Here is a 216,517-nt window from a genome sequence, read left to right on the forward strand (position 1 = left end):
ACCAGAATAAAAGCTCTATGGTTTAATGTTTCAAAGCAAATAAATTAAGACAGCCATAAATGTTTAATTTTGTCAACCCTCCCCAAATAAAGCAAATTAATTGCATTTCTGTCATATCTGTAAGTAGCTCAATTATTTCATCAGGGTACTTTAACTCGTATACTGCTTATTCAGAAGAAAGTTTGCATACACTTCACTAACGTAAGGCAACTACTCATGTGCTTTTGACCCTTGACCATGTTCATTGTAGACTTCAACCAACACCAGCACAGACCGAGTCAAACAATTACTTTATTTATGTTCAGGTAAAAACATGAACCTGATGCAGTAAATTATTGCAGATCTTAGAAACCAGCACATGAACAATGAGGACAGGAGAGCGCACAGCAGCACCTCCTCCTGGCCACAGACTGCAGTGCACACCACGGTTTGTTCCAAGCCAGCAGTGCAAAAATAAACTACAGCAAGAGGGAAAAAAAAGAAACAATAGAAAATTAAAAAAACCAAACAAAGAAAAATAGGGCAGACAATCCCACCTCAAACCGGGTGTGAAACCTGCATATAAACTTTATTTTAATGAACTTTTTTTTTTTTTTTTTTTTGAAATGCTATCTGGCCATGAAACCATAAAATAAGACCAGCCGATTCTTTTAAATGAATTTCTTGTGCTCGGCTACATTACGGGATTAAACTTCAGCAGGCCCATCATTAAGACCTCAAGTCCCCAGAAGTCCAGCAGAGGCACACTACTAGAACCATGTAGGAGTCTATTCATCCAACACAATGGATACATCTTTTCAACATGGAGCTGACGCTTTATGTGAAATGTCGGCCAGAAAACTATTTCAACTTGGGTTAAAAAACAAACAAACCAAAATAATAATAATAATTATAATAATAATATTATAATAAAGATACTACACTTCCCGCATTCAACCACCTGGAACTCTCTTGCACGTTCAAAATTCTCTCAAATAAAAAGGAAGGGGGGAAAAAAAGTGACACACAAGAGGAGAGAGAGAGAGATTAAACAACAATAAGGAACTAAAATGTAACGAGTTGTTCGGGGGTATAATACAGAACAGAGGGGAAACTGGGCAGGAGAGCACAGCTATTCTATCAAATGTGTCGAATAAGCAAAATCTGCAAATGTTTGTCTGTACAAATGATCTTTGGAGCTATAAGGACCCTCGCCGGCTTGATGGATGCCCCCTCCCCAACAGGAACACACAGTGAAGATGTCATTCACCAGGAGAAGAACAAAAAAACATCCCTTTTTTTCTTGATACATCAGAAAGCAATGTTTTCAAATGTCACCCAGGTTTTCTCCTCTTTTTTTTTTTTCTCGGCTTGAACATTTCTCAACTACTGATATATTTTATAATCTGCTCTGAAGTTTCTTTTTTAAATGTTTCTTTAAAAAAAAAAAAAAAATCTGATGAGTCGCGTAACACCCTTTCCTCCTAGTCAGGAGTCAAAAGGAAGTCTCTTATGTTCTATCGTTTAGTTTCTGCAAGCTGCTTTTCTTTAAACATGTAGGCTGTACATATTTTGCCTCAATGTTGGTGTTTGTTTAAAAAAAAAAAAAAAGGAAAGGAAAGAAAAGAAAAAGAGCAGGGAAAAATGAAAGAGGACGTCTAAAGGAAGAAGTCACGATTTGTGTGGTTCTGCAGTGAGTTGATTGAAGGCCATTTTGAGTGAGAGGGTGCGGGAGGAGAGATCAGGACAGATGGAAAGACTGCTGGCCCTCGCGCGCAGCAATCAACAGTTTCTCGCGCATGATCTCGATGCTGGAGTAATCCGGCAGTTTCAGGTAGTTCACACACGTCATCACCGACGGGAGGAAGTCGTCCGGGTTCTCCGTCGACTCGAACGTCTTCCGAACGATGGTGAGGGGAGGGTTTAAACTCCGGAATCCTGAGAAGGAAACAAAGATGGAGGCCACGTTATCGGAGAACATCTCCCTGACGGCTGATATTCTGTGGATTGAAATGGGTGCTCACCTCCGACAGGAAGTCTGGGGCTGCCTGTGACAAACTGCAGGAAAAGTCTCTGCTGCTCTGCATCAAAACTGCTCAGCACCTCAAACAGGAACCGCACTGCACGGCTACAGACACAACAAAATCTGTCATTTATACAGCCAGGGAGGTTCCTCAGAGTTTGTGTGACGTGTGACTATAATGCATGTTGTGATTACACAGAAAGAGCTTCATTGAGGCTGGATTACACTACACAAGCTAAAAATCTAAACATTTAACATTGCCATGGCAAGTAATGCCTTAATGCCAGACATTAAGTCATTAAAAATGTAAACTTAAAGCAATGCTAGAGACAAAAGAAAATAATGTTTTGTACAATCAGCTGAAAATATGAAATGTGTCTGATGCCCTCTGACTGGATCGAACCAATGGCTTTGACTCTTGTCAAATAGTCTCAGCCTCAGACGTCACGCCCATGGACCGTTGGCTAAACGTCTGATGCATATGGGACACAAAAATGAAAACGCTTCTAAATTCTAAAGGATTTCTGGGAGACGTGTGTGTCGCGTTCTTTAAAGTTCCGCTTGGAAACAGATGCCATGACGCCAAACCCCTTCACAAAAAGAAGATAGCCGCCGTGTTTACAACTATGACGACAAGCGCTTATCAGGATCAGCAAAACGCTGGAGATTCAAAAGTATGTGTAAAATGAGACATGGAATCTTTAAAACATGTCCGAGAGTTTTACACAGTTATTGTCGCGACATTTTGACAACCTTGAAACGTGACTATGAACGAAACAAACTGTGATTGGTTGTTTGACGTGCCGGTCAAACAGCCTCATGGGCGGGCCTTCTGCCATCAGTCTGAAGATCTGGCTACGCGGGACTAATGGACAACTAGCATCGAGTCCTTCAGAGTTCAAATCAGGGCAAAAGTCCCATAGTGCATTTGGCCTAAGCAGGCATGACTGTATACCTGTCATGTGTGTAGCCGTGGTCCGGTCTGCAGCACTCCATTAGTGTCTTCACATCCCAGGACTCTGACTTGCTGCCACATAACAACTGATCCAGCTGGAGAGCACAGGAAAAGAAAGATTAAACTAGATCCAAATCTCATTGGAAAACCACCAGTTAAAAAGGTCATGGATGGCAATCCTGTGGCATACTTTAGAAACAAGTCAATTTTCCACTATAATTTTAGTTCTAGGATTTAAACAATCTACAAATTTTAGTATTATTTATATATTATAACATTTATTTTTATTTTCGTTTTTTTATTTTAAGCAATTTCTGTGCTTTTTAAATATTTCTATTTAGCTTTATTTTTTATTTCAGTTTCAGTTCATCAATTTAGCACTTCAACTTATTTTCTATCAGATAGTTGCCAACTCAATATTTATTTTTCAGCTTACATTTTTCATCTAATATTTATATATTTATTTTTAGTTCCATTTCAATTAAAGCATCTGTATGCAAGTAAGTTTTTTTTTTTTTACCTTGAAATATCAGTTTCAAAATCATTCTGATGGTACACTGACTTCTACAAAGGTGTTTCTTTGTCACAGTCCCCAAACAGTTGTTGTGACTATGTAAATCTGGTAATTGGGTATGAAATTCAGAAAAAAAAAAGCATTTGTGCAGCTACTCAGTATAATTATGACAATGAGAGCTCATATTGCTTATAAAACATGACAGCTCCAGTGATTATAGGGTAAGAGCAATCTTTGATTGCTTTCTGTATCAAATTAAATCCAAATTTGATTGCATATTTTATTGATACTAAGAAGTTCACAGTTTAGTCACTGGCTTGAGTTACTAATATAAACGGCAATTAATGGTTTTGTGACAGTGTCTAACTGTACACAGTTCTAACATATCAAAACAATGTCTACCTATGTTTAAAAAAATAGGTAAAGTTTGAATTCTCCATTCGTGATACCTTTGGCACACCATTTAAAACTTGTCCTACAACTAAGCAAAATCTTTAATGTGCAATGAGAAGAATAAGGCCAAGAAATGCAGCAGGAATCTGTGGCACCTTTAGTGCTTGGTCTTTAAAAAAAGCGCTCACCTCTTCAGGATAGAAGTACTGCAGGTGTTGCAGAGGAAAGACAGACTCGAATCCTTCCCTAAAGGACTCAAACTGCCGAGAGACGCCCTCATTGAGTGTCCAGTAAACCACCAACTGCAGACAGATGGAACAAGAGGCGGTGAAGTTAGATCGGTTTATTCAGGCTACATAAATTATAACATGTGTCAGGTTATTCAGTCCCCTACTCTGAGGTATTCCTCCAGGTTGTGAATGGTGACTGGCACGTCTTTGCCCCCTTTCTTCAACTCAATGTTTGGGAATCCAGGCAGAGTGAAGTCCAGGCCCAGATCTTCCACTGAGCAGCCGTTCATGTTGAGACTCTCCAAGGCCTGCTGTAGGGTCTCCCGTGTCTGACAAATACACACAGTTACAATACAAAAAACAGCCCGGGTGTTGGTTGGTTTTGAATGTTTCATGTCTCTAAGCATCATGTTAGCGGCCAGTGCTCACATGTGATCTGTCCTGCTCTATTCTCTTCTTCTGGCGGATGATGTCTTCCAGGTGCTGGATGGATTTGGCGACACCAGGATCAATGTTGACCAGGTCATGAGAGCTGACGGAGGACTCGTGCCTCAGCATCCACTTATAGAATGGCAAACCTAGAGGCAAGTCCAACTAGAAACAAAAAAAACAAACACCTGTAAAAGGCTGAAATACTTGAAAGAAAAATAGAAAGGTATAAAACGAATGAAAAGTTTGAAAGTTATACAGTTTCTGAAGTAGAAAATCAGTAAAAAAAAATAAATAAAGTATTGTCCTTCAAGTCACTTTTTCATGAGTAAACGTACCAATCTGAAGTCCATGATCGCTTTAGCCATCAGTTTTCCAAGAAAACGGAACTTCATTTTGATCTTGGCGATGTGAGCTGGTTTGGTAGTTCGTCCAAATGGAACAGCAAACAACCCTCTGGAACTGAACATATACTTGGTACCCTCCTGCCTCCCTGCTCAGAGACAGACGGAGTGTGTGTGTGTGTGTGTGTGTGTGTGTGTGTGAGGGAGGGAGGGAGGGAGGGAGGGAGAGGGAGAGAGAGAGAGAGAGAGAGAGAGAGAGAGAGGGACAGAAGAAACAAGCTTAGTGAACAGCAGTAGAATGCTATTTTCATTACATTGGAAACCATGCTCAAAATTGACAAATGTATGACAGTTACCTTTAGGGTTGGAGAGAGTGACTTCCTCTCCTCTCCAAAGACCCAAATCGGCCCTCTGCAACTCCTGAGACACCAGAGCATAGAACTCTTGCGTAGGTCCGAGGCCTGTTCCCACCTGAGACACAGAGAGAAGTCAGGCATAAATCAGACAAGACTGACAGAAAAGTGGACTAGGAGCAGAAACCGAGAGACTTGTTTAAAATCGCACTGGCTGAAATACACAGACTCCATGGGCTAGTGAAAAAACAGTGGTGGCAAACAGTCAGTATGTTTAAAAACGAGCTACCAGAACACCACCACTTCTGCAGGGCCTCCTGTTTGTTACTGTAACAGAGTAACGTAAGAACACAAACGACACGGTTGAAATGCACTGGCCAAGAATTTGGGTAGATTGTGTTTCGGGCCTTATCGTCAGTCATGCATACCTCGTTCTCATATTGAATTTCCAGCATGGCTCTGGAACTCCCGAGGTCTTGCATTACTGACTCTGCTTGCTTCAGGAGCTCATCACGGTTTATCGTTCTCTATACATAAATGCAAAGAATAACAGAACGTTAGGAGGTTGTTTATGAATACATACCTCTGCTATGGTGTACATGAAGCAATTACAGAAATGTTTAAACAGGAATTTCAGGGCAACCTTCTTCCTGTCAAGGCGTGGAGCGACACGGCTGTCTTGTGAGTCAGACTGGTTAATCTCTGGGTTGGTGTCGAGCAGGCGCTGCATGGCGCGATCGCGGTCAAACGCCGTCACATAGAAGAGCATCTGTCGCGTGTCAAACGGGAAGAAGAATGGACTAGAAGAGAGAAGATTACAGGTTTTAAAAAAAAAGTCCAGACCAGACAGCTTAAGACCGCATGAATGAAAAGAATAAGATGAAGAGTTTGCAGTACCAGGTCTTGCCGAGCTCGGTGAGCCAGGTGGGGATGTTCCCTGTCATGATGACCAGTGGATCCTGCAACTGTCTGTTGGCCTTTGCTGTCAGTTTACTGTTAATAAACTCACCAGTGGGAATGATCTCTTTATATGCAGCATTCTGGGGAAAAGAGAGATCAATGTAAAATCTAATATGTTGGATTGTGAATCTCGCTGAAATATGTCCAGAGGCCTGTTGCATAAACTGTTTAGACTAGTCTTAAGTTAGTCAACTAATTGTTTTTTTTTCCAAGACTGGTCATAATTTTTTTAACTCTAGTTACAAAAAGGTAGATTGGTCTTATTTGTATTGAAAAAAAGTAAGACCGATTACTTGGCAACTGCTAGTTGGTCAAACTAGTTCTTAAGTTTATGCAACTGGCCCTTGGTTCAAAATAAGTCCGACTAACTGAAATAAGCCTGGCTTATTTGGTAAATTTGTTTTATGGAAAAGGCCCCAGGTCACATTTCACACCAAAATCAAAGAGGAATAAAAAAGAAAAAGAACCTTCTACGTTTTTAATTATGATTATAATTAAGCATACATTCTGATAGAGCTTCTGTCATTGTACCTGTGCTTCTGTATGAATGGAAGTGTTCTTGAACGGTACTCACATCGTACAGGTAGAACCAGTATCTGCTGATGGAGTGCAGGACCCTCAGCAGCAGAACCACCTCCATTGAAGGATCGTCAAAAGTGATGCCCTCTGGAGGATCACTAATGAGGTATGACTCTAATGGGTTTGTCACACTGGGACACACACCCTCTGAAAACACACAGATACAAAAAAATAGTCTGAATAGAGATGGATTCCAAGGCAGTCCTTTATTAAACTCCTATACAGCTTTTATAGGTTATCAGTACACAAATGCACGATATTTCCCTACCATGCCACAGTTCGTCCTGTTTCTTTGCATTTCGAGGGGAGGTTTTAGTGGGAGCTGTCTGTGCGCGACCCCTCTTCCCTCCGACAGTGTCTTTACAGCCCTCTTCATCTTCTCTGACTGGTTTATACCTGTAACGCACACAAACAAATGTGTTAACGCACACTACAAATACAAAATAGTTCAAATAATATGGTTGCAAACAACTGCAAACAAGATTCAAGGTTCAAGATTTGTATTCGTATATAGAGCATATATAACCAACAGTGAAATGTGAGTCAAGTAATAGTGATTATGTGGTTCGTGACTGTGCGGTTTCTGAAAGAGTTAGAAAAAGGCATGCAACTTGTGTACCATATAGTGTGTGTTTTGGTCCAGATGCCAGCCCGTCCCAGAGGATTTGCTTCATCATCTGTGCTCTCTCGCTCCTCCTCAGCCTGCAAGCTGAACTGCCTGACAGCCTGATAAACAGTCATGTTGTACGGCAGCAGGTGCTCTCCTATGTAGAACTGCAGCCTGTGACGTACACTCCCAGAATTCAAGAACTGGGCAGCCTTGGAGAAACGGTAATACACAGTATTAAAAATAAAATTTTACACACAGCATGCCATTCTGATCACAGTTACTAAGTAAATATCATGAAAGCAATCATCCATACCAAAGATTCATCAATCTCATCATCAGAACCATCATCATCACTGTCTTCATCCTCCTCCCTGATCCTTCCATACCCTGTGGAGAATGCAAAAGTCAACCATCTCATCTGAGAACTCCGAAACCAGAGAACTGAGAACATCATGTTCAGATTCTTGCATGTTTACCTCTAACCACAAGGTATCTCTCAATAGCTTGTACCAGGGCCAAGGGGTCAATTTTGACTGGCCCACCCTTCCACTGTTTTACATTGGTGCAGTCTGGGTGTCTTTGCAGCTGGCACTTCAGCTGATGTGTGTTGAAGAACTTAAGGGCTTGTGAACCCCTGCAAAAAAAAAAAAAAGAATAACGATCAGCATGAGATATTTTGTTTTTAACTCGTGAAAATCAATATCTTTTTGTTTGCATCAAAAAAAAAAGAAAAAAAAAAAGCTTGTATTATAATTTTAAACTAGATTTAAATTGCTTTAAAGCCGCAATTTTTCCATCAAAGTCAGACTCAATTTGATATATATGACCTTGGACCACAAAACCAGTCATACAGTGGGTACGGAAAGTATTCAGACCACCTTAAATTTTTCACTCTGTTATATTGCAGCCATTTGCTAAAATCATTTAAGTAAAAAAAAATTCAATGTACACGCAGCACCCCATATTGACAGAAAAACACAGAATTGTTGAGATTTTTGTAAATCACACAGTCCTAAGTATTCAGACCCTTTGCTGTGACATATTTAACTCAGGTGCTGTCCATTTCTTCTGATCATACACCTTCATTTGAGTCCAGCTGTGTTTGATTATACTGATTGGACTTGATTAGGAAAGCCACACACCTGTCTATATAAGAGCTTACAGCTCACAGTGCCTGTCAGAGCAAATGAGAATCATGAGGTCAAAGGAACTGTCTGAAGAGCTCAGAGACAGAATTGTGGCAAGGCACAGATCTGGCCAAGGTTACAAAAAGAATTCTGCTGCACTTAAGGTTCCTAAGAGCACAATGGGCTCCATAATCCTTAACTGGAAGACATTTGGGATGACAAGAACCCTTCCTAGAGCTGGCTGTCCGGCCAAACTGAGCTATAGGGGGAGAAGAGCTAGAGAGAGAGATAAAGAAGAACCAAAGATCACTGTGGCTGAGCTCCAGAGATGCAGTCGGGAGATGGGAGAAAGTTGTAGAAAGTCAACCATCACTGCAGCTCTCCACCAGTCGGGGCTTTATGGCAGAGTGGCCCGACAAGAGAAGCCTCTCCTCAGTGCAAGACACATGAAAGCCAGCGTTGAGTTTGCTAAAAAACACCTGAAGGATTATCTGGTCTGATGAGACCAAGATAGAACTTTTTGGCCTTAATTCTAAGCTGTATGTGTGGAGTAAACCAGGCACTGCTCATCACCTGTCCAATACAGTCCCAACAGTGAAGCATGGTGGTGGCAGCATCATGCTGTGTGGTGTTTTTCAGCTGGAGGGACAGGACGACTGGTTGCAATCGAGGGAAAGAGGAATGCGTTCAAGTACAAGGATATCTTGGACGAAAACCTTCTCCAGAGTGCTCAGGACCTCAGACTGGGCCGAAGGTTCACCTTCCAACAATAAAATGACCCCAAACACACAGCTAAAATAACAACAACTCTGTGACTGTTCTTGAATGGCCCAGCCAGAGCCCTGACTTAAACCCAATTGAGCATCTCTGGAGAGATCAAAGAGCCCTCCGATTCAATCAAAAATATCTTAATTTGTGTTCCAAAGACGAACTGGGGTCTTATGGGTTTGGAACAACATGAGAGTCATTAATAACATAATTTTTGGGTGAACAGAGCCTTTAAGGTAATACTGGAAATAAGAATCTGAAAAGAAAGCTTTAAATAAATATTTTAATGTGTGTGAATAAATCCAACTGCCCCTACAGGTTTAAGTTTCACTTTCCATAATCCGTGACCAAGAGAGGAGCATCTTGGCGGCAAGAATTTAATTCTTTAACAAGACACAAACTGACAGAGTGAAAGACTGGATTTTTTTCAATCAGGTAGGGTACAAGAGCTCTCAAAACATTTTAGCTGGTGTATATCGTGAATATATTTATCTCCTGTAAGAATCATTTGGTTCCACCACAGTAAATCACTTTATTGTAGTACTACAGTGATTATCTCTTCTGTGTAGATTAATAACTATGACTGAGACTGTCATATACATAACATTATAATGAAAACAATATTATAATAAGAAGCAGTGAATTTTTTGAGTTTAGTTGCCATGTTTCTGCACATAGTTGCATGAAGAACACATCCACAAAAGGATTTTGTGCAGATAGCCAGATAGCCTCTACAAATTTTCCCGATGTGTTAACATCAGTAATTATGACTGTCAAATATTTCACTTGACCCTTGGTTATGTATTTTGCCGTCGCCCCAAAAATGATTTGACTATCAGTAGACTATCGGCAAGATTTGAAAATTCCCATCCTTAGTCAGGGACACCCCTAGTAGTTTACATTATTAAGAACTACACTTGGTTTAACTTTAAAAGGCAATTTTTTCAATATTTAAAATTTTTTGCACCCTCAGATTCCAGATTTTCAAGCACACAAGTCAACATTTGAAGGGGATCAAAACCTTTCATCATCAAAGTAGTCCTAAAACCAAAATGCATTCTTGTAAACGTACATCTTTGATTAACTTTTTTTGAAAGTGTAGTTGTATCTCTGTCAAATATTTTCATATCAAACCATACATTAATGGAAAGCTTATTTATTCAGCTTTCAGATGATGTATAAATCTCGATTTAAATTTTTTTTTACCCTTCAACTGGTTTTGTGTTCCAGGGTTAAATATAATCTTAGCTTTTGGTTTGAATCCATAATAAATAGAAACAAAAACTTATTATATAAGCAATTGTTAAATGGATGTACTTACAACAATAGCATTAAAGAACAGAGCACAGAGAGAATTACCTGCTTCCGTTGCCGTTCCCACTGGGAAAATCATGCACTTTAACAGGAAACTGTTCCATCTGACTTAGGCAGTTGTTCATCTTGTGCACCAATGCCAGTAGTGGGCCATTCTCTGTTGGGTCCAAACGTCCCAGAGGTTCCTGCCCTGGTATCTGAATCACGTATAACAAACAATTAGTCAAACTGTTCACACTAGTAACTACTACAAACAAACAGCCCAATTAACGTGTCTCTGTATGATACATATACATATTCCCACACATTTCAGTGTCAGAGATGCTTTGGGGTAGCTAGAGCCAATATCTCAGCTAATAGTAATTAGTAGCAAAAAGCAGGAAAATTAGCTTTGGGAGAGACAGGAAGCTGTACGTGTTTTTTCAAGGGTCACTAACCGGGCAGCAGAAGAACACATGCAGGAACCTCTTGATCCTCTCATCTCTACTGATCGTGTCCCGTTCACTGTTTGATGTCAGATACAACAACAGCTGCTTCACAAGCCCACTGTGCTGGATCTCAAAAGAGGACACGTCCGATTCAGATACAATACTGCTAATCTCCTCTAGACACTCTACACCGCTGTCAACCTGAAACATGCAGAAAAACACAGTTTGAGAGAAAGAATACATTCCACTGGACAACAAAAACTCAAAAATGGTTTTCGCTCTAAACTGTATAAATTAAGAGCATCAAAGTGTTTCATAAAAAGCATATTGCTTCTTTGGTAAAACATTTAAGTTAGGCAGCATGACAGAATCAGCATAATAACTGCTTTATAATGTAGGGTAATATGTTTTCCGCGATGCAGAAAACACGGACCGAACCCAGTCATAAAATGTAATTCACAGAATTTGTCAAATTGTGAATGAATTAATCAAAAATAGGTCATTACACCAAAATTAAGTCGTGATATTGACTAGTTTCTGTAATTATTAAGCAGTAAAAGTTTATTTAAATATGAATCCTGCATGTTCTGCGTGTCTCTGTTAATGAATGGTGCAGAGGTGCGGTTTCATTTACTACACACATTAGTGAAGCGCGTGTGATTTGAAGACATTGTGCTTATTACTATTTTTCAGTAAAAAGCAGTGAATAGCAGTAGTTGCCGTGTTTCTGCACATAGTTCCATGAAGAACACGTCCACAAAATTAATTCATTCAGAGCCATGCAGAAATGTTCACTTCTGTATTCAGGGGATTTTGTGCAGATAGCCAGATAGCCTCTACACATTTTGCCGATGTGTTAACATCAGTAATTATGACTGTCAAATGTTTGACTTGACCCTTGGTTATGTATTTTGCCGTCGCCCCGCCCCAAAACATTTGATTCGACTATCAGTAGACTATCGGCAAGATTTGAAAATTCCAATGTGACTATGAAAATCCTTAGTCGAGGACACCCCTAGTAATTTACATTGCTAAGAACCTCATTTGGTTTAACTTTAAAGTCAATTTTCTGATTTTTTTTTTTTTTGCACCCTCAGATTCCAGATTTTCAAGCACACAAGTCAACACTTTTCATCACCAAAGAACCGATTTCAGAACTGTTATGGTATTCCCTGCAACCCGTCAAAATAAAAGTTTGTTTAATTTGAAGACATTGTGCCTATTACCGTACTATTTTTCAGTAATGTACATACTACTACTTCTACTAAAATGAAACAAGCAATATTTTTTAAGGAATAATCACATTTCTTCCATGATTAAATTTTAATAGTAAATCCCCTTTGTTTGCCAAAAAATTTATTTAAATTTTAAATAATTAAAAGATAAATGAAATGAATATTTTATGCTTTCATATGATAACCAGAAAATATTAAATACACAACACAGAATTTCTGAGGGGGAAAAAAATCATAAGTCTACTTTAAGAAATTTTTTTTTTAAAAGAAATTAAGTTGTTCTATACATTCAAATAATCAGACATGCTAAAATACAGAATTTGGTAACAATAAAAATATGCCGTCGCCCCACCCCCAAAAATATGATTCGCATACAAGTCTTAATATTAATGTAATGTATAAATAACGAAGCATATTATATATGATAAATGAAGGTTAAATCGCTATTGTACGTGGACCATCCATGTGGTCTCAAAAATTGCCTGCTCGCAGCCTCCTAATGACGAAAATGACATACTGCAGACATGCAAATAAACAGACATGCTAAAATACAGAATTTGGTAACAATAAAAAATATGGTGAAAAAAAAAATTCATAGGGCCCTAAACATGTAATCTTTTATAAACTTTTAATAAATTGATGTTAAACTTTAGACGTTTTTAGATTTTAATTAAATAGAAATGCTTTTTAATTAATTTAATTTAATTAAAAGGAGTCGAGAAAAAAAAACTGAATTTAGAAAAAAATAAAACTGATTTCATAGGGCCCTAATAATGGCTACAAATGCTAACTTTGTGTCTTAGGTTACCTGCAAGTTCAGCTGTTCTGTGGCAGTACAGAGTCTTTGCAGGACATTCAGTGCAGGGTTGCTTCCATCCACGCTCTCAGAATTAAAGTAACGCTCCACAAACTTGCTGGCTTGTTCTTTTATCCAAGCCTTTATCTTATCCCTGAAACGTCCAAAAAATTCACCATGGATATCAAAAGAACTTGTATTTTGTAACCCCAAAACTTTAACCAAGAGTCTGAAGAATGACAGTGACAAACACGTAGCTTTACCTGTTGTTTGAAACCGAGTCCTTGGGTGGCACTCGTGCCAGACCACTGACCCCTGCAGTGCGTGAGGGCTCTGAGTTGGAGCTGTTAGTCTGAGTCCCCAGCTTACCCCAGGTTTTGGGATTTAAACTGGCCAGGAAAGAGGACTTGGGGGACTGTGTGGTTGTAGGACTCTTAGCTGTGGAGGAGATGCGCAGATAAATAAAACATGACACCAAAAAAGCAGCTGAACACACAAAGCATTGACATTGTATGAATGTTTTTGTATTAAATGAGACATCAAGTATTTTTGGCAACAATGCAATTCTCAACACAAGGACTACGTACCCTGATTATCCACTTTGTCATCATCTCTGGGTGGGGAGTACTTAGGACGCCTTGGTCCTCTTTTAGGAAGGCGTTTTCTTTTCAGAACATCACTCAACCTACTAGAGAACAGAGGGTTGTGCTTTTAAACTTTAAATGGCAAGACATTAGTTACCAAGCCTGCAAACTCTAGATAAGTAACGGTGCACGTGAGAGTGGCTCTATACCCCTGCGGACTGAGATCCAGCGAGTCATCCATGCTGTGCTGGAAACTGGGCGAGCCTAAGTCTGGTGTGATGTTAGAAGCAGCTGTAGTGGTTGCTGTTGTGATGGTGGTGGTGCAAAGACTAGCTGTGCCACTGGTGCACGCTTTTGGAGGGCTGGTGAGGAACACCTCGGATTCAGACAGGTTCTTTACCTGGTGCATAACACCTAAACAGAACAAGAGTGAGAATACGGCAGTGTTGGGTGTAATGCATTACTGTAATCTAATATATATTTATGCAGGGGATGATGTAATGTTGAAGACAACTTTTAGTTTTCCACGTAATCTTGCCAAAGCTAGTGAGAATTAATTCTTTGGCCTAAATTCTGAAAAGGTTTTGTTTGAAGCTTATATTAAAAACAGATCCAGTACCTTCCCGCCTGAAATAAACACTGAACACATCTGGAAGCTTCTGCATGAGGATCTCCGCCATCTGCAGAGAGCCCACTACAATCTTCAGGTCCTGACTGGACAGCATGGAAGCTATGTGGCTACAGACAAAAGATCACCATTAATCAAAACAAACAAACACTCTTACATGGTTTGCATAAGCCATGTATCTTCACTTTAATGTACAACTGAAACGGAAGGCAATTAAATCATGAAATGGAAATAGGTGCACAAACGAACACCAGGACAGTGGTGTGACGATAATTAACGTCTTCCTGATTTCACACAGAGCTCTGCATTCACAGACTGACCTAGACACAGCATGGTTGCGCAGTACGTCTTTTAGCAGCTCTGCATCTGCGAAGAAGATGATCCGGAGGATGGCTCTAAGGCACTTGTGTCTGACGGCAGGCCCAGCTGAGGAGCTGTACACCTCATACAGAACCCCAAACAGAGTCTTTATGAAGCACTTGGCCAGCTCAGGGTCCTCTTTCATCAGCTGAGCGCGTGCGTCCTCTCGCCGCACCTCCAAGTGCCCTCCTGTGAAGACAGAAACAATTTTAAACATTCTTGCTAAATATCCCATTTATTGATTCCATTGAAAGTGTGTTTGTTTTTCCACTGGTCATAAGTATTTGACAGCAGAGTCTGCCTAATATTTCATATTTGCTGATTAAATGGCACAGAGAGTTGCTTTGTGGATTTTTTTGTTCTTCTATTATCCCAGAATTAAATGATTTTGATGAATGGTTTAACTCATCTACACTTCCAAGTCTTACACAAACATTGGCCTTGAGTACTGCATGGTTACTGACAATATAAGAGGATAACATCAGTTCCGATGTTAAGATTTACTAGTTACAAAATCAAGGATAGGTACATAATTTTTGCCTGTGACATTTTATATAAAAAGATATGACTTTTGAATAGTGCAGATCATATTCAGAGTTAAGGGCGGTCCAATTTGCTCTAACAAACATGCACTCCAAAGAAGATATGCTGTGATGTAGATCTTGTTAATTAAAATGTTGTTATGTTAATGTCAAGTTCATGTGACAAGTGTTAATAGCTTTTCTTGCTTCTGATAATCCAATCTCTTGCATCAAAAGACAATTTCTTGTCTTTCTGCATTACTTTTAGACATTTTCACGGAATATTAAATATATTATAAGTGTGGCATATGCACCTGTGCCGGGGTTGGCCAGAGGGTTGGGTTTTCTCTGAATGGCTCGGGCAGTGCCAGTATCTTCGTTTATCTGCTGCATAGAGTTGAAGTCAATGGTGTAGACACGGCCGAGTGTCGACAGACTTATCTCGTCTTCCCCGTTCTGGTGTGCAGTCTAAGAAAAAAAAGCGATAAATTAAGATCAATGGTGATTCTGAATTATTAACTGGTCTTCTGAGTGCCACACTAACTACATCAACATACTTCAATGATGCGGCTGTCGATGCGGTTATACGGGTGCCACAGGCCTCGGTCATCTCTCCACTGCCAGATGGCGCCCTCTGTGGTCTGAGCACTGCCTTTCTTCAGCATGGCGTCAACCGCAAAGATGCCCTCTCTAGGCAGACATGGCATCAGCTCACTACAGCAGAGAGATAAAACACAGTGATCAAACATTCATTTACAAGCAAAGATGACAAATTTCATTTTGGAGTGAAATAATCCTTTAAGCTTCGTTATAATTTCTCCGTTTACTCAAAGGATTTAATCAGACATCACAGACAGAACCACACAGAGAGAGGTGATTTCATATACCAGATGAGTGAGGTGAGTTCATAAAGCTCCTGGGGGCTTCTGGGAACGAGGTCAATCTGCTCTTGACAGCTTCCACTGGATGCACCACAGAGTAGGAAACGCAGGGTCTCTGCTATATCTACAAACACAAAATATGCACAGTCACTCAATATACATTTACTTGAAGTTCATAAAACAGGCCACATATCGATCTTCATCTTGAATACGTGCAAAACAAAATGTTCTTAAGAACTACATTTAGTGTTGGCATTATTTTCTAATAAAAACAGGACTCTTTAGTCATGCCTGCGAGTGACTTACTCTGTTTCATGAGCTGCACAGCCAGGCATGGGCAGTTGGAGCACATGAGCGAGAACATGCGCACTACCATGATGAACATGCCGGAGCTGAGCACGGGTGGAGTGAGTACCAGCAGCTGCTGGATGTTGGTCAGCAGGTCCCGTGACGCCACCTGCTGCAACAGGTTCTGTGACACACAGAGCAGAAGTTAATGAGGTTACACTAAATGCACAAAAATGTTAAGAGAGTAGTGCCGGCCAATGCACAAATAAGTTGTTTTGACAATTCAGTTTGAAGTGATTCACAAGACATTTGCAATTTTTAAATAAAATTGCTGAATTAATTTAATGATTTTTTCTAGTGCGCGTGTCCTATTCTCACCAAATTTAAAACACAGCTTTGTATGAACTACCATATTTTAAGTCGCACCGGAGTATAAGTCGCATCAGTCCAAAAACACGTCATGATGAGGAAAAAAAACATAAGTCGCACTGGACTATAAGTCGCATTCATTTAGAACCAAGAACCAAGAGAAACCATTACTGTCTACAGCCGCAAGAGGGCGCTCTATATTTTCAGTGGGAGACTACAGGAGCACCGAGCAGCATAGAGCGCCCTCTCGCAGCTGTAGACGGTATTTTTTTCTCGATTCATTTCTCTCGGCTCATGTCAAACTAATTTTGATAAATAAGTCGACTTTTGCCAAAATTTCAACACCCACAATACATTTTTGGAATATAAAAAAACAAACATTGGATGTTTACAATCTGTAGTTTTATCAAAAGCCCTGGAGCTGTGCGTTTCCACCAGATTATGAAAAAGAAAGCATTTTGCTGACAATCAAAAACAGATGTTTACACGCTGTTGATTTAATACCTACATGTCAGACAGTGTATAATTACAAAGGTTTCAAGTTAAAAAAAATAAATAAAAAAAAATAAATCCAGCAAACTTATCCATTAAAATTGTTATTATGCACACCTGAAAACAGTTAGTGATTTATTTATTTTCTTCTTGAAATTAACCATTTAAATAAAGGAAATTTGCTCAAACTGATCAGATAAAGTTTTAAGGATAATGAGATCGCCGTGTTTGTGTGCATTTCTCACCTCCTCGTGCTGAAAGTTGTCCACCAGCCTGGCAAAACAGAGACAAGTGCTTTCAACAGATTTTTTATCCTGTAAAACAAAAGTCATAATAAATATGCTGATATATCTGAGGTAGACAGATTTGACTGTCTGGCATCTGAAAGTCAAACAGGTGTGATTCACACTACGGAAGACATATTCGCATACGTCCTTGTGGCGTGTTTATGTTTGTGTTACATATCTAGACACGACAGCCGTGCATCTGCTCTTGTGAATGTGAATGAGATGTGTGCTGTGTTTCAGCTCATCACCTGATGTGTGAGTCTCTGGGTGAGCAGGGGCAGAGAGTCAGCGACGAAGTGAAACTCATCCGGTGTGATGCTCTGGCAGCAGTTAGCAGCGATGGCTAATGCGTTCCTCTGAGCATTGATGCTGAAGAACTCCAAGTACAGCAAACAGTCAGCCAGACCTCCCTATAGACATTTTCAATAAAACAGCACAGCCTTAGTGGAATGTCATTTTATTTAAGAAATAAAGTGGGGCCAACAGAACCGATTCACATTCAAAGCACACCTGTGTCCACACATCTACTCTCTATGTTAATGCTTCAAACTTTTTTTTAATTATTCATTCAGTTTGACTGGTGTCTTATCATATTGGCTGATCTAGTAATCAAGGAGCACGACACTCAGAAAGCATCAGAACTCACAGCCTGTAAGATGGCTTTGCTGTGCCTCCGTGACAACATCTCCAGGGCAGTCAAAGCTTGCTCTGCCACATCGATAAACTGGATTACCTGTAGCTGTGGACACAAGGGAAACATGGATCTGAGACAACATACACAAAGACACTTAACTTCCTCATATATGAAACGCCAGACTCCCATCAAGACTGCAGACACTAAATGTGTGAAATGTAAGTGGTTATAGGTGACACTGGTTGTGATGTTGTAACTTGTTTTTGATGATAACTTGCTTTTGCAACTTAGTTGGCAAAAAGGGAGCTGGGCAAAACACAATGTCTATATTTATACTATTATTTCAAAAGAAAAGCCTGCTTTCCTTGATACAGCACCTTTAATTATGTCATCCACATAATTGGCAGCCAGGTTTCAAAGGAACGGTGAGGTGCAATTTACCTTTTCCAGGAAGACAGGGATGGCGTCTACCACCACAGCCGAGGAGCGCGGCAGAGCCTCCATCATGTAGGTGAGGGCGCGAGACGCATGATTCATCTGAGAAAGGACACATGAGGGAAACAGTTATTTCTCTCATTGTGTCAAAATTGAATGACTGTTAATAGATGGTTGAAATGATTGCCAGATAATAAGATTCACTGCAGTTCGCACAATGTTCTGAGTCTGCATGGACACATGCACCCACTCACAGAAGTACTTAATACTCACAATATCAAAATTATGCTCCATCTGTAATAGTGTGATCTGCAAAGGAAGAGGGTAAGAAGAAGAGGGTAAGATGTGAGGGCAAGAAGGGAAAGGCAAGAGAGGATGCTTGACTCAACACAGAAAGGATGTTGTTTTTCTCTTGAATTATGAATTTTAAAAAGAACAACCCAGTTATTTTTTAATTTAAGGGGTTTTAAGCTTTAAGACCTGCACAAATTCAATTATTACTATTTAAGTAGGGTAGACCGCTGTCTACTATAACATCCTAAAGAGCAAAATTACTGAAAAGAGAAAACTTTACAGCTCAAACAACATGTTTTCACCAAACTTTATCTATAATCGCTCTATAATCAATAATATCATATTTCAGCCTTTAAACCTTTTTTCCCAAAAGGATGACTCAATTATAAATGATTATATTCATTTTAAATATAGTTGACAACATTGTGTACAAACAAAAAGGGCAGACAGCTAACTGAAAATGCTGCTGTGGCACATCTAACCTGTATAGAAAGCATTATTATTTTTTTCTTATATAGCAGTTCTTTGCCAGAATGAACTACTGTGTAAACCAGACAAGGTCCAGGTGAACCTCCTTATGCAGGGAGAGTACTCACCAGGGCAGGTACAACGCTCTTGACAGGGAATCCTCCCAGCGTCTCTTCATTACCCATCACTAGCAGCTGGCACATCTCTATAGCGGCCTGGAGCTGCTGGGATTCGTCTCCTGTAGCCTGAAGCCCCTGCAGCAGCTGTTGTGCCTTTGAGTCTGCAAGTGAAGAGAGACAGACTGTTAAGTTGCTGAAAAAATACTCAATCATCCCACAAAAATGACAAACATAAGTCAAGGTCACTCACTAGCTCCACTCCCGATAGTCCTATGAAACAGCTGAGACATACGGGGCCCAAATGGGCCAAACAGGTGAGGAGGAAGGCCCCTGGCCTCCAGAAGAGCTGTAGAGAGAGAGAAAACTACATGTTTCTGTTTCATTTTCATTCACTTTGAAAAAATTTTTTTTTGCATTTTGACATTAGTAATTGTAATTACTTTATTAAATATGCCATGTTCAACACATAGTATGTACATGAGTAGCAGGTAGGGCTGGGTATCGATTCAGATTCGATTTCGATTTGATTTCGATTCACAAGCTCTGGATTCAATTAGATTTTTGCTTCAATTCTCAATTTATTTTTTTATTACATTCAGTGAACATAGTTTTAGTACAAATGCTATATTTCTAAAAATGAACTGTAAATATCAGTTTACAAATGGTAAATTTATAAAATAAAAAATTAAGAGCCACAGGCCTGTATTTTAACCTGTTAGCCAGCTCCCCCCATTATGGGACTCACAGCTGAAAGTGCTCTACCAAACTTGTAATTGTAACCGTTTCCTACTTCAGTGTGTTACAAAGATAATTTTAGTGTCTTTGGAAAGAAGACACTTTGGGCTTTTTATCAACCAGATTTGATAATGCTAAAAAATATTAAAAGTTATAGACACTGAAGTGCCTTGAAAAATTTTTTTCTCCCACACTTAAATATGTTTTTATTTGATATAAAAATACATGAAATGCGTCCTGGAGCAATCTAGAAAAGTAACGGGTTGAAAGTCACATGTCTCATGAGTTTCTATTTCAAATCTGAATAAAATAACATGAAAAATGAGACACCTGCAAATATTTTGTCTAAACACCCCACAAGCCCCAAGTATAAGAAAATATATTTCCCAACAGTATTGAAGGCTTCTACAAACTATTTAGTCAGTAAACATACCACTGCATAGTTTTTTACAGTTATAAAACACTAGACAGAAACTTAGACATCATAAGTAATTTACTTGAGCACTAGAAAAATACAATAAGAATAATTGGAGTAAGAAAAATAAGAATAATAAGAAAAATATTTTTTTTTTACTTTGTTTGCCAATTACAGAAAATCCTGAGGTTGCTAGAAATGCAGCATTTACAATGAATTATGATGCAAATAAGTGCTGATGGCCACTAATACAAATGGTAATAGCACAAATGTGCCATAAAGTAAATAATCCACTCTCTCTATTCATATAGACGCATTCACTTTGATAGCTGTGATCATACAGTAATAGCAAGCTGATTTTGGGCTGATTTGCACTCAAACAGATGGTAATCGTGCAAATACATTTACATTTAACATAAAACACACTCTCACATATATAAAAACTTGAAAAATAAAACAAAGAAAAAGGCGATCGCTATAAGTTCCGCCTCCATCAGCTGACAGGTGCGTCAGAGCGCGTCACGAGAGAGCGCCAAAATTCAAATAAACTATCCTTCGCCTATCTTTCATTCATTCTTTTTTTTCCAGTGGATCACCTCATTCTGTTTGTGACACTGTACACTGCAAAACCATGCCATTTTTTTTTACTTCCAAGACACAGTTTTTCCGACCGTGAATTATTCCATAACGGACACAAACAGTTCTGTAGCTTAAGAACTGAAATGTAACCAAAGGAATTATGATCCATATTACAACGTTATTGCTTCGTTGGACTAAACATGCTCCATGAGATGTCGTTCAGTGGACCCTTAGCTTCCTAACTAAACCGGGATTTACAGATGTGGATGTGTTTATGACTCGTTATTACGACGGATCTGGTATGTACAGCGTTTCCATTGCTCATGTTTTTATGTGTACTGCTTACACAAATGTAGCAAATAAAGTCTTTATAAGCTTTCCATTGAAAAACAGCGATCTGTCGTCGATGCTTGAGGCTTAGATCTTTATAATTATACATAGTTTGTCAAGATTACATTTGTCCCGTTTCATTTAATCTATTCATAAATAGGGGTGTGCACGGATAGTCGAACATTCGTTCTGCTCTAATTATTTGATAAATAAAAATTATATTTGAATTTCGCAAGAAAAAAAAAATTCACAATAAAACCTAATTTGGTCACATTCTATGATTCTCCACAGCATATTTGAAGATGTGTGCAAGCAAAAAATAATTAATCAATGAATAAGGGGTCATTCACATAATCGCACTGCTTTCTCCTTCTCCAAAGCACTCGGGCAGGAGCGCTCCTGAGGTGTCTGCCGTTGCTAAGCAACAATGATGCGCTCTCTCCATGAAGACACGGAAATTTCAGCAAAGGATAAATGGATTTGCAGCACAAACAATTGCCTTCAGTAGCTCTGCTTAAAAATTTATTTCAAAAAGGCAATCCATATACAACTATGATCAGCTGTTCCTTCATCTTGGCTGAGCTCTCAACGTTGTTACGGGAAAGGATGAAACTGAATGTTTAGTTCTTGTCACATGACCCGGGGTGCGCTTGCGGCATTCTGAAAAGTTGAGATGTTTTTAACTCGATGCAGTGTGGACGCGCCTAAAAAAAAAGCGTGTCCGTGTGCGCATCACGAGCGTGATGGTGTGTGGTCACAGTGTGTGTGTGTGTGTGTGTTCACTGCTCTGTGTGTGTGCATTTCGGATGGGTTAAATGCAGAGCACAAATTCTGAGTATGGGTCACCATACTTGGCTGAATGTCACTTCACTTCACTTTGTTCAAAATGACGGAAACAATAAATGTTGTTGAAAATTAACATGTCTCATTAAACTTAATTAAATAAACGAATATTCGAATATTCGTTTTTTGTGAGCTCAAATATTCGAATGTGATATTTGCGGGAAAACGCCCATCCCTATTCATAAACACTGACACGTGCAAGTTGAGAGGTTTTTTGCAGACTAAGAGGTTAAACCTTATTTTTTTTGTATAGGGTCCTTTTTGAAAAAATAATATGGCCGTATAAAATGTTCTTGATTTTTCTGGTAATCAGATGAAGGCATAAAACGATTTAATTTATCCTAATCAAATGAAAATACCTTTTATTTTTGCTAACTAAATATTTTTACAAAACAAATGTGGTTAATTCCTATAAAAATTAAGATTTATTCATATTTATTAGTAGCTTTGTTGTACATTTTTGTCTTAAGAACAGTAATATTTGACAGTTTCTTACCGTTAAACTAAACTTATTTTGACTGGTTGCCATAAGGAACTTGCAGCTGCCGTGTACATGATATGACAGTAGTTTTGTCAAATTACAACAATAAAATGCTAATGAAGTGACTCTCAGAGCATTTGTGTATTCATTTCATCATAATGAGACAACAGAGGCTGAAAACACCATGAGTGTCGTCCGCGCTCATGTAAACAAAACCGTTTTCATTCATTCATTGTGGAAATTATGGCGCCTTTACGTGTGATGTCAAATGCATCCGCAGATTTGCAGTATTACAATAGAATTTTACCTGAGCATTGCACTGAATGAGTGACAGGCTTTCTGTTCTAAGATTGCGCAAAGTTAATATGAGGGTGACCTCTAGAGGAGAAGACTAATGAAAAGATTCACATTAATCAGATTTTCTTTTAAATGTTTGCTGAAATAAATACCGGAAACGATCGATTCGCGGCTTTTGAGAATTTATATAGAACCGACATCATTTAAAAAATAAATTTTTTTAATCAAAAAAAAAAAATTTTTTGCCCTGCACACATACCTTGCAATCTTCCCATTTCAGAGTCATCTGATTCACTCTCTCCAGAGGTGGTCATACCAACCGCTCCAGCCACTGAGCTAGACGCTTCACAGCAGAAAGAGAAAATGAGCAAAGAAGGCCACTACATACAACACAACATTTCGTGCTGACATTAAGACATAGTCATTGTGCTCTTCACTCATACGGTCGTAGCATAACATAAAATGTATAGTCAAATCTCATGACACTGCTGCTCTTTTACCTGACGCCCCTTGTGGTGTCTCCTCTGTGCGCGCGGCGGATGAATTGGCCCCATCCTGGTTGTTGTCGGAGTCAGCCATTTTATCCTGTCGGCGAGATTCGGCTGCTCCGCGCTTGCCCAAGCCTGAGCCTCGCCGACTAGAAAGAAAAGAAACAAAAGGGATAGAGAAAGACCAATATTCTCATTAAAATCCACACATACTAGACTAAAATGATGCCAAACTTTCAAAATACACTATTTACTTTAAGAAAATGTCCATAGCCAAAAAGCACAGAATTAAGCCAACTTTAAAGAACGTGAGCATTTAAAGCAAAAGACAATATAACCGTAGCACACAAAAAAACAGAACTTTATCATCAGTGCAGATACCAATATTATTAACATTTATCGTTCTTGGTAACAGAGAAGCTGCTAAATGTGTAAATGTCACTTAGCCAGTTATAAGCTTTCCAAGCATTCAGAAAAAAAGATAGCAAAAAAGTTCTACCAAAACACTGCACCCGATTTCTTATGAGGATGAACTGGAAGTTCCAGTAAAGTAAGTAACGAAAACAGATTCCAGGTTACCAACTTGAACCCATTGCCAAATTTGTGTGGTTAAATCTTTCACCCTCAGGTGCCTGGATTTTGTCTGTGAAAATTCACCGAAAACAGTAAATGCGACCACAACAAATACATGAGCAAGAATAGTATGGATTACATCATCAATAGATAAAACATATCTTTCAACAAACACTTTTAGTTGACAGAAACTCCATAAGAGTTTAGACAGCTGTGAAAAATCATATTTATAATGCTCTTAAAGTGCATACCATTGTAAAGACATTTTTATCCTACCATTTTTTTAATATGGCTTTGACCCGAAGTACAGCCTATTAAAGTGAAAGAGGATGTCTACAGACAAAGTTAGCCCGGAAATTGTAGTATTCATTACATTTAAGATTTAAGTTTTTAGCTTAAATGTGTAGCAGGGCTTAAAAAAAAAAAAAAAAAATAATAATAATAATAATAATAATTATCTAGCAAGGCTCCTATAAAAAAAAATTTAATCTTAGTTGCCAGATTTTTTTTTTTAGGTGCAACAATTTTTACTTTTTTTACTTTTTAAACTTTTAATTATACTGTCAAGCGTTTCTTTTTTTATTTTCTTCTTGAATTTATAAGCATTTCAATCCATCTTGTAGATTACCTGGGAACTAATGCAGAGTTTCCACCGAAATTACCCGGAATATTTATACCAGGAACTGTTTCCCTTCAGACCTGTTGCTTGCTGCGTTTCCACTGCGGTGTAAAGTACCGGGAAGATTAGGCAAATAGACTGGTGACGTAGGTCTGTGCGCGTTTTTCAATACAAAGTACGCTGATTTTGGACTTGCATCCTCGGTAGTTCTGACTTTGCGCATTCGACCCGGGAATGTGATGTCCACGACGACGCAAATCCGATAATTCTGCAAACAGCAGCTTACTTTATAACTTCAGTCAGCTCGTCTTGGCTACTGCCATTGTCCTCATTGTATATTTACAATAAAACAAATTATGATATCAAATACCACTGCCTCCTTTCGTTTTCATTTAAACATAATAACAGCTGCAGACATGTACTTAGTTCAGGGATATGTGTGTATATATACAGCCATTAAAATGAAAATTCTTATATAAATTTGCCTTTTTTCTTTTCATTTTAACATATAGATAAATTTAATACAGACCAAGGATTACCTGTTAGATTTACCCAAGACGAATGATATTTTATGTTTAACCACTAAAGAGACATCAGAGCCAGCGGCACACATCAGAAGGTCTAGCCGAGGTGAGGCTGCTCTCGGCGGCTACATAAGCACTGATCTCCTGCTGATCGCGTGGAGCTCACGTCTCCGAACTCGGCGAAATACATTTTTTAAATAGGCGCTGTGTTTATAAATAAACCACAGATTTGAGTTTTAAACAACTAACATTCTCACCTGAAACACTTTCAAAAATACATTTCATGACACAATAACAGTCATATTTTGAAAATTATCCGAATAAATGGTGGTCGAAATCACAATGCTGCGTGAACTCAACCAGTCAGCATGTTCAGCACCCAAGTCCCACCCACGAAAGTTCCGGAACTTTGATAAAGTACTACCTCACAAGCAGGGATTTTATGAGGGGCATTTTTTTACCTGGAACTTTATTTAGTTCCTGGTTCCTGCGGTGGAAACACAACAAGTACCAGGCCCAAAGTGCCTAGTTCCTGTGTAAAGTTCCTACAGTGGAACTACATGTCTCTTCCAACTTGAAATGTACAGAATTGTTAGCCATATTACCAATATTCATACAAACTACAGCTTTACCTGTTGTAGTTCAAGTTGCTGCTTTTGTGCACTTTTACTTGAACGTCTCCATTTCAATTTCTATCGTGCTGCACAACTGGAGCTGCGTTTGGCAGGTGTGTTCAGCGCTGTTGTGCAGCAGAGACGAGGACTATTTGAAACCATTTTTAAACTGAGCGCATCGTCTCAGTTTAATATGTGAACAAAAGATGTGATCGAAAACAATGAGAAAAAAAGGCATTACATGCACATTTTTAAACCACAACCAAAGGCACGTTTCCACCGCAGGAACTTTACCCAGGAACTAGGGACTTTGTGTCGGTACTCGGTGTGTTTCCACCGCAGGAATAGGAACTAAAAGTTCCAGGTAAAAAAAAAAGCCCCTCAGAAAGTCCCTGTTGGCGAGGTGGTACTTTTTCAAAGTTCCAGAACTTTCGGGGGCGGGACTTGGGCACTAAACACCCTGATTGGTTGAGTTCAGGCAGCATTGGTTGAGTTCAATCACCATTTATTCGGATCAACAATTTAAAAATATTACTGTTATTGTGTCATGGAATGTAATTTATAAAGTTTATTTATAAAGACAGCACCTATTTAAAAACATTTTTCACCTGTCTCAAAAATGTTGCCAGATTGCCTTTCAAAGCATACCTCACTTGACAGCATGTGTAAAAACAGGGGCTCAATACATGGACACTATAAAGACTCATTCTTATCCAAAATGTGCAATTTTTCTCTAAAGGAAATGAGCAATAAAAATGTCATGCACGCAGCCAGTATGGCACATAAATGTATTGTTTAGCTTGTGCATGTTGTAGATCAGTAGGCTGCTCTGTGGTTTGAAGAGGCTGGCGGTTCATTACCTGGTGCTGGCACAAGAGCCCGTGGTCTTCTGACGTGTGCTCCTCCGACAGCTGGGGAGCTCTGCTGGGGGAGACTCACTACGCTTCTTAGTGGACTTCCTCAAACCTAGAAAGAGAAACAAAGCATTAAACGAAGGGAAAAGAGTGAGACTGTTAAAGGTTAGCAAGCCTAATTTAGAAGCCAGTCACAGAGAGATCATAGGACACAAGTGTGTTTTAATCAATTGCACAGAGAACAGTATGCTATTCCTCAGCAGACATCAATGACACAGCAGAAACAACAGAAGTTTTTGTACTTCAGACTAGACTATTTATTATCAAAAAATTTGTCAGTGATGCAGTTAAAATGGGGAAAATGTGATCATTGTATTGCAATCGCATTGCAATTTCCTACTTGTGCTCCTAAACATTTTCAATCAGAGGCTACAGTGCTCCTAGTAAAAATAGTTAGTCTTGTGCACTGCTACTGGCTGTTTATTGCTGTATGCATGCAATGCAGAGAAATGTATATGCAATGCCCTCTTCTGGAGATGGGGTGGGAATATGCAGCTCATTTGCATTTACATTGATACACACCAAAACAGCTCTTTTTTTTTTAGACACGCCCCTTATATGGCATTTTCCAGATGTTATAATAAATCATCTGTGGGGTATTTTGAGCTGAAACTTTACAGACACAAACCAATATTACATCTTGTTAAAAATGGCATAATAGGTGCCCCTTTAATGAACAATCTAATCAATCTAATCTAATCACAGCACTGCGTTGTGGTTATGTCAACTTATGGGTATCACATCCCAGACAGGTCACATTCAAACCAAGGGCCGGTCCGAAAAAGTTTATTTAAAGGCCAAGGGTGAAGTCATTATGTACATTAACAATGATTTGAGACGAATATAATGTAATTTAATGTAATATAATGACGGCTGCATTTAACTGTGCTTTTGAAGTTTTCCACTCTGTACACAGTGTTGTGTCAAAAAAAAAACTATATGTGCTGTAAGTCAGTTCCACCTCTAGAGGTCGCTCTCATAGTTTATAATAGCAGCTATAGACGCAACCCGGAAAACTGTTAGCATGGACTTTTTCCCGATAACCGATGGTTCCGCCAATCAATGCACTGAAACCACTTTTTTCAGAACGAGTCTAATACCAATACTTTTATTTTTGGTACTCGCCGATACCAATACCTGTATAAATATAATAATAATAATAGTAAGAAGAATCATGTTAGTTGGCTTTTAGCAAACAGGTATTTCCTTCAGTTATTTCCACACTTAATTATACCTGTTAAAATGTATTGTATAACCTTTTGTTACCTTCACTGTTCATTTTAATGGTGCATCAGAGCTGCTCCATTGCAGAAGCTCAACAATACTGTAATCACAAAACATTTTCCTAAAATAATGCAGGAAACCACTCGTTACACATTATATGAGTATGGTGCACTATTTTGGTCATGTAATTTGCGTCATGCTCATTGTACGCAGGCCCTCACGTATGAATAAAAAACATAATTTTAAAGCAAGGTAAACAAGTTTTCAATTGGTGCAGAATGAGAGCGACACTTAGCCTAACGCATTTCACACAGTCTGTTAGTTTCACTTTTGCTTTAATTGTGTATGATTGACGCTTAAAATAAATGATTGTTTATAGTGAATGCCCATATAATTTTTGTTTGTATTATATTTACGATTTAGTTTAAATCCAAATGCATGCGCTAATGGAGCGAACAATAATCACGATCATGCAACAGAAGTGCATGCTCTCTGAGTTTCTCTCACTCTCGCTCTCTTCACCGTCAAATAACTTTAGTGACTTGTGCACTGCTTTGCTTGCTTGCTTTTTAAATATTCAACCGAACTACAATCTTTCCGGTGATGTCAGAGATATTCACTCAATAAGATCACGCATCTGAGCAGCCACGCTCTGCTTATCTTACCTAACCCTAATGCTACTGAAATAGAAAATAAAAAAAACCTTTACATCAGATTACAAATGGTGATTTTATTAAAATAATTAAGAGCCACAGGCCTGTATTTTAAACTTTTTATTAATTAATTTTTTGTATAGGGTCCCTTTTTTTTTTTTTTTTTTTTACAACAATAGGGCCATATAAAATGTTCTTAATTTTTCTGGTAATCAGATGAAAGGATAAAACAATTTAATTTATCCTAATCAAATGAAAATACCTTTTATTTTCAGGCAAACAAAGTGCTGCACTACAGAGGTTTATGGTTAAAATTAAAAAGAAAAAAATGTGATAATTCCTCTACAAATAAAGAATTAATATTTATTATTAGTACTAGGATTGTTGTTATACTGAGTCTTAAGACAGCTAAATAGTCATTTTGACAGTTTCTTCACGTTAAAAAAAAATACTAACTTTAATTTTGATGGGTTGCATTGAGTAACTTGCAGCTGCTGTGTATGTGATTTGACAGTAGTTTTGTCAAATTAAACAATAAAATGCTGATGAATTGCCTCTCAGAGCAGCTGGAGATACAGTATTGTTCAAAATAATAGCAGTACAATGTGACTAACCAGAATAATCAAGGTTTTTAGTATATTTTTTTATTGCTACGTGGCAAACAAGTTACCAGTGGGTTCAGTAGACTGTCAGAAAACAAACAAGACCCAGCATTCATGATATGCACGCTCTTAAGGCTGTGCAATTGGGCAATTAGTTGAAAGGGGTGTGTTCAAAAAAATAGCAGTGTCTACCTTTGACTGTACAAACTCAAAACTATTTTGTACAAACATTTTTTTTTTCTGGGATTTAGCAATCCTGTGAATCACTAAACTAATATTTAGTTGTATGACCACAGTTTTTTAAAACTGCTTGACATCTGTGTGGCATGGAGTCAACCAACTTGTGGCACCTCTCAGCTGTTATTCCACTCCATGATTCTTTAACAACATTCCACAATTCATTCACATTTCTTGGTTTTGCTTCAGAAACAGCATTTTTGATATCACCCCACAAGTTCTCAATTGGATTAAGGTCTGGAGATTGGGCTGGCCACCCCATAACATTAATTTTGTTGGTTTGGAACCAAGACTTTGCCCGTTTACTAGTGTGTTTTGGGTCATTGTCTTGTTGAAACAACCATTTCAAGGGCATGTCCTCTTCAGCATAGGGCAATATGACCTCTTCAAGTATTTTAACATATGCAAACTGATCCATGATCCCTGGTATACGATAAATAGGCCCAACACCATAGTAGGAGAAACATGCCCATATCATGATGCTTGCACCTCCATGCTTCACTGTCTTCACTGTGTACTGTGGCTTGAATTCAGAGTTTGGGGGTCGTCTCACAAACTGCCTGTGGCCCTTGGACCCAAAAAGAACAATTTTACTCTCATCAGTCCACAAAATGTTCCTCCATTTCTCTTTAGGCCAGTTGATGTGTTCTTTGGCAAATTGTAACCTCTTCTGCACATGCCTTTTTTTTAACAGAGGGACTCTGCGGGGGATTCTTGAAAATAGATTAGCTTCACACAGACGTCTTCTAACTGTCACAGTACTTACAGGTAACTCCAGACTGTCTTTGATCATCCTGGAGGTGATCATTGGCTGAGCCTTTGCCATTCTGGTTATTCTTCTATCCATTTTGATGGTTGTCTTCCGTTTTCTTCCACGTCTCTCTGGTTTTGCTCTACATTTTAAGGCATTGGAGATCATTTTAGCTGAACAGCCTATCATTTTTTGCACCTCTTTATAGGTTTTCCCCTCTCTAATCAACTTTTTAATCAAAGTACGCTGTTCTTCTGAACAATGTCTTGAACGACCCATTTTCCTCAGCTTTCAAATGCATGTTCAACAAGTGTTGGCTTCATCCTTAAATAGGGGCCACCTGATTCACACCTGTTTCTTCACAAAATTGATGACCTCAGTGATTGAATGCCACACTGCTATTTTTTTGAACACATCCCTTTCAACTAATTCAACTAATTGCCCAATTGCACAGCCTTAAGAGCGTGCATATCATGAATGCTGGGTCTCATTTGTTTTCTGAGAATCTACTGAACCTACTGGTAACTTGTTTGCCACGTAGCAATAAAAAAATATACGAAAAACCTTGATTATTCTGGTTAGTCACATTGTACTGCTATTATTTTGAACAATACTGTATATCATCATAGAGAGATGGCAGAGGTTGAAATCACCGCAAGCGTCATCCATGCTTGTATAAACAAAACAGTGTTGCACCATCCGCCATTCATTCATTCATTCATTCTGGTGCCTTTACGCAGGGCCGGCTCTAGGTTATTTGGTGCCCATGGCGAGAGGCTCACCTGGTGCCACACTCTAACTCAAAACACCTGCAAAGGCCTTTAAATGGTCTCTCAGTCTAGTTCTGTAGGCTACACAATCATGGGGAAGACTGCTGACTTGACAGTTGTCGAAAGGATGACCATTGACACCTTGCACAAGGAGAGCAAGACACAAAAGGTCATTGCAAAAGAGGCTGGCTGTGCACAGAGCTCTGTGTCCAAGCACATTAATAGAGAGGCGAAGGGAAGGAAAAGATGTGGTAGAAAAAAAAAAAGTGTACAGGCAATAGGGATAACCGCACCCTGAGGAGGATTGTGAAACAAAACCCATTCGAAAATGTGGGGGAGATTCCAGACTGCAGCTGGAGTCAGTGCTTCAAGAACCACTACGCACAGACGTATGCAAGACATGGTTTTAGCTGTTGCATTCCTTGTGTCAAGCCACTCTTGAACAACAGACAGCGTCAGAAGCATCTAAATACAAAAAGGACTCTACTGCTGCTGAGAGGTCCAAGGTTATGTTCTCTGATGAAAATAAATTTCAGAAAATAAAAATTTAGGGTCCCAGAGTCTGGAGGAAGAGAGGAGAGGCACACAATTGCTTGAGGTCTAGTGTAAAGTTTCTGCAGTCAGTGATGGTTTGGGGTGCCATGTCAACTGCTGGTGTTGGTCCACTGTGTTATCTGAGGTCCAAGGTCAACGCAGCCACATACCAGGAAGTTTTAGAGCACTTCATGTTTCCTACAGCTGACAACTTTATGGAGATGCAGATTCATTTTCCAACAGGACCTGGCACCTGCACACAATGCCAAAGCTACCAGTACCTGGTTTAAGGACCAAGGTATCCCTGTACTTAAATGGCCAGCAAACTTGCCTGACCTTAACCCCATAGAAAATCTATGGGGTATTGTGAAGAGGAAGATGCGATATGCCAGAACCAACAAAGCATAAGAGCTGGAGGCCACTATCAGAGCCACCTGGGCTCTCATAACACCTGAGCAGTGCCACAGACTGATCGACTCCATGCCATGCCACATTACTGCCGTAATTCAGGCAAAAGGAGCCCCAACTAAGTATTGAGTGCTGTATATGCTCATACTTGTCATGTTCATACTTTTCAGTTGGCCAAGATTTCTAAAAATCCTTTCTTTGTATTGGTCTTACGTAATATTCTAATTTTCTGAGATACTGAATTTGGAATTTTTCTTAGTTGTCAGTTATAATCATCAAAATTAAAAGGAATAAACATTTGAAATATATCAGTCTGTGTGTAATAAATTAATATAATATACAAGTTTCACTTTTTTAATGGAATTAGTGAAAAACTTTTTGATAATATTCTAATTAAATGACCAGCACCTGTATACGCGGAGATAAACTCTTGAGACAAGACTTGACAGATAAAATGTCACTAAATAAATACACAAATGTGATAAAAGTCTGATTTCTTCAACCGGTCACATTTACCATGTTTACTATGGTGACGTTAAAGGGGGGGTGAAATGCTATTTCATGCATACTCAGTTTTTTACACTGTTAAAGAGTTGGATTCCCATGCTAAACATGGACAAAGTTTCAAAAATTAAGTTGTACATTTGAAGGAGTATTTTTGTTCCCAAAATACTCCTTCCAGTTTGTCACAAGTTTCGGAAAGTTTTTTTAGAGTATGGCTCTGTGTGACGTTAGATGGAGCGGAATTTCCTTATATGGGTCCTTAGGGCACTTCTGCCGGAAGAGCGCGCGCTCCCGTATAGCGAGGCTGAGCACAGACATTTCACTGATCAGAGCGAGAGCGTCGCGAAAAGTCACAAAAGAAGTGTGTTTGTGGTTGCCAGGGCAAGACAACCCTGCACAGATTACCAAAAAAACAGCATTAAGGGACCAGTGGATGGAGTTTATTTTTACAGAGCATCAGTGGAGTTTTGCAAGTGTTTTTGTTTGTTCCCTGCATTTCGAAGATGCTTGTTTTACAAACAAGGCCCAGTTTGATGACGGATTTGCGTATCGTTTATCTCTTAAGGATGATGCAATCCCAACGAAAAAGGGTCACGATCGTGTGTTGGAACCGCAGGCGGTGAGTAAAACTGCTTAAAATATCTCTGCCTCCTTGTTAGTGCGTCCCCTCCCATGCCGGAGACCCGGGTTCGAGCCCCGCTCGGAGCGAGTCTTTGCTGCTGCTGCTCTCGTTCAGTTTCAGCCTCGGGATCTGATTCTGGATCATAAATAAACGGCTGAATCTGACTGTAAACCATGGTTTGTTTTGGATGATGGTTTTTCCCTCACGGTAATGTCACAGCTTCCACATGCTCTCAACGCAAAAGCCTACTGGCCCTCGTGATTCTTTAGCTCCGCCCACACGTCACGGCTCCAGCCGGTCGTGTTTTTCCAGGAAAAATCGGTACAGACAATCTTTCTCTTATGAATATAATAAAACTAAAGACTTTTTGGAGTTATGAAGGATGCAGTACTACTTTATAGGTACTCAAGATTAACAGGATATTGAGTGAAAACGAGCATTTCACCCCCCCTTTAATGCCTAGCGCGTTTAAACTTTTGCATCGCTTATAAATATTTCTGCCTTGAATGGTGATTATAATCCACATCAGATCAAGTTATTTCTAACACTTGCTGCTGACTGAAAGTGAGTTTTGAGCTCAACTTATTTTAAAAAGTCTTTAAAGGTGGTGTTACAACTGTTAGCTTTCTGAAATGATCCATGGCGCTAGTGCTCTCCAGACACGGAGACACTCCGGTTTTGTTCATAACCCCTCCTCTACCCCCAGCTGGCCCGCTTTGGCCCAAGGTTTTCGTCAGGCCAAAAAACCCGGGCCATTGGCCCAGAGTAAGCACAGACGAGGCACGATTAAGCACCGGAAGTGACCGTGGAAATGCGACTGGCCTTGGCACACACTAGCATGCACGCTTTTGGTCCAACATTGGAAACGGCTAATGAGTGACTGGCTTTCTGTTGTAACATTGTGTAAAGTAAATAAGAGGGTGACATCTAGTGAAGAAGACTAATGAAAAGATTCACATTAATTAGATATTTTAAATGTTTGCTGAAATAAATATCGTAAAAGATAGATTCACAGCTTTTAAAAATCGATATCGAATCAACATCATTTAAAAAAAAAAAAAGATTTGCTCCGCCCTAATTGAGACGCCTATTATATTTTCTCCTAAATCAGCAAATGCTCTCTTTTAGACTAAGCCTGAAACATATGCCCAGTTCCAAAGCCTAATGTGCATCCTATGTAGGTAGCATCTTAAGTAATCATTTAAACATTCTTCCTTTTGAACAAACCAGCAAGACAAAAGTTTGCAGCAAAAATTATGAGTGATGAATATTTAAATTTACATAAACAGATGTTAATGTCCCTTCATGTTGGTCTGAACAATCTCATGCAGTTAATGCAAACAAATTTATGGAGAGGCGGTGTAATCTCTTCATCGCACTGCAAAAAAACTGGTCAACCAATAAGATTAGCGAGTTCACATGCCCAGAGCTCCTGCTCAATATTTTGCCAAGCAATAGTGTATAGCAGAAGAAATCAGAATTGGCTCTCTTGCAGTCTTGCAATTGATGTTGACTGATAAACACCATATTAAGTACAAAAACCTAACTGAATGCTTGAATATATATATAAACTAGGGCTGGGAAGACACTTATCTGCCAATTCAATACTACTACAATACTTGTGTGCCAATTCAATATATATTGCGATAGAGTATTGCAATTTTATAACTATTAAGATTCTAAATTTTTACATTTATTGATATTTGTTTGTTTACTGAAAATTACACAATGGAAAATACTTGATCATACCCTTAAAGAGATGACTGAATATGACTCCTATAAAGAAAAACAATTCATCGTTCTGAACCTTTATTTCGGGAGCATGCACACAGTATATATTTTAAAGTACTTTGAACAATGAAACTTTGAAGTACCAAATCCCTGAACTTGCAAATGAATATAGGCCTAATAGGCCAGTAAAAAGTCCAACAAAATGGAGTAGAAAAATACTCAACAATAAAGTGCTTTGTTACAATGTCATCTAATAGAGTGGCGCTGCGCACGCAGACTGATCGTTGTATGTCAAAGCACTGAGAGAACATATTTTTTTTATAAAAACCAAATGAGCCACAGCTGTTAGAAAATACCCAAACCCTACATAAATCTCTTGAATTCTGTATTGATATGGACTAGGGCTGGACGATTAATCGAAAAATCATCAAAACCAAAATGCATAACCTCTAACCGACATAATTTTCCCATGTCTGTTATTTCGTTTTTTTAATATTGTTAACACTTCCCCCTTAAAAGCATACTAGCGAGTGTGTAGCCACATGACTCTGCTCTCCAGTCAGTGGCATAAAAGCAAAACACGGAGGTGAATGCCAGTTCAACACATAGTGATGGCGCGTGAGTGGTGAGCCTTGCGTCTTCACTAAACTTTGTCAGTTATATTTGTTTTATGGTTTGGACATTCAAGCGATTAGATGATCGGATGTGTATTATATCGAGCTACCATGTTCACGCAGCTGCACTGTGACACGAACACTCATATAAACAGTAGCTATGAAGATCGCGCACACAGAGGAACACAAACTAGTTGTCAGCGCTGTCCTGTGATTTATCACTAAAGTAGCTTAGAATCTCAAAACTTATTATAGCATGTTTCTGTGCAGCGCACATGAAGCACAAGCGCGCCAGTCGGCGGTCGCACTGCGGGTTCCCGGTTTGTGTCCGTTCTTGGACTGTTCTGTGTATTTGAACTGTAGAAAAGGTTGTTCCGAGTCAAAACTACGATACAGAAAACTACATCAGTATATCATAAACACAGCCGTTTTTGTCTTACGTGAACGTAAACCGATGAGAAAGAAAACACACATGTACAGTATTTTTGCTTAGAGACAACAGCCTAATAAACGCACTGCCTGTCATGAATGTTAATCAAAGAACAAAAGAAAATCATTCACTGATCTTGACTGAATATATTTAATAACTTTACTTGATTAATCTTTATTTTATTTATAAAAAGAAAACTATGCCTTGTTTTTAAACTTTTAATTACAGTTTCTGTACCTGAAATTTAGTTTAGTTGTATTTATGATATTGCTAATTGATTTGTTTGTTCCTTTCTTATTACTGACCTTTCTTATTACTTATCTTTTAACACTTTAATATTTGAAATTTATATTAATCTACGTAGTTGTTTTTGCTATGGTATTTTATTTTTTTTAATCACAGGCAAAATTCCTCTTGTAGTGTTTTGTAGGCTGCTGATTTTTCATCTCATGCTATTCAGCTGCAACAGAATACTTTGTAAAAATGTTTTACATCGAAATGTTTGACTTATTTTATTTTTTTTATTGGATTTTTTATCTTATTGGAATCGAAACTAGGAATCGATAAAATTCAAACGATACCCAACCCTAGTAAGAAATGTTACGAACATAGATAAAATAACTGCTGATAGTCAATCATATTTACAGTACAAACCTTGTCAGTGAACTATGAGGGCAAAAAAAACAAAACCGAAACAAAATAATCGTTCATTAATCATAATCGAGGTAATTAATTCAATTAATCGAGGTTTTGATTTTAGGCCATAATCGTCCAGCCCTAAATTTTAAACAATGCTTAGCTACCATAAACAATCCAGAGTTACACCAGACACAAGCAGTAAAGTACACCAAAACTCAATGCCCAGCCCTACTGAATATAGAAAGAAAGAGAAGGGAAAATGAAAGAACCTTTAAAAGACCTCTGACAGTGCTGTGCCATTAAAGCCAGATGAATCACTTATGCCTTCAACAGCTCCTGTATGGTGGTCAAAGCCTAACATTGAGGGTCTATTCTGGGCAATACAATGCCCCCTGCCCTTTGGCAGAATGCCCTCCCATGACTGTTCATATCATAGATCGTCCTTCCATAATCACCCCAGCCTGAACTATGTCTATGCAGGATGACTTCTCATACTCTAGATAAACACCTCCAACAAGACTTCACAGAACCCTTTACAGCAACCCTTAATAGAAAAATCAGAATCAAAACATCCCAACGATACCACTGATATGACCTTATACATCCAACCAGCAGCACTCGTAAGCCTAAATATCGAAACTAGCATTCTGGCTCACCTCTGGGCATTCTGATACGCCAAAGCACTGCTAGCGGCTAATCTGTTCAGCAAAGTAACTACACCAAAAGCACTTCCTACCTCAGCATACATCCAGTCGCAACTCTTGTCCATACAATACTGTAAGGCAGCAGAAGGCTGGTATTTTTAGGCCAGTACACTGGCACTGAACCCGACTGAAACCTGAGCCAGCTCCCCCTGCCATGACCACAGCCAAAACCCCATCCGCTGTTACAGGGGCTAGAACCGATCGCAATCACAATGATCACGCATTTGCTGAAGACACTGATTTGTGGAGGCAGGGCTGCTCAAGGTATCAGCCCTCAGGTCAACCAGCTTAAATGACTACACAGCAAAAATACCTGCAATTTAGATGCCTGAGATGCTCAATTTCATGAAACTGTCAAGAGTGCTCCCAAGTTGTTTTTTACTCCAAAATAAAAAAAATTAAATAAAAAAAGTATACATATTTATGTTTGTAAAGAATTTATACATGTGCACCATTTTTGTGCATTTTACACTAATTTACACATTTCTCATTAAAGTAGGGCTGCAACTAACGATTATTTTGATAATCGATTAATCTGTCGATTATTTTTACGATTAATCGGTTTATGTACTTTTATTTTTTTCAATTTTTTCCCCAAGTAAATTATTAATAAAGGGTCTTTATCATTCAGCATAGATTTTTAAGTGATTTTAACCATTTTGCATTGTCATATCCTCATCAAAAATATACCTGGAGTTGTTTTATTATGTTAGTAATCCTTTGTCGAACTCTTCTGCAATCAAAACACTGACCCATACTTAGCAAATTTCACAAGGAGATTTCAAATTTGTGTTTTCACCATGGCTGTCCTTAGAGCTCCAAAATTAGTTTAACATCCCGAACAGAGCTTATGAAGGAATCTTTCAGAACATATTTTCACGAAGAATGAGGATAAAACAGAATAAAATTGCAGTGCATTGTATTTTATTATTTGCTGGAAAAAAGCTTTATAGCTTACGCTGTGAAATTGTAAACAATCCTTCGAAAAAGTGCCAATGGCATGACACCTGAATGAAACTCACAATTTAAAGTAAAATCCATCAGAAGGTTGTCCAGAAAAAAAAAATTGGACACAAAAAACCTGCTGTGTGAAAAAGAGCAGTGAATACTTAGAAAAAAGTGCATTTCAAATATATTTAAACATTTACCTCTCTCATTCAGTCATAACTAGGCTGCAAGACTGAATTATGAACTGTTAAACGACAAACTGATCACAGAACATGTTTGTAAAGCTTTAAATGTTAACTGTTAAAAAGCAATTTTATTAGCTTTTACGACTAAACATTTGGAAACAACCTTGTACTGGAGAATCTGCACAAATAAAAGGGGCGTTCACATATCGCACCTAAAAACGCGTGGAAAACGCTAGGCGCGCCGCTTTTTCCTTCTTTCCAAAGCGCTCGGGCAGAAGCCCTCCTGAGGCGTCTGCCTTTGCTAAGCAACCATGACGCGCTCTCTCCATGAAGACAAAGAAATTTCAGCAAAGGATAAATGGATTTGCAGCACTAAAAATCGCTTGCAGTAGCTCTGCTACTAAATTTATTTCAAAATGGCAATCCATATACAGCTATGATCAGCTGTTCCTTCATCTTGGCTGAGCCTTCAACGTTGTTACGAGAAAGGATGAAGCTGATTGTTTATTTCTTGTCACATGACCCGCGGAGTGCTTGCGGCTTTCTGAAAAGTTGAGAGGTTTTAACTCAATGCGGTGCGGACGCGCCTGGAAAAACGGGCGCATCGCACCGCATGCGTGTCGCGACCGCGTCGCTTCCATTATGAGAGTGCATACTGCGCGCCTACATTGGAAATAACGAACTTGAGCACATAAAAGACGCGATATGTGAACGCCCTTTAAACAATTCAATAGTGCAGAGTTTACAGGTTGATCTTTTTTGAAGGCTCAAAGTAAAGTTCCTCCCACATCCCGCTGAATGCTGCAGAGACTCTGTTCGGGAAGCACGTGACATAAAACGAGGCCAGCTATTGGCTACTTCTCCTGCTGTACTGGCTGAGTAAAACCTCCGGTGGCTCATTACTGCCACACTTTGGTCACCGCAGATTTGAAATATGCACCAAATGAGCCGCTTATGGCAAATAAAAGTTATTTAGCAACGAATCGATGACTAAATTAGTTGACAACTATTTTAATAATTGATTTTAATCGATTAAATCGATTCGTTGTTTCAGCTATACATTAAAGTAACAGCCCTTAATCTGAAAAGCTGGGTTCATTTATAAATAATTTATCTGTCATTCCGTTTGAATCTGGGCTGAAATATGACCCAGATTGAGAAAGAAATAAGATGAGAGTACATAACAGGGTTGTGATGGTGAGTACTTTTCCCACCAGTTAATCGTCATGCAACAACACCAGTATCACCATGGAGGGGGGTAGTTTTTCCCTCTTTTCTTCACTTTCCTTTCATTTTAATAGCTTGTAAAAGTGTTGTGCACATTTTACTTTCACTTTCAAATTAGTGTCAATTCGGTGACAAGCAGGTCTTTGTTTTAGTTTGACATTTCCCTCTTTTCCTCACTTTTGAATGGCCCTCAATCTGAAATTTAATTTGTGTTTAAACATGCTGTAGTTCAGATGAATTTGCCGGTTTGTTCTAAAAAAAAATATTAATAAAGGTATTCTGATTTTGTTTTGTTATTTTACAGAGAATGCATGCATGTTTATACAGAGATATACATTTAACCATGTTTATAGTTCAGACATCAATAATTACATATTTTCATGATGACGATTCTTAATTGTTAGAAAAAAAACAACATCAAAAACAAATCAGATACTAAAAATGTCTCACTTGAGCAGTTTTGGAACTTGTACAAGTTGCATGTAATAGGTATACTGATGTGTGTGAAAAGGGTCACTTTCAGCTAAAACAAGACTTGAGCTTAATTAGCATGGTTTCATGACCTCTTAAAAATAAATATCTTTGAATAACATTGGCTAAACTTATTGTTCAAAAAAATAGGTGATCACATCTGACACAAATTTCCTAATTGGTGCACCACTATTTGTGGTGTTTTCACATCCCAGAGTGAGAAAAAGATCTCTCTGTGCATAAATAAACAACGTGAATGATCTTGTAGTGTGAACGCTTAAAATTATCAAAAGCAGTGTAAGCGGCAAATGTGCAATATCCTCCATATGTTCAGGGTTGAATCAATCTTATATTTTGCCACACATCTGACAGATCGCAAATGATGACCCAGAGAGATCAGTTGTGTAACGTAAAGCTTGCATGTCAGTTCTATCACTGGTGGCAGGTGCCTGAAAACTGAAGTCCACTTCTAGCACCCTTGCAGCTGGTGTTCTACATGTGCACTATGTTGAAATCGAAGCCTGGATGTAGAATAGTTGAAGAGTTTGCACACAGTGACATCCAATCTAACCAAAAGAGCCCAGCACTGATATCACAAATACATAAACACTCAATATCAAAAATACCACTGGTGCGGAGTCAATAACGAAGTTTTAAAAATGCAATTTGTAATCAATTACGGTGTACATTTTTTACTTGCGGATAGGCAGTTGCTTTCAAATGCTCCTGTATATTCGTTTGCCGTACTGTGAAGAGCATCAAGTTTCTATTTACAACACATTTTTAATGTTGAGCATTGTAGTCAATCAGATGATGCAATATTCACAAGCTGTTCTAATGGTGCATGCACACCAAAAGCGAAGCAAATATTTGCATCAGCTTAGCGCTATAGATTACTCACTTGGACGAAAACATGCAATGCTGCGCTCTATTTTCAGATTCATCCGGACGTCTCAAACCGGACACATAAGCTCTTCACTGATTTGCTATATCATGCTTCATTTCAGGCTTTCGCAGCAACCATTGCTTCCAATTCGCATCACCTGGTGTTAATTTTTTTAATTAACTGTTCATTCTGCTTAGCACTCTAACACAGAAATAGAATGGGTCTCTTTGTTCTTTTTATTACCATATGCTCACTGAAATGTTTCAATGTAATTTTTGTTAAGTTCAGTGAAAAGATTTGCAGGCTATATTCTTCAAATGTATCACTTATTTTCATTTATAAGTTTTTATAAGGTACCAAAATGGTTACTTTGTAGACAGACTACTGACATTTTGGGATCGTGACAACACTACGCTCAATAAGATTGCCCACACCAACCTTCAGATGTTTAATCTCCTATTTTGTCTAACTTGGGAAACCCATAACATGAATTAGTTTGTTAACTTGTTTTGAATTTGGACCATTGCTTTAAAAATATTAGGGGTTGCACGACTACTGATTTCTGCTAGTCGATTTCTTATTTAAAAAAATACTCAAGTTACTCAACCACTCGTGGTTCATGCTACTGTAAATTAAAAGACATGAATAGTTCCTATCAATAAATGCTTATATCATAACCTAATGCAACATAATACATTATGTACATTGTCAAAACTAAATATTGATGACATTACATATTTAAATTTTCATTTAACAGCTAGTATTTGTATCTGTATTTGTATCTGCATTCGGATAAAACCAGGTGTAACGTTGTACAATTACTTGATAAGACCGTTATGACTTTTTGCAGTTATCACTGAACAAGTATGCAGTGTTAAACTAAAATAATGATTAATTTCTAAAATAATATTTATCATGCAAACAGAGAGATGGCATGACAAACGTTTCATGATCGTTTGAACACAACTAAATTAAATGCAATGCACACATTTTCATTACGCAGAACTCTTTAAGCGAGTCTTTTTTTGAACTAAACAAATGTGCATGTGCCATGCAAACCAGCAAAAGTTTGCTTATTCCTTTCATTCACATGATATTGTAGTGTAAGGTTTAAGGTTGCCTTTTAAATATATACATATAATAAAAAGTGTATTGTTATAGGTCATATTACTCATGTTACTTGTCCGACTCTGATTTCTGAAAGGTGCACAGAGGCAACAACAATGCGGTGTTGGATTTGTGCTCTTTTCTTTCATAAAGTTTACATTCATTCACTTCACACTCTATTGCATGACTTTAGAGGTCTGTGTATAATATTACACTGATCGCCTGCCTCAACTGTTATCTAGCAAACACCAGACTGTGCCAGCTTCAGCCGAATATTCAGGCAGAATTATTCCTTGTCCGTTATTTATTTTTGGAGCCATTATCCGTGCCATTCCATATAAGGTATTCTGGCTTCGGGCACACCCCTAATTATTACATTACATATTTTCATTTTACATGCAACATAGATAAATTCAAAGAAAGTAACATCTACAGGGAATATTGTAATCCTAAAATTCACGTCTACTTGCTAACTCTGTGCATGCATTATTGCATGCTCGAGTAGTCGTCCGTTTGCGACAGTGCCAACTAGTGGTTGAAGTAGTCGATCACTCGACTAGTCTATGCAAGCACTAAAAAATACAAAAGCAGTTTGAGCACTCACTTGCTAGTTTGGCCTGCAGTCCAGAGGGCCCAGGTTTGGAGGAGGTCTCAGCCTTGGCCGATCCCGGCAGGGACAGTTTGGGCTTTGGCAGGTTGACTTTGGAGTTGAAGCGGGATGTCCAGTCAAACTTGGAGGAGCCAGCAGCCTTGCTCTGCTCTTTATCTCGGCTGCTCCTTCGGGGAGAAGGGGAGGATGCAGAGCGTGACCGTCGTGCTTTGCTCTGGTCCTTGCCCTGTTTTAGCCGGGCACCCTGAGGGGCACAGCTGTTGATGCCTGTGGCGGCCGAGGAGGAAGAGGAAGAGGAGGATGAGGAAGAGGCAGAGGAAGAGGAGGAGTCAGTTACGGTGCTACACCCAGCTTTGGCTGAGGCGGCTGATTTAGACGCCAGCTTGGTGGGTTTGGCTGCCCGGCTGGCCTCGCTGCGGGGTGGCAGGGGGCCTGCCGCGCTGCTCGAGCTGGGGAGGGAGGAAGAAGAGGAGGATGACAACAAAGAGGCGTCTGCCTTCTTGCGCTTTTGAGAGGGGGTGCTTGAGGCCCCACTGGGGCCAGGGTAGGATGTACTCTTCTTGTTCAGGGCCCTGGAGGGAGCCGGCTCGGCTGCTAACCGTCTCTTTTTGGACTTGGTGCTGACAGAAGCTGGAGCCTTTCTCGGCTCTGTAACTTCAGGTGAGGTTGTGGGGGCCGATGGCCCACTGGATAAACTCTCCAAAAGGTGGCTGGACACCGATTTAGGCCGTTTGGCCGGGCTGGGCGAAAAGGTGATGTTGGGCTCTGAAGCTGAGCTGCGTTTGAGAGCACGGGTGCTGCTGCCCTCCCGTCTCCCCTGCTGGCCAGAAGACCCTGCTGCTTCCAACTCTGGATCTGGAATCGAGTGTGAACCCACAGATAGAGAGAGGCTGTTCCTGTAAAACCAAACAGAAAGGGGAAAGACTTGAGTACACAAGACAGAGCAGTCATCACATGGTGAACTTGCATCACAAAAGACCCACACGCATTACAGGATGAAAAAGGGATACCTTCGAGAGGCGTGGCCACGTGCGGAGCTGACAGCAGAGCTGGTCGGGGCTTTGGAAGCCTTAGAATTAGATCTTCTATTTTCAGGTGGGGAATTTGCTTTTTGGTTAACTTGCTCTGGCTGCAACCTGTAGAGGTTGGGAATTAAGTAGCAGAGAGCAGTGTGGGATTGGCAGTAAATGAGGAACACCTCAAATTAAATTTCAGGAGCTGACTACTCCTTTAGTCTGACAGCAGTTCCTACACACCCGTCAACCCAACAGCAAAGACTAACAACAATCGATACGAGTTTCTATCTGGACATTTCTCACAAGTTGAGAGCATCACCCTGAGTTGCCCAGCTAAACTATTGGCCATTTGGCTGTGTCGCTGGAGGACATAAAGAACTTGTTTGAAAGAGTAGAGACAAAAGTATCTCCATAAGTGTCAAACGTCTTTGCATCAGGCCTCAAAGAGAGACACACTGTCAGTCTTCCCTTCACTGCTATTCAGCAAAGATGCCATGCTACTACTGAATCTATAGCACAAGTTATCTAATTACACTAACGTTCAATATTTTGGGGTAAGCATTTAGTTTTTTGGAAATAGTTTAATACTTTAATAAAACAAGGACGTACTGAATCGATCAAAAGTGACCATATTTATAATATAATGAAGATTTCGATATAAAATAAATTCTGTTTGAGAATCCCGAATGTTTTTTTTTTAAATCAAAAAATTGAGATATATATATATATATATATATATATATATAGGCACAACTTTGTCAACATGATTGATAATAAAGGTTTCATTAATCAAAACAGTTAAGGAACCATTACAGATGTTTTGTTTATGTTGCAGTGGTCAACATGGCTGTTGCTTGGATTGATAAAGAAACCTAGCGTTGCCTCACGATTTAAGGCAGAAAAAAAAAAAACAATCAGTCAGATATTATTTTTTACAGAAAGTAAAAGTATCCAGCCTTACTGAGATTAAAAAGTGATCCTGGAAAGGTCACGTGACCTCAAAATTGTAACTGTTCCACAAATAGAATTCTGCAGGTACACCTGCTCTAGATGCAGATAGGTAGATAAATGTACACGTACAAAGCCTAAACCAAGGACGTATTCAGCACTTTGGTGCAAAGTTTGGTAATTGCATACTCACCTTCCTGCAAGTGTATGGTCTATTGGCTGGGCCGCGGCTGTGTTCCTCTGTGAACGGCGCAGTGACCCCCCTGGATTGGAATTAGGCCGGTTGGACATTGGCACCTCTCTCCTGAAGGGACATACCCTTTCTAGACACTACCATTCACTGATAAAAAAGTATAAAGAGAAAGAAAAGGAAGGTTAGTTGAGATGTTGTGTAAATGTTCTCAATGGTCTTGCGAACAAATCTTGGACAAAAGCCGTTATACTTGTATCCAGCAGTCAGATATATCCTATAAAGGACTATATATACACTGAACTACATGCTGACTGGTGAACAAAGCGATCTTAGTCTCACTGTATAACCACACAACCAAATGATCAATCCATCTCCATTCTGTCTGGTTCAAACAACCATGACCAAATGCACCTCCGGTTCCATTTATGCAAAGCCAATAGGAGCTTAATATCAGCTTTCGAAACACAGACATGTACCGCAGCACATCCATGGCTCCACCACTCGTAACAGATCAATAACCTTACTCACATCTCATATTAACATACACTACAGCACTACTGCAAAGATGCTCAATGAAGACACCAGGAAAATGATGAAGATAGAGAGAAGAGAGAATCGATAGGACATCTGAAGAGACACTGAAGGAGAAAAGGACAAATGCTCAGAAAAACCAAACACTACTATAAATTGTATCTACACTGACCAAACAAAATGTTTGTTTGATGCCCTGCTCCTTAGTAATGCTGGCATCAAGCTTAAGGCGATTTTGAAGATGAAAGCATGCTGGCCTGCATCACAACATGCAATGAGAAAAGACTCATCCTAAACACAGACAGAGAATAGCTGGAGGGGGCCTTTGTGTCCTCCTCAGTTCAGTGGTAATGAACAGCACTAACCATCAATCACTACGACGCCGCAGAGACACACAATCCCACCACACCTTTATCCTGCGAGTATACGAGATGGTGTCCTACGGCACCATTATTTAAATGGGGGTACATGATTATGAGAGATAATCTAAATAAAAAACCATGACAAACAGCAGCAGTGAAATAAAGATAAAGGGATGATAAAGGATAAAGACTCAAGGCTTGATCTGCTCATGAAATAGCACTTGACTTATAAAGACAAACGACAGACAAATTCATCCATGAAAATTTTTGGAAACATTTTGATACTCATGCGTGTTAAAATAACTTGTGTGACTAGACAGTATGTGATGCATTCCAATCAAAACTATGCACTTGAAGTGACACTTATCAATGTTTTTTGTCCAACTTTGTCATAAACACCAGCTATTGCAGAATGTGCAGTCATGAAGAAAGTCAGAAATTTTTAATCCTGTATCTTCTTATTACAACTCGTACCACATTTCTTCTAAAAGTACTGGTGGCCACTTTTCTTTCCCTTACCACATTCATTATGTGGAGGGTAAACACTCTCGGACTCAAGCAGTTCATGATCCAAAGTTTTTAGTTGCTCGCCTGATGTAAAATGCTGCTCCACATAATCTCTGCATGTCACTTATGTACATTTGGGAAAGAAATGCATGCCAAGATGTGTGTACATCTGCAGAATTTCCAACTTTGAGGACCGATTTGAAACAAGAAGAGTTTATAAACATGTGGTCAGCTTAACTCAAAAATCCCCTTGCATGTTTCTGCTAAAATAAAGACTTGAGAGCTTAAAACTTGACAGTGAAGAATTTATGAAATAATTATAAGTAATTTAACCTGCAGTTTAAAATATACATAGAATAATAATATATTTCTGATTAAAATAGTAATTTTATTACTGCTGTTATATTGAAATTGAGTTCCTAAAAACAACAGTGTGACTGATGTGGACTAAAGACACGATCACAAATAAAATGAGATTTGAGCCCACTTTAAAGTCCAATTATTAACTTTTTAAAGCAATTATTTCTATGGGAAGCAGTGTATGGCCTCTTTGTCTGGACGTCCAAGCAGCAGCAACATATGTTGAAATACAATGTTTTCAGGTAAAAAAAAATTAAAGGCATTTCGAATCACAATAGGAATGAAAGTATTTAATACTTGTTTGGCCAAGCCATGCGGTCCTATACAGCAAAAAAATAAAATAAAAAATGCATGCATGCAGATGTGTTTTTTCTAAGGGGTTCAGTTTTGTTCTAAACGTTTTATTTACTACTACAAGCACTCAATAAGATACTCGTGCACAATTACAGCATCAGTGGAGTCAATTATTAGGCATTACAGCCATCGAAACCATCTAAATAACCTATAGCAACATCCTGAAAGCATGCAAGAACACAACCAATCATATTCATCCCAATGACTAAATAATGCTGCAAATGAAAACCATGAACCAAAAATTGACAAAATCAGCCTCCACCTCAGTGTAAGGTGGTTATTTTAACTTAAAGTTGTTAAAAAATCTGCAGCCCCCAAATATTTAATATGATGAAATGTGTTCAACTGAGTATATTTACAATCTACCAAATGCTTGAATACCATGAAAAACTAACTCATAAAACCCTGAAAAAGCAACCAACTTTTTGTTCGGTTTTCAAGACAAAACAAACTAACAATTGAACAAACTGACAGAATGCTGCTAAAGGTGTTCACATGCAGAGTGAAATGTGTTTTTAACCTTTTCCCGATAAAAGAACTAAATTTACATATTGTCACTTTATTAGGGCATTATCAGTATAAAACACTACTCTCAGAAAAACTGCTACGAAACAGTTAGTCAAAACTCAATTAGAATAATTTAAACAATAAACACTTATGGACAGGAGTGTAGAATTATTTTTATTTTTTTGAATGTTGTGTGTTCTATCCACCGGAAACAACTGAGCTTTGAGCAAAATCTGTGGGTGTTGTTTCTGACAAGTGCTGCTTTGCCATCTATACATAAGCGGATATTTTTGTGACTAGCATTCAAATGGAATTAAATGATCATTTTGAACAAATACTCACCTAGAATGGGAACTGTTGGGAGGAAAGTGAGAAGACACAGAGGATTCCCACAGTACAATATAAAATTAATAGTAAAGAGCTGCTGCTAAGCCTCATACCACAAACATAAGCTGAAATGGAAAGCACATTCAGGAGCAGGTAGGATAGGAAAGTTTCTTGTGACCAGCATTTCCTGAAAATTTTGCACCAGTTGCTAAACACCTTTGCTGTTCCTCTAATGACGCAATAAGTGGGTGTGCCCTGGGGCTCCACCTTCTATGACAAAGAAATATTTTCAGGTTAATTTGTCCACTCAGTCCATCAAGGTCAGATGGAAAAAAAACACACATACGCACGCACACAGGAAGACACTGAGGAGCTTTTGCAAACATTCCCATCTCCATGATCCATACAGCTATGTCTCACCCAAAGCTCTTGATCAATTACTAACAAATAAATTTTCACTTCCTCTGAACATTCTATCTGGTTAAATTTCCTGTTTCGTTTAAGGTCAAATGGGTTTCATGTTTACTTTAACAAAATTACAGTCTGACTTAAGAGAGGTTCATAATGAGACTGCAGAACTTCATATTAACTGATGTGGTACAAAATATAAGTCTACCATGGATCGTGTGTCTAGTGTCAAGAGAGGACAGGGATTTATGGACTCTTAACCTAGATACAGGTTTTGTTAGGCCAAACATGTCACTTTAAATATGGATGCTCCTGCTGCTAAACACAGATCCTCTCAGGACAGCACGCTCAAACTCTATGGTCAACTTGATTCATGGCTTGACAACAAATGATATTGGTCAAATGATCCTCTGGCAACTGGAAATGACTAGTACAGTAAAACTAAATAAAAACTAATTTCAACACCCACAGTGGATTCACATTATAAGCACATTATAAGTCTACAGGAGAGTTGTAAAATGATGGATTCATGAAAATGTAAGCTAACAGGATTAAATAGGTGGGTTTTTTTTTTCATAAGTGTTGAGTAGAACATACATTTTATACACTCATACAAATATGCTCACACAAGAAAGGAACCATACAGGAAATGTTATGGTCATTGAAATTTTTTAAATGTAACATTTTCAAGGTGCAAGTTAGGCATGGATAAGAGAACAAATCCAGAATGATTAACAGCTAAAATATTATAAATCTTAATCCTATGCATGCAAATTCCCAGAAATCACGCATGCTTGTCCTTTCTTGAAATACCTGCAAACTTAATCTATACTCATTTATCTATAATCTATAGTCATTTATAAAGATCTACAATGAAAAGATCCTGTTGCCTTATTTTAGGAATGAAGAGAAAAATGACCCTGATCCCACCCTTAAACTGTCAAATGACTTGCTCAAGGTATCACGTAACCACTGCAATGCATCCGAGCTTTGACAACCAATAGGCTCAGACACTCAATGTAACTTTGCCAGAAACCAAACTGTTATTACACAATCATGTTAAAGAACAGAACAGCCCACAGGTTAAAAAAAAAGATCACTAACAAATAAAGTAATTGTTAACACAGTTCATGGGATTCACGATTCCCTTTTTTGGCTTCCTGTACAATTTTATAAATCTATTTTTGCTTGATTTTCAAATGCGGTACATCTAATGTTAGTTCCACTATTAAAAAAGAGGGGAAAACCGTCTGAGCAGGCTACAGATATTCAATTACACTATGTTAATCTAAATATTCAGTCATCTTGAAATTGTTCCTACAATTTTGCCCGATTGGCACTACCACCGACTCCATGCTGGGAGGAGAAACAAATGGCTTTAATCACTTTACCCCGTCATAACTGACACAGGATCAGCTCAACAGCCCAAATCAAATCATCAAGTAAACTAAAACTGGTCCTGAGGCCTGCTGAGAGACAGAACACAAAAGCAAGAGCAATCCTTTCATACAGGAGAAACTGTGCTGTCATTCAAAGAGTCCAAAACCAAGAAATACTTTGACTCTTCAAACAGACCTTTTCTATTTATCCATCAGGAACTGATGAATTGGTCTCTTTGACAGGCGATTAGAGGGTTTGAAAAGGAACTCTGTTCCAGAGGTGGAGCAACTCATCATATTCTGATGTGCCCTGATGAATCCGTTTTCTTACACAAAAGCAGGAAATGTATTAAGGTAACTGAGTCAATTTTGATTTCATGTTGACTTCACTAGAAATTCCTCCTTTGCCAATTATCAAAAATGCAACAATCTTTAATAAAACTGGCTGCCTAGATTATGTTCCTTTTTTAAGTCAGCTGGAAGACCATTAACTACCACTTCATCTTCACACTGAACTGCTTACGTTTTTCCACATACACCAAATTTAAGGACTAGACTCCTAAAACACTAAAAACACAGAATCTGAATAATGTGCAAAACAGCTTCACCAGCACAAGTCATATATTCATAGAGTGTCAAGAAACTTGACTGCTAAAACGAGATTGTCAATTTCCTGTTTAACCCCCATCTCCACCACACCTGTCCCTCACCCGACCCATCTTGTCAGCATGAAGGTAACGGCAAGTGCTAAGCAAACTTACCAGCCGTGTGCAAATGCCCCAACCAGCAGCCTACGGCGACAAGAAGAGGGACAATAATGGGGGAAGGAAGGAGGGGGGAAAGGGTGAAAAAAAAAAAAAAGATTTTAGTCAAATGTTTTATTCCATTAAATGATGACAGTGTAAAATCAGAGATGAATTAAATTACAACTGCAGACTAAGCTGGCAGCCATTTTGTCCAGTAACAGTCAAAATCGATGCCATATGTCATTCACTGACAATATACAAGACATTTTACAAAGACAAAGAACTCATCTTAAAGATAATCAGAAATACTGAATAGACTTGATGCTTTATAATCTCTAGATGACTTTAAAGATTATCAAAAGGGTCTCAAACCACATTCAGTCACACTGACAAGAATGGAAAACATTTTTACCAAACAAACTTAGCTTAAAGCATTACTAATTTCACCTTTTTTATATGAATACATGCACTATTCAGTTTTAGTAAATCCCACATATTACATTTGCTAATATTCTATCAGGAGATAAGAGATTTTTTCTTCTTTTTTGCCATTTTCATTCAAGACTATGACAATGCCATTATAAAGCGAGTATTTATATCCATATCACTAACGTTTTACGAGTGAACATATGCAATACATACACACTGATGAACTGAACGTCCGAAACAAGAGAGTCAAGTATAAAAATTAGGGATGGGCAAATCCATCCTGAAGTAGCGATATATCGATACTGGTGCAAGTATCAAAAGTGTCGCTACTCAAATAAAAAAATATCGATACTAAGATGTTTTTATTTACTATTGATTTTGTTTATTAAACAAAAAATAATGCCTACAATATGCCTTAAATGGGACAAATAACCTATGTTAGCAAATAATTGTGTGGAAGGTATTCTCCTGCTCATCTGAACACACGCAAATGTTGCAAGGCAGAATCAATCAATTACAGAGAGCGTTCACTCACTTCTGACAGTGCATTTAAATAGAGCTACGCTTCCCAAGAGTAGCCTATAATAAGAGAGCATTTATGTTTTTGGAAAAGGCAGCCCAGAACAATGCAGAAAAACACAGGCTATACGTTGGAGTTATTTCACAGTAAACCTATTGAAACTGTACCCTAGTTTGTGCAGTAATTTATTTACATTTTAAAGTTAAAAGTTCATATTGCTCATGTTCTATTCTGTATTGTTACCATAAATAATACTCAGTCCGAATAAAAAGGCTGCATTTTATGCATGCAACAGCCTGTTACTGGCAGTCCCTTATGACAATGAACCATGGTAAAGTGAACATAGTTTAACTATAGTATTTGTAGATTTCCTTGGTTACCACTACAGTAAACATTTTAACCATGTGTAAACAAAAATATAACCTAATAAATTGTAATTAAGGTGTATTGAATGTTAAAATGCATTTCAAATATAAAGTTAAGTAGCTTTTATTACCTGTTGTACCCATAATTAAATTTCATAATCTAAAAGTTCAGTTTAGAAGTATTGTATTAATATTAACGATACTGGCCATTAAAAGTATCTGTATCTTATCAAAAACAAAATCTGTGGCATCACCCAGCCCTAATAAAAATAATGTCTAGGTCGTCAGCTCGCAAGATTCTGAAAGACAGCAGTCAACAAACCAAATACAGTTTAAAAGTGAGGATAGGAGGAATACTGGTGTTACACGAGACGACAGGCCTTCCTCCTCACAACAACGACACCACCATTAAACACTACTTCAGCAAGACAAACGACGTCCATGACATTCAAACTACTAGACGTCAAATATGTGATTCAAAACCCAAACATTTATAACACTTGAACAAGAAAAGCGTTCATTTCGACCATAACGTCAAACAATCGACGAACTGACCCCAAACATGTCAGAAATACACTGAGCACACTGCTGAGACTACTTCCCTGAAGACAGGGTGAACTTGCATCGATGATTTCGGATTGAATTCCATCAAATGACTATAAAGACAAAACAAACCCATCATTTGACGCGATCAAGCGCGTTTTTAGGCTGGTGTGTGTGTGTTTGGACTGTTGACATGAAAATACGACATGATTCTGAAGGCCGTTCTCAGAACAGGCCTGAGTCGATCCTTTTGTTTATTTTGGCCAGTCCGTGAAACAAACTCCTATCAACCGAAACACACTTACTGTCCGTAAACGACCAAACAACAAGAAAATCACTTAACAAAAACATGTACGCGTTTAGTTCGTTACAAATACACTAAATACGACAAGATAAGTGGATTTTGGCACTCCGAGGCCTTACACACCGGTCTCGCGTTTAGTGGCCCCCGCACATTCAAATCATCTTTGGACCTCATGTAAAAACGCGTAAACATTCAAAATTACGCTGATGTGAGGCACCACAGAAAACAACACACGATGGAGAGTGAATTAAAGTGAAGTTCACCGAGGCCAAGGAATAATCATGATCAGCTAATGCTAGCCATCACGCTAACCATGCTAAGTTAAATAAAATACTCAAAACCTCACTGTATCGAGTTACTCGTACATTAACAACGGTTTCAAGACTGACATTTAAGCCTGGCGTTAGTTTCAAGTGCTGAATGAGAAAAATCGTCCAGTTTTGTTTTGAGCTGTCTGTGGTGCTAACACTGTTAGCACGGCTAACCGATGCTAATCTGCTGAAGGGACGGAGCGTGACAAGCGATTATCAACAAATAACCGGTCTTAATTACAACAACAAAGACAAAACACAGTATAACGTGAACAATCATCACAATAGTACTAAAAAGATAAATATTGTACCGTTGTTGTCAGTATTTGGCCTACATATGGTGAAGCTAAAGAGCGAAGCCGGTCTCGTGTCGACGTGTATGAGGCGAGATCAGCTCAAAGTGACTGAAGACGTAAACAAACCACACTAATCAACATTTCAACCGAACACGACTGGAGACCACAGGAAAACATCACTTGTGATGGATGCAGTCTTCCTCCATTTCAACCAGACGTTTCGTGACATAACCGATACATAAAGAATGTGAAATAAACAGACACTTGTATTCAGTTTTCAGTTCTCATTTAGTTACCTTCTACTTAGTTAGCCGTTATAATAATAATATTATTATTATTATTATTATTATTATTAATGTCTTAAAATTCTCTAAAATGGCCCATCTCTTTAAAAAAAATCAGAAAACCAGTCATCATTTACATTACACTATTGAGATGCGGTGCCTCATTTTTATGGTTATGTCCTGTAACGTATTTTTTTTTTCAAAGGGGATGTAAACGAGTCTCGATTCCCTCTCGATACCTCACAAAGGATGTTAAAAAGGATTCGAGTGGTTTAGTTACTGCATCTACCATTACATCAATGCCCAAAAGTGTCCTCTTTAAATATATCAAATTAAACAATAAACAGGGGGACAGGAACAGAGCTCGAGGGATGACAACTGGAAACCATTTTTTCTTTCGTCTGGCTTTTCTCACTCATGTTACACGGCTGATTCACACGAAGGCTGCGATGCGCAAATGTACGACGGTTCCCGGACAGTGAAGTTATAACGTTTTATATGTATATATGTGTGTGTGTGTGTGTTTTTGTAATTACCTGTTTGTCCCAGTGTTGTAGTAGCTGTTAGACTCAGTGCAGCAGCAGCTTTACCTTCATCAGCTGAGCGACCTGCGAACTGCCGCATCACTTCCGCTCCCACAGCTCTCCGTGCTTCCGCCACGCACTACTTCCCTCACTGTAGAACAACGATTTACGACAACAACCGGCGCGGTAATTCCTCACTAATCGCTGTCCCGACGGTAATAACGGCCCTTTGAAGTAACTGCGATCGGGTCGTTTCATCATTAACCCCCGCGCTTTATTAATGCATCACTTTAGTGCATCAGCTACGTATGTCAGGATTTCATAATATCAATCCGCCAGGTCGTGACCCCCCCACTACCACCATCTTTAAAAAAATCTTTCACCACATAATTTTAGGTAAACGTTTTAATTATTATTTTAGACTGTTAGTCGTACGTGTTCCGGACAAAACTTGTGCATAAAATCAATCCGCGTAGGAAAATCTATCCTTTTAATGTGTCTGTTGTCATGGTAACCACTAAGCGTCAAAATATGGCGTCTCTGCTGAGTGAGACGCTGTTTGAAACCGCTGGACAAGGCCCTCCTCCCTCTAAAGACTTCTACCAGTTTATTATCACACAAAACGAGGTATTTAGAAGTACCTGAAATTACAATTACAATAAGGGACAAAGATTTAAATGTGATGGTCAATTTTTATATTACCTGCATTGCAAAAAACAGTTGCCTCTCATATCTGATCAGCAAAATGGATGTGATGTCAAATATTTTGTCATCAGTCATAATTACATAACATAAATTAAAAAAAAAAAAATTCCCCCAAAAGTGGTTATAGCTGGACTTTTTGTGAGTCATATTAGGCAAAATGTTTCCTAACAGGTGATATGGAGGTGGTGGAAGATTTCCGTTCGGTCTGAGTTCAGAGGAGCCCCACCTGGAGAGATCAAACACCTCCACTGTGACTTTCTGAATGATGCACAGCTGCAGGGTAAAGATTCTTCAGCTAACTGATATAATCCGAGTCGTACTCTTCAATGTCCTCGTTATATATATGTGAATGTGATTCATGATTTTAGAGCAGCTAGCTGCAGTGTTTGGCACCAGGATCCTGGACTACAGTTTGGCTCTGTGTCGAGGGCATGTTGACTATCTGGAACGTTTACCTGACAAGCTGCTCCTTAAAATCCTTTCCTACATGCCCTTGCAGGACACTGGCCGCCTCAGCCAAACCTCAAGCAGGTTTAGGAAGGTGAGACCAAGTCCCTGTCCCTTTCTCCTCTGCTTTTTGAGCTAAACGAAGGTGTCAGTCAGATCATGTTCTGTTAATGTAGTGATTTACTAGAAGAGGCCACTGCAAAGGAAAACATCACTAATGCTCATAAATTAACCTTTAATAAGTATTAGATTAGAGTAGGTTTTAACTTGTCCAGTATTATCAATGCTACAGAAATGATAAAGTATGCAATGTATTTCTATTAATCTGTTAATGTGCATGTGTGCCCAGCTGTGTAACTCGGAGGAGATCTGGAGGCAGGCTGTGAGGGATCACTGTGATATGATAACTGAAGACATGGAGATGCTTGCCAATGTCATGGGATGGAAGAACATCTTCTTTAAGTTTTACTATAATAAAGAACATGACGGCACGGCCTGAAGAAGATAAAGCCAATACTGAATCGCCATGAGCTAATAAAACAACTCTTAGTCAACAAAAAAGACAATCATATGATCTTAAAGTGTTAATTAATTAATCTAACTTTTTTTTGCAGGTATTGATAAAAAAAAAGGCTTTAAATTGTTTTGTTTTTTAAGCTCAGCTTTACTATGCCCGCCAAAGTATTAAATACTCAATTATTAATTTTATATTTTTAATATATGTAATCCATAATTATTCATGTATTAGGTGTAGTCACTATTTCTGTCACCCGACACCGCTATGTTTTAATCGCACGTCTGTCATCTAGTGGTGACTGCTTGCGTCTTTTCATTAACTGCTACGTGGAAAGTGACCAGCAGATGGCGCGAGTTAATAAAGTGAGTGAATGTGAAAAACCATTGAAACGGGATTCACTCTACAGATGGTTAAAATAAAGTGCACAGTAAATAAATCACTCAGTAATATGAGCCTTGCTTTTTAAGTGTAAGTGGTTTTAGAATGAGTCAGAATCTTTTTTAGACGACCTATTTAAGGAAAAATGCCCTGTTTAGTTTAAAAACATACAAGATACAAAGGAAGTCCATTGGACTCACATTAGGGATGTCAAACTCAGTTCCTGGAGGGCCACAAACCTGCAGAGTTTACCTCCAACCCTTATTAAATAAACACACCTGATCCAGCTCATCACGTCTTTCAGGCTTGTTTGAAAAATACATGGTTTGTGTGTTGGAACAGGGCTGCAGGCCTCTAGGAACTGAGTTTGACACCCTTGCATTAACCCATTGTTGTCACTCCATAAGGCATAAACCATCGCAATCTGGGTCTGTATTGACAAAACATTTTATCTTACCAGTAAGAGTTCTCCTAAATAACAGTAAAAGTTTATAGCCAAGAGTTTTTTTCTTAAAACCTATTCACAAAGTTGCCGAGACAAACTTTTACTAAGGAATATACAGAGATCTTAAGCTAAGAGTAAGGGCGGAGTTGACCTCGTTGTAATGGACGATGTCAGCACGCTTACTAACTATGCACACAGTGATTGGCTGATCAGAGATTTATTCATAGAAATATTCCAGAGCACAATATTATGTCACCATATTCAAATAAAGGTTTTAAAATAAATATACAAATAGAGATTTTAAAATGCAGGCTAAATGTCACTAATTAAACAAGTACGCTATATATTGAGCTCATTGTCAGCCTCTTATATGTATGATTCTCGAAAACAATTAGTGTGCATTAGGGCTGTCTGGTCGACTAGAAGTTGTAATTTTAAGCATTAGTCAACTATTAGTCGCACTTTTATTAATAAACCATATAAATCATAATAATGAGCCTTTAATAGTGCTCAAGTGCATGCAAAAAAGGTTTGCCAAAACTTGTTAGGGAAAAAGAGCAAGTACACTGCATTAACATTTGAATTTATTGTAACGTTTTAATTTATTGTTACATTAGTGCTTTCTGTTCTCGGTTTAAGAGATGAAACCTGCGACACTGACTCATCTTCACATCATCTGTATGCATGTTTCATACGGATTACATAATCTGAGAATATTTGTTTTCTGTTTGAATTGGTTCACTTAAAAGTTTCACTCTCTATGGATTTATTTTTCATGTCTGTAATAAGGCAAGCATACACGGAGTTTCAAAGTGACACACTCAAGTTCACAGAGTAAAAGATGACAGAAAGCTCATCATGTTTGCTTCCATTATTGTACAAAAGCTATTTCTGAGTGAACACGAATAGGCCTAAACGTAGAGTCTTTACAGATCCAAAAGATGCATTACTCGTAGGCCTATGTGCATGACCAAAAACGCATATTAATAATAAATAACAAGTAATATGCATATAAACCGCCTTTTAATTAGTAGAATAATCTTGGCAGATAGTGAGACATGCCAACATAGAAGAAAACCAAACTTGACACGAGAACCGCTTTATATTAAGGATATAATCAAACATTTGGAGTTGGGATAACCTCCAAAACAAACCAATGAAGATTGCTGGCAACAGCCATTTTAGGATATTTCAGATTTGATCTTAGTGACTATATTTATATCTGATATAATAGGACATTTACAAAATTCGTTTAATTGGAAAAAAAAGGTTTTTATTTAATGAAAAATTATTAAAATACTACTATTTATAAGCTTTTTTTGTTTGTTTGTTTTCCTCTGGGGCCTGAAAACTGGCTGGCAACTTGGTTGGTTTACAACGGTCATTGATAAATAAGTATGACATTAAAACCATCAGTAGGTGTCAACAAGTCACTGTTTTAATCATTGATTTATTGAATCATTCGAATCAAACGCATCCTTCAAAACGGCTGATTCAATTGGAAGCAAAACAAGGCTCCATTAGAGTTCACTTCTAGACATGCACTGGCAAACTTCCCTAAACACTTCCCCTCCACCATTTTGAAGTGTGTTCCAGTTGGGTTTGAAAAGCGAAGCTATGTTCACCCCCCTGGTGGCTGGCTGCGGTACAGGTCATAAACACCGCCCTCTTGAGTCAAAATAAAAATCAATAAATTACACTTTCAATACTAGATGAGGTGAAGGTGTCACTTTTTAAAGCATATTGTACAACACTTTATACTGCTCATCTGTGGTTCAACTATAGAACATCTAGTGTACAGAAGCTGCAGGTAGCTTATAATGAAGCAATGAGAATTTTACTAAAGAGACCTAGATGGCATAGTGCAAGTGAAATGTTTGAGAGTGGTAGAGTAATCACTTTTAGAGCACTGTTACGAAATCTCATGTATAGATTTATCTGCCGGCTAAATGATTCGAAAAATGAGATTATTGTGGGTCTATCAAATATACGGGTTAGTACTACACGGTATCAGTCAAAGCTGTGGAGACATTGGTATTGTTGCATTTTGTAACTTTTTATTGTGTGTGGTATTTTTATTTGGACCTTGAGTTTGTAATAAAAGATTGATTGAATACAATTTTCCAATTTTATGGCAGCAGCCATACTGAGATGCTTTGACTTCCCTTTTCTATAGTGGAAAGAAGCGTCGTCCATCTTTTTTACAGTTCTATGGTTCCACTTCGTCAAGTGGATGAGGGAAGTTTACATGGACATACCCTGGACCCCTTGATTTTGACCAAGGGAGCGAGTCACACTTCAGACCGCTTTACAGACCTCAATGCAACATGACTATGACATCATCGCATATCGCGTTTAATTTATCCTTACCCCAAAAAACGCCTAAATTCTATTTTATATATTTTTTGTATATGCTGCACCAAAACTAATTCGTAAGGGGGAAAATGTAAACAAACTAACTCCATAGCAGATTCTAAGTAATCAAGGGCTTAGGAAGTTCCAATTCAGCCCATTCCAAGGGTTCCACCAGTAGTGGGCACTGACGTACATCTGAGTAGACAAGACAAAGGGAAGCTGGCAAGTGAAGGGCATAAAAAAAGTGAACTGGAACGCAGCCGAAGTAACCTGAACCCATTAAACCACTGGCTCTCGATTAATTCAAAAACAGATTAATTCAAGGAACAAAAAACTGTGTGTTGCTATGCACCGTTGAAAGTGAAAGTCGTGACATTTTCCAAGTATGGTATCCCATACTCGGAATTGGTGCTCTGCATTTAACCCATCCAAGTGCACACACACAGCAGTGAGAAGTGAACACACTGTGAACACACACCCGGAGCAGTGGGCAGATATGTATCCAGTGCCTGTGGAGCAACTGGGGGTTCAGTGCCTTGCTCAAGGGCACTTCAGCCATGTATATTAAGGGTGGAAGAGAGCGCTGTTCACTCGCTCCCTCCCACCTACAACTCCTGCCAGCACTGTAACTCAAACCTGCGACCTTTTGGTAACTAGTCCAAGTCTCTAACCATTAGGCCACAGCTGCCACATTTGTATAAAATGAATAGCACATTGTTCTTGTGCACATGTGGTGATATTCAGAAAAGGACATTGCGTGATCAGAGAATACAGAAACAAAATTTTATGGGTGTTTAAAGGCATTCTAACTGCATGGCTTCATCGCGCAGTGACTGCTTTTTGACACCCAAGTTTTTGCAAACCATGTTTTTGTTTGCAAAGTTGATAATGTGGGTTCTTTTATCATCTCTTAGGGTGTACTCACACTAGGCACGGTTGCCATGAACCGGGCCCGAGTACGATTCCCTACTCCCCCTCTGGCCTGCACTCACATATAGGGTTTCAGCATTCGTGCCGGAGCACGCTTACGTCATTATGGTGCCACGGTTTCGGGATAAACAGGAAGAGCGGCGCTCTCTGAACACAATGGAGTCCATCGCTCTGTTTTCTTTGTGGATAATTTTGTGTCGTTTTGTCCACGGTGGTCCACAGCCCTCTCACAGCCCGTTGTTAAACAGATGTGTCGCCTTAGTGGCGCGGAAATTTTCACGTAATCGTCGTGCTGCTCGTATGAGGATGTTTGCAAGGTACCAGCTGAAGTGCAGCAAGCTTTGCAGTTTTGAGTTTTAATGCGTTTTGTCCAGCTGTTCTTGTATGCTCTCATCTGCCCAAATTTCCAACAAGCATTGCACGTCTGCCGTAGACCAAAGCAACCCTTTCCCTGCCATGTTGGTTTTGGAGCGTCACAAAACCGTGACGCAACGCGTCCTTTTCCGTGCTCTAGCACGGTTAGCGCTCACACTGCATGCGAACCGCGCCCGAGTCCAACTGAACCGTGCTCTGGCCCACCTCTTCCAAGCGGGCCAGGGCCGGCTAATCGAGCCGCGCCCGGGCACAGTTCGGAGCACACACACTAGTCAAAAGAACCACGCTTTGGTGGTCAAACACACTCAGGCACGGTTCAAACTGGCTAGTGTGAGTACACCCTTAGTCCCTCACAGTCACACATAGCCTACACTGCACTACAACATTATGTCAGGGGAATGTCTTTAAAACGTATAACTTCTGTTGTCTTCTATTTAAAGAACTTCAAATGTGTAAAACGATGAAAACTTGCTTCAGCTTGTGCGCAGTTTGTTAGGATGGATATTAGCAGATCAGTTATAGATAAAAATGAAAGATAAAAAAGAGGAAAATATTGTTTTATACAGTATACATTTCTGGTCCACACTCCTGCACAGTAGGGGGCGGATATGCACCTTAAATGTTGGTTGCCACGCCCATTATGAAAAGACAAAGAGAAAGAGGAAAATATCAGAGGAACAAAACATTAAAAAGAAGAATTACGATCAGGGAAGATGTGGGACCCACGTAAATATTGGAGAAGTTTTCCAGTGGTGGAGAGAACCCAATGGATGTTTTACAGAAGGGATGCTTTTTTTTCAACTTGGGGGTAAAGAAAACTGCATTTCATTCTCTTATATTGTTCATTAAATACTGTAATGCTATTTATGAAATTATCTCCCCAAAAGGGTAAACATTGAGCCTACCAGGCGCCATAAAAATATTAAGGGCGGCAGGCAGGATGTAAATTTCTTTCCAGCTCAACCAATAGGAACAGTTTTGGGGTGTAGCTATTAGGGCTGTTTATCACCAACAATAAGTATGTTTGCATGGAAAACAATACTCAGATTTTAATACGATTAAGACAATATTTGATCAAGAATGTACCTTGTAAACAGAGATACCTTAATTCAGCTAAAGTCATAATCAAAGTAAACGGAAATGGAATTAAGGCATGTGGAGTATTCCTATTTTAGTTGCATTACTGCAGTGCAGAATAGACATGTAAACACCTTAATAACATTATTGCCATCGTCCAGGATTTTTTGCCGCATTTTGTGACAGGATACACACACACAGCAGTGGTCAACCATTTAATGGCAAATAAAAGAGCTTCAACACCCGCCGTTGTCTGTATGCACGTACAATTAATTAACTGCACTTGAAGCTTTCAAAAAATTAAAAATGAAACACCAAAAACTGTATATGGCATCATAATGAAGACAAATTAAAAAAAATTCTGTAAAATTCTGGAGGGGACATCGGATGGCATGGGCTAGTTGCATATCTCCGCCATCTTGGATTTCCGCCATTTTGGATAGTGTCTTGCGAGTGTGTGCGTAGATATTTCCGGTTGTGCTTAAAGTAAGTGCAGAGAACCGGAGAAGTCCAAATATTACCTTCTATATGTTTACAGGATTTATAATATCACTTCATATGCAAATAATATATATACTGCTATTATCACTATACGATAAATGTTAACTGAGCCAGTGGATTTGAAACTTGTGTATGTTTGGGTCCAGTGAATGAATAAAATACACTAATGTTCACTACTGTTCACGAGATGAAAGTTGAACTCATGGTGTGTATACACAGCTATATTATGTATTTTTATCTTACCAGATATGTAAATGTACAAATTACTTATTTCTCGAAAATGTTTGCATTATTATTATTATTATTTATATTAAATATTTACCTCGTGAGACGTGGGCTACGATTTATCTTCAGAATATCAATTTCTCAATTGTACACATACATCAGTCTGTTTCGTCGTTATTTTCACAACATTATTTTATTATTTTACACAGTAAAAAATACATGACTAATTTTAATATCTGTTTAAATTTGATAATTAATGCAAAAGAATAACAATATACATGGCTGCTCATAGACAGATAATGATTTATGCAGCAGATCTTTCACAAAACAAATAAACAGATAAAAACACACATGAATGCAAACAGCGATCTTTTATTTAATGCAAACCTACCATAATTATATTACGTTTAATTGTACAGTTAGTTATAAATTATGTTATCAAATAAAGTTAATAAAACATGCTTTATCAAAAATCTCTGTGCGTCTTCTTTGACAGTCAGAAACATTTATCTTACATAACAGAACAAAACCAGCTGTTCGAAAATGAAAAGTTTTGCATATTTGAGAGGTTTGTGTTTGAAAGAAGAAATCCCTGTGGACCTGACCTGACGCTGATCCACATAATCAACAGAAGAATAAAGCAATCTCTGCGTTGTATCTTGATGAATTTCCACACAGAGGTAGGCAAAATGTAGGGAATGTTTCCCCATGTTTTTGATATACCACTATAGGCTGTTAAATTGGAAAATCATTAATTATATACATCTAACCAAGTTTCGTATGTGAGTTTCCCTTACAGTCAATGCGAGCATCGCAAGACCGGAAGTAAGTATGCACACACTCGCGTCGCTGAAGCTCACCGGCGCCATCTTGTGCACCTAGCCCATTGCATGGTGACATAATGAAGTGTACCATGTTTTGTTTTGGGAGAGGAAAATGCATCTCCTCAAGAGCACAAAAGTCCACTTTCCAAAACATTTTTACATTTAGATGGATAAACACACACACACACACATATCTATCTATCTATCTATCTTTCTATCTATCTATATATATATATATATATGTATATAGCATTATAATATAATAAGCTGATATAATGAACATACCTTTTTTTCTGACTGTCTAACTTATTCTTGAAAGTAATTTGATTGAAAGTCTTTGATTGAAACAGTTGGGGTTTTCTCATAGGACATTGCACGTGCATTGCCAATTTAAGTGGCTTCAGTGCATTTATTAAATCTTCAGCAAAGGTTATGTCTGCTTCATTGTCCACAGATCTTTGTCCATTTTCCGCACCTCAACTGAGAGTAATGCATCGCAAATTGCGGGCTTTTGTGCTAGGAATCGTGCCAACATTTCATGTGTGCTGTTCCACCTCGTGTAGACTCTGGTCATCAGCTTATGCTCAGGGTAGGCCAGGTAACTTTTAATTTTCGTACAGGACATGGCAGGCAATTTTACTTTTCCTAAACATTGTGGTGATGTTCCGAACACTTCAGAGAAGACGGGAAACTGTCAGTAACTTCAGAGCCGTTGAGCAATGCACAAAGCATCTCACCTGAACTATTTCTGCAACTACTGACATATTATGCATTATCAGTCACTAGAACTGGATCTTTGTCCTTATTCCCCATTTGTGCATCACATTGAGCAAATCTGTCATGTTCGCTCCTGTGTGATTGTCAAACATTGCTCTAGTCTGCAGAACATTCGAGACAAGTTCCCATTGTGGAATTATATTGTGGCAGGCTATCATATACGTACAACTGGGTTGCTCGCAGGAAATGGAAAGAGATTGACAGGAGAACGTCTCATTTAACTTCATCATTCAAATGAGGAATTGCCTTTTCTGTAAAAAACTGACGTGTCAGTATTGTGTAACGTGGATCACACTTGTGAATCGCTGTACGACCGTAAATCCTGACATATGAAACGCATTAAAGCTTTTGGTATCTTCTGAGAGCGCTGATACGTGGATGGGAGTTAAAGGAACACCCCAACTTTTTGGGAATTTAGCTTATTCACAGTATCCCCCAGAGTTAAATAAGTCCATACATACCTTTTTCATTTCTGTGCATTCTGTAAGTGTTATTTGACGCACCCACCGCTAGCCTAGCTTAGCACAAAGACTGGATGTAAATGGATAATTGTAGCATAGTAATCCCAATAAGTGACAAAATAATGCAAACATTTTCCTATTTACATGTTGTGATCTGTATAGACACAGCGTGTACAAATAACAAGGCTATATGAGATAGAGAATTTATAATCGTATAAATACTGGGAACTATATTCTCACTAGGCGTAGGAGCACAGCTAACCTTACTTGGGCGGAGTGGCTACTTGGGAGTGATTAGCGCAGCACCCGAGACGCACCGTGGTGAGGAGCAGAGAGAGTTCGCTCAGAGTTGGAGTAATAGAGTCAGCAATTACTAGATAGTAAATTTATAGTTTACAATCATGGGTGTTCGTTGTATTGTAAAGAGCTGCAACAATAAACAGGGGAGACCAGGTAATAGTATGATGTTTCATAGAATTCCAACCAAAAATGCTGACCTGATGAATCGATGGCTACTTGCTCTGGAAATAGATCCAAACACACCTGTAAACACCATCACGAAGTATTTCGTTACTCTGAACATTTTACTGTAGACGACTATTTTGAAAAAAAACGGACCATGAATCGTGTGCTAAAGGATACAGCCATCCATCCCATCGATAATAAAGACAGGACAAATTGGATCACCCGTTGCTGCGGTAAGTGTTCCGTTATTTTTTGAGATGACTAACATTAGCCATACTGTGACAGTGCCATGCTAATGTAATATAACCTTAGTAGTGACACTATTACGTGAATAGGGGCTCTGTGTATCCTCCTTATTGTTATTATTGTGTTGTCATGAACACACTGTAACGCTCAATAATATTTTGTGTATTGACACACTGTATGCAATGGCTATACTACAATTTCATTGAACTATGAATGATCATTATAACAAAATCACTTACTTGGTGGACAGCTGACCATTAGGTTCACTCGGCATGGGGCGTTTCTTCCAGTTGATCTTGTCAAAGAAAAAAAAAAAAAACGACAACTGCCGGGTGTATTAGGGCAGAGAAATCTTCCGTGGTAGTGACGCCAATATTTTCATTGTCATCAAGCCTTGACGGCAATACCCGGTCCCATTCATTACAACAAAGGCACTCGGTTTCTGTTGGCATAGGTTGGCATGTTCTACATTTCGTTCTGATTCTCCCTTCGACATCAATCTGTTTGGCATCTTGTCTTACAGCTTCCAAAGTTTGTAACTCCTAGTCTGTGCTCAAAACTATATGGTTCTGGATCTTGGTTTGATACACAGTAAAATTCCTCTGAGTCTGACAATTCCTCAAAGTCAGTCATGATCATGAGTCACGTCTAGCTAGTTAGTCACGTTTGTTTGTTTACGGAACCATCAACAGGGCATTTTGTGTGCTGCGCTAATCACTCCGCCCAAGTAGCCACTCCGCCCAAGTAAGATTAGCTGTGCTCCTACGCCTAGTGAGAATATTGTTCCCAGTATTTATATGATTAAAAATGGTCTCTGTCTCATATAGCCTTGTTATTTGTACACGCTGTGACTATACAGATCAAAACATGTAAATAGGAAAATTTTTGCATTATTTTGTTACTTATTGGGATTACTATGCTACCATTATCCATTTACATCCAGTCTTTGTGCTAAGCTAGGCTAGCGGTGGGTGCGTCAAATAACACTTACAGAAATGAAAAAGGTATGTATGGACTTATCTAACTCTGGCGGTAAAAACATCAGGCAAGGTTGGCTGCTTCCGAGACAACAGGTGTGTGCTGCTACCTCCTCTGACAGATGGTGGCTGATCTGGATGATGTCTCATCACTAGCTTTGCAGTTCTTGCACATCGAATGACTCATGTATAAAGTTGCACATCGAATGACTCATGTCTAAAGCTGCTCACGTTGCTAAAATGGTCACTCGAGATCATGTGACGTAGCAGTATTGATACGGCAGAAGCTGTATCAATACCCAAATCTTCAGGAGTCGATGACACCGCACTAGTACCCGCAGCATGTGTTTTTCACAGGATGTCTTGTGTGACGATGCGGCTTATGAGTTTTCTTATTAGCTGCGTTGATTGTTTCAATAGCCCTACCTGTCCTCCCTCGTTACCCTCCCCATTTGCTCCCTATTTATTCTCCTGGTGTTTGCAGTCCTTTGCCAGTTCGTCATCAAATGTTGAGTGTGTGCCTTGTGTCCTACCCTGCCTTGCCAAGCCTTAACTTGTTGCCAGCTGTTTTTGCCCCACAGGATAGTTTTTGTTGTTGTTTTAGTTTATTAATAAAAGCCCAGGCTCCCTGGTCCATGCCTCTGGTCCCACTCTGGCCCTCTGCTTGGGTTCCTGTTCGGCCAGAGCCCCCATGGTCCATCCCTTCAGCCCCGCCTGGTTTTCTGCCAGGACCCCAAAACTGTCTGAGCCTCTCTGGCTCAACCCTCCAGCCCCTGCCTGGTCCCTCTAATGGCTGTCTGGGCTTCCTTGCTGACATTGGTTTGGCTCCCGTCACTTCCTCCCCTCTTTGTCTCTTTGTTTAGATTTTGCTGTCTTGTGTTGTCATATTTGTCCTGGTCTTGTGCTGTCATGTCCTTGTCTTGTTTTTGGTGTTCCTCGCTAGCCATGCCAGGTGGCGTCTCTTTTAAGGGGGGGTGGTGTCAGGGTTCTGTCACTTTGCAGTAGTTTATTCATGGTTTTGTGACAGAGCCCTGACACTCCCGTCACGTCATTGTTTTCATGTGAGCACAACTTTGAGTGTGCTCGAGCAGTGCACTCTCGTCTGTGTGTTCTGTTTCATTGCTTCATGTTGGAGCGTGGTGTTCGAATCCCGTAACTCATGTCTTGTTGAGTTTCGGTTTCATGTCAGGGCTCGGACACTCATGCTCCTTTTCTGTCTTGTTTTGGAAGCATGCAGTTTCAAGTTCACTGCTCTTCTGTCTGCACGTGTTGTGTCTTGTATTGTTGCTCGCAATTCACGTTCCTATCGGCTGCATACTGTTATGTTCTGTCTTGTGCTTTGTAGCACGCAGCTTGTGTTTTTCATGGCCTGCATGCTTTCATGTTGTCAAGTCTTGTGTGAACACGTGGCTTATTAGTATTCTCATTAGCTGCGTGTTTGTGTCTTGTTTTGTTCAAGCACATGGCTTGTGATTGTTTTGATGGCCATGTGCATGTGTTTTTGTTTTGTGTGAGCACATCATTTTTGTCATTGTTTTCTGTGTGCAATATGCTCTTATGTCTATTGTCTTGGCCCCGCCCATATTGTTTACTGATTATTGTTTCAGTTGTCTTACCTGTCCTCTCGTTACCCTCCTTGTTTGCTCCCTATTTATTCTCCTTGTGTATGCAGACCCCTGCCAGTTCATCGTCGAATGTTAAGTTTGTGCTTTGTGCCCTGCCCTGCCAAGCCTTGTTGCCAGCTGTTTTTCCCCCATGTGGTAATTTATGTTTTAGTTTATTAATGAAAGCCCATATCCTGCACCTCCCCTCATCCCTAGATCCCCATCCCTAAAATAGCCTACCAAAAATACACTGGGACAAGCAACAGGATTAAACAAAGGTAAACACTCGCAGTGCTTTTACAAGAAAGAATTTGATGAAATGTCTGGGTTGCAATTGAGATGCCATACCTGTGGAGTTTTTCACACTGTCAAGTCAAGTCATTTTACTGTCAAGTCACAGATACAATAGTAAGATACTGAAAGGAGAAGAGTAATCATAAGGGTGTGTGACGAGCGCAAGGAGTTGTTTGAAAATACACCATTTTTGTAAATCCGCAATTGTTTTATTTAACAGCGCAAAAAGCTACATATAGTGCTTCACCTTATGAAAGGTGGGGTTAATCTAGGTTAAGCATTTTAGATAATGTATTCTGAATACTTCTTAGGGTGTACTCACACTAGCCAGTTTGAACCGTGCCCGAGTGTGTTTGACCACCAAAGCGCGGTTCGTTTGACTAGTGTGAGTGCTCCGAACCGTGCCCGGGCACGGCTCGATTAGCCTGCCCTGGCCCGCTTGGAAGAGGAGGGCCAGGGCACAGTTCAGTTGGACTCGGGCGCGGTTCGCATGCAGTGTGAGCGCTAACCGTGCGGGAGCATGGAAAAGGACGCGTTGCGTCACGGTTTTGCGACGCTCCAAAACCAACATGGCAGGGAAAGGGTCGCTTTGGTCTGCGGCAGAGGTGCAAAACGCATAAAAACTTGCCTTGCTGCACTTCAGCTGGTACATTGCAAACATCCTCATACGAGCAGTGCCTAGTGTGAGTACACCCTTAGATTACTTTTTTTAGATTACTCCGAGCACCCCAAACATGCTCTCAATGGATGACATGTCCGGTGAGTATGCTGGCCATGTCAGAACTGGGATGTTTTGAGCTTTCAGGATTTGGGTACAGATCCTTGCAACATGGGGCCGTGCATTATCATACTGGAACAAGAGGTGATGGTCGTGGATGAATGGCACAACATTGGGCATCAGGATCTCGTCATGGTATATCTGTGCATTCACAATGCCATCAGTAAAATACACCTGTGTTTGTTGTTCAATTCAATTCAATTCAAGTTTATTTGTATAGTGCTTTTTACAATACAAATCGTTACAAAGCAATTTTTACAGAAAATTAAGTTTCTACAATATTTAGTAGTAGCTTATAAGTGGTGACTGTCAATTTGTGCACATATGATAGGATTTTTCAGAAAAATTAATACAAGACGTGGTCAGCCAGATGATGAACATTATTAACAGCAATTATTATATGATACAGTCACACTTGTAGCAATATCTGTTAGTTCTGTTTGTTGATTCAGGGTAAGCATCATCTGGGGTCCTCTGAGGGTCAGCATCATATCTTCTCAGGTGTTCTAGAACCAGACTGGAGCTTGTGTAAATCCTAGTTACCATTGGATGTAAATCCCATGGCAAAACATAGAAACAAATAGAGACATCATTTATACATCGTTGTCCATAACATACACCTCCCCATACCATATCCCAACTGCCACCATGGACCACTCAATCCACAACGTTGACATCAGCAAACCTCTCACCCACACAATGCCATACACGCTGTCTGCCATCTGCCCTGTACAGTGAAAACCGGGATTTATCCATGAAGAGAACATCTCTCCAAAGTGCCAGATGCCATCAAATGTGAGCATTTGCCCACTCAAGTCGGTTACAACGACAAACTGTAGTCAGATCAAGACCCTGAAGAGGATGACGAGCATGCAGATGAGCTTCCCTGAAACGGTTTCTGACAGTTTGTGCAGAAATTCTTTACTCTTTTGACATGCGCACACTGCATGAATATACAGAGTTTCCCACTGCTTTTAAAAAGCACACCATCCATCCATCCATCCATCATCTTCCGCTTATCCGGGGCCGTGTCGCGGGGGCAACAGTCTAAGCAGAGACGCCCAGACTTCCCTCTCCCTAGCCACTTCCTCCAGCTCTTCCGGGGGAACCCTGAGGCGTTCCCAGGCCAGCCGGGAGACATAGTCCCTCCAGCTTGTCCTAGGTCTTCCTCTGGGCCTCCTCCCGGTGGGACATGCCTGGAACACCTCCCTGGGAAGGCGTCCAGGAGGCATCTGAAATAGATGCCCGAGCCACCTCAGCTGGCTCCTCTCGATGTGGAGGAGCAACGGCTCTACTCTGATCTCCTCCCGAGTGATCAAGCTTCTCAACCTATCTCTAAGAGAGCGCCCAGCCACCCTACGGAGAAAGCTCATTTCGGCTGCCTGTATCCGGGATCTTTTCCTTTCGGTCATGACCCACAGCTCATGACCATAGGTGAGAGTAGGAACGTAGATTGACCGGTAAATCGAGAGCAGCTCAGCTCCTTCTTCACCACGACAGACCGGTACAGAAGCTGCAGAGATCCGTCTGTCAATCTCCCGTTCCATCCTTCCCTCACTCGTGAACAAGACCCCAAGATACCTGAACTCCTCCACTTGAGGGAGGAAATCTCCACCAACCTGAAGTGGGCAATCCACCCTTTTCCGACTGAGAAACATGGCCTCGGACTTGGAGGTGCTGATTCTCATCCCAGCCTCTTCACACTCGGTTGCAAACCATCCCAGTGCACGCTGAAGGTCCTGGTCTGAGGAGGCCAACACGACAACATAATCCGCAAAAAGCAGCGACGAAATCGTATGGTCCCCAAACCGGACACTCTCCGGCCCTTGGCGGAGTCCAACATGCACCAGGAACAGGTCTGACTTACTGCCGGCAATGCGAACCAAGCTCTTGCTCCGGTCGTACAGGGACCGAACAGCCCTAAGTGTAGTTACATGTGGTCTGCAATTGTGAGGCTGGCTGGATGAACTGCCAAATTCTCTGAAACGCCTTTGGAGACAGCATATGGTAGAAAAATGAACATTCAATTCATGGGAAACAGCTCTGGTGGACACCTGTGAGGTGGATGGATTATTTCAGCAAAGGAAAAGTGCTCACGAACACAGATTTAGACAGATTTGTGAGCTATTCGAGAGAAATAGGCCTTTTGTGTACATAGAAAAGTCGTAGATCTATGAGTTCAGCTCATGAAAAATGGGGGCAAAAGCGTGTTCTGTTTATAATTTTGTTCAATGTATATACACACTCACTGGCCACTTTATTAGGTGCACCTTGCTCATACCAGGTTTGACCCACATTTGCCCTCAGAACTGCCTTAATTCCTTGTGGGATAGATTTAACAACATGTTTGAAACATTCCTGTGATTTTGGTCCATATTTACATGTTAGCATTAAACAGTTGCTACAGATTTGTTGGTTGCACATCCATGATGCAAATATCCCATTCCACCACATCCCAAAGCTGCTATTGGATTTAGTTCTGGTGACTATGGTGGCCATTTGAGTAAAGAGAAACCAGTCTTAGACGATCTGAGCTTTTTGACATGGTGCATTATCCTGCTGGAAGTAGCACTTGGTAATGGGTACACTTTAGTCATAAAGTGATGGACATGGTCAGCAACAATACTCAGGTAGGCTGTGGTGTCTAAATGATGCTCAATTGGTACTAAGGGGCCCAAAGGGTGCCAAGAAAATATATCCCTCACACCATTACACCACCCTGAACCGTTGAGTCAAGGCAGGATGAATTCATGCTTTCATGTTCTTTATGCCAAATTCTGACCCTTCTGAATGTCGCAGGAGAAATCAAAAGACTCATCAGACCTGGCAACATTTTTCCAATCTTCTATTGTCCAATTTTCTTAAACTCATAACTTGGTTGTGACGAGTGGTTATTTGAATTACTGTTGCCTTTCTATCATCTCTAACCAGTCTGCTTATTTTCCTCTGACCTCTGACATCAATAAGGCATTTTCATCCACACATATGCCACTCACTGGATATTTTCTCTTTTTCAGACCATTCTCTGTAAAGCCTAGAGTTGGTTGTGCCTGAAAATCCCAGTAGATCAGCAGTTTTTTTAAATCCCTTTTCTTTCCCATTCTGATACTCGGTTTGAACTTCAAGTCGTCTTCACCACATCTAGATGCCTAAATGCATTGAGTTGCTGCTAAGTGATTGGCTGATTAGCTATTTGTGTTACCAAGCAATTAAACAGGTGTACCTAATAAAGTGGCCGGTAAGTGTATATATTTTATTTGTTTACCTACATATAAATGTCACTATTAAATTACATCAAATAATTGTAAAAACGAAAATGTGTTGTTAAATTATGGAAATAGTAACTCACATAGAGATAATTCTAATAAACATTTTATTTTGGAGGGTATCACTGACTAAAAAATCTGGGAATCCCTGCATTATATAAACATGAAAACAACAATGACATTACATGTCCAAAGTCTTCCAGGTGTGAAATATTTTTCAGACTTCCAGAATCAACAGTTCTTGAATTTCACTGGATATGACGACGGCAAAGTGTTTCACCAGTGTTTAGTAACTAACTTGCATAATTCTTTTTATTTTATGATCTAATTGCTAGAGAGGTGCTTTCTCCCTAAATCCAGAAGCATGATTTGCAAATTTATTTACATTTCTAAGTCAAAACTAAATGATATTACACAGTAGGATTTGAAAAAATGAAAATTTAAGAGAGTTAAAAGAATAATTAGGGAGAATCAATAAATTATGAATATTTAACTGCCATTGTGTAAATAATATGTAATTATGTAATCCATAAAAAGTCATCTGATTATGAACATTTTAAAATGTATTATACTCTAATTACAAATACTTAATTTATGGAATCTGGTTACATTATCCAGATTACATGAAATCAGTTACTACCAGCACTGTCAATAATATGCATTTAGAAATTAGGTACCGTTTACTTTGTGTGTCTTTGCGTGTTTTTTTCTGAATTTCCTCTTAATGCCAACTCATTTCTATATAGTAATAGTGATACTTGCCTTAGCAAACACCCACAATAGAATTAAATTATTCATCTGTGACCCAGAGCTTGCAACCGTTTCAAAACCGTTTGAGAAAGCCCAGCTTTCCCACTTTTCCTTTCCATTGCTTCTCCCTCCCTTTTCAAACCCCTCCCTCCCATCTCTCTCTTTCGCTAGAGCAACTAGATGACGCAGCAGCGACAGAGGCCTGTGGAACGATTGCTGGGCTGAGAGAATAACAGAGAGGTGCTGCTTTGGCCGGCCTTGACACTCAAACACACACACACAAACACACACATACAAAAGGAAGTACTGCTGAGAGAGAGCAGCTGATCTGGCCCTGGAGGAGAAACTGTGCTGCAGAGTCTCTATCCTTCGCTGTCCTCTCTACAATGGCAGATCTAACTGATCTCACCCTGGGCCAGACTGTTTACATCTACAGCTGCTCAAATATGGAAGAGGAGGAGGAATAGATCAGGTATAGATCAGCCCCGCTAACTCGAAACTCTTTTCGCTCTCTTACTCACTCTACTAACACACAGAGAGATTGTGAGCTGTTGTCCATTAATGCTGACTAAAAAGTGTTCCGCTGTGGGACTAGCGAGAAGATCGAGTGGCCGTGAGCGAAACGAGTGCGTTTGTGTTTGTAAGCTTGTTTTAAGTATCCATCCACAGACAGTCATTTGAGTGCGTTTCTCTTGATTACGTTCCAATAAAGGCGGGCCTTCCTGTAATAATGACATAATAACATTGTAAAAAGCATAAAACTAAATGTTACCTGCACTATAACCTAGGCATTTATATAATTGTGGAACTTTTAAATGGTCACACAGCATGAAATATTTTAAAATAGTCAAAAAATCATGCATACTACAAATTGCAGGACTGGATCACGTACTGAGTTCTTCTGCATGATGGCCACCAGGGGGCACATCAATGTAGTTCCTCGCACAGATGAACATTTAATCGCCCCGACAGGGACCAGAGGAAAGACGATCTCGATTATGAGGAGCGGTATGAACAAAAATCAGGTTGGTAAAGGGATTTTAATCTTACTGCATTTTTTTAAAGAGCTCTTAGAGTAAACCTGTAGCATGCATTTATGTTTTTGCTCCTGCAAGATCATTGTGATATATGTAGGTGATATTCATGTTTGATTTTAATTTGTTTTGTCTTTCGTGTATTTACATTTGAGGCTGATAGCTCACTGCTAGAATTTGGTTTCATGATCGGCAAAGTTTCTATCTATAATTCACTAGGAAACACAGCGGCCCACATATTGACCTAGGCCTCATCTTGATCGTCAGAGCAATTTATCATAGCGTTCAGTTTGTTTTCTTTCACTTTTTTAAGTTCCACTTAAGGCCATGTTGGCCTTGAGTGGAAGATTCATGCTATGAGCTCATCTGTACCGTGGTTTACTGTAGGCCTCACTTTGACAGGCCTCTGATGTGTTAGCTTCTTTGATGCTTTCAGGGCCACAGCCCACACATATTATTGAGTGACAAAGAACAAAAGTACTTCAGCCATGCAGCACTTGTCCGCTAACAGTTCAGTGCATACTTGATATGACTGTGCTGTGGCTGGTATAGCGGAAGTCCTTGCACCCCGAGGTTATTTAGAAGCATTATGTCGCAGTACAGAAAATTCACTGCAACCATTTTTTCTGTGGGAAATCGCTTGCTACAACATAATAGTCTTCAACTTTCGTCTATATTAGGAGTTCAGGCAATACTAGCAGGAAGTGCCCTGAACTGAAATAGAAATGTTATCTATAATCTGCTCAGCCTCTCGTGTAAATATTCTTAGAATATAATAGTAAAGATGTGCTGTCTCCATGGAAGAAATGCTGCCAGCTTTGCTAAAGAAAACACTTATAACATCCTTTAATTGGTGAGTTTATATAATACACATATACCTTTTTAAAATGTATACACACAACAATAAATAAGATCACAAAAACACAGCTATAACACAAAAATAAAAGCTGAATATAGCAACAGCAGTATAATATTCCTATATTTATTAGCATGCTATTAATAGTTAATTATATATGGCTTATTCATAAAAAAGTAAAGACGATAAAAAATAAGTCTGTTTTTTCACAGGTGTTTAACCAGTATTTTTTTTTTTAATTATTTTGTGGTTAATAGTTAAAAGGTATTTCTGTAACCTTAAAGGGATAGTTCAACCAAAATTGACAATTCTGTCATTAATTACTCACCCTCGTGTCGTTCCAAACCTGTAAGACCTCTGTTCGTCTCAAGGCCTTTCCACACTAAGCAAGATGCAAAAACCAACGAATGGTGCTTTCATACCAAACGTGAAACAATTGTTACCGCCGACCAACAATGCATTTTTCCTCCGATATGAACAGTATCTGGTAAATGGATTTAAAATCATCCGCTGCTCAATATACAGCTTTAAATTAAGCTAAACAAGGTTTACCATACCATGACTGCATACAAAACAGATACAGTACATATATCATCATAATCATGTCTATTTGCTTTCATATTTCATTTCACTCAAAGAGTGAATACGCTCTGACTCATAACAGTCACGCACATGGAAGAAAACGGTGCTCTGCAGATCATATAATTTAGTGGACAATTAATATAAATGCTATTTTTGTATAAAGAAACTGTGAGAATAAATCTGTTGTCAAATACCAACGATAACAAGAACTCAGCATCCACTCTCTTCTCTTATCCGGGATACTCTTCTTCTGTGTTTGTTGACACTGGTTTTTAAAACAGCGCCACCACTCTTGCCTTTTTGTGCAAGAGCAGCTGCTCCGGTCACGTGATCCTAGCTCAAATCTTATTGGACGGCCGTGTTTTCGTTTTGCGAAACTGAAAAGATTCGTTGGACTGGTAAAAAAAAATATAAGTTCATTTTCAGTGTGCCAATGTTTGCAAGTGCGCCCATGTGGAAGCATCCTAGAAATCTTATTTTATTCCAGTACGTCATCGCATCCAATGTTCGTTTCGCTTTTTTGTGCTCGGTGTGGAAAGGCCTTTCGGAAAACAAATTAAGAAATACAAATTAAGCTTTCTGACTGTGCATAGACAGCAACTGACCTGACATGTTCAATGCTAAGAAAGCCAGGACATCGTTAAAATAGTCCATTGGACATCAGGGGTTCAATTGTAAGGCGACGTGGTACTCTTGTGAACATGTTTCGACTGACAAGGAAGAGAAGAAATCGTTGAATGAAGTTGTTATTTTTGTTTTCTTTGTGCACAAAAAGTATTAAATGAAATAAAAATAAGTGTTTTTACAGGGGGTTCCATTCTGTTTGATCAGTACATTTCCTTAACCTTTGCCTGAAGTTTTTTCTTTCTATCAGTTTTTTTCATTTTAAAGTACTTGCAGTTAGTATATTTATATAACTAGATAATATAGATTACTTTTTATATTACTTGTATATAAATACATTTACATTTATATTTACTAGTACATAAGTATCCAGTATAACAAAAAAGATCTTTGGAATGTGGTTTGATGGATGATTTGGCTTTTTATTCCTTTGAGAACCAGGCATTGTCACATTGGAACCAGCTATTAGCATTTTCTGTCCAATGAGCTACACAGGTCATTACCGTCACTGCTATTTTAACGCAAACTATATGACTTGTCCAGGCCTGAAAAATCACACATTTTCTTTCATTCCCAGTGCTTTCCCAGTTTCTAACAATTGTGGGCACATTTATATCATGAAATTTAAGACTTAATCAAGCAATTTGATATTTATAGATCTGAATATGGAAACTGTGAGGCTGTGGGCTGAATAGCTCAGTGATCGATCTAGTCTTTGGTTCTTATATCATTATCAGTGGTTCACTTATAAAACAACCTGGGAGCTGAACTCAGGCCAGACCACTACTGAATGCAGCCTTTGTTACAGCAGCTTGTCTTCATGGCACCCAGGTAATCAGCACTAGGCCCTGTTTCCAGAAATAACCGCTGGTATCTGGGCATTAGTTTGCATGCTGCACCGTGAGCTGAAGGAGACGGCCTTCTGCAAGCTTTAAAGAGACACTTTGCTGACTTTAAAAGCAGGCCTGGTACATCAGATCAAGTGCTTATTGGACGGAAAACAAAATAAATATAGTCTAAATATACTGAAATACACCCTTCTTTTTGAATATATGAAAACAGATTTAAGATATTGAGAAAAATTCAAACAAAGACAACTCTTTCACTTCTTTGCAAATCAAGTAATTTTGTTACTTTTGTTAATTTTGTTGATCTTGTGATTGTGATTCTTTGTACAGAAGATCCAATTGTATTGCTTCCATTGAAGCACAAAAGGCATTTGGGCTGTTTTCAAATCGTGCTGGAGAACAAGCTCACACTTGTTATGCTGATAATGTTATTTATAATGAAAATGTTGCATTAAATAACAAAAAGAAAATCTTTCACCAGTGGTACTTTTAGTAATAATATTACTATGCTAACAAAATATGCTAGAAAACAGACAAAAGCTTAATAGAAAAAAAAGTGATAAAAAATATCATAGGTATTCACATGATTTATGGACAGTTTTTATTTGCAGTCATCACCCTGAATAAAGACATACCCAGTTTGGGCCATGAAATATAATAACCCATGCAGATGGAATGTGAAGCAGTGCCTCCTCGTCCATTTTCTCCCGTTCCCTCCCACCCATCTCCTCCCTCTCTCATGCTCTCTGCAGAACAGACGCATCCATTTGCATCAATCAGCAGCCATGTTGAAGGTGAACCTACTGTCCTCCATCACCTCTCCACTTCCTCCTGATCTCTCGTTCTCTCTTCGATGCACTTGCGCGCTCACTCTCTGTCAGCGCTAGTATCTCAGATCAGTGTTAACCTTTCACTGAAACCTCTTTCTAGCTGTCCGCCATGTTGTCTTCCCCACTTCTTCCTGTCCCTGTCTCAAATCAACCATTTCTGCTTGCTCATGCACTCTCTCATCCTCTCTTTCTCCTCGGCTGCTCGCCCTCCTTATGTCTAATATCAGAAATGTGCGATGAAGAAGCAGACTGTGCAGTCTCTCTCTCTCTCTCTCTCTCTCGTTCTTTTTTTATCTCACACCCACCCACCCACCACTACAAAGATGCATGCATAAGGATGTCTCTGCAGCAGTAACGGTGCATCTTAGCCATACCCGCAAACGTGCATAAACACGTACTGGACCAAAGAAAAGCATGTTTTATTAGGTGGACGAGGGGCAGACGAAGAACACGGGCATGTGTGTGCTTGTGCATTTAAATTCATAAGCTTGTTTTGGAGGAGTGAGGGGGGCTCATCTGTAATAGCACCACCTGGACCGCCATTATTCTACATGATGGAAAATGTCAAAAGCTGCCTCGCGTCAGGTGCCATTTTTGTTTTGACACCAGTGGTTGTGTCTCTGCACCCATCTCGCACTGTATGCAAGCGCTTCTTCTCACGTGTTAGCACGCTGATCCATTTTCCCCACGCGCTCTCATTCCGGTTACCCTTTTGCTGTGGATAATGAAGTTGCAGTGCTTGCTAGCACACCGCATCTCTTTTCCGCTGCTAATAACACACAGACAGCAGCAGCCCGACTATTTATAAACTCCACAGTGGGCGAAAAGACCCTTGTGGCCACCTAGCGAGTGTACAGAAGGACAGAGACTTTTAGCTGGGTGCAGTGGAGCAGACTGATGCCCCCTGCCACCTCTGGACTGGGTGTCTCACGCAGGGCAATGGGACTAGGGTGAACCAAAAAGAGAGAGAGTGTGTGTGTGTGTGTGAGAGAGAGAGAGCAAGCTAGATAGACTTCTAGGAGAGACTGCAATCGCAGCAGAGAGCAGCAAGTGACGAATCTTTAAAAAAAGCTGTAACACTTTCGCCTGCAAACGAAACATCTCTTTCCAGCCATCAGTGGATCGCAGGAAAAAGGAAGGCGTGAGCGATGTTTTCCGCTCTCCATCCACTGAACCGCTTTCTCTGATTAACTGAAATAAAGGTACGTTCAGCATGCTTTTCCCCTTCAGTTTCAAACAGACACAGTCGAGCCCGGTTTTTTTTGCCGGGCAGCGCATCAAGACTCATGTGGTTTTATCTGTAAAAATGAAAGCTAATGTTTTGTTCTTTGTCTGACTGGACATTTCATACTCGTAGGCAAATGTTTCTCTTGCTTTGCACTTAATAAGGCAGGGGATTTTTATTTTTTCCACCATTTCGCTCATACGGTATGGTAAGTCATGTTGAGGGTGTGGCAGGTAGATAAAACCACAGACAACAAATACCATTTTACGCTGATATAAAATGCCATAAAACATTAAACGAAAGCTTTGACTTCAACTGAAAATAACAAATAGCACATTTAAATTTCGTGTTTTTCTTTTTTTCACGTAAAAGGGCCTTTCAGCTTCAATAAGCATTGCCATCCAGCGCTATGGGATGTGATTTTGACTGCATACTAGTCTACTAAACACACACACTTGCACACCCACACAGATAGAAGTGATCCCCAGCAATTGTCCACAGCTTCTGCTAAAGGCTACCGGGGCTTTCCAACATGGCGCGGTCTGTGAGAACGGTCCGTTTTTTCTCTGGACGGAAAACACACAACTGCCTGCTCAGTCGCCATTCATACAAATCCCAATAAGTGCTGCGCCACAGCATGTTGCCGTGACAACGGAGGCCTGTCAGACAGGGAGCAGGCGGATGTTTTCCCAGCGATTAAGAGAGGTCTGTCTCTCCCGTTTAGCGCAATCATACACAAACAGCACAGATTGAGATAGATCTTCAGCAGCATCATAGAAAAAGATCTGGCAGGCTGTTTAATGCTCAGTAAAGGTACAGGCTGAACTATAACGCTGTGTCATAAGCTTTTTGATCAGCAGAGGCAGGAATATGATAGATATGTACTTTGCGGTTTGGTTGTTTCCTTTCTCGTTATGAGCAACACATAATGCATCAGGGTGACCACAGAACAGCCTGAGGAAATGTTCTTTTAAACCAGTTTATCTGTTCAGAAACTGAGCGCTGAGCAGACAAGGCTTTGCTTGTCAGTCATTTTAATATTAATAATTAATAATGTTCTCAAAATTAAGACTCTAAAATCTATAAACGAAAGTCTGAACAAGATCAACCTCTACTGTCTAATAGAACACTACAGGCGGCCATTTTACTTTGTTCCAAGATGCTTTTGTCGTGGTTTCAAAATGGCTGCTGTGTTGAAAGAAAACGACCTCTCAGAGACACGCAACCTTCACCTTATCGCCTGATTATCATACAAAACTGAAAAAAACTAATCTGCACATTAAGCTAAATACGTACATGAACACGGTCAATTTACTGCAAATGCTCCACGATAACAAAGCGCAACTTTCTACAAATGATTGGTATATTCCCCTTGGACCATCCACTGGATTGATGCAAGGTTAAAGTGACCAACATCTGAGCATGCATCTAAAAAGCAATTGTGCATATTTGACAATTAAAAACGTTTTTCGACACCCTATTTTTTTTATTTTAGGAGCCAAACAAGGGGCCCTGAACTTGCCTAAAGATTACATTACAGTGACTCATTTGAATAATAATGTGGACATTCCATTACCATCGCAAAGAAAAAGAGCAGAACAGAAAAGAAATCAGTGCAAATGAGAGACAAAGGGGAAAACTGCATTCGCTTTGAGAATTTTTCTGCCCTCCATTTAGTATTTGTTATTCTTTGATGGTGCATTAGCCATGAGCACTGCTGCAGCTGACATACATCCATTTTGCACCTCATGAGGTGCACTCGAACTGGAAATAGATCCTGAGAAGCAGAAATGGGTCATCTTGCTAGGATAAATATTCAAAAGCTTTTGTGTTCCTGTACCACCAGGAAGATGTAGAATCTGACCTTTGTTCATTTCCTCATGCTAGATTAGTCCGCTAAAAAGTCAAACAAGTTTCATGCACTTCATCCCTGACAGAAGACAAATCTGAAAGCACTGTAAAAAAAAAAACAATAAACTCTGGACAAAATAAAAGAAGAACACAATGGAACATAAAAGAAGATTTTTTTTGAGAAATTACTCGTATGGTTTTTTGACCATAAAGTCAATGGGCTCCAATTTTTTTTTTTGCTCCATTATTCTTTAATTTTCAGTAGACAAAAAAAGTCATGCACTTTGGGTGAGCAAATGAGTGGAGCATCATTTTTGAGTGGAGTATCAGGAAAAGTAATTTGTTCAGGAACATAGAGATGCTCGAAGTTGAAATAACAATAAAAAGGAATAGCAATAGAAGTCTTTAGGATCTAGACTGCCAGGAGTCTTCTCATTGCAGCAGTCAGGGCCAAGTTAAGCCTAACACAACCTTACCAGTTTTATTAATATTAATTTGGTTACATGGACGAGCACTCTATGAAGGTTGAGCAATGTCAGCATGAACTTTAATATTCATGAGTTAGACCAGTCAACTTTGCTCAGGCAAGAAAACCATACTAAAGAAACATTGCTAACAGAAGCACAGCAGACTCACCAATGCAAACATGCTGAAGCTTGTGTATGATGCTTTGGATTAAAGAGTCCATCAAATGCAAAAAAATAATCATGCACACAAAAATAGCCTACATCAGTTTCATTTAGTGCCACTGCTTCCACCTGTTCCCTTGGCCTACTAGTGTTGGGTTACAGCCCATGATTGGCCATTTGTATAATGCGGCCCTGGCATTAATTATGCCTTGGTTTTGAGCAATATATTTTACTCAGTGGAAGTGCTGGTACAGGACAGCACTTTCCCAGCCATGGATTCTTGCTCACTTCATCTATTAGATAATGGGGATCATAGCATGTCTTTCAACACATCCCTTCATGCAAAGAGCAATGATGAGCAACAAGTCATCATTCCAAACATAAGTCATTACTCAGTGAACCACACTGCAATAAAAATAAATACCAAATGGAGATAAAAGTGCACAGGTCTGTGGCAAAAACTATTTGAGGCACTCTGCAGGTCCTAAATAGTCTGCTGGTAGACCAGAAGAATTGTTATTGTTATTTTGCTTACGTTGTTTGAAACGCATCACCAATTGAGATCTTGCGATCATCTTGGCATATTTATAGAATATTGACCAAGCAGCATTTAATGCAAGTTGAAGAATATTTTAATATGCCATAGAAAAAAAATATAGAAGGGTGGGGAAGATTCAATAAAACAGGAAGTCTGCTAGTTGCTATGAAATTGTCAGTACAATTCTTTAGCTAAACCACGGTTAACATTTTTTTAGGGTACTCAGAAAATAGCCATTTTACCTGACAGATCTGAATGAATTAATGTTCAGAAATTGAACAATAGTCTCTGTGACTCTGCTTTGAGCTTGTACAAAAAAAAAAAAAACAACAACAACACAGACTGTCAGATTACGGTCATATTCTTTAATTAGTCAAAAAATACTTCAATGCACTTTCTGCCTGTCAATTCTTTCATGCGTTTCTATCTCTGATTACAGTGGTCTTAATGTTATAGTGGTTTATTTGCAGGGGTAAGTCTGGTGGACATTCCAGGACTAACATCAAGCATGTTGAAAAATGTATTTTCTAAATCACTCAAAAGGAAGACGCATATTCAACGAATATAAATTCATGACTGGTTATTTCTGGCAACAGACCCTAATCAGACGATACCCACCTCATATTTTTATCCAAATATAATTTGGATGATAAAATATTTTTAATTCATATTAATTTTGATGTATTCCTGTTTTGCATGTAATGGATTAAACTATTCTAATTGTGCCAGGTGAGCAATCTCCCACAGCCCAGGTGTTAGGTCCTCAAGCAGACAAAAGGAGCATTCATGTATGGAACATCACACCCTTGCTCAGTCTAGACTCTCTTTGATGACTTTGCTAGGTCATACCAGATATAGCAATGGATGAAATTGGTTGATGAAAGGGTTATCTGACTAATACGTATATTTTTAGCATGAATTTATATAAAACATTTTGGTGCAGTAAACACTTTTGAAGGACTGCATATATAGCCCTATTCGGACGGGAATAGCTTTCTAAACTACGTTTTAGTTTCGATTCTTACCACCTGACGTCTGCGATTTTCATTTACCAATTCTGACAGGACTAAAATTTCCATGTTTATTACAGAGGTGGGAGGGTCTGATCTGTGCATCTGGGTGTCGCAGAGATCACGTGCCCTGTATGGGTGCATAGCATTCATTCAGAATGATTGCCTTAGTATTATTACACAATAAATACTAAATGGCTAGTATAGCAAAACCATGTTAATGTGTGGTTCATTTAGTTTAACTTGTTCTCTTGTTTGTTTGTTTTTTGTGTAGTAAGCTAAACTTACCGTATGTTTGATTTTCATAAAGGTACATATGTAATTAAAACATTATGTTACTGAGTGCATAAATGAACGCAAGTAATTTTACCTGATGCTGATATTACAATAGCCAGTATTAACAGTTTACGTGATCTTGCTCTTGATTTTATTGTATTTTTTTATTATTATTTCTTTACCTGTAAGCAAATATATCAAACATGCGCAGGGTAAGAGCATCTACGGTAATTCACGTTGGCCAAAACACACAAGGAAACGCGTTGTGAAATAAAATATCACCGGCAATCACAGACATTCGCATTTGGACAGGATTCGTTTTCTCAAAATCACCAAGTACGTCTGTGAAACACAGATTTCTCTAACGACCCCCTGTAAAACTAGTCATGTCCGAATAGGGCTTATGCATATTGTTGCTTTTTTTTTTTTAAAGGGGTCAGTAAGTAGATATGATTCTTTAGGGTCTTAATGAAAATTCTATATCATAACTTGGTTAAAATTTCTCAATGGCAGTGTAAAACAACACCAGTTTACTCTGTCTAAAAGAGCTCTTTTCAGAGCAAGCTGTTTTCTTGCATGCTGCTTTAAATGCAAATGAGCTCTGCTCACCCCGCCCCTCTCTTTCCAGCTGCTCTCTGAGAGATGGTAAACTTTAGCTGCATTCATTGTGGAACTTCATGAGTAGCAAATTATTATACATTAAGAAGTATAAGTATACGTTATAGGTTACACAGACAGGCATCTGAGATTGGCTCGGTTTGAGAAAGGGTAAATTATTTAATGAGATTAAAAAATAAAAACAACACTGGGTGGATCTTTATCATTGTATGGTGGTTGTGTACACACACTGCCAACACACCTTTAAGTTCAAACAGCTTGTAAAAGTGCATGTTGCATCCGATGACCCCTTTAAGTGCTTTTCTTTGTTTTTCTATGCAGTTGTTTCTGTTATATGCTCTACTTTGTGCATGTATCTGTGTGTGCTTACCTTGTACAAAGTATGCTTCTGTAATCTTGAAATAAATAAGTGAGAGCTTTTAAGGGAGCTCAGGTCAAGGTATTACGATGAGGAGAAGACATGAGGGTAGTATAAAGACTGTCATGTTGGTACGCAAACATCCTTAGTAATAAATCTCTAGTGGCTTCTTCTTTACCTCATTTCCTTGCATCACAACAACATCAAATGTAAGATGAAATACGCAATATGCACCTTAACATTATCAGTATTTGTGTATAATAATTGTATATATTACACTTTGGTTGTTGTCGATGTTATGAGCTAACCACATCTGCTAAACACTGGATATTATACTAACTACACTGGCTTCATTTAATTACTGCTTTATATGCCTTGATGGTGAAACAAGTGGCTTAAGAGTTGAGTCATGCTGCCATCTAGTGGTTTAATATGATTAGATTAGTCCAATAATTGAACTTTTCTTTTCATTCTGTGGTTTAAAATGTCTGCTTACTAAACGTCTTTTTATTAATATTTAAATGTCATGTTGTGGTTTTTTTGTGATTTGTTTAACATGGTTAAATTTTTTTCCCCAAATTATTTACCTACCCTAAAGTTGTTCTAAACCTTTATGATAATCCTTTATTTTAAGGTGTCTTTGTTGCACAGGTTACATTTACTACCTATTATAATAACAATTAATTATGGATAATTACATGCATATAACCATAAACCAAACCATAATCCTAAACCTAACCTAATAGTTAATTAATATTACTCAGTACTGAAAGGTGTAATTGCACTGTAACTATAACACCTTAAAATAAAGTGTAACCCCCATCATTCTTCTGTGGAACAGAATGAAGATTCTTTTTTTGAGCTCTGCACAAATATAAAATGTCATTTTTCCTGTGTCTATCCTCTGCAGATGACTGTGGTCAACCCCAGCACTCTTGGTCTGGTGGACAGTTCTCACCCCCAAGCTGTCCTCAGTCATCTTAGTGAACAACGTTCACAAGGCCTGTTCTGTGACGTGATAATCGTCGTAGAGGATGTAAAATTCCGGGCTCACCGCAACATACTGGCTGCCACAAGTGGATATTTTCATAATGCATTCAAAACGCCCGAGGTCTACACATCCAGCCAGGTGCTGGAGCTAACAGACCTGAAATCTGAGGTCTTTGCTAGCATCCTGAACTTCATCTACAATGCCAGAGTGGAGTCAAGTAGTACAGAGGACAGCAGGTCTTTGGTGGCAGCTGGAAAGCGTTTAGGAATTCCCTTTCTAGAGAAATTGCTAGACTCTGAAAGGCAGAGTTCTGGTCTCTTGCAAGGCCAAGCCTCTGCAGGCTGCGGAAGATCAAACAGTCAGTCAAAGTTGGCAGACACATGCACACTGAAAAAAGAAACCCTCAAGCCTGAGGAGTTAGACTGCTCTAAAGGACCAAGGATCACCAATGCTTTCTCTATTACTGAGGTTGAGGCAGTAAACAACCCATTTACTACATTGGATCACCGTAACAAAGTTACTGAGGGACTTAAGGAAGGGCATCTTCCTTCTAGCTCCCAAGATACAAGCATATCACCCACAGAGAGTGAGCCTGCCAATGCCCTAACTGAGCACTCATATGCAGTGAGCCAGGGGCAAGAATCTAAAGAGGTTAACCAGGAGAATGATAACAGAACCACCATGCCTGTGGTGCCTCCAGCTGAGACTTTGGTTACCCATAGACTTGGACCTATAAAGAAGCGTCGTATACATGGTAACGGAATTCTGCCTCTCTCAAGTGAGCCAGTTGCAACTGTGCCCACTCTTACAGGCACATCTGCAGTGGAAAAGTCTACTGTTGCTCCATTATCTTCCTCCCAGCTGTCCTCAGATGCAGCACCAGAGATACATTCCAGCCTCGATCTGTTGCCACCACTTGACATTCCACCCTCTCAGGATGCAGAGCCACCCTGCCTCAGTCCTCAGAATATACCCGATGTCTCCACCTTCAGTTGCCAGCAATGCCCTGAGACCTTTAGCGACTCAGCACTTCTCACTATTCACATGCAAATACACAAGAGATTTGTCAGTCATTTGTTTTGCAAGTACTGCCATAAAAAGTTCATGCATCTGAAAAGATTGCGCAATCATGAGCAGGTCTGTGTAAAATCTCTAAAAGGCCCATCTGAGTTAGAGACAAATAATAAAGATTGTTTGAGAGTCCCAGTCTCTAAGGTTGCATCTAATGCAAATACCACACAACACTCTTTACCTCCAGCAGATCTCCATATCCCTTTAAATTTAGAACCCACATTGAGTCGTCCCCTTAAGATGTCTCAGGATCAAGTTAATGGGACCTTAAAAACAAATAGCACTTCAAGGACTTATAAATGTTCTGTATGCAAACGGGCTTATGTGACACTTTCCAGCCTAAAAAGACATGAGAATGTACACTCGTGGCATAGAGCCTATCCTTGCCATTACTGCAACAAAGTTTTTGCTTTGGCAGAATACCGCACCAAGCATGAGATCTGGCATACCGGGGAACGCCGATACCAGTGTATTTTCTGCTTGGAAACCTTCTTGACGTATTACATCCTCAAGAATCATCAGAAGACCTTTCATGGCATTGATCCACAGCTGGCTGTCAATAAAAAATCAGCAAATGGTGGATTCAAGAGTAGTGTCTACCCCGTAAAGCTTTACAGGCTTCTCCCAATGACGTTTAGAAAGAAACGTTACAAGTCATACAGTCAGACATTCTCTGAAGGGATCGAGAGCAATGATGAGTCCTACAGTGCACCTCTGGGCAGCTGTTCCCCCGACACTCTTTTTGACAGCACAGTACCGACAACTAATTCTGATGTTGTTAGTGGTCAGTCCTTATTTTCAATGCCTGTGACATTCATGGCAACTCCGAAAATGATGGCATCAGAAACGCCTCGCATCAGCTTTGACAAACCGTGTGACCAAAACATAGGATTTCCTGTGCCATCTGAGACAGACCAAACCCTGAAACACCTCTCTACCAATTTCAGGAAAAAGTCTGGATTTGATGGAAAAGGGTCACCACTCTTCAGCTACAGATTTTCAGATTCTTTAAAAGCAATACAGAAAAACACAGGGTCCTCTCTGATTACGCATGGAAGTGACAGAGATTCTCCAACAGAGAAAGACACAGAAAACAGCACAGACATACTTCCGTTCCTCAACATACCATCCGTATGCTCCTTTGAAGGGTTGAGCAAGCTGAGTGAACTGTCAGCAGCAGCACAAACCATCGAGGACATGGCTAATCAGCTGCTGCAAGCGAGACCTGGAAGCATAACAGCAGATCAAGCGCCTAGTGGAAAGACAGAAACGTACATTGCTAAGCCTGCATGTCCAGGCCCATCAATTGACAACCAAGTCCTTCCCCTCTGCCAAATAACAGTGAAAATTGGCAACGAGGCAATTGTTCGACGAAAAATAAAAGGCTCAAAGCTATTTCCAAAGAAGAGGAAAAGGAAAAGTTGGAGACAAGAGGGCATGGGTCAAAGAAGCCCTGCAGAGGAGACACTTGAAAGTCCAAGTTTGAGGGTGAGGGCCGAACTCACAACCTCAGTTACAAAAAATGAAACATATGATGACCCAAATGATCCTGAAACTGACAAACTATGGCGTCCCTATTATACGTATAAACCTAAAAAGAAGAGTAAGAAACTGAAAAGAAAACGAACAAGGATGAAGCATTTAAGATGCTACACTAGGCCCTTGTCGCCTGAAGTCAATAAAAACTTCAGAGAAACACCGTTCTGTCCAGATGAGAGGATCTCAGCAGACAGCTATGGGGTCAGGAGGGAGCCAAGGCATAGCAGCCAAAAAGAAGCTTTCCCCTGCCACAGCTGTGAGAGTTCTTTCTCTAGCCAGACCTCCCTCAGCATGCACATCATCAGCTGCCATCAGCCGCACTGCAGAATATGTGGTAAACAGTGTCCCCCTGAAGACACATCCAGCACAGCTGGGCCCACTGGAGAGGATAGTGGTGACTTTATCTGCAAGAGCTGCACTGAGGATGGCTCCTGCTTCAGCTCAGACGTGACGTCTCCTAGCCTGAGCATGGAAAAGCGTTACAGATGTTCTTACTGTCCACAGCGATTCCTTTACCTTGCCACCAAGAAAAGTCATGAGAAAAAACATCTAGAGAAGAAAGGTGAAGGACACAATTGCAGGTATTGCTCAAAGGTGTGTAAATCAGCAGTGCTGTTGAGTGTACACGAGAGCAAGCACTTCAAGGCAGAAGATGGAGAAGATTCAAACATCACACGTGAAATAACCAGTTCACTTTCTACAGGTAAAGAGCGCAAAGGACAGATCAAACCTGAGCCTTGGGAAAGCATGTATACCAACTCAGAGATAAAGCCAAAGATTGGCAAACCTATGGAATTAGAAAGTGAGGGGAATTATCCTACAATCGATAGTGTCTTCAAGAAAACATCTTTGTCATTTCCTTATGCAGCAGACAGGTATTTTAGTCCCCTTTCCCAAGAAATAAAGAGGAAGACATCCAAGAAAAAAAGCATTTTGGAACGTTCTAAAGGATCTGGATTTGAGGGGCACAGACAGGACTCTGTGATATGGGAACAACAGGATTAACCTCCCAACACAGGTACAACTAAGTAAAGTGCTGACTCTGTCCAATCTGTCAGCCAAGAATGCCTATAACCAAAGGAACTTCCCATCAGCCTACAGTTGCTCAAGTCAGAACAGCATTCTGCAAAGAGGAACCTTGTTTTCACGCCCACGACAGGAAGGAAATGCATCTCCTGCTGATGTCACATAGAATAATGACATAAGTGACAGGGCAGGCCGTACAACGTTCGAAAAATGGAGAAAAAACGCACATGAAAGTATGAGGAGGTTGGCGTAGTGACTTTGCATTTTAAGAGAACTTGTGACATGTAAATATAGAGTATTTTTGGTCGTTGAGATGAAATACTATTGGTAGTTTTCCATGTTTTTCTATGAGAAAAGAAGTGGTTTTATTTTTATATGCTTTTATTAGTCTAAGTCAAGTGGATCTTCCCTATTCCATTGCTCATTGTGTTGTACTCTATGCATCAAGTAAACTGGAGGACTAGCAGCACCTTACAGTAAAGATAACCGCGAGTGATTGTACTTTTATTGTAACATAACACCATTACCACTATCTGTTTGTTGCACAAAAATGCATTAATAACTCTGCTGATTATACTGATAAATGCTATAAATGATTTTCCAGAATATACCAAATGTTTTAGCTTTCATTTATAAAATTACATAATTTTGTGAAATACAACAAATCGTGAAATAAAAAAAATACAATAACAAAAATAACTCATAACACAAGTCATGTTATTAGGTCTATTACAATATTTTGTTAAAATTGTTGTAATATGTGACCCTGGACCACAAAACCAGTCTTAAGTCTCTAGGGTATACTTGTAGCAATAGCCAAAAATACATTGTATGGGTCAAAATTATAGATTTTTCTTTTATGCCAAACATCATTAGGACATTAAGAAAATGCCATGTTCCATGAAGATATTTTGTCAATTCCCTACTTTAAATATATTGAAATGTAGTTTTTGATTGGTAATATGCATTGCTATGAACTTCAAGTGTACAACTTTAAAAGTAATTTCCTCAATACTTAGATTTTTTTTGCAACCTCAGATTCCAGATATTTAAATAATTTTATCCCGGCCAAATATTGTCCTATACTAGCAAATCATACATTAATGGAAAGCTAATTTATTCATGTTTCAGATGTATAAATCTCAATTTCAAAATATTGACACTTACTGTAAGACTGGTTTACTGGTCCATTACATATAGTCAAATGTAATAATGTGAGCCACCATTATGGACTTATTAAAAATGTAAATATTCAATTTAACACAAATGAAATCAAGTCCATGCAATAGGACGTATTCAAAGACTATATTTAAAATGGCACGTTTAGATATTACAAGGTGTTTTTTTTAGGGTTGACGCAGTTGCCTTGTTTTCATTTGTGGCACATTTAAAACTGCTTCTACAATTGACTTTATTGCAATGTTGGCTGGATTTCCTTAATATCAAATGCAAGATTTCTAAAATTGCAACACAGTATAAAGTATATTTCATCACATTAATTTTTTTTATATTATATTGTTAGAATCCATAAATAATAAATACAATTAAAAAAATAAGAAACATTAGAGAGAGAGCCAGAAAGAGAATGAGTGAAACAGAGCCCAGAGCTCCTCTTCCTTCTGAAATTGCAGACTCGTAAGAGGGAGCTCTGTTTATTCATTCAGATTGTCTCTCTCACTATGTCTTTGGGCCTCCATGCGGACCCATCTGAGAAGCTCATTCCAGTTTCTCTATCGGTCCTCCACACAATGCCGCAGTGTTCAGTCAATTCAGTGTCCTGTGTGGGCTCAGGTGACACCAGCGCCAGATGTTCTCAACTCTCCACCACCGTCAACTCCATGCTGGTAGCAGGTTTGTGCCCAAAACAGAAAGCCTATCAGTATATCTGTGAAGGTTTTCATTCATTCCAAGCCATCAGGGAATGTCTGGTACTTCATTCATCTGTACCTGAACTTTGTTTGACATTTTTCAAAAACTTCACCACACAGCCTATCAGCTACTTATCTGTTTTGCATGCCTAATGCACCAGAAAATATCTGCCAGTCTACTCAAAAATTAGGCTAGTGAACATTCAAATTAAGATTGTAATACAAAGACTTATATATATATATATATGATAGAGCATTGCGTTAGGTTAGCAGCACAAAAGGATGTGGGTTCAATTCCCAGGGAACACGTTAGGTAAAAAATGTACAGCCTGAATGCACTGTAAGTTGCCTTGGATAAAAGTGTCTGCTAAATGCATTAATGAACATTATACATACATATATATATACATACATATATACATATATATATATATATATATATATATATATATATATATATATATATATATATATATATAAATCTTAAAATGCCTTTAAGGACAGAAAAGGTTTACATAATTTAAATACAAACCACTAGCTAACGGCTTTGTGCTAATTTCCAAACTATCCACAAAGACTGTTTCACAAGCTGGCGAACTTGACAAGGCTAAAATGCTCTTTAGGCAGTCAGCTCACTAGGTTTTAAAACACAAGTCACTGGGTTTCTTCCTAGGGGCCCCGCTCATCTGCCCTTTCGCTCGTCCTCCACCAGGGTTTTTCCGTTTGTTTTGACTATATGTTGCCTTTGCGAGTTGATTCACACAAATCCCGGTCTGCCGTCGCGACCAATCGCGCTGAGCCGGTGACGCTTCGGAGGGCCGTCCGTCCGTGCGCCTGCATTCATAAACGGATGTGATAAGTGTTGAATGTACTGTACAGAGACGAAACTTGGACCATGGCGGAAGAAGACGACACGAAAATCCGGATTTTGCAGAGCCTCCGAGGAAAAATATGTAAGTGCGACACGCTGCTTGGATGGCGAGTTAGATGTGTGTGTGTGGAAGAGTGTGTTCAGATGGCTTTGGGAGAGAAAGAAAAGGATCAGCACGGGGGAAAGAGGGGCGCGGTAGGAGCAACACACACACACAATCTGCGCTACTGGATGGGGCTGTGACAAACCACCGCTGTTTGCCACGTTTTGCGAACGGTTTGATTAAGTAGTTCACTTCGGTTTGGATATTTTACCTTTAAATCATCTTTATATCACCAGTGACAGATACAGCGCAGGATTTCGCCCAGTATCTGTGAGTTAGCAGTGGCGCTAACGTGCTCCATACCCTGGTTCCTCCTCACAGCCGTCGTATTTATTCACTTTTAAGTTAGTACAAGAGTGAAATATTGTTCTTTATTTACCCGTTTTAACCAGACCCGTCTTCATGCCACTGGAGCTGTTGGATGGTTGATTCATTCTCACCCGGACCGAGGGTGTGAGATAGACGGTGGGATCCTCGCCGAAATTTGACAAATTCTGAGCTGGACGGAAGTTGTTGCTAAACGAGCATTGCCACAGATAATTACCATATTTTGTAATTTTCTTTAAAACGATTTTTAAAAGCGTAATATGGTATATTCTGTATTCTATAAACGATAACGCAATAACTGTAACGTTGAAGTATAGATTTTAAATTACAAATGACTTGGTACGTAAGTTAATGTAGATTCAAAATCATATAATTACCGTTTTTACAATAATAACACTTTGGTCACTTGGTATTAGCAGCTTATATATATATATATATATATATATATATATATATATATATATATATATATATATATATATATATATATATATATTAATGACAGAGAGCTTCTTAAATCTTTTTAACACTCTTTGCAGAGCATCCCTCATTAAATTTGTTATGACTTACAGTCGTAGTAACTAACGAGCTAGCTGTGGTATATTTTCTGTTAGGGTATTTAATATATATTTACACTGTAAAAATCTAATATGCAGTTATTCCTACTCAGTCTGACCTGGAGTAATTTTTATAACCCAGTATAGACAGGTCGCATGAATTGAGAGTTTTTGCCTATTCGTACCATGGAATCACAACAAAGTACCATAGAACTACAATGATCATTAGACATGATACCGTGGTATTATCATTATTATTTCGGGTATGCTACCGCAGTAATAACATGTTATTCTTTAAGGATAATTTAAATTCCAAAGTACGTGTGTGTCATCGCCATTCTTCACATTTCACAGTACATTGTAAAACTGTTTTGTCAAGTAACCTAAACATGTTCTTCATGTAAAAACATCTGAATTACATTTTTAACTTAAGATGATTGCATGTTCTGTGATATTACTGTTGGATACAATTAGTATAAATTGTACATTTGATACATATATACACATTATTTTAAAGATATGACATGACAGCTGAAATTGACATTATTGGGGCAAATGAAAGATTGCTGCGAGTCTGAAATATAGTTTTGGCATGTCAGGTGTTTTGAATAGACTGAGATGATTTGAACTCAATTTATTTGGAGGTGCTTTCTTAACATTTTCTTAACACTGTCAAGAATGATTATTGCTTATGTTTTTTACCGTCTCCCACCCCTCACCCACCAAAATACAAAAAAACAACAAAAAAATTGAACCGAAACCTTCTGTGTTGCAAGTGACTTCGTGGTAAATCATCACTCTCTGGAAAGCTCACTGAAAGCCTCATAGCCACATGATATTACATAATTCATGTGAAGTGGAGAAGCTCTTCATTTTACGAGAGTATGGAAAGATAAAATAATGTAATGAAAAAACGATGTCCTGTGATACAAGTAGAAAATCTGTTGTACTTTCAGCAAACCTAAAAAAAAAAAAAAATATATATATATATATATATATATATATATATATATATATATACATTATCTTTCATACCTGAAATGTCATAAAATCTCTATAGAGATCTTTCTTAGTTTTAAATGTTATGTACGGCCCTTTATGCCTATTTTTTACAACTGTATGTGTATGATTGTGTTAAAGTCATGGCTTTTATCTTTCCATCCCAAAGAGGGTGTGCTTTCTGATTACGGTAACAGCTCAGTAACCTGCGTTTGCTACTGTACAAAAACAGCTGTCTGCACTGGGGATGTAGGGGGGATTCAGAGACAGGGAGTTTTTGGAAATCTGTGTCTAATTGGGACTTTTAGGGCATTTGGATGACTTGAAAGTCCCAACCTCAAGTCAATTCCAATAACGTGCATAGTATAACAGAGTGTGGGTGAATAACACACTGTTATGAATTTGACAATTACACTCTCAGATAGGTAAAAAATACTTTTCAAAAAGTATACTAACTTTAAGTTCCCAGTATGGGCTCTTTAGGTACAAACCTGCTTATGAACTTTTATTTCAAAGAGTGTTGAATAAATTAGTTATACTTACAGAATATAAAATAGTTATGTCATGTTTAGTGAATAAAAAGTTACACATGCCTTCAGGAAGAACTGGGAAAGTCCTTAGGAAATTACGGAGTAATAATAATCCCTCTCTTCTTTGTAATCGCTTGGGGAAGAAACCAGGTACTGTTAAAGTTTTTATTAACACAGTGTCTAAAACGTCTTCGATCAAACTAGTTCCTACTCAGTCCTTGGCTTGCCCTTGCCCAAACGATTAGGTTCAGGGCAAATCATGGTGACACAAACTGAATGACACACTGTAAACAGAGAACAGTCCCATGACATCAATAATGTGTTATCAAATCAAATTGCCCAAAACTCTCAAAGGGTGACACTGAACAATTGATCCGCTAAATGTTATAGCGGTGCAGTCAGTCTGTGGGTTCTGTATTAACACACTTGTCCAAATACATGGTGTGGTTGGCTCTCATCGTCAGCCATTTTTATGAAACGATAAAGGCATTCATTTGTTTACTAGTGTTTTGTAGTTGGTTGACAACAACTGTTATGTGTAATAATAGTTACTGCCCATTGGTCCGTGAGGTGAATGAATACAGCTCAAAGGCTTTTTCATTCACAAAAGCACACCAAGGTTTCAGAATGACTGTTATGAGTACGTAGGCCACTGTGTGCAGTGCGTCACACTGAAGTGATGTCTTTGTCCATGTGAGTGTCCTAACCGGGACGTATGTCAACACCACGCACAACCACAAATTGGGTTACGGCCTCGAAAAACACCATTAAACCATTCTGTGCATGCAGCACTTGCAGGATGCTACTGATTTAATTCCTGCAATAGTATTCCCCTGCTAAAGTAATTAAATCCCTTGTATCTTAAAAAAATTAAAAAATTAAAAAATGTAAATAAAAAAAGATTTGGGCCCACTATATGCCAGCAGAAAATGATCAGAAGGTTAACACTTTAGATTAGGGAACACTATTCACTGTTAACTAGTTGCTTATTAACATGCATAATACTAGCATGTTAACTGTTTATTATTAATTATAATCACATATTGATTCCTTATTCTGCTTGACCATATTCAACAAAGTCCTAAACATAACTACTACTACTACAACTATCTCACTTGTTATCAATTAGGCAGCAAATGAGGAGTTTATTGACTGAAAACTCTTAGTTAATAGTGAATATATGTTTCCTGATCGAAAGTGTTTACTGATTAATCAAAAATATGCTTCTGAAAAATGTACCATGACCATGTGGTTTAGATCATAGTTTGGCAGAAAACAATTATGGCATAATGATTTAAATCGCTTCCCTGAAGCATTCATACTTTAAAGTTAGAAAAGGCCATGGTACTTTGTAATATTAGCTTGTGAATTAACAAGGGAATCATTCGGATTAGGGCTCAGCGATTTGGCAAAAAAATAAAAACCATAATCATGATAAAAATTTTCATATTTGTCAATATCAATAGTTATCACAATAAATTTTCCAATCTTTATTTATATCAAGTTTAAAGGCAGATTTGTTCTCCTGGGTTGAAGTTTTAGAAACCAGATTGTTAGTTGTGGTTTTAAACTACTCTTTATTGTCAGAGTTATTTCCATTCTTAACACTTTTCCAGTCATTTTTCCTGAACAAAATTTATATTTTAATTACACATTTTATATTTTCTTAGTTTCTGCATGTCCCTATGAGTTATATTGTTTTAAATCACGAAACAGGTTTGTGGTTCCAGACTTTAATGATGTGTATCTTCAGCACAATTTGCAGAGCAGACTGCAATATTAATAATATTACATATTTGTCCCTTAGAAATATACAAATATTGGTAGTAACTTTAATTAAGAGTAGCATGAGTTAGAAAATAAAAAATTGTATGTGGTGAAATTTAATTAGATTTAATTTACACACATTTAGATCATGATGACCACAGTTAAAGCACCTCAATACCATGTTAAAAATGTGCTCTCTAGGTATTTGTCTGAAAAAACATTAGTTGTATCAACACTTTATCAACATGCTAAAATTGCCACAATAAACATGCTGAAAACTATTCTGAACACGTGAACAGCATGCTGAAAACTATTCTGAACAGCAATGTGTTTAGAATTCTCTTTTTTTTTTGTGAGACGTTGAGCCATGAAAATTTCCATTGGAAAGTATAGTCTACTAATTGGTACCCTCATGGACTAAAAGACTTCTTTGCTCACTCTGATGTTATCTTTTTCTTTTCTTTTCCCCTCTTTTTGCACACAAATGGCCACATTTACATGTGGTCACCAGCACCGGCTATCAGCAGGTGTGCGTGCACATATACAAGCAGCAGGAGGAAATGTTTGCGTGTTGTGATGTGTTGGAGAACTGTGAAGCATTCAGTAGTATACTAATAACAGTCGACAAAGAGGAACTAAGGGCTGGCTCTATGAGGACCATCTTACAACACACTCTTACGACTTTATAATGGCCACATTGTTCCGGTGTCAACCAATTCTGATGCCCTTACTAGAACATTTTAGTCCTAGACAAACGTGATGGTCTATTATATTTGACCCTCTATACAACCGTTTGTTTCCCTGTAGTGGGTATGAAATCAGTTTCGGCATTTTGTGGGTTTTAGTTCATGTTTGTTAGCAGTGTTGGGGATTACACATTACACGTAACGCAAGTTACGCAATCAGATTACTTTTTCAGGTTACTAGTAAAGTATCGTATTACTTTTTAATTTACAAGAAAATATCTGAGTTACTTTTTTAGAGAAGTAAGTCCAGTTTCTTTTTTCCCATTTATTGATTAAAAGCTCTCCTGTCCTCATGTTGCGATTAAATCATGAAGTAAGATTTAACTTTAGTTTTAGAATAAATGTAAATATGTATTAATTTATCTCACTCACAAAAAAATTAAGAATACAGATTTGATTTGCTCAAAATGAATGAAAACCTTACAAAAAGTACAACTCTAAATTACTCAACACTGTAAAAAACAAACAAAAAACAAACAGCTATGACTGCCAAATAAAAAATGTAAAATTAAAGTAAAATATCTTCATTGAAATAAAGTGCAAAACAATAACCTTAAGTACATTTTTATTAAAGGCTTTACAGAAAAAGTTATTTTACTGTTTTTTTTTTTCTTGTTTCAATTATGATATTTTACTTTAATTTTGCGGGGGGGGGGGGTGATGGGTTGATGTCAGTCATTTACCATTTTTTACTGGACATTTTTTACAGTGAAGCTAAACTAATGAATGTTCTTTTCTTTTCTTTTTTGCTGAAAAATTTTAAACTTTTATTCTTCTGCTTTACAGACATTAATTTACTTTTCCTACAGCCTGAGGCTTTTGCTGTGAAAGGGCATGTGCATTTGCCAAAAATATTACTTTTTATATTAAAAACAAACAAGCAAGCCCTGCTCAGATTTAAAAAGTAAAGCAAAAGTGACCTAATAAATCACTTTCCCTACACTGTTTGTTAGTTTGGAGGTCATATAAATGCTTGCATGAAGCTAAAAGTTAGCTTTCTCTAGAAAAAAAATATTGATGACTCATCATGCACTCATGGGCGTGTTTAAAATGTTGGGGCCATTTACACTTGCGTACTACGTGTTAGGTTTGCTAATGCGTCTTCAGCAAAGTGTGGATTTACTTCACCAATATTACAACCAACAGCGGAGACGCATCATATAGGCTAATCGTCACTTCCCTACAGGTACTGTTTACTAACAAGGTGACAGAGCCAAATACTGGCCTGGCATACGTCATACAGCATTTTTGGCCATTTTCGCAGATCTGGGTAAACGTGAATCGTTTTGAAAAAGTTATTGTGTATGCGTGAAACTTTTTAAAACCGCAAGGGAAAAACTTTTCTATTTTTGACTACATCGTTGTCATGTAAACGAAAAAAAGCTCTTTAATATGTTTCGCCCAAAAAAATTCTTCAAGTGATTTCATGGGGCCTTTAAAAGTAGCAAACCAGATGAGGTTGGTGTCTAAAACTTGCGGCTCACACTCATTGACTCATAACCTTCTGACCGCTTACTTCATTCACTCTCAAACCTCATCCTTCAGTTGCATCTTCATACTTTCGCAATAACTACTTTGTTACAAATAGTTTTAAGCAACACATTTAAAAAAAAAAAAACGATCCATAAAATCATACAGGTATGATTCTGAACATGTGGTAAATCTACAGTTTTGTATGCAAACATGCACAGACAGTGTATATTTAATATATTTGTATATATTAACTTTATATCTATTCATTTGAAACCATTTTGTAATCATTGTATTCTGAGAACAAAAAGACCACAGAGTGACGTAACACATGAAACTGACACAGCTATCAGTTTTGTGTCTGTTGGGAATTGGTCGCTTGGGACAAAGATCAATTAGAATATCAGTCAGTGTATGAAAATATTAGACCACGGAATGTCGCCAGTCAGAAACACGTATTCAAGAGAGCTGTGTATTACAAACTATTTATTTCTGAGGTGAAAGCATGCTAATATTTATGGTTGAATAACACGTACTGTTAAAAAGATCAGTATGCTTGCAAACAATAGGCTAGTTACAAACACAGTGTAGCCTATATTAGTTCTGAAGTTAGCTTTTCTGCCTAATCATTATTTTTCTGAGGAACTACAGTCTTTTTTTTCACAAGTTTAATTATTATGAGACCAGCTAAATTAGGGTCAAAGATGGGGTCAAAAACTAACCAACTCAGTGTTTCCCCTTCCGGTCTGTTCGATGGGTCTATGTTAAGACCTTCTAAAAGCAGTTCGGGATGGCGTCACACTGGTCTCTGGGGCTGCTTCTGAGCGATTTGGGGCATGAGGGCTTAGCACCGAGCTCAAGAGTCGCTTTAGTTTTCACAGTCAGTGGCACTGGGATTAGACATTAATAGCTCTTTAAGGAGCTGAAGCAGATTGACGCTGTCACCTCACACAGCTCTTCATTGTGCTTACACAGCTAACACTGAACAGTCTCTGCTTTTCAAGCGCAGTGATGTGATGCAACTTTTCATGGGTGAATGTGATAATAACTTACTGTTGTGTAGGTCATATTGTGTCCTTAAAATATGAATGGATATCGATTCAAGCTATTTCAGACAGTTGCCATCAGAGTATTTCTGCATAAAATTAACACTCTTTGGGTTCAAGATGCTCTTTCTCTTCTTTAGACCCAAAAGCAATCTGTAGATAACCCGTCCCCCCGCCAACCCTTTTTATAGAGCATCACAGTCCCGCCCACAGCCCGAGAGAGCTCTGGTGCCGGAAGTAAATTTCCCATTCATTTCTCCCATTGACTTTCGGAAAAATCCGTATCTCAAGAGTTTTAAAGCATTTGTGAGGATAACCAGCTACGGCTGAACTCATAAGCATATAACATATCATTTCGTGTGAAAAAATTAAGAGAAAATCCAATAAAAGTCAAAGGTACAAGACTGTGTACATATTTTCATTTCGAGTGCAGGAACTACTCATCCCATAAAACACCGCGCCCCATTGAATTCGACTGAAGCCACAACCGCGAACGAGGCAACGAGCTTTTTGAGCGACTTCCAAATCTGATAACGGCCGCTCGCGCGAACTTTTTCCTCCAGTGCATTTTATTTTATATAGTGAATGTAGTGAATTTACAATCGTGTAAATAAATAGTGTTTTATATAGGTATTGTGTATTGATTTTTATATTTATCATCGTGTATTTTATATATTGTGTGCCTGTGTGAAAGTGGTTAACAATAACGTCAGCAACATGGTGCAGTACTTTGTACCTGACTGGAATCACCGCTCAGTCTCAACATGTCGTTGCCATTACACAAATGTTCAGTAAATGCACAAAAAGATATGCCTAGGCTAAATATTGTTTTGACAGTGGCATTATAAAGTGCTAGATATGACTCATACCATGAAGGCTACAGTAGCCTAGCTAAGTTACCAACCTCCCTGCAAAACTCTCATGGCAGCCAAGGAGATCATGATTGCACTGAGAAGTCTACCGTGCAAAAACGCAACACAGGTTTTTATTTTATTTTATTTTTTTATTAATGATCTTCAGTCTTCACGGAGCTTCGCGGGGTTTAACCAGACGGTTACACAAGCTCCACCTACTGTCTATGGCTCCACCAATCAGATGCAACACTGTGGTATTGTTCAGGATTGTGGGTAATGAAGTACTTAGCCAAGACATCGCAAATAAAAGGCATTTATATCAAAACAAGGTTAGTGCCCCATGATCCTTTTATGTTTATATGAGCATATATTATGGCTTAGTACAGCCGTAGCTGGTTTTAAGTCTACCGTTTTTATGACTTTTACCCCAAATGTCAATGCAGAAATTGCATTGAATTTTTACTTCCGGCACCAGCTGTGGGCGGGACTGTGATGCTCTATTTCTGCAATGATTTTAGGGGTGATCTTTGTAATTCAGATCAATTGAAATACTATAAAATACAATAAAAGAGAGACTTATATTTTTAGCTGAAAAAAAATCAAGATTAGACGACAATTTTCGTAAAGCCTAAGAATGTGTTGAATTTGAATGCTGGAACTGGACAGTAAATGATCAAATTCTGCAGAAACTATCAGAGATTTCTGTGGAGTTCTACATTATACAGCTGGTTTGATTTTAATCATATCTTTTCATCGGCCCAGATGATTTCACAGAAATGCATCCGGTATGGTTGCATTTTTTAAACCGTTTTCATGCATGTTTGTTTATGTCTATGAATGTGTCTAAGTAGGAGTACATGCATATGTGTGTGTGTGTATGTGTGTGTGTGTGTTTGCATGTAGGGAACTCCAGAGTTTTGTATCTGCATGTGTGTGTGAAGCCTTGTGTAGCTTGTTTGTTCAGGCCTCACAGTTGTGGTTTGTGTTCACTTCCGTTGCTAAGCATACAGTGCTACACATGTTCGCTTCTCTTCATCACACCTGTGTATATGTGTGTGAGAAGAGAGGGTTAACTGTAGGGCATTGGCTGCTATCACGGCTCCCTGCGGCAATGTGCTCTTGGGAGTTTAGTTTCCTCTGAGTCTTTATCTGTGTCGACTGTGAGCATCATTATGAGCTGCTCAGGGTTGCATTTCGGTGTTGTTTTCTGAATGGTTCAGGGGACGAGGTGTGTGTGCCGGAAACAGAGACTGTGTAATTGCTAAAGGTGTAAGTTGCAAGACTTTGTGCATTCAGTCTCTGATCCATCATGAAAATATAAGCATCTTCCGTGGGGTGAATTTTATACAAGCATCAATGCATTATGGAATCATACATCAGAGAAAAATAAATTATATTTTGCATGCAGAAAATGGTGGGGTTTTTTTGCATTATGGATTGCATAGTGACATTATTTTAAGAAAACTTTTTTTTTTTTCTGTTTTAACATGAAAAATAACTCTGTTTTAATACGATTTTAATTAATATATGCCAAAATTATATTCATTGCAACATTAAATACATATGTAAAATAAGTAAATATATTAAACTTTTAAACAACAAAACTGTTCAGAAGTTTAGTAGTGTCCACAAAATATTAAGCAGCAAAAACTTTTTTGTTTTAATAAAATAAATATTTTTAAGCACCAAATATAAGAATCATTTCTGAAGTATATGAAACTGAAGATTTGATCAATGGCTGCTGAAAATTCAGCTTTGCCATCAAAGGAATAAATTACACTGTAAATTAGTCAAAAAAAGAAATATTGTAAATAGGCTATATTCCTTTTTTTACTGTATTTGGATTGAATTATTGTGATAAGAATTTTGTAATTTGTAATGATAAAATAATTTTAAATAAACTAATTGTGATTGTCATAAAATAGGCTTTAATATCTTTATGCAAAATATAATTGTAATTTGTTGCTTTATTTTGTAGTGACATATGGCTATAGTTTGGTGTTTGATACAGACCTTACATAACTAAATTTTATGAATGCCCCTCCCCCACAAAAAAAAGAAAAAGAAAGAAAGAAAACATTTTAGAAGCGGCATACAACTGAAAGCTGTGAACCACAATAAAGAATCCACAGTATCTGATATTATAAATTTGTCATAAGAAGTTATAAGGTGCATGTTTGTTTTTATTAATTGTTCCTGCGTTCAGAAAATCGAATTAGCTGTGTCGTTCGGGTTTGATGTGGTCTGTATTAGCTATGGCTACATTTGCCCTCTGACACATTAATATGTGTGGTTGTGTATGTGTGCTTTTGAATTTGATCTTTTGAATCAGCGCTCTCCTGGAAGCCCCAGTGCATGCTGGGAGGAAGTTAATGCTTCTCGTCTGTAACCACATCTTAGATGAGCTCCACGTAGAGCGGCCACATCCGCCTCAAGCCTCTGCACCACCACAGCGCTCCTGCAAGTGTGTGCGCACAATAGTGTGTGTAGTGGCCGTACATTGCCGACCCCACAACTGACAAACCTCTAATTCAAATGCAGTGTTCAGATACCAAAAAAAAAAATAATAATGTAGTGTGAAAGGTTCTAATGGAGAATGTCCTGAGACAGCTTTTCCACACATTGAGATTTCAGAGAAGTAAAGTTAACCCTTGTTATGGTTCTCTCGGCAGGCGAAGCAAAGAATTTGGGTCCGAGCTCCGGGCCGAACCGCCTCCGTGACCTCTGCACCTTCTGTACAATCAGTTTGGACCAGGAGGAAGTATATCGCACAAAAGTCTATGAGAAGAGTGTAAGGTGAGACCGTAAACACACACTTTGATACACATTAGCACACCAACATCACATGCAAATGACTTGCTGATGTTGATGATATTTATCTTCCAGCCCTTCTCATATATGCGGTTTTCATGCTGCTTCACAAAAATGCAGGCCTATATTTTTTTTCTGTCTGCTGTGTACACGTAATCCAAACAAGACAGGAAGCACTGCCCTTTTATGTCATTTTATTTCATCCTTTACGGTAATTGCTCAAATAGGTACATTACAATATACAAATAGATTTAAACATATCCTGAAGAAAATGTCAGTAGTGCCCATGGTGACCCACAATTGTTATCCTAATTTGTGCCTGATCTAACCCCTAAATTTAGTTTTGCTGGTGTTTGGTGATGTTAATAAATTGACTTCAATTAATTTAGTTGTTAACATAAGATTATTATTTATTTATTTTTTTTGTTTTTTTGAAATTGGAAAATCTCCGCTTCATATTTGCTTTATTAAATTGTATAGATTTTTTTTTTTTTTTTTAGAAGTAAAAAAATATTTTGAAAAGTGTTTGAGTTTACCCCCCACCCCCCCAACCCCTCCCCCACAATCATTAAAACAGGGTTTGCATTTATTTTGGAACCCATTGGCTTTCATTGTAAGGACAAAAAATTTTTATACGTTCTTCAGAATATCTTCTTTTGTGTTCCATGAAATAAAGAAAGTCAACAACAGTTCTCTTAAGATATTTTTCAATGCAATTCTATGCAAGATTTGTGGTTGTATAAATGATGTGGAGAGCTTCAATACGCAGTTTTAATTCTTATCATTTTCTTCCATTATACTCAAAGTTGACTTTCCACTGTGCTCCAGATTTACTTTGTCTGATAGTTCATCTTGATATTGGACGTACAACATTGTGTTTGATGATATTATGTTGTGTACACTTTCAGTTGCAAAAGCGTCTAGTCATTGAAAGAAGCGCATTTTCTTTATCTCGCTCTGTTTCTGAAGGCTTTTCCTCTCGTGGTATTTCACAACTGTTTTCCCCTCTGTTCAAAGGGCTCTGTTGGCTGTGTGTAAGGAAGGGTGTCCACCTACGCGTTCCCTCACTTTTCTCTCTCACACTTGCTATCTATCGCTCCTTGTCTTACGCTCACACACTCGTTTGCAATCATCCTCTCTCAGAGCGTGAAGTTTTATCCTCAAGTCTTTCTTCACCTCTCCTAATCTTTCTTTCTTTCATCTGACTTATTAAACACTTTTGAATCTGAGGCTATTCATCGCCATGTTTTTTGTATTTGGAGTCGAGTGGTTTTACCTGTAGCAGCAGGAGGTCAGAATCTGTTTGTGTGTGAATGTATGTGGGAGCGCATGCACTCTTCAGTGCGGGGGCTATGAGTGTATTATTTGTGTGTGTGTGTGTGTGTGTGTGTGTGTAAGAGAGCTGGAGTGTGTGTGGGTGGATGAGCATTGAGTGGATCGGGTGGATCCGCTCAAGTCTCAGCTGAGGTATTTGACTGTTGTTGTCACAGAGCTAGAAGTTATTTTTATTTTTGGTTTAAATTGAACTTTCAGTTGTTGTTGTTTTTTTTGGCACTTGTTATTATATATATATTTTTTAATTCCTTGCTTACTTTGACTCCAAAAAGTGTTTGTACATTGAGGCTAAGCAGCGTAACCACGTGTAGTCCATCACGTTTGGTTATGAACATGATCCACTAACATTTCAGAACCACAGTGTCACATAAATTGTGAATGTAATTGTGTCTATTGAAATGTTGTATGAAATTTGAATCGTACAAACTGTTTCATATCATGGCCATTAAATAGTGTAGTACAAAAATAGTATAGTACATCAAATTCTCATTACCTAGACTTACTTTATCCTAACCACTCGTTACTCGTTAAAAATATTTTTACATGTTTTCTGCAATCTTTTAATCATTTATCATTTCTATATTGTATGGTTTAACTAGTAACTATTTTTTATTTACATTTATTTTGTACATAATAAATTTATATAATAATTCATTTTTTTTATTTTAATAGTAAAGCAAAGGTTAACTTGTGTAAGGGAAGTTATAACATTAAGTTTACATAACCTTTCATAGTTGAAGTAACTGTGTATTTTGTTAGCTTATTTATAATCTCATCAACAACAACAACAAAAACAAGCTAAGGAATCGTATGATCAGGATGTAAAAATAAACTAAGGCCTCACCTTTCAGAGAAAACATTGAGCATGTCCCCACCATGTTGCTCACTTAAACATTTCCGATGTGATCTGTGCGTATTAGAAGTGTGTTTCTGTATTTGTTTGTGTTGAGTATTTGCAGCGCATTTCTGTATTTGTTTGTGTTGTGTTTTTGTAGTGCATTTCTCTATTTGTTTTCTGAGTGTTTGCGTCGCGTTTCTGTATTTGTGTTATGAGTGCTTGCGGCGTGTTTCTGTATTTATTTGTTGTGAGTGTTTGCGGCGTGTTTCTGTATTTGTGTGTTGTGAGTGTTTGCAGCGTGTTTCAGTATTTGTGTGTTGTGAGTGTTTGCAGCGCGTTTCTGTATTTGTGTGTTGTGAGTGTTTGCAGCGTGTTTCTGTATTTGTGTGTTGTGAGTGTTTGCAGCGCGTTTCTGTATTTGTGTGTTGTGAGTGTTTGCGGCGCGTTTCTGTATTTGTTTGTTGTGAGTGTTTGCGGCGCGTTTCTGTATTTGTGTGTTGTGAGTGTTTGCGGCGCGTTTCTGTATTTGTGTGTTGTGAGTGTTTGCGGCGCGTTTCTGTATTTGTGTGTTGTGAGTGTTTGCGGCGCGTTTCTGTATTTGTGTGTTGTGAGTGTTTGCGGCGCGTTTCTGTATTTGTGTTATGAGTGCTTGCGGCGTGTTTCTGTATTTGTTTGTTGTGAGTGTTTGCGGCGTGTTTCTGTATTTGTGTGTTGTGAGTGTTTGCGGCGTGTTTCAGTATTTGTGTGTTGTGAGTGTTTGCAGCGTGTATTTGTGTGTTGTGAGTGTTTGCAGCGTGTTTCTGTATTTGTGTTATGAGTGCTTGCGGCGTGTTTCTGTATTTGTTTGTTGTGAGTGTTTGCGGCGTGTTTCTGTATTTGTTTGTTGTGAGTGTTTGCGGCGTGTTTCAGTATTTGTGTGTTGTGAGTGTTTGCAGCGTGTTTCAGTATTTGTGTGTTGTGAGTGTTTGCAGCGTGTATTTGTGTGTTGTGAGTGTTTGCAGCGTGTTTCTGTATTTGTGTGTTGTGAGTGTTTGCAGCGCGTTTCTGTATTTGTGTGTTGTGAGTGCTTTGCAGCGCATTTCTGTATTTGTGTGTTGTGAGTGTTTGCGGCGCGTTTCTGTATTTGTTTGTTGTGAGTGTTTGCGGCGCGTTTCTGTATTTGTGTGTTGTGAGTGTTTGCGGCGCGTTTCTGTATTTGTGTGTTGTGAGTGTTTGCGGCGCGTTTCTGTATTTGTGTGTTGTGAGTGTTTGCGGCGCGTTTCTGTATTTGTGTGTTGTGAGTGTTTGCGGCGCGTTTCTGTATTTGTGTGTTGTGAGTGCTTGCGGTGTGTTTCTGTATTTGTGTGTTGTGAGTGCTTGCGGCGCGTTTCTGTGTGTTGTGAGTGTTTGCAGCGCGTTTCTGTATTTGTGTGTTGTGAGTGCTTGCGGCGTGTTTCTGTATTTGTGTTGTGAGTGTTTGCAGCGTGTTTCTGTATTTGTGTGTTGTGAGTGCTTGCGGCGTGTTTCTGTATTTGTTTGTTGTGAGTGCTTGCAGCGCGTTTCTGTGTGTTGTGAGTGTTTGCGGCGCGTTTCTGTATTTGTGTGTTGTGAGTGCTTGCGGCGTGTTTCTGTATTTGTGTGTTGTGAGTGCTTGCGGCGCGTTTCTGTATTTGTGAGTGTTTGCAGCGCGTTTCTGTATTTGTGTGTTGTGAGTGGTTGCAGCGCGTTTCTGTATTTGTTTTTGCAGCGCGTTTCTGTATTTGTTTGTGTTTGCAGCGTGTTTCTGTATTTGTTTGTTGTGAGTGTTTGCGGCGCGTTTCTGTGTTTGTGTGTTGTGAGTGCTTGCGGCGTGTTTCTGTATTTGTGTGTTGTGAGTGCTTGCAGCGCGTTTCTGTGTGTTGTGAGTGTTTGCGGCGCGTTTCTGTATTTGTGTGTTGTGAGTGCTTGCGGCGTGTTTCTGTATTTGTGTGTTGTGAGTGCTTGCGGCGCGTTTCTGTATTTGTGTATTGTGAGTGTTTGCAGCGCGTTTCTGTATTTGTGTGTTGTGAGTGCTTGCAGCGCGTTTCTGTGTGTTGTGAGTGCTTGCGGCGCGTTTCTGTATTTGTGTGTTGTGAGTGCTTGCGGCGTGTTTCTGTATTTGTGTGTTGTGAGTGCTTGCGGCGCGTTTCTGTATTTGTGTATTGTGAGTGTTTGCAGCGCGTTTCTGTATTTGTGTGTTGTGAGTGCTTGCAGCGTGTTTCTGTATTTGTTTGTTGTGAGTGTCTGCAGCATATTCCTGTATTTGTTTGTTGTGAGTGGTTGCAGCGCGTTTCTGTATTTGTGTTGTGAGTGTTTGCAGCGCGTTTCTGTATTTGTGTGTTGTGTTTTTGTAGTGCATTTCTGTATTTGTTTGTTGTGAGTGTTTGCAGCGCGTTTCTGTATTTGTGTGTTGTGAGTGCTTGCAGCGTGTTTCTGTATTTGTGTGTTGTGTTTTTGTAGTGCATTTCTGTATTTGTTTGTTGTGAGTGTTTGCAGATAATTTCTGTATTTGTGTATTTTGAGTGTTTGCCGCGCGTTTCTGTATTTGTGTGTTGTGAGTGCTTGCTGCGCGTTTCTGTATTTGTTTGTGTTTGAAGCGTGTTTCTGTATTTGCGTGTGGTGAGTGTTTGCAGCATGTTTCTGTATTTGTTTGTTGTGAGTGCTTGCAGCGTGTTTCTGTATTTGCGTGTGGTGTGAGTTTGCAGCGCGTTTCTGTATTTTTTGTTGTGAGTGCTTGCAGCGCATTTCTGTATTTGTTTGTTGTGAGTGTTTGCAGCGCGTTTCTGTATTTGTGTGTTGTGAGTTTTTGCAGCGCCTTTCTGTATTTGTTTGTGTTTGCAGCGTGTTTCTGTATTTGCATGTGGTGAGTGTTTGCAGCGTGTTTCTGTGTTTGTTTGTTGTGAGTGCTTGCAGCGTGTTTCTGGATTTGTGTGTTGTGAGTGTTTGCAGCGCTTTTCTGTATTTGTGAGTTGTGAGTGCTTGCAGCGTGTTTCTGTATTTGTTTGTTGTGAGTGCTTGCAGCGTGTTTCTGGATTTGTGTGTTGTGAGTGTTTGCAGCGCTTTTCTGTATTTGTGTGTTGTGAGTGCTTGCAGCGTGTTTCTGTATTTGTGTGTTGTGAGTGTTTGCAGTGTGTTTCTGTATTTGTGTGTTGTGAGTGTTTGCAGTGTGTTTCTGTATTTGCGTGTGGTGAGTGTTTGCAGTGTCTTTCTGTATTTGTTTGTGAGTGCTTGCAGTGTGTTTCTATATTTGTGTTGTGAGTGTTTGCAGTGTTTTTCTGTACTTGTGTTGTTAGTATTTGCAGCGTGTTTATGTATTTGTTTGTTGTGGGTGTTTGCAGCGCGTTTCTCTATTTGCGTGTTGTGAGTGTTTGCAGCGCGTTTCTCTATTTGCCTGTTGTGAGTGTTTGTAGCGCGTTTCTCTATTTGCTTGTTGTGAGTGTTTGCAGCATGTTTCTGTATTTGTGTTGTGAGGATTTGCAGCACTTCAATATTTATTTCTGTAATATACTGAAAAGAAAAGGTAAAATGTACTTTAAATTGTCTGCTAGGACAATGCTACTAAATACAGCAAAAGCCTAGGTGAAAAATAAAAATAAAAAAACCTGTAAAAGAATTTTTTTTTACAGAGTGTTGTGGCATATCACAAGTTCTATGAAGAAAACTATAGAAATAAATGCTAGAATACTTTTATGATTTATTGCATCATGCCAATATTTCAAATTAGTTGTGCAGACATTTTTTCATTTTTGCATTGCACCTGGTTATGATATAATGCAAAAAAAAAACTTCTTCTAATTATCTGATGCTTTTATTCTAAGCGACCTGAATTGAAGATAGACTTTTTTAACAGTCCTTGCTTTTCCTGGGAATCAAACCCATTTTGAACTGTAACGGGTGATTTTGATTATATGTATTTTTTGCAGGCATTGTATTAATGGAGTAACTGTGCTTGTGATTAACTTTCCCTTTGTCATGTGCTTTAGTCCGTTCTATAGCGAGGACTTCTACTTCGAAATTCCACGCCCGTTCCAGTGCCTGTCATTCTACGTGTACGCTAAGAGCATGTTCCAAATAAGGGATCTACCTGTAGGTCAGTATCTTTTGCCCTTGTTTGTCTCATTTACAAGACTAATGCACAGTGTACATGTCAACTAAGGCTTGAATGTGTGTTTGTAGGGAAAGTAGCCATCAGGAAGGAAGATCTATATAAGTACTGCGGGAAAGAGAACTGGTTTCAGTTACAGCCTGTGGATCCACACTCAGAAGTTCAGGTGAGTGCACGGTTAGATGGCATAGAAGTTATCATTTAATACACAAACCACACCCAACAGAGCAATACATGAACACACAACATTACTTCCCTTCTGTGGTAAGTCTCCAGCCGTGGTTTGGGCCAATCGGGTGAGTTTATGATTCCTCATTGCCTCGCCATACCCAATGAGATCGATGTATGATTAGTCAGCACTTATATGTGGTCCAATGACTTGAAAGCAGATGCAGGCCCAACTCCACATCCTGTTTTTGTGTATGGTGTATGCACGGATCTGTTTTGTACACAAGTATGATTCACTGTTCAGCAGAACGAGTGGCAGGGGGTGTGGACTGTATCAGAAACAAAAAGTGTTTATGTCAAGGAATTTGCTTTTGTTAAAAGCAAGTTTTGAAAAAAAACAGAAAACATACACAACGGAAAAAATGAAAGACAATGTCAAAGACAGTTTTAGAACTTTTAGAAAATAATGAAGAAAGTAAACCAAGCAAGCAAGTTTGTGCATAAGATGTATGTTTTTATAACGTTATTTTTAATTCGAATACTTTTTAAATACTTGTGATGTATTTAACAAATATATGTTTGCAAAGTATTTTTTACATGTGTAATTACAAATAGCATTTTTCCACTTTTCCAACCAAAGAAAGTAAAACTAGCAAGCAGAGTTTCTATGTAAGTGTTGATAACATCAGTTTTAATTGGTATTTAGAGATATTTATAATACTTGCAAATGTACTTGTAAAACGCACACAGACGGTGGAAAGAATAGCGATTTGCCACTTTTTCAAACATTGAAACTAAACCAAGCTTCTGCAAGCGTCTCTGTGATAACATCAGTTTTAATTGAAATTTGGCACTGTTTTGAATATTTTTGATGATTTTATTAGCATTTTTATTTATTGATTGATTTATTATTTTGTTAAGTGTCTAAATATTTTTAGAGCCACTGTATATAATGACAAGTCTTATTTAAACAAAGGCGGCATCTGAAATGAAAAAAAGTAACCTGAAACAGCATGTTTAAAGACTAGTGAAACAACAATTTAATACTCCAGGGCACTCACATGGGGAAAAATTTAAAAGCCTTTAATAAACTAGACTATTTCTTCATTTAGAAAAAAACAAAATATTATTTTAAACTTTGGTTACACTTTAGTGAAGGGACCAATTCTCTTTATTAACTTGTTGCTCATTAGCATGCCTATTATTAACATTAACTTTTTATTAGTAGTTATAAAGCACATATTCTGCATGACCTTATTCAACATCTCTAATCCTACCCAATACATAATTTTTACAACTATTAATAAGCAGCAAATTAGGAGTTTATTGAAGCAAAATGGTTTGTTAATGATGAGAATTGGAACTTAAAAAAAGTGACCTAGACTTTTTTTTTTTACTGTTTTACTGCATGTTTCAGTTCTTACATTTTATCATTTTGAATCTGCTTGTCAACAATGACCTTTATTTTTATTTTTTATTTTTATTTTTTTTGACTAAAAAGGACACACTCATGCTTACTTCAAACTAAAAACATAAATATCATGATAGATATATAAGAAAATTGTCAAAATGCTGAAAAATATTGATGGATTTCATATATCCCTAGAGTCTACATGTTGCAGCGTTACTTTACGTCAGTGGCTAAACACTGTGGTGTGTGTCTTTGAGCCTGAGGACGAGAAAAGGGTGGGTGGCAGTTCCGTCAGATAATGTTCAGAGCCACCCAGAACTGGCTGAAATCACAAGACGTTCCTCTATCGTTTTTAAGCCTTTACGTACTCTAAAAACTTTAACTAATTTACACACAACAAGTTTTTTGTTTCCACATACTTATGAAATGAATTGCTCTGTAATGAATCCATTGTAGATGTGATCTTGCAAATAGATGTACTTTTGTGTTCTGCAGGGTTAAATGATTCTATTCTATTAAAAGATTTGCATTTTTGCATTTTTTTTTTTACTTGTTACTTTATTTTTAAAACGTGATTCTTTAGTATCTGCTTTGGACATCTGTAACGCATTGAATTATTGGTGCGTTTTCGGTGTCATTTCTCAAAGGAACTTGCACAAAATATTGCGTAGGAGTATGTGGGTGTTTTTATTTTGTTTTTCTACTCTATCTTTCTCCCTCCCTGTCCTTTCCTCCTCACCTCTCCTCCGTTTATAATCTTTCTCATTCCAACATTATCAGCCTCAACAAATTTGACTGGCTGGATAGGCTATTTCAACATAAATCATATTATATCATAAACATGTCAGTAGTTGATCTTCAGTGCCACGGCCCTCAAAACACATTCTGTGTTTCAGGTTACTTTTTTGTTTTAAGCAGACGTCTGAATGATGGTTTGTGGGACAGATCCTTTCATCTGAATGTTATATACAGTGCCCCTAAATTTTATTTGTATTTATAAACTTCACAAACATTTAAAGAGTATCAAAGCATGTATTTATACAAATTATATATTTTTGCTTTCAAATGATTAATCACGATTAATTGCATTCAAAAAAAAAAAAATAGTTTACGTAATGGGTGTGTACTGTGTATATTTATTATATATATATATAAATACATGCACATTTAAGAGAAATGTTATGCTTGTATATTAAATATATTTATATATAATATAAATTACACTAATTTAAATACATGCAAATATTTTCAATATAATGTATATGTGTGCATTTTTATATATATATATATATATATATATATATATATATATATATATATATATATATATATATATATATATATATATATATATATGATTAATAGCACTAATATAGTTTTTTTTTTTTTCTTTTGTATGTTGTGAATGCTGGCTCACTGGGCTCTGCAAGCTGTTGGCTTGTGTTATCCAATAATAAGTGTCTTTTTTACTTTTTTACAGGGGAAGGTTCATTTAGAGATGAAGCTGAATGAACTGATCACAGAGAATGGTTCCATCTGCCAACAGCTTGTGGTTCAGTAAGTGATGCTTGTCTGTCGGTGCATGTATTTAGTGTATTTGAGCTCAGCATGAATTGGCACTCACAACCCACTGTACATTTGCACTGTTACATTCTTTAAAGTGAAACAGGATATCGAATTAAGACGCCAAGGTTTGGCTGCTCAGAAGGGCTTGATGTTAGATGTCTTAACTACAGCATGTGGTTCTAAAAATCATCTTTCTCCATTTTTGGCAATTCATAAGTAACTGTGTGTTCTGATACTATACGGTTTAAAATCCTTTTTATCTCAAAAGCATGTGGGCTATGTCACTTATATTTCACTGTATTAAAGTAGTTGTTTCATTAGTATCTGGTGTCGGTAGTATCCAGTGCTTTAAGGGTTTAGAATGGGCTTCTTGTGCCCTTCTGTCACAGCTCAATATAGTCCCTAGTGAAGGATTGTGACTGGGAGGTTCATGATGTGCCATCAGCCAATCAGCATTGTCTTGATTACTTTGACTTAGGACAAGTGGGGGTTCCATCTCTGCATGCTGTACTTTTATCTTCACACTGGCATTATTTTTGAACTTATCTGTGAACTGACGTTTTTAGCATTTTATCTGATTTGTAACAAAAAGTGTTTATGATCCTGTTTATAGACTTTAAGGCCACCCTGCAGTTTTCTGTTTAAATAAATTCCTTCAAACATTCAACTCTCAACCTCTTAAGACACATATTTGTATTGTAATGTTTAGTGAAAAATCAAATATGCAAAAAAAATATAGAATTATAACAGTATTATGTAGAACTTTACTTAATTTAGGATATATTTTTTAGTTGAAGTGCAATTCTATTGTTACAATAGTACTATATATTTATCTGTCTGTCATTTATATAAAATGTATAATATACTATTTTATTATACATTAAAATGAGCAAATATATATTTTTTAAATCACAACTATAATCTTTATAATCTATAAGATTTTTGTCTTAATTTTTATAGAATTAGTTATAAATATGTATTTTATTATTATTATTATTATTATTATTATTGTCGACATCACAAATGAATAAGGTCTTGAAGACTGAACTCCATTTTCATCACAGTGTCGTCTCTTTGTTCTTTTTTTGCAGCATGAGATATGTTCTTATAAGGCGATATGTATCATTATACTACCACAATTCATGGCAAATTAATTACAATTTGTTTTTTAACCCAGCCATGTGCTGTAAATAAATAATTGTATTTTTTTTATATATATAAAAAAGTGTGGGACTCTCTGATCTAGATGCTGGGCTGTATGGTTCATTAATCATGCTCGTTTTTCTGACTATTAACATACAGCCATGTTTGGAAATGGTTAGTATTTGGTTTTCTAGTGTGGTTTCATGGTGTTTCACATGAGATACTACATACTGTATGCTTTCTGCAGCATGTGGATGCTGTGTTGATAACTTCAGAGGTGTGTGTCGTCTGGGTGGAGGAGAACACCTGTGAAATTCTTCTTCACACCTCTACAGGGTGTATGTATTTTCTTTAACGGTGTGAAAAACGCTTTGAGTCAACACAGAGTTGCTGACGTGTATGTGTGTGTGTGTGTGTGTTTAATGTTGGCCATCGCTCTTCATTCACTCTCCCACAGAGCAGGTTGACGAAAGAGGAAGTGATGCCGTGACGGCAGGAAGTTCGTACTGCGCTGCCCCTGTGGTTTTGTTTTGCCGTCACACTGCTTTTTTTCTCTTTCATGCTCTCTCGCTCGCTGTCGTTCTTTCTCACCTTCCTTCGCCGCTTCATGGCTGTCACCATGACGACTACAAGTGTGAATTACTTCCTGTCTTGGATAGCAGTGCTTCTCTATCTGACACCTTAATTTATGCTTGTTCGCCTTTCATCGTCTTTTGTTTCATTCATTCACATTTTAACGTGACGCAGTGTAACGTCTGAAAAAGTCAACATCAGTGCTCGACAATAAAAAAGAGGGGCAGTGTGAGAGGACTTCAGTGCCAGTTCACTGACGGTCACTTGCTCTATTGGGCCTCAGCTTATTTCATTTGTGTATATATATTAGTCAAAACTGATAGTTTTGATTGATTGATTTTCATGAATGAAAGTCTGCAGTACTTGCCTGAATGGCTAACATAAATTTAAAACCACCCCTTTTGCTTTATTAATACATTCTTATGGTCTTTTGTGAATTATTCAGTGATATTGGGGTTTTTAAGGGAAAGGTCAACTAAATAGTAAGGCATTATTTAGACTAAATATCCTGTTTCACTTTGAATTTTGTCATAGTAAAATGGATAAAGAATGTGGCTTCATATTGACTTGAATGTATGTGGTTTAATCACAGTATGGACAGAACAATCTTCCGTTTGATCTTTACAGTCACACTTTATTTTAAGGTCCAATTCTCGCTAAACCTTTAGCTATGACTTTTGCCTCTATAAACTCCTCTAACTTGCTGATTATTAATCATTAGTAAGGTATTTGGTAGGATTAAGAGTGTAGAAATTGGGCATGCACAATGTGTGCTTTATAAGTACTAATAAATACCCAATATGTAAATAATAGCATGCTAATAAGCAACTAGTTAATAGCGAGAACTGGTCCCTATACTAAAGTGTTAGCATCTTTACTGTTTTAATAACTAGCTCATTGTCTTTTGCAGGATAATTGCCTGTCAGGGTTTGCCGTTGATAAGTGGGCAGAACTGCGATCCATACGCTACAGTAACGCTCGTAGGACCCGCCAGGTGGGTTTATAAACATGAAGTCAAACCGAAGGTGCCCTAAAATCACAAGGTTTACAGTAAAGGAACCGATGTTTGCATAAAACATGATGGTTTCTAATGAAGTCAATACTTCCACAGTCAAAATGCTCTATTGTGATTGTTTCTAAATCAGTCAGTCATAAGACCTCTGTTTCTGATCTAGGCAGAAATGAGTACATAACATCCGCTCTGATTCAATAATAACATCCTGCTCTCTGTCTTTCTGTTTCTCTCTCTCTCTCTCTCTCTCTCTCTCTCTCTCTCTCTCTCTCTCTCTCTCTCTCTCTCAGGTCTGACCAGAAAAAAACTAAAGTGAAGAAGAAAACCAGTGACCCTCAGTTTGATGAGATATTTCATTTTGAGGTACAACTTCATCCATTTATTGAATATTAGTTAATGAATGTTTCATGTCTCATTAACAATAACTAGAAATGGGGCAAAATGTCCCTCCCAGTGACATGACATCCTCACACTGTTCTGCTGTACTCCATTACGCAGTGCTTTATTAGTAAGGATGACAAAAATGTCTAAAAGATAAATTTTTAGGCTGTTCTGCCTAAACAATGCTCGTCAGTGCCAAAATGGTTTAGATGGGCAATCGAGTCAAAGTAGACAGGTTTGCTCTTCACAGAAGCAGAGCACAAATTCCAGCATGAAGTGTCAGTTTTAACGTTTAAAGAGAGGGTGGTGAGATTAAAGTGGTGAAACATTTAATATTTGACTTTTGTAAAAATACAAATGTGAGACAACTGGCAGTAATATTTAAACTATTCAACTTTTTCCTCCAATATGATAGTTTTCATAAAAAATATAGTACATGTGTTCCTGCGTCACAGTGGTAGATGGTTGCGTTAGCAGCGCAAAAAGGTTGTGGGTTCCATTCCCTGTGAACACATACTGATAAAAAAAAAAAAAAAAAGTATAGCCTGGATGCACTGTAAGTCACTTTGGATAAAAGCATCTGATTAATGTAAATGTAAATATTACAAATACAGATAAATGCATGTGCCTATTTTAAAATATAACAGAGTTCAAAATGATGACTTGCCAACTAAACCTAGAACTGTCATTTATTTCCTTGCTTTATTAAACATGGTGTGAGACATGGTTGCAGTCTTGCCCTTAACAACTGATTAAAGTATCTTGTCACATGCATCTTAAGCGTTAGCCATAAGTTCACAATTCACAATGTTTTGGCAGGTCACAAGGTCAAGCAGTTACAAAGGGAGATCACATTTTCACGTGGAGGAGGAGGACATAGAGAAACTAGAGATCAAGTGAGTCCTCTTCTCTTCTCTTCTCTTCTCTTCTCTTCTCTTCTCTTCTCTTCTCTTCTCTTCTCCTTTATTATTATGCTTTCATTGTTTTATCTTTGTTTTGTTTTGGACTTTTGTTTTGTTTTATAAAGAGCATATAACTGTACAAACCAGCTGTTTGTGGATGAATCTGGTAATCAGGGATGAATGCTTATTTGATTTGGCGACTGTATGTTCTGTTACAAATGTTTTGATGAATGTGGCTTTGATCTTGATTTGACACATAATGTGCCACTCTGAATTGTCCCATATAGCCCTCTGCAGAAGCTGACAGGTAAGAAAGAGTAAGTGAAACCACCAGACGGCACATTAGATCATGACACTAATGTGTGTGTGCGTGTGTGTGTGTGTGTGTGTGTTTATGCATGGTTTTGGTGTGTTGTTGGTTTTTATTTTCCACTCAAATGCAATTTATTTGTGTGCATGTTTGATGCTTCATTCGATAGTGGAGAAAAAAAATGACTAACCCACTTTGATGCAACTGCATATGTGCTCTGCGTGCTGAATTTCCGATTCAGTTTGACTGAAAATGGGAGAAGTTCAAACAAGTGATTATACATTGATTACAGACCTCTGTTCGTGTTTGTTTGTTAATATAGAAATGAACATTTAGCTAATGCGTACTCTCTTGTACTCTGCCATGCAGGGTGGAGCTGTGGAATAATGGTAACTTGGCACAGGACGTGTTCCTCGGAGAGACACGAGTATCTGTGAAAATCCTGAGAAACGACAGTGTTCACAAAGCATGGTAAGAGCTCACATTCTCTGGAGTAGGACTGGCCAATGAATTGAATATTCAGTTTAGTTTTCTGGCGCTATAAAATTATGCAACTGCGTGAACTTTTTTTTCTTTTAAATGAGCGTTAATAAACCTTGCCAAAAAAAATGGCCCTCACATTTATTTTATTCATTTATTTAAAAAAAATAGTATGAGCTTACTACATAAAAAATGCACTCTGGTAAAAAGGGAACGTGTACTAGGAATTTTCTGACAGGACACCATCCATTAATTTTACAGACATTTCTAACTTTTAAAAAACAAAATTCAGCTAAAACACCTGTTAATAAAAATCAATACAGAAAATACCTTCATTTTAATACAGTACAGCAGCATAGATTTAAATATTACAATTTGAAATAGAAAGACTGAAATGGTGTTTTCTTGTAAAGCATCCTTTTTTTGTCTCATTAATATGTGTTTTATAAGCACTTATAAATGCTAGTCATATGCATGCTACTAAATAATGAGAATTGACACTTTAAAACTTTTACAAATAATTGTATCGCGGTATACACTCTTGATACAGAATTTAATCAACTTTGATAATGTAGTTCATGTTAGTGCAAGTCCATTAAATAATATTATTGCTTGTATTAATGTTAAGTAAAACTATTATTTTTTTTATTATTAGTTATCTTATGTTAACAAATGGAACCCTTTTGTAAAGTGTTAACCAATTTTTCACTCAAATTGTAATACAATAGACAATAGACTGTATGAAATAAAGGTGTATAAAGGTGCCTGCTCACACTTCAATGTGGTACTGCAATATGCTGAGTGAGGTGTACTGATGAACAGATGAGGAAGGGAGATAACAGCCAATCCCAGCTCTGCACTGTCCTTATCTGCCCAATCAGGCATTAGAGCAACACCTCTCTGACGTCAGAGCTTAAAAGAATATAATACTTCAGCAGTACTTTACTGACTCTTGCTTAAAGCTACGCATTGTGAGATAATCATCATTGGCTGCTGACTGCAACAATCATAATAGAAATTTCAGCTGCAAATTTGTCTTACCTCTGATCATTTTTGGCAAGAAGCATTCGACAGATTGTGGGTGTGTTTAGGTGTGTGTGTGTGTGTGTGTGTGTGTGTGTTTTGGGCGGATTGCTTCCGTTGCCCGCGTCTCTTGTGTCCTCAGACTGTGGATCACAGCGTCCTGCCGGTAGTGTTGTGTAAACATCGTATCTGCGTGCATTTGTGTGTGTGTGTGTGAGTGTGTGTGTGTGTAGACAGAGAGGGAACTTGTTGATACTGATCTGCATGTTTTGAATGAGGGCAGTGAGTCTACTGCGTGGGTGAGCTTTTGCATGAACCTAGCATAAAACCAGCGCACGTACTCGCACACAGACGCTGACACTCTTAAATACAAACTTGCCACACTAATTCCTGTACTTTGTAGTTTGAGCAATGCAAATGACACAAAGGATAAAATTATATAGATGTCAGACATGCATATCGAAAGGATTAAGCTGCCAGGAAACTTTTGTGGTTCTAAATTAGCACTGGGCAACCGATCTAACAAAAATTGTATCTTAAAAATGTTCGTCATTTTGACACTATTCACTATTTAATATATCTCTTTTCAAATGTTTTTGAAAGAAGTCTTTTATGCTCACCAAGGCTGCATTTATTTGATCAAAAAATTGTTTTCTTTATGAATATATTTGAAAATGTAATGGTTACACTTTATTTTAAGGTGTCCTTGATACAGTGTAATTATACATATAGCCTAAATACTGAGTAAATGTTTTAACTACATGTATTTACTATATGATTAGGGTGACGATTAGGGTTTGGTTTAGGGTTACTTGCATGTAATTATGCATAATTAATTGTTATTATTAAAGGAAGTACATGCAATGTGTCTAACAAGGATGCCTTAAAGTAAAGTGTTACCAGTGTAATTTATTCTTGTGATGGGAAAGCTGAATTTTCAGCATCATCACTCCAGTCTTCTAATATACTGATTTGCTCTTTAAGAAACGTTTCAACAATTGCTTAATATTTTGGCAGAACCACTGATACACTTTCATTCAAAGGTTTGGAGCAGTAAGACTTTTTTCCAAAATTAATGTTGACAAAGAAATTGATGCAATAAATTGAACAAAGTTGGCAATGAAGATGTTTACAGTATAATGTTACAGAAGATTTTAATTTCAAATAAATGCTGTTCTGTTTTATTCATAAAAGTATCCCCAAAGAAAGTCTTGGTGAACATAATAGAATCCTTTAAAAAAAATATTCAAAAATCATGATGATGCCAAACCTTGAGTATCGGTTGTGTGTGTGTGTGTGTGTATATGTATATGTATATATCTATATATAAGATAGAGAGAGTATGGTATATTAAGTATATTATTAATATACAGCAAGATTTACCTACATTTATTCAACTAAAACATTTTACTATGTTAAAAATCATTTTCTGGCTGATGACACAATGTTTAACCAGAATTTTCTGATGCTACATTTCCATTTCAATAGTTTGAACTGATTCATGGAAACTTAACAAATCGCATGTTTTTTGTTTTTTTTTAAATGTCACTTTCTTAACACCCGTCAATTCAATGACACATTGAATGACAGAATCCTAATGACTAAATAAAAATTACTTCATAATCATTGTAATAGTCAAAGCGTTCCTTTTTTTTTTTTTTTGTATCACCAGTGAAATAATTGTGAATGTATTGTTAATATTTTATATTGCACAGTGTGTAATCTAACAATACAACATATTAAATGATGAAGCTGTGCAACACAGTAAAATGGCTTATTAAAAAAGGGAAATTGCTTTTGATCTGTGTTTTGTAGGTACTTGCTACAGCCGAAAGGAAACGGTACAAAGTCTAAGCCAGATGATCTGGGTTCTTTACGTCTGAAGGTAACATACACGGAGGACAACGTCCTGCCCTCTGCCTGCTACACGGACCTCCGCAACCTAATACTCAAATCCCCGGATGTCAAGGTACTATAGTGCCTTCCTTTTATCTGGAAGACTTTGTGCACTTTGAAACAAACCACAACCCAAAAGTGAAAATTCTGTCATCATTTACTCATCCTCGTGTTATTCCAATCCAAGTTGTTGGGGACACATTCTTCAAAATATCATCTTTTGTGTTCAACATCCATTCACATGTGGAACAACTTGACAATGAGCAAATGATAAATGAGAGTTTTCAGTTTGGGGTGAACTGTCCCTTTAAAACCATCAGCCACACTTCATTGGAAAATGTCACTTCTTTTCATTTCCTATTTTGTGTGTGTCTCTAGCCGATCTCCGCATCAGCGGCTCATGTTCTGGGAGATATCTGCAGAGAGAGTGTGGGCTATGAAGCTCTGCTTCCTGTGGTCAGACTGCTGCTCCATCACAACAGACTGCTGCCCTTTCTCACCTCTGTTGCTGCTCTGGAGCTGGAGAATACACAGTTCAGTATCCCATTCACACACAAACACTTAGACGGTTTTGGTTTGGCTTTGTTAATATCCATTTAATTTTATTTTTTATTTTTTATGTGTATAGCTTTTGTTTTACTTTTTGTTTGTTTAGTTGTTTTTGTTAATATGCATGTCATTTGTTTGTTTGGTTTTTCTTTCTCCATATTTGTTTTTTTTTTTAGTGTTCTTAAGATGTAGTTTTTTTTATTTTTTTAGTGTTTGTCTGTTTTGTTAATTTGTTTTGGTTTCGGTTTTGTTTTGTTTTTGTTTTGTCTTGTTTTGTTAGCAACCGTCCCCCTCCCCAGAGTCTGAAAACACAGTTTCTTTGTCTGTCCTCTGAAATGTTCTGCGTCTCCCTCTGCAGAGAAGCCAACACCATATTCAGAGGCAATTCTCTGGCCACCCGCTGCATAGATGACATGATGAAGATTGTGGGCAAAAGTTACTTGAACGTCACTCTCAAACCTGTTCTCAATGAGGTAAAACACACAAGATTTCGTAAGTTTTTTTTATTTATTTATTTTCTTTCTTTTAATGTTAATTGAGCATCTATATAAATGCATTGAAAGCTGTGGCTCAGATTTGCTACAGCTGTTAACTCAGACCAACACTGTAGAAAATTGTGTCTTCATTCTGCTCTTACAGATCTTTGAATCAAGTAAAGCCTGTGAGATTGATCCCGTCAAACTGAAAGAGGGCGATAATGTGGAAGTCAACAAGGTGAGATGATGTTTGTTTTTTGGTCGAATTTTGATACATAATTTGGTCATATACGTCCGTTTTTGAAAACTAAAAGGGTGACTCTGGACAAAAAAAAAGCCACCAAAACTGAAAATGTAGTTGCAATTAAAAATGTCCTGTCCCTGTAATGACTTCCTGAGTGATAGCATCTGATATAGTTCTTAAATGCAGTTTTATGTCTACCTATATATAAAATGATGTTGCTTTAATTTGACAAGTTGGATGTAATAAATTAAGACGATAGAAAAATAGTTGTCCTCCAAAGAGCAAAGTATTTTTTTTACATATCATGTGCATGTGTTTGTGTGCTTAGGAGAATCTTCAGGGATATGTACATAAGGTTTTTACGTCTATAACACAGTCCAGCTCCAGCTGTCCTCCCCTCATGTGTGACGTCTTCAGATCACTCAGACAGCTGGCCTCTAAACGCTTTCCAGGTGAGACAGCACATGCACACAGACACACTTTCCCTCTCATTTACTTGTGCATGTATTTTGTCCAGCTACATTTTTAATGCATTCCTGAAGGACTGTGTTGATTCACCACTAGGAGGAGTCAGATACTCAGTCATGACTAATAATCTCTGTCTGTGTGTGTCTCACCACAGCGGATCCTCATGTGCAGTACTCAGCGGTCAGTAGTTTCATATTCCTGAGGTTCTTTGCGGTGGCTGTTCTCTCTCCACACACCTTCCAGCTGAGAACCCATCATCCTGTGAGTGTGCAACAAGAACGGCCACGTCACACCACAGCTGTAACAAACTACCTAGATGAAACAAACATGATCTAGTTCCTTTTTTTAAGCATGTGACTCATTTACTTATGCCAGGAAAGACTCATTGAGACTCTCCAGTCTTTTCTTAGAATGCTTTCATTCAGCAATGCATGTTATTTGTAAGAGCGTAAAGTAATTGCCAGTAAATGAAAGCAAGTGCTTTGAATTAAATATGAGTTGGTAAAATCACCTAAGGTTACTTTCTCTCTCTCTCTCTCTCTCTCTCTCTCTCTCTCTCTCAGGACCCCGAAATTTCCCGCACTCTTACTCTTATCTCTAAAACCATCCAGTCTCTGGGCAGCTGGGGCAGCCTTTCCAAGAACAAACTGGTACGTCAGCTATTAGTCAGACGGTGTGTTGAAGGAACCAACCTTTGGAAAGTTTTACCATAGATATAGTAAAAAAAAGAATATTTGTACACTCTTTTTGTTTTTAATTCCTGTTCCTGTTTCTGTTGTGATGATTTGTATTTTTATTTTTCAGGCTAGTTTTAAAGAAACCTATATGTACGATTTCTTCAAATTATTTCAAGAAGATGACTGTATAGAAAAAGTTAAAAAGGTAAGGATTTTTAACTAACCAATTGAGCTTTGTTGCTACAATCATATTTCTTTATATTTTGATTTTTTCTGTAACGAATAGATTGAACCAATACTTGTTCATTATGTCAAATCATGTCATTGTGGGTCAATGACACGATTCTCTTTTTTTTTTTGGTCCCGATCTAGTAATTTATCCAGAAATATATTTAAATGCAGTTCTGTAATTAGCATGTTTTTCATTTCTAAATTAAATTACATATTTTTATTTTGTATTTTATTATTATTATTTTTTTATTGTCAGCATGATACAACTGTCTGGTATCATAATTATTATTTAAAAATTTACATTTTTATAAAGACCACTGAAGAAATTCAAAATAAAATATATATATATACACACACACAATTATGTAAATCCAATTTAAGTTTTATATATATATATATATATATATATATATATATATATATATATATATATATTATATTATATTAAATTCCAGTAACACTTTACTTTATGTATAATTCATTATAAATGGCTAATAAAGGATATATAATTATTCATAATGTCTATTGTAATGTATTAGATCTTGTCATAAAAGATTATAACTGTATTTAAAAGTGTTATAATGTATTTATTGTGGTTACAATTATTCACGAGACTGTATAATGCTTTATAAGGTGCATTACAGGGCATAATTAATGCATTAAAACTACTTTTATTATGAATTTATTCAAAAATATGCTTTAAGTGAAGTGCTACCCAAATGCTATTTTTCAAACCAAATAAAACCAACATGAAATCAAAGGTAGTACAGTACTTGTCTATATTGTGTATGATGTCATGAATATGCTCGCATTGCCAAACTCTCAATGTGCATGATTTTTTATTTTAAATTGGGCTTCATTTTGAAATAATTTTCCATCTGTCATGTTTTTTCCATTAGTTCTTAGATGAGATCTCCTCTAATGTAAGCAAGGAGTCCAGTGGAGTGGAGGACTCATTTGTCCTGAAGGAGGGGTGAGTGAAAGACGCCACAGTTCTCAGATTAGTCAAAATAATCGATTAGATTTAGAGATGCATCAGATAACTACAGTTCAGTTTGATTGAGTTTTACCACACATTGTTTACAGGAAATCTAACAGTTAGATGTGTACATATGATTTTTAACAGAGAGGTGCATAAGCGGGCCCAGGGCAGAAAGCGAATAGGAAAGAAGAACTTTAAGAAACGCTGGTTACGATTGACCAATCAAGAGCTGTCCTATCACAAGCAGAAAGGTGAGTGATCTTGAACCGCAGTTTGCTCCACGAACCAAAGAGCTTTGTTTGTGAGCAGTCATCCAGTTCACATCTGAAATGTGGGTGTCCAGACAGTTGTTTTTGCTGGCGGTTTTTTCTGTGCTAATGGAGTTGAAATAACATGAAAAGCATCCCTGGATTCTTTTAGCTTGTCCTTGGATTCCCATTCTTGTTTGTGTAGCTCCTGTACATGAAGTGTGCTCGGCCAGTTCTGGATGTGAAAAGTTCTGTTTCCCCTTTTGATTTATGCAGTTGGCTTTAGGTCATGGGTGTGTACTTGTGTTCACTGATTTCGGTGGATTTTGTTTATTTAGCAATGTGTTTGAGTTCTGAATATGTGTGTATCTGTCCACTGAGTTTTCTGACAATAGGATGGACCGTGGCAAATATACTTCTGATATAATGGATGTGATATAGTTTAGAACCAGTGAGAGGTCAAATGAAAGGCTGAAATGTATTATTTTAAACAACTGGAAAAAGCTGTTAAGGCTGTCAGTAGATTCTGGACATAAAAGGGAATTTATTCTTAAAATTATATAATAACAGGAAGGATATTCAATTTATATATTGATCATTTTGAATAATAAAGACATTGTTTTTAATTGAGGAACACTGGTAAGAATAATATTTGTATTTATTCAAATATTTACACTGCAATGAACTGCATTATTTACCTACTGCCACTGAAAAGTTTGGAGTAAGATAAAAATAATAATAATAATAATAATATTTTTGTTTAGTAAGGACATATTAAATTGATCAAAAGTGACAGTAAAGAAACAAAAAATATTTGTTTCACATCAATTTTCTTTTGAGCTTTTAACTGATCAAAAAATGGTAAAACTATGGTTCTTGCCACAAAAATATTAAGCAGCAAAAATGCTTTAACCTGTTAACTGTCACTCACGTTTTTGAAGATAGACTTGAACATGATACAAACCCAAATTTTTTAAATTCATGACTGAAAACATTTTGTAACATGATTTTGATGTGCCATTTACATGGTAATACAATGTCTGATTTTAAAATGGGTTTTGAAGGATGAATTTTGAGATTTTATGTTTTCAAGTGATATATATAACTTCTGATGATTTCTAAAAAGTGATAGAGAAAAAGGCAATGAGGAAGTCTTATTTTTAAACAAAGGTCAAAGCTCCTTTTGTAATATAGATTTCTGAGGGTGCACTCTTGTCATAAATTAATCTATTACTTTTCCTACATAACTTTTTACAAAAAATATTGGTAAAATATATATTTGGGAGTCTTAGACCTTTCCAACGATATATAGTTTGTCAAGATTAGATTAGATTTGATTGTAATATAGTATAGTCAACGTAGGCGTCCCGTATACGGGACGGGGTGACAGTTAGCAGGTTAAGTGTTGATAATAATAAGAAATATGCATATTTGTGCATATTAGTATGCTGTAGCACTGTCTGAGAAAATTTAGCTTTGCCTTTATTTATAACTAATAATATTGCGCAATATTTTTATGATCAAATATATATATGCATCATTGGTTAGCATTAGAGACGTCTTTAAAAAATATTCGTACCGTAACTTCTCTACAATTTACATGCTTTAGCATTTTTCAGTTTGATACATTTCCACATTCTTGAGTGGAGTGAGACTGAATCACTGTGAGTGAATCATTGTGTTTTACCTGGTTCACTGAAATGGGAAGTTTGGAAGAAATGATTTCCAGACATGAATCACACTTCCCATCTGCATCCGTATTTTTGTTATTGAGGTTTGAATGAGGAGACCATTACAAATATCTCTGTCAGCGCTCTCACACTTCCGAGTCATGACATGGAACAGGAAATATTCACGGTGTTGGTTAATTTTTGCTCCAATATGCAGCTCTCAGCTTCATTGCATCCGAACTACGTAATTCCCACATTCCCTTAACGTGAGCTGTCCTGTGAAGCAAAAGCCATGTCAATTCCCAAGGTGTAATGTGAATTCCAAGGTCAGCGATTGCAAATCTGGATGTCCCCGCATGATCCACGTTGTGATAATAAACATCCTTCAGCGTGATAATCGCAAAAGAAGACCGCATGGTGGCTTCCTGCTGGACTGTCCACAAAGCTGGATTACTGTTGTTGTCTTTTCCTCAGGAGAGCTGAACAAACATACACGACTGAAAAGAAAGTGAGATACTGATAATAAGTTTGGAATAATTAAGGTTAAGCCCCACCAATGGAGGATTTATTTGGGGGAAATACATTAAAAACTGTTATATTGTGAAATATCTCTACTGCTTAAAAGAACTGGTTTGTATTTGAATATATTTTCAAATGTCACTTATTCCTGTCATGGATGAGTTAATGACTGCAGAGTCAGTGTCACATGATCCTGCGGAGTCATATGAGGAAGTTGACTAATCAATAGATGTTAAGAATTAGTTTGATTTAATATCTCCTTTGCAGGTTTTTTCCTTGAGGATTTAGATTTGTTATGTAACAGTGTAATCTATACATTTTTTTTGTTTTGTTTTTTGTTTGTCTTCACACGAATGGGAACATTTTTCATTTTGTTTCTTGCTAAAATTATGACTTTTAGGTAAAAACTAGCTATTCTCCTAATTATACCAATAAAACTTCATACTGACTTTATTCAGTAAAAATCGTTGTGTTATATAATATTCTGAACTTCATTCTTGAAGCATGAGCTTGAAATGCACCTTAGGATCAGAGAGTGTAGGTTGTATTTTTAGTAGACAGTGTCTTTTGACCAAATGCGCTCACGTCACAGTTAAAAGAGGGAGAGAAGCTAATAACTCATGGTTTCATTTCCTCTTATTTAATCAATGGAGGACGAAATGATGGACTGTCCTCTGTAGATGTGCATCTATTACTTGTACGTTTCCTCTAGATATCAGATCTGGGACAGTTGAGGATGTTATAAAGTTACACTGGCTGGCTAAACTCAACCTGACCTGTTTAATGCTTCGAAATCTCACTGGAAAGAAAATCTTGATACTAAAAGTGTTTCACCATTTACAAACATAAATTATATACATTTTAAATAAATGTGTGCATTTAGCAGATGCTTTTATCCAAAGCAACTTACAGTGCATTCAGGCTATATTTTATCACTTTTGAGGACAGTTTTGTCCCCAAACTACAGAGTTTCAGGAGTTTTCTGCTGCTTTACTTTAAGGAGCTTAATATGACAAAGCAGAAGATTTTAGAGTTAAATGTCAAAACCACCGATCTTTAATCTTTGCCCTTTCATGTTAGGAAGCTAAAAAGCATCTGTTTGTGGTGTTGCAGTGTATCGCCACATTGGAAAACTGCTGTTAGAAACGAAGAAATAAGATGATAGTAAAAATAATTGCCAGTGGAACAGGACAAAATATATTCCAAATGTTTAATACCATGGCATTTTAATTCTCAGACAAATAGTGCAAGTAAAAAAGGTTTTTTTAGGAATGCCTCACAGCAGCCTCGGGTGTGTAACTGCTGTTGTGTAACATCGGGTGTGTAACATTTACTACATACTACAATCTGAATGACTCACTTTCATTAAAATAATATTTTATTCAAGGAAAGATTTACCCAAAAACTATAATCCCATCGTCATTCAGTATGTTGTTAGATTTATTCTCTATGTTCTGTGGAGGACAATATATCGGTTTAACTTAACCGATATATTGTTAACACTTAACCGATATATTGTTAATACCGATATATTATAAACACTTATTTATTTATTTACCTGCAGTAAAGAGGAACAGGGAAAAAGCCAGCCAGCTAGTGGCAGTACACACCTGGTCAACGTTCGGGAAGACTATTGATTGAAAAGAGAACAAGATGGGCTGACGTGTCTTGTGTGGCTCTGGTTCTCAAGCTTCTGTGTACTTTGGCTGTTCTGTGGCTAAAATGCTGCACGTCAGCGGAGGAGATGAAAATAGGAATGTTTCAAATGTGTAGAATGTGCCTGAGAAACGGCTGTGTGTTTGTGTTGGCGCAGCAAGTTGGTGTGCTATCAGCTCCACGGGCTCGGCCCGACTAGACCGAGTCACAGGTCAATACAGAATATCATGTGAGATTTAGTGTCCGTCTGAACCACAGTCCCCAGATGTTTGTTGATGTGTGTATGCAAAGACAGACTCAAACAGTCCCAGCAGTCTAGGCTCTGCATTTACATTTAGTGCAAATGTAATGATGCATGTTATTTATCAATATCCTTACACAAAGTGCAAAATTGTGTATTTTTAATGAATTAAAAATGTTTCTATTTAAACTGCATGTATGAATGTATCTTTGTATTTGTGTACAGGGAAAGAAGCACTGTGCGTCATTCCTGTGAAAAACATCCTTGGTGTCGAGAAACTGGATGAAAGTGCCTTTACCCGCAAAAACGTGAGTAGCTAAGTTGTATTTATGCTTTTTGTGTCTGTGTGTGTGTGTGTGTGTGTGTGGGTGGGTGGGTTGGTTGTTTATCTATGTTTCTAGATCTCAACTGGTATAGTATAGCGCTAGCACCGCAAAGGTCATGGGTTTCATTCCCAAGGGACAAACATACAAATAGAAATTTAAAATTGTATGTTGCTTTTGATAAAAGTGTCTGCAAACTGTAGAACATGCAACATATAAAGTACTTTTCAAAAGTGGTTCCACCAGTACCTGTCTGAATATAAAAACTTATTATAGTGATTCAGGATAAGCCAAAAACACAACTTTGAAAATGTATTCACAGTGTACTCTCTTATTATACTCATTTTGTACATTTTTGAACATAAAGTTAAGGACTGCAGCTTTAAGTTCTGGAAATGTGCATAATGTTTTTCAGTATTTATGCTCACCCAGGCTGCATTTGTCTGACAAAAATAAATGAGCAGTAATATTATGACAATTAGAATGATTTCTGAAGGACACTGAAGCCTGGAGTAATGATAATGAAAATGTATCTTTGCATCACAACAGTAAATTAAATTTTTAAATGTATAAAAATGAAAACCGTTTCTTTTTATATTGCAATAATATTTCACCGGTTAGCTTTTTTTTTTTTTTTTTTTTTTACTGTATTTCTGATCGAATAAATTCATCCTTTTGTAAAAAAAAATTTGAAAACAATAAAAAAAGACTTTGAGTGTATGTGTAATATCCCCTTTACCACTCTTGTTTTGCAGATGTTTCAGGTAATCCACGAGAAGCCTCTGTACGTGCAGGCGGGGAACTGTGTGGAGACCAACAGCTGGATCGAGGTACTGAGTCAGGTCAGCCGCTGTAACCCGGATCGGCTCAGCACGTTTCACCCGTCCGCTTACGTGGGGGGATTCTGGTTATGCTGTGAGGTACCCAATGAGAGCGCCCCTGGCTGCAAGCCCTGCACTGCGTAAGGCATCTTGTTAATACACACACATTGTACCGCTTTATCAAATGTGTTCACATTCTTGTTTTTGACGACTGATTCTGTCTTATAGGGCATTCTTGGCTAATATTCAACTGGACATCGACTGTGATCGAGAAACAGAACGAATCTTCTCCTTCTTCTCCTCCAGCCGCTCCAGACTACAGAAGATGGAGGGTGTGTATAGCCTAAGAACAGAATGAAACTGGCCCCGTTTACTGTCTTTATACTCATTCTGTCTGTTTGTGCATGATTCATCAGTATATGTTTTCATTATATTTGACCAAAACATACTTTCTCCACTAGTGAAAAAGATAGTTTCTTGTCTATTGATGTAACAATGACTTATGAAATAATAGCTAATGTCAAATCAGTTCAGTTGATCCAGGATATTTCCTGCTCAATTTCCAGTTTCACTAAGAAATCCTGAAATGTTTGAACTCTCTTTTGTATTATTGCACACAGTTATTTTTATTACTACCCATTTACAGAGCAATAAGGTTGGTTTATTTGTCTGTCTACAGATGTCTGTGCCGGTATGTCAGTGTATCTTGGGCAACAGGAGGAGTGTTCAGCATTCACTATACAGGACCCTAAAGAGACCTTCCGTACTATTAAAGATCTCGGAGAAGTTCTGGACGATCTGCAGGCTCATCACGACTCAAAGGGAGCATCAGCTGATGAACCAGGAACTATGTAAGACACCCAACATTTGGTTAAATTGGCATGAATTAAGACATCACATTTGCAAAGTGTATTATATTTTATTAAAAGAATATTTCGCCCAAAACAAAATTTTGCTGAAAATGTACTCGCCCTCAGGCCATTCAAGATGTACAGTAGATGAGTAGATGTTTCTAAATTGGCACAGATTTGGAGAAAATTAGCATTATATCACTTGCTCACCATTGGGTCCTTTGCAGTGAATGGGTGCCGTCAGAATGACAGTCCAAACACCTGATAAAAACAACACAATAATCCACCAGTTGCATACACATGACACGATTGTGAAGGGGAAAACTGCATGTTTGTTATAAATAAATCCATCACCATTGCTTCTGGCTAAGAGTCCTCTATCCATAGTACTGCTTTCTCCAGTAAAAAAAAAAAAAAGAAAAGGGCTTCTTGTCTAAATCAAGAGAGAAATATGCTCCGATAAAGCACCATTTACAAGTGAAAACTGTCCAAAATGTTTTGGTCCCCAATTAGTTGGCCTTAATATGTACTTTAATTTAAGTTAGTCATTTGATACAGTGCCCGTATCGTATACAAGTATACATGATTTTACATTGTACCTGTATTTAGAAATACCTTCATGTAATAAATATTCATAATTATAATTATACTGTAAACCTACCCATACCACCAAACCTGTCGCTAACCTTACCCTGTATCCCACCTAAATATTGCAATATGAAAACAATAATGTACTTATTTTTTTAATTTTTTTTGCTGTAGTAGTTGTGGCCACCTAATGTAAAGTGAGGTGTGAGGACTTTTCAATAGACAAAGTGATATTATGGATCATGGACTCATATTTTGGCAAGATGCGATGGTTTAAAATTAAAATACTTAAGTGCTGAAATGTCATTGACATTTAGCTTTTTCCTAAATTTACATATTATTGCTCTTGATTGCTTCTGTTGTCGTTTACTTAAATTTAGCTTTGCTTCAGGGACATTCACCAGTCGAGTAATATCAATGACGGCAATGCTGTTCAATACTCCAGTGCTGGCAAAAACAGCTCTGCATATCAAGAAGAAAAGGTTGAAAAATAAAAGTAAATTATTAAGGTTATTCTCTTTTATGTGGGTTGGCCACCGGGCCTCAGTGGCTTTCTTCTAGGACAGATAAAAGGGAGCTGGGATGAATTTAAAATGCTCACAAAAGGAACAATGATATAACTTTGCCAACATTTTTTTTTATTATTATTCTCATAAATCAGTCAGTTAACCAAGTTGGAGTCTATTTCAACATTTTATTACTGTTTTGACATAAGGTTTGAAGTGCAGATGTTTTTTGTGGAATAGGTGGAAATTTTATTCTCAAAATATTATGACTTTCATCTTTAAATATTAGATTTATTTAATATTTTTTTATGTGCCACTAAAATGCTGCTGTAAGAAACCAACTCTCTCTACATCTCGGCTGGCAAATCAATTTCAAAGTACATTTTCAGCAAACATTTTTCGTTAAAAAGTACCAAATTGTGTGTGGGTATATGTGCAGTAAAGTTGTTTGACCTTTCTTTTTTCTCTTATTCATAGCGAGAATCCTATAGTTGGAAAGACAGCGTAACATTGCGACTGCAGGACCAGGTGGTGCTGATAGAGGGCGCTGTGTTTGTCGACATAGAGGAGCACGACCGTGCTCTGATTATGCTCCGAGAAGTGCTGCGGTTCCACATGGGACTGAGTCTTACCTCTCCAGCGATGGCCTGTCTGGAGTTACAGTGTACTTAGAAGAATTTGGCCAGTCAGGAGTCGAGTGGTGTATCCGTGAGTTGCTAACATTGGAAAAAATCTAGCTCTTTTCTCCGCGTGCCTGTTTGGCCTCTGTCTTATATCAGTTTTTAAGATGGTTTAGAAACCTCAATCGCCAGTCCGCACAGTAAGAGAATATTCCAGTCACCTCTTATTCATTCCTAAACAGGCTGTGAAAGTCCAGACACCAGAGTTTGTCTGAGAAATTATAGCTGCTAAAATAGTCTTTGAAAGAACTCAACCTTTCTTTATAAAGCGTCAGTTGTTCTGGTCGTCTGATGTTTTGACAGGAAAAATAACCATGTCAAAGGGAATCTTCATTGTTCTTTATAGATATAGTATCATCCGTCTCACCCATGCTTTTGAGTGTGTGCATGGTTTTCTATCTGTAGTGGATAGAATTAATCTGCCTTATACTTACAACCCCACACTTGTGTATGAATTAGGGACTAATGCAGAAGCACTTTAGATATTTGGAATATTCCAGATAAGATTGTTTTAGATACGTCGTATCAACCTTTTTCTCCTGATATCGATCAGTTACATGATCAACTCTTGTGTAATGTTCTGTAGATAACATTCATATCCTGTAGAGTTTTACTAGCTATTTTTCTTACGCCAAAGATGTCGTTTTGTAGGTTTTCTTGACTTGAAAATGGTATACATGTAGTTTTTTTCAAATACAGAACTTTTAAAAAAGGAATATGTCTCTCTGTATTTCATGGACCCACACTTTGGGAGCGTCCAACATTTTGATAAACATGAAGAAGATTTCCTTCAATCGATCTTTGTCATTTTTCCCAATACAAATAATGACAAATGTTAGGATATTTTATAGTATGCTGTAAACTCTGTTCCAAAAACCCAGTGAGCTGCCTTACAAAGACTGCATTTTAAAACTCACAAAAAAAGGCTGTTCAGCAAAATCTAATAATGGAAGGTCTGCCTCCTTTCCAGAGATTGCATTCTCATAATGCACTGCAACAAACTCAGTGGAAAAAAAACAATCCTATAGGCATTTGATAAAATGCCCTAGTTTTATATACTATACTAAAAAGAAGCGATAAATAGAAATATTTCACAATATTGGTGTTTGCCATTTTGCTTGAATATTTAGCTGTTAGCTTAGCAACATGCTAATAGCTAAGTCTAATTGGAATCATTTGGATTTAATGATATTTGTGTGTCTTGCAACACACTGTTTGGATGCTGAGGCAGCTCACTAGTGTTTTGAATGGAGCTATAAACATAGATTGTTTAGTAAGAATTCAATTTGACGAGTAACAATCACCTGCATCATGTTTGTTGCGTCGTGTGCAGTTATGTGGTAGATTTGTCATGTCATTTCCTGGTAACTACCTGCTGTTTATTACAGGTCTACCGTTCACGGTTTTGTTTCAAATAACAACCGTTCTAAACTGTACAGAAGGGTTTTCTGTGTCTTTGCTGTAACATTGGAGACTGTTATGTTCTGCTTGGCATACTTGTGTTTTGCGTATATTGTTAGTACTCTACTCAGTGGTTCTCAACTGGAAGGTCAAAAATATTCTACAAGGGCCATGGGCCTAAATGAATATACAATATGAAATGCAAACCATAAAATAGTGAGTAGTTGAGACTTAACCTTTAAACTTAAAAATAACACCCTATGTAATGATGCAAGAAATATATATATAGGAATGAACATTTCAACAGTTTAGTTCTATTGATCTTTAATTATGAAGAACATTCTTCTTTCAAACTATAGCATCACTTTTTCATTCTTTTATCATTTTTTGATGTAGATGAGTTTGACATGATGATGTTTAATGTCCCCAACAACTTCTACTGTATAGTCCCATTTAGCCACTTGTTACCAACTGCCTTTTTCAAGACGAGATTTAAAGTCCCTTGAGATCTTACTTCAGGCATTCAACCAAAAACCAATTGAAAACAACTCCTTGACTTCAGGATGGTGGAACGGGAAGTAATACAATTCTAACTCATTTCTGAGTTTTGGCCTACAAAAATACATCATCACTGCGGTCTATAAAAGTGATGAATTCTGAGTTCTGATTCTGATCTGGCAGATACCAACATGGACGGCTTGAGAAAAAAACTCCCAGAGGAATTAAATACGGGTTGCAGTGAGGACATGGTTCGTCAAAATCTCAATGATTTGAGAATAATTTGCTGCTTAGAGCATGAAACCACTGAACATTTTTACGATACACAATATTGGTACCACTTTAGGCGTCCAATATAAACTCTGGGTCATGAAGCAAAACCACTTGAGAACCACTGATCTAAATAAACTAAAAACCTGTTGATATGTCACATAAAATTAGAGTGTACTTAGCATGATCATTTTAAATCCTTTCAAAAAGACACCTTAGCGATATGAGAAAAGAACATGTGACAAATAATAAGCTAGTCTTGCTTTCTTAAACCTGGGCATATCAGAAAAAGCTAATTGAATTCTGTCACACCTCAAACTCCATTGTAACATTGCATTCGGAACAAAAACACAAGTAAAACTACAGAACATGAGTCTACAAGTGATGTGCCTCTAAACCAGATACATATATTTTTGTAATCGTGACTTTTTGAAAGCTGAAAGATTGTATTGAGCATTGATAAAGAGGCTTGGAACACAATTTGCCGTTTCAGCACGAACAATTATGCAACATTCACCTTCCAGTTATGGTCTCAGATTATATATATATATATTTGTATTAGGTCCATCAGATTTGTGTGTATTTATCTTTTCTCACATGTGATGTGTAGATGTTTGTAGCACACTGTGAACTGAGTGTCGTCATGATATGTTGATGCATTGGTTGAATGGTACGTGGATGTTTATCTGGTACTTGTGGCTCCAGTGAGCTTCAGTTGAAATGTGGTACTGATCATCCTCACCAAAGAGCAGTGTGGGCTCGCTTAGCATTGCGGTGATACCGCAGACCTCCTCCATTCATTAGACCTGTCGGATCGAATTTAGTGGTTTCTGTGTAAAGCCAACCCAACCCCCACCCTTCTCTGAAATGGGCATATTTTCATCTCGTGTAAACACACAGGAACCATTACGACCAGCATCTAGTGGCCTTTAAGACCCCCAAATCCCCCGGACTAAAGGTTGTTCTTTTAGCACTTATCTTTGAGTCGATGGAACAATGCAGACGATGTCATTTTCCTTTTTCTTGAATGTATATCGGTACGAATCTACAATCAACATATCAGAAGAACGTTTCGGATGTACTCCTGTTGTGATGTGTGTGTGTGTGTGTGCTCGAAATTCCACCCCGTTGCTGTAATTGGGTCTGCAAGTCGCCTTTTGAAAACCTTGTAGTTTAAATAATGCATTTCTTAAATTATTATATTTTTAGATCAGTAATGTAGGTCTGTAAAACTGCTATAAATATTTGCACAAATTTGACCACTTTTTTTTTTTTTTTTTTGTCTACCCATTCCCATTCCTCTTCCAATGTATTACTAATTGTACTGGACATGTTTGCTTCATTTTGTTATTTAAATGTTTTTATACCATTATTTTCACAATACATGCTCACGTAATTCCTGTGTTATTAGTTCTGTGGAATTAATTTGCAATAAATATATTGTTCGTGTGATTCTGTTTTGTGTGTGATTATCAGTGGCTCTGTACCAAAATTTAGAATTGAATGATTTTCACAGTTCAGATCAATAGCACACTGAGCTGTTGTGGCACACTAGTTCATTTATGCTCTAATAACTTTTGAATTACTGTTATTTATTTAGAAATATGCAACACATCTATCCCCATGCAAAAACACTGACACCTCCAGTCATGATTAAAAAACATACATCCATATACATAAATCAGGAAAGAAACCGAAAAGACGGAAGAAAACAATTTAACCATCACATTGTATATAATATTAAACTGGCCAATTAATCATAAGAACATATGATGTGTAGAATCAGTTGATTCGTGTTTAAAAGAAAGCACATGTATGAACTTTTTAACAAATTGTGACCATCAAGATTGTTCGGTTTCTCAACAGAAATGCTGAGAAACCTGTAAAATGTGAACTCAACTGGCAATTGTCTTTACAATGCACATGGTGGTTGCATGTGGATTTCACTGGATTGAATTGGAGACGTGTACAAACTCTTCCAGATTTCTGTAGATTTCTTGCCTGACCTTCTCCTGCGGCCTTCATTCTATGGAAATTCAGTGCTGAGTTTCCCTACTTCTCCTTACATGAACTGTGATTAATCGTGTATTATCAGAGGCCGGGAACCGCTCCAGTGCAAATGAAAACATACGAGAGAGCATTGTTTGTATGTTTTCATCTCAAACGTTTGCTGTCAAGAATAATACGAGTGATATCAGTCGAATTTAAACATTGCAGAGGATAAATAGAAAGTCTCATTGATTGTAAAACCATATGGTTCCACTTTGTTAGTATCATGCAGTCAAATGGCTTTTATCTATCACAAAATCAGCAGCATGAAAATTAGCTCATTTTAAGCACATCAAATCTCTGTATATCACTTAAAATGTTAACTTTGCAGAGATCTGACCGTCTTGACCGTATTCCACAAATAAATTTAAATAATGTCAGCATTTTGGCATCTGTTAGTAATAAAATAAAATAAATCCACAGCATTACAGGAAGTAATTAGATCATTTTTACATTGCAAAATGTATGGAAAATATAAGTTTAAGAACTGAAAACCAACATTTTGTCTTAAACTATCGATATTTAGTTTAAAAATGTGTGTTGACAGGTTTCTGAACTCTGTTCAGTGAAAGTTCAAAGCTGTAACATGGTTTGATTTAAAAAAATCAAAAAGATATATATATATATATATATATATATATATATATATATATATATATATATATATATTTATATATATATATATATATATATATTAGTCATATAATTTATTTCAACCTCGGGTTGGGCCAACATTTTCTGGCCCTGTTTTGTACCTGATTTTGTAAAATACAATACCTCTAGGGAGCCATAAAAAGCTGGCGTCTAAATATTAAAATTCATAATTGTTTGCCAAAGTTCAACCAAAACAACCTTTAAAGTTTTTTTTCCAAAGCAGTGCAGTTTAATAGTTCAGTAAAATCAGAAATGATGACTTTTAGCATGTTTAGCCACCAACCAGTCGCACAACTCGTTAAGATCAGTCCAATGACCTTTCACTGCATATCTCACACATTTTAATGGATAAACCGGTGAAGGCCAGCAACAATACCTGCTCTCTGTCAAAGTAAAAAAAAATGCTATTTATAACTAAATGTGGTTGAGGAAACTGCAATGCACACAACATGTTCAACAAATTCCTGCAGACCATAAACAAGACAGGAAGATATAAACAATAGCAGAACAGTGAATATTTATACAACTAGTTATTGTACAGTGAGGTGATGTAAAGTTTGTGTATATATAATGACTGATGACAAACAGATTTCTTAATGCAAAAAGTACATTTTCCTTCTGGACCTGGATTTAGGATTTTCAAATGAATGAGGGAGAACTGGCTGTTGCTCAGCTTTTGGCCTGAACAGTGAGGTAACTAAAAATAAAGGTGGTCTTTCATTTCTATCATTAAACGGTTTCCATTGTATCATTCAGAGTATGTGTTTTCCATTGTAACTGTGTACTCTTCACAATCTTTCTTTCACAGGGCTTTCCTGTCAGATGTAAAGCCAATGCAGATGCAGACTTTTCATCGGAACATCAGAAAAAAAAAATTAGGTTAAAGTTATCTTAAAACTTTGTATTTGGATAATAGTCAAGTCAAACTTAGTCCACACATAGGCAACTGTACAGAAATAGCTGGGAAATTATATATTAAATACAGTGTTGTGCAAGTTACTTCCAAACTGTAATACATTATATATTACTTGTTACTGTCATTTAAAAGTAATTCCCTACATTACAATATTACTGTCTCAGAATTGTAATACGTTACATTACCCCTGTATTACTTTTGAGTTACTTTCAGCAGAACACACCTTGTAAAGTTTTTTTTGAGTACCATCAGCGTGGCGGGAGGGGTCTTGGAGGGGGGGGGGGGGGTGTTTGGAGTAAACAGTTTACGGTTTGCAGTTTACCGTACCTGTTTATTTATTTATTTATTTATGCTATTTATTTGTTTTTATGCTATTTAAAAAAAGGGGGAAATTATACTTGAAATAAAACTCCACACTTCTGTATAGGGCTGGGCGATCTGAGGAAAAATTCATATCTCTCTATTTTTTGTCTGATTTGCGGTATAAGGTAGTCTATATCTTGGTATTTTGGATTTGGATTAAACAAATAAAGTGAATGTAAGCATATAGGCATATATTAGGGTTAAAATCTCATTACATTGTAACATAACATTGCAATCTAATGTATATATATATATATATATATATATATATATATATATATATATATATATATTAAAGCAGAAGTTAAAGTTAAAAATGAAAATTATTAAAAAGCACAGCCTGAGTAAAAAGGCTATTTTGATTACCCCATTACACTTTACAGTTAGTGCTATCATACAAATACACTTACTTATAGGTTTAAAATTCTACATGTCACATTTAATTTCCAACTATAAATATTTCAGCAAAATGTATACATTAGAATTATTGCGCTCCTGTTTCATTGAGCTCATCTGTTTGGCGCGCATGCGCGGCTGCGCTCGACTAGCGGAGAACTTCTGACAGCAAAATGGAAATATTTCCATTGGTTTTTTAACATTTACAGATGGAGAATATACCTGTGCAATGTAAGTTATGCATTAAGGAAAACAGCACATCTCAAACACGTCTCTCAGTCTGCCTCACACGCAGCTTTGTCTGTCAGAGCTTCTAACGGGGCGAGCGCGAGCCGCTTTGAACTGAAACTATTACTAGTAAAGAAATAAAACGCAGAAATTATTTAAATGCAAAACAAACACCACAAGCAGCTATTGACTGACCACGAACAGGAAATATGACTTTGCTTCATATTTCGATTCGTTAGTCTTGCGGTCTTTAGTTTTTTTTTTCTTTGAAAAATTTAATTTTGGGCTAAAAGTGCATTGTAACGCAAACATTACTGAACGTACCGAGTAAAATATTACTGAAAATTGATTAGTAATGCCTTACACTACTGCATTACAGCAAAAAGTAATATGTTACTGTAATGCATTACTTTTGTAACGCGTTTACTTGATTATGATAAACATAATCAAGCAGTTGAGAAATGCAATATAGATTCATCCTTAAATATATAATTCATATAATTTCAACCAGCTGGCTAATCATTGAATCTGAATTCATGATTTTGCTTTTTTTTATATATATATATAGAAAAGATGATTTTTATACATTTATGAAGTGTTCAGATAGATCTCTGACTAGAATTTTGATGTTTAATTTATTTTTCCGTTATATTTATAAAAAAAACAAATCACACATTTACATCAACTAATAAATTCATATTTTACCTAAATGACACCTTTTAAATAATTAGAAATGCCAAGTGTATTAACATATTCTACAAAAATCTGTTTACATCTGGCATAAGTTTACCCCTTTAATTTAAAAATGTATCTTAAGAATAATAATCATCATCATAATCCTGTGCATGCTAAAATCATCGCTTAAATTTTACAATTTAGCAGTTAACGCTCACTTTTCATAAAATGATTCCCTTACATTTCTACTTATTGATAAATGTGTCCATTTTTATGATTGTGTAATAAATACATTATGTATGTGCGTTCAGGTTTATTTGAAAATGCAGGCCAGTGAGGAAAAAGATTTTATGTATAGTATTATTGAATTTATGTATTTATTATATTGTGTTTGTGTGTGTGTGTTATATTTATTAGATTAAATTAGTTTTTTTACTGCAATATTTTGGATTTTAAAACCCATATATCCTCTAGATTTGTTTATTCGAATCTTTTCACCCATCAGCCAGAGCGATGAAAACGTGTTCTCATTCCCAGGCCAAGTGTCCCAATGTCCAGCTGTGAGGTTCATGTTTGCCCTGGCATGGACCTCACTTTGAACTCAGTTTCTCTATCATTCCTTCCCTCGGTTTTCACTCAGTTCTCCTCCGTGATCTTTGCTCTTGACATATTTTGTGTCTGTCTTCAGATCTCTCAAGGCCTGTTCCCTCCGTTCTCTCCGCTGCTCAGGAGCCCATTCCAAACCTAACAGCCAGTAAAAACTGTGAAAGACAGCTGACACTAAAGATGATGGTTTGCAGCTCAGAGACGCAGTGTTTGGAGAGACGCTTACCCAATCCGAGATAAAAACTTCCCATATATCCACACATAAACATCATCCAAACAACAGAGAACACACACGCACTTCCTATTAATCTAAAGGCAGCGCTGAAACACATGCTGCAGACAAAGTGAGCCCGCTGATTTGAGATAGAGTATATTTATTGGAGTTGGCTGGTATGTCATCACACATTTTGAACTGCCAAGATGCATTACTGTAGTTCATTAAACTCATGTTTCACATTTCCATGCAGGAGTTTCTCTGTTACTTGTTTCCTGACTGATGATCAATGAATCTGCTGTACACAGAGGCACCCAGCAGCAGGAGTCCCTGTGTTTCTGTGAACAACATATTGTGGTTTGTGTTCGCAGCTTTTGCTAGGTATTTAATGTTACATTATTTTTAATATTTATTATGCAATGTACTATTACAAATGAACCTTCTGTTTCACACTTACTCATTCCAAACCCAGATGATTTTCTTGCTAATCGTTTAGTTAAATGTACGATACTTGCATTGCCTTAGCCTTTGAATGAGCTTCCGAAATGCAGACTTGGATGAAAGTTTCGGTGGTGTAGGAGTCACGATCACCTTATTCGGGGTTTGAAGAGGGATGAATTCCAAAGATGTCCTGACTCGATGGTGAATGGGAGTTTCTTCCCAGTGGAAAGAGAAAAGAGCTAAGACAGACATCAACTGAGATCTTAGGATCTTTGGTGAATGTAAAGTGAAGGCCGAAGGCTGAAGACGTCCTCCTCATCCTCTTAGGATCTAAAAGAACCACAGACTGAACTGAGGCAGGGTGAAAATACGAACTCATAGATACCAAATATTGTATAGATGAGGTTATATTAACCAGTGATCTATCATAAGCATGCATAAAAACATACACAGTACACAAAAGATAATATACAATAACAGTAACAACATACACAATGCCCTAAAGTATATGTATGCTCATTCAAAGAAAGGTTTTCCTATGAATGAATCAGAGAAGAGTCCATTTTGCTGAGCATTATGTGTCTTTCCTATGGAAAATTGAGACTGAGATTGAGAACTCTTTTAGGTTTATCTGATCTGGCTGAGATCTCTTGGCTGCCATGGTAGCAGGGGCCCTGTGTCGTTCACAGACATCCTGGCACCCAGTATGTTTATGTTCATTTGTTAATCTAATGGATAATTGATTTGTTAAATCAAACGACGAATGGTGTGTCTGATTGGTCGAGACACTTCACACAGCTGCACTTTGTTGTTTTATACAAAGAGAATTTGCCAGAGAGCAGAATTGAGTCAGCGAATGCACACATTGAACAAAGCACCGGCATTTCAGCGATGACTCATCTGCACGCCTCTGATTGGCCATTGCATTCATAAGCTCAACAGAATCTTGTGTGATTAGTTATAATGCGCAGAACTCTAAAACGCGTCTATCTCTGGCTCAGCACCAGCCACAGCACAAGCGTAGATTTGAATTTGGCAGCTGATGATGTGTCGCACTGAACATTCTATTCAGACCAGTGCTATCATATCAAATCATCCACTTGGAATTATAAGGTTCTATCTTACATTTTTGTCAAAATTGAGTTATTCACATATTATTATTCTGTGACAACTTATTTACATTATGTGATTTACATTTTATTTTAAGTTGTGTACATTTTTTTTTTTTTTTGAAAAAACAAAAAGGTTCTATCTACAGAAGACAAAACACAAAAACTTTGAAGTTCAATATCTCAAAACTGCTCAGAACGCAGAGAGAACCTTATAATTCCAAGGGGACGAAATATAAAAAATATTATTAGGCTTTTATTAAAGCTGCATTCAAAAACCACTTGGCTCAAAAATCAAAGGGGCACGTGGTCTGAAGGACCACAAAATGAAAACAATCCGCTAAGACAAATAGCCGCAACCAAGCTAGAGAACATGGTACAGTTGAGCTAACTAGGTAAATTACAAACAGCTGAAAGCAATGAAACATGATAAGGTTAATGCAAAGGCTGATGGGAATTGAAGTCAACAACAAACAGACAATGATCTGGGTAGAGTGCCCTCTGATGGCTGTCATGGGCACAGCAGCTGAGAGCTTTAACATTTTCCATAGGGCATTATTTGTGAACTAATATTTTTACATTTGCATTAGTTAACCAGCTCCATATGTATGTCTTTTCTGATGTAGGACATCTTGCTTGGTGGCTCACCTGATAGAGCACTGCACTTGTGATGCAGTATGAATTGGTTCTAGTCACGATTCAAGAATTCAAAGATGAATAAGTAACTGTTTCTCATATTTGGAATATAGATGATTTGGACTATACTGTTTGTGTCGCAGGGTGTTTTGTTTTCTTTCTGAGTTGAATTAAGCAGTGATGGGGGTAACACATTATAAGTAATGCAAGTTACTTAATCAGATTACTTTTTCAAGTACCTAGTGAAGAAATGCATTACTTTTTAATAAAAAAGAAAATATCTGAGATACTATTTCTATTAAGTAAAGTCAGTTACTTTCTTCTCCTGCATCTTAGTCTTCATGCAATCCATAATGGCATAGCTGGAAGATCTGTTTGAGATGCCCCCTCTACACTCCCTTATGTTTTTACATTTGGCAAAAATAGATCTTTTATTATATTAAGAACAACAAAGAACGCAGAGTAAAAAGAAATGCAAAAGTAACGTAATGCATTACTTTCCATAAAAAGTAACTTGCAGAACTTTTTAGGGGTGACACAATATTGCAATGTATTACTTTTAAAAGTAACTTTCCCAGACAGTGGAAACAAACACATCACAATACCTGGAGGGACACGGTATGATCCATCAATAATCAGTCAACAGCACATCTGGATCCAGTTCCTCCCTTGGGATGAGGACACCCAAAAACTCCTTCCATTATCAAATCACAGGATTGATGGCAGCAGGGAAACTTCAACACCCATAGCCCATAATGCTGGATCCCTGTGGGCACTGGGCAGTGATATAAAAAAAATACAAATAAAAAGTTGTAAAAATTGTAGTTTTAACAAAAGCCCTGAAGCTGAGATTTGGGTAAAGTTCTGGAGAAAAATACACATCATTCATATACAATATACTACCAACACTGTAACAGTACAAAGCTATTTTGGCCCAGCTATTTATTTAATATTCCCTCTGCAGTCATCTTTGATCCATCTATTTTATTATGAATTTATATACTTAAAACTTAAACATATGTAGAAAATAACAGAATAATGACGGCCTATTTACAACATTTCTGTCTTCAGAGCTGGGTAGTAATTGATCACATGTAATTTGTATTACATGATCCGATCCCAAAAATTAAGTACTTGTTAAAGTAGAATAAATTATATTTTAAAATACTCTAAATCAGACTACAGTTATTTCTTTGTAGGTTACATGATTACATTTTATTCACTCAATAGCAATAAATTCATGACTTATTGATTCTTCCTAATTCTTCTTTTTCATCTTTTAAAATTTCCTTGCTAAAATAGTCCAGTGCTTATATCAGAAAGTCTTCCTAGTTTTGCAGATATTAAGAAAAATACCAGTCAGTAGTTAGGTGGATATAACCTAACACAGCATTTGAACATTGGAGTTACAAAAATCATTTCATTTTTAACAGGGTCATCAGATGCCCATTTCCACAAGAATCCTTAGGGTCTTAATGAAAAGTCTATAACATACTTTGGTTACAATTTCTCAATGGTACTGTAAATCGACACCCTTTTTTACCTAGTCAAAATGAGCTCTGTTGTCAGCAACCCATTTTAGTGCATGTTCCTTTAAATGCTAATGAGCTCTGCTCACCCCGCCCCTCTCTTCTGTGAGGTGATAATCCGCTCTCCTGATTACTTTTGCCGCATTTAGCTGCAGAACTTGATAACTATAGCATGTTACTAGAAAAGGCGATTTGCAAAGATTTATAAAAGATCTAGGCCTAGGGCTGGTAATTTAAAAAGTTAATTAAATGAATTAAAGCTGCAGTCTGTAACTTTTGACGCTCTAGCGGTTAATTAGATGTACCCAAATGATTCAGGACAGGCTAAAAACATGGTTTGGAAAATGGATTCATGGTGTACTCGCTTATTATATACATTTTGTAAATCTTGAACACAAAAAAAAGTTACGGACCGCAGCTCTGATTGGTTGTTTCTTACCGGGAGTGGATGAATTTCTGCAAATAGGACCACTGGGAGGAGCCAGAGGAGCTTCATTTTTTTCACGGATTATCTATCTCATAGTCTACTGTCAGGACATAATGACAGGTTTCACAAATAAATTTTTACAAAAGTTACCTACTTCAGCTTTAATTATGGAGAAAAATAATGTGTTAAAATTATTAACGAATTGCCCCGCCCCGGACCTATGTGGATCATCTGCCATTTCATACAGTCGATTGATAATAAATATGAGGCAGGGAAACAATTTACTGCATGATGAAGCCTAGAGAATATCCCTAAAAATCAAGATATGGGGCAAAATGCCCATTTGAAATTTTGTCTCATATTTACATCACATAGTTAGGAAATATCACACGAGAAGTAGGCTAAGTGCAATATCACATGAGTGCAAATGTGATACTCATCTTATACAACAGTTCATTGAGAAGTTAATATTGTGTTATTTTAGACACTACGTTGTCTTTTTTTCTAGATTTTGCCAACCAAATTATAAAGACAAAGCAGAACTGTTCATCCCCGAGCAACCCACAGAGGCATTTCATTTCTTAATCCACATTCTGAACGAATTTGGTAAACCATTTGGCGTGTTGAACCATTGGCTATAGTCACGTTGGCTTTGAAGTGGCGCTGCACAGACCGATCGGTGTATGACATCAAAGTACCGCGAGAGCGATTCAAAATCACAAGGAGCTGTCTGATCTCTCTAGCTCTTGCGGTACTTTGATGTCACACACCGGTCTGATGGTGATGACCCGCTTCAAGTCAAACAAGTCTAATGATTCAATGAACCATTCATAAAGAACCATTTACTTCACTCCTGAATGAATCAGCCATTTGAACGAATTAAACGACTTAATCATCAAGACATTTACCACCACCTACTGGCAGTTTTAGTTTATTTAGAGTATCATTTCATTAAAGAAATAATTAAGTATTTTCAAAGTAATAATACATAAATTAAGAAAACAAATTAAAGTTATAGTTCACCCAGCCAAAATGACAATTCTGTCATAATTTACTCAAATATGGTCTAAAAGAGTATATGTAATAAATTTTATCCCAATATTTCTTGCTGAACCTACTTTTTGTAATCCCTGTTTGATGCTTTGCACAACAATGACTTTAAATGATCTTTTAAGAGTAATTTCTACAGATTTGATGTGTGATTATTTATATTAATTTATCACCACATCATGTAATTAATTAGATTCAAATGTTTAATCACTTACCAGTCATAAAAATAACCTTTTACTCACTTCTGTAGTTGAGACTTGATCACGAAAGATTTGTACGAACATAAATGCATTGAGGTAGATCGGGGGCATATTCCCTTCAAAAACAAAGCTGATCCACTGCATATACTTGAAATAATATAATGTTCATGCACTTCATGTTGTCAGTAACAACAACTGGAATATATTTATATCGATATGGTAACAGGAAAATCATATTTAATCAATGTGATAAACGATTTAGGTCAAAAGTAATCAGAAAGTAGTTTGGTTTTAATACCGAAAATGTGTAATGTAATGGATTACATTACTGACTACAATTCTTGTCATGTGATTTCGAATCAGTAACACATTACAATTTGTAAATAATCTGCCCAGCTCTGTCTGTCTTTCATCAGCAATAAACCATAAACCTCAAACGCTGCAACATAAATCAAAACAACATGAATCAAAACCTTCAAAAGTAGGTTGTCACCGAAAAAAAAAAAAAAGAAGAGGACAAAGACAGAGCGAACAATCCCTTTCTGTTGTCTTTGCACATAGGGTTAGTGGACACATGGAATATGTATAAAACCTGACATTAATTGAAACGACATTGTAATTGAAGCAGGTAATGATTCAAAATGCATGATGTCAGCTAATGAGGTCCATTTGTGGAGTACAATGAGCAGAAAACTGACTTGCTGTCAGACTCGGAAACCTCGAACTGAACACTCTGAACTGTTCTGTGCTCAATACTGTACTCTCTCAGAATAGAAGATATTTAGAGTCTTTTGCTGCTTTTAACTTAGATTAGATGTCTATATAAGTCACTGAGGTCAAAAAATGCTATTGTCTGTGGAGTTTTAATGTCAATACAGTACAAGAGTATCATTTGAATCATTAGATTCATGTCATATGCGATTGTGTCAGTGAGAAGCAAAAACGTGTGTGGATAAAACAGCCTGAAATTTATTTTCTGCCTTAAAATATAGCTTTAAGAGAGTAAGAGCTGTTCTTATTATACTGCCAAGTACATAGCCTTTGGTATAAAATATAAACTGATTCTTTTAACAGAGCTTGCACAAAAATAAGACTTGTATAAAACTAAAATACATCAAAGTATAAAACCTTACATAGTGACAACAATTCATGTCAAAAGAAACATATACACACATCATATACAAAACATCTAGATTACATTTTAAAAGTTTGTTCCTATCCCTTGCTTTCAAAAAGTGCTTCAAGAAAACCTCAAGTTGTGATTTTGAAGTATGGCAGAATTAAACAGATTGATGAAAATGAACATTATCCTGTGGAGAAGTTAGTTCAAAATGAGTCACAGTCTACAACTGATTGTAATGAGTCTCTAGAGTTATAGCTTTTTTAATTTGTTTTATAATGTGATATTTACTGTATAGCAATTGCAAGAACTAGACTTGGCAGCCTTATATGACTTTTAAAGACAACATGAAATGGCATTAGCATTGCATTTCTTCAATAAATGTCTATAATATAGCATATTTGTAAATGAAATGAAATATCCACCAGAAAACAAGGTAGAGCGGGGTTTGACTGGGTCATGAAAAGTAGAAAAATGCAATTAGTTAACATTATTTTTTCCCATCCACACAGGCTTGCAGTAGAAAAGACATTGTTTCACCATTGTTTTCATTAAAGTGAAGAAAGCGAAAAGCCATTTTGATGAAAGATTAAGAAAACAAGCCATTTTCTTGAGAACATGCTCAGATGGATCTTGCACAATAAGACCATGGACAAGCAAACAGCTCATTTTGATTTCATGTTGTGTTTAAGGAGAGTTCAGTCTCAAGGTCTTGGGTTTGGATTCAGATGTTCTAAGCTGAGAAGCTGGAGGTCTTGTAGGGTAGCAGGTTGTAAAGGGGGGCAAAGGGAGGAGGGTTGGGCTGTGCATGGGATGCATCTGCTGATCCTCCTGGAGATACACTGGATCCTGCAGCAGCTGGAGATACACTAGATCCTGCTGGAGACACATACAGCGACGCCCTCTGGAGAAAAGAAATTGTTTTAATTATTTAATTATTTGTAGCTTTTAAACTGCACATTTCACTTTTTCAAGATTTATGGACTGAACACTGAGGAGATGTTTTCCATCAGCTCTTTTTCCAGCAAACTATTGTCTTCAGGTCTGTTGTGTAACCTAGTGAGCTACTTCATTGTCTGCTGTAAATAGAGCACACAATAGAAAAACATTGGGTTAAATGGTGCATTTGATTTAAATGTAGATTTAGCAGTACCTTTTTGGTACATCCACAATCTTGGATGAAAGTTTTCATTTAGATTGCCATATTGGATTCTGTAATTTGGAATTCAAGCCAAAATGAGAAGTTGAACGGGTGGGCCACTGATTGATTCTTAGAAATAAAGATTTTAAAATGGGTTTTCACAGCGATGCTACAGAATAATTGCTTGGTTCCTCAAAGAACCTTTCACTGAAAAGTTCCTAAAAGTTAAAATTACATTCCTAGTGTGAAGAATAATTTGGTAATCTAAAGAACCTTCAAAGATCCTTCAATGTTCAATGTTTTTCATGGAATCATTGATGCAGAACTTTCATTTTTAAAGGGAAAATTCACCCCAAAATTCACCACCTCATTAATTGATCACCTTCATGTTGTTCCAAACCTGTACGTCCTTTGTTCATCTTTGGAAAACAAATGAAGTATTGTTGATGAAATCTGAGAGCTCTCAAACCCTCCATAGACAGCAATGATATTACCATGATCAATGCACATAAACCTAGCAAGGACATCAGTAAAATAGTCCATGTTACATCTAGACATGTATTCGGTAATGCAATATATAATGGTAATAAATATGCACGATATTGTTATCATGGGTACTTCTAAATACCATGAATAGTTATATATTACTCAGAATTTATTATATATTATTATATAGTTATATATTACTCAGAATTATTCAGAATTTGGAATGTATTTTAAGAATAGTTTTCCCATCAGCTGGTCAAAATGCACAACACTGCTGTATGCTGCTCGAAAGAGGTGGCTCTGATGTAAACAAGCATGTATGAGAAGCACATGGGGGAACACAAGAGAGATGCACTGAGTTAAAGCACATTCACTCTCTGACAGCAGATGGCGCTAAACTACAGAAAATGCAGTCCTTACCCTGGAAACCCCATAAATAAAGCAGCTTCCTTACTTTCTAATACATATTTAAATAGCCATTCAGATTTGTGTATTCTATGGTGCTCATCACAGCGCCAAATTCAATATTTAGAAAAAATATGCTATTTACTTTCAACCTTTTTTTTTCATTTTAATCTGGACTACAACACGCCCTAGATATTGTTTGTAAGTGTTTTGATTCTTTATTGTTCATTCACACTTTTTATTTTTTTTTAACAAAGATATTGCTTTATTGTATTTAAATTTTCTGTTATTTTTGTTGTAAGAAAAAACTATTAAACCAGTTATACTGTATTATGTCCACTTTTTAAAAACAAAATGTCATATACAATGTACCATGATAAAAACATTAGCAATTAATCACAACACGAAAATGTTATATAAAATTTCATATCCCTAGAGACAACAAGGACTGATGGAGCTACGAGAATACTTTTTGTGCACAAAGAAAACAATAATAACATAATAGTTATAGTTTTCTTTGCGCACAAAAAGTATTCTCGTAGCTCCATCAAGCCAAAGTACTGTATTCTTGAAGCTCTTACATGTTTGGAACGACATTAGGGTGAGTAATTAATGACCGAGTTTGCATTTTTGGGTGAACTATCCTTTTAATAGTGTTGAGCTGATCATATAATAATGTGATAATTTTTCATATATAAATATGTTTAACTTATTAGGCTGTATAATCCTATTCTCTTAGTTTATTTGTTGCGTTCATGATGAGAACGGCTGATCAGATGCTTAGTGATGTGTGTTTGAGTTGGCCAGAGGAACTTTTGTGGTGACGCTTCCAAAAGAAACTTCAGATCACTCAGCAGGGGTGAGAGTGCTGGAAGATCCATGATCTGGGATTGGTTGGACTTCTGGCTGGCGTTCTCGGCAGGGCAGGGGTGTGATCGGGACAAGCCCAAGGATCAGTATACTTAGGCACAGTTTTATAAGAGAATGCTGTGGGATTTTGGATGGGGATCTCTCTGTGAGCACACACCGCATCATCAGGGGATTTGATAGGGACACTAATTTTATGGTACACAAAAAATCTGCAAGTCTCCGCAACTGAATCATACCATAAAAGACCATGAGTTGAATCTGTGTGTGTGTATGTGTGTAAGTTAGTGTGATCTACTGACCGGGTAGAGCTGGTGTCCTGCGTGTGAGTTTGGATCCATTAGCAAGGGTGCAGTGGGAGAAGAACAGCTGGCCCCATCAAAAGAGAACAGAGATGAACCTCCCAACTGGGACACATCAAGACCGACCACCCCACTCTTCTGCAAAGAAGAAGAAAAACATATAAGATCCTCTCTGGCTGCCATATGCCAAAAAAAATATTTACCAAAACAGTTTATCTATACATTTGCCCCAGAAAGTATAGTTTACTTCTGCGTTCCAATCCTGGAAATGTGAAAAGGGTCTATTGTTTATTGGTATATCGCTGTTGCACCGAGCAATTTTGTGTGTTTGCATAAAAGCCAATGGAATCAAGTTTTAATTTGATTTATATGTATGCAAGCAATCTATTTTGTAGCTGATGATCCTTTAAGTGACATGAAAGTCTTGGATTTTAAAAGCTAGCTTAAAAAATTTAGAATGGAGGACAACAGATGTAAACACAAAAGTGTGTACATTAAAGTTTATGCACTCTTTTAAGCTATCGTAAACCCATTTTGTGACTTATGCCGTAAGCCATATATAACTCGACTGCTCGTCTAGGGAAAAATTCATTCAGCAGTGGCTGAACTGGCACAGTTTCCCCCCATTGCTGAGACACATTTCCTGAAAGCAATACCACATTAATCAAAACTATAAACACAAAGCCAAAACCACCAACTCAGTGTTGCAAACCTCAAGCTATTAAGACAAAATTAAACACTGTGTTAAAAAAAAATGTTCAATTCAAACACAAACCATCAAATACACTGAACGCAATTACACACGGTGAGATCTGTTTAAACGAAACAGTTACAATGGTTAAGGACACTGAAATTAATATAGGGTCGGTCAAAGAAATATGTATATATCTTGAATCTGCAATATTATGTTCATTGTATAAAGTAACATTTCTACAACTACATCTAAATATCAAGAATTTTCCGTTTACAGTTGTGGTTTTGTGTTTATAGAGCCATAGTTTGTTGTGTACTGGCTATTGAGAAAACAGAATAAACATGTCAACTAGTAACTTTAAACCGGACACACAAATGGATTAGCTGGTCACGAAGAGTAAAGATCTGACTGATGAAGACAACACTGAAAGTGTCAGAGATATTTAGCTGAATCAGCAGAAAAATGTCCAAACATTTACAATGTCTTCACACGGATTTCCCAGTTGATAAATTATGCCACAAATAAGCCCAGAAGTTTCTCTTCATTGTACTTCGCTGACAGATTTTTAAAGGCCTTTCGAGTGGTCCAAAAGAATTGTGGTGATTTATGTGATGCGCCATCCAATTTTGTCCCACTTATAATCTTCAAAGCAACGCTATTTTGACCTTTGTGAAAAATTGGACCAATAAAGGTACCTGTTTTCCTTTCTTTTTCAGAAGCGATTCCAGAAGAACATCTGCGCCTTCAGCACTAATCCAATGAGAGTAGCCTTTAAAACATAGTTGGACTTCATCTGTCATCTGTCATTTCATGTACGGATTCTGAAAGATTGGAATCTCTGTAGTTATTACCAGGGTGGACGTGTCTGGATGTGGGTGTTACAGAAGGTCATGTGCTCAGGATGTGTGCACTTACTGAAATAAGACTTATAATATTAATCAATTAGAATAATATAAGTTATTTTACTCAAGTTAGGTCAGCAAAATATCTTTAGCTTTAGTTAGTCTTCGATGAAGGGCAAGGTTGTGTGAGGCAAAAAAAAGTCATTTGAATAGGATTAAAATTTCCCATGAAGTCTGGTGCACTTTAGAGCTTATTATGGCCATGCATGAACTGGCAAGTTAAAATTAAATTAAGTGATTGAGAGCTTTACTGACTTTAAAGTGAGCACTCTTTTTGTTTTTCCTACTTCTAACAGAATAAGCGGCCATGTATTATATAAAGTGTAGAGAGTGATAATCACATTCAAATGCAGCAATGAATTATCATTCCTTGTGTCACTCTCAAAATTGGAATGATTGAGAGTGATAATCATAGCAACAGATTGGACAGAAAATCTAATATGTCAAAATAGATCCATGCATTAATTCTCACAGTGTTCATGCAAATGCAAAAATGTAATGCAAGATTTGCCACAGCAATACTGAAACCCGAAAACAGAATCAGAATAAGGTTAGAATAAGTTGGCATGTTCTTGCAAAGTTACTTAAAGTCTTTAGAAAGTCGGTTTAGGGTCCATCACAAGAAAGATTTTGCAGATATCAAGCAGACAGTTTACTAATACTCTAATGAGAGTTAGTAGACATGTTGGTGCAACGTTATTCATCGTAAACAGAGTGTTCAAATCAAAATAACGTGTTAGCATTACTAGTAGGGAAGCACGATAAATATCGATACAATATTTAATGTGCATCTCATCAGTAAAGTTCTGTAATCAGCGGTAAATCTCTACACATGCTTTTTTTGCACAGCTTGTCAGTAAACAATGGCTCTTTTTCACTAATAATAACATTTTATTCATTTATTTTAAAGAATTCTATAATAATATAATATAATAATAATTGATAGTTAAAGGGTATTTTCCAACAGATTTTGATCGTATAGAAATTGGTGCAAGTGTTTTGGAAAATCGTACTGTTACACTAGTACAATAATAACCTCATTTTTAATTAGTACATTAAATATGTGTAGTGTAGAATCTGTGTAATATACAGATATTATTTAAAAATGAAAGAAAAATAAGTAGGCATAACCTAACTACCTTAAAACGAATAAATCCTTCCTCTCAGGTAACACATCAGTCAAACGTGGGGATGACCGTTTCTGTTTGTAGGAGGAACTAGAAAGCTCATGGACAAAACTAATACACCAACATCCTTGAGCAGAATCTGGTTTAGGCAGCCAAACATCTGCATATAAAATAAATAAACTACATTTCCCGTCCTTCAACACAGGAGGATTTAAAAAAAAAAAATCTTTGCAGCTGTTTTTTTCTTCAATCAATCAACAAAAGCAGAAACAAGAATCTCACCATAAATTCACAAGAGATCACACACACTTTCTCTCTCTTTCATAGCTGAGAATGTCACTTTCAGTTAAACGCATGCCAGATATCTCCCGGTGGGCCTTTAAACCAGTTTGACTATAAGCTCTGCAGATGATCCAGCAAGTCTGGGCTTTAATCAGCCAGAGAGGACCCACATCACACCCTCCTGATCTCACTCCACTGACTCAATGCAAGGGTTTGCTGCTGACTTCCAGGACAGCCACTGGAACAGCACCTCCACACCTCCGCTCCTGCAAGTTGATTTTCTCTTCTCCAGCTTAGGTCACTGAATGAGCAATGCCTTGTTGTTCCTTCAGAATAGGGCTAAAAGTTACTTTACAAAAGCTCTGTTTCTCTCCGGTGGAATGAGCTGAGGCCATCACTTCTTTTAAAAAGCAGCTGAAGACAGACCTCTTCCGCATGTTAACTGCCCCACACACATTTAAACAAATGCACTTACCAAAAAAATAAAAAAATAAACAAATAAATCTCTACAGTTCTGCTTTTCTCTTGTTTGCATCCTTAGTCTAATTTTCTGATAACCCTGGAACTTGTCTTGTTGTCATAATCTTTGTCATAGATGAAAATTAAACTCAATATTGGCCAAACTTAGATTTTTATAGGATGAAAACACTGTTTTAAACCTTTGTAGATTTTTCTGGATTTTGGAAAGTATAAATATGTCCTGTATAAAACCTGTACACTTGCAAATACAATCTCTAAGTATTAGAGTTGTGCAAAGTGCCCTATAGTGAACAATAATTATACTTACATTTATTTGAAATTAATTTATTGTATGTTTAGTATACTAAAAATACACACAAAAACATATTCATGTACTTAATATAAATACACTGCAGTTTTACTTTTGCCATTCTAAACTGATTTACGTAAAGTCCAGCTAAAGACACAAGTGCAATTGATTGCGCTAAAGTATACTTCAGGTACACTTTAAATGTCTTGCATTTAAAGGCTGATATTATTCAAAGATCATATAATCTCATAATTAGTCACATTAAAACATAGGCTTAATATTAATAAATGTGCATTGCTTCAAAAGTAGTACTCCAAAAAAAAGTTCAATTCTATTTTTTTCATCAGTGAGTCTCAAGCGATGTGTCAGTAAATATGTTAATAGATTTGAACTATAGAATGAAATATTTAATTACTTAATTACAAAATTCAGATTTTAAGAAATGGACTTTTGATGCCTGCTAGTTATTTGCATCCTGTTTGTTAACTCTGTGTGAGTTTTTGCGTGCCTCACCATGTCTTTGATACTGCCCAGTACAGCAGTGGTCAGGATTCCACACACGAAGGCCAGCAGGTTAAGTGTGGTCAGGACCCAGAGGAGAACATACAGAGAGAAGACCTCCTGACAGCTCTGCACACCAACAAACTCATAGTAATTGTTCAGATATCCTCCACTGAAAAAGAAAGCAAGAAAACATTGGCACGGTATTATACGTTTATGTGCTATTAATAACTTATTGACACTAGAGATTCTCAAGAAAGTGTAGGTGGTTCATTGTCGTGCAAAACTCACTCACTGTAGAGCAAATGATTTGAAATGAAGTCTATCATGACAACGCTGCTGCTGCAAAGCAGTTACACTAACAAGAAATGCTATTGCCAATTCATACGGCAATATGGTGCTGTGAGTATTTGAGACATACTGCTGCTGCACGAATAGCATATATAATGACTAGGGCTGGTTAATAGGGCCACATGATGTGGTGATTAATTAATTGAATTAATAAATTAATCACACATCAAATTTGGCTGAGAAATTACTCCCAATAGATAATTAAAAGTCATTGTTGTGTAAAGAATCAAGCAGACATTATAAAACGTAGCTTCGGTGAGAAATATTTTGTTTGATATAACTTATACATATACTATTTTGGACCATGAGGGTGAGTAAATGATGACACAATTTTCATTTTTGGTTGGGTGAACTATACCTTTAATAATTTATTTTATTAATTTTATTATTATTACTATGGAAATCTTAAATTATTTCTTTAATGAAATGATACTCTAAATAATAAACTAAAACTGCCAGTAGGTGGTGGTAAATGTCTTGATGATTAATTAATTGAGCCATTTATTCATTTGATTTGTTCAAATGGCTGATTCATTCAGGAGTGAAGTAAATGGTTCTTTATGAATGGTTCATTGAATCATTAGGCTTGTTCGACTTGAAGTGGGTCATCACCATTGGACTGATCGGTGCGTGACATCAAAGTACCCCGAGAGCTATAGAGATCAGACAGCTCCTTATGATTTTGAATCGCTCTCGCGGTACTTTGATATACAGTACACCAGTTCAAGTGCAGTGCCAGTTCAAATCAAATTAGTTGTCATTAATCATCTCTATAAAATTACCCATGTTGGTCTGGGGCGGGGCAAGTGCGCTAAATGTGTTAATAATTTTAACACGTTATTTTTCACCGTAATTAATTAATCAAATTAACGGGTTAAATTACCAGCCCTTATAATCAGGCGGATTTAGTTAATTGGGGGTCCCAGGCAAAATATAAGAATGGGGCCCTATAGATTTTCACACATTTTCTTAGATCAACCTTGAGGTTTTCTTTTTTGTTTTAATGCTTGCTGCTGCACAATGGTGCCCAAAAGTTGTGTCCAATGTTTCTAAATTTTTTTATATTAATGTTAAATGTCTTTAGATACATATATCAAGAGCACGGTCACAAATGAGAACAAAACAGCGTTGGATGAAGTGGATTAGAGCCCCTAAAACAGGAGCAATTCACAGTGATGAACCTAAACTCAGTGAATTTAATCACTGACCTGATAAAAACAAAAACAATAAATAAAACATTAAACAAACAAAAATTATAGAAAGCTTTAAATTACTGCTTTAAAATGAAATATTTCAAATCAAAAATAGAAACTCTTTTATTATGAAATCCGTGGATTTCTCTTTAAAGGGGGGTGAAATGCTCGTTTTCACTCAATATCCTGTTAATCTTGAGTACCTATAGAGTAGTACTGCATCCTTCATAACTCCAAAAAGTCTTTAGTTTTATTATATTCATAAGAGAAAGATAGTCTGTACCGATTTTTCCCGGAAAAACACGAGCGCCTAGAGGCGTGACGTGTGGGCGGAGCTAAAGAATCACGAGCGCCAGTAGGCTTTTGTGTTGAGCGCGTCTGGAAGCTGTGAACAAGAGCAGCATCAGCAAAGGCTTCTCTATGTGGTATGTACTGAAACTGTATATTTTTGCTTAGCGGTTTTGGAAAATGACTAAGTTCCACTTTGTCGTCTTTTTTTTTTTTTTTTTTTTTAAGCTGTACATGTGGAAAGTGCAGTTTGATAACAACATCGCATGTTGTTTACTTGATGCGCTTACGCGCCGATAGCTAAGTAAACAACACAGAGATATTTGAAGCAGTTTTACTCACCGCCTGCGGTTCCAACACACGATCGTGACCCTTTTCCGTTGGGATTGCATTATCCTTAAGAAATAAACGATGTGCAAATCCAGCGTCAACCTGGGCCTTGTTTGTAAAACAAGCATCTTTGAAATGCAGGGAACAAACAAAAACACTTGCACAACTCTGTTGATGCTCTGTAAAAAATAAACTCCATCCACTGTTCCCTTAATGCTGTTTCTCTTTTGGTAATCTGTGCAGGGTTGTCTTGCCCTGGCAACCAAAAACACACTCCTTTTGTGACATTTCGCGACGCTCTCGCTCTTATCAGTGAACGTCTGTTGTGCTCTCAGTGCTCTGCTATACGGGAGCGCGCGCTCTTCCGGCAGACGCGCCCTTAGCACCCATATAAGGAAATTCCGCTCCATCTAACGTCACACAGAGCCATGCTCGAAAAAAACTTTCCGAAACTTGTGACAAACCGGAAGGAGTATTTTTGGAACAGAAATACTCCTTCAAACGTACAACTTAATTTTTTAAACTTTGTCCATGTTTAGCATGGGAATCCAACTCTTTAACAGTGTAAAAAACGCAGTATGCATGAAATAGCATTTCACCCCCCCTTTAAAGGCACATCCAATAAGGCGAGTCATTTTTTTCATCACCATAACTGATGGATATCTAAAATATAAAAATAAGGAAAAGCCTAAAACAGGCCTGATTATAATTTGCATTTTATTTTATAATTCCGTACAATTAAAAAAAAAATACACAAATGATAATGGCATATATAGGCTATTTAAAACTTTGTCCTATAATTGTATAGCTTGCTTTAGGATTTTCTGCAACACAATTTTGTATGATAGGTAAATTATTAGCCTTTTAATTTTTTTTACCCATGTCATGAATTAATTGTATTCCCATTTGAAAAATAGCCAACAAATTAATTGATTGATTTCATGAAAGTGCTTATAGCACGATTTTATGCTTCTATTTGGCATAATATTTCTATGCAGAAATTTACTTCAGCATTCAAAATACTGATAAAATTCATAATTAATGGCATGGCTGATTCAGTTGACAGAAATACGGGACACATACAGGACTATGATAACTGCTGAAATGTTTGCGGGGCAAATCGGAGGTCTGAGCACTCATGGTACTCTGTACAGCTGTAACACCAGGCACCATGGACTCGGACAGTGGTTGTGGGAATAGCGCTTAATGCACAACTCCTATATGAAAAGTATTTTAGGGGGTCCTCTGGCTTTAGGCACCCAGGGTGGTCACCCACCTTTGCCTAATGGTTAATTCTGCCCCTGCTAATAATAACCTATAGCAGATCTATACAGGTGGAGCTGGGGAAGTGGAGCGATTCAGAGGAACTCTCAAAGCACACTGCTCTTGTGAATGCTAACCAGCCATTTAAATGTAAAGCAGCAAGCTCATTGGTTGCACTTGCAAAATAAAACAATCAGCCTTTACTAAGCAGTTTAACACTGTGAATATCATCAGTTTGCGTTAAGGACCCATCAGCCTGCGCCATCAAGAGTTTTATGACAGAACTTGGTATTTATATGCTATTTTTAATACTCATAGTAAGAGATTTGAACCCTTATAACTACAAGTATGAATAATATTAATAGAGATACTTGCAAAAACTAGAAAAAAAAAACTAGTAAAAGAATTAAATAAATTTTTGGTTACTTTGATGTTCAGCAGTCGACAAATAACAACTCGTATTAAATTATTGTTGAGTTTTTCCATAAAGTGTCTGTGTTTCTTCACCAATATGTGAATTACTTACTTGGCGCAATCATACAAATCACAACAGTAACACGTTCCACTCCGAACTTTCATATTACATGACTCAGTTAGTCCTTGACATGGAACCTACAAAACAATTGAGCATCTTTTAGAAATCAAACGCTATATACAAACCTCACTTTTTTTATACAAACAAAATGTTTTGTGCACACATTTTCATTCAGCTGTCTCTAGTTATAACTAACTACTTTTATAACATCAAATTATGATGCTAATTTAACGGCATGTAATAGCTCAGAGCATCAATTCATCCTCCAAGGAACTAAATCGACTTAAAACAGGACTTTAGTCCTCATCAATAACCTGGTTGAAAGACAGCTGTTTAGGTGGGCACTTTTGATAAATACTGTATACAAATATATTTTACAGAGCTGAACATAGAAATCAGGAGGACTTGACTCACTGTAGCGTAGTAGTTCTCATAGATGTAACTATTTCCACTGGTGTAGAACTGACATCTTCCTGCCTTCATTGGACGCATATCCTGTTGAGAGTGCAGGTAATGTCTTCAGTTTTACATTGCCTTCTGCAACTGCATTTAAACATTTTATTTTTCTTTAATACAATGCCTCTTCCTTTCTACCCCTACTATGTACAACCACTACATAAAAAACAGGGGAAAAAATCAATTTATTTCTTTTCTCTACATTTCCACTCTAACTTGTACATTGTTCATGAATATAAATAAGAAGCTCAAAGTGGGCATTTCTTATCATCACACTGAGTTTTCCCTCAAACTCATCAGTCCATCATTCCGCTCTTCATGAGTCACATTCATGCTGGTAAGATGGATGATCTGACTGCTTAATTTTTACCCAAATACTCATCTCTCCGAATGCAGCCCTTGGATTTTGACACTGAAAACTGAACATGTTTTGTAGTCAGCTGAATAAACATAGTAATTTGGTTAAAAAGACTTTGACTTAAGAACTTGTATGACCAACTAACAGTTAGCCAAGAGGTTATCAGTCTTACTTTTTGGTATCAAATTAGACCAAACTATGTTTTTATGTGTGTAAATAGTTTAAAGAATCATTTTGATCACTAAGGACAAGATTTACTAACAACTTACGCCAGCGCAAACCCTCTTTTAACATTAATAAACAGTTATTAGGATTAATAAAAGATTCGTTTTGAAAAGATGTGGACACAATCATTTGTGCGGCTGACCTTATGCATATGCATTTGCAGGAGTTTCCTTTTCAGATGCAAAGTTTATGAGAGGAGGGTGTTTAAATGAATCACGCAACTCCATTTACAATGGTTTGTGCCAATCAGTTTACTGGTATTTGTGCCACTATTTACTTTCCCAAAAGCATGTCTTAATCCAGCTAATTTGCGCTACTCTTGGTAGATTGTGTTAGTCATTACGTAAATTATCCGTCTGCGTCTGTGTTCTTTTATTCATGAAATGTCAGTAAATCACCCGCAGAACATTCCACTCCCATCTGTACTTTTATGGGATTGAGCTCTCACACTAATTTGCCCGGTTTAGTAAATCTGGCCCTAAATTGGCTATATCTCCAATATAGTAATGGTTGCTTGGGTTTTCTGTTCGCTTGATGCTGCTTTGATAAGATGTTCTGAACAGTGGTGGGGCGGTTGCTAAGGTTGTTTCTATGTAAAAATGTTTCATAGTCGCTGTACTTACAATGTTGAGTAGGATGAAAATGCCATCAACCAGAAGACACAGGAAACTGGAAATTATCCCAAAACTCAGGAACACAATGGCCGCAATCAGCTGGACAGAGAAAGAAAAATGGATCACAGATACAAATGTAGATTTGTGTTGACAGCCAAAAAAAGATGCAATCTTTATTTATTTATAGTACATTTTCCCCAATATTAATTACCTGCAATATGCATTTTTATTTCTTTTGATTTTTTAAAATAAATAATGGAATAATAAATAATAAAATATAAATAATACACAATAGGACAATATAATAAATTATATATTCATATAAACATTTATAATACATTATTGCTTTGATTAAATACCAAATGTGTTAACATAGAGCTATTACATGAAGCACTAATGCACAACAAGTGAATTACTGTATTATTGCATGCTGATGATCACAATCATCTTAAATAATACCTATATTGTCAGGATCCTGCCCTGACAGCCCTGTCCATCTTGTCTCTGTTCCATGTTTCTCTGTTTGTTTTGTGTCTAAGCACATGGTTCTGTCTTTGTTTGTGTCTGCCACGTGCTCCCCTTGTCCCACCTCCTTGTTACCCCTGGTCACGCCCCCTTGTTTAGCCCTTGTCTGCTTGATTGTTTTCACCTGATCCTCATGTGTACTTTCCTATATATTGGGGTTTCTTTCCTTGTGTCTCTGCTGGTTCGTTTTGGTGTTTACCCATCTCTTAGCCTAGAATTTATCCCTTTGAGCTTGATAATTATTTTGATATCTTATCTAGTTGTTTATATCCTTTTTGGTCCTTAGCTTTGTCTAGTTTAAAAGAAAAGGAAGTCTTTTTGTGTATTCTAATCTAGTTTTGTTTCTCATTCGATTTAAACTTTCATTTATTCTTGCTTAAGTGATTCCAGTTTTGGATTGAGTTTTGTTCTTACTCTTGGATTATAGCTTTGGTTTTCTTTTGCTTTGTTCTAATTTTGTCTTCAATTGTCTGTGTCGTTTTGAGTCTTGTTTTTGTGTATTGTCCTGTCTTGGCCCCACTCGGATTTCCTGACCACTGTACCCCACTGCCTGGAAGCAGCTCACCTCTCTCACGTGTCAAGTCTCTGGTCGTGTGAGTCTCTACCTGGCGACTAGTCTGGTGACGTTGCAGTTTCACTTGAAGCTACGAGTTTCCTGTGTCTTCCTGACCCTTCCTCTGGAGCTGCCTACTCTGTGCTTGGGCCTGTGGTCATCTTGGTCTGTCTCAGTGGTCATCCCTCCTGCCCGTATTGTTGTCTGCCCAGCCCATCTGTTTGAACTGTTTCACTGCAAATTCCCCAGCTGTTCCAGTCTTTGTCTTGTTAATAAAATACCCTTGTCTGCTCATTCTGCATTTGGGTCCCATTTCTTGCAGATCCCTGACATATATAAAACTTCACAGCTTTATTTGACATGAACTGTAATGTAGTATATACTCATACATGTGCACATACACACAGTCTTTGTCCTTGTCCAAAGCCGACAGATTTTTATATGATTCCTGGGGGCGAAATAACAACTCATCCGGCTTTGAAACTAACCATAAATTAAGTATAACTGACAATAACTCAACCAAATTTCATAGTTTATTCATTTTAACATATGATATCCACAGGGACACATCTCTTCTCAGCTGATCGGAGACAGACTGCCAAAAGAAGCTCAACCCACCAACAGAGAAACGTGAACTGAGACAGTAAATGAATGCACTGTATATAAAGGTCAACAGAGGGACAGAGAGCAGAGTAACAGGAAGGAAGGAAGATGAAAGCACAATGTCAACACTTAGGATCTGTGCTTCTTGTTCAGTTAAGTGAAATCTATACCAGATGTGAATTACAGTTCAAAGATGGGAATGAGGACGATATTCAAATTAAGTAAAACATTAACAAGCATATATTTTTGACCAAACTATGACTATATGTGTTTTTATTTTCAGTTGACTCTTCGTTAAGATCTGCCTGGGGGCATAATCTTGTCTCACCAATGGCAGATGTCCAGAATATTCAGAAACCTGTTTAAAAACAGTTCTATCATGACAACTTTCACAGGGTTTGGAAAGGTAGTGTACATGAGAATGATAATGTGTTGCTGCTAACATGCTGCTGTGAGCATACGAGTAATATACCATATATGAAATAAACCCCATATACAGCATACATGATTCACCGTGTAACAGATCTATACAGGTGGAGCTGGGGAAGGTGTAGGGTTTCTGAAGCACTGCTACAGCAAGCACTAGCCAAGTATTTGAATGTTGAGCAGCAAGCTCATTGACTGCTGATACAAAAAGAACCAGCTGCACCATGGAATAAAAAAATAAGTGATATTTAACTTTTTGTTGTCTTCACATATCAGCTGCACCATATTTCTCTCCAAAACATTATAATGGGTTACATTATTGTTGTTGGGGAAAGTGGAAATGGTGGAATGGTCAAATATTTTGAAATGAACATACAATAAATATTTAAAATAAGTTTATTAGATAGTATCATATTCATAGAACAAAAAGTGAATTTGAATTTGATTAAATCTGATTGTTGAATTTAAATGGTAAAGAAATGTCAAAATGTTGCTTTGAGAATGAGGGATTTCATTGTCATTTTCCAATTTTTCCTATCTCAACGTTTTCTTTATTTTTTAAATCTAAATTATGTTGGCTTAAAGTACGTCAGCCACAAGCAAACCAGCCTGCCTCAAAACAACTGCTTCAAATGGCCATTTAAAACTCTTTTTTTTCTGTCAATGGTTTTGTTCTAAAACTGCCAGAAATAATGAAGAATACATGCAATGTTTCCCAAAGAGTTTTAATTATCACAAAATTAGGCTTGTTTTGATTTTTGTCAGGGTTAAGATTTCTTCAGGGCAGAAGGATGTTTGTCATTTAGAACTACCAATGCGTAGTTTTTTTATTTATTTTTATTATTATTATTATTATTATTATTATTATTGATTATGCGATTACAGGGGCCTGTACCATGAAGCTGGATTAGGTGGCTAGCCAGCTGTATTTCAGCTTAGTTTCCACCAACCCTGGGTTTAGGTACTATGAAAGTAGCTCAGCTTTAATTGGTGTTCGTTGCCATGGTATCTTACGCTGCACGGCTAACCTGCTCCGGGGCAGGTTATGTTCTGGATTCAAGATCTCAAACTGAAGGTGAACCAATCAGATGTGAGAGAAGTGACACATGTCTGACACAAAGTAACTCCAGTTTATCTTGCTCCAAATTAAAGGTCACATATACTTAAAAAAAAAAAAATAGAATTCTGGCTTTAATGATAATAACTGAGTCATTTTATGATTTATATAATTATTGTGATTCATATTATTATTTATCTCTTACACACAAGCAATTGTAGTTTAACAGTTATTATAAATTATTTTAAATAAATATTAATTTATACAGATCATGCAATATAAATGAGCTGTAGTATCAAAATATTGCACTATTTTAAAAATTACAAATCTGAACTTACATGTTCAAGTCTCTATCACTATATATTTTCAAATGTATAAACTAAGTTAACAAGTTCCACTTGTGACTACACTGATGGAGCAAGATGATTTATTTTATTAGTCCTCCTTCATTTTTCATATGACATTTAAATTTGTCATATTCTTCAATCTCTTTACCTTTAGCAAAACCTTTAACCTTTAGTTTTGAATCTCGCTGGGTCTCTCGCGAGAAGTAAATCAAACGTGCTTTGTGTTGCAAGGCTCGTGATTGGCTGTTCGCCAGTGATGTCACACATTCATGTGCATGCGCTCCACAAACTCAGGATCAAAGCCTGAATTGACAAAGAAAGTTGATGAACAGCATCATGGTACCAACAAAGCCGGACTGAGAGGTTTGGTTTTGTCAACTCAAAACTAATCCTGTAACTCTGAATTTGTTCAGCTACCATCATGGTACAGGCCCCTGGTCTCCAAAACAAAGTTGGGCATATGACAAACAAAGTTTTATTGGTGATTATCTAATGTATCACATTTTATCGGCAACTATGAAAGAATTTATTAAGTGAGTTTTATGCATTTAAGATGAAATAATTGTTTGTTGGTGCCAGCAAACTTTCAGTGCCAAGCTCTGAAGTTATTTCAACAAAGTAGCACATGAAAACAAAACTCAAGAACACAATAAAAGTTGTAGCAAGATGTGGTACATTAGCTTTTTTTAGACCTCACACCATATGTTTTTATCAAATCACTTAGCTACTATTATTTCTCTTCTTTTTTTTTTTTTTGGTTGGAGCCTAATGATCAATAGATTATTAGAACTTAGACAAATATTAACTTAGAAATCACTTTTTTCTTCTTCTGTGAAACATGAAAGAAGATGCCTTTTCTCCAAACAATGGCAGTCAAGTCACCACAGCTTCAGTTACCAACACTTTTCAAAACTAGCACTTTTGTGTTCCTCAGAAAGGGAAAGTGTATGAAACAACATGAGGGTGCGTAAATGATGAAAGAATGAATGTATCCTGTTACTGTTCTTTGAAAACTCTCTCAACAGCTTGTCCAAAAAGCCCAGATTCTGCCTGTCCAGAGAAACCCTCTTGAGTCTTAATACACTCCCCCTAGTATAACAAATGTTTTCTGGTCTATGAAATCTTTTTCATCAATACACTGGAATTACGGGCTATGAAATTCCCATCTGATGTGGAACATTTTTCTCATCTGTCTGGCCACTTCATGCTGTGCAAAATGTTCTTTCTCCACCTCACCCTGCATTTATGTTTTCCTCTTTCACGGACATGTAACAGTCCGTATCTGGTTTAAGACTTTTATGTTTGTAGCATCTTTTCCAGATATGTTCAGCATGCTCCTGAAGCTGGACCATGATGATCAGAGACAGACCTTTGGCTATCCTGTCAATTTGCCAGTCAATTCTCATGTCTCCTCAACACAGAACAATCTACCAACCAACTAGTCATACAGCACAGCACTGCTCTAGAATGGGGTGGCATTCCACATTAAATATCTAGTTTCTCTGTAGTACACATCAAGTCTTTCCTGTGACCCCAGTAAATCTTTCAGTGATGTAAAATGTAGTTTATGCATGAACTGAGCACACAGACTGACACCAGGCCATAAACACTGGGCAGGAAATCAGCTCATGCTGTGTCTTGCACTCCGTTTATTACAGTGACCCTTCAAATACAAGAAGAAATGGTTCAGCAATTTCCGAAAGTACAAGATTTGGAGGCCCAGATAGAAATATAATGTGGCAAATTTGCCTGAAACACCAATATGGAGCCTGGATATGTATCTGTTCCACTACACCCTTTTAAACCTTTTTTTTTAAGTAGGAAATTTAAATGTTCTGAAAAAAGTGGTAATGGCGGAATACATAACCTAACAGCTACAAAGATAAAATGTTCTGGGTGGTAGCAAATGTACCATGCATTTAAATATGGGTGGTCTGCTTAATTTGGAGTATTTTCCTGAACATCATTATTGTATAAAAGAAAATTGTTTTCTGTTAATGCATGCAAAAATATTTTGGTCAAGAATAAAATGGATTGTGTTACATTGCAAAACAGTATGCATCTGTTAATCATTAAAGGAACCCACTATGTTCTGGTTATTCTATCAATGGCACCTCTGAAATGCTTCTGATTATCCCGGACAATAATTGTGTCCATCATTTTGAAGAAAAAAAATGATGTGTTTGAGTGTCAGGTTTCAGAAACTGTGTGAAAACTAAAACAGCAGCATCTTGGGCTGTTTCTTAGCAGTAATTGGAGTAACCCTAAATTCACCTGCATTTCTGAAAGAAATCAACAGTCCCCATATGGATGCAGGCTTAATAATGTCTTAATTAAAATGCAAAAGAAAAAAAAATGCAGAAAAGTTTATGTGAGGGTTAGGTTTTGGAGTTGGGTTAGGTGATGGAAAACATCTAAGCTAAGTGTATAGACAATAAAAGTCAATGGAAAGTCCCCACCAAAAACCAGATGTGTGTGCGTGTGTGTGTGTGTGTGTGTGTGTGCGCAGGTTTGATTACTTGTGAGGGCCAATTTTTTGAATATGCTCTCACAAATATAGAGAAACATGTCAGAAACCCAACTGTGAAGACATTTAAAGTGTCCACAGTATTTTAAAGGCTCATAAATTGGACAAAATATGTTTTTCATTAAATCTGCTACAAGTTTGTGTGAGGGTTAAGATTAGAGGCAGATCTGATCTTATCAAACCTTTGAAACCAGTGTGAAATTCTGAACAATTACGTGTGCTCTTAGCTATATAAACATGACATACTGTACACAGTAGTCTCCTTTATGATTATTTTGGTATAGAGTTTATGGTTTTTTGAAATTCCATATAATTAAAACATTTAAACATGTCACTAAAAATTATTAAAACCTTAAAACAATTTATGAAACATCACTGAACATCATTTGGCAGATCCGTGGTATAAAAACAGATATATTATATATACTGTATATTATTATATTAGATATTAAATCCTTGTGCTTCACATATTTGCACACTGGAAGCGTGAGATTAGAATGTTTTCTTAACCAGAGCAAACTAAAAGGAAAATAAAAAAGGATACATATTTAGTGAACTATAACTAGAAAGGACCATGGCAGGATCGTGTATCATGCTGATCAGCATCATAAAACAGGAAGACAAAACCCTACTGAAAATGTTACATTGTGATATCTACCAGCTGCTTGCGGTTTTCCTCCAGGCATAATCCAAGAACTCCCAAGAATGATCCAAACGCCAACTGCAATCAGTAGACAGAAGTGAATGTAAAAAGAGAAACAAATGATGCAAAATACTCTAGAGAACATACGCATGACCCTATGAGCACTGGGAATCATTATCATGTTTTTTTTTCCATCTTAAATGACAAGAAAATATGAAGGGGAAGTCTGAAACAAAAACATTTCAAGGATCATGAGATCCTTATGTGTTGTGGAACACATAACCTACCCTCTCCTCAGCATCACGCTGATAACTAATTGTAAGATCCAATCACTTTGGAAGCAAAACTTCTTCATGGCCATCAGCTTATACACTGTAGCTATACTCATAGTCTAAGTCTCCAGCAGGGTATCTGTAGGAGTTGTGGAAAGTTTCACGGACCATCCAAGTTCACATATGGAAAAGAGATGTTTTGGTAAAGTTTGCGGTTTACTTCTCACTGTCAGACTGATTTTATTGTGTTCTTTTTCCTGCTGTGAACCCATTGATAACATTTGACATTGTATCAACAAGAAGCCCGTTGTTTATAATGCCTTGAGCTCACAGATGAGGTCACTAATGCAATTCATTAATTGGGAAAATGTTTGAGTATTACTAAGATGCAACCACTGACACTTGTTGAATTGGTTCATAAAAATGGGTGGAAAATTCTGTCGTTTCTACTCATGTTATTCCAAACCTGTAAGATGCTAATTAAGAAAATTGGAAAACTTAGTTGCTATGTAATTGGAACTAGAGTTTTTAAGTTTCAAAAAGTATGCGTTGTATAATAAAAGTGTATTCAAAATTTATATAAATTCATGGATAATCTCTTTTGTGATCAATCCAAAAGATGTCATCAGTGAATTGAAGGGCCAACAATACTTAAAATAAAGGTACACATTAATTCCCAAATGATTCATTTAGGGACATAGCATTTAATACTTACATATAAGATGATTCTGTAATATACAAATACAGAAAGTATTATTCTGTGATGGCTTGCAACCTTAGTTATAGTCCTAGGTGTCTTAATAGGGCTACAAATATAAGACGTTGCTTGGCCTTTGACTGCCTTGTACTCTAGAAGTGTTTTGAACCTGATTCTAGCAGTGATAGGGAGCCATTGACATGAAACAGTCATGCATTGTGATGTGGAAGTACATGGGAAGCTTGAACAGCTAGTCTGAATTATTCTGGGTAAGCAGCACATTGACAACAACATGGTTTTAAATGAATTCATTTTTAAATGATTTGTACTATAATACTATAACATTTTTAGAGCTGATGTTGCTAAATATAGAGAGAATAAAAGAGGTCCAAGTACTGAACTCCAGTGGATAGTTTCATGTGGAGATGAAGGGGATCCTTTCTATCTGACAGATTCAACTCAAAACAACAATAGACCATACTGACGTTCATTGTATGAACAATTGTCAGAAAATCTTATTAGTTCATGTTGTGTTCCATAGAATAATAATAATACAGGGTTATATGCATACAGGTGAAAGAAATGACAAATGAGTAAAGGTGTAGTCACATTTATCAATGACTGATGAATTTTTATTTGCACAATCCAGTCATTTAGGATGATTGTCGTACATAGATTTTGCAACAGGTTCAAGTTAACCATACAGATTTGCCATGCTGACCAATAGAAAGCAGCTTGGTTTGAAATTAACTTCTGTATGTGTTGTGATTTATACATCACTACACTATAGACAAAATACAATTAACATTTTTTGCCCACAAATTTGCATGTGCCTGCTTTTTCATATTCATTAAATGAGAAATTAACTTGATACTGTGTTAAACTTGGTTCTGTAAATGAAGGGAATTAAGGTGTGGGTCTATGATCACATCTAAAAGACCATGAAAATTACAAAAACCCACATCACACACTTTTTTCACACACACTATTTTCCAAAAGACAGTTTTAAATAATATTTAATTTATAGCATTTACTGTAAAACATAATTTCCTTGGCCATGAACATAATTTTGTCATCTCTGAACACAGGGTAAATCATAAAGTTCTGTGCAAAGGAAAACCGGCTTTCGGCAACAGGATCTTCACATTAACTGCCTCAAAATGCTGTCGGTATGTTGGGTCTGCCTTTCCTGCCAGACCTGAGCGGACACCACATTCTGGTCCGCTCAAATAGCATGACTGTGGTGTCCAACATAAATAGCCAGGGAGGGCTTTCCTCGAGGCACGTTTGTGCTGGTAGAGCACCTCCTGTAACAAGCTCAACCTGCACTCGCTGAGAGCAGCACATGTTTCGGCAAACTGTACTAAGGAGCTAACATGTTGTTATGAAGCAAAGTCCCCTCAGAAGAGTGGATGCTTCATCCGCAGATGATAAAAAAAAATTGGGAGATCTTTGGCAAGGAGAAAGTCGACCTCTTCGCTTCCAAAGACAACTCTCATTGCCCAATTTATTATTCCAAGGACAAGGACATTTTTGCCCATGACTGGCCCAACCTCCTTCTCTATGCTTTTCCCCAGATCGCCCTGATCCTGCAGGTAATCTGATGAATCAGGGAACAAGAATGCAAAGTTCTCATGGTGGCCCTGCTCTGGAGAAACCAGCATTGGTTATCAGAGCTGTCGCAGCTGCTCATAGCAGTCCTTTGGGCCATTCCCCTGAGGCGGGATCTCCTCTCTCAGGCCAACAGGACGATATTGCACCCCAGCCTGAGCTGTGGGCTCTGCATCTTTGGCCACTTGACGGGAACCTGCAGGCCTCCTAGAGTGTGTTCTTAACACCATTTCTCAGCCTAGAGCTTCATCTACAAGACGCCTCTATGCCCTTAAGTGACCAGTGTTCTCCACCTGGTTCCTAACCTGTGGCGAGCTGGACAGCTGGTTGGCAGAAACAACTTTGTTGTCCGTTTTCTGAGGGGGGCTAGGAGGCTAAATCTGCCCCGTACCCTCACTGTCGCTAAGGGAGACCTGCCCACTGTCCTGAGGGTCCTGAAGGGTCCTCCCTTTGAGCCACTGCAGTCTGTTGACCTTCAGTCCCTGTCATTGAAAAGCGCCCTCATCCTTATCATCATTATTATTATTATTATTATTAATATTGAAAAGAGCTGAGAATATTTTTTCAGGTTTTTTGGGGGGTTAATTGAAAGAACATCATTGTTTGTTACATTTGTTACATTTAAATTTATTTGTTATATTTTATATTATTTACATCAAGTTTTTGAATGGTATAGTATCAGAATCAGAATCAGAATGAGCTTTATTGCCAGTTATGTTTACACATACAAGGAATTTGTTTTCATGACAGAAGCTCTGCAGTGCAACAGAATGACAGCGACAGATCAAAAAACACATAATAAAATAATAAAAAATACAAATAAGTAGGTAAGGAATGACAATAAACATTCCTTACCTACAGTAGTGGTGTATATTGTTTTGAAACTTCATAATGTTTCACTTGATTATACATTTAGTCAGGAATTTTTATGTTTGGATAAAGTCTAACTAGTGTCACGGGAGGAGCACAAGACAGACACAGTGGGCGTGGCGTCAGGCCTAGGAGAGGCTTTTATTGACAGAAATCATAAAATAACACAGGGAATAAAAGTGGCCAAAGGGGGAAAGTGTCCAAAATAACAGGGAATCTGGTGTCCTCGTCGTGCTGCGGGGTTTGTGTAGGTCGGGCAGTGTTCATCGAGGAAGGGTCCAGGCAAGGGGCGGAGTCCGGCGGCCGCACGCGCTCCCCTCCTCGGTCCGGGGCGCGAGGGGCGGTGGCTTCTCCTAGCGGCCGCGTCTCTCTGGTAGGGGATGGACGGCCTGGCATCCTGGCCCGTCGGCCGTGTATACGGGTGCGGTTCCCATCCGGATCGCGGGTCCGGCAGCTCACGTCTTGGTGGCGCGGGAGTCCCTCAACGCACCCTTCCTGGACCCACGAGGACACCAGTGTGCATGCACGGGGAAGAGACCGGTCTCCTGAGGAGAGGCGCGTTGGGCTTTTAAACAGCGGCGGTGATGAGGCTCCATTTCCTTCAGGTGTGCCCCATCACACGCCGCCAGCCCTGACTCGTGCAGCGCCCCTCCTCTCACACACCCACTCCAGTGGTGAGCCTGGTGAAGGGCGGCGATTTAGGACGGGGTGCCGGTGACAATCAGGGAGGAGGCAGCTGACTCGTCACATTCCCCCTCCCAAGCGACATCCCCGTCCCCAGGGCGCCACCCACACGGGAGTGCTACCATCCTCAACCAGGCTCCAAACGGTCGGAGTGGGCGGGGATTCCTCTCCGGGCGGTCCTCCCTCTCGCAGCGCGCCGGAACAGGGACAGAGAAACCGGGTTTTAGTGACAGCCTCAACCAACCACAGGGCAAAATGACGATAACAGAAGTCACTTACCCTTTAGTGGCTGGGAGGCTGTCCCCGGTTTTCCTCCGTCCCAGTCCGGGTTCTCACGAACATTTGCAAGCAAGAGGGAGTGACGTCACCAGATGTTTCCCAACTGTGCTGTCTAGGCTCCGCCTTGCCCGCATTCTCCACCAGTGTCACAGGAGGAGCACAAGACAGACACAGTGGGCGTGGCGTCAGGCCTCGGAGAGGCTTTTATTAACAGAAATCATAAAATAACACAGGGAATAAAAGTGCCCAAAGGGGGAAAGTGTCCAAAATAACAGGGAATCTGGTGTCCTCGTCGTGCTGCGGGGTTTGTGTAGGTCGGGCAGTGTTCATCGAGGAAGGGTCCAGGCAAGGGGCGGAGTCCGGCGGCCGCACGCGCTCCCCTCTTCGGTCCGGGGCGCGAGGGGCGGCGGCTTCTCCTAGCGGCCGCGTCTCTCTCGTTGGCCGCGGCGCTGGTAGGGGATGGACGGCCCGGCATCCTGGCCCGTCGGCCGTGTATACGGGTGCGGTTCCCATCCGGATCGTGGGTCCGGCAGCTCACGTCTTGGTGGCACGGGAGTCCCTCAACGCACCCTTCCTGGACCCACGAGGACACCAGTGTGCATGCGCGGGGAAGAGACCGGTCTCCTGAGGAGAGGCGCGTTGGGCTTTTAAACAGCGGCGGTGATGAGGCTCCATTTCCTTCAGGTGTGCCCCATCACACGCCGCCAGCCCTGACTCGTACAGCGCCCCTCCTCTCACACACCCACTCCAGTCGGGAGCCTGGTGAAGGGCAGCGATTTAGGACGGGGTGCCGGTGACAATCAGGGAGGAGGCAGCTGACTCGTCACACTAGTAAAATGTTTACACATTATGTGAAAACTAGTACAAGTATATAAATAAATAAAAAGATACTTACTCATGTTTATGATCTCTGCAGCATAAAGCGCTTCAGACTTTTTTTCTGAGGAAATCCAAATCTCAAATCCTCAACCATATCACATCCTTTTGGTGTGAATTATGTCTTATTCCTCTCATGGGAAGCAAACAGTAAAATAAAAAAACTTGAACAATCTCTCTGCATTGTTTTCTGCTGTATGGATTTATTCAATCCACGCGCTTCAGTGAAACATTATAATCTCAATAACGCGTGGTCGTGGTCGCATTAGAGATAATGAAGGGAGACGTGAAAAACGGACATCGCATTGTTTTCATATGGATTACTTTATCACAGAATATTTGTTTTTGGCAGCACTTGTTTAGTTTAAAAGTATATATTTCAAGCGTTCTATAAATATAGCTCTCACGTCTCTTCGCTGAGCATTCACTGAGTAACAGTTAATTTAAATAACGCGTTTTAATAATGCCTCATAACGCATATACACATTAATCGACTCCAAAGGGTTAAGCATTCCACCCCGTTTAGGCAGTTTCAACAGCTCTTTGTTTGCTTCGATGGCCGTGCTAAAGGGCATTTGGTCATGAAAGCAGAGACTTTCTAAGTGGAAAGTTGACACTATTATGCTAGCCTACTCTTTCTTGGGCCTGCAATGCCCCATTGGAGTATGAGCCCATTCAACTAGAGGTATCGCCTCTTCTTGGGCATGGTCTAGTGGTGTGTCCATTGTGGAAATTTGTGCAGCAGCTGATTGGGCCTCGCTGTCCACATTTGCTAGGTTTTAGAACCTGGATGTCCCTGCCTTGCAGGCTATGGTTCTTTCTCTATAACTGGCAGGCATCAGCTTGGAGCAGCTTGGAGTAGGAGTTTGGCTGTAACATTCTCAGATCCATCAGTAGATTTACTTGTGCACTCTTGGCCCTCATAAGTCCCAGGGCTGTGCAAGTCTTCTGGAACAATCATTCGGGCCGGGCATGACCTCTGTTAGCTTAGCCCTTTTGCCTTGGGACATGTTTACTATTTACTTCTGTCCCCTTGGGCTCTGAGGTGCATAGGACAAGGTTACACATGTAGTCGTTCCTCTTACATAGCATGGCGTGATTGTACTGGTTCCCATGGCGTCTTAGCAGATGCAGTACAAGTGAAGTATCAATAGGGAATGTACTCCGTTACAAATGTAACCTCGGTTCCCTGAGATACGGCAATGAGTACTGCGTTGTTAGCCGTGCTATGCAGCTGCACGACTCAGTTGTCGCTTCAGTCAAAGTAACCTGAATCCTATGGCAAAGTGCCTGCTTATATAGCCAGATGGCTCCGCCCATTCTGGTGGGCTTTAGTGGGCTTCATTGCCATAGGTTTGTGCAGCACCGCTGCAATTATTGAAAAAGGTTTCAGTTTAGGAGAACAATTACTTTTTCCCCATAGCATCTTTCCCATTAGCAGAGTGTGTGGTTTTCTCATGAAAATTTGTCTTGGAAAGATTTGGCTGGTATAATTTGGTGACTTCTATGAGTTTTAAATAGTCAGAGCAGTGGATTTGCTTGGGTTGTTGGAGGAATTACTGCTCCAACCAAAATTTGTGTTCTTCTTAACAGACAATTAATTTCAAATGACTACTTTCTTATCAGATTATGGTTCGAATGAATGAGGCATATAAGTACATTTTCATCTCGCTGAATGGAATCTTCACTGAGACCAGAATAAACTCTAGTTCTCCAGGGTGTGTGCAAAAAGATCAAGAATGTCAGTGGGTCTCATAGTTAGAATACCAAAGAAAACAAATACAAACAGCAACAAATACTGAAAAAAAAGAACAAACAAATAAATAACGATCCGCCCAATCAATGAATGTGATTATGACACTTACAATAATTCCTGACATGTATCCTGTGATGCTGACGCTCTCAGTGCGTGTGCTGGTGTAGATACCCATCACTACAATGAGCAAAGACAGACTTAACATGCCTGAAACCAGCCACTGAGCCTTTCTTCGCCTCATCCTCACTGCATCTACTAGAGAGAGTTTAGGAGTTAACTACTTTTAAATGATTGCAGATCAATAACATAAACACAGTTTAAATTTGTTTAAATAGCCTACATAGTTTCCCATCTTAACTGACAAACTCAGTTGAAGTATGAAAGATTTTAAAAAAAAAAAACAATCAATAATAAATGTATTGTTTTATTTTATTTTATTATTGGCCACATTAGGTCTCACGGTATCTAATTTAATTAAGTACATTTATTAAATAGCCTACACACTAAAAACACATATCCACATGTTGAAGCTTGATCCACTATGAGGTTGTCAAATGAATGCTAATTATTAATGGTAGCCTTTATATGATTGACTACTAATATTTAAAAGACATCAATCATGAAAAAAAATCTTCCATTTTACCTGAAGTCCCACTCACTTTACCTGAGTTGAACTCTCTCAATACACAGCCAGTCTATGTTTATCAAATTCAGAAATACAGTCCATCGATAAAATATTTTCGATTGGAACACATATTTTATTTGACTGTAAAAATGAGATGTGCACGTTAATGCTGGCATTCTGTTTCTTTCATTAACACTAATACTTATTATACAGAAACTAGCCTACTTTCTATTTCTCAAAATGTAAGCTATCCTTTCTTACGCTCCATGGACTATATTTTTGAAATCTGATTCATCTCTTACCTGCAGCAGCGTGTGAAGGAGTGGCGTCGCGTCGGGTCGTTTCCTGTGCGTTTGTCATCTCTCCTTGTTAGTGTTTAGAATCCAGCTGATCTCACTCGCGGTGTAAGTCCAGACTGCGCGCGCCAATGCGACTGTTAGAGCTTTTATACACGTGCCAGCGCCCTCCGGAGAATTCAGGGACGGAAAATTAGCGTCTGATCAAAGTGATCCGCTCAACTGAACCTCGCCTTACCTGGTAGCGTTACGTGATATTATTTTTAGAGTTTGAGATAAAACCTTCTTTTTCTGACTGTTTTGACTATTTGATGATGGTTTTGTTGTAATGCTTCTTCAGAAATTGTTGCAGATTATGCTTATTTGTCACCTTGTACTACTGCAGTGAACATTTCAAAGGGTAGATTTATTTTAATATTTCTGTAAAGACACAAACTTTAATGTTTTGATAGTAAAATAAAGTACACTTTATTTTACACTTTATTTTAAGGTGTCCTTGTTACATATATTATATATATTCACTATTAAAATAACAATTAATTATGCATTATTACATGCGAGTAACCCTCAACCAAACCTTATCATTCTAACCCTAACCTTATAGTAAGTAGCTACGTGTAGTTAATTATTATTACTCAGTACTTAAATATATAATCACACTGTACCAATGACTAAAGTGCAACCTAAAAAAGGGCTCAGGAAAAAGATTATTGTACATTTATTGTCTCTCAAATAACCTTATTTCAGTGTCAAGATTAGAGAGCAATGTGAGTCTCACTACACAAATGGGCAACTGATCACATGTAGATTTAATCTCTGAACACTTGCCAGTTTCTTGCATGCATTCTTGCATGCTGTTGGGAAACTCACCATAATGATTTGTATCAGTTTTTTAGTCAAAGGAACATGCAAAAAATTATTTATGGGAGGAGGTTCAGATGTGTCTGGTCTTTTTATTTTCTCACTAAAAACAATTAAACCTTAAACCATTTAAAAACGTGCCTGCTGTACAAGAGCATATAGTGAAAAACAATATACTTTAATGTATTTGAAATACATTTTTGTCATGCCAAGTATACACATAATAAAAAATAAAAAATAAAGATATACTGAAGAATATTTGATTGTGTTAAAGTGGAGCTATTGCAAGTATACAAGTGCACTTTAAACATCATGCATTTAAAGGTTGATATTATTAAAAGATCATACAATCCTCATTGTGACATTTAAACACATTTTGGGCTTAACATTAAGAAATGTGCATTGTGCATGAGCAATACTCCAAATAAAGTTTAATTATAATTTTTATATCAGTAAACAATATGTTAATAGAGTAGGTTAATAGATTTGAACTATATATTTAGTATGAAATAATAGCATTTTAAATACAGGCTATTCGTTTTTTTTACTGCAGTATTATTCTAAATAAAAAATTGTCTTAAGGTGTTAACAAATTTATTGAAAACGGTGCTATAAAATAGCAACACTGAAGTTGTTGTACTGTTTCTAGCCTTTCTGCATTAGTTAAGGTGTTAAGTGTGCAGCATTTGCTTTTCTATCTGGGATTCATTTAGAAGTCACATTCCTGCCAGGCTGTAAATTATTTCTGTTGTTCAACAAGCTCCTCTATGGATAGCAGGTGGATCTAGTTAGCAGTGAAAAATGACTTTGCATTGTGATAAAAGCTTAGATTCTATATGTAACTCGACTTTTAAACTCAATCCGCTGTCTACTGTACACTGAAACAATTGTTCATCCAGTAACAACAAAAAAATGGTGTAATGATTCACATCTATAAGGGCAAGCAATTTATTTTTCATTGGTTTAAGTTAAAAAATATAGATGTGAGTCATTACCCTTCATTTTTTTTTATTGGATGAATGAAACATTGTTTTTTTTTTTTCAGTGTATATCTCTTGCCGTATTGCATATTTCATTGATCTCTTCTGCAGACTGCAGGGTGTTTAAATTCACACAACGATGCATACTATATTTGATAGGTATGAGGAGGGTGATGCTTTTCCTCTGCCTCCAGCTAGAACCTCTGATGGTCAGGACTGGTCAATGTGGGTTTACTGGCATAGGGCTATAAAACAGCATTTCAGATGAGACTACGGATGCTTGTAACACTTTTTCCCTTTAACATCTTTAACTCATTTTCCCCCATGTTCATCTGCTACATATTAAAGTGGTTGTGAAACCAACATTATCCTTGAACTGTATAAAGTAATGTCAAATAATGCAAGTAAAGAGTGCTGTTATTACAATGTGTTCCAATAAAAGGGTGAAATGTTGATATTTCATTCTGGAAATTGATTTTTGTCACGTAAATCATTTAAATGTGTCACCTCTAATTTCTAAGTGGGTAACCTGACAGTGTTACAACTCATACTGTTTTAAAACCATATAAATAAGTTTTTACAGTGCTGTTTAATTATGTAAAATGTCCATTATAGAATATACGTTTTGAAACAAGCAGCTTTCCGGTATAAAAACTCAAATCCCATCAAACATCAAATTCTAAATCAGGTGATTTGATTTTATTTTTTTTTCTGGGTATAATACAGCCCTATACATGATGTGATATTGCATTTAAGCAATACAGCCATCATATTTAATATGGGGTTGTGAAACAAGCAGTGGATACAATCAAAGACATAATGGATCATGGCTACATGTAACAAAAATAATGATCAGCTGAGGAAACGTTTTGTGTCATACTTTATTTTGGATTTTAGAATTTTTGCAATAATTGCAATAAAGGCAAAATTGCAATAAAGGCAAAATTTCACAGTAGTCATTAAGTATCTTAACAACACAAGGTTTGAGTTTCAAGCTAGGATGCTAAAATTGGGCCTTTGACATTCTTTAAGGTTTCATCGTCCTGGAATTTCTTGAAAATCTTTGACTTTTATAAAAAGTATTTCCAGTAATAATAGATGTTTTGATGCCAAGGAGCCCAAATATAATTATGCCTTTATGAGGAACGCCCTTCATAAAAAGTTAGGAAAGCTATACATTTCATGTGTAAAGACCCAATTAAACATAAAAAATGTTTAGAAAAAGCAGGATATTTTAAACATGTTGCCCACAAATGTAAATACTTGTCTTTAATATTATCACTGTATTGACGCCAAAGTAAATTATGAAACTTTTTTCAGAAAAATAATACCCATTATTACAGTAATGGTGGATATGTAAAGCGCACTTGGCTATAGATTTTGTTTTCCTGAAAAATTTTATAGTTAAACATAATAACAAAATTGCCCGGACCCCAGTTTGAAACCCCTTATAATCTAAATTAGGTTTAGCTTAGACTAACCAACAGTCACGATCTAAAATTTCATTAGGCTGTGTCAAAAATAGTGGATCTATGAGGGTTACGTCACGAGTCATCGAGGAATGAGAACAGCAAACGAAGTTCCAAACATACTTTACTGAGAATCTGACTTGGTACAACACATAACTAATAACCACCGAAGGATAGAACAGAATCAGGACTATAAGTACACATATGGTAAATTAAGGAACTAAGCAGGAACAGCTGGGAAAGGATTAACTAATCAGAAATCTTGGTAACTAATGAGAGCTCATAACAGACATGACAGGAACTGAACTAAACTGAAAATAATCGTGGCAGGTTAAACTTGGCATTCTTAAAACCACATACTGTAAATCTGGAATAAAGACAATAGCATTATAACATGTGATTGTGCACTTGTCTTCAGAGACACATACTCATATGCTCCAAATTTGTCAAACTGATTTTTTTTTTGAAAGCACCCACCCTAATACCATACAGACACAAACCCGTACACTCAACTCCTGAACACTTATCTGACTTACCAGGGGAGATGGATCCTCCCAAGCCTTACAAGGTCAAGGGCAGAATGCTAAAGTACTTGAAGCCCTTCACAAACAGGTACAAAAGTGCTCTCTAAACATGATCTGTCTTGATCATTTTATTTCTATAGCTTTGTCTCGTTGTTGGTGTGAGATCCTCCTCAGTTCTGTGAACATCTTCTCTTCATAATCCTCTTCATAACATATTTCATGAGGGGAGGCACTTTAGTGAACAGAGAGCAATACATTAAAACCCCTCCTGCTCTAATCCAGCTGTAACAGCTTTGTAGGTGGGATCTATCTATCTATCTATCTATCTATCTATCTATCTATCTATCTATCTATCTATCTATCTATCTATCTATCTATCTATCTATCTATCTATCTATCTATCTATCTATCTATCTATCTATCAGAACAACACTACTGTACATAGTATAACTTTGCATGTACCCACTGGATGCAACAAATGGCTCGTTTCTAATGGGTTTTATTGTTTTTGTCTCATTGTGACAGTATGGTAAGGGGTGTAACATTTCCATCACACGCTTGAGGCATTCGGCCAATCACAATGCACTGGATAGCTGGCCAATCAGTGCACACCTCGATTTTAGAATGATGAGCTTTGTAAAAATCAACATGTTTCAGAAGGCGGGGCATAGAGGAGAAACGATAACGTACAGTACAGTATGTGGAAAATAATGTGTTTTTTAACCCTTAAACTGCAAAAATGCATTTCATTACACCAAATACAAACAGACACGAAAAAATATTTTAAGCAACTTCACATGACCCTTTTAAACTTCTGATATACAATTTTCAAAGTACACACATCCGAAGCACACACACAGAAAGCAGTTGTCACACGGCACGTGAGAACTAAATTCTTTCTATCTCATTGTGCTTAAACTGTTAATTACAAACAAGTCCATGTTAAAGACACACATAAGTTACAAAGACACAGCCTGTTTTGTCTGTGAGGGTAAACAGTAGGGAAATAAATCTCTTGCTTACAGTAGGTTACAGCTGTGTATGTACCCACCAGGAAGAGGACATCAATATAACATCGGTTGTATGTTGGATATGACGTCAGACAGATGTTGCATTTTGGCTGAGAATAAAAATTGGGTTGATGTCCGTATTTGATGGTGTTGGTGCAGTGGATAAGACACATGCCTTTGGTGTGAGAGACCCGGGTTCGAATCCACTGTGAGACACCAATGTGTCCTCGAGCAAGACACTTAAACCCTAGTTGCTCCAGAAGCATGCGACCTCTGACATATAGCAATTGCTTCAGATAAATGTAAATGTGATGCCAATTTGACATTAACTGGATTTTGGTTACAAAACATAAAAACAAGAAATATCAACATCAGCTGACGTTGGTATTGGACATCAAATTAACATTGACATTAGATGTTGAATTTACATTGAATTTCTCACCTGATCTCCCAATCGAAATTTAACCAAATATCAATGTCTTAAGATGTTGTGTGCCTGCTAGGAAGGGACAGCAGCATAATACACAGTACCTAATGTCTACACTGTTAACATGACCAAAACAATCAAATAAAAGCATAAAATCACTCACCGCTTTTTAATGAATCATATCTGGATTCCCAGCACCATCAGTGGACCCCCTGAAGGGGTGAAGCAGGGCAATGTCTGGTTCGTTCTGGCTGAGGGACAACCAGTCTAATACTACAAGTATATAACTCATTTTAAATGCATTTAAAGGTATTAAACATGAGCTCTTTTCTGTTGTTTGGCTTCAGGTGGAGGCCCAGAAGAGACCTCTTTCATATCAAGGATCTCCCTTGATTTTCGTGGTATCTGTGGTTGTGGTTTCAGTAAAACTGTAGATACATAAAATGCCACTTATGGCATTGATTTAAAATGGACACATGACATGTTTTCCTCTGCATTTGCAGAAGCACGTTTCAGAAAGGTGAAGTTGTGGGGAAATTCAAAAACGCCTAACGCGAAAAACGCTTAACGTGGTTTAATGTACCAATACAGTGATATTAACAGACCAAACTCACTAAACATCATACTAATAATCTACAAAAAAATCAGATGAGCCCTGAATATGAATTCAATGCATTTAATAACACGTTAAGCCTTTTCCTCCCATAGAAAACCATCATAAGGCTTAATGTGTTATTAAATGAGTTGCATTCATATTCAGGGCTCATCTGATTTTTTATAAATAGTATACTTTATTAGTATAATGTTTAGTGAGTTTGGTCTGTTAGAAGAAGACATGCTGACAACCTATATGCTATTTTCTTTTATGTTTCACAGACTCGAGGGTAGGCTAAATGATGACAATTTAAATATTACGTGATAACAGAAATGGTATAAACACAGAACATGAACTGTATCGACGGAGGGAGGATCTGTTTGCCTTTGGTGTTACTACGACAACAGACATAGTGCTCTGTCTGGAGAACGCTGACACGTTCCAGAACAAAGTTGATAACAAAGTTTATAAGTTTTCAGTGCACTGCATTCAATTCGTTAGATAAACTCTAACGTCAACACATCAACTGTTACTTATTAATTATTTTCCGTAAAGTGTTTAGTATCGTAATGCGAAAGACGCAGTCTGCAGTGTCGAGCGCCGCCGGTGATGAAGTGCTGCAGCTCCGCGCGCTCTGGAGAAGATACGAGCATCACTGCACGCGGACTAACAGCTGTCCCAGTGCACTGCTCAGACAGGACATCCTTCACCAAATCGACAGACGCGAGCCCCTCAGGAAGGTAACTTGTCTAATGAAGTCGACTGGAAACGAAAAAGTTATTCAGGAACTAAAATGGTTAATGAACGGTTAGCTTGGATTTTCAAGATTACTCAAGTAAGTTAGGCCTATGTAAAGACACTAAAAGGAAAAGTTGACGGGAAAACGTAGTACTATATTCTGTCATGGCGTTCAAAACTCGCAAGCTTTTCTTCATGTAGTGTTTAACACAAAATATATTTTGAGGTATGTGAAGCTGCTTTTGTTCACGTAATGACAGTCAAATATACTTTGTCCATGTTAAGAAAGTGCTTCAGACCTTTCAAATGTGAAATGAATCCACTTCACTACTTTCCATTTATATTCTGTTATGTTTTGTATAGCAGCTATATATAAAATAGGCCTGTAACTGCAAATATGATGGGCCAAAATATGACACAAGACGCCAAATACAAAGAGTAGGCTACTTCCCCAAATGTGCCTTTTACATTTTTCAGAACGTTAATTGACTTCATTAAAACAGGAAGTTTCTTACAGAAAGTGTATTTAAATAGATTTTTGAAAACAATGGGCAGCAATATTATTTTCTAATTTCCATAAACATAAAGATTAAATATGTTAATTGGATAAATAATATGTAATATCTTTAGAATTTTAAGTTAGTCTTCCTAAAACCATGAAGTGTGGGATAAACAAATTCAAATTGAAGTCTTTATTCACTTTTAAATCAAAGTGTTGACCACCTAATGATTTTTGAAACATCACGATGTTTAGTCACATGATCTGCAGGAACCAATGGGATTTCTCTATATATTTAGCCCCTTGTGGTGAAATGGACATGTGCATTGACAGATTTAATGAAACTCTGTTTTAATTAATGTTCTGTTAAAGTGTCTACTGCATGCACCTCCTTCTCTCTCACTGCCTCTGTCTGTCCATCTCCCTCCGCTGTAGATAATGCTGTCATTTCCAGATTGTGGGCCTTCAGACTCAGTTCTACCCAGCCTTCAGCCTCTGTTAATGGCTATACGAGATGAGCGTTACACACATGCACAAGAATTCCACATCTGGAGTCTGTCTCTCAAGCAAAAAGATATACTTGAGCTGGTGAGCACCGATTCCACTTTACTGTATATCCTAGTTTTGTGATTGGCATTTATGGAAATCATCTAGTCTCAGGATGCTTGCTCCAGAGCACACGGGAGAGAGAAAGAATACACCAGGGCAGCCAAGTCTGCTGCAATACAACCCAAACCTTTCTGTGCAGAAAAAAAAAAAAAAAAAAATGTTCAGCGACATCATTCACAGTAAGATATGTGTCCTTTATTTCAGCAGTAAATGGTAATGAGGCATAACTGTTAACATTTCATCTTAACACCAGATCAGTTTAGCTTTGGAAAGAGTTCTCTATTACACAACAATTTCAGGTTCCAGATTTTTTTCTCTTTCTGTCATCTCATCATTTTGTTGCAAAACATTTTGTATTTACATGATAAATGCACCTGCTTTCTCTTTCTCCCTTTCCATAATTCACATTCTTTTTGTGTGTGCATTTCCACATAATTTTGTAAAATAAAGACAATGTCTTTAAAAACATTAATCTGTATATCTTTTAGGGTCAATTTCATGATACTTTAAAGCTGGTTCAGAAATGAACTTTTCCATTAAGTGACAATATTTGCATTCTGGAATTGATTTCTTGATTAAAGGTTTTTCAACAAGTTCTTGTTGAAAATACTGGTCTGTTTTTTCAACAACAACCACAATACTTCTGAGGCTTTGTGGGTTATCACAAGAGATTTACTCAGCAACTGCCAAAATTTGGATTATTTTTCCAGCACTATAAGACTTGTAACTTCTATAGGAACATGAGAGAAACCAGAAAGATGACATCACATGATAAAAAATATTTTAATTTGTTTAAAACTGATATATACATTATGTAGGCCTATAAGCAACCATTTGAAGCCAACTTGCAGCGTCTTACCATTTTTCAGCCTTGTTTTGAGCCAATGGGGTCTTTGAGTGCCAAGACCCTCAATCTGAAAATAGCCTTGCAGGTTACAGATGAACTCTGCTCCTGTCCTGTAGATTTTAATGTGGAACTTGGAACTTGAAGACTTCGTTCAAATTGTTTAAGTGTTCGAGTTTAGTTGGAGAACAGTGGACCTCATATTTGAATTTCAACTGTAGATGTAGATATTTCTATGTACATCACTTGAATTCGCGCTGATAATATCATCACTGTATAACTGTTGAAAAGCACATGCTTCTGCTTGTAATATGTTATGGCTACTGACACACTTTTATTATCCTGTGGTCCACACCCGTTTTTATTCCCTTCCAGGGGCAACATGTTCACACTTCAGCTCACAAAATCGGAAAAATCTGTCCAATTAAAGGGTGAGATTTACTTCCAAAACAGCTTTGATGCTGTGAAAATCACTGCCATATGCCAATGACCTGCAGACAATGAATGTAAGGAAAACAATATGGTGGATAAGCATCCAATTGAAGTTCTTCACCTAGCATATAAATTTTGCACACACACAGATTTATATGTGCCGGTCAGATGGTTATAATATAGAGCCTGGGAGTTCTATAAGAGGTCCTCATTTTTTAAGATGTTGATGATATTCTGGGAGTGTTATTTTTTTCTACAGTAGATCATCACTAATCTATGGTATTGCGTTCGAGGAGAGCTTCATATAGGCTACAATAGATACATTCATGTAATTATTATTTTTCTTACAGTTAGAAAGCAACTACACACAGCTGTTTTTGTCAAGAACTGCAGCTTTGAACTCTATGTAGTTATTTCATTAAGCCAGCCAGTCTTTCAATTGCTTAACAGTGACTTAGTGCACAAATCTCAAATCAGCCTAAAATCTCTATGACTGATGGAAATTGTGCTATTATATGGTCTTACTGTTGTGTGCATAAGAAACAGTTGTATTACTAAAAGAAGTGTGAAGAAGTGTAGAAAAGTGTAGAAAAAGTAAGTGTCAGCATGTGCAAAACTCAGCACATTGTTGTAATGTAAATGCAGGTGACTTTGTACAAAATAATAGAAAATGTTAAATAAAGCAATATTCACAGGGCTTATTGCTTTTATAAAACAGTTATTCCATATACGTAGTAAGGTTTAAAAAAAAAAAAAAGCGTGATGATATTAATTAAAACAGTATTCTTCCACCAACCAATGTAGTTCCTCAGAAACAGTTGTGGTTTACAACAAAGTGAACAGAAACACAGGTGTATGTTTGTAGAGTAGTTTACAACAGCTATGAATGTGGCTCAGCCAATCAGAATCAAGGACCGGAACTATCCGCTTTATAATCCATGATTGTAAATTCACCACATGAGATGCATTTCACTAACCCGGCTGTATGATTTAATGCACATGTATTTGTTCTGACAGTGTCTTCTTTTGGAGAAGAAGGGGAGGACAGTTTATCCCTTCAAATCACTGGAGCTACTTGATTGCAAACTAACTGAAGGGTCTCTGGCAAGACTGGGCAAGGCTGCAGCCGTCAGCTACCTCACCACTCTCTGCCTGGACTACACCCGGTGAGTGTGAACGTCCTCAGATGCACTGTGAATTCCTGAAAGCTTGAGAAATTGCACAACGCTGTGCATGTGCAGTCATCACTGTTATTGATATGCCAGCACAATCTTCAGAATCGGCTGCAGGACGTGGTTTGCACTTAACTGGTTTGGAAAAAAAAAGCATCAATGCGTCCACTGAACTATAATCTAAAAAGCTGTTACTGTGAATTACACAGTCTCATAGTTAAGCACAAACTCACTATACACTGTGTTAACATTTTGTTTACCACAAGCATTCCAGTTTGTCAATGCAAAGTGTACAGTATATTGGGTATTACACTGTCTACATTTCAACATCTAGAAAATGAAATTGATGGTGGATGTAACAATGCTCTTTAAAAAAACACGTCGATACAATCTCATAATTTATTTATTTTTTTAAACTGCTAAAATCCTGGCAATCAAAATGACATTACTTTTTATTAGGTGCCGTTTCATACAGAACACATTTTTGCATTTAAATGCATTGGTTTGCTATTGGTTCCTTGTTGTGCTCACGTCACATTTTTTGTGTGTTGCTTTGTTTCAGTAGTTTCAACAAATATTTTTTGAAAGGTTTAATAATGGCCTTTATGTTCTCTCTGTCTGTCTTTCTCTCTCAGCGTGGATCTGGAAGGGTTGAAAGGTTTGCTGAGTGGAGGTTTGGGGGCCAGTCGAATATCCTCCCTGAGTTTGTGTTACTGTGGTTTGGGTTCATGGAGCGGAACTCTGCTAGCTTCACTCCTCACCAACAGTTCTGTGAGGTACAGATTGTTATGACCACTGATGCTTACGTTTCCCATGAATCTCTGTGACTCATGGGATCCATCAGCTTCTGCAGAAACATTTCATCACATATTTATACATGAATGTGAGCTTCAGCTGATGACTGCTTACAGCTGAGAGCTGACTACGTCTTACTGGGTTTCATGAGTGGACATGAGTTACAGGGCCACTCTTATGTGGAACTAAAGCAATAGATCATCCACACACTTTCAGTTTCCACCACTCGACTCTGTCTGAGACAGATTGTCGGCACATTCAGTCCCAAGAATTCCTAGAAATGCATCAGTCGTGCCATATCAGTTGCTCCACCTCTAAAGATTAAGTTCATTAAATGTAGTGTTGAGTGTAGGCCTTTCTGTGATGGGAAAGTTAAGAGAGACAGGAAACAACAGAAGACGAAAGAGGAGAATGGGATCTGGAAAAGGTTATGTGAGCGTTCAGGACCAGGCCAATTAAATAGATCGTGTGAGTTGAGTCCAGCCTAATTTACAGTGAACACCAGCGCTAATGTGGTTCAGGAGCTGCCAAGACTAATATATGAATTACTGTGGTGATACTTCACAGTCAAGCCAGCCATTCAGATATGATAAAACTCGTAATGCAATTCCTTTATAGCAGTGGTTCCAAAAATATCCTTGGTTTTTACAAGGAGACCAGAGAACTGAAATATATGACCCATAAAGGAAAACCGAAGGATTTGTGTGCAAATCTATTCGTGCTCATATATTAACTTTGTAAGCTATATTAGGGCATCTTCCTGGCATCTCACTCCTGTACTGGGCGTAAACAGTCAAACTGTATAAGGCAGCCACTTGAGTGGGACTTGCTCTTACATTTGGGAACGCTGGAGGTACCCTGGGATCTGAAGTTGCCCTCAAGTGAGGGGGAATATGTCTCTGAGACTTATAGAATAACTCTATCTGGGGAATTCATGGGGTGCGCATTTGCTAAAAAAAGCGTAAATTCGAGGGAAAATGTTTCAGTTGGACCAGAGTAAGACTTTTTAGCAAATTTTTTATTAAAAAGGAAGTGTATTTCAAGTTGAATCGATACAGACAACACTTCACCACCATGTTTGCATAGCTGGTAATGTCTGTATGCATGATTATCACTGCTCACTGGCCTGTTGTAGGCTGGCCTCTAGCCAGGAGAGATTTTATTTTTTTTGGTTTTGAAGTTTGCTTGATATCATGCTGGAATGTCAGATGGAAAAAAAGTTATCCAGGCAGTGCTTAAATCCTACATGTCATGTTGTCACACAATAAGTGGCATAATGGAGCACTCAAGTAACGTCTCAATGAGGTGTTCAGTACCATGGCAGGAAGGAATTATTTCCATCCATGCAGTCCATCACATTAAAGCATGTGGATCATCTAACTGTGTCCACATTGTGCTGCAGCACTCCAAGAAGAACAGTCCCACTGAGGACAAAAAGGCTATAAAATGAGTGTGAAGTTAATATTTTCAGGCACCCAGAAATGTTGAAGTCATCCCAAAGCACAAGGCCATCCTGGGTGCACTTTTCTGAGAACGAGCTGCTTGTAAATCAGTTTCATAAGATTCACAATACCATAATGGCAATCAAAGTGCAGGTTCAATAAAAATGCACTTTATAAAGGTTAAAGTGAAGCTCTTTTCAGATGCAATCTGCATAGATTATTGTAAAGAACTGAATTCATCAACCATGAATGCAGAAGAGATTAAGCTAATGTGTTTGAGGGCTCTCCTTAATGCTGTCCTAATTGCAAGTCGCTACGATTGAGAAAATACAGCAACTTGTTTATTTTTCATCATCATTTACTAAGAAACATGGGCTTAATTTGTTGTCGATGTGTATTGAACAAGGACCTCTGACATCACACCACACATAACTCTATAGTTTAATGTTAAATGAAATGCATTCATTGTTCATTCCACATCTTTAGGGAGCTCTACCTCAATGGCAATGAGCTGCAGTGTGGGGGTGCCACAGAACTGCTGAAACCTGTGGCCGAAAACAACCAAAAACTGGCAGAAATCCAAAACAGGACCACATCCATCACAGGTGTGTATATGAGTTTGTCTGCTCTCACCTAATTCATTCTATCAGTAGTAAGACTGCTGAATTAATTGTGCCTCAGGGACTTGTTTTATCCTAAAATGTTAAGATAAGACGTCTCTCTTAAGGCTTTTCTGTTTTTCTAAACCTAATGCAACCTCAGAGTTCTGTATGGTATACAGTTGTGTATGAGTGGGATACATTCGTGCAGTGTGTAATGTTATGGAATGGAATGTGTTAAGAGACTAAATTATTAGATTGATCATCTCCTCATACTTTTTCCAACACTTGCCGGGAGACATAAAAGGGTGCAATGTAACCCTGTAGCATTTCTTTCTTTAAGATGAAACAGAGTTGATCTCCCAAAGGAGCAATACCACATCTTCCAGACAAAAGAAAGCAAAGAGCAAAGGTACCACTCATTTTCCGAACTACTGAGTGCATGTGCATATTCACACAGTTATTACTATAATCACTAAGAGCTCTAATGGGCTCTTGGTTTTCATCTTGTTAAACACACTTGCACAAAACCTCCTTTGAAATCACCTGAGCAAATATACTTGCTTAGGACTCCTATTACAGCACCTTGACAACACAGCACATCCACAGAGACAATGTCACATGTACAGAGCCATTGTGTGTGTGTGTGTGTGTTCATATTTGTTACACTTAAAAGATTCAGATCATCAGACAATTTTTTTATATTACACAAAAATAATGCAAGTAAATACAAAATGCGTTTTTTAAACAATTTCATTTATTAGGGGAAAAAACTTATCCAAACCTACCTGGCCCTACGTGAAAAATGAATTGCCCCCTCCTGTTAAATCATGAAAGAACTGTGATTAACCACATTATATTAGAAAGCTGAGTTCAGTTACACTCAGCCCTGATTACTGCCCGACCTGTTGAATCAAGAAATCGCTGAAAAAGAACCTGTCTGAAAAAGTGAAGCATGCTTAAAGAGCAAGACATCATGCTGCGGTCTAAAGAAGTTCAAAAACAGATGAGAAACTAAATGTATCATGTATCAGTCACTGACATGTATCAGTCTGGAAAGGGCTATAAAGCCATTTCTAAGGCTTTGGGACTCAAGAGCCATTATTGAGTAAGAGCCATTATCCACAAATGGAGAAAACTTGGAACAGTGGTGAACCTTCCCAGAAGTGGTCGGCCTACCAAAATTACTCCAAGAGCACAACGACGACTCATCCAGGAGGTCATAAAAGAACTCAGAACAACATCTAATGAACTGCAGGCCTCACTTGCCTCAGTTAAGGTCAGAGTTCATGCTTCAAACAATAAGAAAGAGACTGGGGGAAAACAGCATCCATGGAAGAGTTCGAAGCCAAAATCCATTGCTGACCAAAAAAGAACACAGTCTCAACTCACATCTGGACAACTTGCCATAATTGATGGAACCATGAATTCTGCAATCTCTCAGAAAATCCTGAAGGAGAATGTCTGGCCATCCGTTTGTGACCTCAAGCTCAAGCGCACTTGAGTTTTGCAGCAGGACAGTGATCCCAAACACACCAGCAAATCCACCTCTGAATGGCTCAAGAAAAACAAAATTAAAGTTTTGGAGTGGCCAAGTGAAAAGTCCGGACTTAAATCCGATTGAGATGCTGTGGAATGACCTTAATCAGCCCATTCATGCTCGAAAACCTTCTAGTGTGGCTAAATGAAAACAATTCTGGCCAAACTTCCTACACAGCGATGTGAAAGACTCGTTGCCAGTTATCGTGAACGCCTGATTGCAGTTGTTGCTGCAAAGAGTGGCACAGCCAGTTATTCGATTCAGGGGGCAATTACTTTTTCACTTAGTGCCATGGAGGTGTGGACCTCTTTTTTTCCCGTAATAAATGCAATTATTACTTCAAAATTGCATTTTGTATTTTCACAAAGAGGGTTCACAACCCATTTAGGGTTTGTGAGATGAAGAGAAGCTAATAAATAACTGAATCAAATGTAGCATTTAAATGAACAACTGAGGGTGCTTAATCAATTGAAATAAACCTGATTCACGATTATCAGTTCAAAAGCTGCGACTTAATGAAATAGTACATAGTTGTTTCAGCTGCACTGCATATTAGAGTATATAGCACTTCATTTACAATATGATTTTTTTTGGCCAAGTCATCCTAGTGAAAAATAAATATACTAAAATGTATTTAAAATATATATATTATATTTGATTGTGCTAAAGTGGAACTATTGCAAGTAAATTTTAAGAGCACTTTAAATATCTTGTATTTAAAGTCTGATATTGTTCAAAGATCATACAATAATCATCAGAGACATTAAAACACATCTCAGGCTTAATATTAAGAAATGTGTATTGTGCACAAGTAGCACTCCAAATAAAGTTTAATGATAATTTTTATATCAGTAAGTCTCAAGTGATATGTCAATAAATATGTAGATTTGAACTATACTTAGTATGAAATAAATGTGTTTTAAATATATAACTTTTCTACTAATGTGTGCAGGCTTTTTTTAAATGATCAGTTTAGTTGCATATCATGGGACCATTAACCAACATTAGAGAATTACTTCAAGTAAATAACTTATTTCTCCAGGTTTTGGCTGCTAAAATGTTTTTTTTTTTCCATAATGAAATTAATCCATAATGTAATAATAAAATTTGTAATATTATTCGACAGATTTAAAACATTTTGTAAAATAACTTTTAAACTAAGTTTACTATTTTAAACTAAGAATTACTATTAAAATGTATTACTATTTAGAATTACTATTTCACATTTTTGATTTCCAACAGAATATCACAATAGGGAAAAAGACTATTGCAACTTTAAAAAAAAAAAAAAACAGAAGTATGTACAGTAAATGTGTGGACAGAAATATTAAATAGTAAGGGTCTTGAAGCTTATTTTCTATGTCAGCTTCACAGTTCACACACATTACTACACAAATAACACATATTGAATGTGCTCACACACCTGCATTGATCATGTTCTCTTAAAACCAGTTCACACTGCACCAACAAACAGCAACAGATAATGTTTGTCAGGTTTTGTTGGCTCACCCCGTCCATGTCTTTTGGCAAGGTCAGTGCTTGTTTTTGCAGTTGAACATGCTGTTTGGCAGGACTTGGGATGTTTGAGAAGTGAATTATTGCACTCAGTCAGCTGTCAGCGTTGATCTGCGTTTGTTGGTGCGGTGTGAATTGGACTATGGGATGCCACAACTGAACTGTCCCATTACTCTATAGGCCAATTGGAGAACTCAGGGAGTGATATCTTTCTGCCACTGTGTGTGTTTTAATTTATAGGCCTCTCCTAATTATTTAAAATGGTTTCCCAGTTTAATATAATCTTGTTTTTTTATGTGCTGTTATCATAAAAAATTATTCCATCCATTGATGAATGGGAGAAGGCAGTGAGTCTTGTCTTTTTAATAGATGCTAGAGTTATTCTCAGCTGTGAATGTCATGTTGTGGTTAGGGAAGAAGACAAAGAAGAAAAGAGAAAAAACCAAGAGCGGCCATGGCGCCGCAGGAGGCCCGTGGCTAGAGAAGCTGCACTTGTGTGATAATTCCATTGATGGCTCAGGAAACGAGGGACCAAATCAACTGAATCACTTCCTGGAGATCCTTTGCATGTAAGTGTCATCTCCTCAGTACATGACTGAATATATATTGTAAAGAAGAAAAATAAGTGGGCTTGTAGTGTGCTTAAAATGATATTGTATAGACTTAAAAACTGTATTTGCAGATAATATAATATCAATAACATAACAGTCCGTTTAAGTTAAAGAGAACACTTCCATAACTACGTTTCATAACATACTTATGTCGTGTGTCTTATCTTATGTCATGCTTTCAAGAATTACACTTATTTTGATGTACTGTACTAAAGCACATGTAAGGTCCTTGAATTATAATTTTAACTGTAATGTTTTAAACAATATTCATTTTAAAGTTAATATATTTTAAATTTACTACATACTACTAACTACTAAATATATATTTAAAAACATGATATAAAGCATTAAAGTATATTTTTAAGTTTACCATAAATGATTGTCAGTACATTAGGAGAAATGTATTATTAAATTACATATCAAGGTATACTTAAGACATACTGAAGTGGGTCAAAAAAAACACTGTAAAGTTCAGGATTTAATATAAATTGAAAAAGGGGAAGGGATTGACTCGCTGATGCAATTAAACAGTTTAAGCATGAGGCTTAATTTATTTAAAAAATCAGCATGGCAGCATCAGGGCACAGCTGAGAGTAAATGGAGGTCAAACTAAATCTAACTCTAAAAGTCATTCAAGTCTATTTGTCAACAGTCCCATTATGTTAATGCCCATAATTCTTAAAACAATTATTTAAAATGTACTTTAAAGTAGGGCCCAGCTGATGATTTTCTGGGGGGGCCAATACCGATATTAGGGTGTAAAAAGAAAGGCTGATACCGATATATCGGTAAAAGGGTCATATCGGCCGATAATATCGGCTGTACTTCAAAGTAAAATTCAGAATTTGACATTATTAAAAAGTGCACTTAAGTGGTCTTCTCTGACATTAATTTTATATTATCTAAATGTAAAAATACTTTTAAGGTTTGAGGTACACTACAGGTGCACTTTTTAGAAGAACGTGCTGTGAGATTTAGCTGTGTCTGTTCTGTTTAGCAATAAATCGTCTTTTGCTTCCTATAAGTCTACACTGTCTTCACATCATATTTAACGCACAGAGGTCAGATTTAAAATAATGGTTGACCTAGTTATTAGAAAGTAAGACATTTCAGTCAAGAACTTCTGCTTTCGGTTTTTTGTGTACGTATGATTTATTTTCGGTCAGATTGCTGATCCCATAGCAGCACATAATTCTACATTTACTGTAGGAAGTTTTCTAGACAGACACTGACATGCGTAATATGTTATATAATAACTATGATTGTAGTAGCTATTAAAAAAATAAAGCATTTCCCTTCTCTCTTTCAACAAGCCCAATAAAAAATGACTGTTTTAGTGAACTGAAAAATTTCTAAGTGGTCTTATATAAGGCAATTCTTGCATCACTAAAATAAAATTCCCCTCAGGTCAGTGAACAGACTTTTGGCATTGCCATTACAGCAGCAAAACCCGGCCTAGTTCTGTATTACGCAAGCATCGGCAATACATGTTTTTTTTCTGCATCCATATGAACAGATTGCAGCATTCACTGCTGTGTAGAAGAATATGCATTGCAAATAAAGTTTTATGCATTGCATAAAGTGAAAATACATGAGGTGACATACAATTATTTCATTTCTATTCGGTGAATCTGACTGAATCCAAATAATATAAGTCATTAGTGTTGTAAAGTAATTTAGATATAAATGTGGTTCCCTTCATCATATATATTAGACAACTGTCCCCTCTCTCAATTTATCATTATGACCATTTCATATAGGAAATAAAACATTTCATCACACCAGAGGAAATCAGCATGAATGCACAATAGGAAGCTGCTGTCGTAGTTATGCTGCTAATTTTGCTTTTTGCCAGAGAGGAAGTGGAAAATGATAATGAACAATTAAACTATCATTGTTTTTTGGCGCAAAACACCTTTGGCTAACGTGTGAACCAGAAACTGATTTATTTGGCAACGCACTGAATATTTTTTAATTAACAATGATTAAAATACACTCTGTCAGCATTCACAATCAAAATCATGTACAGCTGTTCCTGTTTCTCGGTATGTTTGTGTTAATCGTTTTGTTAAATGGTAGATTTAAGATTGGATTAGCTACACTGAGTAAATATTTTAGCACATGTCTGAACTATTGATCCCGATTCATCAAGTGATGCTCTTCGAGAAAGTATCAAATGTTCGCAGTCTCATTATACTGTTTCTATAAATATCTTTCAAGTGTTGTGAAGTTCTCCAGTTGCCTGACCGAACTGGATCTCGGTGAGAATCACATCGGAGAAGATGGTGCAAAAGTGTTTTTAGAGGCCCTGAGAGAGAGACAAGCAAGTATGGGTTTATAGAAAGATGGAAATACAACATTAATAAGGCAGCAGTGTCCCACTTTTTTTTGGTGAAGGGAGTTTGTAAATATTTTTTCCATCTTTTCGACAGCTAAACTATCTCCAATAAAAATCCAGGTTTCAACACGCATGTCCACAGAAACATTCAGTGGCATTTTGAAAAGTGCAAAGGAGCTTAAATCTGGGAAAAAGAGAAGAAAGACTAAGGTGCAGTATACGATTTTCTCTTACAAATGAACTAATCTCTCTGTCTGCCACAATGCTAATAACTCTCTTATTTTATCATTTATAAAGGGAAAAAATAAGTAGACCATCTGAAGGATATCGAAGGAAATTGCTGACAGACACAAGAATGTTTTTCCACGCTATTTCTCCATGTTTTTAAGAATCATCTTCTTTTTATGTGGTCTGAATTGAATTGGACAACATCCGTGCATCACATGTGACCGCACAGCAGACTCCCAGATTGTGAACCACTTATTTGTTAGCGGTGCACTGGCATGGGGTTCGGGAACAGATCTTATTTTATGTTGCTCCACTGGGAGATTGAAATAGCAGAAGGATGTTTATTCTTAAGTGCTTCTTTCTTTTTCTTGTCCCTTCATCAAGTACATATTTGCTACCAGAATGTTATAACAGTTTAATGCATGTAATGTTTATATTTTTATAATAATGTGAACGACAGAGTTAGCATTTCTTCAAGTGTTTCTGTGAGCACTACATGTTGATTGAATAGCAGACTAGATATGTCTTCTGTTAAATTTGGTTTTGTCTCCACCCTGTGGCCATGAATGATAATGCACTGTTTCGCGTTCATTTCTATGGATTTACGTTTTACTTCTGCCCCTGTAGTGGAACATCACAAACATTAAATTTGACTGCAGAATTTTACTTGTTTATATTGTATAATAAGGAATGCCTGATTGTATAAGGTACTGTATCCGGTATTCATAAATGGCAGATATTCCCAAAGAAAGAATGAGCTCTCTTTGACCCTCATCTTGTGTTCTGTTTATTCTGACCTGTCCTAACTGAAAGAAAACAAGTTGGCAAAATGTAAATGCAAAATATTTCTGTACAAGTTGACAAGATTATATATATATATTAGGGGTGTAACGATACGCGTATTCGTATTGAACCGTTCGGTACGAGGCTTTCGGTTCGGTACGCGGTACGCATTATGTACCGAACGGTTCGTTGGACTAATTAATTACATTTGGAAAATAAAAAAGGTGTGTGAAATATAATGTTATGCGTTCAACAAGGTAGCCCAATAACCCAAACGACGTAACAGGCAATGCCCCTGACACCCCCGAAGAAAAAAAAACACCAACTTATATGTTTATGTTAGGCTACTCAGCAGGCGCTCGCTCACTCAGTACGCGCTGAAGGCTCGGTACCACGGAGCCCCGCACGTCACCTGTAGGAGAGAAAAAACATCAATCCGTGGCGACGGTTTTGCAATCCGTCCCCTCAGTTTATAAACCGTGCTCATGAATTAATAAACTGTTCACTCGGTTTAACAAATCGTACCCAGGATTAACAAACCGTGCCCACGAATTCCCAGTCCGTGCGTTTAGATTGTGTAAACCGTACCCTCGGTTTTTGAATCCGTACCAACGAATTCATAATCCGTGCGCACGCTTTCGCAATCCGTTCCCTCGGATTTGAAAACTGACACGCATTTTACACTTAACAGTGAAACATGCATCTAACTCCGGCAGGTGGGGTGAGGTGGGTGGAGCTTAGTATAATAAAATCACAAAAATAAGTCTTCATGTTAAGAAAGAATTGTACACAAGCATTTCCAAAACTGTCCAAAGGTTATTTAAAAATAAAGCAATTCACAAATTATTTTATGACAAATATTTTTACTGTCTTGTACTCATTTATTTAGCCTACAAATTAAAATTATAAAAAATAACTTTATTTTTATTTGTATCATTATTATATATTATTAAACAGGTTATGCATAAGAATCTTTTATCCAAAATAACTTACAAAAGAGGAAAAAATTACTCCAGAGTCAGTCACAATGCCAGGTTTATTGCACAATAATAATCAAGTGCTATTATAGATTATCAGCAATTGAACAAGATTTTAATGCGCATCTTTCTTATTAAATCTTTGTATTCCACCTCGTACTACACTTGATAGAGAATCACTTAAGACACTTTGCTGTAAACCTATTCCACATAATAATATTCAATAAAACTGTATGTTAACACGTAGGAGTTTGCTGCATGAATCCGTGAGTACGGTTTACAAATCCGAGGGAACGGATTGCGAAAGCGTGCGCACGGATTATGAATTCGTGGGTACGGATTCAAAAACCGAGGGTACGGTTTACAAAATCTAAGTGCACGGATTGGAAATTCGTGGGCACGGTTTGTTAATCCGTGGGCACGATTTGTTAAATCGAGTGAACAGTTTATGAATTCGTGAGTACGGTTTATAAACTGAGGGGACGGATTGCAAAACCGTCGCCACGGATTGCTTTTTTTTCTCCTACAGGTGACGTCCCGGGCTCCGTATACGGACATCACCGCAGCGAATGGTGCATTTACGTTATAGCCGCGGATATGAGACTACTCTGTAGTGGAAAACGCAGGTTTTAAGAACATGCTTAATGTAATTGAGCCCCATTACAATATTCCTTCACGAGCCCATTTCAGACAGACCGTAATTCCTGCTTTGTTCCAAAAAACATAAGCCCAAATAGAGAAACAATTGAGTAAAAACACACTAAATATAAAGAGTTATAGAGTTCCATATAAAAAGAGTTACATCTTTGTATTTGTTCATAACCACTACAACAATATTACATTTAATTTTTAAAAAAAAATTTATAAGGAGCTATTTTTGTTTTATACAGTATGCTGCTAAGAAAACACCATAGAAGATGGGTAAAGAATAGCTCCATCATTGTTCAATGTAAAAAAAACACATACTTTGTTAGTTTTAATAAATAAAACATTTTTTAAAAAATCAAGGAAATTTATCTGCCAATTTTTTCTTTTTGCTGTATCTAAAACGTACCGAACCGTACCGAACCGAACCGTGACATCAGTGTATTGAACCGAACCGAACCGTGAATTTTGTGAACAGTTACACCCCTAATATATATATATATATATATATATATATATATATATATATATATATATATATATATATATATATATATATATATATCATTATTAAGCGGTTTTTGGTGGGCCATTCATTTTTGACCGGGATTATCACAAGAAGTAGTGTACAAAAAGAAGCTTGATAAACAGTAGCCTACTATTTTTATCTTATTTAATATTGCCAGAATTATCCACAAATAATGCTTTTTAACTAAAAAATTAGCTCAGATCAATCAATCAGCTCCAAAAGGAAATATTAAACCGGTCCTAACTGACCCTGAAAGAAAACAAGTTAACAATCAAAATAAATGAAAGAGTATTGTTTTGTCCTCCGCCGCGAGGAGGCACTGTGATTTATCTGTGCAGCAATAAGCGCGGGTCACGCATGCGCAGATTGCGCTCAAGCTTCTGTTCCTAGACGAGTAACATTTCGACAGTAGCAGCGCGGTAGAGCTGCTGTCTGTTATCCCTCATCTCTAAAGCCCTTCATATAGAGCTACGGTGACTTTCTGATGGATCTGGAAGGTGGCTCGTATGAGCCTGGGTTTGTGGGCATCCGCTTCTGTCAGGAGTGGTGAGTTTAGACGAGTTTGGCGGATCGTGTCGCTAATCTGATGTGTGTGTGTTTGTTTTGATGTCAGTAAGTTAGTTGCTCTTCTATAAATCTATCTCTTTTACAGTAATAACATGTTGTATCCCAAAGAGGATAAAGAAAACCGCATCCTGCTCTATGCTGTAAGTTATATGACAGATGCGATCGTAGTTATGATTACAGTCAAATATTAAGCGGACTTTAAAGAGGCTGGTGTTTGGTTTGGTAAAGTGCTTTAACAGAGAATTGACGGAACACTCTCTTACTTGTTCGTGTATGTTTTCAGTGCAGAAACTGCGACTATCAACAAGAAGCCGACAACAGCTGCATCTATGTGAATAAAATCACCCATGAGGTGGAGTGAGTATCTCACCTATTTATTTAACGTTACTGAGAAACCAAGCGTTAGTTTGAGAGGGAAAAGAGCAATACCTGTTAATCCTGGATTATTTTATGATGTCTCTAACCTTGACCCTCTTCTCTGACAGTGAACTCACTCAGATTATTGCAGACGTGGCTCAAGATCCAACACTGCCTCGGACAGAGGACCACCCTTGCCCAAAGTGAGAGTTAAACATGTTTCTTGGTGTAGTTGTATATGAAAAAAAATGTTATTTAAGTTCCCGTTCATTCTTATACTGGGCTATTTCATAACGAATTTGTGGTTTTAGGTGTGGCCACAAGGAGGCGGTGTTCTTCCAGTCTCACAGCATGAAGGCTGAGGTGATGACAGCACAGTCACTGTACAGAACTGCAATAAAGAAATACTTTTAAAACCGTTTTCACTCAGAACTGCTAGTCAGGTTCACAAATAGTTACAAAGAAATGACACACTGAATTAAACAGACAATTTTAGTATTTTCTTGTCAAATGTACTCCAGAAATATTTATTTACAATTTCTAAAAAATTTTAGTTTTCCTTTACTAACAATAACTTTAATTCACATTATACGTTGCATCGACCTGACAGATGATGTGACTGATACTAAATCTTTGCAAGAGTAGGCCTTCAAATGAAATAAATTCCTATATGTGATTTTTAATTACAGCTAAATCAGAAATGCTATCTAGGATCAAATTGAACTTTGACATGTTTGGGTTTTCTGAATGCAGGATGCCATGAGGCTTTACTATGTGTGTACTGCCCCACACTGCGGCCACAGATGGACAGAATGAGGAGGATAAAGCCACGAAAGACACAAGATGAGGTGTTCTGGGGTCGTGCGTCTCTATGGTTCCATTCCAGAGCATAATTTCTCAGTTTAAGGGACGTCTGTTGTGGAGTGGACATGTCTGGTGACCCAACTGTAGGTCACTGATGCATTCGTGAATAACCTGGTGTATCATTTTAGTGCACGAACACCACCGACTCGTCCTTTGACCCGAAGTGTTTATAGTTTTTCATTTTAATTCTACAGTGTATTTTTTTTGAAGGTTTGTAATAAAATATTTTAAATATATATGTTGAGTTTTTATTTGAAAAATTAAGCTATGGCTATAGTTCTATCTATATATCATATCCCAAGTAAAAGTTTGTTTACTATATATATATATATATATATATATATGTGTGTGTGTGTGTGTGTGTACTATATTTATGTATATAGAAATAAACACACATGCATGTGCATATTTAAAAAAAGGAAATGTTACGTTTATATATCAGATATATTTTAATATATAAATTATATGAATGTAAATATATATTATATACATAATAAACACACACACACACACATATTATGTAAACAAAAAAACTTTATTTTGGATGTGATTAATCATTTGACAGCACTAAAATAAAACCAAGATGTGATAAATGTGGTTGTCCGTTCACCTTTTAGTGCTAAGTCTCATTCTGTACACACGTAATTCACTAAATCATGGAGGTTACAACCAAATTAAAATACAGGTAGTGACAACTGCACTTACAGAAATTCTAAGCAGTGGAACCTTTGTGTGATTATTAATTTGCAGTTTAATTAAATACATAAGCTGTGTGTTTCAGAGGTAAGCGTGACACTGTTCATTTATACACAAGCAGCTCATGATCTTGTTTTCAGTGTCTTGAAGCGGTTCAGTTCACGTTAAATGCAGCTCCACTGCCTCCACACAAACTCTATCTCTGAGTTTGGGTCGCTCTTAATGTGAATTTGGAAAGGTTTTTATTTATTTATTTTTAACAGTGGTTCTACCAATGAATCACAAGATGTTTGACTATATTCTGTAGCTGCACAAACCCTAGAAAAAAAAATCATAACCGGTGTTTTTATCAGCGGGAAAACAATTAAGTTGCATTTCTCTCAGTCACGGAATAAATGTGCGTGGAGTGACTACTCAAACAGGCTGTTCCTCGCCAGCTTTCAGTCTGTTGACACGCAAAACCTGAGGCCAGAGTTTCCGAGTACCGCTGGGAAGTTTGTAAAGCGTAATGACAACGTCAGGTCAAATGTTTCTCAAACGTTGTATGAATTCATTGTTACATAAAGCGATGTCACCCTGTCAGTGCTGCTGAAGTTCTGATTGCCACCGACCGAAAGCCTCGTGCCTCTGGCTGAATCACAGTACAAACTAATTTATCAACATGAGAACAATCACAAGGTTTGACTTTTTCCCATTGTACTTAGAGAAGTGGTTGTGTAATTGGACACAGCGTTCATGCAAGTGACTGCCACATTTTATCTTATGCAACTCTGCCAAGCTGTCACTTCTGTTATTTCTGCAATGGTAAAATATCGCCTATTCATTAGAGTGGCATTTCCATTGTGATCTATAAAAAGCCCGTGCAATAGAATTTCTTCATATCTGCCTGCAGGACTCGCGACCTGAATTTCCGCACGAGACAGGAAAGTACGCGGAAGCTCGACATGTTTGTCCCTCCCAGTCATTCAGGGCTATTAAACTTGTCAGCTTGCAGGTCATGTCAGCCACATTCGCCGGGTTTGAGAGAAACGCTGATCGATGGACGGACACACACCTGGAGAACCCGTGGATATGAACGCAGGTGAAAGCAAGCGTCCACGAGCGACCGCGCGCATTGTATAAATGCCATTTGTGTGTTTATCTCAACGCACTGTTGTTTTGCAGTGGCTGTGGTGAGTCGACGCGGGTGGAACGCCCTGGAAGCTCGGGACAAGACAGAGACGAAGAATCCCGCACAGACGGTGATCGTTCACCACACAGCGCTCCGGTACTGCGCGGACCCGCGCGACAGTGTCTCTGAGCTCGCGCACATCCAGCACATGCACATGCAAGAGAGGGGCTTCGACGATATCGGTTACAAGTAAGATATTATAACAAAACACTGCACGTAATATCTGACCGTTCTTTATATCACAGTCTTATTAAGTTATACAAATATACATTAGGCTACACTATTAAAAATTACACTCTTAAAAAATATTAATATATATTATTTTTTATTTATTATACAGTGTGTACATATATAAGACCTCTAACACTAACTTGCTCTATTCTTTTCCTATTCTATCTGTTTTATTTTTATTTATTCTATTAATTAAAAGCCCTTGCTACATGTACTCTGTTTAAGCTAACTGAGACTTGTTATAGCACTTATATTGCTCTTTTGTTGTTTTTGATTGCTTCCTCATTTGTAAGTCGCTTAGGTTAAAAGTGTCTGCTTAGTGACTAAATGTAAATATATGTATGTGTGTGTGTATATATGTCATTGATAGATAGAACAGCATAAGTATAGCCAAATAATGTCAAAACAGGCAAAAGGCAAAACACAAAAGAAATTTTGCTTTAAAATATTAAGAATATCTGCTTTAATATATGCTTTAAAATATTAAGAATATCTGCTTTAATATATGCTTTAAAATATAAAGAATAATTTTCCACCACATGATAGTCAGTGACATGTTAACTAATATATATATATATATATATATATATATATATATATATATATATATATATATATATTCTTTTTCTTTTCAAACAATCACGTGTTTTGCTTTTTCTCCAAAAAAAAAAAAAAGTTTTGTCCTGTATGAATTTTGCTGATATAAGACTGACTCCAGTCCATACCTTACACATCCGCTCTGTCTGTCTTCCTCCAGTTTTCTGATCTCTGGAGATGGGACGGTGTATGAAGGGCGAGGATGGGGGATTGTAGGGGCCCACGCAAAGGAACACAACTTCAGTTCGGTTGGCATCGCATTCATGGGCAACTTCAACGGTGAGAATGCCAGTAATGCCACTACACATTACATTTCATAATTCAATTATTTGTGGTGTTCACACTATATATTACTGTATTTATGGTTCTGTTGTGATTTTTTTATTTTTTTTGTGGATTTGTAAATAGAAATAGAGTGTGCGTAATAATTTAATTGTATTTTAGCAATGAAGTATTGACTTGTCTAAATGAAGCAAACTACACTAATTATACAATACATTATAAAGCAAATTTCTGTTTGTCTGTAGATGAATTGCCCAGTTCTACGTCGCTGTCTGCTCTGCTGAGACTGCTGCACATTGGAGTGCTTCACGGTCATGTGCAGCCCAATTTTGAGCTTGTGGGACACAAAGACGTGGCTAAAACTGAGTGTCCGGGGAAAAATATATATGCTTTACTACCAAAACTAAGAGACCAATTACAAAACCAGTGACCTCTTTTGTATGTGTGTGTGTGTGTGTGAATGTGAAAATGTATGATGGGTTTATTTTTGCACTAAAATGTTACATTTTACAGTCTTGTGTGCCTTGTTAAAATCCCTTGTCAGAAAATCATAAAGTAATACTAATGTGTAGATTTTATCATAATTAAAAAAAAAAAAAAGTTCTGAAGGACAAAATATAAAATTCTGTTTATCCAGAGGATTCATCTTGTTTGATCCCTTTCAAATTAATAGAAATAATCATAGGAATCCCATTAGCAGTCTTTATTATTATTTTTTTTTGGTGAAGGATATTTTTCAGATGATTTCTTTGAAGACTAGACTTGAAATCTCCAGAATTGCATTTAACTATTGTCAATCATTTCTTCATACCGATTAACCTCAGTTAGTTCAAATGGACTGTACAGTAATGTGCAATAAATTAAAACTCAGGTGTGGCCAATTAGGCGAGGGTGTCAAATATCCTAAAAAATGAAAAGGTTTCTATTTTTTTAAGCCTTTTTTGTCCCAGTGACATGTTGTGCACCAGTGCCTTTTTATGAGGTACAATCAATGATCATCTTTGTGTCTGTGATTTTATCATTAAACTCAGATTTATTATTACTGTTTCCCTCCTTGTATTTCCTCTTCCACCTAATTTAGACTTGTTATTAAGCATTGAAATATTATTTTAGTTCATCTTTTAGTTTGATTAGTCATTGCTGCATGCACTGAAACAAAACATAAAGGTTTTGACATACAGCTAAATTTAATTTCTAATTGTATTCTAATTTTGTGCACAATGTAAAATGCTTGTTTTCTAGTGTTACAACTCACTCTGACAGAGACTACACAGTAGCTACTCTTTGTATTCGACGTTAATTTAGCTATAGTTTAGGAAATAGATTTCAAAACAACGTTGAATCAAACAAACAAATTAGGCTTCTATCAAAGTCTGAAGAAAGAGTTGTTACAGACGTTAAAACAAAATGTGTTTCAACGCTCCCTAGTCACGGGCCTATGCAGCCAGCTCATTCAGCATATACTGTAGGCTAGGGTCAGGCCTACTGTATTTTTTGCACTGTAAGTGCACGAGCCGCTCCCTCATGAAGCCGAGGGCATCCTCCAGAGATTAGGGTTCATGTCCATCCTAAACTGTTTGTTTACTCACATCTCCAAGTGTTGTCGCACATCTGAAGTCCTCAGCACGACTCTCTTGGCCTCGCTCGTATCTGACAGGCGTTCAGTCGGATGAATGTGTAAACAGAAGGGCGGTCTCAGGTGAGAGGCTTGAGTTTCAGCGGCTTCCGAAGTCTTATAATCGAGCCATCGAGTTCATCGATCAGTCAGAGAGATTGCCTGGGCTGGAAACTTATCAGATCTTAGTTTTGTTTTTATCGAGCGTTTCTGAAGAATGAACGGGCATTTTCTATCGGTGTCACTTTGGTTGAACTTTTAAGTTCTGTTGGACACCTTTAGGAGCGTGTTTGTACATTTAAACATGGAGGAACTAAAATCCCCGGTGGGCTTTTTCCACAAGTCCTCATTCAGCATCAGCAGCTTACTGCTCCGACACGAGCGCGCGAGGACCGACGCGACCACCACGCCAGAAGCACCGCGCTCCCGCGCCGCGAAGCCGCCTGCGCGCTCAAATCAGCCAAATGACGGAAAAGACAAACCTATTAGAGAGCGGAACGACTCTGCCACCATACCGGCTAAAAAAGAGGTAGTAGGAGATCCAAAGTGTGAAGGAACCGATGGACAGGAGAAGAAGAGTAAACCCGATAAGCCTCCGTTCAGTTATAACGCGCTTATCATGATGGCCATCCGCCAGAGTCCGGAGCGACGGCTCACCCTCAACGGCATCTATGAGTTCATCATGGGCAACTTCCCGTACTACCGAGAAAACCGGCAGGGCTGGCAGAACTCCATCCGACACAACCTGAGCCTCAACAAGTGCTTCGTCAAGGTCCCTCGCCACTACGACGACCCTGGGAAAGGAAACTACTGGATGCTGGACCCGTCCAGTGATGATGTGTTCATCGGAGGAACCACCGGGAAACTCAGGCGCCGGTCTACCGCGGCGTCCCGCGCCAAGCTGGCCATGAAGAGAGACGCTCGGCTGACCTCCACCTCCGCTGCCGCCGGGCTTGCGTTCGCCGGCTCGTTTTACTGGCCCGTCCCGCCGTTCGTGACGCTCCAGCATCGCCAGCCGAACCCCGCGGCGCACCACAACAACTACGCCGCGTCGGTTCTGTCCCAAAGCTCGCGTCACTTCAGCTCGGTCGGTCCCGCAGCGGAAAGACTTCTTCTCCCGTCCGGTCAAGAGCCAGCTTATTGTGGGATGGGTTGTGACCAGATGACCTCCGCCTCCTCCTTCTCCACATCTGCGTCCGTGCCTCTGTCCCTCCCTGCGCCCTGCTCTTTTAATTTACTCTCCAATCAGTCCAGTTACTTTTACTCTCATCAGGTGCCTCACACAGCGGGACTGTCGCCCTGGTCGCGCGAAGAATCGTACTTCTCCAAAACATCTCCTTCTGGACAGTTTTTCCCGGGAAAGCCATCTCCTTCTCCCGACTACATTGGAGGACTATGTACAGACATTCCCAGTTATTTTCCTCATTTTAACACTGCCACCTCAATGCACTGAAAAGCTTGCAATTTGTTTTTATTTGATTAAAAACTTTTTATCTTTTAAATTATTTATTATTATTATTATTATTATTATTATTATTATTATTACTACACTACCGGTCAAAAGTTTGGAATAAAGTCTCTTCATTCTACAGTAAAATAGTAATTATATAGTATTAAAAATGGTATGATGAAATATTATTGCAATATAAAATAACTTTTCTATTTTAATATTAATTTTAAAATGTGATCAACATCATTACTAAATTTTTCAGTGCCACATGATCTTTTAGAAATCTTTCTAATATGCTGATTTGATAGTGTTTTTATCGATTATTATTGGTGCTCAATTGCAAACAATATTTCTTGTTATTATCAATACTGAAAGCATTGTTTTTGCTGCTTAATATTTTTGTAGCAACCAAAAAATGTTTTTGAATTATTTTATAAATTGAAATTTCAAAAGAACAACATTTATTTGAAATAGAAAAAAAGGAACTTTTGTAAAGGCATTAGAAATGCCTTTCACTTTTGATCAATTTAATGTGTCCTTGCTGAATAAAATAGGAAATGTTTCTTGAACAGCAAATCAGCATATTATAATGACTCCTGAAGGATGATGTGACACTGAAGACTGGAGTTATTGCTGATGTAAATTCAGCTTTGACATTAAAGAAATAAATACAGTTTTACAATATATTCAAATTGTAATAGTATTTTACAGTATTACTGACTTTTTTCATCATATAAATGCAGCCTTAATGAACATAAGAGACTTTTTATAAAAAAACGTAAAAACATTGAAATTATTTCAATTATTTTATCCCAAAATCTGTTGTCGACAAGCAGTTCACATGGAATATTTTAATGCATTTTCTGTGAGGCCAAATAAGGAAGTAGCTACAGGAAACAATCATGTTTTGTTCTGCTGACCGTGTCTCATTTTAATGCTGTCTTGTTTGAGAACAAGTTTTTTGTTTCGTTTTGTTTTTTAATGCCAAGTAGTTTGGGTGGCATGTATGTACAATGCAAAAAAACTTAACTGCATGATTCTGTCCGGACTTTTCCGTATGTCAGGTGTCTTCGTATTGTTCAGCATTTATAGCCACTCACATAATCCTGATTCTGTGACTATTTCATACAATGTATTAGCTTTACCAAGCCTGCAGGTCTTGACCTGTAATTTTGTTTTTGTCCAAACATGTATCCACTTAAAGGAAACAAACTTTTTGGAGCAACAGTCCATTGTTGTTCATGAATATTAATTTTGATTAATTGTATAATAAAATAATTTCCCACTGTGACTGCAAATTAGTATATATTTTTTCCACATATAAAAAAATTGTACACAACAATGTTCTGATAAGTTATAATTTTATTAGTTTCAATAGTTTTCTTTTATCCTTTTAAATTTTTAGTTCACATTTGCAAGACTCAATGACTGAACCTATATGTACACACAAACAAATATATAAAACTACTTTAATTTATAATTTTTAAAATGTTAATAATTTTATTTTGTAATATGCTTTGATTTATAAAGGACAGAACGATGAAACACCCTAAAATGCAAAGCAGTTTTGAAAAATTGGGAGCTCAGTCACATACCGCCTTCTTAAACTCATACTGAATGAATACATCATCTATTTTTTAAACAATACAGAGATACATCATTTATGGAATTTATAATGTCAACGGGCCTATGGTTTCACATGTAATGTGATATTTTATTAAATGGTTTATATGTGTGTTACATAATGATATGATTAAACAGGTGTAGCTTCAGTTCATAGAACAAATCTGAAAACACTACAATGCTTTGTATTTCAAATCTTTCTCCCCTTCTGTCTCCCAAACACACACACACACACACACACACACAATGTCTGAGGGTCTCGAGAGTGCGATCACCACCTCAGCTCAGTAATGAAGTGGATCTCCTTTTTCAAATGGCTGAGGAGGGGAGAGATAAAAAGAGGTGATAGAGGAAATTCAAAGAGAAAGAGAGAGAATTCAACCACAGCGCACTAGAAAAAAAAAATCACTTTCATCAGATTACACCACTTCAAATAGACACAAGTGATTTTTCACATTTGTACAAGTTGCGGTAACTGAGTGAGCTCGATGAAATGTGCTGCCCTTGAACCAAGGAAACCAGTTAGTGAGTACAGATTTCACCTCACCAAAAGAGCCCATGAGCAGACCTTACATGCCCTCTCCAAGCCACCAAGTCTCTGCTTTTTTCCAAATATGTGATTCAAATAAATGTATATTCGTTCTGTTCAGTTTTATTTGTTATTGAGTTGATAAAAATGAAAACGTAAGTGCTTTAAAATATGAAAATATGAAAATAATGAATTTGCTAATTACAAACACTTAGCTTTTCCCCTCGCAAGACATTAATGGATGGACTGGAGTCATGTTTATTACTTCTGGATTATTGTTATGTTTTTATCAGCTGTTTGGACTCTCATTCTGACGGCACCCATTCACTGTGAGCAATTGTAAGTCTAAAATTGGCAAGTTTTTTGTTTTTTTTTTAAAGATAGAATTAGAATAGAGAGTGCTTGAGTTAGAGGGTCAAATGAAGATGAAAAAAAACCTACCTGTATCCTGAAGACCTTGATTAGCTTGTTCAGGTGTGCTTGATTAGGGTTGGAGCTCAACTCTGCAGGGACACAGGCCCTCCAGGATCAGCGTTCCCCACCCCTGATTTAACAAAAGTGATTTTGTGCTTCTTTGGGATGACACAATCAAGCGATGTTCACTTGTAGAATTCAAGCTTCTATAGAGGCACTTCTGGGGGATGAAATATTCCTATACTTACAATATAACAAGTAAACAAATAAAGTGTAAAAGCATATTTTTATTACTTAAATTGGCCAAAATCTAGAATACACAGTAAACATTAGGCTTACTGCAGCCTACAATCATACACATTACATTACACTAAACACTGGTGAACTTCACCTCACCTCTCAATATTATTTGAGAAGAGCAGACGTGTAAAGACGCCTCTCAGGACAGCTTCTCTGTAACCTAACTGAAAAACTATTGGCAAACTATGATCTCTGATGCAAAAGATAACCATAACATTTGCTGAGTAATTATAGAATTTGTCTGCAGGGCAAAGAGAGGCGGAAATGAAGAGAGAATTTGAGAGGTTAACATACAGACAGGTGTAGAGACGCCCAAAGGCAGCTGTAAGTTGATACTATTTTCCTTAAATTTGTGTCATAAATATCATCATATTTTTGACAGGTATGAATAATGATTCCTACACCTCCATCACACTATGAACATCCTGCAAAGAAAACAGCTGAGATATAAATCTTCTCCACATGATCCCCTAAAGCTGGGAGTCCATTGACACAAGTGTTAGACCACACACACACACACACACTTACATAGATCTTCAAACTTTCAAAATTCAAAACAACTTATAAAATTATGCAACTCATAGAAATAAAATGAAATAACTGGCTTTTTTAAGTTAAATCCAAAGCAAATGATCTACTATATTTATCATGTATTCTTCTTCGTAGTGCTATTTATTAATAATTTTCTCTACAAATGTCTACAAAGGGGAGTTTTGAGAAATCTTATAAACTATTAATGTGATTTATTAGGTGTAAAATATTTACTATTCAAAAGTTTTTTAAGAACTCTTAAGACCTCTTTAGTTTTGACTAGTAGTGTGTGTTTTGTTCATGCATAAATGGAGGTCTTATCAAATAGTATTAACTTCTTGGCACACACTGTCCCCAAATATAGCTAAATAAACCCACACACAGACTGAAAGAAGTTTTCCGCACAGCCGCTCTCCTTGAGCAACTTTGATCCTGGTTAGATTCCATGCTCTGGTTTCTGTTTGTAAAGAGGGCTTGTAAGAGTCTAAAGATGCTTGGTGGAAGTCGAGAGAGAATCCAGTCCGGGAGGAAGTTAGTGATCTGGAGAGGTGAAAACATAAGCCGATGCACTTGAAAGACTCTGGACTCGGTGTGCGTTTCTCAACCATAGTTAAGGTTTGTAAACCAATTCCACAGACATGATCCTTAAATCTCCACACTATAGGGTGCGATTATCCTGAGCGAACTCACCACCCTGTGAAATCACACGGGTGGGATAGTGGCTCGTGGGCGCCCGCCTGTCTCTAAGCAGTAAGCCAATCCCCTGGAGTCTAAGCGCTGTAAAGACACACATCTTTGTCTGTCTCACAAACTCACCTCATCATACAGCCGTCTTCCCTGTCAGTCATCAAACATAACAAAGAGATGTTTGTTGGTCTACACACCTGACCCCTGCCCCATGAATATTACCCCACACCACGGCTAAGAGGCCAGACACATGCTTCTGTTATCAGTACATGAATACGTCAATGAGGGAGATCACATCAGGCTGCTCCGTTTCATGACAGCATATTGTAAAAGTAACAAAGCTTTAAAAGCATATAGTGTCACAGAGAACACACACACTTTATGACCAATACATATTTTGATTTACTATTTGATATGACTATTTGTATTGATATAATATGTCTAAAGATTATTGATATAATATATCTAAAGATATAAACAGACTGTGGTAATCTGTAAAGGCAACCTGCCATTAAATACACTTACTGCCGTTCAAAAGTTTGGGATCAGTACGATTTTTAATGTTTTCAAATAAGATTCTTATGCTTATAAAGGTTGTAACTATTTGATCAAAAATGCAGGAAAACAAAAGTAATTCTGTGAAATATTATTGCCATTTAAAATAACAGTTTTCTGTGTTGACCTACTTTAGAAGAAATGAATTTGAATTTTGAATTTGAATTTGAATAAAACTGAATTTTCAGCATCATTACTCTAGTTTTCAGTCACATGATCCTTCAAAAGTCAGGATACTTTGATTATATATATATATATATATATATATATATAGTGTTACAATATACTATGGATCAGCTTATTAGCATGATTTCTAAAGGATCACGTGACACTGAAACCAAAATTAGAAATCGCAATAATATTTCACAATATTGCTGTTTTTTCCCCCTGTTTTTTGATCAAATAAATACAGCTTTGATTAGCATTAGATACTGTATTAAAATACATCTTACTGATCCCAAACTTCTGAACGGCAGTGTCAGAAAAATAAAATTACCTCACTTTTGAACTAAGTTATTATTATTGTTGTAGATTGTATTTTATATTTCTGTAGGCTATCAAATATACAGATTATCATACATTCTTAATATTAGTTTAAATGACATTATCAATTATAATTAATTAGAATAATACAATTCTATATAAACCCTAAAAACATGTTTATAAATTTACATCGCGGCTGAAAACCGGAACCGGAACCTACTGCTGAGGAAGGCGGCACAGATCCGGAAGTGACTTTATCGTCGAGGAAACGTGAAGCGCCTGTGTGCAGCTGCTCTCAATTCACTAAAGACAGTTGAAACGCCGAAACCTGCTTAAACATGTAAGTTAACTCTCATGCACACAGTATCTCATTTTAAGTGTTTGAGCGATACTGCCGGGACATAAATAGTTGCTTTGTAGTGTTGTGACCGCTGGAGAAGTCACTTAGCAGACTAATGCTAATGCTAGCAGCCACAATGCACCTTCTATTGTATTATTTACTAGGGGTCGCCTCTCTAAGTGAACAATGTTGTATATACAATATTTGTGTTTGCTTTGTTAGCGTTTTTTTGTTGTTGTTGTTCTTTGCGCTTTTTTAGTGGATTTTTTCCCCAGAATCGTTATACTATTCATTTGCTGTTGTGTTTAACGTTAATGTTTATCGCTATTTCTTAAACATGAAAGAAAGCTTTTAGATTTGTGGTGTTTTAGGTATAAATTCTTCATAACTAGTACCTGTAACGTTAGATATTCGTCTCGACTCCTCATTCAGACATTTTCCACTCTCGAAATTCATTCCTTTTTTTCCTCTTGATCAGGAGTTTGTTAAACAAGCCCAAATCTGAGATGACCCCAGAGGAGCTCCAGAAGCGAGAGGAGGAAGAGTTTAACACGGGTCCGCTCTCAGTGCTCACCCAGTCTGTGAAGAACAACACACAGGTTCTCATCAACTGCCGCAACAACAAGAAGCTGCTGGGCAGAGTCAAAGCATTCGACAGGTGCCTGATGTTTTCCAGTAATGATGCACATTGTTGTAACTAAACACTAGCTTTAGTTGAATACAACCTAGCTTTAGTTTCTGCCTATTTTAATACACTGTTCCTTTAACACACAAAAGCTTGCAAAGATAGTGGATCTCATTCAATAATAATTGTGTGGATTATTTCAGATTTGTACATGCAGGAAACTGTAATTTCAATTCACAGCATGTATTTACTTAACTATTCTAAAGTTAATGAATTGTGTGAGTGATCTAAATGAGTGAGTGCACTCCCAAGGTAAATAATTTGCATAAAACATTCCCAATTCATTGCTATGTAAGGGCTTTCTGTCACTTTTAGTAAACAAATGACATGCTTTCTTGCCTACAAAATGCGCAGCAAGATTCTCAAGTGATGTCATCACATACACATTTTTAAAAATCTGATTGTAATTGTACTTCACGCTGCAATTAATATTATTAATAATATAAACATATAATTTATGATTTCTGTCACCTCCGAAAGGATTTAAATTCAGATTTATCACGGTCAGAAGGAAAAGACACATGCTTTTAATTCAGCTGTAGATAAACAGCTACTGAAAAATATATGGTCATATCTAGGTGTTCACTTTTTTTCTCTCCTCTGGATTTTCAGGCATTGTAACATGGTTCTAGAGAATGTTAAAGAAATGTGGACAGAGGTGCCCAAGAGTGGCAAGGGCAAGAAAAAGTCAAAGCCAGTGAACAAGGATCGATACATCTCAAAGATGTTCCTGAGAGGCGATTCAGTCATCGTGGTGCTGAGAAACCCACTCATCACTGGGAAATAAATCTGACATGTATCTGTTCAAGTACAGGACTCCTGGACACACACACACTCACACACCAGCTCCCCTGTGAGCTCAACTCGCATTGACAACCTTAAAGTGTTTGAGCAAATTAAGTGTTTAGCATTTGAGGAACAGTGCATCTTTTTGATTGGAAATGTTTAGCATCATTATGAGAGATTGTCTGGTCAAAGGAAAGACACGAGGATGTCATTTGAACCTTTTTTTGTTTTGTTTAAGTTGTATAAAAATGTGCTTTTTTTTCTAAATAAACTTTTGGATATTCAAACCTCTGAATCTATTGTATGATTCTTTCAGAAATTGACCGTTTACAGACAGTGTTCGTCAGACAAAAGTTTGATGTTTCTGTTTGTCCTCTTTCCTCCCCTCTCGTTGTCTGGTGCCCCTCTCCTCCTCTCTGTCCCCCTCCCTCCATCCGACTCTCATTTGGTAGAGTCCCTTGGCAGCAGCTTGGGTGTCAGTGTAGATTTCAGCAGGCAGCACTCAATAAGTGACAAACTGCCGTTTAAAGCTCTCTGCATTATTAATGTGACCAGATGTGCTGACTGTCACTTCACACCTCTGCCCTCCACCGTGGGCTCCGCTGACCCCTCGTACTTAAAGCTGCTTTAAATCATTCCTTCCTGTTTAAACTGATTTCTTTAATGTTTTTTAAAAGGACTGAAATGTTTGTTTTGAACAATAAGAATGAGCTTTCTGAAAGGGGTTTACCATGGAAAAAAGAAAATCTCTAAATGTAATTGTGTTTTAAAATGTATAGACAAAAGGGTTATCTCGGGACTTGACCTGAGAGGACAGTCTCAGTCGGGTTACTTAAATATTCAGTGGAATAGTGAAAATCTAACACTGTATCAGTTTAGCTTAGTGTTATCGCCTGGTGTCATATTTATTAAATTTATTTTAATGTGTTTTAATACAAAACTGGATAAAACAAATATAAACTGATGGAATCTGTTTTGATATAGTATATCAATTGTTAATTAGGGCTAGATTAAAATATTTAGATTGTCATTTTTATTAATGTTTATTGCATTTATTTTATTTATATTTATTGCTCATAAATATATATATTTAAAATTACGCTGCTGTTCAAAAGCTTGATGTCAGTGTGTTTTATTTTAAATATTTCAACTTTTTTTGTAAGAATATTTTATTCAGGAAAAGATGCATTAAATTCAGCAAAAGGGACAGTAAAGAATTTCTATTTCAAATAAATGCTGTTCTTTGAGCCTTATATTCATAAAAAAAAAAAAAAAAGGAATTATTTTATATTTAATAAAAAATCTGTATATTAGAATGATTCCTGAAGTATCATGTGAAATTAAAAACTGCTGCTGAAAATTCAGCTTTAATAACAGGAATAAACTAAAAGTTAATATATATATATATATATATATATATATATATATATATATATATATATATATAAAACACTTGTTATATAATTGTAATATTTCAAAATATTGTTTTTATGATATTTTTAGTATTGTTAAATTTAAGACTTTTTCCACCACACCATGTGGACATGAACAATACCTCAAACTGTACATCTTTTTACTTTAAAGCGATTTGAATTTATGCCTGACACACAATAAATTTGTGAAAAATACTAGCTTCACAAAAGCTGCTTGTGATCTGAAGAGCAATCGATAATTGAAAGGTAAAGAAACATTTTAAAATAGATTAATCTACCATTTACAGTGTTTTAGATCATCAGTTGGCTCCTGAACTGAGTTGTGCTCTGCACCCTGAGGTACTTCCCCAGTTCCTTGTGTCCATCAGTGGGAGGTTTCCCCGTGGGCCGCTGCACCTGGGTGCTGCGTGTGGGTTTGCCTGAAGCTCCAAATACTAGAGTCCTGACTTACAGGTGACGCTTCAGCTGAGATCTTATCACCAACTGCTGTCACAATTCTGATTTACAGGCTGAAGTCTGCAGTGTTTTGGTCATGTTTGAGTTGTCCTTTTTTTCAACAAAGAGTGATTTTGTGGGGAACTGTCTATTGGACCTTAGTTTGTTTATGCAATATGATATATACCGTCTAAATATTAAAAACCCATCACTCAGCAGTAAATATTAATCCTTACTTGGCAGGCAAAACAAGTAAATAAATAACGTTCCTGACCTTACGGCACATTATTGTCTGTTATTAGTAATAATATTTTCTCCACTTTCTTGACAGCTAGATGTTTGTACACAGAAATAATCACATAAAACAATGGGTAATGTAATATTCTGAACAACCCACATAACACACACCTAAAAGGTGAACTTTTTATGATGTTTTGGGAAATGTGTTCATTTTGACTTGATCCGTTGTGATTTCTGGCTCTTTGTACAGTTTCGGTCAAATCAATCCAAAACAGATCCTCACTATTGTTCTACAAAAAGATGTGCATTCATTTAAACTGAGGCTTGTTAAATTTAGTTATCACAATTGTCCTGTTAAACAGGACATAATTCAGTGATTCTGCCCTTCAAAAACCTTTTATGTTTATTTTTTTATACAAATATGCAAACAAATAGTGTTTAGAACTGACATCATTTATTTTGTGCTTTTTCTTTTTCAGTTACACTTAATCAAAACTGGGTTTTGGTCATATTTGGTGGATGTCAACTCTCTTCAAGTTTGACAGGTTTGGAAAATCTCATGAACAGTGTGAAATGTTTTTTTTTTGTTGTTTTTGAAAAAGGGATAGTTGTAAAAATGTAAATAGTGTAAACAAGTAAACTCTATACATGGCAGGTAGAATGATTTCATTTTCATTAACATCTAAAAATATCACAAATATTAGTATAAAACCATATTAAACTTTGACAAATATTAATAATATTACAAACACTGGTACTAAAAACTAGCTTATTAATAAAGGGGTGGTGGTTAACATGAAGAAAATATAGAATGTGAGGTGGAATATCATCTTTTTTTTAAAGTAATATTTGCATGATCCTACTGTATGTTAGATGCCTTTTTTCTAACTTCATTTGAAAAAACACATCCTGAAATATATTCAGACATTATTTCTGTTAATCCTCAATTCATCACTTGAAATTAAGCTTTTATTAAATATTACTTTTAGAAAAGTGCTCCATTTCCACGAAAAATGCCACATGCATTTAATTTTGATAGCTCGATTTTAATTCATTCAGTTCTAGTCTCTACATTTGTATGAAAAAGGACCACAGAATATTTACATTGAAAAATATTAGTTTTATATAATGTTGAAGGTAACAGAAGTCAGAATGTTTTAATTTATTCTACAAGAATAAAACCTTAGAAATGTTTGCCACTAAAAACACATATAGGCTATACAAGATTATAATATTACACTAAAAATGGTGTAGAAACAATTTTCACTCAGAAATCAAATAATTACAACCAATCAGTGAGTAACACACTGAAATTAACCTTGTTGTTTTTGTAAAACTTAAATAGCTTATCTTCCTGTAATAATCTTTGTTTTATTGACAACTTCGAAAAACGCCCTCCCTCCACTGAATTATTATTATTTTCATTCAGCTTAAAAAGATTTAAGGTAATGATTCACATCTATATTTTTTTTTACTTGAGCCAATGGAAAAAGCCCTAAGGGCAAGTTATTTATTTTTCATTTACTCAAGTTAAAAAATATAGATCATAACCCTATTTTTTTTTTTTTACGAATGGATGTTTTTTTTCAGTGCCCATACAGAGCACTATTATTATTATTATTATAACTAATATATGGAGAAAGCCTATATACCTACCTTTGTCAAATACAGACCTCTGATGACTGATGGATCTTGTCATATGCGTTTCTCCAAACCTTCATTTAGTTTCTCTAATGGAAATGTTTCAGAAAACACGTTGAAAAATCCACCTGACAAAGCACGAAACAAACACCTAATGGAAATTATGGAAACATTTTGTTAAAATGAATCACATTTTTGAGTCAGGCAAGTGCATATTTCTTAAAATCCGCTAGCCTATATGACTTCATAGGAATAATACTTGAAATTACAGCAGAAGCATAAGCTATTAATGTAAAGTTTGAACGGCGCTTTGTTTCAGGATTTATCCTGTTTTTCTGTTTTCTGTTTTCCCAGAGAGTGTGAAATGAACTTGAATAAGTTTCTCGGGGTGACTGCTCTTGGCAGGAAAGCGCTATGTTTTATTCAGCAAGTTGAGGCGATAAGAGGGGAAGTGTGATTATGATAGCGATCGGTCACGCGTCGATACTCAGTCTCCCCTGCGCGCGCAACGCGATACTGTCGCCCGGCGCGCGAGGCTCTCTCACGTCAGCCATCGATCGCGCGCGCGGTAACTCGAGACGCCGCAGTTTGTTTCCAAGCAGCTCCGCAGCGCGAGATCAGGTGCGCACTGAGCAGGACAGTCATGATGCACATACTGCGCTTGAACTGTGCGCTCGCCCTTTGGCTTCCTCTGGATGTCTCTCAGTCTGTTTGAGCGCATTCGTATTATATTTAAATAAGCGTATTTGTGATTAGGGTTATTATAGTTAACTACAACATTACATAATTGTTGTTACTTGATATAGGCTACAATATAGGCTACCTTAACTGAAATAATAATAATAATAAAAAATAATAATTCTCATTTAATTTATTTTCAAATAAATTAATTTAATTTTCATTTACATTTTGATGTATACAAAAATAACCCGGACTAAAACTGAAACAAAAATGTATGAAAACCATATAGGCATATTAAACAACAACAACAAAACATAATATTATCTCATCAACACTAAAAAAACACTGCTTTGCGTTTTGGAAAATATTTATACTAAAGTGCATTCCGTTTTAAACATTATTAATTTAACACTATTATTTGCCTGGGTGGGAAATAAACAATATAGCCTACATATCATGACAAAAGTGGAGATTTAGCCAGTGTTTAGAAGGCCTACGTGGTTTTAGGTGACAACCGATTTCAATTTTATATTTTCGATTATATTTTATATTTCGATTTTCTCATACAGTATAAGATGTTTTAGGGCCCCACAAACCAGCTAACACCACAAAACGTGACAGAATTAACCACAACCATCGCTACTAACAAACAACATCACAAAAAATAAAATAAAAGAAAAGAAAAAACATCACAAATTAAAATAGTATTTGCAAACATGTTCTGTTTAAAACATTGTTTTTAGAAAGAAAATATTTCTTAAAATGGTCAGTTTTTCGATAGTACTATAGCACGCAGAAAAGGAAAGAAAGAAAGAAAGAAAGAAAGAAAGAAAGAAAGAAAGAAAGAAAGAGAGAAAGAAAAAGGAAGAAAAAGGAAAAACATAATAAACATTTTTTTTCTGATCAGGGACACGACCAGATGCTCAAACTATTTTTTTTTTATTATTTAAAATGTATTTAAATGTGATAATATTAAGCAAACCAATCCTTAAAATGTTTGATATTTCTGTTTAACATTTTATCCAGTATATACATTTTTGAGGGGGACAAATGTCATAATAAAGCAAACAAACCTTATATAATATGTTACAGTTTTTCTCAGTTGCTTTGGTATATTTCTCGAATCATCCTTGAGCATTTCTCAAAACAAATCGTACAAATAGCAAAACACCATGGATTACCTGCAAAAGCCAGTCTCTTGCTCAAAAACTTTAGTTCATCTCTCAAAAATAAATATCTGTGTCAATGAACATGTCAGTGCCATCAGAATGACAAGTCCTTGTGTCATAGTTTAAGGATCAGACAGTCAAATTGCTTAGTCATGTTGTCAGTATATATTGAACAGTATGCCATATGCTTATGTATGCCATATATCCATTTCAAAAGTAAACATTTACACATTACTGTATGTGGGATATTGATTGAAAGAGACTGGATACAAATCCCAGTTACACTTTTACAGTGATATAGAAATGGAAAAATAAATATGGGCACAAAGATGAAAATAAGTACATTTTCAGAATTTGTAACTCTTGTGTTGTCCTCTGTCTACACAGTATAAGCTTTCCAACTGAAGATTCATGAGATGAACCTTTGAGCTATTTCAGAGAAATGGTTTATCATAGGTTTATCATCTACATTT

General features: G+C 37.5%; 10 protein-coding genes across 25 annotated transcripts; 8 read left to right on the forward strand and 2 right to left on the reverse strand.

The window, feature by feature from the left end:
* Window positions 1-273: 273 nt before the first annotated feature.
* On the reverse strand, window positions 274-54,012 carry LOC127977604 (E3 ubiquitin-protein ligase TRIP12). Of its 12 annotated transcripts, none has more exons than XM_052582568.1 (43): window positions 53,893-53,988; window positions 50,320-50,349; window positions 44,824-44,970; window positions 43,677-43,802; window positions 42,661-43,562; window positions 26,756-26,861; window positions 23,578-23,714; window positions 23,337-23,420; window positions 19,648-19,743; window positions 19,407-19,558; window positions 18,790-18,825; window positions 18,523-18,618; window positions 18,094-18,186; window positions 17,696-17,857; window positions 17,406-17,474; window positions 16,318-16,483; window positions 16,018-16,135; window positions 15,688-15,844; window positions 15,445-15,598; window positions 14,570-14,798; window positions 14,241-14,359; window positions 13,831-14,035; window positions 13,625-13,722; window positions 13,301-13,475; window positions 13,050-13,191; window positions 11,016-11,207; window positions 10,624-10,775; window positions 7,846-8,003; window positions 7,683-7,756; window positions 7,379-7,578; window positions 7,028-7,155; window positions 6,755-6,906; window positions 6,118-6,260; window positions 5,864-6,020; window positions 5,649-5,747; window positions 5,224-5,338; window positions 4,862-5,019; window positions 4,524-4,688; window positions 4,259-4,423; window positions 4,053-4,166; window positions 2,958-3,052; window positions 2,004-2,107; window positions 274-1,917 (listed from the first exon to the last, which is right to left on the reverse strand). In XM_052582568.1, exons 3-43 carry the CDS (start codon window positions 44,919-44,921, stop codon window positions 1,721-1,723), a joined length of 6,288 nt encoding a protein of 2,095 aa, XP_052438528.1. In that variant the 5' UTR covers window positions 44,922-44,970; window positions 50,320-50,349; window positions 53,893-53,988; the 3' UTR covers window positions 274-1,720. The 12 variants fall into 12 exon arrangements, 11 of the variants coding, with proteins under 11 accessions (XP_052438528.1, XP_052438521.1, XP_052438523.1 ...); XM_052582561.1 differs by having other exon boundaries at window positions 13,625-13,725; XM_052582563.1 differs by lacking the exon at window positions 53,893-53,988 and adding an exon at window positions 53,088-53,184 and having other exon boundaries at window positions 13,625-13,725.
* Window positions 54,013-54,135: 123 nt separating this feature from the next.
* Window positions 54,136-56,649, forward strand: fbxo36a (F-box protein 36a). Its single transcript, XM_052582576.1, has 4 exons — window positions 54,136-54,507; window positions 54,757-54,865; window positions 54,954-55,126; window positions 55,382-56,649. Exons 1-4 carry the CDS (start codon window positions 54,388-54,390, stop codon window positions 55,529-55,531), a joined length of 552 nt encoding a protein of 183 aa, XP_052438536.1. The 5' UTR covers window positions 54,136-54,387; the 3' UTR covers window positions 55,532-56,649.
* A 15,804-nt stretch (window positions 56,650-72,453) lies between these two features.
* On the forward strand, window positions 72,454-88,868 carry LOC127977606 (zinc finger and BTB domain-containing protein 38). Of its 2 annotated transcripts, XM_052582573.1 has the most exons (3): window positions 72,454-72,749; window positions 73,155-73,302; window positions 84,467-88,868. In XM_052582573.1, exons 2-3 carry the CDS (start codon window positions 73,183-73,185, stop codon window positions 88,160-88,162), a joined length of 3,816 nt encoding a protein of 1,271 aa, XP_052438533.1. In that variant the 5' UTR covers window positions 72,454-72,749; window positions 73,155-73,182; the 3' UTR covers window positions 88,163-88,868. The 2 variants fall into 2 exon arrangements, with proteins under 2 accessions (XP_052438533.1, XP_052438534.1); XM_052582574.1 differs by lacking the exons at window positions 72,454-72,749; window positions 73,155-73,302 and adding an exon at window positions 77,591-78,253.
* A 1,790-nt stretch (window positions 88,869-90,658) lies between these two features.
* On the forward strand, window positions 90,659-134,623 carry LOC127977607 (ras GTPase-activating protein 2). Its single transcript, XM_052582575.1, has 24 exons — window positions 90,659-91,004; window positions 101,994-102,117; window positions 108,286-108,392; window positions 108,479-108,573; window positions 111,467-111,543; window positions 114,179-114,262; window positions 114,571-114,643; window positions 115,481-115,557; window positions 116,243-116,344; window positions 119,192-119,345; window positions 119,651-119,805; window positions 120,180-120,294; window positions 120,461-120,535; window positions 120,870-120,993; window positions 121,164-121,270; window positions 121,573-121,659; window positions 121,814-121,891; window positions 122,817-122,890; window positions 123,044-123,150; window positions 127,459-127,541; window positions 128,312-128,517; window positions 128,606-128,709; window positions 129,057-129,228; window positions 130,800-134,623. Exons 1-24 carry the CDS (start codon window positions 90,947-90,949, stop codon window positions 130,828-130,830), a joined length of 2,469 nt encoding a protein of 822 aa, XP_052438535.1. The 5' UTR covers window positions 90,659-90,946; the 3' UTR covers window positions 130,831-134,623.
* A 10,990-nt stretch (window positions 134,624-145,613) lies between these two features.
* LOC127977869 (transmembrane protein 255B) lies at window positions 145,614-173,817 on the reverse strand. Of its 3 annotated transcripts, none has more exons than XM_052583051.1 (9): window positions 173,527-173,817; window positions 172,709-172,851; window positions 165,570-165,632; window positions 158,883-158,972; window positions 157,635-157,715; window positions 157,212-157,297; window positions 153,273-153,432; window positions 148,986-149,123; window positions 145,614-146,688 (listed from the first exon to the last, which is right to left on the reverse strand). In XM_052583051.1, exons 1-9 carry the CDS (start codon window positions 173,582-173,584, stop codon window positions 146,518-146,520), a joined length of 990 nt encoding a protein of 329 aa, XP_052439011.1. In that variant the 5' UTR covers window positions 173,585-173,817; the 3' UTR covers window positions 145,614-146,517. The 3 variants fall into 3 exon arrangements, with proteins under 3 accessions (XP_052439011.1, XP_052439010.1, XP_052439012.1); XM_052583050.1 differs by having other exon boundaries at window positions 172,709-172,854; window positions 173,527-173,661; XM_052583052.1 differs by having other exon boundaries at window positions 172,709-172,776; window positions 173,527-173,652.
* On the forward strand, window positions 173,633-193,539 carry LOC127977868 (uncharacterized). Its single transcript, XM_052583049.1, has 11 exons — window positions 173,633-173,761; window positions 179,942-180,126; window positions 181,059-181,211; window positions 183,526-183,674; window positions 184,316-184,456; window positions 186,404-186,522; window positions 186,860-186,928; window positions 189,984-190,140; window positions 192,403-192,509; window positions 192,615-192,730; window positions 192,818-193,539. Exons 2-11 carry the CDS (start codon window positions 179,956-179,958, stop codon window positions 192,830-192,832), a joined length of 1,197 nt encoding a protein of 398 aa, XP_052439009.1. The 5' UTR covers window positions 173,633-173,761; window positions 179,942-179,955; the 3' UTR covers window positions 192,833-193,539.
* A 2,501-nt stretch (window positions 193,540-196,040) lies between these two features.
* On the forward strand, window positions 196,041-197,706 carry polr2i (RNA polymerase II subunit I). The gene is made up of 6 exons (XM_052583048.1): window positions 196,041-196,228; window positions 196,335-196,389; window positions 196,533-196,606; window positions 196,735-196,809; window positions 196,918-196,969; window positions 197,360-197,706. The coding sequence occupies exons 1-6, from the start codon at window positions 196,167-196,169 to the stop codon at window positions 197,420-197,422; spliced, it is 381 nt and encodes a 126-aa protein (XP_052439008.1). The 5' UTR covers window positions 196,041-196,166; the 3' UTR covers window positions 197,423-197,706.
* An 859-nt stretch (window positions 197,707-198,565) lies between these two features.
* Window positions 198,566-201,486, forward strand: pglyrp5 (peptidoglycan recognition protein 5). Of its 2 annotated transcripts, XM_052583046.1 has the most exons (5): window positions 198,566-198,844; window positions 199,059-199,247; window positions 199,331-199,526; window positions 200,326-200,444; window positions 200,693-201,486. In XM_052583046.1, exons 2-5 carry the CDS (start codon window positions 199,205-199,207, stop codon window positions 200,875-200,877), a joined length of 543 nt encoding a protein of 180 aa, XP_052439006.1. In that variant the 5' UTR covers window positions 198,566-198,844; window positions 199,059-199,204; the 3' UTR covers window positions 200,878-201,486. The 2 variants fall into 2 exon arrangements, with proteins under 2 accessions (XP_052439006.1, XP_052439007.1); XM_052583047.1 differs by lacking the exon at window positions 198,566-198,844 and having other exon boundaries at window positions 199,040-199,247.
* A 523-nt stretch (window positions 201,487-202,009) lies between these two features.
* On the forward strand, window positions 202,010-203,604 carry foxg1c (forkhead box G1c). Its single transcript, XM_052583044.1, has one exon. The coding sequence runs from the start codon at window positions 202,367-202,369 to the stop codon at window positions 203,513-203,515; it is 1,149 nt and encodes a 382-aa protein (XP_052439004.1). The 5' UTR covers window positions 202,010-202,366; the 3' UTR covers window positions 203,516-203,604.
* A 5,202-nt stretch (window positions 203,605-208,806) lies between these two features.
* On the forward strand, window positions 208,807-210,732 carry snrpd2 (small nuclear ribonucleoprotein D2 polypeptide). Its single transcript, XM_052581574.1, has 3 exons — window positions 208,807-208,974; window positions 209,453-209,632; window positions 210,272-210,732. Coding segments are annotated over exons 1-3 (357 nt in total). The 5' UTR covers window positions 208,807-208,972; the 3' UTR covers window positions 210,447-210,732.
* Window positions 210,733-216,517: the final 5,785 nt, after the last annotated feature.

Source organism: Carassius gibelio, chromosome B18 (genome assembly GCF_023724105.1).
Source record: "Carassius gibelio isolate Cgi1373 ecotype wild population from Czech Republic chromosome B18, carGib1.2-hapl.c, whole genome shotgun sequence".
Lineage (NCBI taxonomy): Eukaryota > Metazoa > Chordata > Actinopteri > Cypriniformes > Cyprinidae > Carassius > Carassius gibelio.

What these genes read in the sequence shown, in the direction of transcription:
- LOC127977604 (XM_052582562.1), bottom strand. Translation starts at nt 44,921, where the DNA reads ATGTCCAACCGGCCTAATTCCAATCCAGGGGGGTCACTGCGCCGTTCA. An exon ending in GACTATCGGGAGTGGAGCTA is followed by an intron (nt 19,559 to 19,647) that starts GTGAGTGACCTT and finishes CTTCACTTGCAG; the next exon opens with ACTCAAAGGCACAACAGCTG. An exon ending in GGGAACGGCAACGGAAGCAG is followed by an intron (nt 8,004 to 10,623) that starts GTAATTCTCTCT and finishes TTTTTTTTGCAG; the next exon opens with GGGTTCACAAGCCCTTAAGT.
- fbxo36a (XM_052582576.1), top strand. Translation starts at nt 54,388, where the DNA reads ATGGTAACCACTAAGCGTCAAAATATGGCGTCTCTGCTGAGTGAGACG. An exon ending in TTATTATCACACAAAACGAG is followed by an intron (nt 54,508 to 54,756) that starts GTATTTAGAAGT and finishes GTTTCCTAACAG; the next exon opens with GTGATATGGAGGTGGTGGAA. An exon ending in CCTCAAGCAGGTTTAGGAAG is followed by an intron (nt 55,127 to 55,381) that starts GTGAGACCAAGT and finishes ATGTGTGCCCAG; the next exon opens with CTGTGTAACTCGGAGGAGAT.
- LOC127977606 (XM_052582573.1), top strand. Translation starts at nt 73,183, where the DNA reads ATGATGGCCACCAGGGGGCACATCAATGTAGTTCCTCGCACAGATGAA. An exon ending in GCGGTATGAACAAAAATCAG is followed by an intron (nt 73,303 to 84,466) that starts GTTGGTAAAGGG and finishes TATCCTCTGCAG; the next exon opens with ATGACTGTGGTCAACCCCAG.
- LOC127977607 (XM_052582575.1), top strand. Translation starts at nt 90,947, where the DNA reads ATGGCGGAAGAAGACGACACGAAAATCCGGATTTTGCAGAGCCTCCGA. An exon ending in GACAGTGTTCACAAAGCATG is followed by an intron (nt 116,345 to 119,191) that starts GTAAGAGCTCAC and finishes TGTGTTTTGTAG; the next exon opens with GTACTTGCTACAGCCGAAAG. An exon ending in GCTGATGAACCAGGAACTAT is followed by an intron (nt 129,229 to 130,799) that starts GTAAGACACCCA and finishes TCTTATTCATAG; the next exon opens with CGAGAATCCTATAGTTGGAA.
- LOC127977869 (XM_052583050.1), bottom strand. Translation starts at nt 173,584, where the DNA reads ATGACAAACGCACAGGAAACGACCCGACGCGACGCCACTCCTTCACAC. An exon ending in TCCTTCACACGCTGCTGCAG is followed by an intron (nt 172,855 to 173,526) that starts GTAAGAGATGAA and finishes AACTCTCTCTAG; the next exon opens with TAGATGCAGTGAGGATGAGG. An exon ending in GATACATGTCAGGAATTATT is followed by an intron (nt 165,633 to 172,708) that starts GTAAGTGTCATA and finishes TACTGATTGCAG; the next exon opens with TTGGCGTTTGGATCATTCTT.
- LOC127977868 (XM_052583049.1), top strand. Translation starts at nt 179,956, where the DNA reads ATGCGAAAGACGCAGTCTGCAGTGTCGAGCGCCGCCGGTGATGAAGTG. An exon ending in CTCTGCCTGGACTACACCCG is followed by an intron (nt 183,675 to 184,315) that starts GTGAGTGTGAAC and finishes TTTCTCTCTCAG; the next exon opens with CGTGGATCTGGAAGGGTTGA. An exon ending in CAGGACCACATCCATCACAG is followed by an intron (nt 186,523 to 186,859) that starts GTGTGTATATGA and finishes TCTTTCTTTAAG; the next exon opens with ATGAAACAGAGTTGATCTCC.
- polr2i (XM_052583048.1), top strand. Translation starts at nt 196,167, where the DNA reads ATGGATCTGGAAGGTGGCTCGTATGAGCCTGGGTTTGTGGGCATCCGC. An exon ending in GAGGACCACCCTTGCCCAAA is followed by an intron (nt 196,810 to 196,917) that starts GTGAGAGTTAAA and finishes TTGTGGTTTTAG; the next exon opens with GTGTGGCCACAAGGAGGCGG. An exon ending in CTCACAGCATGAAGGCTGAG is followed by an intron (nt 196,970 to 197,359) that starts GTGATGACAGCA and finishes TTCTGAATGCAG; the next exon opens with GATGCCATGAGGCTTTACTA.
- pglyrp5 (XM_052583046.1), top strand. Translation starts at nt 199,205, where the DNA reads ATGGACGGACACACACCTGGAGAACCCGTGGATATGAACGCAG. An exon ending in TTCGACGATATCGGTTACAA is followed by an intron (nt 199,527 to 200,325) that starts GTAAGATATTAT and finishes GTCTTCCTCCAG; the next exon opens with TTTTCTGATCTCTGGAGATG. An exon ending in ATTCATGGGCAACTTCAACG is followed by an intron (nt 200,445 to 200,692) that starts GTGAGAATGCCA and finishes GTTTGTCTGTAG; the next exon opens with ATGAATTGCCCAGTTCTACG.
- foxg1c (XM_052583044.1), top strand. Translation starts at nt 202,367, where the DNA reads ATGGAGGAACTAAAATCCCCGGTGGGCTTTTTCCACAAGTCCTCATTC.
- snrpd2 (XM_052581574.1), top strand. An exon ending in AGAGTCAAAGCATTCGACAG is followed by an intron (nt 209,633 to 210,271) that starts GTGCCTGATGTT and finishes CTGGATTTTCAG; the next exon opens with GCATTGTAACATGGTTCTAG.